At 42.8% G+C, this 288,358-nt stretch overlaps 8 protein-coding genes, 1 long non-coding RNA gene and 2 pseudogenes across 28 annotated transcripts in view; 7 read left to right on the top strand and 4 right to left on the bottom strand.

The window, feature by feature from the left end:
- The window catches only part of LOC139533897 (neurite extension and migration factor-like), a 75,309-nt gene extending 66,304 nt beyond the window's left edge, over window positions 1-9,005 (bottom strand). Inside the window, exon 1 of the mRNA XM_071332379.1 lies at window positions 8,581-9,005. The gene's annotated coding sequence lies outside the window, so the exon portion shown is untranslated. The remainder of the gene's footprint in view (window positions 1-8,580) is intronic.
- Window positions 9,006-50,873: 41,868 nt separating this feature from the next.
- Window positions 50,874-60,561, top strand: LOC139534007 (uracil phosphoribosyltransferase homolog). 10 transcript variants are annotated; one of them, XM_071332683.1, is made up of 7 exons: window positions 50,874-51,497; window positions 57,988-58,192; window positions 58,302-58,412; window positions 58,589-58,658; window positions 58,792-58,854; window positions 59,081-59,131; window positions 59,517-59,792. In XM_071332683.1, the coding sequence occupies exons 3-7, from the start codon at window positions 58,368-58,370 to the stop codon at window positions 59,528-59,530; spliced, it is 243 nt and encodes an 80-aa protein (XP_071188784.1). In that variant the 5' UTR covers window positions 50,874-51,497; window positions 57,988-58,192; window positions 58,302-58,367; the 3' UTR covers window positions 59,531-59,792. The 10 variants fall into 10 exon arrangements, with proteins under 10 accessions (XP_071188784.1, XP_071188765.1, XP_071188754.1 ...); XM_071332664.1 differs by lacking the exon at window positions 59,517-59,792 and adding an exon at window positions 59,799-60,561 and having other exon boundaries at window positions 50,984-51,497; window positions 59,081-59,246; XM_071332653.1 differs by having other exon boundaries at window positions 50,987-51,497; window positions 59,081-59,246.
- A 9,523-nt stretch (window positions 60,562-70,084) lies between these two features.
- On the top strand, window positions 70,085-96,935 carry LOC139533971 (ribonucleoside-diphosphate reductase large subunit-like). Of its 7 annotated transcripts, none has more exons than XM_071332581.1 (20): window positions 71,008-71,844; window positions 73,545-73,627; window positions 73,757-73,837; window positions 79,281-79,369; window positions 79,470-79,647; window positions 82,819-82,979; window positions 83,073-83,112; window positions 83,313-83,475; window positions 84,981-85,122; window positions 85,374-85,457; window positions 85,669-85,830; window positions 85,969-86,048; window positions 86,137-86,338; window positions 91,830-91,979; window positions 92,101-92,322; window positions 92,450-92,526; window positions 92,676-92,811; window positions 92,927-93,022; window positions 93,190-93,378; window positions 93,674-96,935. In XM_071332581.1, the coding sequence occupies exons 3-20, from the start codon at window positions 73,795-73,797 to the stop codon at window positions 93,860-93,862; spliced, it is 2,403 nt and encodes an 800-aa protein (XP_071188682.1). In that variant the 5' UTR covers window positions 71,008-71,844; window positions 73,545-73,627; window positions 73,757-73,794; the 3' UTR covers window positions 93,863-96,935. The 7 variants fall into 7 exon arrangements, with proteins under 7 accessions (XP_071188641.1, XP_071188682.1, XP_071188672.1 ...); XM_071332557.1 differs by lacking the exons at window positions 71,008-71,844; window positions 73,545-73,627 and adding exons at window positions 75,733-75,941; window positions 76,234-76,693 and having other exon boundaries at window positions 73,769-73,910; XM_071332540.1 differs by lacking the exons at window positions 71,008-71,844; window positions 73,545-73,627 and adding an exon at window positions 70,085-70,118.
- Window positions 71,879-73,908, bottom strand: LOC139534040 (uncharacterized). Its single transcript, XR_011666899.1, has 3 exons — window positions 73,727-73,908; window positions 73,275-73,645; window positions 71,879-73,171 (listed from the first exon to the last, which is right to left on the bottom strand). It is a non-coding gene; the product is annotated as an uncharacterized lncRNA (long non-coding RNA).
- LOC139540302 (small nucleolar RNA SNORA17) lies at window positions 85,155-85,276 on the top strand (annotated as a pseudogene).
- Window positions 96,936-99,609: 2,674 nt separating the features above from the next.
- Window positions 99,610-112,591, bottom strand: LOC139533749 (short transient receptor potential channel 2-like). The gene is made up of 12 exons (XM_071332082.1): window positions 105,103-112,591; window positions 104,605-104,805; window positions 104,257-104,421; window positions 103,936-104,110; window positions 103,566-103,766; window positions 103,155-103,317; window positions 102,920-103,012; window positions 102,620-102,812; window positions 102,290-102,417; window positions 101,921-101,993; window positions 101,700-101,832; window positions 99,610-101,499 (listed from the first exon to the last, which is right to left on the bottom strand). The coding sequence occupies exons 1-12, from the start codon at window positions 105,760-105,762 to the stop codon at window positions 100,301-100,303; spliced, it is 3,384 nt and encodes a 1,127-aa protein (XP_071188183.1). The 5' UTR covers window positions 105,763-112,591; the 3' UTR covers window positions 99,610-100,300.
- Window positions 112,592-124,925: 12,334 nt separating this feature from the next.
- LOC139533729 (E3 ubiquitin ligase RNF121-like) lies at window positions 124,926-133,070 on the top strand. The gene is made up of 9 exons (XM_071332050.1): window positions 124,926-125,078; window positions 125,987-126,024; window positions 127,922-128,063; window positions 128,343-128,497; window positions 130,064-130,171; window positions 130,355-130,475; window positions 130,589-130,722; window positions 131,326-131,427; window positions 132,192-133,070. The coding sequence occupies exons 1-9, from the start codon at window positions 125,001-125,003 to the stop codon at window positions 132,310-132,312; spliced, it is 999 nt and encodes a 332-aa protein (XP_071188151.1). The 5' UTR covers window positions 124,926-125,000; the 3' UTR covers window positions 132,313-133,070.
- A 414-nt stretch (window positions 133,071-133,484) lies between these two features.
- LOC139533739 (interleukin-1 receptor type 2-like) lies at window positions 133,485-135,262 on the top strand. Of its 2 annotated transcripts, XM_071332058.1 has the most exons (5): window positions 133,495-133,621; window positions 133,769-133,813; window positions 133,893-133,958; window positions 134,158-134,281; window positions 134,450-135,262. In XM_071332058.1, exons 1-5 carry the CDS (start codon window positions 133,597-133,599, stop codon window positions 134,652-134,654), a joined length of 465 nt encoding a protein of 154 aa, XP_071188159.1. In that variant the 5' UTR covers window positions 133,495-133,596; the 3' UTR covers window positions 134,655-135,262. The 2 variants fall into 2 exon arrangements, with proteins under 2 accessions (XP_071188167.1, XP_071188159.1); XM_071332066.1 differs by lacking the exon at window positions 133,769-133,813 and having other exon boundaries at window positions 133,485-133,621.
- A 157-nt stretch (window positions 135,263-135,419) lies between these two features.
- On the bottom strand, window positions 135,420-138,902 carry LOC139565747 (NLR family CARD domain-containing protein 3-like; annotated as a pseudogene).
- Window positions 138,903-155,901: 16,999 nt separating this feature from the next.
- LOC139533706 (connector enhancer of kinase suppressor of ras 2-like) lies at window positions 155,902-214,780 on the top strand. 4 transcript variants are annotated; one of them, XM_071332022.1, is made up of 22 exons: window positions 155,902-156,470; window positions 166,886-167,049; window positions 172,249-172,451; window positions 187,920-188,007; window positions 188,977-189,018; window positions 189,169-189,288; window positions 192,831-192,890; window positions 193,075-193,143; window positions 193,329-193,475; window positions 195,120-195,253; window positions 195,525-195,730; window positions 196,268-196,357; window positions 200,572-200,753; window positions 200,904-200,952; window positions 201,105-201,283; window positions 201,450-201,523; window positions 201,784-201,855; window positions 202,108-202,175; window positions 202,326-202,429; window positions 202,615-203,104; window positions 211,547-211,746; window positions 211,853-214,780. In XM_071332022.1, exons 1-22 carry the CDS (start codon window positions 156,407-156,409, stop codon window positions 211,898-211,900), a joined length of 2,853 nt encoding a protein of 950 aa, XP_071188123.1. In that variant the 5' UTR covers window positions 155,902-156,406; the 3' UTR covers window positions 211,901-214,780. The 4 variants fall into 4 exon arrangements, with proteins under 4 accessions (XP_071188123.1, XP_071188115.1, XP_071188139.1 ...); XM_071332014.1 differs by having other exon boundaries at window positions 187,902-188,007; XM_071332038.1 differs by lacking the exon at window positions 196,268-196,357.
- Window positions 214,781-240,292: 25,512 nt separating this feature from the next.
- Window positions 240,293-241,123, top strand: LOC139565677 (olfactory receptor 52P1-like). The gene has a single exon (XM_071386206.1). The coding sequence runs from the start codon at window positions 240,293-240,295 to the stop codon at window positions 241,121-241,123; it is 831 nt and encodes a 276-aa protein (XP_071242307.1).
- The last annotated feature ends 47,235 nt before the right edge of the window (window positions 241,124-288,358 follow it).

The following is a 288,358-nucleotide window of genomic DNA, read 5'->3' as shown; positions in this document are numbered from 1 at the left end:
CTAAGAGACATTGGTAATAGGTTATTTAGCAAATAAGGGTGGAGCTGAGAGAAAAATATTTTTTTCTAAAGGTACAGATGTAACAACTGTCTTCACTGCTTCTAACTCTCTAATGCCTGGAAGCCTTAGGGAATCTACAAAATGTTAGTTATTTTTAGAGTGTGTGTGCCATATTTATGCCTTATTAATATACACTGAGTATACAAAACATTAAAAGGGATAATCCACCCCCAGAAATAAAAATCATGAAACTCCAGTCGATTTGGTGAAAGCCTATGTTCTGCCAGTGTGTAAAAAAAATCCCTATGATTTAACTTCTAAGTCAGTGGTCGCCAACTGGTCGATTGACTGGTCGATCTTCCAGGCATTGCTAGTCGATCACCAAACATTTCTGGAGAAAAGCCAACGATAAAGGGGCCAACAGTAGGTGCAAAAACTGGTCAGTCTCACCGGAGGAAAAGAAGGAGAGAACAGGGACCGTGAGAGGCGGACCCTCTGCTGCTCTCTTCCTCCCTCCACGGAGACTAATGCTGTGTTCAAAACAACTGGGAACTCCTATATATCCGACTTCAGACTTCAGTGCGTTCAAAGCAACTGGGAAATCGGAAATAAAAATGAGATCCAACTGGGAATAATAGATTTGAACGGTCATCCAACTCGGAATTCCAAGTCGGACACTCAGGCATCTTTCTAGAGGGCAGACTTTTCAAACTGAATATCACCAACGTCATGATTTGACCTCGTTTTTTCCCCTGAGTTACCGCTATATGTACAAAAGTATGTGGATCCCCCTTCAAATTAGTGGATCTGGCAATTTCAGCCAAACCCAAGGTGTATAAAATCGTGCACACAGCCATGCAATCTCCATAGACAAACACTGGCAGTAGAATGTCCTTATTGAAGAGCTCAGTGACTTTCAAAGTGTCACCGTCATAGAATGCCATCTTTCCAATAAGTCAGTCCGTCAAATTTCTGCCCTGGTCAACTGTAAGTGCTGAAATTGTGAAGTAGAAACGTCTAGGAGCAACAACGGCTCAGCCGCGAAGTAGTAGGCCACACAAGCTCACAGTCAATTTGCTTACCGCCCCAATAGATCCACAGACGATGCAATCGCCATCACACTGCACACTGCCATCTGGACAAGAGGAATACCTATGTAAGAATGCTGTTCATTGACTATAGCTCAGCATTCAACACCATAGTACCCTCCAAGCTCATCATTAAGCCCAGGGCCCTAGGGTCTGAACACGGCCCTGTGCAACTAGGTCCTGGACTTCCTGACGGGCCGCCCCCAGGTGGTGAAGGTAGAAAACAACACCTCCACTTCGATGATCCTCAACACAGTGGCCCCACAAGGGTGCATGCTCAGCCTCCTCCTGTACTCCCTGTTCACCCATGGCTGTGTGGCCACGCATGCCTCCAACTCAATCATCAAGGTTGCAGACGCCACAATAGTAGTAGGCCTGATTACAAACAATGACGAGACAGCCTACAGGGAGGAAGTAAGGGCCCTGGGAGTGTGGTGTCAGGAAAATAACCTCTCACTCAACGTCAACAAAACAAAGGAGCTGATCGTGGACTTCAGGAAACAGCAGAAGGAGCACCCCCCTATCCACATCGACGGGACCACAGTGGAGAAGGTGGAAAGCTTAAAGTTCTTTGGCGTACACATCACTGACAAACTGAAATGGTCCACCCACGCAGACAGTGTATTCAACATCAGGAGGCTGAAAAAATTTGGCTTGGCACCTAAAACCCTCACAAACTTTTACAGATGCACAATTGAGAGCATCCTGTCAGGCTGTATCACCGCCTTGCACAGCAACTGCACTGCCCGCAACCACAGGGCTCTCCAGAGGGTGGTGCGGTCTGCCGAATGCATCACCGGGGGCAAACTGCCTGCCCTCCAGGACACCTACAGCACCTAATGTCACAGGAAGGCCAAAAAGATCATCAAGGACAAAAACCACCCAAGCCACTGCCTGTTCACTCTGCTATCATCCAGAAGGCGAGGTCAGTACAGGTGCAAAGCTGGGACAGAGAGACTGAAAAACAGCTTCTATCTCAAGGCCATCAGACTGTTAAATAGCCATCACTAGCACTTTAGAGGCTGCTGCCCTATATACATAGACTTGAAATCACTTCCTTTAATAATGGAACACTAGTCACTTTAATAATGTTTACATATTCTGCATTACTCATCTCATATGTATATGCCGTATTCTATTTTATTCTACTGTATCTTAGTCTATGCCGCTCCGACATTGCTTATCCAAATATTTATATATTCTTAATTCCATTCCTTTACTTTAGATTTGTGTGTATATACAGTACCAGTCAAGAGTTTGGACACGCCCACTTATTCAAGTTTTTTCTTTATTTGTACTATTTTCTACATTGAAGAATAATAGTGAAGACATCAAAACTATGAAATAACACATATGGAATCATGTAGCAACCAAAAAGTGTTTTGAGATATTTGAGATTCTTCAAAGTAGCCACCCTTTGCCTTGATGACAGCTTTGCACTCTTGGCATTCTGTCAGTCTGTTTTGAGACCCGCATTTCTTTTTTTTGGGGGGGGGGGGGGCTTTCCTGTTTTGCATGTTATTTTGGCATTAATACGTGCTACATATCAGTTTGCAAACAATGTAAAAATATATATACACTACCGTTCAAAAGTTTGGGGGTCACTTAGAAATGTTCTTGTTTTTGAAAGAAAAGCAAATTTTTTGTCCATTAAAATAACATAAGATTGATCAGAAATACAGTGTAGACATTGTCAATGTTGTAAATGACTTTTTATGGAATATCTACATACAGCGTACAGAGGCCCATTATCAGCAACCATCACTCCTGTATTCCAATGGCACGTTGTGTTAGCTAATCCAAGTTTATCATTTTAAAAGGCTAATTGATCCTTAGAAAACTCTTTTGCAATTATGTTAGCACAGCTGAAAACTGTTGTCCTGATTAAAGAAGCAATAAAACTGGCCATCTTTAGACTAGTTGAGTATCTGGAGCATCAGCATTTGTGGGTTCGATTACAGGCTCAAATTGACCAGAAACAAAGCACTTTCTTCTGAAACTCATCAGTCTATTCTTGTTCTGAGAAATGAAGGCTTTTCCATGCGAGAAATTGCCAAGAAACTGAAGATCTCGTACAATGCTGTGTACTACTCCCTTCACAGAACAGAGCAAACTGGCTCTAACCAGAATAGAAAGAGGAATGGGAGGCCCCGGTGCACAACTGAGCAAGAGGACAAGTACATTAGAGTGTCTAGTTTGAGAAACAGACGCCTCACAAGTCCTCAACTGGCAGCTTCATTAAATAGTACCCGCAAAACACCAGTCTCAACGTCAACAGTGAACAGGCAAATCCAGGATGCTGGCCTTCAAGGCAGAGTTACTCTGTCCAGTGTCTGTGTTCTTTTGCCCATCTTAGTCTTTTCTTTTTATTGGCCAGTCTGAGATATGGCTTTTTATTTGCAACTCTGCCTAGAAGGTCAGCATCCCGGAGTCTCCTCTTCACTGTTGATGTTGAGACTGGTGTTTTGCGGGTACTATTTAATGAAGCTGCCAGTTGAGGACTTGTGAGGCGTCTGTTTTTCAGTGTCTTCACTGAGGACTTGTGAGGCGTCTGTTTTTCAGTGTCTTCACTGTCACTTTCCAACCTTGTTGAGGATGGCTCGTTGTCATCCTCAACAAGGTTGGAAAGTGACAGTGAAGATGAGTCCTCAGAGTCTGATGTTCAAGAGGTAGGCATTGAGGAGGTCCAGGGAGAAGACATGGAAGCCTGAGAGGAAGACAACCAAAGCTTTAGTTTCTAGACTATTATTCACAGATGTATGTTGAAAACGTTTTTGGGAGATGCGATGAATCATTGGGGATCATTCAATATTCCCTTTCTTTGTTGTTCAGTGAAATCATCCCATGCAAAGAGTCAACTCATTTCATTAAAGTTCAATTCGTAAATTGTAAAAACGAAATTGTTTTTAAAAATTTGTATTGGAAGGATTTAATAATTTGCAGTTATATCTACTTATGATCATGTAAAAGGTTTATGTTCCTGTCTCCATATGATATGGTAAATATATGCTATGCAAACAACATCTACATTTAAATGGTATTAATATTACTTTGCATATATTTCCATTAATTCACATATATACTCGTTAATTCCCATATATTCCCGTTAATTCTCACAGAAGGTTTCCACCTCTGAATATTCCCCAAAGTGTGCAACCCTAATAAGGCAGCTCCATAATGCAGGTGTTTCAGCCTAGCTCAGTGATTTCTGTGGTGGTGGGGCAAGCCAGCAGAAGATACGGAGCATTGCCCCGTGATTGGCTCAGTGTTCTGTCACTCGTGGGAACACTACGTCACCACCAAGTCTAACGGTAGAGATCGAAAATTCAAGCCCCTTGGGTGCTGCCATAGAGTTACATTAGAAGTGCTCATCCAAGAAGGCTCAAGGTCATTGGCCACAGATAAAATTAAGTCAAATCACGTTATATCTACAGTAGCTTTGATTGGACTATCAACATCATACTTTCAAAATCTTAGCTAGCAGTCATCATCATGAATCAATTCAACAATCTACTGGCAAATCCTTTTAAATCCTTGTCATATGAAGATAAATAATTATAGATAAAACATATCGGTGCTCATCGGCCATTGGACATAAACATTACACAACAAGTTGGAAATTGCAAATTCAACAATGAGTGGTTTGGAAGGAATCAGTGGATAACTGCAAGCATTGCAAAGCAATTATTAGCCTGCTATTCAGTGGAGTGGCTGTGTGGTCCCAAGTCTAAGTTTAATGATCTCTTTTCCTAGTTTAAAATGATATACATTCATCATTGGCCATGCTGTCAATGAAGCATGATTTGTGCCTCGCTCAAAACAACTGTTAACTCAGAACTACAAAATCTGACTTTCGTGAGTTCAAGATAACTGGGAACTCGGGAAAAACGAGCTACAACTGGAAAAATACGTTTTGAACTTTCATCCAACTCCGAATTGTAAATCGGGATCTCAGGCCTCTTTCTAGAGCTACGACCAGAAGATCAATGATGTCATCATGATTCAACTTTTTCCAGTTGAGTTCCCAGTTGTCTTGAAAGCACCATAAATCCAGAGAATGCCAGACTTTGATGACAAAGTTTGATGACAAAATTTGCCCACGAAGGACCGCTGCGCCACCTTCCTGTTCAAGTGAGCACAGCACAAAAAAGTGAGTCCAAAAATGTTTTGTATGCTGCTGCATAAATGATGTAATATGCCAGGGAGATATGTATACTGTAGCTAAGAAAGTAATACTAAGTGTATGTTGTGTAGTAAGCTGTTAGTAGCCCATGTGCCTCACCCTAATAATTTGGTCTTTCACCTCTTAATTTCGCCTACTGTTCTGACTTGGTGGTGCACATGTAGCCTATAACCTGTTTTTGAGAAATGTAATCATCAAATACTGTAAGAGCTTTCATTGTCTGCTTATATGCCCCCTTTATTTATCCTACGGTTCTGACTTGGTGTACAGGGAGAACACTGTAAGAACGGCCCATGTTCTGAATTCTGTCGCTGTACATTTCAAAAGTGCTGAACAAATAGTTATACTGACTACGTACGTCCAAGCTTTCTCATTAATGTCTTAATTGAAATTACGGATTGCATCTTATCCGCCCCTTATTCCATATTTTGTACATCTCAATTATCAATAGAAACCACATTTGTTTAAACAAGGCAGTAGATGAGGCTGAAAGGCAGTAAATGAGGCTGAATTAACTGTTTAGCTGCCAGACAAGGCTCTGCTGATAGCCAGGTGTAGCAGTGGTAAGGTGTTGGGACTGCTGTTGGGACTCTGCTGTTGGGACAGCTTTAGGTAGGCCCTAACAGTTTGTGGGCACCGTTTGTCACCGTTATAGTGCAATTAATGTATTGTTTAGTGTTGTGTTGTGTAGTAGCTTTGCTGGCATGCATCCCACATTATAATTTGTTTGCCCCACCAAGATTGACGTGCTAAAACCGCCATTGGTTAACTCCAATGCTTCCCACAGTGGTGTCAAGTTGGCTGGATGTTCTTTGGGTGGTGGACCATTCTTGATACACACAGGAAACTGTGACAAAAACCTGTTGCAGTTCTTGACACAAACTGCTGCGCCTGGCACCTACTAGCATACATTGTTCAAAGGCACTTAAATCTTGTGTCTTTCCCATTCACCCTCTGAATGGCACACATACACAATACATGTCTCAAGGCTTAAAAATCATTCTTTAACCTGTCTCCTCCCCTTCATCTACACTAACTGAAGTGGATTTAACAAGTGACATAAATAAGGGCTCATAGCTTTTACCTGGATTCACCTGGTCAATCTATGTCATGGAAAGAGCAGGTGCTCTTAATGTTTTGTATACTCAGTGTATAATACCATATGCAAAAGTCTCACAGAGGATATTTTCAATAAAGAAATACAGCTAGTGATTCCTTCATAATCTGACACAGAGAGAAAGACAAGAGTCATCCAGGACCACAGCAGTGGGGTTGGTGTTTGTATCTGCCTGCCAGTGAGGAGGATAGTGGTTAGAAGCATTGTGAATGTTACAGGCCCAGCATGGGCAGCTAAAGATCTCAGCACTCTGCTCTGCTCTAGTGTCTGTCTGTCTGTCCCACTAGAGAGGAAGCTCAGTTCAGACTCTTTCCCTGGTGTCATGAAAGTAATCAAAAAGGGCTGAGCCACCCATCTCACGGGGTCGTTACCTTTCTGTTAATTACAGCATGCTACCTCAACTCCCTCCGATGCCGAGCAGCACCAGTCACCGCAACAATGCAGTACTGAGGGAGGGGGTTATCTCTGAGTGAATTAATGAATGAATGACAGATAACCAGGCACAAAAACATTTGCCCACTATTCAACAGGTTAAATCGTATGAAAACATGTCTGTTCATGTTCTGTATGGTCATTTTAACTGGTGGGAAATACCGGTTGATACCATACATACCGGCTCCTATATAGAAGACTGAAATGTGTTAATCAGTGTGACGTCTGCCCAGGTATTGGTACAACCTTTCACCCAACCTCCCAGGCAGCCTCGCTCCTCCCCCTCTGGCACTACTTTCAGATAAACACAATGCAGTGCTGTGTGCAGCCCAGCCTTCAAGGACCTGCTCTCTCTCTAGTTCTCTCTGAGAACCTTGGGCTGCTGAAGTAAGGAAGACAAAACCCATAGAACGGAGGCACAGAGGACTACATTAAGTGGATTGTTGTTGTCTCACCCTGAACATGCCTAATCCTATTCACTTTCAAACATAATAGGCAAAATGGGATGGGGAAAAACAGCATATTTCTTCAAAACTATTTTAGTACCTTATAACATCAATGGAGTGACCTGGGGCTGGGCAACCAAACAACACCTTGGGACAGTAAAGGAAACGTACTAGGTCTGGCACTGGGATGGGTAGCTCTTAGCAGGAACCCTGCTTGAGTTGATATACAGACCTGATCAAATGAAAGGATTTTCAGTGCCGATTGTTGGGGACACTCTGGGCTAAATTAAGAGGGTGTATTTCGTCCTCTTATCTACTGTATTTTCAAAAACATGAAACCAAAAAAATGACCTTCAATTTCAAATTAACACTTGTGCATAATTAAGCCTGATAAACAATTCCCCAGCCCTTTCACAAAGGAATGTTGTTGAGTTAAACTCTGCCTCTTAGGGACAACCACCTGTGAAAGATAGCTTTATCCAGGCATTATTCTGGAAAGAGGGTGAATCATTTAGTTGAGCTATCCTTGCAATTTGGCAGAGAGCTCCATATATGTTATTGCCATCCATGTGAGAAGTAGGATAGAGATTACATCTTACAATGATAATAATACTGTAATAACAATAATGTTGAGACAATTTTTATTTGCTTGTCCTTTTTGTAAACCCTAAGAGTGTATTTATGCGAGTTCGACAGGTCTGACCTTATGTCACATACAAATATGAACGGAAATTGAACACAGCATCTAACCACAGGGAAAGAAGAAAAGCTGGGAACTCCATGCTGAAAATAAATGAATCTGGGAGCACAGAGCAATGGTCGATTTCATGCCAAGGGGAGCACATTATTCAGTGAAATGTTCAAGTTTAAGCATCTTGTTTATTGAACTAAGCACTGCCAAATACTGCAAAGGTTGTCCAGGATCTGGACTGACAATTCTCATATTGCCTGTGTGTTGTGTGTCTGTGTGTTTTGGGGGATGGGATATGGGGTGCAGTTTGCTGGTACCTCTAATGCTCCAATGTAGGGTATCACTTTTTTCTTAATAAGGAATGTTGTCTTTCAATGCATTTTATGACAATTGCTTTTCTGCACAGTTTAAAAGTGAAGTAACTGTATTCAATTAAATACATTCTTAAAGATACAAACACAACAGATTAATGTTGATTTAACGTGATACATGAAATACCCTCCCCCCTTTTCTCTCGAATGCAGCCGAAGAAATTGTAGGCTATTTGACGTTGCATATTCTTTATGCAAGTGTGTTGCCCTGAGCTGAGAACCATATTCGTCATTGTACAACATTTAACTTACCTCTCTTTTCACACGGGCTGCGCTTTTCCCGTCGCCATCATTCCATTTACAGTTATTTATTTGACAGATGGAAACTGTATCTTCTCCTCAATGCAGCGAGTGCGACCTCACCATATTTTTCCCAAGCCCGGACTCCCTGTATCAGCAGGTGGACGCGCCTCCCTATGATGGAGACAGCGCGCCTTTACCCCCCTACCACTCCATTTTATTGTACACTCTTCTTCGTAGTCCAGCAAACAAAAAAATATATTGGCCATTCCATGTGTCGTGTACATTATGTTATATAAAGGAGCGCCATGTTCGTGTTCGTTTTCTATGACGCACCCTGGATCAATGTACACCGAAACTGGATGATGCTATTGTTATGTCCTATCTTTTTTTCCACAGATGCACCCCGTCCCTGACAACGACGGTAGGCTCGTGCCAGTTTGCTCCCCCTCTTTTGCGACGTGCCATAAAGAGCGCGCCCACAAATTTCACTCGGGACCGCGCTTCTCCATGCCCAGTATAACAGGTGCAGTTTGGTTCTCAAGGAAATTAACTATTACAATATCATCACTCGAGTTGACACTTTAATTGACAAGCAGAGCTCTCTTCTCTTACAATTTATATTTAGCTAAACCCGGAGCCTAGTTTTGGGGCTTTATAAATTGGATGGATTGTATACTGAACAAAAATATAAACGCAACATGCAACAATTTCAAATATTTGACTGAGTTACAGTTCATATAAGGAAATCGGTCAATTTAAATACATTCATTAGGCCCTAGTCTATGTATTTCACATGACTGGGAATACAGATGTGCATCTGTTGGTCACAGATACCTTAAAAAAAAGGTAGGGGCACGGATCAGCAAACCAGTCAGTATCCGGTGTGACCACCACTTGCCTCATGCAACGTGACATGTCCTTCGCATAGAGTTGATCAGGCTGTTGATTGTGGCCTGTGGAATGTTGTCCCACTCCTCTTCAAAGAATTTGCAAAGTTGCTGGATATTGATGGGAACTGGAACACGCTGTCGTACATGTTGATCCAGAGCATCCCAAAATGCTCAATGGGTGACATGTCTGGTGAGTATGCAGGCCATGAAAGAACTATGCCATTCTCAGCTTCCAGGAATTGTGTACAGATCCTTGCGACATGAGAGGACAGTTAGAACAGTTAGTTGCTAACCAGTCAATGTTCAGGTCACCCAAAAAATAGACCTCTTAACATCACACACACAATCAAGCATTTTACACACATTATCTAGATACTGACTGTTAGCACTTGATGGCCTATATAAAACACCCTAAAATCATAGGCTTTAGATGAGGCAGGTAAACTTGCAACTACAACACTTCAACACTTGACATGAGATAATCTCTAAGTATTATAGGGATATGGCTCTGAACATATACCGCAACAGTGATGTGTTGTGTTGGATTTGCCCCAAACATAACGTTTGTATTCAGGACATAAAGTTAATTTCTTTGCTACATTTTTTGCAGTTTTACTTTCGTGACTTATTGCAAACAGGATGCATGTTTTTGTCAGATCTCCCCAAGGAGATGTGGGTGTGGAGTCAGGCGCAGGAGAAACAAGTTCCGAAGGAAAAGGGCGTTTTATTCAACAAGCTCAAAATAACAGGACACCGGACTACAGCAGTAGCCAAAAACCCCACTCAGACACAGTCCAGGGAAAAACCACCTGTTAAAAATGAACTAGAGAAAATGCAACCCAAACTAACTGACAGTCAAACGAAAACAATCCCGCACAAAAACCCAAAGGAAATGTCGAGATAAAACCCCCCCTAATTAACCAAAATGAAACCAGGTGAAACACAAAACAGACATAACCAAAAGAAAAGGAAAAAGGATCGGTGGCAGCTAGTAGACCGGCGACGACGACCACCGAGCGCCGCCCGAACAGGGAGAGGAGCCATCTTCAGTAGAAGTCGTGACAGTTTTGAAATATTTTCATTCTGTACAGGCTTCCTTCTTTTCAATCTGTCATTTACGTTAGTATAGTAGAGTAACTACAATGTTGTTGATCCATCCTCAGTTTTCTCCTATCACGGTCATTAAACTCTGTAACTGTTTTAAAGTCACCATTGGCCTCATTGTGAAATCCCTGAACGGTTTCCTTTCTCTCCGGCAACTGAGTAAGGAAGGACACCTGTATCTTTGTAGTCACTGGGTGTATTGATACACCATCCAAAGTGTAACTAATAACACCATGCTCAAAAGGATATTCAATGTCTGCTTTTTTAATATTTACCCATCTATAAATAGGTGCCCTTCTTTGCGAGTCATTAGAAAACCTCCCTGGTATTTGTGGTTGAATTTGTTTTTGAAATTTACTGCTCGACTGAGATACCTAACAGATAATTGTATGTGGGGGTCCAGAGATGAGGTAACTTGCAACTTATTATGTGACTTTTTAAGCACATTTTTACTCCTGAACTTATACTGAACATAAATATAAATGCAACATGCAAAGTGTTGGTCCCATGTGTTATTAGCTGAAATAAAAGATCCCTGTAATTTTCCATACGCACAAAACGCTTATTTCTCTAAAATGTTGTAAACAAATTTGTTTACATCCGTTAGTGAGCATTTCTCATTTGCAAAGATAATCCATCCACCTGACAGGTGTGGCTGTTTAATCAGCTTCTTGATATGCATGATCATTACACAAGTGCGCCTTGTGCTGGGGACAATAAAAGGCCAGTCTAAAATGTGCAGTTTTGTCACACAACACAATGCCACAGATGTCTCAAGTTTTGAGGGAGCGTGCAATTGGCATGCTGATTGCAGGAATGTTCACCAGAGCTGTTGCCAGAGATCTGAATGTTCATTTCTCAACCATAAGCTGCCTCAATGTCGTTTTAAAGAATATGGTAGTACATCCAAACGGCCTCACAACCACAGACCACGTGTAACCACGCCAGCCCAGGACCTCCATATCCCGCTTCTTCACCTGCGGGATTGTCTGGGACCAGCCATCGAAGAATTTCTGCACAAACTGTCAGAAACAGTCTCAGGGAAGCTCATCTTCCGTGCTCATCTGCGTGCTCGTCGTCCTCACCAGGGTCTTGACCTGACTGCAGTTCGGAGGTGTAACCGACTTCAGTGGGCAAATGCTCACCTTGATGGCCACTGGCACGCTGGAGAAATGTGCTCTTCATGGATGAATCCCAGTTTGAACTGCCTAAAGTGCGCAAAGCTGTCATCAAGGCAAAGGGTGGCTATTTGAAGAATCTCAAATATAAAATATATTTTGATTTGTTTAACACTTTTTTGGTTACAACATGATTCCATATGTGTTATTTCGTAGTTTTGATGTCTTCACTATTATTAGTAAAAATAGTAAAATAGTAAAAATAAAGAAAAACCCTTGAATGAGTAGGTGTTCTAAAACTTTTGACCGGTAGTGTATATGAACTGTAAGTCATTAAAATCTTAGAAATTGTTGCATGTTGCGTTTATATTTGTGTACAGTGCATTTAGGCTTTCCATAAGAAAGGTGTTGAATACTTATTGACTCAAGACATTTCAGCTTTTCATTTTTAATGAATTAGAAAACATTTCTAAAAACATAATTCCACTTTGACATTATGGGGTATTGTGTGTAGGCCAGTGACAAAATCTAAATTTAAACCATTTTAAATTCATGCTGTAACAAATTTTTTGGGGAAAAAGTCAAGGGTTGTGAATACTTTCTGAAGGCACTGTATATGAAGGTTATTTGACGTTAGCAAGTTATTGATTTAATTAACCTTATTTCTAAGCAGTGGAGGCTCCTGAGAGGAGGAAGGGGAGGACCATGCTCTTCAGTGAATTTTAAATAAAACTATACTAAATATATTCACGTCACCAAATAATTTATTAAAACACACTGTTTTGCAATGAAGGTCTACAGTAGCCTCAACAGCACTGTAGGGTAGCACCAGGGTGTAGCCGGAGGACAGCTAGTTTCCATCCTCCTCTGGGTACATTGACTTCAATACAAAACCTAGGAGGCTCATGGTTCTCACCCCCTTCCATAGACTTACACAGTAATTATGACAACTTCCGGATGACGTCCTCCAACCTATCAGGGCTCTTGCAGCATGAAATGACATGTTGTTCACCCAATCAAAGAAAATGTATTTAGTACTGAAAGCATAAGCTACAGCTAGCTAGCAAAGAAAGAAATACAATAGTTGAAGAACAGCTTTAAAACAAAATAACTTCTTTAAAAATGAAGGATAAGCAAGGGAGAGAGAGAGAGCTATATTTAGTTGTATTTTCTTATTTTCACTTTGACTTAGCTAGCAAATGCACCTAGCTACTTTAGCCGACTCAAACATCTGTCTCAGAGAGGGATGCTATGTTGCTAGCTGGCTATGGCTATCCAACACTGGAACTCTTCCAAGTCAAGGTTAGCGTTTGGTTTTATTTATTGCCACTGGGGCCCGCCTGTGTAACTGCTAAACGGCTTGCTGACTGTACACTGTACTGCATGATTGTAGCGGGTTTACTAAGGCGTTAGTTCTAGTAGCTATGTCGACTATGACGTTACTAATGTTAGCTAATATGGTGACAACGATGTAGGCTGTGTTTAGCGGTTAGCGGTTATGATATGAAGGTTTGGCTTGGAAATGTTTTTTCGCCTGGTCACTGACCGCTGATGTGTTGTGCACTGAATTCCACAAGCTAAGGAAAAGGTGGGAAGAGAGCACGTAGATGCGAGAAGGAATTATACAACAAGAAAAACGTTCATGCTGTTTGTAAATGGCTGCTATGAAAGTGAACTGTGTTTACATGTGATCAGTATTCTGTTGAAAAACATTTCTTAAACGGAAGCAAACGGAAAGAAACAGGAATAAACATATCTGAATTTGTCCAATAGAAACTTTAATTTGTAACTGTAATGATTACACCCCTGATCAGCTACAGTTGAAGTCGGAAGTTTACATACACTTAGGTTGGAGTCATTAAATCTAGTTTTTCAACCACTCCACAAATTTCTTGTTAACAAACTATAGTTTTGGCAAGTCGGTTAGGACATCTACTTTGTGCATGACACAAAACATTTTCCCAAAAATTGTTCACAGACAGATTATTTCACTTATAATTCACTGTATCACAATTCCAGTGGGTCAGAAGTTTACATACACTAAGTTGACTGTGTCTTTAAACAACTTGGAAAATTACAGAAAATTATGTCATGGCTTCAGAAGCTTCTGATAGGCTAATTGACATCATTTGAGTCAATTGGAGGTGTACCTGTGGATGTATTTCAAGGCCTACCTTCAAACTCAGTGCCTCTTTGCTTGACATCATGGGAAAATCAAAAGAAATCAGCCAAGACCTCAGAAAAAAATTATATAACTCCACAAGTCTGATTCATACTTGGAAGCAATTTCCAAACGCTTGAAGGTACCACATTCATCTGTACAAACAATAGAACGCAAGTATAAACACCATGGGACCATGCATCCGTCATACCGCTCAGGAAGGAGACGCGTTCTGTCTCCTAGACATGAACGTACTTTGGTATGAAAAGTGCAAATCAATCCCAGAACAACAGCATAGGACCTTGTGAAGATGCTGGAGGAAACAGGTACAAAAGTATCTATATCCACAGTAAAACGAGTCCTATATCGTCATAACCTGAAAGGTCGCTCTGCAAGGAAGAAACCACTGGTCTAAAAATGCCATAAAAAAGCCAGACTACGGTTTGCAACTGCACATGGGGACAAAGATCATATTTTGGGGAGAAATGTCCTCTGGTCTGATGAAACAAAAATAGAACTGTTTGGCCATAATGTCCATCGTTATGTTTGGAGGAAAAAGGGGAGCCTTGCAAGCCGAAGAACACCATCCCAACCGTGAAGCACGGGGGTGGCAGCATCATGTTGTGGGGGTGCTTTGCTGCAGGAGGGACTGGTGCACTTTACAAAATAGATGGCATCATGAGGGAGGAAAATTATGTGGATATATTGAAGCAACATCTCAAGACATCAGTCAGGAAGTTAAAGCTTGGTGGCAAATGGTTCTTCCAAATGGACAATGACCCCAAGCATACTTCCAAAGTTGTGGAAAAATGGCTTAAGGACAACAAAGTCAAGGTCTTGGAGTGGCCATCTAAAATCCCTGACCTCAATCCCATAGAAAATGTATTTGGCTGAACTGAAAAAGCATGTGCAAGCAAGGAGGCCTACAAACCTGACTCAGTTACACCAGCTCTGTCAGGAGGAATGGGCCAAAATTCACCCAACTTATTGTGGGAAGCTTGTGGAAGGCTACCCGAAACGTTTGACCCAAGTTAAACAATTTTAAGGCAAAGCTACCAGATACTAATGGAGTGAATGTAAACCTGCATTGTAAAGATTTTTTAAATTTAATTAAAAAAAAAATTATATACATATTTTTTATGTTTTATTGAATATCCGAAACATACATTATACTTGTAGTGAAGCCGCTCAAAAACTACACAACACCAGTCATCCAACAGACTCCCATTCAGAGCGACACACAGAAGCATCCAGGGTCAATATCCTGCTCAAGGGCACCTTGACAGATGTCCCACCAGGCCAAAAGACATGAACCTGAACCCTCCAAGATCCCCCCCACAGTTCCCCAATAGCTGTCCCTCAACCATTCGAGACCCTTCCCACAGTCCCTCCCAAGAAGAAGAAAAAAATATAAATATATATACAGTATATAATTAATACCATTCCCCACCCCCAAGAACCCCCCGATGCACCAACAACCAAGAAAATGAACTAAAGAGAGAAAATGAAAAAGACAGAAGAAAACAGCAAACAACAATGCAGAAAGAACAACAACAGAAAACGAAAAAACATAGGACATCAAGGACAACTAAAATCGTACATGTAACACCAATGCCAACTGTATATGTTTGTGTGCATGTCTGGCACTATTAAATGTATGTGTGTGTTCTTGTATGCATTTATTTGAATGAGTGTGTGTATACGCATGTGTACAAACACCTGCACGGCATCAGCCTCAGGGAAAACCGGCATTAGCTGTAAAAACACTGACCCTCAGTGTCATTCAAACTTACTTTTTATTATGTTTTATTTTTTACTTTTATCTTTGACAGTCATTCTATCTCCCGCACAGCGTCTCCACTCCCACTTGTCTCCAATTCCCCATCCCAACCCTCACCTTCCCTCAGCCCATCCCACCTATCTCTGCTGGCCAACCTCTTCGGATTTCTAAGCAACATATATCATTCAACTCTGCTGTGATGTTTCGCGAACAATTTCAATCTATCTAATCGAATATAATCCACAGATTGCGAGTTGAAGATAAATCATTTTAATAAGAATATTAGTAGATTAGTAGTCTCTCTTCTGGTCTCTCCAGATCTTCTAACAGTACTATTTCTAGGGTCAATTTTAGATCATTACTATGCATTTTCAGCCATTCCTGAACCTGAGACCAGAAACAGGCTACCTGAGGGCAATATCAAAATAAATGGTCTATTAATTCTGTGTCCTCATAACAAAATCTGCAGAGCTTTGATGATTTTATGCCCCAAATATTCAAAATTTTGTTAGTGGCAAGAATTCGATATAATAATTTTAGCTGAAAAGCACAAAGTCTTGAATCTTGCATTGTTTTATATATCAACTCATACAGGGTTGTACCATCGAATCAGTACATCAAAAATCTCTTCCCAACTATTTTTCAATCTGTATGGCACAGTTGTCAACATCCTGGTCCTCAAATGAAACTGGTATACTTTCCTATTTATGCTATTTTTATTCCTCCACCAGTTTTGATCCTTTATATTGGGCAGACAGACCAGTTCCCTACCTCCTCCTGCCTCCTCCATTTTTGGGGTAATGCTGTAATCAATTGGTGGTACCCTTGGATTGAGCAGACTTTCCCGTACAATTCTGATAACTCCATGAAGGACATAACTCAACGATTCCAATTTACAATATAATTTAAGAACAAAATACCCTAGCAACAACATCTTTCCCATAAATACAGGTATTTTATCAACCAGCACATTTGAGTTCAGCCATAATATTTGTTGTAATATTTGTTCTATCTTTTCAGAGGGATGAAATTTAAATTGTAGCCAGCTCTGCAATGCTTGTTAGAAAAGAGAGATGCTTTGAAAAAAGTATCATTTTCAATTAATCGAAAATGAGACATGGCAATCTGCACAAAGGCAAAAAGGCCATTTTTAAACAATGGATGTGTCACGCCCTGACCTTAGAGATCCTTTTTATGTCTCTATTTTGGTTTGGTCAGGGCGTGAGTTGGGGTGGGCATTCTATGTCTGGTGTTCTATGTTTTAATTTCTGTGTGTTTGGCAGGGTGTGGTTCTCAATCAGAGGCAGCTGTCTATCGTTGTCTCTGATTGAGAACCATACTTAGGTAACCTTTTTCCACCTGTGTGTTATGGGTAGTTGTTTTCTGCTTTGTGTCTGCACCAGACAGGACTGTTTCGTTTCATTCACTCTCTTTGTTGTTGTTTGTTGTTTCAGTGTTCAGTTTATTTACTAAATTACAATGAACACTTACCACGCTGCGTTTTGGTCACCTTCTTTCCAGGACGATCATTACAGGATGAGCTTTTCTTAGTGGTCTACTTGAGAACCATTTAGGGTTATAGTAAAACTTTTGAATAGGTGAAGCTTTTAAAGAGAGGTTTAGTGCTTTTATATTTAATCATCTCAACCCACCCAATTCATATTCATTATATAGATAGGCACACTTTATTTTGTCTGGTTTAGCGTCCCAGATAAAGTGAAATATTTTTTGCTCATATGATTTGAAAAACGAATCATCAGGAGTAGGCAGCGCCATAAGTAAGTGAGTAAACTGAGATATGACTACAGGTATTTACCTCTCCAAGGTTGCAGGATCTTGTCTATTTTTACGTTTTCTATTGAAATTCACTGTGGAGAGCTTATTTATATATTTTGTGATATGAATACCAAGTATGTCTACTTCACCATCAGCCCATTTTATAGGTAAACTGCAGGGTAATGTAAAAGTTGTATTTTTTAATGATCCAATATGTAATATTGTACACTTATCATAATTAGGTTCTTGTCTAGAGAATACAGAAAAGTTATCTAGATCTTCAATGAGACATCGCAGGGATCTAGATTGCGGGGTTAATATAAAACTTGAGTCATTGGCATACATGGACACCTTTGTTTTTAAGCCTTGGATTTCTAATCCTCTAATGTTGTTATTGGATCTGATTTTAATAGCTAGCATTTCGATGGCCATAACGAATAGAAATGGTGACAGCGGACATCCTTGTTTAACTCCTCTTGACAATTCAAGACTACTCTTGACTACTCTCTGAGAAGTAGCCGCTATTTACTATTTTACACCTATACATTATTTTTAACCATTTTATAAGAGAATCACCGAAATTGAAAAAATCCAGGCATTTATAAATAAAATCCAGTCTTACTTTATCAAATGCCTTTTCAAAATCTGCTATAAATACCAGGCCTGGCTTCTTAGATGTTTCATGATGTTCTATTATGTCTAGTAGTTGTCGTATATTATCTCCAAGGTATTGTCCATGTAAAAAAAACTGTCTGATCAGGATGAACAATACCTGGTAAAACCCTTTTAATTCTGAGTGCTATGCATTTCGCTAGTATTTTGGCATCATAACATTGAAGTGTAAGGGGCGCCCGTTTTTTAGATAGACTTGATCTTTATATTTGGCATCTGGGTCTTGTTTAAAATAATAGAGAAATCAGACCTCCTGCTGAGTACCTGACAGACTACAATTTCTATAGGAGTAGATCAAACAATCTAACAATGGATCTTTTAGTATATCAAAAAAGGCTTGATATACCTCTACCGGTATGCCATCAAGCCCTGGGGTTTTTCCAGACTGAAAGGATTTAATAGCCTAAAAAGTATTACTCTGTAATTTGGCCTTCTCACAGATTTTTCTGTACATTTGTTAACTTTCAATTTTTTATATTATTTGGAAAGAATTCCTTACCGTAATCTTCATTCAGTGGGAGAGGATGAGACAGAAAAGAGAACATCTGCCTACAATATTTAGCTTCCTCTTTTAAAATATAATTTGGAGAATCATAGATGACTCCGTCTTCAGTAACAAGTTTCTGCAAATTCTTTTTGTTAACGTTCCTGTATTGGCGATTCAGGAAGAATTTTGTGCATTTTACTCCATATTCCATCCAGTTTGCTTTATTTTTGTAATAGATTACATTAGATTGTTCTTGAATAAGTTCCTCAAGTTCTTTTTGTTTTTCTTCTAACTTATTTTGTATCGTTTTTATTGCTATCTACCTGTACTATTAGTTCATGTATTTCCCTTGTTAGTCTTGTGTCACGATCGTCATCAGGGTGGAAATGACCGGACCAAGGTGCAGCGTGGTGAGCGTACATTTATTTTTATTATGAATGTCGCCAACAAAAACAAGAAACAAAAAAAACGAACGTGAAGCTGACTAGGGCTATACAGGCCACTAACACAGACAACTACCCACAACTAAGGTGTCAAAACAGGCTGCCTAAGTATGATTCCCAATCAGAGACAACGATAGACAGCTGTCCCTGATTGAGAACCATACCCGGCCAAAACATAGAAACTGAAAACATAGAAATAACGAAACTAGAATGCCCACCTTAGTCACACCCTGGCCTAACCAAAATAGAGAATAAAAGCCTCTCTATGGTCAGGGCGTGACAGTACCCCCCCCCCCCCCCCCCCAAAAGTGCTGACTCCGGCCGCAAAACCTGACTCTATAGGGGAGGGTCCGGGTGGGCATCTACTTCGGTGGCGGCTCCGGTGCGGGACGCAGACCCCGCTCCACCTCTGGCTCCCCCCACTTTGGTGGGAACCCTCGCTGCAGGCCCTGGACTGGGGACCCTCGTTGCAGGCCGCGGACTGGGGACCCTCGTTGCAGGCCCCGGACTGGGGACCCTCGTTGCAGGCCCCGGACTGAGGACCCTCGCTGCAGGCCCCAGACTGGGGACCCTCGCTGCAGGCCCCGGACTGGATACCGTCGTTGGAGGCTCCGGACTGGAGACCGTCGCTGGAGGCTCCGGACTGGAGACCGTCGCTGGAGGCTCCGGACTGGGGACCGTCGCTGGGGGCTCCGGACTGGGGACCGTCGCTGGAGGCTCCGGACAGGAGACCGTCGCTGGAGGCTCCGGACCACGGATCGATGCTGGAGGCTTCGTGCCGCGGATCCTCACTGGAGGCTCCGGGCCATGGATCATCACTGGAGGCTTCGTGCCATGGATCATCACTGGAGGCTTCGTGCCATGGATCATCACTGGAGGCTTCGTGCCATGGATCATCACTGGAGGCTTCGTGCCATGGATCATCACTGGAGGCTTCGGGCCATGGATCATCACTGGAGGGAGGAGATGTATAGGAGGGAGGAGATGTATAGGCAGCCTGGTGCGTGGAGTTGCCACAGGGCTTACCAGGCTGGGGAGACATACAGGAGGCCTGGTTCTGGGAGCAGGCACAGGACTCACCAGGCTGGCGAGACATACTGGAGGCTTGGTTCTTGGAGTAGGCCCCGGATACACTGGGCCGTGGAGGCGCACTGGAGGTCTCGAGCGTAGAGTCTGCACAACCCGTCCTGGCTGGATGGTTACCTTCGCCCGGCAAAGGCGGGGCGCTGGCACAGGACGCACTGGGCTGTGCAGACGCACCGGAGACACAGTGCGCAGAGCCGGCGCAGGATATCCTGGGCCGTAGAGACGCACTTGGGGCCAGATGCGCTGAGCCGGCACCATCCGTCCTGGCTGGATGCCCACTCTAGCCCGGCCGATACGGGGAGCTGGAATGTAGCGCACCGGGCTGTGAACGCGCACAGGAGACACCGTGTGCTCCACCGCATAACACGGTGCCTGACCAGTACGACGCTCCCTACGGTAATCACGAGGAGTTGGCTCAGGTCTCCAACCTGACTCAGCCAATCTCCTCGTGTGCCCCCCAAATTTTTGGGGGGGGGAGTGGCCTCCCGGTCATTCGTGCCAGCTGCGACCCTGTGTAATCCTGGGCCCTTTTACTCGCTGCCTCCGCCTTCCTCGCTGCTTCCACCAGCTCCCACGGCAGGCGATCCTTTCCCCCCAGGATCTACTCCCACGTCCAGGATCCTTTCCCATTCAGGATGTCCTCTCATGTCCAGTCCTCCTTACCACGCTGCTTGGTCCATTTGTGGTGGGTAGTTCTGTCACGGCTCTCTTCGTAATGGTGGAAATGACCGGACCAAGGTGCAGCGTGGTAAGCGTACATTTATTTTTATTATGAATGTCGCCAATAAAAACAAGAAACAACAAAAAACGAACGTGAAGCTGACTAGGGCTATACAGGACACTAACACAGACAACTACCCACAACTAAGGTGGCAAAACAGGCTGCCTAAGTATGATTCCCAATCAGAGACAACGATAGACAGCTGTCCCTGATTGAGAACCATACCCGGCCAAAACATAGAAACAGAAAACATAGAAATAATGAAACTAGAATGCCCACCCTAGTCACACCCTGGCCTAACCAAAATAGAGAATGAAAGTGTTATGCTGGTGAATGAGGACCCAAAAGCGACTTAATAGAAACAGAGTCTTTATTCCAGTCTTAAACAAAAACCGATACTCCTGGATATTATCTTAGGTAAATCCAAAACAGGAAAACTGAAATCCTCTCGTCAGTAGAGAGGAACGACTGGAGACGCGGCCACAGACTGCAGGTAATCCTCTCGTCAGTAGAGACCTGCAGTCTGTGGCCGCGTCTCCAGTCGTTCCTCTCTACTGACGAGAGGATTTCAGTTTTCCTGTTTTGGATTTACCTAAGATAATATCCAGGAGTATCGGTTTTTGTTTAAGACTGGAATAAAGACTCTGTTTCTATTAAGTCGCTTTTGGGTCCTCATTCACCAGCATAACAGAAGGATCCGACCAAGAATGGACCCAGCGACTACGGATTCTCGCAACACTGCCGTCGAGTTCCAGGGAGCAATGCTCGGCAGACACGAGCAGGAATTGTCTGCTGCTCGTCATGCCGTTGAGACCCTGGCCGCTCAGGTCTCCGACCTCTCAGGACAGTTTCAGAGTCTTCGTCTCGTGCCACCAGCTACTTCCTGGTCTTCCGAGTCTCCGGAACCTAGGGTTAATAACCCACCATGTTACTCTGGGCAGCCCACTGAGTGTCGCTCCTTTCTCACCCAGTGTGATATTGTGTTCTCTCTCCAACCCAACACATACTCAAGAGAGAGAGCTCGGATCGCTTACGTCATATCACTCCTTACTGGTCGGGCTCGGGAGTGGGGCACAGCTATCTGGGAGGCAAGGGCTGAGTGTTCTAACGATTATCAGAACTTTAAAGAGGAGATGATACGGGTTTTTGATCGTTCAGTTTTTGGGAAGGAGGCTTCCAGGGCCCTGGCTTCCCTATGTCAAGGTGATCGATCCATAACGGATTACTCTATAGAGTTTCGCACTCTTGCTGCCTCCAGTGACTGGAACGAGCCGGCGTTGCTCGCTCGTTTTCTGGAGGGACTCCACGCTGAGGTTAAGGATGAGATTCTCTCCCGAGAGGTTCCTTCCAGCGTGGACTCTTTGATTGCACTCGCCATCCGCATAGAACGACGGGTAGATCTTCGTCACCGAGCTCGTGGAAGAGAGCTCGCGTTAACGGTGTTCCCCCTCTCCGCATCTCAACCATCTCCTCCCACCGGCTCAGAGACTGAGCCCATGCAGCTGGGAGGTATTCGCATCTCGACTAAGGAGAGGGAACGGAGAATCACCAACCGCCTTTGCCTCTATTGCGGTTCTGCTGGACATTTTGTCATGTCATGTCCAGTAAAAGCCAGAGCTCATCAGTAAGCGGAGGGCTACTGGTGAGCGCTACTACTCAGGTCTCTCCATCAAGATCCTGTACTACCTTGTCGGTCCATCTACGCTGGACCGGTTCGGCTGCTTCCTGCAGTGCCTTGATAGACTCTGGGGCTGAGGGTTGTTTTATGGACGAAGCATGGGCTCGGAAACATGACATTCCTCTCAGACAGTTAGGGAAGCCCACGCCCATGTTCGCCTTAGATGGTAGTCTTCTCCCCAGTATCAGATGTGAGACACTACCTTTAACCCTCACAGTATCTGGTAACCACAGTGAGACCATTTCCTTTTTGATTTTTCGTTCACCTTTTACACCTGTTGTTTTGGGTCATCCCTGGCTAGTATGTCATAATCCTTCTATTAATTGGTCTAGTAATTCTATCCTATCCTGGAACGTTTCTTGTCATGTGAAGTGTTTAATGTCTGCTATCCCTCCTGTTTCTTCTGTCCCCTCTTCTCAGGAGGAACCTGGTGATTTGACAGGAGTGCCGGAGGAATATCATGATCTGCGCACGGTCTTCAGTCGGTCCAGAGCCAACTCTCTTCCTCCTCACCGGTCGTATGATTGTTGTATTGATCTCCTTCCGGGGACCACTCCCCCTCGGGGTAGACTATACTCTCTGTCGGCTCCCGAACGTAAGGCTCTCGAGGATTATCTGTCTGTTTCTCTCGACGCCGGTACCGTGGTGCCTTCTTCCTCTCCCGCCGGAGCGGGGTTTTTTTTTGTTAAGAAGAAGGACGGTACTCTGCGCCCCTGCGTGGATTATCGAGGGCTGAATGACATAACGGTTAAGAATCGTTATCCGCTTCCCCTTATGTCGTCAGTCTTCGAGATTCTGCAGGGAGCCAGGTTCTTTACTAAGTTGGACCTTCGTAACGCTTACCATCTCGTGCGCATCAGAGAGGGGGACGAGTGGAAAACGGCGTTTAACACTCCGTTAGGGCATTTTGAATACCGGGTTCTGCCGTTCGGTCTCGCTAATGCTCCAGCTGTCTTTCAGGCATTAGTTAATGATGTACTGAGAGACATGCTGAACATCTTTGTTTTCGTTTACCTTGACGATATCCTGATTTTTTCACCGTCACTCGAGATTCATGTTCAGCACGTTCGACGTGTACTCCAGCGCCTTTTAGAGAATTGTCTCTACGTGAAGGCTGAGAAGTGCGCCTTTCATGTCTCCTCTGTCACATTTCTCGGTTCTGTTATTTCCGCTGAGGGCATTCAGATGGATCCCGCTAAGGTCCAGGCTGTCAGCGATTGGCCCGTTCCTAAGTCACGTGTCGAGTTGCAGCGCTTTCTCGGTTTCGCTAATTTCTATCGGCGTTTCATTCGTAATTTCGGTCAAGTGGCTGCCCCTCTCACAGCTCTGACTTCTGTCAAGACGTGCTTTAAGTGGTCCGGTTCCGCCCAGGGAGCTTTTGATCTCCTCAAGAAGCGTTTTACATCCGCTCCTATCCTTGTTACTCCTGACGTCACTAAACAATTCATTGTCGAGGTTGACGCTTCAGAGGTGGGCGTGGGAGCCATTCTGTCCCAGCGCTTCCATTCTGACGATAAGGTCCATCCTTGCGCTTATTTTTCTCATCGCCTGTCGCCATCGGAACGCAACTATGATGTGGGTAACCGCGAACTGCTCGCCATCCGCTTAGCCATAGGCGAATGGCGACAGTGGTTGGAGGGGGCGACCGTTCCTTTTGTCGTTTGGACTGACCATAAGAACCTTGAGTACATCCGTTCTGCCAAACGACTTAATGCACGTCAAGCTCGTTGGGCGTTGTTTTTCGCTCGTTTCGAGTTCGTGATTTCTTATCGCCCGGGAAATAAGAACACCAAGCCTGATGCCTTATCCCGTCTCTTTAGTTCTTCTGTGGCTTCTACCGACCCCGAGGGGATTCTCCCTGAAGGGCGTGTTGTCGGGTTGACTGTCTGGGGAATTGAGAGACAGGTAAAGCAAGCACTCACTCACACTGCGTCACCGCGCGCTTGTCCTAGTAACCTTCTGTTCGTTCCTGTCTCTACTCGTCTGGCTGTTCTTCAGTGGGCTCACTCTGCCAAGTTAGCTGGCCACCCCGGCGTTCGGGGTACGCTTGCTTCTATTCGCCAGCGGTTTTGGTGGCCTACTCAGGAGCGTGACACGCGCCGTTTCGTGGCTGCTTGTTCGGACTGCGCGCAGACTAAGTCAGGTAACTCTCCTCCTGCCGGTCGTCTCAGACCGCTTCCCATTCCTTCTCGACCATGGTCTCACATCGCCTTAGACTTTATTACCGGTCTGCCTTCGTCTGCGGGGAAGACTGTGATTCTTACGGTTGTCGATAGGTTCTCTAAGGCGGCACATTTCATTCCCCTCGCTAAGCTTCCTTCCGCTAAGGAGACGGCACAAATCATCATTGAGAATGTGTTCAGAATTCATGGCCTCCCGTTAGACGCCGTTTCAGACAGAGGCCCGCAATTCACGTCACAGTTTTGGAGGGAGTTCTGTCGTTTGATTGGTGCTTCCGTCAGTCTCTCTTCCGGGTTTCATCCCCAGTCTAACGGTCAAGCAGAAAGGGCCAATCAGTCGATTGGTCGCATATTACGCAGCCTTTCTTTTCGAAACCCTGCGTCTTGGGCAGAACAGCTCCCCTGGGCAGAATACGCTCACAACTCGCTTCCTTCGTCTGCTACCGGGCTATCTCCGTTTCAGAGTAGTCTTGGGTACCAGCCTCCTCTGTTCTCGTCCCAGCTCGCCGAGTCCAGCGTTCCCTCCGCTCAGGCTTTTGTCCAACGTTGTGAGCGCACCTGGAGGAGGGTCAGGTCTGCACTTTGCCGTTACAGGGCGCAGACTGTGAGAGCCGCCAATAAACGTAGGATTAAGAGTCCTAGGTATTGTCGCGGTCAGAGAGTGTGGCTTTCCACTCGTAACCTTCCCCTTACGACAGCTTCTCGCAAGTTGACTCCGCGGTTCATTGGTCCGTTCCGTGTCTCTCAGGTCGTCAATCCTGTCGCTGTGCGACTGCTTCTTCCGCGACATCTTCGTCGCGTCCACCCTGTCTTCCATGTCTCCTGTGTCAAACCTTTTCTTCGCGCCCCCGTTCGTCTTCCCTCCCCCCCCCCCCGTCCTTGTCGAGGGCGCACCTATTTACAAGGTACGGAAGATCATGGACATGCGTTCTCGGGGACGTGGTCACCAGTACTTAGTGGATTGGGAGGGTTACGGTCCTGAGGAGAGGAGTTGGGTTCCATCTCGGGACGTGCTGGACCGTTCGTTGATTGATGATTTCCTCCGTTGCCGCCAGGGTTCCTCCTCGAGTGCGCCAGGAGGCGCTCGGTGAGTGGGGGGGTACTGTCATGTTTTGTCATTGATTATCATGTCTTGTCTCTGTGCTTCCCTTCTATTCGTTTCCCTCTGCTGGTCTTATTAGGTTCTTTCCCTCTTTCTGTCCCTCTCTCTCCCTCCCTCTCTCCCTCTCTCGCTCTCTCTCTCTATCGTTCCGTTCCTGCTCCCAGCTGTTCCTCATTCTCCTAACTACCTCATTTACTCTTTCACACCTGTCCCCTATTTTGCCCTCTGATTAGAGTCCCTATTTCTCCCTCTGTTTTCCGCTTCTGTCCTTGTCGGATCCTTGTTTGATGTTTGCTGTTCTGTGTCCTTGTTCCGCCCTGTCGTGTTTTTGCCTTCTTCAGATGCTGCGTGTGAGCAGGTGTCTATGTCAGCTACGGCCTGTGCCTTCCCGAAGCGACCTGCAGTCTGTGGCCGCGTCTCCAGTCGTTCCTCTCTACTGACGAGAGGATTTCAGTTTTCCTGTTTTGGATTTACCTAAGATAATATCCAGGAGTATCGGTTTTTGTTTAAGACTGGAATAAAGACTCTGTTTCTATTAAGTCGCTTTTGGGTCCTCATTCACCAGCATAACAGAAAGCCTCTCTGTGGCCAGGGCGTGACATCTTGTCTCTTTAGCCAGAAACTGCTTTTTCATTATTGATGAATATTGAATTGAATGACCTCTGAAGGTACATTTAAACGTATCTCAAACAATAAGGGGATTTGCTGAACCTATATTATACTGGAAAAATTCAGTTATAAATTATTTTGTTTTAGTTAAAAAATAAGTTATATATACTTATTTCACCCTTACCATAACTAGATACTATTCTCAGTCTAAACTGACCATAATTAGTGCTTGTAAAGTTACTGCCATCAGAGGTATTATGACGGTCAAAATTAGAGCTTTCAAATGTCTGATATTTAGAATTCAAGAAATAGGTTCTAGCAATATTTGTTTTATTCCCTTGCCTGTTTGCCTGTGAGCCAATGCCACAGATGTTCGAAAATTGAGACAAGATATTATGTGTGTCGTAAATCTGAGTAGGTTGATGTGTATGACATTGGATGTGATTTAGTGAAAGTATGTACGAAGTCTGTATAAGAGTAAGACTATAATGTTTGCTGTCCAAATAAATAATAACTCTGCCAATTTGCATGGTTGAGTGTCTATGTGTGTAACATGTAGTGCGTATAACCTTAACATTCATGATGATAATTGTAATCCATATTGTATCACCGTCATAGTTGCATCATAATTACCTTTAACATCATTGAAAAACACATCCCAGCATTTCCATAGCAATTGACGTTTCACATGATCATGAAAGAGACCTTGCATTACTATAGAGACGGCTTCACTACAGTACAAATGTATTCCGTACAATATGTTATTATTCCCCAATGCCCCTATTCTGATATCTTCCCCTTGCTTGTTGTAAACATATATACACTTGTAGACAAATATATAAAAAAGATTGACAAACAAGAAACATATTAAATTATAAACCAGTTCTCGACAATAGAGAGAGAGGTGAGAGAGGGAGAGGGAGAGAAGAGAAAAGAGAGAAAGAGAGAGTGAGAGATTAGGTGTGTGTGTGTATGTATAAGTCCGTATGTATAAGCGAGCATGTAATTGAGTACGTGTGTGTTCATATCCACTTCATAGTGTTCAGATATATATATATATATATTTTTTTAGACTGAATTTGGTCCCTTTAAGCTCCCTTCCCCTGCTTTTGATCAGCTCCTTTTGTTGGTAGTGTTCAAATTTTGCGATGATCAGTCGGGGACCCTTGGTCTTGTCGCTCCAAGTCTGTGTACTCGGTGGAAAGCCACCTTGTTTACAGTCTCAATAGTAAGTTTCAAGACGGATTGCATGAATTCTCTGATCGCACCCTCTGAATTATTGGATGCGTCCTCAGGAAATTCAGAAAAAAAAATATTTTCACGCATGCTACGACTTTATATGTCTAGTAGCTACTCCTTCATCACCCTGTTTTCTTGAGTAGACAATCCATGTTGGAATCGTGGATTTTAACCTTGGCTGGGTGTGCCTTGTTCTCTCCTTGGAGCGTGAGAATTTCTCTCTGGCTAAACTCCAAACTCCCCCTCAGCCCTGCTACCTCCTCACACAACTTTTCCAGTGTTGCATGGATTCCAGCCAGAGCACTAGCCTCTACTTCAACGGTAAGTAAATCATCTGTGTCTGTAGATGAATCTGTTTTAATTTTTTTTGTCGCGTTAAAGTTATTTTGTGAGGTAGTCGGATCTTTCCATGATGGAATATGTTGTTCCTCCATAGCGTAAAGCTGTTGGTACTCATCGATTTCCCTCAGGATCTCCTTAGTATCCAGGTTGGCTCTTTACTGCAACCAGTTGTTTTAGAAAAGATAACAATGAGTCTTTCTCACGACGACGACAGGTGTCTGTAGTACAGCCAGCTAGCACTCGCGGAATCCACACAAATCACGTTTGGTATTTGTTTTTCATTAATAGCGGTTTCGTTTGAATCAAAACTAACAAACCGAGTGTTTTTCCAGCATACAGTGTTCAGCCTGTTGTAAACTTTAATTCATAGGTTAGGTTGTAGCAACTTCATGATGGGTATAGGGAAAATGTGAGTATCATGTAGTAGCCTAAACCTATCGATGTTACATTGAGTTGGGGAATGGAATATGAATGACAGTCATCCAATATGGTGTAATAGAAATAAGGCCATGGTTGTAAAAAATTATATATTGTCCTCCCTCATCTTAAACGTCACCGACCGCCACTGTTTCTAATGTGACATATGTTAATATATGTTATTTTTAGCCCTTTCCTGGGTAGCTTATCAGAGATAGACATATGGAGAAGAAGAAACAAAGCAACCAAAAAAAATTCAGCAGTCCATCAACCAGTTGGTGTGTGTAAGTGTTTGTGTGTTGTGATGTTGACATTATGAACCCACAAGCTTGGCTCTCTCATCCCATCCAGGCTTTTGGGAGGGAGGGTGGACAATGAGCCTGTCATAGCGGATGCAAGCAATGTCCCCACGTGCTCTGCAAGCTTTTATGGCTGGGATAAGTTCATCCTCTTCGGAAAGAAGAGAAAATAGACCCCTGGACTTGGCACCCTCAACTCAGACGATGATAATTGACAAACAACTAGACCTGCAATTAGGATTATGTTAGGAGAGGCTGCAGGATCCGCTTGAATTAAGTGAACAATAAATGTACTTAATATGCCACGTAATAGCACTCCATACTAATCTATACTAACCTTTCCTCTAGCTAACAACATTTCTTTCCTTTGAGCAGCATTTTTTCCAGGTATCCTTGAGAGATCACATGAATGTACAAGGCAACTGAGCTCTCCTCATCAATGATGCCTCACTCACTATAACCACATGATACATATTTTATAGAAATAACACCAAGAGAACTGAACTGGCAGTTCTGATAACCTGCAGTGACAGTTTGAGGAGATTGTGCAGATCCGTTGTATCCAATTTTATGATGACAATACATCAATATATTAGTCCTACTGAATGATCATCTTAGGGGTCCCCCCATTTCTATAGCACATTCAAGGCAAATATTTTTTTTAATGATTCATTCAAATTACATTTGAAAGAAATGAAAGGGTCTTGGATCAATGAGCGGAGCAAAGAAAAGCAACTGGTTGATGATATTGGTGCTCAAAAGCTTCGGATTTCATTATCAATCACCAACTGATTCAGTTGCATTGCAATCCTTCTCATTTTGGTTAATACATCAGCTTTGTATATACTCCAACACATCGACTTGCCAGAAATCTTTTCATAAATAGGAATCACCATGAAATCGATGATTCAGCGTTGCATAATATCTCTAAACTGTTGTTATTGTGATAACGCTCGCTAGACCACCAGCTTGATGCTGCCACCCTCTTTGTTTGACCATGTGGTCCGGTGACAAAGGATAGGACACTAAAACTCAACACAGATATAGCAAACAATGATCTTTATTAACTACACAATTTCATAAGACAGCATGCCTGAAATGCTATGCGACCTACTAAATACCTGCAGTCTCTGTAACCCAATCTGAAGAAGGTGTAAAGCACTCAGGCTATTAAGTGCAATAACAGACTTAAACATGACATTACACACACTAGTGAGGTATTCGGTTAAATAGAACTGAACATCCATGGTTCTACTACCACTTCACTCCAAACTGAGCCTAGCCCAATGAAACGCAATTGTACACACATGCAAATTCATTGCACACAGGTGCATAATATCCTAATCACAATTCAGCCCCCCCCCCCCCCCCCCCATGGGGTCTGGGTGTGTGCACCACCTTTGGGTTGGTCAGCTTGGCTAGTGGCAGACTGACAGAGAATATGGTGTACTGAATAGGCTACAAACTTGACAGGAACAACAACTAGGCTATAATCACCATAGGTTGTAGCCTGATTAATTACATATAATAGAGGAGCGCACTACATTCGCAGCACGCTCTGTTTACAAACACTGATAAAGCCTAGCTAATTAATTTGAATGTCCAAGAACACGCTACAATGCGCAGCACAGTCTCTTCCCAAAAGCCGGGGTGATGGCTCACACTCTTAGCAACCCCACTAGCTTATCTGGTTTCCAAAATTCCCCCTCACTACCTGTCTTCATCACCGGCCACCCTACCCAGCAGTGAATGACAACCTCCCCGTTAAGGTGAGTGCAATGTGGATACTTGCAAAGGCCACAAGCTCAACATTCATCAAAGCACAGCTCCCCCGCCAAGACCTACCTAAACTCTCTGCCTTATATCAGTTTCCCAGAGTCCAAGGCAGTCTTACAAGCAGGCACAGGTGCGAGCAATTAGTTCATGATTTAGTGGCGACCTCCCTTACAAGCTGTCCCACAGCTTCACCACACTATGTCTCCATGTACTTTCTATATATTAACACTCCTGTTGCTAGCAGCACACTCCCATTTGGGTTCAAAGTAGGAAGCTGTCATTCAGGAATCCATGCTGGACACAGCGGGGAGCCATCATGTGACCTCCATTAGTTTCAATACCATGGTATACGTTTGCCAAGCTGGCTGGGCAAGTCTCCAAGCTCAGTAAACAAAGCTGGCTGCTCAGTTCTCACCTCCCTGTGGAGAGGCTGGAGAGGGAAATTATTGCCCTGTCCTCATTGGCAAACATGCTGTCTGTCCACTCAATATCATGTTCACTGAGGCCGTGTCTAGACTGATGGTTCATGCAGCTTTAGTATTCAGAACTATATGATCGTGGAATTCCGAACGGGCATCTACACCTACATTTAAATGTGTCTACCGTGTCCACAGTGTGTCCGGATGACATTTCCCGCGCTATATTCAAATGCCAGTATGCATTCTACAAAATATGATAATAACACAAAAACAACTGATGGCAGTTGCTAACTACTGTTGCTTACTAGCCAGCTAACCTCTGTAGCTAGTCAGCAACCTAGCAAGCAATGTTAAAGAGATCGCAAACGGGTTAGCATAACTCTAGCCTCTCGGGCCCAAAACACAGGTTTTCTGGAGACTTCTGGGAGGAGTGCTGATGACATCGGCCACTGTATAAGCTTTTGGTAGCCTGATTGCATCCAGACTGAGGAGAAATCTGTACACAATGCATCCCTGACCATCTCCTGAAGTGGTCAGCCAGATCGGAACACACCCGTCTTTTCAATGCGATCTTCGTATTCTGATAGCAGAAGACTCACGTAAGTGTCAAGTGTAGACACGACCTGACTGACACCAGGCCTTGTGGTGTTCTAACTGAAGAAAATTGACAGAAGGAACAAGGCTATTGCTTATGATGAAGCTGCTATAGAGCAATGCATGCATAACCCATGAACCTAGCATATGCAGAACTATAGGAAGAATAGCTCAGCCTTCTCTTTGGAATCATGCGAGTAGGAGACAGATGCCTGCAGGTTCAATAAGTGACCTTGGATCTATTTATCTCTCATTCTGATCAAGAATGTTTCTTCTCCTACTCACAGCCAATAAATGAATCTTGTCTTTAGAGTCCTTATAGAAATGTTCCATACTGAATATCTGTGCATTGTTATCAGAAAACAACAGTAATTCTGATGATTTATTGAAAGAATGGTTGAAATATACTACTTTCATATCTTTCTAAAGTGGTCACATTTTTATGTTACTTTTTTGTGAAGGTGATCATATGTTTTCTCACATGCCGGAGGAATGCTATGTCTGACTTCACAGAAATCCATTTACCGGGTATGATTTCATAGGCCCTTTAGTTGTGACTCTCACCATGCTGCTCAGGTTATAAACTGTCAATCTAAACCATCAATCCCACCCTCTCCCCATTATTTTCCACTTATCTGATGTGTTTTTATATGTAAGGGGGACAATTAAATGGACTTAATAGAGCTTAATTGTCACGATCGTCTACTGAAGAGAGTGAGGACCAAGGCGCAGCGCGTGAAAAGAACATCTTCTTTTATTCAGAAGAGAGAAAACATGAAACGAACACTATACAAACTATACAAAAACAACAAACGACCGTGAAGCTACAAACGCAAGTGCACACACAAACTACTTACGTACAACATAGACAATTCCCCACAAACAGCTAAAGCCTATGGTTGCCTTAAATATGGCTCCCAATCAGAGACAACAATAACCAGCTGTCTCTAATTGAGACCCAATTCAGGCAACCATAGACTTTCCTAGATACCTACACTCAACCATAGACACAGCTAGACTACTATACTAAACATAAACCCAACTACTCTAATAAACCCCCTAAACCTTACAACCACCCTAGACACTACAAAAAACACATACATTCCCCATGTCACACCCTGACCTAACTAAAATAATTAAGAAAACAAAGAATACTAAGGCCAGGGCGTGACATAACCCCCCCCTTAAGGTGCGAACTCCGGGCGCACCAGCACATAGTCTAGGGGAGGGTCTGGGTGGGCGTCCGTCCACGGCGGCGGCTCCGGCACTGGTCGTGGTCCCCACCCCACCATAGTCACTACCCGCTTTCTTAACCCCACTGGAATAAGGGGCAGCACCGGACTAAGGGGCAGCACCGGACTAAGGGGCAGTACCGGACTAAGGGGCAGCACCAGGATAAGGGACAGCACCAGGATAAGTACCAGGATAAGGGGCAGCACCAGGATAAGGGGCAGCCCCAGGATAAGGGGCAGCTCCGGACTGAGGTACGGCAGCTCCGGACTGAAGGGCAGCACCGGACTAAGGGGCAGCACCGGACTAAGGGGCAGCACCGGACTAAGGGGCAGCACCGGACTAAGGGGCAGCACCAGGATAAGGGGCAGCACCAGGATAAGGGGCAGCACCAGGATAAGGGGCAGCACCAGGATAAGGGGCAGCACCAGGATAAGGGGCAGCACCAGGATAAGGGGCAGCCCCAGGATAAGGGACAGCTCCGGACTGAGGTACGGCAGCTCCGGACTGAAGGGCAGCACCGGACTGAATGGCGGATCCTGGCTGGACGGCTCTGGCGGATCCTGGCTGGACGGCTCATGGCTGGCTGACGGATCTGGCTGCTCATGGCTGGCTGACGGATCTGGCTGCTCATGGCTGGCTGACGGATCTGGCTGCTCATGGCTGGCTGACGGATCTGGACGCTCATGGCTGGCTGACGGCTCTGGACGCTCATGGCTGGCTGACGGCTCTGGACGCTCATGGCTGGCTGACGGCTCTGGACGCTCATGGCTGGCTGACGGCTCTGGACGCTCATGGCTGGCTGACGGCTCTGGACGCTCATGGCTGGCTGGCGGTTCTGGCAGATCCTGTCTGGTTGGCGGCTCTGGCAGATCCTGTCTGGTTGGCGGCTCTGGCAGATCCTCTCTGGTTGGCGGCTCTGGCAGATCCTCTCTGGTTGGCGGCTCTGGCAGATCCTCTCTGGTTGGCGGCTCTGGCAGATCCTCTCTGGTTGGCGGCTCTGGCAGATCCTCTCTGGTTGGCGGCTCTGGCAGATCCTGTCTGACGAATGGCTCTAGCGGCTCCTGACTGACTATCGGCTCTGACGGCTCGGGACAGACGGGCGGCTCTAATGGCTCGGGACAGACGGATGGCTCAGACGGCGCTGGGGAGACGGATGGCTCAGACGGCGCTGGGGAGACGGATGGCTCAGACGGCGCTGGGGAGACGGATGGCTCAGACGGCGCTGGGGAGACGGATGGCTCAGACGGCGCTGGGGAGACGGATGGCTCAGATGGCGCTGGGGAGACGGATGGCTCAGATGGCGCTGGGGAGACGGATGGCTCAGATGGCGCTGGAGAGACGGATGGCTCAGATGGCGCTGGAGAGACGGATGGCTCAGATGGCGCTGGGGAGACGGATGGCTCTGGCCGATCCGGTCTGGCGGAAGGCTCTGGCCGATCCGGTCTGGCGGAAGGCTCTGGCCGATCCGGTCTGGCGGAAGGCTCTGGCCGATCCGGTCTGGCGGAAGGCTCTGGCCGATCCGGTCTGGCGGAAGGCTCTGGCCGATCCGGTCTGGCGGAAGGCTCTGGCCGATCCGGTCTGGCGGAAGGCTCTGGCTGCTCCTGTCTGGCGGAAGGCTCTAGCGGCTCCTGTCTGGCGGAAGGCTCTAGCGGCTCCTGTCTGGCGGGCGGCTCTCTAGGCTCATGGCAGACGGGCGGCTTTGCAGGCTCATGGCAGACGGGCGGCTTTGAAGGCTCAATACAGACGGGCAGTTCTTGCGGCGTTTGGCAGACGGACAGTTCAGACGCCGTTGGGCAGACGGGCAGTTCAGGCGCCGCTTGGCAGACGGGCAGTTCAGGCGCCGCTTGGCAGACGGGCAGTTCAGGCGCTGCTTGGCAGACGGGCAGTTCAGGCGCCGCTTGGCAGACGGCAGACTCTGACCAGCTGAGACGCACTGTAGGCCTGGTGCGTGGTGCCGGAACTGGAGGTACCGGGCTAAGGACACGCACCTTCAGGCTAGTGCGGGGAACAACAACAGGGCACACTGGACTCTCAAGGCGTACTATAGGCCTGATGTGTGGTACCGGCACTGGTGGTACCGGGCTGAGGACACGCACAACAGGGCGAGTACGGGGAGAAGGAACAGTGCGTACAGGGCTCTGGAGACGCACATGAGGCTTGGTGCGTGGTACCGGAACTGGTGGTACCGGACTGGAGACACGCACCTCAAGGCTAGTGCGGGGAGCGGGAACAGGACACACTGAGTTCTCAAAGCGCACTGTAGGACTGGTGCGTGGTACCGGAACTGGTGGTACCGGGCTGAGGGCACGCACCTCAGGACGAGTGCGGTGAGAAGGATCAGTGCGTACAGGGCTCTGGAGACGCACAGGAGGCTTGGTGCGTGGTGCCGGGACTGGAGGCACTGGGCTGGAGACACGCACCACAGGGAGAGTGCATGGAGGAGGAACAGGGCTCTGGAGACGCACTGGAAGCCTGGTGCGTGGTGTCAGCACTGGTGGTACTGGGCTGGGAACACACACCACAGGGCTAGTGCGAGGAGCAGTAACAGGACGCACAGGACTCTGGAGACACACAGGAAGCTTGGTGCGTGGTACCGGACTGTAGACACGCACCATAGGGCTAGTACGTGGAGGAGGAACAGGGCACACTGGACTCTCGAGGCGCACTATAGGCCTGGTGCGTGGTACCGGTACTGGTGGTACCAGGCTGAGGGAACGCACCTCAGGAAGAGTGCGGGAAGAAGGAACAGTGCGTACAGGGCTCAGGAGACGCACAGGAGGCTTCCCAACCTTACCTGGTTGTATGCTCCCCCATATCAACATCTCTCTCTCTTCGCTCTCCTCCAATAACACCAACAACTCCTCAAATGTCTCATAATCTCCCATCCTTTCACTTTCCTCCAATCTGTCCAATAACTCCTCCACATTCTCCGACTCATACCTTCGTTTAGCCAACTGCTCCTGATGGTAAGCACGGGGAACTGGCTCAATTCTCCCACTTGACCCAGCCACACTCCCCGTGTGCCCTCCCCCAAGAAATTTTTGGGGTAGCCTCTCGGGCTTCCAGCCACTCTGCCTTGATTTACGCTGCTTGGTCCCATGATGGGGTGGGGAATTCTGTCACGATCGTCTACTGAAGAGAGTGAGGACCAAGGCGCAGCGCGTGAAAAGAACATCTTATTTTATTCAGAAGAGAGAAAACATGAAATGAACACTATACAAACTATACAAAAACAACAAACGACCGTGAAGCTACAAACGCAAGTGCACACACAAACTACTTACGTACAACATAGACAATTCCCCACAAACAGCTAAAGCCTATGGTTGCCTTAAATATGGCTCCCAATCAGAGACAACAATAACCAGCTGTCTCTAATTGAGACCCAATTCAGGCAACCATAGACTTTCCTAGATACCTACACTCAACCATAGACACAGCTAGACTACTATACTAAACATAAACCCAACTACTCTAATAAACCCCCTAAACCTTACAACCACCCTAGACACTACAAAAAACACATACATTCCCCATGTCACACCCTGACCTAACTAAAATAATTAAGAAAACAAAGAATACTAAGGCCAGGGCGTGACATTAATAAAGGCTAAATTCTGACTGTTGACTGAGAAAGACAACTGAATTTCAGTTTGAAATCAATCCATCGCTGAAATGTTATTAATAACAATGTCATAACTCAATTTAGTTGTATGCTGCATAGCCTAGACACAGACATAATCAGTCTATTTTGTCTGGAGTAAGATTATCCTTATGAGATATCTTATGAGAGAGATGGTCCTGCGGAACAGAAGCAAGCCATGCTGGCAGACTAGGAGTTTGGTGTTACAGTCAACCTGCCCCCTAACCTTCTCCATATTTAATTTACTGAAAAGCACCACTCAAACATCTGCTATATTCTGTACCACAGATGCTGCAGGTGCTCTCTTCATACCATGCCCTGAGTAGTGGCCTGTCTCTTTTGGGAACTTTATTTAATACTGCCATACTGTTGTTGTTGTTCTTATACTGCTCTGCCAAACTAGAAATGTTCATACTGTTACGATACTTTTCTGCCCAACTAAGTGTTGGTTCTCCCTTCCTCATTACCCCACAGAGTTACACAGACTGTGAGTGGGCGGCTGGCCCTTTACAGTGGCAGCTTTAAACTGGGTCTTTAAACCTGCTCAGCACTTGGATGGGGGAAAAACAAAGCCTTCACTGAGGGAACAGTTGCTTCTGAGATCACAGATGCAGAGTGGGAGAAAGGAATGATTGAGCAAGTAAAAATGTATGTATCCCTGTATCTACAGTGTAATTAAATTTTTCTGATTGTCTGTCTATCGATTCATATGATTGACAACAATAATGTCAGATATCATAACAGCACATGGCTTATAAAATCTATCAAGTTACAAATGCCCCCGAATTCTGGTCCAGTGTTTCTTGTGTAAACTCATAAAAACATGTACATATTGTTAAAGGCCCAGTGCAGTCAAAACTAGATTTCCCTGTGTTTTATACACATTTCCATACTGAGGTTGGAACAATACTGTGAAACTGTGAACATGCCTTTTTGGTGTAAGAGATTTTTTTAAAGACCGTCTGAAATTTCTGCCTGTTTTGGTGGGATGGAGTTTTGGCCTGCCGGTAAATTAGTTAGATATAAAAACCAAGAGAGTCACAAACTCTATATATAAACTCTGAAGATCCTGAAGAAGGCACAGTTATGCAGAAATTGTCACGACTTCGACCGAGGCAGGCTCTCCTTCCCGTTCGGGTGGCGTTCGGCGGTCGTCGTCACCGGCCTATTAGCTGCCACTGATCTTTTTCTCCCCCTCCCTATGTGGTTATTGGGTGCACCTGTGGTGTATTAGGGTTAATTAGTTGGGCTTATTAGTCAGCCGGCCCGCACGTTTCTTTGTGCGGGATTGTTTGCTTGTAAGTAGTGGTGTTGATTGTGTGCTACGTGTTTTCTGGACTGTGTTCCTTTTCCCCGTGTCTGGGGTTGGTTAGATAGTACACCCAGTGTGTTAATAGGGTGGACTAGATGATCCGTGTTCATTAAAGAACATTTTGTATTTGGCACCTGCTGTTTCCTGCGTGTTGACTCCACACTCCGACACCCAGGCCTTACAGAAATGTTGGTGGTTTCCCCAATAAATTACTGGGAGTTTATACATAGAGTGTGCGACTCTTTGTTTTTATAGCTTATAGTTTATTCACCATTAGTCAGGACCTCTACACCAAATCATTTTCTCTAGGTGTGCGCCAGCTCATGATTTTTATTGGTAAATTAGTTAGACAAATAAGGCGAGTTCCAAACCTCTTTGCCAATAACAGCTAGTTTTAAGCTTCCCCCTCAGACCACTCCCAGACAGTCCTATCAAAAGTATTTCTTTAGAAATTGATCTTCGATAGGAAGCTATTGTCACGATCGTCGTCAGGGTGGAAATGACCGTACCAAGGTGCAGCGTGGTGAGCGTACATTTTCCTTTATTTTTAAATGTCGCCAACAAAACAACAAAAACGAATGTGAAGCTCCGTAAGGCTATACATGCATTAACGAAGACAACTACCCACAACTAAGGTGGAAAAACAGGCTGCCTAAGTATGATTCCCAATCAGAGACAACGATAGACAGCTGTCCCTGATTGAGAACCATACCCGGCCAAAACAGAAAACATAGAAATAACGAAACTAGAATGCCCACCCTAGTCACACCCTGGCCTAACCAAAATAGAGAATAAAAGCCTCTCTATGGCCAGGGCGTGACAGCTATTGTTTATTTTTGATTGTTTTGATTGAAAACAATCACAGTATGTACTTAGTTATCCAGAAATGATTTAATATTGAGATAAAAATTGCTGCATTGGACCTTTAAATACATTTGTTAAACTATACATGTAAGCTCCCCCTCAAGGCGACACAGCGATTTCACTAATAACTTGGCTCACAACAGGCTACCCTCTGGTTACCATGTTCCTAATTCTTAATGATTTTAACTTTCCATTGACATTAATGCAGAGTTATCCCCAAAGGCTTAGATGTATAACGGCAATTTACTCGTTAAACTGCCATTTTAAATAGCATATACTTATGCTGTTCAACTACCAGTAACCACATGCAGTTAGTTTATGCCCGTGTCCTTTGTAGAAGAGAGTTACTAAAGCCTAACAAAGACCTGGTTGAAACGTTGCACTCAATAAAACAGAAGTAAAGGACTAGAACGGACTGTAAGGTAGGTTCAGGACTGTTTCTGCCACCATGGTGCATCAGTCAGAATGCGAATCAGGAGATGGAGCATGAATCCAGGTTTAGGGGTATTTATTACACAGGAACGAACAGAGGCACATGGGGAGGGTTTGGAACAGAGGTATGGCTTGTAAGGCCGGTAGGAAGGATATGCTTTAGGATGTGGCTTGTAAGGCCTTGGAGATAGGATTGGATGTGGTGGTCTGGAAGGGTGATAGAAAAAAGAAACATTAGGAACACATCAACATAAAGGTGCAGACATGACAAGGTAGTGGCAGGTGACTTACAGGGAATGGGCTTAGCATTACTAGAAACCAAGGAGGATGCCAGAACTAAACATAAAATTGGCATTAGTATAGCATGGATATAAAGAATACACACATAAGTAATCCTAAAATATAAGACACTTACTTAAGCATATCATGCACAATGGAAGGCGGAAGTCTAGGGCCACCCTGTGGCATCACCAAACAAACTATTCTAGTGTATAGGAAGGAGCATGATGCTTAAATAGGGAACTGAAAGGGGTAAAAAGGGCAGAGGAGAGGTGATTTGGGAGTGAAAACAGGTGTGGAGGAAAGGGGCGTGGTCTAGGGTAATTGTAAGCAACTGGAGTCCTGTAGGGGTACGATGACCTTTTACAACAAAAACAAAGAATGCATTCAACAGCGTGTAGAGAAATGGGAGAGATGGCGGAAGCGGAAGTGCTGGTTGATGGTGTGTAGTTGAGTGAAGTCGGTGAGAATGAATGGCAGACAGTGGCAATGGAAAATGGAGCAAAAAGAGCAAAAGTTAGAAACGAACATCAGTTTCTTGTAGGAGTGCGATTCATCAACAATGATGTATTTGGTTAAGGAGGCACTAGGAAAGGTAGAGTCAGTCAGAGTGACCAGGAGTGGTTTTGTTTGATTTCCTGGGTCTCAAAAGTGCAGAAGGCATTGTGTCTCCATAAGTTATCAGGAGTTTTGATCACAGATAAAAGGTGTTATATCTGCAGTCTTGTTGGACATTGTGACTAGTTATTGGACGAAACAGATTCCAGGAGTGATTGGAAAACATCATCTAAACCATGTAGTAGATGAATAGAAAGAGAAAGTCAATCGGTGTTACTGATGTTTGAAGAAGAGTATCTGCCTACTCATATGAAGCTGGGATACATAAGATACACAGTGAGAGCATTTGGGAATAAACCTTTACAGTGTCAAAATTACAAAAGGTATGGTCATGACTCATGTATCATGTGTGTGCCTTTGGAAGCAATATCTTGGTGAAGTAGGTGATGATCTAAGGTGTTGCAATTGTGGTGGAAATCACGTTGCCGAATTCCCGGACTTCCCTGCTAGGGTGAAGGAGTTTGAAGTAGCACGAATCCGGTTGTACAGCAGGTCTCCTACACGGAGATGCGTGAAATTGTTGAAGGAGTGAGTAGAGCTGAGGAAGTTATGACAGTGGATGCTCAGCAGCCAGTTGAGATTCAGAATGTTTTTCATCAGTTGAAGGATACATATACATTGATAGTGAAGAAGGTGGATTTTGTGGTGTTTATTGCGCAAGGGATTAATTGTACTGCCCAAATGAGCAAGAAGTCCAAGAAGCTGGACATGATTGTATTTGCGGCTGCAAGGTTTAGGGGTATTCAAGAATTAACAGCTGAAACATTGCAGGGAATACTGACTGAAGATTATCCTGAGCCTCTGTAGGGGTGTGATTTGGATTGGACTAGTATGTTTATTTTATTTTTTAAATCTATTTTTGTCTTTTGTGTGATGTTGTTTTATTTTTCCTTTGCGCAATGGATTTCTCCAGTTCACTACCTGTACATTTGGTGGCGGCATGCACATTAAATTAGTGTAAACATCATTATATCAGAGAAGAAGAAGAGTGTGCGGGTATCTTATTTATTTTTCAGGGTGGAAGTTAATAAGCCCAGGTATAAAATATGAGCCAGGGAGTTTTTCTGTCTATTATACTCATTTTGTAGTATAATCAGAAATAGGTTGGAGCTGCAGAGTTTCATACCCCATTCCGAGGGGTTATTTCTTAATAATGAGGGTTAATCCATCCACATCAGATTTCTTAGAAACCCAGTGTTCAAACAGACAGACAGTGAGAGCTACAGCAGTCAATCAGGTGACACTGGTGAACCCAAAGCTCGTTATGACTGGAGCAGCAGGAGCTGTTACAGGAGGTGGGACTCAGGTGACCTCTGACCCTGGATGTTGTCTGTACACAGTGTCCATGCAGGGACCTTTTGTAGACAAGGCTCCTGTAGTCAATATCATTGTCTACAAAGGTCAATTTAATGTAGATTTTTTTCACAATCATTCAATTTATTTTGCCATTTTCAACATGTCATTTATAAGGCTTAATTCACAGTCAACTAACATGGGATGTAAGGCAAGGTTACTATAGTAAACAAAAACTGAAACTAAAATAAATAAAAAGTTAATAAAAAAACATTTGAAAAACTAAAACTGTACTGAAACTATTATCTTTGACTGCAAAACTAACTAAAATAAATAAAAACATCATACATTTGATTTATTTTCTAAACTTTGGGCAAAAATCAAATGGGTTTTCCAGCTTCTGAATCTGGCAGGTAAATGCTAGCAGTAAATGCTGATGTTTCAAATAGCTCTAGCTTGTGCAAAACTATCACTAGCTATAACTAGCTAACAGGGAAGAAATCTGAAGGCGAGCATAAGGTGACTGGGCCAAACTAAAACAGCTTGTGAAGTTGCTGGAGCCGTTCACAATCCACACCGACCAACTTGCTGACCAGTGACTGGGTCAAGCTAGAGCAGCTTGTGAAGTTGCTGTAGCCGTTCACAATCCACACCGACCAACTTCAAACTGACAGCCAGTCGCTGTCTGATGTGGTACCGTACCTTCTCAACCTTGGAGGCACACTTGCAGTCAACTACTGCTGTAAAACAGTTGGCACAGGTCCTACTGAAGTCACTGCATGAGGGCTTCGCATGCATACTGAATCCTCTGGCAGCCAATTTCGAGCCAACCGATGCAGCAGCTTGTCTGACGGACCCAAGTGTGTCTCTGGCACTTCACTCAACAAAGCTGGAGCCACTGATGAGAGAAGAGTCTTTTGTATGCACTTTAGCAAATCTGAGAGTACAGCCACGGAGAAGTAGGAACCCAGGAAGATGCCAGCACAATGAATCCAGCAATCATCTCGACCACAGTGCTTCATAAAAATAGCTTCCTCGCATCAAAGATTGTGTCTGAGGTCACTGTGCAGCCGGAGGGTCAACCTGACAGTGCATTAAGTGCCCAGTGTGAACGGCGAAAATACCTGGAATAGGTAAAGGGTGCATGTTTACAGAGTCACCTCTCCAGGTCTGGCAGGCAAGAACGGCTATTTATCCAAAGCTGTACCCTGTGGCACTGGATCTGGATTCTGCACCTGCATCTCATGCGTTTGTAGAAAGAATATTCCATGACACGGTTGGAGTCGTGATAGCCGGGTCATCGGGAGGAATTAGCCAATTAATTTTACTTTTGAAGAAAATTGACTAATTCAAGATGGAGATGGCCTCAAAAACACTACCCATGCTCTCACTACCCAAACACTACCCATGCTCATGACACTACCCAACACTACCCATGCTCTCACTACCCAAACACTACCCATGCTCATGACACAGATACAGAGATGCTATGTCTATCTAAGTCTATGGTCCTGGCCCATCACCTTGTGTATTACAGTCCCCCAGTGGCAAGAAGTGACATCCCCAAACTATAGGCCTACAACACATAAATGGCTCCTAGCCTCCCACGCATAGGCTATTTTCTGTCCCTAACACTAAAACTGAAAACAAATAATATAAAAACAAAACTTTTTTTTAAATCAAACTGAAACTTAAGAAAAACTAGTAAATCAAGTTTGAAAACAAATTGAAACTAAACTGAATTTCAAATACATTTCAAAACGAATTAAAAAAACGAATATTAAATCACTAAACCATAATAACCTTGATGTAAGGGCACTGAAGCTGTCCTATTATGTAGATATGGGATTGGCTGTTGGAATACTGTAAGTGTATTCACTGCTGACTTTGGGACTGCCTTGCCAGACATGGTTACTCAGACCTGGTCCCATTGAAGCCAGCCAGGACTTTTGCATCTCTTTTTGCTTTCAGTGTTGATGGTTTATGGAAATCTGAAAACCCACAAGTTTCTACAGGACCAGTGTGTGATGAGATTTCATACTTTGTATGGCTCACTGTGCCCAGTGTTTTATTGCACAAATGTAACATATTCAGACATGAAACACACAGCATACTGACATAATCTGACAAAATAAACTCTCCTGCTAACTGTCATTAAAGAACAGAAAAGTCCGCAGCACAATTCCACTCAGATGCTGAGGTGATTTGGAAGCATTTCAAATAAGCTGCTTACATGAATTCTATTTGAGGAGCCAGGCTTTCTGTCATATGTAAAAAATAAATGTTTTGCCTTTGTTTCCAGCAAGAGCCATTCCTCCCTTTTCACAGAACCAATTAATCTCCACAGAGTTCCATGAACAAGACTTAAAACGGTTTCATTAAAATATTCAGCAGAGGCAGAGATTGAAAGTGAGGCTGCTGTGCTGCATGTTATTCTACAAAAGACTGACTTATACATCAAGAAATGCTGCTGTTGATAGATGCTGTTTAGAATGAATTTAAGGTATTTGAAATTAACAGAATACTATTAATTTAAACGTTACAGAATTTATTGAATGCATGCACAGATGCTACAGTGGGTGTCTTTATTGACCTCCATGTATATTGCCATCCAAATCAAATATACAGTGCATTTGGAAAGTATTCAGACCCCTTTACTTTTTCCACATTGGGTTACGTTACAGCCTTATTCTAAAATTGATAACATACATTTTTTCCTCATCAATCTAGACAGAATACCCCATAATGACAAAGCGAAAACAGGTTTTCAGACATTTTTGCAAATGTATTACAAAAAAACCCAGAAATACCTTATTTACATAAGTATTCAGACCCTTTGCTTTGAGACTCGAAATTGAACTCAGGTACATCCTGTTTCCATTGATCATCCTTGAGATGTTTGTACAACTTGATTGGAATACACCTGTGGTAAATTCAATTGATTGGACATGATTTGGTAAGGCACACACACACCTGTCTATATAAGGTCCCGCATGTGCATTTCAGAGCAAAAACCAAGCCATGAGGTTGAAGGAATTGTCCATAGAGCTCCAAGACAGGATTGTGTCAAGGTACAGATATGGGGAGGGGTATCAACACATGTATGCATCATTGAAGGTCCCCAAGAACCCAGTGGCCTCCGTCATTCTTAAATGGAATAAGTTTGGAACCACCAAGATTCTTCCTAGAGCTGGCCGCCCGGCAAAACTGAGCAATGGGGGGGAAGGGCCTTGGTCAGAGAGGTGACAAAGACCCGATGGTCACTCTGACAAAGCTCTGGAGTTCCTCTGTGGAGATGGGAGAACCTTCCAGAAGGACAACCATCTCTGCAGCACTCCACCAATCTGGCATTTATGGTAGAGTGACCCAGACGGAAGACACTCCTCAGTAGAAGGCTCATGACAGCCCTTTGGAGTTTGGCAAAAGGCACCTAAAAGACTCAGACCATGAGAAACAAGATTATCTGGTCTGATGAAACCAAGATTGTACTCTTTGGCCTGAATGCCAAGAGTCACGTCTGGAGGAAACCTGGAATCATCCCTACGATGAAGCATGGTAGTGGCAGCGTCATGCTGTGGGGATGTTTTTCAGCAGCAGGCACTGGGAGACTAGTCAGGATCGAGGGAAAGATGAACGGAGCAAATTACAGAGAGATCCTTGATGAAAACCTGCTCCAGAGCGCTCAGGACCTCAGACTGGGGCAAAGGTTCACCTTCCAACAGGACAACAACCCTAAGCAAACATCCAGGACAACGCACGAGTGGCTTCGGGAAAAGTCTCTGAATGTCCTTGAGTGGCCCAGCCAGAGCCCGAACTTGAACATCTCTGGAAACCTGAAAATAGCTGTGCAGTGACTCTCCCCATCCAATCTAACAGAGCTTGAGAGGATCTACAGAGAAGAATGGGAGACACTCCCCAAATACAGGTGTGCCAAGCTTTTAGCGTCAAACGCAATAAGACTTGAGGCTGTAATCGCTGCCTAAGGTGCTTCAACAAAGTACTGAGTAAAGGGTCGGAATACTTATGTAAATGTGAAATTTGCTAACATTTCTAAAAACCTGTTTTTACTTTGTCATTATGGGGTATTGTGTGTAGATTGATGGGGGACAAAAAAAAGTACATCTATTTTAGAATAAGGCTGTAACGTAACAAAATGTGGAAAAAGTCAAGGTGTCTGAATACTTTCCAAATGCACTGTACATCTCTAACCAAAACAACAGCAAAAGAGAATTGGATAGTATATAAAAAGCCAAAGCCACTTATTTCCCCTTGTCTACAGGTACATTTGGCTTTGAAACCAAACAACCCTGCAGTCACAATTAAGCACATTAACAGGTAGGTGAACAATTGGCAAGCCAGACCCATGCTATATTAAGTGACAGGAAAGGGGCAGAAATAAGAGCAACATTAAAATTACTTTTCTGGAAGAAACCAAATGTTGCGTAACATTCAGGAACCTTTTTGACAGGAACCAGCCCCTGCCAAGGGACAACTAAGCTAAGCTGGCTCCCCAGCCATGCAGCCAGCCAGGGGAGAGGTTGTCATGAGCAATGCGGTTTTTGTGACTTGGTGCCAATCCACTGTATTTCAACATGACATCTGGAACTGGCTCTTCACTGCCTGCAGATCAAAACATGGCAGGCACCATGCTGATCACCTCTTGAATAGAAATCAATAAAACAGAGGGGGATAGTTTTCATTCCCTTACACAAAAACATGCTTGTTATCTCTCTCATTCGATCCTTTTCTCATTACATGTATACACCCTGCTTAAGATGAACCATAGATCGAGACTTTAATTAATATCTTTAAAGATACGTTCAACTAAATTAAAATGGGACGGTGAAATGGGTGAAAGAAAATGGTTTAGGAATATGTTGTCTTTGTGATTATCGGCCAGGCCAAATGAAGACCGTTCATTGAAACAGAGCACAGGTCTATTCACAGGCTTTTCACACACATGCAGTATGGTGTTAATCGTTTAGGAGCTACTGCCTGATTGGGGCCATAGGAGCCTTGGGCACATTCTATGGTGTTAATGGTCTGTCGTCAATTTTCATTTGGCCCTCTACTTTGGCAAGGCGCTCTACGGATTTATCACACAATAATCTCACGCCATGAACAATACCTCCCACATTCTTGAAATTCGGTCGCCACCTTTTTCCATACAATAAACATTCATACAATTCAATCATGTTAGTCAATTTGACAAGAAAGGTTGACGCCACATGAAAGTAAAGGACAGGTGAATGGAATATAAGTTTCTCTTATCACCAGAGTGCTTTGAAAAGCACTAACTCCCACTCTGCCAATGTTGCTGTCACATACTGGGCTAATAACCCCAGGGGGATGACATCTAATGCTTTAATATTGGTTTGAAAAGGATATACAAACAACTGTACCGTGAGCAGACATCCTACTCAAAACAGTAAAACAGTTAATTCATCAAAAACATGAATGTTCATCATACATTAAATAGCTAATAAGCATAGTTTGTGATAAGTAAAAGGGAACTGTTTGCACTATCGTGGCATTCCATCAGTATCAAATCAAAAATAAGCTTGATTTATATAGAACATTTCAGACATGAATGCAATGCAATGCGCTTCACAGGAAAAAATAATGAAAATAAAAACAGAAATATCAATGGCCTCACATTATATCAATCAAATCAATCAAATGTATTTATAAAGCTGTACAGAAACCCAGCCTAAAAACCCCAAAGAGCAAGCAATGCATATGTAGAAGCACAGTGGCTAGGAAAAACTCCCTAGAAAAGCAGGAACCTAGGAAGAAACCTAGAGAGGAACCAGGCTCTGAGGGTCCTCTTCTGTCTGTGCCGGGTGGGGATGAGCATTTACCAACTAAATAAACTACAACAGTAACCTTCCTTCCCCTCACTGATTAGAACTCTGAAGGACACAACCTACAGTCTGGTCCAAAAGATCCACCACCATATTTTACAGTAGGCTTGGGGTTATTTTCTGCTTCTCACATCCTTCTTTCGACGCCAAACCCACCAAATCAAATCAAATTTATTTATAAAGCCCATCTTACATCAGCTGATATCTCAAAGTTATGTACAGAAACCCAGCCTAAAACCCCAAGCAGCAAGCAATGCAGGTGTAGAAGCACGGTGGCTAGGAAAAACTCCCTAGAAAGGACAAAACCTAGGAAGAAACCTAGAGAGGAACCAGGCTATGAGGGGTGGCAAGTCCTCTTCTGGCTGTGCCGGGTGGAGATTATAACAGAACATGGCCTAGATGTTCAAATGTTCATAGATGACCAGCAGGGTCAAATAATAATAATCACAGTGGTTATCGAGGGTGCAACAGGTCAGCACCTCAGGATTAAATGTCAGATGGCTTTTCATAGCCGATCATTCAGAGTATCTCTACCGCTCCTGCTGTCTCTAGAGAGTTGAAAACAGCAGGTCTGGGACAGGTAGCACGTCCGGTGAACAGGTCAGGGTTCCATGGCCGCAGGCAGAACAGTTGAAACTGGAGCAGCAGCACGGCCAGGTGGACTGGGGACAGCAAGGAGTCATCAGGCCAGGTAGTCCTGAGGCATGGTCCTAAGGCTCAGGTCCTCCGAGAGAAAGGAAGAATTAGAGAGAGCATACTTAAATTCACACAGGACACCAGATAAGACAGAAGAAATACTCCAGATATAACAAACTGACCCTAGCCCCCGACACATAAACTACTGCAGCATAAATACTAGAGGCTGAGACAGGAGGGGTCGGGAGACACTGTGGCCCCGTCCGACGATACCCCCGGACAGGGCCAAACAGGCAGGACATAACCCCACCCACTTTGCCAAAGCACAACCCCCACACCACTAGAGGGATATCTTCAACCACCAACTTACCATCCTGAGACAAGGCAGAGTATAGCCCATAAAGATCTCCGCCACGGCACAACCCAAGGGGGGGGGGGGGGGCGCCAACCCACCACTGGTGTACATGGCTAAAGAGTTTTATTTTCACGTCATCCAACAAATGTAAATGCCTGGAGTTTGCTAAACGACATTGGCACTTGGATTGAAACCAGTGGTATTTTCAGATGACATGAAAATGGAGGTCTTTGGCCAAGCACACCAGTTGTGGGTTTGGCGACGATGGATTTGATAGGCAGAAAATAACTCCATACTTACTGTAAAATATGGTGGTGGATCCTGGGGCCCTAGGTAAAGTTAACGGCATCATGATCTTTACCCAGTACCAGGACATTTTAGCCAAAAACCTGGTTGTCTCTACCGGGAGGCTAAATCTTGGCCGCAAGTGGATATTCAAGCAAGACAATAACCCCAAGCACACAAATAAATTGTTAACTGAACACAAAATCTACATTTTGCAATGGCCATCTGTCTCCGGACCTGTGGTTTGAATTCAAGAGGGAAGTCCATAAGCACATAAATGGAGGAATGGTCTAAGATCCCTCCCAATGTGTTCTCCATTTATATTGAAAAAGGCTCAGTGCCGTTTTCCTCGCAAGGTGAGGTGTATTGAAAGATATTGAAAACGGGTGCAAATAATTTTGACCCCTATCTTTTTTAGAATAATTTTTAAAAAACTTTTAAAACAAAATCTCTTTCTCTGTGCAATTGTGTTAGTATAAAATAATAACATTTCCCAATTTTTTGGAGCATACAGTATAGCTCAGTATTTTTATTATTTATTTTATACAGTATTTTTTGCTAATCCTTATCAAGGGTGTTCCTGCCTTCTTCTTCTCATGTGGCAGTATTCCAAATCAGATTTTTTGATTTACTATTCTTGTGGGGAACAAACAATTGATTCCCATTCAAAATCCTATTTTCCATAACCTCTAACCCCCAAGTGGCGCAGCAGTCTAAATCAATGCATCACATCCGGGCGTGATTGGGAGTCTCATAGTGCCGTCATTGTAAATAAGAATTTGTTTTTAACTGACTTGCTTAGTTAAATAAAAACATGTAAATTAAAAATCTAACTGTAACTCTATACCTAAATAGCCTTTTTACTTGTGGGGACCAGCGAAATGATGTTTGTTTTACTATACTTGTGAGGACTTCTGGTCCCCACAAGGATAGTAAAACCAAACACACACACACAGTTAGCAACAGGTGAAAATATGGCTAGGTTTCCATCCAAATTATAGCTAGGTTTCCATCTAAATTGCGACAGATTTTCATGCGAATATTCTCATCTACCTAAAACAGTATGAGCATTTTCCCACCAGAGATGTGTTTACATGAAATTACTGATTGCGTTTAAAAGCATGTGCGTGATGACGTGGTGGTGGTGCACATAAAAATAACTTTGACAGTTAAATTCACACATATCGAATAAAAAATAGAAATTAAATGGGTTTCCATCACATTTTCAACTCTCCTGATGGTTTTGCCACTCTGGTCTTGGCACATGCATTCTAGCCAACAGCTCGTAGATAAAGTGCGGGTAGGCTACCTACATTATTAAAGATTATTATGGATAAGAGCGATATTATTTGTATTTGTCAAACGGCAGCCAAGCATCGATCATCATGTCACCAGAATAAGACCCTCGATATCTATTCCAAGCTCATTACCTTGCACATTCCCCACCCTGTGAAGTTCATCATCATTTATTTCACCTGTAGCCTAATAAACTGCATGTTTTTCCAAGTCGTAGTGGTAGGACCACACAACATATCATCGCGTGACTCGAAGTTTGCTTCGATATGATGAGTATTATGTTTTTCAATATTTGCGCATAAAGGCGTTTCCACCGCCATTACTCGCATAATTAATTTTACCGACACATAAAGATCCTACCATGTCGAACGATCAAATTATCCATCGGCATTTATAAATTGTAAATCAATTTCATGTTTCCATCAGCCCGGTCATGACTTTTTTCATGCGTCAGATAATTCATCTGGATAAAATGGTTGATTGGAAACGTGTTTAGTGAGCTTCAGCCGAAAACTCATCAGTTGTGAGAATATCACCAGTACTAATGTCCTTTCTGAAAGTTGAATCAGTAGTGCTACACGACAGAACAGCAACTCAGGTTCCAGATGATCGGGGGTGCTTGTCTGTTAATAGAGACTTAATAGAGACGCAAGCAAGCAGGCAGAGGGATACCAACATGACTATTTACTCTGCCGCCTATTGTCTAACGCAGCTGCCACTGGGACGACTGCGGTCGCAGATGCAAGTGCAAATTCCTCTAATCCAGGCAATATTGCACCCTACAACTGTAACATGGTGTTAATATATCTAATCTAAAAATAAACAAATTTACGAAAGCACTCCTGAAAGAAAACGAAACCTTCTAAACTAAACCTCCAAAGGCCAAACATCACTACTAAATTAAGTGATGATGAGTCTATTTTCCTCAAGAAGGTAGATATTTGTTTAACTATTGTCAGGTGATCAATTTGAAAGATCTTTCATTTTCATTATTGGAACCACGTTACAAAAAATACTGATCATTTTTTCAAGAGTACATTTTTGTCCATTATTTATGCCGCGTTCAAGGGCTAGTCGGAACTAGGAAACTCGGAAATGTCCGACTTGCTAACTGGTTGATCGCCTCAAACCATAGTTTTTCAATAAACGTTATTCAAATCCAACCACCGACTGTTTGCTGATTGCTGTTGCTCTAAGACGGAGAAGAAGCGAAGCGAGAGGTTTCACTTTAGCCTAAATCTGTACTAAATAAGCCCAATGCGTTTCTATGGGCTTATTTTGGACCGAAGCTTGTGGACCTTTGGCAAATCGATGTAGGCCACTTGACTATCATCATCATCATCATCATCTCGCCCATTGTATCGTAGGCATTAAAAATAGTCTCATGCACTCATTGACAGAATGCGCTCTCAAGCGGTCCATACGGACAGAAATTCTGGCCATTCAGAGGTGAGAATTAGGTGTGACCTAATTTCCTGTTTATGTGCCTGTAGCTTCATGCTAATAAGGATATTTTTTGATACCTCCACCCAGAAACGGGGAAGACAAAAAATGTCTACAAAGACATTAATATGAATAGCAAAAGGATATAGCGCTTAAACTGCTTATTTAACTATTGAACGTGTTCTTTATTCAATGAGAACGTATTTTGACAACGGTAACGTTACTGGTACGGAAATCAAAATGCCTTGCAAAATCAGCAGCTGAACAACAATGACAGTCATGAGCACGCGGCAATGAGCAGCACCAAGCATGTTCGGTTTAATAGCTGCGGCAACAGCGTCCTGCCAGAATCGCATAGAGATGCAGAGGTCTCTGAAACTTGAGATCATGTGTTCAACAATGAACTACCGAGGAAGACTGGACCGCAACTAAAACTGCTTCCTTTGAATGACCAAATACGAGAATTATCATTAGAGACAAGTGAGTAATCTTTTGTCAATACATAATAATACCACAGAGTGCGTGTCTGGCACTGGGTATTGATCTGTATTATTATGCACCAGACGATGACTGTTTGATAATGTGGAAATTACACATAGTATACCAAGTGAATGGCCAATCGACACCATGTTACTATTTATAACTGTCATATTACACTGGATTTATAGTACCAGTCAAACGTTTGGACACACCTACTCATTCAAGGGTTTTTCTTTATTTTTACTATTTTCTACATTGTAGAATAATAGTGAAGACATCAAAACTATGAAATAACACATATGGTATCATGTAGTCACCAAAATTTTTTTAAACAAATCAAAATATATTTGAGATTTGAGATTCTTCAAAGTAGCCACACTTTGCCTTAATGATAGCTTTGCACACTCTTGGCATTCTCTCAACCACCTTCATGAGGAATGCTTTTCCAGCAGTCTTGAAGGAGTTCCCATATATGCTGAGCACTTGTTGGCTGCTTTTCCTTCACTCTGCGGTCCAACTGATCCCAAACCATCTAATTTGGGTTGAGGTTGGGTGATTGTGGAGGCCAGGTCATCTGATGCAGCATTCCATCACTCTTCTTCTTGGTAAAATAGCCCTTAAACAGCCTCAAGGTGTGTTTTGGGTCATTGTCCTGTTGAAAAACAAATGATAGTCCCACAAAGTGCAAACCAGATGGGATGGCGTATCGCTGCAGAATGCTGTGGTAGCCATTCTGGTTAAGTGGTGTGCCTTGAATTCTAAATAAATCACTGACAGTGTCACCAGCAATGCACCCCCACACCATCAGACCTCCTGCTTCATGGTGGGAACCACATGTATATAAAAATATATATTGATTTGTTTAACACTTTTTTTGGTGACTACATGATTCCATATGTGTTATTTATAGTTTTGATGTCTTCACTATTATTCTACAATGTAGAAAATAGTACAAATAAAGAAACTATATAGCACAAGGTTTCTAATACAAATAATGTTAGACCTTACAGAACAATCGACACTATACTGATAACTGAACATTAAATCATTGCAATAATCACAATTTGAGTTTCCATTTTGAATAACAAGCTGTTGTAAGGTGATACCACGAATAGGCCTACAGGTTTCTTTTTTGAAAGTTGATCATGGTCGTCACTAGTTTTAGAGAAACAGAGTTTAATAGTCACATGTACAGGGTTGCATATGTAGTTACAGGACACAGTGAAATTTCTGAGCTCCAACAATGCAGTACACAGTTAAATAAAACAATAAAAATAATAAAAATAGATCATACAAATAATAATATATAGCGATGATAAATGGGAATGTCCATAGGAGGAGCAGAAGAGGGGAGGAAGTCCGGAGGGGGGGTGGGGTGTATCTGACTAGTGGTGGCTATTCAGCAGCCTGATTGTCTGGGGGAAGAAGCTATTGGCCAGTCTTTCAGTTTTTGCCATGATGCTCTTATACTGTCCTGAGTGATGGAAAAAGGGAGAATATTTATGGCTAGGGTGAAGGCTGTAAAGCCGAAATGTCTGTGTACGCTATGCTATCCCTGATGCAGTAAAAAACAAAAAAAACATTGAATAATGAAGTAAGCTTCAATTGTGCGTTCAGCTGAGCGTACCACCCTCTGTAGCGCCTTGCACTCAGCGGCCGTACCAGGCTGTGATACAGCCTGACAGTATGCTCTCGATGGTGCTCCTGTGGAACACTGAGGGCCCTTGGAGACAGGCCGATTTCTTCAGCATCCTGAGGTTGCCTTCTTCACCACAGTGTCCATGTGGTTTGACCATTTCAGCTCCTCGAAGATGTGTACGCCGAGGAACTTGAATTTTTCGACCGTCTCCATCATGGGCCCATTGATGAGGATAGGGGCGTGCCCAGCCTGGTTCCTCCTGAAGTTCACAATCAGCTCTTTTGTTTTGCTGACATTGAGGAAGAGGTTGTTTCCCTGGCACAATGCCGTGAGAGTGCCTACCTCCTCCCTGTAGGCCATCTCGTTGTTTTTGGTAATCAGGCCTACTACTGTCGTGTCGTCAGCGAACTTGATGATGGAGTTGGAACTGTGTGAGGCCACGCAGTCGTGTGTATACAGGAGGGGACTGAGGACATACCCTTGTGGGGCCCCTTTGTTGAGAATCAGTGTACAGGACGTAATGTCACCACCTGGGGGGGGCGGCCCGTCAGGATGTCCAGGACCCAGTTGCATAGGGAGTAGTTCAGGGCCGTGAGCTTAGAGGGCACTATGGTATTGAAGGCCGAGCTGTAGTTGATAAACAGCATCCTCACATATGCATTCCTTTTGTCCAGGTGGGTGAGGGTAGTGTGCAGTGCAATGGCGATTGTGTCGTTCGTGGACCTGTCAGGGTGGTAGGCAATTGGAGCGGGTCGAGTGTGTCGGTGAGGGAGGAGGTGATGTGGTCTTTGTCTAGCCTCTCGAAGCACTTCATGACTACGGAAGTGAGTGCTGTGGGTCGGTACAGTTACTTTCCCTTTCTTGGGCACAGGGATGATAATGGACATCCTGAAGCAGGTGGGGATATCAGCCTGTGCTAGAGAGAGATTGAACATGTAAAAAAACAGGGGTTGGGACCAAATAATTTTCCGATAGTTTTGTTCTGAACAGAACCACTATTTTTTTGTTACGTTCCACTGTTTCCCACCAGCAAAAAAAGTTCAGAACCGGTTCGAACCCCAAAAAGTACTGGTTTATATTGTTCCTTTCTGTTCCTTTTTTTAACCTGTGAAATCAGTTTTTGTTGATTTTGCTCATTAAGTTACTTCACCAGTCAGTGTGGATAGAACAGGCAAGCTAGTTGTTTACATGTGTGGTGGACAGATAAGGGTAGCCTATGGTGCAAGATGTGACAAACATTTTACGAGTGGAGAGAAAGCGAGAGAAGGTTGAGGAGCAGGCTTGAAGCACTAGGCATCTTGTTATGACATGCATTATCTGAATTAGGTCCACAGAATTATACCAATGTGATAACTAGGCCTATAGTATCCTTAACTAGCATTGAAAAAGTTCATCCATTCATCTGTAGCTAATGAAAAAAAATCGAGCCCTATTTTCTCATGCTTCTAACGTCAGTAAAGTAGCCTATGCTTCAGAGGGGGGAGGGGCAGGTAGCCTAAACACGCACACACAGTGGCAAAGATTTTCAGCTTGCAGGCAGATGCTGGAGTACCTTTTCGAATGACAGAGTGAGGGCTTTGCATAGTTGCTTTGTTGTGTTTTTTTGTGGGACTAGAAAAAAATGCCTGGAACGTAAAATAATGTTATTAACCGGTTTACTTTCTTTTAAAATAACGGTTCTGTTCCAGAACAGTATAGATCATTTTCGTTCCCGGTTCCGTTTCTTGGATAAAATTATTTTACTGTTCCCTGAACCAGTTCCAACACCTGCCAAAAACACAACAGGCAACTGGTTAAACATGTTCTGAGGGCGCGGCTAGGGATGTTGTCTGGCCTTGCAAGGGCTAACACGTATGTCCTACATGGAGACCGTAACCACGAAGACCTCGTTGTCCTCAGGGGCTCTCTTCGACTGCTAGTCATCGATGTGCTCGAAGCATTAGAAAAAGCTGCTTACATGACACCTTTCTAGATACCCAAATCTCTTTAGTTTAATAGGAAACTCACCACCCTAACCCCACTTATATACAAAAGTAACTTTGTTTTACATTTTGGTTTTTGAATTAGAGGGTGATGCCTCTGAAATATATGCACTGATTGAGTAGGTAAAGTTATTGAGATTGAACACCTTTTAGGGAGATGGTGAGAGAGACAATTCCTCAGTTTAGGGTTCTTTAATATTAATTGGAAATTAACAATGTTTGAAATTCTGTGCAACGTCACTCAGCTGTGATTATCCAATTAACTGTCCATTTATCCATGCAAGATGTGGTAGTTTTGGTATTCACGCACAGTGATGAATAAATTGGTCAGAAAGGAAATAATGTCCAAAACTGACATTTGTGTTCACAGCAGTACAGTGGTTCTTCTTTTAAAGTTTTAAGCTTATGCTGCGACCATTAGTGGTAGATGGTGGCATTCTGTCATTGCACCACACTATCACAAGGGGGAGTTGGAACGCTATCGGTAGTCTAAACTGTGGCACAAATTGACTATCTGTTCGTAATTAATGAAAATGTGTTTTCAGTCTGATAGTCTTTAATAAATACATGTTAGACTGCTCAAGTTAATCTGCTAATGTTGTGTGTGTTCGATTATTTGGGACATTGTGGTTACAATGAAGAATGTAAACAAAATAAATCCTATTCATTTTGAATAATCAGATGTGTGTTGCAAGCTTTATTTTTCCTTGTTTATTTTATCTCCAGCGCCCGCATCACTCTCCGCCTCATGGCCTCAAACTGCACCATATATTACATATTGGATCACAAAAAAATATAACTTTTACATTACCATGTAGTTAACCAATAAAATGGACTGACGGGGATGTGGACATACTCGGTATACATATCCCGAAAGAAAGAAATGATCTCACTCCAATAAACTTTAATAGACAGTTAGCAAAAAATAGTAAAAAAAATAAAAAATAACGTTCCCAAGGTAAACGGACTATTTCTCAGGTCCAGATCGTAGAATATGCATATAATTTACAGATTAGGATAGAAAACACTCCAAATTTTCCAAAACTGAGGCGAAAACCTGAGGAAATCTAACCCGGGAAGTGATATTTTTGTTAAAAAATCTTTGTTTCCTGGCCTGTCTTTCTTCCATTTAAAGGGGGTATCAACCAGATTCCTTTTCCAATGGCTTCCTCAGGCTGTGACCAGGCTTTAGACATAGTTTCAGGCTTTTATAGAATTCTTTTATTTTGAAAAATGAGCTAGATTTTTCAAAAGTAGTCAGGTGTCCTCTGAATAGTTCCTACGCGCGAGAGGGGAGTTCTCTATTTTCTTTTTCTCTCTTATTGAATAGGTTACGGTCCGGTTGAAATATTATCGATTATGTTTGTTAAAAACAACCTGAGGATTGATTATAAAAAATATTTGACATGTTTCTACGACCATTACGGATACTTTTTGGACTGTTCGTAGAACGGAACGAGGCTGTAGTTTTCTGAACATAACGCGCAACCTAAACGGCGTTTTTTTCTTATAAAAGTAATATTTATCGAACAAAAAGAACATTTGTTGTGTAACTGGGAGTCTCGTGAGTGCAAACATCCGAAGATTATCAAAGGTAAGCGATTCATTTTATTGCTTTTCTGACTTTCGTGACCATGCTAATTTGGGGCTAGCTGTTCTAGCATTGATTGATACACTCACAAAAGCTTGGATTTCTTTCTCTGTAAAGCATATTTTCAAAATCTGACACGATAGGTGGATTAACAACAAGCTAAGCTGTGTTTTGGTATATTTTACTTGTGATTGCATGATTATAAATATTTTTAGCAACATTTTGCGCCCTGCAATTCAGCGGTTGTTTAGGAAAATGATCCCGTAAAAGGGATCCGTGCGCAGAGAAGTTAAGATCCTGCCTATTTGTGGAAAAATCACCCTGCTTAACTCTCTGAATTCAATTTACATATTTCTTCCCCGGTAGATGCTGTGTTATTGGTTGATGGACAATATTAAAAACAGTCAAATGCATTCTCTCCGTTTCCCACACGCACTTTAAACATTTGGATAATAAAGCATTTAAAAGGCTGACATTGGCTGATTTTAATACTTCTGACAGCCGAAATTCTAATATATATATATATAAAGTAAAGACCAGTAGTTGATTTATTTAAGCAATATTTTTAGCATTTTCCGGCCTACTTTACAGTGTTGTAGCCTACACAGGCGAATAGAAGTGTGCGTGACCATAATCCTCAAGCACCTTTTCGCGCTGCACTGAGACAAGCATGGGGACTGGTCTTATTTTCATCTCCGTTTGGGTATTGGTTAGACTACAATTAGGATGTGGAAATGTTAGGATTATTTTGCTCTTCACTCGCAGTCACTTAGAAGCCTACTCCCGACCGGTCCCGTTGTACAGCGCCATATTTTCCTAATGGAAACTCTGAGCGTTTCGTTTTTTGTTTTTCTTGGAATAGAAACACCATAATATTAATCAAATTAATTAAGCTAAATTTCTTTAAATCAATCCCATATACTATGTTCTTACAAAAAAAAGGTTTTAAATTCTCTAGTACAGCCAATATTAAAAACAGTCAAATGCTTCTCAAAGATGCCCTCTGATGGTCAAACGAGCACTAGAGCATTAATGGCAACAATGGCTGACACTTAAAATAACGTGCCATAGAATTCTGCGGCAGCCTGCAAGCTGTGCTGCAGTAGGACTCAACGTTTAAAGGAAGAACCACTGTAGGTGGCAAGCTGCACTTGGTAATGAACTAAACACTCTGCCAGCTTGTGATATCTGTGACGTCATCACTGAGTTCTTAAAGGGACAGGCTTTTTTACACAGCCGCCCCAAATGTCTGCTATGACATTCAAACCAGATGGAAAGTCTGTTCTAGGTGACAGGTTCTTCTGCATCGTCATCAAGGATGGCTGGGAGCTGCACCAGCCGAGCCACTGGTCGTAGCTAAGTCCAACCCTTGACCTGGATAGAAGCAGTCCAAATATGTCCATCAGCTCCGGGGGAAGCCTTCCCAACAGGCCAGAAAGCTTGAGGGAGCTGAGGGTCCACGATGAGAACCACTTGATCCACAGTAAGTTCCCTTCCATCCTTCCTACACTTGTCCTTCCTGTAGACTTGACAAGTAATAGCGAACGAACTGGGACCTAAAGTGATCGGCAAGGACTTGGCTATGCCTCCAGCGGTGTTTCCCTAGGATGTTACTGGAGTCATACAAAACCTGAGGAAGAGATACATCATAGCGTCCCATGAGTAGGAGGCTCAGTGTGACGGGATCTGGGTCCGTGAAAATGGTGAGGAGCTGAAGCTCATTGGCTAGAACTCTAATTGCTAAGGGGCTGGCCCACATTGGGGAAAATGGTGCAGCACAGCTTCCAGAAAAACAGTCGCTTTCAAACTAGAGATTTTGTGAGTGACTCATTTGTATAATGCACACTGTATTGTTTTGACCCACTCTGTGTTTCCACAGATGAGAGTAGTGGTTGAAGAGGGACTCAATCAGCTGCCATACAGCGAGTGTACAGTGACCACTCTCACAGGTTAGACATATTGAGTGAAATTCGTTTGAAATTATAGAAATTGGGCAAATACTATGCATTACTGTAAAATGTCTCACCAAGACTAGAACTGACTATTTTAATATCTCTCTCTCTCTCCCAACTCTTCCTTCAGGGCATAAGTATGATGGCGTGAAGTTTGAGAAAGGCAACTGCGGTGTCAGCATTATGAGAAGCGGTAAGACACTGATTATATAGGAGATTAAAGGAAAAATACATCTGAATTGGTCTCTGACTAGAACTCCTGACTGGTAGATTTGCCTATAAGCACCTGACATACATAGCATTATCCAATTACTGTTTGACTTATCAGTTGCTCATCATTACTACGTCTTGTATGAGCTTTCATTTGAATGAACTGCGTGGAATTCAACATCTATCCATTTCTGTGAGTGTGTGTGTAGGCGAGGCCGTGGAGCAGGGACTCAGAGACTGCTGCCGGTCCATCCGTATCGGTAAGATCCTCATCCAGAGTGACGAGGACACTCAGAAGACCAAAGTTTACAACGCCAAGTTCCCCCTAGATATCAACAGGAGGAAAGTCCTCCTAATGTATCCCATTCTCACTAAGTATGTATCATCATGTCAAGTATGGATCACCAACAGACTCAATACAGTACTAACTCCTCCTCAGGACAAAGAGTTCATGTGAAGTGTCGCTCTGCCCTGGGCCCAAGGAACTGACCGCTCCTGTCTCAGCCTCCAGTATTTATGCTGCAGTAGTTTGTCGGGGGGCTAGGGTCAGTTGGTTACCTGGAGTACTTCTCCTGTCTTATCCAGTGTCCTGTGTGAATTTAAGTATGCTCTCTCTAATTCTCTCGTTCTCTCTTTCTCTCTGAGAACCTGAGCCCTAGGACCATACGTCAGGACTACCGGGCATGATGACACCTTGCTGTCCCCAGTCCGCCTGGCCTTGCTGCTATTCCAGTTTCAACTGTTCTGCCTGCGGTTACGGAACCCCTACCTGTCCCAGACCTGCTGTTTTCAACTCTTAATGATCGGCTATGAAAAGCCAACTGAGATTTATTCCTGATTATTATTTGACCATGCTTGTCATTTATGAACATTTTGAAAATCTTGGCTCTCTCTAATTTTCTCCTTCTCTCTTTCTTTCTCTCGGAGGACCTGAGCCCTAGGACCATACGTCGGGACTACCGGCCGTGGTGACTCCTTGCTGTCCCCAGTCCGCCTGGCCTTGCTGCTATTCCAGTTTCAACTGTTCTGCCTGCGGTTATGGAACCCCTACCTGTCCCAGACCTGCTGTTTTCAACTCTTAATGATCGGCTATGAAAAGCCAACTGAGATTTATTCCTGATTATTATTTGACCATGCTTGTCATTTATGGAAATTTTGAAAATCTTGGCTCTCTCTAATTTTCTCCTTCTCTCTTTCTTTCTCTCGGAGGACCTGGGCCCTAGGACCATGCGTCGGGACTGCCGCCCGTGGTGACTCCTTGCTGTCCCCAGTCTGCCTGGCCTTGCTGCTATTCCAGTTTCAGCTGTTCTGCCTGCGGTTATGGAACCGCCACCTGTCCCAGACCTGTTGTTTTTCAACTCTTGATGATCGGCTATGAAAAGCCAACTGAAAATTATTCATGATTATTATTTGACCATGCTTGTCACTTATGAACATTTTTGAACATCTTGGCATAGTTCTGTTATAATCTCCACCCGGCACAGCCAGAAGAGGACTGGCCACCCCTCATAGCCTGGTTCCTCTCTAGGTTTCTTCCTAGGTTTTGGCCTTTCTAGGGAGTTTTTCCTAGCCACCGTGCTTCTACACCTGCATTACTAGCTGTTTGGGGTTTTAGGCTGGGTGTCTGTACAGCACTCGAGATATTAGCTGATGTACGAAGGGCTATATAAAATAAAATTGATTGATTGAACTGTGCTGTAGGAGTCACTTTTTGAAATTACCAGAAATTAGGACTAAATTGCTCCCGTTAGCAAGGCAATAGTGTAGTAGTCATGGGCATCCCCTGTTTTTATGAAGAACACTTGACAGTGAGACTTTTCCACTTGATTTGCTCTCTGCAACACGATTTCTGTTAAATTACACCTTCCAGCTAAGATAATTGTGGGAAGGTGTCTTTTATTCGGCTCTGAAAATGACCTTGGTAGGTAGCGTGCTTCATATTTTTCAGCATCATTTACCCCAGGCAGATAATTACACGTTTCTGAGGGAAACCATAAAGAGCTCACTGGACGGCAATGAAAATTATGAATAGGCCAAATGGAGCCACTGAGAGTGAAGTAATGGTCATCTTTTTGTCCTCTAACTAGCATCCCTCCCTGGGAGCATGAAAACCTGCCTTGAGACAGATCAAAATGACATGTTCTTTTATAGAAAGTATCAGCAGATGAGTCATAGATGATAACTCAAGGCTAGTACTAAGGACAGACTTTTCTTCAAGACTTCATTAATGTTGCCTGTTCCTCAGTCAAGTCACTGTGATGTGTCCTGTTTTTATGCTATCTAATATACATATGTTCTGCCTTCAGGTACAGGTAACACAGTGATTGAGGCTGTGAGAGTTCTGACTGAACATGGTCTCTGGGCCAAACATATCCTCCTGAGCCACTTCTCCACCCCTCACAGTACGCCTCACCTATATAACACTGCCTCACCTATAGTCCCTAGCTTAATATGGAAGTAGACTCCATAAGGTTCAACATTCTAGGGTTTCATACTACACCCTGTTTTCCATTCATTCAGGGCTCTATTTGTAACTGCGCAAGTGTGAAGCGTGTGTTAGTTTGCAATTTCGTCATGCAAAACTGACACAGTGGCATTTTCCAGCCTTAACGCCAGGTTCGGCAATTTACCCGTTTAACATCAGCTTGCTTGCGCTAAGGTGGGAGGGGTGGCCATATTTGAGGCTTGTTTTTAAAGACACCTCAAATATGGCCATCGGGCGAGGCGCACTCTATGAAAATAGGGATGGATAGCCTACTTGAACAAGCCAAATGCAGGCATGTGAATAATTAAAAAGCATTAGAGCAAAAACCCTCCAAAATATTTCAAAGCACTCGCAGTAGACCATTTAAACCCCCTTTTATTTATAGGCTACTTTTGGCTAATGGCCAGGACTTAAAGACACACCTATGCGTTGCTGCTAAACCAGCCTTGATTAAGGGGGAGGGCAGGCTATGCTTGGCTTTTAATCAAATTAAATGGGTGGGAAACCAATAGTATTTTTATGTTTCTAATTACGAGATTCACCAGCACAAAAGGCACACGTCTCCTTCCATGGGCACTGTGCTTTTAAAACTTCCCATTTACGCTGCTTGAAATTGTAACTTTTGCGCTTGTTTTTAAGGACATACCTGCTCAAGCGCAATGCTTTTATCATGTTCCTGTCGGTTGTCATGCACACCTGTCTGTCTTCGTGCGTCTTTGAGACCCTGGGCTATTGTTTCACTGGTATGGTCATCGGGGAAGTATGACGTCTTGAGGCATACATTAAGCAATGTCTATTTTTCATCTATATAGTGGACTGTCAAGCTTAGGTATGGCTCCGACATTCTGCTCGACCATAGATCGGTTGTGGTGGAAAAGTAAGACACATTAGCCAGCTTCTCAGTGACTCTTTGGCGGGTAGCAATGTATAACCGCGGCAATGCTTCTTCTGCAAAATACTTGCGGCTTGGTAGCTGATATTTGGGGTCAATTGTGTTTAGCAGCTTTTTGAAGCCAGGCTTCTCCACTGTATAGATGGGGACCATATCTTTTGCTATATGATAGGTCACCGCATCTGTTATCTCCTTCCACCTCAAACTGTTCTTGTCATATGGGATGATGTTTGAAAATTATGCAGCTATGGTATATTTAAGCAATAAGGCCCGAGGCTAAAGGCTGTTCTTATGAACGACACAAAATAAATGTACATGTTATTCAATAATTTCATCCAAACTGCTTGCGAGCGTCTGCGTAGCCAGGCACTAAAATGCAGCTTGGTTCTATTTTTTATGCTTGACGCGCCGCAAGTCCCGCCTCTCCCATATCCTCATTAGTTTTTAGGAGCATATACCCACAAGGGTGATTTTAAATCTGAACTGAGGTCCAGACTCCAGCCCAGTTGGTGGTGGTAATGCACCTTAAAGTTGGTTGCCAACTGCCATATAAAGTCAGAAAAAGAAGAAAGAGACTGAAGGAGGAGAGATGACTAAAAACGAACTAAGTATCTGTGGATTAATAGTAGAGTAGAGGACCTTGTGCATTTCAGGTAAAATAACAACCCAACATTTATATCCCAGGACAAATTAGCTAGCAAAAGCAAGCTTGCTAAATGGCCATGAATGTTTAATGCGTTTCGACCTATTCCAAAATAAATATAGGTGGTTCAGACTTCGTTTTGATATTTCAACCTGCGCGTCCTGATCACATCTGATGTGGATGGACAAAATCAACATGCGCACGATGGCATGCGTGCTCGGTTTAGTCAGCATGTTAGCTGTGCTGCCATATTGCGTAGCAATTGTCTTTCGACACACTTTGCACAGGACATTGGTTTGCTGAACATGTAACTTCTCAAACTTGAACCACTTCCTTATAATAGAACAAACATTGCTACCCTTTTTGGGAATGATTTCATTCTCACGAGAGGCTGAGCTGGCTTCCTCATTGTAGAATGCCTGCCGCTACACTTCATGGGCATGGTTACAACTTGGGGAAAGGCTGTCCAGGATTGTGATTTGTGGACAACTTTTGTGCATGTGTTGTGACACCGTTGGGGCATGGTTCGGTTCACTATGGGTTGACAGAGCAAGATGATGCATTTGCCAATGTTATAACTCAAACCCTCGTAAAAACAACAAAACCTTGATTCTTGCCATACAGCCATTTGGTATATTGCACAAAAACATACAGTATCAGTCAAATATATTGATTTAATTTGAATGTACAGTACCAGTCAAAAGTTTGGACACCTACTTATTCAAGGGTTTTTCTTTATTTTTTTACTATTTTCTACATTGTAGAATAATAGTGAAGACATCAAAACTATAAAATAACACATATGGAATCATGTAGTAACCAAAAAGTGTTAAACAAATCAAAATGTATTTTATATTTGAGATTCTTCAAAGTAGCCACCCTTTGCCTCTATGGCAGCGTTGCACACTCTTGGCATTCTCTCAACCACCTTCTTGAGGTAGTCACCTGGAATGCATTTCAATTAACAGGTGTGCCTTGTTAAAAGTTAATTTGTGGAATTTCTTTCCTTCTTAATGTGTTTGAGACAATCAGTTATGTTGTGACAAAGTAGGGGTGGTATACAGAAGAGTGCCCAATTTGGTAAAAGACCAAGTCCATATTATGGCAAGAACAGCTCAAATAAGCAAAGAGAAAACAAGAGTCCACCATTACTTTAAGACATGAAGGTCAGTCAATACGGAACATTTCAAGAACTTTGAAAGTTTCTTCAAGTGCAGTCGCAAAAACCATCGAGCGCTATGACGAAACTGGCTCTCATGAGGACTGCCACAAGAAAGGAAGACCCAGTGTTATCTCTGCCGCAGAGGATAAGTTCATTAGTTACCAGCCTCAGAAATGGCAAATAAATGCTTCACTGAGTTCAAGTAACAGACACATCTCACCATCAACTGTTCAGAGGAGACTTCGTGAATCAGGCCTTCATGGTCGAATTGCTGCAAAGAAAACACTACTAAAGGACACCAATAAGAAGAGACTTTCTTGGGCCAAGAAACACGAGCAATGGACATTAGACCGGTGGAAATCTGTCCTTTGGTCTGCTGGTTCCAACCACCGTGTCTTTGTGAGACGCAGAGTAGGTGAACGGATGATCTCCGCATGTGTGGTTCACACCGTAAAACATGGAGGAGGTGGTGTTTTGGTGTGTGGGTGCTTTACTGGTGACACTGTGATTTGTTTAGAATTCAAGGCACACTTAACCAGCATGGCTACCACAGCATTCTGCAGCGATACGCAATGCCATCTGGTTTGGGCTTAGTGGGACTATCATTTGTTTTTCAACAGGACAATGACCCAACACACCTCCGCTGTGTAAGGGCTATTTTACCAAGAAGGAGAGTGATGGAGTGCTGCATCAGATGACCTGGCCTCCACAATCCCTCGACCTCAACCAAATTGAGATGGTTTGGGATGAGCGCTCAGCGTATGTGGGAACTCATTCAAGACTGTTGGAAAAGCATTCCAGGTGAAGCTGGTTGAGATAATGCCAAGAGTGTGCAAAGTTGTCATCAAGGCAAAGGGTGGCTATTTGAAGAACCTCAAATATAAAACAGATTTTGATTTGTTTAACACTTTTTTTTGGTTACTACATGATTCCATATATGTTATTTCATAGTTTTGATGTCTTTGCTATTATTCTACAATGTAGAAAATAGTCAAAATAAAGAAAAACCCTTGAATGAGTAGGTGTTCTAAAACATTTGACCGGTAGTGTATTTAGCCATTGAGCATGTTCTGATTTGCCAGTGAGGGGCCAAGCATTGACACAAGCCTTGACACACCCACAACTTGTTTATCAAAACCCAGCCCTTTCGTGCCATCACTAGCTACTGCACCCTTAATTCCGGTTGTGAAAATAGCAATTATTACTGACACACTCCCAAACCTATGACGTTACCGCCAGCGCTAAGATTTACCATGGCATTATGTTTGTTAAAATAGAGCCCTCAACTCTAATGGTTGTGTCCATCATTCAAGAGTTCCCAGAGATCACCATACTGACCACCGAGGTGTACCCTGTGGCTCCCACACACTTTGGCCAGAGGTACTTTGGGACAGACTAGTCAGCCCTCCAGGGCCATTCATTGGGATACCATATTATGAGAACCAACCATTGAATGGTCCCTCTCTCTGTCCGATGTAAATTTGTCCACTTATTTCAAAAGGACTTGTTACCCTGCTGAAGAATGCAGCTTTGCTCTGTACGCCGCCTTAACCTGTGCTCCTCAGTCTGACACAAACAATGCAAAGATTATCCTGGAAACAAGAAAAGCACATTCCATGCAGGTCTTTTAGGAACTAGTCTAGCGAGCTTGCATGTACTGCTGCCATTTTATTTATTCAGTTATGGTAGTTAATTCTAGGTTGTTTTCCCTCAACAGAAAGTCTAAAAAAGTCAAATAATTAAAAAATATATTTTTCTATGTATTCTATTGTCGTCATTATTATTGCCACAAACTGTTTTAATGTATCATAAAACTCAGAAGAAACAAACCACTCGAGAAACGCTGACCAGATTTAAAGTGGAATTTGATGGTATGCACAATTTGGACATTTCAGAGTGGAAAAGTCGAGAAAAAGAAGCTCAGACATACATTTCCCGTTTGACAAGGAATACACAGATAAAACCCATAGAAATACAACAGTGAATGATTAACTACATTCTGACAAAATTCTTCAGTCTATTGGATGTATTGACAAAGCATGCCCCTTTTCTTTCAGAGCAGGTTTGAGGATGGAATATATCACATTTGTAGAGGATCTTCATATACAGTGCTGTGAAAAAGTATTTGCCCCCTTCCTGATTTCTTATTTTTTTTGCACATTTGTTACACTTAAATGTTTCAGATCATCAAACAAATTTTAATATTACACAAAGATAACCCAGGTAAACACAAAATGCAGTTTTTAAGTGATAATTTTATTTATTAAGGGGAAAAAGCTATCCAAACCTTCATGGCCCTATATGACAAAGTAATTGCCCCCCTTGTTAAATCATGAATTTACTGTGGTTAATCACATTTTTTGGAAAGTTGAGTTCAATTTCACTAGCCACACCGAGGCCTGATTACTGCCAGACCTGTTGAATCAAGAAATCACTTAAATAGAACCTTTCTGACAAAATGAAGTAGGCCAAAAGATCTCAAAAAGCAAGACATCATACCGCAATCCAAAGAAATTCAGGAACAGATTTGAAACAAAGTAATTGACATCTATCAGTCTGGCAAGGGTTACAAAGCCATTTCTAAAGATTTGGGACTCCAGCGAACCATGGTGAGAGCCATTATCCACAAATTGAGAAAATTTGGAAGAGTGGTGAACCTTCCCAGAAGTGGCGGGCCTACCAAAATTACCCCAAGAGCGCAGTGAAGACTCATCCAAGAGGACACAAAAGAACCCACAACAATATCTAAAGAACTGCAGGCCTCACTTGCCTCAGTTAAGGTCAGTGTTCATGACTCAACCATAAGAAAGAGACTGGGCAAAAATGGCATCCATGGCAGAGTTCCAAGGCGAAAACCACTGCTGACCAAAAATAACATAAAGGCTCGTCTCACTTTTGGCAAAAAACATCTTGATGATCCCCAAGACTTTTGGGGAAATATTCTGTGGACTTCCGAAGCAAAAGTTGAACTTTTTGGAAGGTGTGCGTCAAGTTACACCTGGCGTAAAAGTAACACAGCATTTCAGAAAAAGAACATCATACCAACAGTCATATGGTGGTGGTAGTGTGATGGTCTGGGGCTGCTTTGCTGCTTCAGGACCTGGATGACTTGCTGTGATTGATGGAACCATGAACTCTACTCTCTACCAAAAAATCCTGAAGGAGAATGTCTGGCCATCAGTTCGTGACCTCAAGCTGAAGCGCACTTGGGTTCTGCAGCAGGACAATGATCCAAAACACACCAGCAAGTCCTCCTCTGAATGGCTTAAAAAACCCAAAATGAAGGTTTTGGAGTGGCCTAGTCAAAGTCCGGACTTGAATCCGATTGAGATGCTGTGGCGTGACCTTAAAAAGGCGGTTCATGCTCGAAAACCCTCCAATGTGGCTGAATTAAAACAATTCTGCAAAGAAGAGTGGGCCAAAATTCCTCCACAGCAATGTGAAAGACTCATTGCCAGTTATCGCAAACGCTTGATTGCAGTTGTTGCTGCTGAGGGTGGCACAACCAGTTATTAGGTTTAGGGGGCAATTACTTTTTCACATAGGGCCATGAAGGTTCGGATTGCTTTTTCCCCTTAATAAATAAAATCACTTAAACTGCATTGTGTTTACTTGTGTTATCTTTGTGTAATATTTAATTTAGTTTGATGATTTGAAACATTTAAGTGTGACAAATGTGCAAAAAATATATCAGCAAGGGGGCAAATACTTTTTCATAGCACTGTATGCCTGGCTGAAATTCTGTTGAGACAACACAAACAGAAGTTACTACTAGCTAAGAACTAAAAAGAAGTAAAGGTTTTGAACATATTCCTCATCATGCAAATACTTTTTATTTTTAAGTACACTATTTTTAATTACACTGATACAGAGGAGTGAAGTCATCAGATTCTACCTCATGGAATGTCTCTCCCTAGGATGTCGGGGAGGTCTCGAGCTGAAATCACGCAATAAATCAAATGAAATGTCAACACGGCAAACACCGACAGAAACAATACCTCTGCTCTGCAAACACATTCACTGGGGCTCTCATGAAAATGTTCAGAGACATAATAATACTAATAAGTGCTCAACGTGATAAACCCTCTGGCCACTAGGTGGCACTGCATCCTTTCTGGTGCACTGGCATGATTTTCAGGCACATTAATTACATTGTGGTGAATGTAATTCTAAAGTGTGTTAAGTGGCAAGGATAGGGAGCATGTTTGATTTCAAACAGTCACCAGTTTATCATGCATTTTGCCAGTGGAATATAGTGAGGGAAAAGGAACCACTATTAATTTGAACAGTCAATCAAATCTAAGAAGATTAATATCGGGAAATATGATTCAATTCCATATCCATGAAGAGCTTAGAGAGCGAAAGCTGTCTTGTCCACAGACCTTTAGCAAGGCTGCCTGCCTGTCATCATACTAAGCAACCTAACCTATTTCCGCACTGCTATGACATGTAGATGACCAATAGGTACACCAGTGAACGAACATGTGTGGTGTCTTGACAATGATTGAGTGAGTACCTCTAATTAGTGCAAATCAATATGTACAGTGGCTTGCGAAAGTATTCACCCCCCTTGGCATTTTTCCTATTTTGTTGCCTTACAACCTGGAATTAAAATAGATTTTTGGGGGGTTTGTATAATTTGATTTACACAACATGCCTACGACTTTGAAGATGCAAAATATTTTTTCTTGCGAAACTCGGTATCTTGTTAAATACGATGGATAACCCCCGATTTTCACTTGTCCACTGACTCGCCGCAGAAAGAAACCGCGGAAAAAGGTTGCAGACGCACATCCACCAGACGTCACACAAGTGTTAAATCAAAATATATTTTATATTTGAGATTCTTCAAAGTAGACACCCTTTGGTTTGATGACAGTTCAGCTGGAATGCTTTTCTAACAGTCTTGAAGGAGTTCCCACATATTCTGAGCACTTGTTGGCTGCTTTTCCTTCACTCTGCGGTCCAACTCATCCCAAACCATCTGTTTTTGTCAAATACTTTATCTGTTTGGAATTACTGCAGTCAATTTGCAGTGTACAAATTATTTAACTATGTTCTTGCCTTCCGACCATCCGCTCAAGGAAATATCGGCCCACGGCTGAATGTAATTTGTGACTCATGTCCTACATTATTTGCACACTGGCAGCCTTTAAACTATCAAGAGTTGCATGTGTTCTTAGTGTGGCTCCAGTATTCAAGCCATTTCAATACATCTTTATTTGTCCCCTTAGGGCAAGGGTGGGGGACGTCCGGCCTCCGGGTCTTATACGGCCTTCAAGACCGTTTGATCAGGCCCCGAGCCAATTCATAAATACATTTTTTATATAAATATATATAAAAAAGCTCTAGACATCGTTTTTCCACAAAAATTTATTTTTACAAATCCATCCACCTCCCCTAAAGCCTTGGCGCTACCAGACAGCTCATCGAGCACCTGTACATCAGAAAAATGGCTACAGTAAAGAAAAGTAAATGCAGAGTGTAACGTTTTCCAAGACAAATTAATATGGAAAGGCAAACCTGTATGCCTAGTTTGTGGGGATGCACTTGCAGTAATGAAAAAGGCAAATTTGGAGAGTCATTACAGCTCGAAACATACTAAACTGAATGAGTTGCAAGGACAACTTTTTGTGGATAAAGTCATTGCTCTTCAGCTGGGTTTGGGTGGCCAACAAGCCGCCTTTACAAAACCTCATTTGGATGGGGAAAATGTTATGCAAGCAAGTTGTGGTGAGTGAACTTATCGCAAAGAAACTGAAGCCTCATTCGGAAGGAGAATTTGTAAGAGTGTCTCCTTGCCACTGCAGAGTTGCTAGCACCAGACAAAGTTAAATTGTTCCAAAGTGTCAGTTTGTCTCAAAGAATCGTTACGGAGCGGATAACTGACATGGCACAAAACATTGGAGGACTTCGTAAGAAATTGAGTTTCTCTTTGGCATGTGATGAAACAACTGACGTAGCAAATAATGCCCAATTTGCCATTTTTGTGCGTGGAATTACAGCGGAGTTTGACACAAGGGATGAATTGCTGTCTTTGGAAGCCATGCATCGCACCACCAGAGGTGAGGACTTGTCTCGGCTATGAGCAAATTTGAGCTACAGTTTGAAAAATTAAGTGGCCTTAATACAGATGGAGCGACAGCCATGGTTGGCTCGAAAAAGGGGTTAACCGTAACACGGAACGCAAACCGGCTGCGCGCGTGCGCTATCGTGCATACATTTATTTTGCCCCCCTACACCAAACGCGATCACGACACGCAGGTTAAAATATCAAAACAAACTCTGAACCAATGACATTAACTTGGGGACAGGTCGAAAAGCATTAAACATCTATGGCAATTTAGCTAGTTAGCTTGCACATGCTAGCTAATTTGTCCTATTTAGCTAGCTTGCTGTTGCTAGCTAATTTGTCCTTGGATATAAACATTGAGTTGTTATTTTACCTGAACTGCACAAGGTCCTCTACTCCGACAAATTAACCCACACATAAAACGGCCAACCGAATCGTTTCTAGTCATCTCTCCTCCTTTCAGGCTTTTTTATCGTTGAATTTATATGGTGATCGCATCTAAACTTTCGTAGTATTACCACGACTACCGGCAAAACAGTTCGTCTTTCTATCACCCACGTGGGTATAACCAATGAGGAGATGGGAGGGGCAGGACTTTCAGCACGATCTGTGTCAGAAATAGGAAGGAGTTCTATTTTAGCCCTTGGCAACGCAGACACTCGTTGGCGTGCGCGAGCAGTGTGGGTGCAATAATTGAATAACATGGATTTATTGTAAATGGCAATTGTAAATGAGAACGTGTTCTCAATTTGCCTACCTGGTTAAATAAAGGTTAAATAAAAAAAATAAAAAAAAATTCTAAATTTATTTTGCGACGCTCGCGCACGCGCACGCGACGTGTCCGGTCTGGTCAGCATGTTAGTGAAAAAAAATTATAAGTTGTTTCAGTCTTGATCCAAGTGATTTAATTGTATGCAACTACATCATACATCAAGAAAGTCTGTGTGCACAGTCGCTGAAGCGGAACAATGTAATGGCAACTGTAGTGTCGACCATCAATTTTATCAAAAGCAAAGGGCTGAACCGCCAGTTTAAGGAGCTACTGAGTGATCTTGAATCGGAGTATGGTGATCTGGTTTACCACTGTGAGGTGCGATGGTTGAGCCGTGGAAACATGCTTGCGCGGTTTTATGACTGAAGGATGACGTTAAACAATTCATGAAGGGGGAAACCTGTTGCGGAACTGAGTGATGACAAGCGGATGTGGCAAGTCCGTGGCAAGTCCAACTAGAAAGGAGTAACACAGTACATTTTTCTACTCTGCAAGGACAAGAGCCTGAGATTACGTCAGAATATGCTGGTGAGTGTGGAAAGCTCGCAAAAGGAATTTTGTGAGCAGTTTAAGGATGTGAAAAGTAAACTGGAGTTGAACATATTTGCAACCCCGTTTAACGTCAAACCAGCAGATGTGCCGGATGGCCTACAACACGAAGTCATTGAGCTGCAAAGCAATGACAAGCTCAAACCCAGGTACAACAACTGCCCTCTCCTTGAGTTCAATGTACGTTAGCGCTGAGCATTTTCCTGTTCTGAGGAGACATGCGCTTAAATTCGCATCTGTGTTCGGGACGACCTAAACTGACTCTTGCAAAGACTCGATTCCACTCAAAACTGTCTGACACAAACCTGGAAAACCAGCTGCGAGTAGCGTCATCTTCACTGCCAGCTGACATCAAACGCCTCGTCAAAGATAAGCAGTTTCAGCCATCGCAGTAGAGGTGAGTTTGAACAAGTAATCATAACATTATTTACAATACTAATATTTATTTAAATAGGACTAGCACTTTTCAAAATACTCAAGGACACATCATAAAAGTCATATTTAAACTATAAAACCAATGTCAGTTATTAAAGTCACATTAAAACATGAATAAAGCAGAAAATAGCTCATGTTAATAATATGGCCCCCAAATTAATTTATAAATATCCAAATGGCCCTTGATGGCAAAAAGGTTCCCCACCCCTGGCTTAGGGCAGTTACTATAGCCGTGTAACATGGCCTGGGTGATGACAGACAGGAGGAAAATGGGGCGGACGATACTGATGTCTTTCAGTGTCCCAGACTCTTTGCTGATGGCCACGATGGCCCATATGGGGATCTACAGACAACAGGTGGCACCCATGCACACAGCCAGCTCCTTGCCCCAGCGGTATACACATAGGCACCATAGTGCAGCTGGGTGTTGTACATCTCAATGAAGATATAGGTTAGGATGAACAGGGACACAGAAACAGAGAGGTGGGGTGAAACAAAGGCAACAGAAATGAAAACATCAGCAATAAGACTTTGCTCATAAAACACACATATCAGACATACTGAGGGGTGATTGAAAAGAAGCCCATAGAGAACACAGCCGGGGTGAAAGGGGATAGATGTCAGTTTCTTTCAATTATTCACCACTGAGGGCGCAACAAAGGGTGGATTTAAGACAGAGGGATGCTTTCCCAGAGATATAATGTAAAGGTCAAGGGTCAAATAAATCTGCCTGACTCGCCAGTAGGAGAAATGGGGTGCAGAATACTCAGCATGCTTTGAAGTAGAGCAGCACTTTGCGGCACCAGGAAGGACAGAGACAGATCATTGCAATGATGTCCTGGCAAAACTGGTTCACTCATGTGAATATTAAGGAATGCAGACACTTATTAGTCAAAGTATCTGAATAGACTAATGACATACAGTAAGTGTGTGGCATGTCTGAATAGTGGTTAGTATGTGAAATGTAGCATGCAGGGTATGGAGTTAGAGGTGCATGTTGCTGTGTACCATAGAAGAAGGAGATGCCAATGAAGAGGGTAATGAGGCCGAAGCTAGTGGTGAATGAGTCGATGAGGGTGAACCAGTAAATCCCTCCCTATGGAGAGACGGACACCAGCACTAACACAAACACACCCCTTCCTCACTAATACACACGTGATCAACAGCAGTCCCATTAGACAGAAGCCGAAACACAGAAGTCCCAGGAACAGAGACTTCTCCTTCATGTTAGCTCTGAGCTGTGGGAACTCATCCAGCATGGCCATGGTGATACCCTCCATGTCACCAAACTACAGGGATGAGAGCCAGAGAAACAGGGAGCGGGGTGTTAGATGTCTGTGTTTGGTGAGTTTAAAGCACTGTGGTTCAATACAGAACAAAACTGTGGCTTACCAGAGTGTCGACCCCCAGCATGAAAAAGAAGAGGATCGACCAAAACACAGAGCCTGGCAGTCAAGCAAGAGGTTCTGAGTATGCCACAAACGCCAAACCGGGACCTGGCGGAAGAACAATAATGAGCTTATATTTGCCATAAAATTACTTTATTGCCATGATAATAACTGGATGTATTGTGATTACCATGTCATAAACATAAATAAATGTATTGTTAAAACAAGTGATTTGCTCATTGTGAGCTACCAGTGTCTTCCACCTCTCTAACAGGCACTCCCTTCCTTCAAGCCATGTGACCCAGGATTGAGAATATGGCGAAGCCCACAAAGAGGCTGGTGATGCAGTTCCCTATGGTGATGACCAGACAGTCCCTGAAAGCAGAACAATATTAGAATTGACTCCATTTCCCAGCATGCCTGTAGCCTCAGAGTGCATAGAAGAGTACTACTGACCTAATGACATTGTTATCAAACTTATTATAGGTGGCCGTGGAGAGCAGCCCCCCCAACACCAATCCCCAATGAGTAGAAGATCTGGGAGGAGCATCGTTCCACACCTACATGGTAATGGTGACAGATAAGACATGCTGTTTACTTTGTTGGCCAGCAGCAAGGACCTTGACACACATCATTAAAGGTAGGCACACACACACACACAAGCACACATCCTATACTTGAATCTAGATATACCAGCCTGTATCCACTACGGGACATACCTGTGCACTGGTCAGCCGACCCCATTCAGGGGTCAGGTAGAAGGCAACACCCTGAAGTGACCCCTCCGGTGTAGCACCTCTGATGATCAAAACGATCAGCACTAAGTCACGTAAACCAGTCACGTAAACCACCTACAAAGTTAGAGTAACAGCTCTTAAGTACATAGCTGTTTTCAACTCTCAACTCTCCCTACCTGCTATTTCGACCTCTGAATGCCCGGCTATGAAAAGCCAAGTGACATTTACTCCTGATGTACTGACCTGTTGCACCCTCTACAACCACTGTGATTATTATTTGACCCTGTTGGTCATCTATGAACGTTTGAACATCTTGGAGAACAATCTGGCCTTAACGGCCATGTACTGTTATAATCTTCACCCGGCACAGCCAGAAGGGGACTGGCCACCCCTCAGAGCCTGGTTCCTCTAGGTTTCTTCCTAGGTTCTGCCTTTCTAGGGAGTTTTTCCTAGCAACCGTGCTTTTACATCTGCATTGCTTGCTGTTTGGGGTTTTAGGCTGGGGAAACTGGATAATTCAAGCGGAGACATTCCTCATTCGTTTGATTGTTTATACACTGAGCTGATGCACGTATACACGGCATGTAAGGACAGTTCCTACAAACAGCACTATGGCTTTATAATCACTTACTACATCTGGAATGCTGCCAGCCAACACAAGAGGATTCATTGTTCAACTATTGAAGCATCAGCATGTACTAGCTTCACATGGAGAGTTGAAGGAGACACAGTAGACTGACTAAGATGTGTTTGTGGTAGCAGAGGTAGGGAAGCCTCCACACGTTCCCCAGTCCCACACAGTAGCCGATACAGGAGAGCAGAAACTCATACTTCCCACCCCACTGCTCTCTACTGAGAATATTTGGGTCTGGTGCGGGTGTAGGGGGCGGGACTCAAACTGTGGCTGGGATGAGGGATTGGTGACATCATGAGTTAAATTAAAACCATTCAGCTGTGCTGGACTCTAGAACAGATATAACACATTTAAAACTGTCAGACAGATCCTATAACGGTGTCATGCCTTGATTTTCGAAAAGTATAATTCCATGTCACAAGTGAAGTACTCCCTCTCCATTTTAACTTGTATGAGACACTGGGACTGCACATTGTTTAGGGTTAATACAGTCAGTGACAATGGTAGGAATTGCTATGTAGTCCAGATTAACAGATATGGGTGTGGTTCACACATCAGGAAATGTGAGTGAGTGAGTTGTCAGTGGACCAGTAAAAAGACAGCAAAGAGATTAACTAAGGACAAGAAGTGGAAGTAGGTCTGGTTAAAAATGGTAGTTCAGTTTTTGGAACAGCAAATCATTTGATTTAGGCCACTACCATTTGCCTCCCTTCATCAACATCATGACACATTGTAAGTCATACAAGGTGAATAAAGAGTACCCTACAGGTAGTTGATATAAAATGGGCTATAATATGTTATGCAAAACTAACAAACGAGAGCATAAAACGTTAAATATGTCTTTGAAATAAAAATATCTTTGGATTGTCGATATATTCCTCAGAGCAAAGTTCCATAGTAATCTATGTGGTTTGGATATTTTCGTCAATGATGATTGAAATGGGCACTTTTGGTAATGACCGGGAAATTACAGTTGAGCACAGGTAGTCTTGCTAACGTCAGCCAAGCTAGAGCGCAGGTGCAGTCATTGAACATTAAAAAAAAAAATATATATATATATATATATAAATAAACACGCCCTCTTTGTACAGACTCACCTTTACCGTTGGTGCACCCGATATCTGTGACTTCGGGACAAGTCTCTGATTGTCCTTGAGTGGCCCAGCCAGATTCCAGACTTGAACCCGATCGAACATCTCTGGAGAGACCTGAAAATAGCTGTGCAGCGACGCTCCCCATTCAACCTGACAAAGCTTGAGAGGATCTGCAGAGAAGAATGGGAGAAACTCCCCAAATTCAGGTGTGCAAAGCTTGTAGCGTCGTACTCGGCTGTAATCGCTGCCAAAGATCCATCAACAAAGTTCCCGAGTAAAGAGTCTGAATACTTATGTAAATGTGATACTTATGTAAATACTTAATACTTATGTAAAACTGTTTTTGCTTTGTAATTATGGGGTATAGTGTGTAGTTTGAGGGAAAAAACAAATACATTTTAGAATAAGGCTGTTACGAAACAAAATGTGGAAAAAGTCAAGGGGTCTTGCGGTCATATGATTTGTAATTATGTTCTGCCCTCCGACCATCTGCTGAAGAAAAAATTGGCCCGCGGCTGAATCTTGTTGATGATCCCTGTTTTACGAGTCTGTAACCTCTTTTGGGGACATCCAGCAGATGAAGATGAAAAGCCCAAGAATGACCTAGCAGCAAACTGTTGAGTCTGAGCTCATGACCAGATAAGACTCACCTAATCCAAATAGCCCAGGACAGGAAGAGATGGGGAGCCATTGTGGAAGATATGCTTATCAAGGTTATAATATATTTATATTAGTACTTTATATTATCAAGTTGTATTGTACCTTCATCATAAAATTACACTGTTCCCAATTCATAGTGTGGATATAATGTTTCGTTTCAAAGGGTTCAATACAAACAGGGTATTGAAACAAACAGCAGAGGGTGCTATAGCCTATCTTTCTTTTGCACATGGACTGACTGCCATTTTTAATAAACTGTTCATTTTGTCAAAACAAGGAGGAGCAATGCAGTCACTTTGTGAGTTTTTTTTATTAACCATAACCACATTGTCTATCGTAATATACCCATTTTTAGATAGAATAACAAATAATCTAACAATTCATGTATTTGCTGTGAAACATTTTAAAGGAGTCTTGTGCAAAGGTGAATACCGGTATATTGTTCAAGAATTTAACCTATTAAAATTGTTTTATGGTCCTCTTACTGTAACATGTCCTCTAAGAAATGTCTCTGAGCATTCATCATCCTTATTTGATCAGTCAGTATTGTAAAGAGTAGGTTGATGATGTAGTCTTATTCAGTGTTTGCCAAACAAAGCCAACCAACCCACAAAGCAAATGACCTAGTTTACGTTTCAAAATATCCCGCCAGATTTTGTTTATGGTGACAGCTGACTGGAACACGGAAACTAAGGAGAACAAGCCGCTGTAATTGGTTTAACCAAAGATTATGGATAAACTGACAAGATACGAATGGGAGTCGTTGTCCACAAAACGGCACGGTGGGGTGTCTAGCGCCCGCCTATAATTTCTTTGGATTGGTGGATAAATCTCATTATTGTAAACCGTCTGTATTCCATGGAGAGATCCTATCCTACTAGCCTCATGCCATGAATATGCTGCAGAATGTCACGTGTTCTACTTATATCAGTACACGTGTAACAATTTAAGCATTACGAAACTTATTTTTGATCAAATAAACATAACGTAGAAAATAAGCCATTCATTTTTTTGTTGAATAAATTCGACACTCATTGACCTCCATACAACAGCGCCTTGCTTGGACGACGAAAAAAATACCACTTGCTGGAGGGAGACAGATTTTCCGCCGAGTTGGGCCTCCAAAGATGTTTATAACCAACCATTGTTCTGTGGCCTCGTTCTTCCTCTGATTGGCTACACATTTTGTGCCAAAAGAGTTTGTGGCGGGTTGTTTAAGTTATTCGCGCTTTATCCTCCTCATTTGAAGTCAGCGGCGTCTGTGTCATTGTACCGCTACATTCTAAGCTATATACAGTATTAGTGTTATTCTTATATTTCGCACTTTCTCTGGAAAGAAAACAACCCTTGTCAACATGCATGTGATAAAGCGAGGTAGGTCCTTTATAGTAGGAAGGGTAGCAAGTTAACGTTACTGTACTTGTCATTTCCCTGTGTCTTGATCTCATGTTTCTTCGTACAAGCAAGCTTGAGTATTTTGCTGTAGTTAGTATATACTTTCAAATTAATCACGTTGAATGACTTTGCCTAGTTAGGTTGCTAGCTACTGTCAGCTGGTTGGCTAATCTAGCTTTCTGTGTAGCTATAATGCTAACCTAGTTAGCTAAGGTTAGTTAGCTATAATATAACACATGTAAAGTTGTTGTATTAACTACTGTTAGACATGTCAGTTATATTGAAAATACTTTTTGAAGACCACGTAGCTAATTTAGTTGCTAAGGTAACTTCACCCACCAATTCAGAAATTGAACTGTTAGCAAATGTGATTGAACGCCTTAACTAGATCAAGACAGGAATGTTCAGGCTTTGTCAAACTTGGCGCCTAATTGTTTAAACTTTTGTTTAGCTAACCTCTACATAGGTAATTTGATTGGAAGTGATTTATTATCCCATCAATTAAGTAGTCATATATACAGTAGCTAACTAACATTTTCAAGTATTTCAATTTTGTTACTTTTTCCCCAAACAGCTTTCTGGTTTACAAAACAGGACGTTAGCTGGCTGAAAAAACATAAACGCAACATGTAAAGTGTTATAATATAAGGTTCCAGAAAATGTACATATGCACAAACATTTTATTTCTCTCAAATTTTGTGCACAAATTTGTTACCATCCCTGTTAGTTTTGCAGAAGTGTGCAATTGGCATGCTGACTGCAGGAATGTCCACCAGAGTTGTTGCCAGAGAATTGAATGTTCACTTCTCTACCAAAAGCCACCTTCAACGTCGTTTTAAAGGATATGGTAGTACATCCAACTGGCCTCACAACCGCAGACAATGTGTATGGCGTGTGGGTGAGCGGTTTGCCTGTGTCAACGTTGTGAACAAGGTGCCCCATGGTGGGGTTATGGTATGGGCAGGCATAAGCTACTGACAACAAACACAATTGCATTTTATCAATGGCAATTTGAATGCACAGAGGTACCGTGACGAGATCCTGAGGCCCATTTTCGTGCCATTCATCGGCACCATCACCATGTTTCAGCATGATAATGCACAGCCCCAGCCCCAGGAGATATCGCGCTGCATGAGGCAAATGGTGGTCACACCAGAAACCGACTGGTTTTCTGATCCAGGCCCCTACTTTTATTTTTTTTAGGTATTTGACCTACGAATGCATATTTGTATTCCCAGTCATGTGAAATCCATAGATTAGGGCCTAATGAAGTTATTTCAATTGACTGATTTTCCTTATGAACAGTATCCCAGTAAAATCTTTGAAATTGTTGCATTTTTATATTTTTGTTCTGCATAGACACTAGTCACTAGTTTTAAAGCTTTGGGGAAATATGACTGACATTTACTTCAATGTTCTTTTCCCATGGCACACATTCATGTTATTGAAGTGATTTCTGACTAACACTTCAGTCTTTACATAATTTTCAGATGGGCGCCAAGAGCGTGTCATGTTTGACAAGATCACCTCCCGCATCCAGAAGCTGTGCTATGGACTCAACTCTGACTTTGTCGATCCAGTAAGTTGACATGTTATGTTCAATGTATTTCTATTGTTTGTCAATTGTAGTGTTTTCTGTGTGCACCATAACCCTGTATTCTGCCTGTTACACCTTTCAGACCCAGATCACTATGAAGGTCATCCAAGGTCTGTACAATGGGGTCACCACAGTGGAGCTGGACACGCTGGCTGCAGAGATCGCTGCCACACTCACCACCAAACACCCCGACTATGCCATCCTGGCTGCCCGCATTGCAGTCTCCAACCTGCACAAGGAGACCAAGAAGGTTTTCAGCGGTAAGTCTCTCTCGCACTTGCTCTCTCTCAAACTGTAATTCTTCTGACCTTTGTTCTAAAAGTTATGCATACTGCTCAGTTATCAGGCTCGGTCAAAGTAGCCTATTTTAAGCCACCACATTCACTGGCTCAGATGTCCAACATGCCAGTGAGCTGACAATCTCACTTTGGTTATTAAAAAACATGGTGTGTAAAAGTAATGTCTAAGCCATGGGTGTGTCCTGGGTCTATCTCTGCTTATTTCATGGAAGAGTGAAAAAAAGCTCTGACCAGATACACATCTTTTGTTCACAAATTGACTTTTATTTTGTCAGGAGGTAAGCAGAGGGGAGATGGTATATAACAGATCCATGCTTGGAAAGTCGGTTTAATAATACGCTCATTTAGATATTGACTCAAATTCCCTGCACCATATTGCTCAACAATCCTGCCCACAGGCGCAATTGAAATTGAATTGTATTTAATTTCTGGTTTCCCACTGACTGTTTTTGTGAAACCCAATACAATTGAAACCAATGCTAGTGTATGTACAGTGCATTCGGGAAAGTATTCAGACTCCTTGACTTTTTCCAAATTTTGTTATGTGACAGTCTTGAATGAATACCTTTTTCCCCTTGTCGATCTACAAACAATACCCCATAATGACAAAGTGAAAACAGGTTTTTGGACATTTTTGCTAAATAAATTAACTGAAATACCTTATGTAAATAAGTATTCAGACACTTTGCTACAGTATGTGACTCGGAATTGAGCTCAGGTGCATCCTGTTTCCATTGATCACCCTTGATGTTTCTACAACCTGTGGTAAATTCAATTGATTTGACATGATTTGGAAAGGCATACACTTGTCTATATAAGGTTCCACAGTTGACAGTGCATGTCAGAGCAAAAACCAAGCCATGAGGTCAAAGGAATTGTCTGTAGAGCTCCAAGACATGATTGTGTTGAGGCACATATCTGAGGAAGGGTACCAAAATATTTCTGCACCATTGAAGGTCCCAAAGAACACATTGGCCACATTCTTAAATGGAAGAAGTTTGGAACCACCAAGACTCTTCCTAGAGCTGGCCGCCTGGCCAAACTGAGCAATCGGGGGAGAAGGGCATTGGTCAGGGAGGTTACCAAGAACCCGATGGTCACTCTGACAGCTCCAGAGTTCCTCTGTGGAGATGGGAGAACCTTCCAGAAGGACAACCATCTCTGCAACACTCCACCTATTAGGCCTTTATGGTAGTGGCCAGACTGAAGCAACTCTTCAGTCAAAGGCTCATGACAGCCCGCTTGGAGTTTGCCAAAAGGCATGTAAAGGACTCTCAGACCATGAGAAAACAAGATTAAACTCTTTTTCATGAACGCTAAGTGTCACCTCTGGAGGAAACCTGCCCTACGGTGAAGTGTGGTGGTGGCAGCATCATGCTGTGGGGATGTTTTTCAGCGGCAGTGACTGGGAGACTAGTCAGGATCGAGGGAAAGATGAACGGAGCAAAGTACAAAGAGATCCTTGATGAAAACCTGTTCCAGAGCACTGAGGACCTCAGACTGGGGCAAAGGTTCACCTTCCAATAGGACAACCACCCTAAGCACATAGCCAAGATAATGCAGGAGTGGCTTCGGGAGAAGTCTCTGAATGTCCTTGAGTGGCCCAGCAAGTTCCCGGACTTGAACCTGTTTGAACATCTCTGGAGAGATATGAAAATAACTGTGCAGCGACACTCCCCATCCAACCTACTTGAGAGGATCTGCAGAGAAGAATGGGAGAAACTCCCCAAATACAGGTGTGCCAAGCTTGTAGCGTCATACTCAGCTGTAATCACTAAAAAAGGTTCTTCAACAATGTACTGAGTAAACAGTCTGAATACTTATGTAAATGTGATATTGTTTTTAATAAAAAAATTATAATTTAGATAATTTCTTTTGTCAATGTGGGGTATTGTGTGTAGATTGAAGGGGGGGAATGATTTCATTTTAGAATAAGGCTGTAATGTAACAACATTTGGAAAAGTTAAGGGGTCTGAATACTTTCCGAATGCACTGTAAATACACCCGCGTTGCTAGAAGCACCTAAGAGTCCCAATGGCTGAAGTCAGGCCTAGTGCTCAAGTCCTGGTCCAAGTGCTCAAGTCTGAGTCACTGGGTCTGAGTTTAACAAAGTATACCACATTAATATTGGTTTAACAACTTTTTATGTTTAGACATTTGGTATTTTGGTTAGGCCTACTGCTGTTTAATTTTTTTGCTTGCTTGTTTGCTGGCTCGATGATCGTCTGTTGCTAGATTTGCGCCTGTATTGATTTGGCAGAAATCTGTCTGTCAACAACTAGTGACGGGATGATTTTTCATGTGAGCATTTCACAATGGTCATAATTGCCTGAAATATGCAATAGCCTATGAAAATAAAGTCCCTAATACACGTTCTCACACACATTTTAATACCATGTTAAATAGTTATGTCAAATTTGTACAGATGTTTTGACGGGATGAAATGTTCTCGACTGAATTGGCTATTTCTCCTGTCAGATTGATCAGATTATTATTTGCAATAATTGTAACGGGCTACTTTTTTTTGTGATAACTCACAAATATTTCTATTTTTTTAATGTTTATTCCAGAGTGTGAACTAAAGGGAGACATGGGAAAGTGGGAGCGTAGAGACACTACACATTCAAAGACGGCCTACTTTTCAATACTTATGGGAAGAGACTTTTACTTTTAAACTAAAGAAACAAACTGCTTTATGAAATGTAAAACAATAGTATTAACTAGCCAATGCTAAATAGTAGGCTGGTGGTTACAGGGACGCGAGTTGCTTGCGTAATGTCTCGCCTAAGATTGGTGGCGGAGTGGAGCCTGTCTGCCCACACTCATCGCTTGCGTCGCCGAAGCTCACCTTCTGATATGGGCTGCGTGTGCCGGTGTGGCGCATCAGTCCCATTACTAGCTAGAGAACAACCCTCGCTGCTCTGCGTACCCGGTGCTGCTAATATTCTGCTTATCATAGTAGCCTATCCAGTCCAAGTGCAAATGCAAGTCCGATTCACCAATGGTAGTCAAAAGTCATGAAAGTCGAATCTCGAGTCAGTCCTGGGCTTGCGTACTACAGCACTGCAAACTACTTGTATCCGGAAAAATCTATTTTTAACCATCTTATTTTCTTCGTCAATGCTGTTGCAGATGTGGTGGAGGATCTATACAACTATGTCAACCCGCTAAACAAACGGCACTCTCCCATGGTCGCCAAGGAAACACTCAACATTGTCCTAGAAAACAAGGACCGCCTCAACTCGGCCATTATCTTTGACCGGGACTTCTCCTATAACTTCTTTGGATTCAAGGTCATTTTTACAGTACATGGTTTATGAGCAATAGCAATTTAAGTCAATTCTGCAATGGTAGGAGAGTAAACAAATTTGTATTTTTCTACATAGACTCTTGAGCGGTCCTACTTGCTGAAAATTGATGGGAAAGGTGAGTTGGCTCATGGATACATTACCTCCCTGTCAGAAATGACATCTTGTCATGACATGAACATATGCTACATTGGATTAGGGCTCATCACCAGTGGCACCTGGTCAAACAGACACATTATCGGAGCAGCTTTTTTATGTGGAAATATGTAGTTCAGATGAGCTATATCCGTCATGTTGATCTGTCCTGTTCCTGTGTAGTTGCTGAGCGACCACAGCACATGCTCATGAGGGTGGCAGTTGGGATTCATAAGACTGACATTGATGCTGCCATCGAGACTTACAACCTGCTGTCAGAGAAGTGGTTCACCCACGCTTCCCCCACACTCTTCAACGCTGGCACCAACCGCCCACAGCTGTCTAGGTAAGCGCTTACTAACAGCCATCCTACTATAAGCCATTCCTCAGTGTAATGGCTATGATTACTGAATTATAAACTCAGAAAAAAAAGAAACGTCCCTTTTTCAGGACCCTGTCTTTCAAAGATAATTTGTAAAAATGTAAATAACTTCACAGATCTTCATTGTAAAGGGTTTAAACACTGTTTCCCATGCTTGTTCAATGAACCATAAACAATTAATGAACATGCACCAGTAGAATGGTTGTTAAGACACTAACAGCTTACAGATGGTAGGCAATTAAGGTCACAGTTATGAAAAGTTAGGACACTAAGGAGGCCTTTCTACTGTTTCTGAAAAACACCAAAATAAAGATGCCCTGGGTCCCTGCTCATCTGCGTGAACATGCCTTAGGCATGCTGCAAGGAGGCATGAGGACTGCAGATGTGGCCAGCTGATCGTCCTCGCAGTGGCAGACCACGTGTAACAACATCGGTACATCTGAACATCACACCTGCAGGACAGGTACAGGATGGCAACAGCTGCCCAAGTTACACCAGGAACTCACAATCCCTCCATCAGTGCTCAGACTGTCTTTAATAGGCTGAGAGAGGCTGGACTGGGGGCTTGTAGGCCTGTAGTAAGGCAGGTCCTCAACAGACATCACCGGCAACCACGTTGCCTATGGGCACAAACCCACCGTTGCTGGACCAGACAGGACTGGCAAAAAGTGCTCTTCACTGACGAGTTGCGGTTTTGTCTCACCAGGGGTGATAGTCGGATTCGCGTTTATCATCGAAGGAATGAGCGTTACACAGAGGCCTGTACTCTGGAGCGGGATCGATCTGGAGGTGGAGGGTCCGTCATAGTCTGGGGCGGTGTGTCACAATCATCGGACTGAGCTTGTTGTCATTGCAGGGAATCTCAACGCTGTGCGTTACAGAGAAGACCTCCTCCCTCATGTGGTACCCTTCCTGCAGGCTCATTCTGATATGACCCTCCAGCATGACAATGCCACCAGCCATACTGCTCGTTCTGTGCATGATTTCCTGCAAGACCGGAATGTCAGTGTTCTGCCATGGCCAGCGACGAGCCCGGATCTCAATCCCATTGAGCACGTCTGGGACCTGTTGGATCAGAGGGTGAGGGCTAGGGCCATTTCCCCCCCCCCCCCCAGAAATGTCCGGGAACTTGCAGGTGCCTTGGTGGAAGAGTGGTGCCGTCCATGAGGAGGAGATGCACTGCAGTGCTTAATGCAGCTGGTGGCCACACCAGATACTGACTGTTTGATTTTGACACCCCCCCCCCCCCCTTTGTTCAGGGAAACATGTATGTGACTAACAGAAATTGAATAATGTCTGTGGAACCTGTTCAGTTTGTCTCAATTGTTGAATCTTATGTTCATTCAAATATTTACGCATGTTAAGTTAGCTGAAAGTAAAGTTTAGAAACTATAGACATTGACCGTTCCAGGTGCAAACCAGAAAAGTGCTTGATGTGTTTTATATGGGTTGTCCTTGTTGATTTTCAGCTGTTTCCTGCTGGCCATGAAGGACGACAGCATCGAGGGCATCTACGACACCCTGAAGCAGTGTGCCCTAATCTCAAAATCAGCAGGGGGCATCGGAGTGGCAGTCAGCTGCATCAGAGCCACGGGCAGCTACATCGCTGGGGTGAGGATCACACGGTCGCATTTATAAATAAGACTGCCCCTTGAGGCGTTGCAGTCTGACTGTAAGTGTCGAGCCTGTGTCATGAGGGGCAGAGAGTGATGGCTATGTCTACTCCAACGACCCAGAACAGTGGACGATTGATTGCTCCGACATGGTGGGGGAAAGCGTTTTATAAATAATCAAAGATGCCTTTTCATTGTAACGCTTGGCAAGTCTCATTGACTGAGGCTTTTTACATTATTTTTTTTCAGACAAATGGAAATTCCAATGGGCTTGTTCCCATGCTCCGAGTGTACAACAACACAGCACGCTATGTGGACCAGGGAGGCAACAAGGTGAGAAAGAAATGAGATTAGCTAGAGGTTGTGTTATTGACTCTGGCTACAGGATGACCTCACAGATGTGCATTAGTGTTCTGCGCAGAGTTGACCCACCCTCTACACCCAAGGCTGATGGCTCTGAGAACATGCATTTCAGACTCTGTGGCCTGTGTTTACTGTACATTCATCAGACAGTTAACGCCCTCTCTCATTCCCCTCTCCTCAGAGACCTGGTGCGTTTGCCATGTACTTGGAGCCGTGGCACTTTGATGTGTTTGACTTCTTGGACCTGAAGAAGAACACGGGGACGGAAGAGCAGAGGGCCAGAGATCTGTTCTACGGCATGTGGATCCCTGATCTCTTTATGAAGAGAGTGGAGAGCAACCAGGTATGCAGCAACATCCGTGTACAAACTGAATTGTTCAAACGGGATCTGGAGTTTAGTGATAAAGAAAGGAATATGGAATGGTTTTATTTCAATGGGTATCTTCAAGATATCAGTACTCATGGTGTATTGTACCCACAGGACTGGTCCCTGATGTGCCCCAGTGACTGCCCTGGACTGGATGAGTGCTGGGGGGAGGAGTTTGAGAATCTCTATACCAGGTAAGACTGGTGCTCCTGAGCCTGTATAACACAGCTACATACCAGTCTCAGCTTTGTGTGCAGTCTCACTGGTCCTGTCTCACCCCAGGTATGAGCAAGAGGGTCGTGTGAAGCGGGTGGTAAAGGCCCAGCAGGTGTGGCACGCCATCATTGAGTCCCAGACTGAGACGGGCACCCCCTACATGCTCTACAAGGACGCCTGCAACAGGAAAAGTAACCATCAGAACCTGGGAACCATCAAGTCCAGTAACCTCTGTACTGAGATTGTAGAGTACACCAGCCATGATGAGGTGAGGGAAACAGATTACCTAAACAGTTGGAACTACTGAGGCTGTGTCCAAAATGGCACAATATCAACTAGAGTTCAACCGATTAATCGGTATGGCCGATTAATTAGGGCCGATTTTCAAGTTTTCATAATAATCGGTCATCTGCATTTTTGGATGCCGATTATATTATATTTCATTCCACGAGGAAATTGCGTGGCAGGCTTGACCACCTGTTACACGAGTGCAGCAAGGAGCCAAGGTAAGTTGCTAGCTAGCATTAAACTTATCTTAGAAAAAAACTATCAATCTTCACAATCACTAGTTAACTACACATGGTTGATATTACTAGGTTAACTAGCTTGTCCTGCGTTGCATATAATCAATGCGGTTCCTGTTAATTTATCATCGAATCACAGCCTACTTCGCCAAACGGGGGATGATTTAACAAAACACATTCGCGAAAAAATTTACCTAACCATAAACATCAATGCCTTTCTTAAAATCAATACACAGAAGTATATATTTTTAAACCTGCATATTTAGTTTTTTTTAAATCATGTTAGCAGGCAATATTAACTAGGGAAATGGTCACTTGTGTTCATTGCACGCATAGTCAGGGTATATGCAACAGTTTGGGCCTCCTGGCTCATTGCGAACTAATTTGGCAGAATTTTACATAATTATGACAACATTGAAGGCTGTGCAATGTAACGGCAATATTTAGACTTAGGGTTGCCGCCCGTTCGGTATTTCACTGAAAGAATATACGTTTTGTTTTCAAAATGATAGTTTCCGGATTTGACCATTATTAATGACTGTGTTTATATTATAATAAAGTCTATGATTTGATAGAGCAGTCTGACTGAGCGGTGGTAGGCAGCAGCAGGCTCGTAAGCATCCATTCAAATTTTACTGCGTTTGCCAGCAGCTCTTAGCAATGCTTGCTGCACAACGCTGTTTATGACTTCAAGCCTATCAACTCCTGAGATTAGGCTAGCAATACTAAAGTGCCTATTAGAACATCCAATAGTCAAAGGTATATGAAATACAAATGGTATCGAGAAATAGTCGACACGTCATAATTCCTATAATAACTACAACCTAAAACTTCTTAACTGGGAATATTGAACCACCAGCTTTCATATGTTCTGAGCAAGGAACTTAAACGTTAGCTTTTTACATGGCACATGTTGCACTTTTACTTTCTTCTCCAATACTGTTTTTGCATTATTTAAACCAAATTGAGCATGTTTCATTATTTTTTTTGAGACTAAATAGATTTTATTGATGTATTATATTAGGTTAAAATAAGTGTTCATTCAGTATTGTTGTAGTTGTCATTATTATATAATATCAACGGCGGTACCGATTATTAGAGGACCAAAAAAAGCCGATACCGATTAATCGGACAATTCTTTTTTTTAAAGTATTATTATTATTATTTTTTATATGAATATATATATATATACATACACACACACACACACACACACAGTTGAAGTTGGAAGTTTATATACACCTTAGCCAAATACATTTAAACTCAGTTTTTCACAATTCCTGACATTTAATCCTAGTAAAAATGTCCTGTTTTAGGTCAGTTAGGATCACCACTTTATTTTAAGAATGTGAAATGTCAGATTAATAGTAGAGAATGATTTATTTCAGCTTTTATTTTATCACATTCCCAGTGGGTCAGAAGTTTACATACACTCAATTAGTATTTGGTTGCATTGCCTTTAAATTGTTTAACTTGGGTCAAACGTTTTGGGTAGCCTTCCACAAGCTTCCCACAATAAGTTGGGTGAATCTTGACCCATTCCTCTTGACAGAGCTGGTGTAACTGGGTCAGGTTTGTAGGCCTCCTTGCTCGTACACACTTTTTCAGTTCTGGCCACAAATGTTCTATATAGGATTAAGGTCAGGGCTTTGTAATGTCCACTCCAATACCTTGACTTTGTTGTCCTTAAGCCATTTTGCCACAACTTTGGAAGTATGCTTGGGGTCATTGTCCATTTGGAAGACCCGTTTGCGACCAAGCTTTAACTTCCTGACTGATGTCTTGAGATGTTGCTTCAGTATATCCACATAATTTTCCTACCTCATGATGCCATCTATTTTGTGAAGTGCACCAGCCCCTCCTGCAGCAATGCACCCCCACAACATGATGCTGTCACCCCCGTGCTTCACGGTTGGGATGGTGTTCTTCGGCTTGCAAGCCTCCCCCTTTTTTCTCCATTATGGCCAAACAGTTATATTTTTGTTTCATCAGACCAGAGGACATTTCTCCAAAAAGTATGATCTTTGTTCCCATGTGCAGTTGCAAACCGTAGTCTGGCTTTTTTATGGCGGTTTTGGAGCAGCGGCTTCTTCCTTGCTGAGCGGCCTTTCAGGTTATGTCGATATAGGACTTGTTTTACTGTGAATATAGATACTTTTGTACCTGTTTCCTCCAGCATCTTCACAAGGTCCTTTGCTGCTGTTCTGGGATTGATTTGCACATTTCGCACCAAAGTACGTTCATCTCTAGGAGACAGAACACGTCTCCTTCATAAGCGGTGTGACGGCTGCGTTGTCCCATGGTGTTTATACTTGCGTACTATTGTTTGTACAGATGAACGTGGTACCTTCAGGCATTTGGAAATTGCTCCCAAGGATGAACCAGACTTGTGGAGGTCTACAATGTTTTTTTCTGAAGTCTTGGCTGATTTCTTTTGATTTTCCCATGATATCAAGCAAAGAGGCACTGAGTATGAAGGTAGGCCTTGAAATACATCCACAGGTACACCTCCAATTGACTCAGGCTAATTGACATAATTTATCAGAAGCTTCTAAAGCCATTACATCCTTTTCTGTAATTTTCCAAGCTGTTTAAAGGCACAGTCAACTTAGTGTATGTAAACTTCTTACCCACTGGAATTGTGATACAGTGCATGATAAGTGAAATAATCTGTCTGTAAACAATTTTTGGGAAAAATACTTGTGTCATGCACAAAGTAGATGTCCTAACCGACTTGCCAAAACTGTAGTTTGTTAACAAGAAATTTGTGGAGTGGTTGAAAAAACGAGTTTTTTAATGATTCCAACCTATGTGTATGTGAACTTCCGACTTCAACTGTGTGTATGTGTGTTATGTATATACTTATATATAAAAATCGTCCGATTTAATCGGTATCGGCTTTTTTTGGTCCTCCAATCGATTTCGGTGGTGAAAAATCATATTCGGTCAAGCTCTAATATCAACTACCCATTTGCGCTATATTTTTCGTAGCGTCATTACGTCATCTACCTACGTTATATAGGTATGTATGTCATTTTTAGCGAATATCTTCTGATATGCTTACGATATATCGAGCATCCCTAATAAATACTGACTGTATTTTCAGACTCATTAAGCATGCCTGTATGCATACCAGTGTTTCCGTTAGGAAAATGTGGCTTCGTATGTTTTGAAAAGTTGACCTATTCTATTGGTCAGCTTGTCGAATGAAATAGCCTATTCCAAACAGACTCTGGGACAGTTGTGGTATGATGGATCGCAAATTCATACAACCAGTAGGCCTAGGCTACATACAAAAGGTAACTTTAAAAAGAAATGAGTCTGATGCAACCGATCAGAATGTTTAGCCTAATGTTGATAAACTATTTATTCACTTAAGTGCAGCAATGCGCACAAGGCAGTAGGCTATGCGTGAATGTTTGTTCCATAATGCAATTAGAGGAAAACCTTTCAAAAGCGTACACACATGCGAGTGGTTTCATGTGACCAAGATGAAAATAGCCATTCGAAATTTTGAAAAATGGGCGATCTAATATGCAACAACTAGCATGGGCTGCTAATATGACAAGGATTGTGCCTTTGGCTACTGGACAATGAAATACATTTTAGCAAATTTCCACCATGGATATGGTCTGATTTTGGCTACACTACTTTGAAGCAAGGTAAGACATGCCTCATATGTAGTAAAAATGTTCAGTTGTCTGATGAAGCCTGCCTTCGTTGCCTATGCATTTGCTGTTTGAGATGCTGTAGCACCAGCTCTCGCACTGTCTTAAAGATTTTCCGCTCAAAGGCTCTGTATGCGTGTGATAAATAAAATACATAACAAATATACAGAATGTGCGACAATTTTAATTCTGCAAATTAACCTATAGACCGATATTCATAACCAGTCAAATATATTTCCATCAATGAATAGGCTCAAAAGCATTATTTCGCAATGCGATTTATATATATTTTTTCTCCTGGACAATTGGCCGGTGCCAATATTATTCATCAGCTTTTTAAAATTATTATTATCCTCAAAAGCTGGCTATTACCGGCTAATGGAAAACTTTAAGAGCTGGAATCCTTCAGTGAATGTAATGTCATGTAAAGGTACTAGGTGATGTGTGTATGTATATGATAGAGGGTGCGTGTTGTGTATTTTGTTGGGGCAGCATGTTTGCCTACTTGCCAAAAATATGTGGCCTTAATTCATCACCATGCAGTGTTCAAAGTGGAATTGTTAATCTATTTTGAAAATTCAAATGAACTGGCAGAGTAAACTAAATTGAATATCTGTATATCTAAAAGAAGACCGATTTTTAGTTTGTAACCAAAAAACTAGACACATTGAACCCCGTTTCAAATTATCACTCTTTGAGACTAACTGTTCCAGGCACGAGATGCGCATCACTTCGCAAGTGCAGCTTTTTAATTTGGAAAAATATTCTGTTCTATTTTATTACATGTTTAAAAAAATATATATATATAAAATAGGTGTCTTGACTAAGGGCTCGTGAAATAAGAGCGTCTTGTCTGGTAAAAGAACAAAACAAGACTATGCCTTTGTACAACAATAGGCTTTTGCATGTAACCGCCACAGTCATGATATAATCAGTTGCTATTACGGTTTCAATCAAATCTTAAATGGCACTTGCTTTTTCTTGAAACAGTGCTTGAGAGGATCTGCAGAGAAGAATGGGAGAAACTCCCCAAATATAGGTGTGCCAAGCTTGTAGCGACATTCCCAAGAAGACTTGAGGCTGTAATCGCTGCCAAACGTGCTTCAACAAAGTACTGAGTAAAGGGTCTGACTACTTATGCAAATGTCTTATTTTTATAATTTTGCAAACATTTCTAAAACCTGTTTTTGTTTTGTCATTATGGGGTATTGTGTGTAGTTTGATGAGAAATATTTCATCCAATTTAGAATAAGGCAATAACATAACAAAATGTGGAAAATATTAAGGTCAGAATACTTTCCGAATGCACTGTAGATTTTATGTAATTGTTTTTGCTCTAGTACTCTGAAAGGAATTATGCGAGTACTCAGTCAAAAATGTAAAATGCCCATCCCTACTATCTATCACCCAAGGCTGATGGCTTTCTGAGAATATCCATACTTAATCCCAAAACATTTTGAATGACATCCTTCGATTTGTATATTGTAGAAAATCAATGTTGATCACACATAACAGCTGTTTTTAAAGTGTGATGCTAATCTATCTGGCTCCTGTTTCTCAATCTCAGGTGGCAGTGTGTAACCTGGCGTCAATCGCCCTCAACATGTACGTCACCCCAGAGAAAACATTTGACTTCAACAAGCTGGCCTATGTCACCAAGGTCATTGTTAGGAACCTCAACAAGATCATCGAGATCAACTACTACCCTGTGATCGAGGTAAGGTCTATAATTAAATGTAGTGGTACTAATAATGTTCAGCAAGACAGATGATTCTACAAGTTATGTCTTCATGTTGACCTGTAACTGATTTCCCATGCCGGTTATTCTTTCTAACCAGGCTGAGAACTCCAACAAGCGCCACAGGCCCATTGGCATTGGTGTCCAGGGTCTGGCTGATGCCTTCATTCTGATGCGTTTCCCCTTTGAGAGTGCTGAGGCCCAGAAGCTCAACACTCAGATATTTGAGACCATCTACTACGCTTCCCTGGAGTCCAGTTGTGAGCTGGCTGCTGAGCTTGGTGCCTACCAAACCTACACAGGCTCCCCCGTCAGCAAAGGCGTGAGTACCACCACGCTAAAACCTAACTGGGATGTTAGATATTGTGTGTAGGATTTCTGTTTTTGGCTAACTTGTTAATTTCAGGCCTTTCTGGTTGGTGTCTTGGGCTTAAACTGTTTTTCCTCAGATCCTTCAGTATGACATGTGGGACAAAACCCCAACTGACCTGTGGGACTGGAAACTTCTCAAGGAAAAGATTGCCAAGTAAGTTGTCAACCTTGTCCTCCATTTTACCAATGCAACTACAGTTAGTCTCAACACATACATTACCAACCAAGCCCTCCATGTGGATTTATATGTCCTAGCCTTTGTCTCATCACCACTTCACTCCCCCCCCCCCCCCCCTTCTCCAGGCATGGTGTCAGGAACAGTTTGCTGCTGGCCCCTATGCCCACGGCCTCCACAGCCCAGATCCTGGGCAACAACGAGTCCATCGAGCCCTACACCAGTAACATCTACACCCGCAGAGTCCTCTCTGGGGAGTTCCAGGTCAGTATCACTCTCTGGGGGTTCCACAGACACTTAGACCTCTGCTGACATACACAGCATACTCAAACACTTGAAGGGTGTGAGCGCTAATGTTTTGGTTTTGTGTCACTTGCAGATTGTGAACCCCCACCTGTTGAAGGACCTAACAGAGCGAGGGCTGTGGAACGAGGCAATGAAAAACCAGCTGATTGGTCAGAACGGATCCATCCAGGTGAGAACCCAGACCCATCACATTACAGCTCTAATCAATGAAGAGCAATTGGAGTGCAATTATGCCCTATTTGACTGTATGTTATGTCATGTGTGACTTTTTGTTAGATTTTAAGTGTTATCCTTTTCAGTAGTCATTGTTCTAATTCCTTTGTTACTTGTCTTTAGGGCATTGCTGAGATCCCAGATGACCTGAAGGAGCTGTATAAGACTGTGTGGGAGATCTCCCAGAAGACTATTCTGAAGATGGCTGCTGACCGCGGTGCCTTCATAGACCAGAGCCAGTCCCTCAACATCCACATCGCTGAGCCCAACTATGGCAAGCTCACCAGCATGCACTTCTACGGCTGGAAGCAGGTGAGTCTACTTGACTATTGAAATCTATAGAACACTACATGGTCCCAGCCCAGGGCTATCCTCAACCATTGGGCTAAAATGGCTGCTCGAGGCGTTGCAGTCTGACTAAGTGTCGAGACTGTGTCATGGGTGACAGGCCAACATCTACGCCGAGGACCCTGGACAGCTGGCACTTGGAGTGATTGATAACACTTACAAAAGAGACGGGTGGGCTGGCTAGGAAGAATCAAAGCAGTGCTAAATATAAACCGAATGCCGCTGTTCATCAAGATAAAGCATTAACCTCTTTTCTCAGGGTCTGAAGACAGGCATGTACTACCTGAGGACCAAGCCTGCAGCCAACCCCATCCAGTTCACCTTGAACAAGGAGAAGCTGAAAGAGTCTCAGTCGGTTAAGAACGAGGAGGAGATCAAGGAGATCAACAGAGCCGCTATGGTGTGTTCCCTGGAGAACCGTGACGACTGCCTGATGTGTGGCTCTTAGACCGGCCCCTAACTCCTTCTCCTATCCTTGCTCTTAGTTAATTAACCATTGCGGTGGACCACTGAACTCCTCAATATCATTGAACCCCACTCTGATTGTCTTTAGGCCAGTTAATGTCATAGTTATCTGCCCTGATGTCAGATCATAGGCTCACGCTTGGGGTTTATAGATCAGGCTATTATGGTTGTTTTGTGGGCGTAGTGCTGTACATGGTGCGCTTCCGTCTGCCTTATCACAGATTATTAACTGTAGGCAGTTTTCTATTTATCGCACTTGGGTACACTGTTTGATTTGTATAGAATTCAGTGTTTCATTTTTTTTTAAAGTGTGAACTCCATTGTTAATATGTAAATCTAAGGATTTCATAATTTGAATTTCATTCAAGAAGTTAACCTCTGGTGTATTCTTTGTATTTTACCTGTGTGGTGGGTGCTTTGTAATTAAGTTTTGACACTCATGCAATGTCCTGTGGTACTTATGGTAAAGTATACAGTAGTTCAGTGGCCATTTTAGCATGTAAATCTTGGAGGGGCAAAAAAAAACTAGATAACAATACATTTAATTGGACTATAACGGTGCCATACGGTGCCCACAAACTGTTAGTGCCTATATAAAGCTGCCCCCGCAGCAGTCCCAACATCTTACCACTGCTACACCTAGCTATCAGCGGAGCCTTGTTTGGCAGCGAAACCGTTCATTCAGCCACATTTACTGCCTTAAAAAAAATAAATAAACATAGCTGACTTGTGTAAACAAATGTGGGTTCTACTTACAATTGAGATGTACAAATAAGGGGACAACGATCGGATAAGAGGCTATCCATGATAAGACAATGAACAAGCTAGGATGGACGTAGTCAATCTATTTGCTCAGCACTTTTTGAAATTTACAGCGACAGAACTCAAAACATGGGCCATTCTTAGTGTTCTCCCTGTGCACCAAGTCAGAACCGTAGGATAAATAAAGGGGACATATAAGTAGACCATAAACTCTTACAATCTTTGATTACATTACTCTAAAACAGGCTATAGGCTACATGTGCACCACCAAGTCTGAACTGTAGGCTAAGGTACCAAATTATTAGGGTGAGAAACATGGGCTACTAACAGCTTACTACACAACATACTGTAGCTAAGAAAGTAATACTATCTCCCTGACATATTACATTTATGCAGCAGTATACAATACATTTTTGGACTCGCCTTATTGTACTGTGCTCACTTGAACAGAAAGGTGGCGTGGCGGTCCTTTGTGGGCAAATTGTGTCAAACTTTGTCATAAGTCTGGCATTCTCTGGATTTATGGTGCTTTCAAAACAACTGGGAACTCGGAATAAAACAAGGTCGAATCATGACGTTAGTGGTCTTCAGATCTGAGCTCTAGAAAGAGATTTCCCAGTTCTGAGTTTTCAGTTTTGAAAGCGGCAGGAGTCATGATGGAATGACAGCATGGCCAATGTTGAATGTTTATCCTTATTAAGATTGGAAAAGAGACCCATAAACCCAGACTTGGACCACACATCCACTCCACTGAATAGCATGTTAGTGATTGCTTTGCAATGCTTGCAGTTAGCCAATGATTCCTTCCAAACCACTCATTGTTGAATTTGCGATTTCTAACTTGTTTAATGTTTATGGCCGATGAGCACTGATACGTTTTATCTATAATTTCTCTTCATATGACAAGGATTGAAAAGGATTTGCCAGTAGATTGTCGACTTGATTCAAGATGACTGCTAGCTTGCTAGTTAAGATTTTGAAACTATGATGTTGACATGATCAGTCCAATCAAACCTACTGTAGATATGTAATTTTATCTGTGGCCAATGACCTTGAGCCATCTTGGATGGGCACTTCTAATGTAACTCTGGCAGCACCCAAGGGGCTTGCTTGAATATTCGAGCTCTCCCTGTAGATTTTGCAGTGACGTAGTGTCCCCATGAGTGACAGAACACTGAGCCAATCACGGCGCAACTAGAGAACATTACCAACCCATACGCTCTGTATTTTCCTCTGGCTGCCCACCACCACAGAAAGCACGGTATGCTGAAACACCTGCATTTTGTAGCTGCCTTACTCAAGAAAGCAAAGAGACCATGTTTGTATGCAGCTTTATTAACTCAATATTTTTATTTTATTTTTTGCATTATTTGCAAACTGATATGTGACATGTATTAATGCCAAAATAACATGCGAAACAGGTAACAAGAAAATAAAATGAATTTTAATTATTATTTATTACTTTAGCTAAACAGGTAGGGCTCTGCCCTGAATGACGGGTCGCCACTGCAGTAGTTAAGCAATACCAGTACATGGGCACAAGGTGACTATTTTGTACTTGATAGGCATTGCATTAGGAAGATGGGGCTTCTTTCACTCTGGATCTTCTAATCCTAAATCCAGAAGTGTTATGGTGAGTGTTGGGTCCAATCCCAAATGGACCCCTATGCACTTGTGGAGATCTGAGAATTTTTATTGCTATTAGAAATGTAGTGGGGAAATTCTTACACCGGGACACTCAAAGTCAATCGTAAATGAATAATTGTCAGCGTGCTGGAGAGGTTCCAACCAACTCAATGCACCATAGTACACGTCTGTCAGAAGCTCTTCCTGGGTAGACCCAGCAGTTGTCTTCTATACAGCTATAAACGGACAAGTTATATTTGCATGTGATGGGATCGGATTTCTGAACTTTAAATATTATTAATCATTAGTTATGTTAGATACATGAGCGGTGCCATAGGGTTTACACCAGATGGTTATCTGTAGGAGGAATGTTTATGGTGGGTGCAATTAAGCTTGGAATGTGCTAAGTGCAGGGAAAAGGATCACATGTGGCAGCACTGATAAGGGGAGAGAGCCGTGGATTAGTGAGGAAGGGGGTAGAAGTAAGGTCGCCTTAAGGGAGAAGGAACAGTTTATTGCCTGTATAACAATTTCCTGCCTAGTAATAAAGATGTAGTGTTTAAAGAGGAGACCACTCAAATTGGGGTATATCTTACCACTGATGGAGATATGTCTTTGTCTGTTCAGCTGTTCGATCCTTTGGGGTGAATAAACTTGGTTTAAGCTTTCATAGTGTCTGTAGAGTTCTTACTCTGATATTTAGAACCTAACACATGATTTAGCATAATTAATTCATCATTACCGTTTTGTTTCATTCATGCGACCGACAAATACTGTTTCATAACATGTGAGTTTGTTCTCAAAACAAGGTTTGGGCGTACTGCCAAATTGCAGCTACTGATAAGAGGATTTGTTCAGTCAACCACTTGCATGAACACAGAAATTGGTTCATAGAACAGCACTTAAATAGAACACAGAAATTAGTGATAAGAAAAACACAAACATTAAAATTCCCATGACAGAAATATGGCAAAACTTCCACCTAGAATATCAGGGCAAGTTGGAGCTATTACTATATTGCTTACACTAGTCAAATCCTCTGATCTTCACAGGTGGTTAGGGATCCATTTGGGATTGGGCATTAATTTCTATGACAAACCCCTAACAAAGGTATTCAAATAACTATCAAGCACATGTATTTTTTTATTTTTAAATGCAGTTTAAAGTGCTTAGCAAAAGTAAAAAGTGAAACCATTTCTAGACAAATATTAAATTAAGAAAAAATATACAACTGGACCTTAGAGACCAATGCAGCAATAAAGATAAACATGGATTATGTAGATAATGGCTAAGACAACAAAGCACCATAGGTAAAAGCCAAGAATTGTGTGAGACATTCTACAAGTGAGACTCAACAGAATGTACAGATGGCGGCATCTCCTAGAAATGTATAGTAAGATGTCCTATTGGTTGGAAATTATGTATACATCCGCATATGAAGGCCTACAATTATTCGATACATAGTAGTGCAAGTGCTGATCAAATCTAGGGAGGGTCTAGATGTTTAGCTAGAGCTCCTAGATGGGAACAGTGGGATGATATCACCCCGTCCCTGATGCTACATCAGCCTACTGTGCCACTGGGAGCTAAAGCCAAGGTGGGGTTTTTTCCACAGTGGAGGAACTCCGGTGTTGTGTGAAGCCTGGGGACAGGAGGGAATGTGATGCTCCAGGTGATGAATTAATGAGCTGCTGCGGCAACCTCTGGGGAGAGGAAGGTGTTCTGCAAGCTGAGACCTGCGCATAGCAACATAAAGATACAAACAGACTAACACATCCTGATGAGGGGGCAAGGGGGACTGAGGAAAGATTAATCATCTTTACCAACAGGGAAGAGACTGTCAGAGCTGTATACAGTGCATTCGGAAAGTTTTCAGACCCCTTGACCTTTTCCACATTTTGTTTCGTTCCAGCCATATTCTAAAATTGATTAAATTATTTCCCCCTCAAACTACACACAATACGTCATATTTACAAAGCAAAAACTGTTTTTTAGAAATTAAAAAAACTAACTGAAATATCACATTTACATAAGTATTCTGAGCCTTTACTCAGTACTCAGCACCTTTGGCAGCGATTACAGCCTCGAGTCTTCTTGGATATGACATTACAAGCTTGGCACACCTGTATTTGGGGAGTTTCTCCCATTCTTCTCTGCAGATCCTCTCAAGCTCTGTCACATTGTTAGGGGAGCAGTGCTGCACAGCTATTTTCATGTCTCTCCAGAGATGTTTGATCGGGTTCAAGTCCGGGCTTTGGCTGGGACACTCAAGAACATTCAGCGACTTGTCCTGAAGCCACTCCTGATGTTGTCTTGGCTGTGTGCTTAAGGTCATTCGTCCTGTTGGAAGGTGAACCTTTGCCCCAGTCTGAGGTCCTGAGCGCTCTGGAGCAGGTTTTCATCAAGGATCTCTGAACTTTGCGCCGCGCATCTTTCCCTCAATCCTGACTTACTTACTGACTTTATTGTCCTCATGGGGAAATTGTGTTGCAGTGTCATGTGGCGTTTAAATACAAAACAAAAATGACAATACAACTTACTGACTAGTCTTCCTGCCACTGAAAACATCCCCACAGCATGATGCTGCCACCACCATGCTTCACCGTAGGGATGGTGCGAGGTTTCCTCCAGACGTGACGGTTGGCAGTCTGGCCACTCTACCATAAAGGCCTGATTGGTGAAGTGCTGCAGAGGTTCTGCCATCTCCACAGAGGAGCTCTGTCAGAGTGACCATCGGGTTCTTGGTCACCTCCCTGACCAAGGCCATTCTCCCCCGATTGCTCTAGGTAGAGTTGGTGTTACCAACCTTATTCCATTAAAGGATGATGGAGGCCATTGTGTTCTTGGGTACATTCAATGCTGCAGACATTTTTTGGTCCCCTTCCCCAGATCTGTGCCTCGACCCAATCCTGTCTCGGGCGCTCTATGGTTAATTCATTCGACCTCATGGCTTGGTTTTTGATCTGACATGCACTGTCAACTGGGATCTTACATAGACAGATGTGTGCCTTTCCAAATTATGTCCAATCAATTGAATTTAACACAGGGGGACTCCAATCAAGTTGAAGAAACATCTCAAGGATGATCAATAGAAACAGGATGCACCTGAGCTCAATTTCGAGTCTCATAGCAAAGGGTCTGAATACTTATGTAAATAAGGTGTTTCTGTTTTTTTATTTTTTATACATTTGCAAAAATGTCTAAAAACCTATTATGGTGTATTGTGTGTAGATAACGTAACAATGTGGATAAAGTCAAGGGGCCTGAATACTTTCCGAATGCACTGTAGCCAGTCTTCCTGAAATAATTTACTTTATATAATGAACACACAAGGACACAATGTATATTTTGGGTATTTTAATATTGGTTTGAAAAGTTGTATTTAAAGTGAGATAGCTTTTTGTAATAAATACTGAACCAAAATCTAAACGCAACATGCAACTATTTCAAGGATTTTACTGAGTTAGAGTTCATATAAGGAAATCAGTCAAATGAAATAAATTCATTAGGCCCTAATCTATGGATTTCACATGACTGGGCTGGGCGCAGCCATGGGTGGGCCTGGAAGGGCATAAGCCTACCCACTTGGGAGCCAGGCACAGCCAATCAGACTGAGTTTTCCCCCTCAAAAGGGCTTTATTACAGACAGAAATACTCCTCAGTTTCATCAGTTGTCCGGGTGGCTGGTCTCAGACGATCCCGCAGGTGAAGAAGCCAGATGTGGAGGTCCTGAGCTGGCATGGTTAAACGTGGTCTGCGGTTGTGAGGCCGGTTGGACGTACTGCCAAATTATATAAAACGATGTTGGAGGCGGCTTATGGTAGAGAAATGAACATTCAACACTTTACATGTTGCGTTTATATTTTTGTTCATTATACATGCCTTCGAATGGTTTGTACCTCCTTTTACAGCAAAATGTTCCTATGCTACCAACTGCAAGTGTATATTGCTGCGTTGATGTAAAGAATCTCCTGTGGTCAACCAATTACTGTACTATGGATTTGACTGAAACAATGCTAACTGGCTGACACCTCTAATCTGGAGATGATGCACTCAGATATGCGGGTCTCATTGGTCCTCCATTGATGGACCCCTCCCCTTCCTGTGAGCCGAAGCCAGTGTCCTGTGAGCTGCTGCTGCCGGACGGGGAAGGAACAACCTTCTCCCCCAGGATATTCACCCCAGCCCTGGCAGTATTCTCAACCACCACCATGCCAGCCTTGGCAGCCTTCTTCTCAGTCACATTCTCCTCCACTGCCCTCCCCTCCCCCTTATCCCACCTCTCTGCCACGTTGATCTTCCCCACCACTCTTTTCTCCTTTAGTTCCATCGCTTTGACCTTCCTCTCTACCTCTTTCACATCTTCCAGTCCCATGTCTACTTTACCTTCATTCCCACATCCTCCCATTTCATTAACTGTTTTGTCACCTCCTACAACTCCTTTGTCCCTGATTGTATTATCCACACTGCTATCTACCTTTTTCCCTTTGTCTTTCACTTCCATCCTTACTTCTGCCTTACCCGGACTGGCCTCTCCCTCCACCCTTTTCTCCACCATCTCATTGGTGCGTGCCTTATTTATCCCCTTCTCCCCCTTCCCGTCACTGTCTCCTCTCCTTTCCATCTTGTGCTCTGTCTCCTTTACCATTTCTTCCACTCTTACCTCTCCCTTTCCTCCATTTTCCATGTTCTGCTCTGACTCCTTCACTACCTCCTCCGCCCTTCCATCAGCTCTCCCCTCCTCCATCTTTACAACATCCATGTCTCCTACCTGCTTCGTCCCCTCTGTTCCATCTAGCCCCACATCCACCTTTACTTCCTGTTTGACCACCATCCCTCCATCCTTTGCCTCCTTTTCCATCTCCACTTTTTTGTCTAGTCCCATTGCTGTCCTTCCATCCTTTCCTATCTCCACCTTTCTGTCGTGTTCCACCTCCATCCCTTCGTCACCTAGCATCACCACTGCTCCAGCCTTCTCTTCCGCCACTTTTCCCTGTTGTCCCATCTCCACAGTCACCCGTAGAGGTGTGTGTTTGTTGTCCAGCTTGTTGTCGAACCCCCTGAAGTTGTTCTTGGCTCCCATTATGTATTTCCCCAGGATGGAGGAGCCATCAGTGTTGGGGATGTCTCCTGCAGCCTGGCCAGAGTCCACCAGAACCTGCATGATGGCCTTCATCTCAGCATGCAGCCTGCCCACCACCTTGTTTAGCTCTGTGATCCGATTACCCACATCTGAGAAGGTAAGAACAGACCAAACCAATGACACCGAATGCACCACAATGCTATTTACATACATACAGTACTAAACAGAGTATGCGCGTGTGAGGCCAAGTCAGTACTTCCTCTCTGTTTAACTGACCTTTAACACATAGACATGTCTTAACTGAAGACTTGAAGGCCCTAAGGCTGGGTCAGGAAACATGATGTGTTACCTTTTCTCTTGGTCTCCTCAAACTTCCGACGTTCAGACTCGATGTAGCGCTGCACCAGAGCCCGTATCACCTGCTGGCGATAAGGTATCTGGTTCTCCCCCGACCCTCCACCATCCATCTCCTTCCCGTTCGACTGGACAACGAAGGGAACAGACACATTCTCATTAGTCTGCATTCTGTATGTCAAGGCCATGTCAAATGAGCTGAGGTGGAGTTCTTACCATGGAGGTTATGGGGGGATAGTCTGGTGTCGAGTTCAAAGTACAACAGCAGCAGATCTGACGAAAAATACCCCTGGGATAAACATGAAAACAGGAAATATGAGACGAAACTGACCTTTGAGATAGAGGTTGTTCTATTGTAGGTAGAGGAAGTTGGCTGTATAACAGTATAACCTACCGTCGGGCTCTCCAACCCTGTTCCTGGAGAGCAACCGTTCTGTAAGTTTTCACTCCAACCCTAATCTAGCACACCTGATTCTAATAATTATCTGGTTGATAAGCTGAACCAGGTTAGTTATAACTGGGGTTGGAGCGAACACTTACAGAAGGGTAGCTCTCTAGGAACTGGGTTGGAGACCCCTGACCTACCGTATGAGGTAGAAAAAGGCCTTAGGTGAGGGGATGATGTTGAAGGGGACAGGCATAGTGAGACCTTCTCGGAAGTAACTCAGATAGAGCTTGGATCGGGCAAATTTCCACTCAACGTCAGCATCATCCTGAGAGAGGACAGGTACAGAAAGCAGCAGTCGACACATTCTAGAATCCCTTCTAAACTTTACTGAGTAATCATAAAGCTTTGAGCTTTGAAACAGTTTTATCTGCTACAGTGGAATGCAGTTTCTTCCATTCAAAGGCATCTGTCCTGCCCTTGAGGTGGACCAACTGAGAGCCAAGTTTCCTGAGTGCAATCTTTCTCACCTCAATCTTCTGGAAGGAGTTGGTGATCATTGCAATGAGCATGTTGAGCAGCACGATCACAATCACCAGGGTGAAGATGCCGTAAAGGATTCTGCCCACAAACTCTGCAACCACAAACTCGGGCATGTCCACATAGTCCTGGTTGGCCACCCCAAACATGGTCCAGAACAGGAAACGAAAGGTCTCGTTAAACCTAAGGAATGGAGTTAGGGTCGGGAGGTTTATGATTGTCATAATGATTTAATAAGATAATTATGGAGCTATGTAGTTAAGTATAGTTTACTTTAAAATATTCTTTACCTTCCAAGATATGGTTGGGTGACATAAGGAACATAGATGTTATTGATACCACAGAGGAATGCAGTTCCAATAATCATCAATATGAACATGAACCTAGGGAGAGAAAAGAAACTTGTATCTACCAACCAACCAATATTGGTTTATTTTGTGAGGAAAGCAGCACAATCACAAACACCTCACAGCATATATTGCACAACATCTCAGTGGACAGCATAGCCTGAGCATTTCATTCTACCTCATCATGTCATCGATCATCTTCCCTATGGAGATCTGGAGTGTACCCAGGGACTCCTGTGCAGGCAGGATGTAGGCCAAGCGGGTGAAGCTCAGCATACTGGTCACTGCAAACAGTACCTCAGCTATGAGCTGGGGGTCCTCCTGATGCCAGTCCTGGCGCACTACAGGGCAGTGGCAAACAATATTAGCCAGTTTACCCAAGGAAACATGAACATGCATTGCAGGATTGGGGTCAATTCCATTTCAATTCAGTCAATTCTGGAACAGGAAGTAAACTGAAATTCCTCTGTTTACTTACTGAATTTAAATGGAATGGACCCCCATCCTGGTAAAACGTCAACTTCAAATCTAACACCATGATAATGACCCAAATCCATGTCTCTGGTTGAATAAAGCCTCTTTCTCTCACCAGTCTGGGTGAAGTAGGCACACTCCTCAGTCCCGTCAGGGGCCTGGCACAGGAAGTGACCTTTGAGCATGATGAGGACGCGCAGAGTGAAGGAGGCCAAGTACATGCTGAGCACCATCATGTCCATGCAGTTCCACCAGTCCAGGAAGTAGCTCCGCAGACCTTCAATCCACACCTCCTTACATTCATACCAGAAGAACCCTGTAGATGATAGACAGTACAATATGGAGGACTGGTCACTTGACTGATAACTGCTGTATGCCCAATTGGCAATTTCACCATACGACCATAAAGGAAAAACTGTATTTATGTTATTTCAATATTCATAGTAATAACAGAGTCTGTGTTAAGGGAGAAATAGCTAACCCACCGACCACCCACACCATGTGGAATGAGCTGTGCAGAATATTCTGCTGACGCGAAGCAAACTGATCTCTGTACAACTCCATGGTGATGGACTCTCCCAACAATGTGATGAGGAACCACATGTAGGAGGCAGAGTGAAGAAGGAACTTTATCACCGGAATCTTCAGTATCTTTCCCACCTGAGAGAAACAGTAGAGTACATACAAAGCCAAAATCAAATACATGAGAAAATGTACCCATACATCTGCAGGCCCAAGACAGACCCACAGAGTCACACAAGGCCCATACAACATCACTACCTTAACAGAACTTGAGGCCATCTGACCTTGGACTTGGGTGCAATCCAGTAGACGAGGCAGAGGAGGGGCATGGTGAAGAAGATCCCCACAGACACCAGCAGCTTCCAGGCTGTCTTGCTGCCTCTCCAGCCAGACAGGTTCCCACACCAAATAGAGGACAGCACCTGCTGGCAGATAGGGTGGGCTACAAACTAGAAAGAGATAAAGAGCGGCCACAATTCACAAAAGGACATATGGAGAGGAATGCACCTTTCATCTCACTGAACATGTTCAGCAACCCAAATAACATCACTCAGAATCTAGGTCTATGTACAGTATAAAATACCCAGGGATGGTCTTGCCTACTAGCTCCGTATATATTACTGTGGCTCTACCTGTTTTTGGTTGCAGTTGACTGCAAGCCTCAGGCGGGTCAGGTTTGGGATGCCCTCCTCGAAGGCCTGCTGGTCAAGGGCGTCCTGGCTTTCATCTCCACAGCTGTTCAGGATAGTGGTGACCTCACTCTGGTTACGGCACATCCCCAGCAGCTCCACCGCAAACTCCTGGCACAGCTCCTCCAGACCCAAGTACTGAGGCTGGGGGAGCGAGAGAACACAAACAATCACGCAGATAAACAATCTAATAGCACTTCACATTACAGCACAGAATAAAATGGTAATGGTATGGTAACAAGTTATAGTTACTCACAATGAAAAAATGTATTTCCCAGAATAGTTATATTCCTGTTCCAGGGTAATCTCAGTGAACCCAGAACTACATTTGTGCGTCATTTATGTTTACGTAGTCTGTCCACGTGAGATTTGTTCCAGGGTAATACACCACATACTTTGTGCAGAGGGACTATATGGGCATAAGCACAAACAGGATCTAACCTTGAACTCGGGTTCCTTCTTGGAGAGTTTGCGTAGCTCCCTGCTGAGGCCGAAGGCACTGAGCATGGCGTCTTCTGAGGTGATGGACAGGTAGGCCCGGCTGGCAATGCCACGGTAGGTGTTGATGCGAGACAGGGAGAACTTCAGCAGGTCATACTGCCGCCCGTTCCTACACTCTAGACAGGCACAGGAGATCTTGTGTGGCCGTGGGATGATGTGGCCCTTCTGGGTCAGCATGGTGACAATCTCATACAGGTCCTTCTGACAGGCCAGGGTCAGCGGGGTCACGCCTGGGGCGAACTGCGAGTCGTCGATAGAGTGGTCGAAGATGGCCAGGGAGAAGGATCGCACATCCATCTTGTTGCCCTTCTCCTGGTCCAAGCGGTCGAGGAGCCTCTTCACCACGCGGGGCTGGTTGGTGTCCACGGCAACCAGCAGAGCCTCATGGATCTGGCGAAAGTCAAACTTAATGCCCTGGAGGAGGGTGTCCATGGTGTCCTCGTTGCCCAGGCGGATGGACAGGTTCAGGGCCTCTCTCCACAGCCGGTCCTCGGAGTCATCCAGCTGGCGGATGATACCGTCACCAGTATTCAGCAGGCCACACACCATCACTATGTTCCCCTCCTGGATGGCACTGATCAGCTCCAAAGGAAAGCGCATCTTCTTGTTCACTATCTCCCGCCATTGCTCCGGCTAAAACCACAAGGAGACACAGAGACAGCTTATTGCTTTAATGTCTCCAAATCTAAATAACATTAATCCAAACTTGAACCCTTAGTTGCTACATCCATTTTTTTACATATAAATTAATGATATATACCCATTGATTCTGGAAGAAAATTACTTATAACTGCCTCATGAGCTTAGTTCAACTATCGTACCCCATCAGAACCCTAAATATGAGCTTGTTTTACTCCTATGTTTGTAAACAACGTAAATGTAAACAATCACTGTATATCTTCAAAACATAGTAAAAACTATACATTTGATATCATGGGTGGTCAGTCCTTACGTGCATAGCTCTGTCTATACATTTGGGGGTGGTTACATTTCTCCATCCAAATCCCTTAACTTTTTTGCAAAACGGGGAAAATGCTGTGTTATTGATTCCAATTAAGGATTCTAGCTTTAATTAATACAAATGTTTATTATACAATAGGACACAAATCACAAATAACTTTACAAATTAAATGTATTATTATTATCTGAGCATTTAACAGGAATATATACTACGAGAACATAAGTAGAAAACATGTAATATTATTATGAGGCCCATCCCTAGATAAAATGGAAAGATATCGCCAAGACCATCAGTGATAATGGTTTCTATTCTAGTACATCTGGTCATATTAATTCCTAATGCTCTTTTCTTTCATTCTTTGCATAAAACAAATATTCACATCTTTTTAATCGTTTGTAGAGCAAGAAAGGAGCTTTACAATTGAAGTTTAGAGTATTATAAACAAACAAATTCTATTACATAATTGTTTTTATTATGTTAGAATACAGACATATTTCAATCAATTGCTTAACATCTTTCTTTTCTATGAAAAGTTTATTTCAAATACACTCACTGTGAGGTTTTCCATGTTTCTTCAGTAAAATTGACAGACAATGGAGTAATTGTCCCTAGTGTGAAGATGACCTCACATTATCGGTGGAAAAAGCTCCCTGGTTATTCTTGAGGCTGAGAAGGGTAGACGAGAACGGCAGTGGGGTCCGCTGACTGCTGTTTTGGGCTCCGTCAGTGTGCAGAAAATGGATCACTGTGGTCATGTGCTCTCGGCTGACTACAGAGCTTGGTTAGAATGACTCCCCACAAACCAAATAACACATCTCTACTCCCCTGGGACAGGAGCAATTAAAAAGCAACCATTTCAGTGTGTTTCACGCCTGGCTAGGCCCAAACCAGGCAGTGGCCCTTGCCTTCCTTACCAAGCCTCTATTAAAATTAACACTGCAATGCTCCCCAGTGGAAATGCTGCAGGTGAGATGGCTGTTAACTAACAGGTAGCAGCAGTCATTAATGTTCCCTGTGGGAACAAGTTCAGAGTGGTGAAAAAAAACAAGGAGCAGCCAACAAGACAAGATAAATCAACAATGAATTGATCATTCCGATTATGATTGATTACTTCCGAAATAAATGTACTGAACACAGTCTATTGTTGTTTATACTATACAATATGTAATAGGTAATCATTAGCAGACATATGTAAACAGTGCAAGCAAGAACAAACTGAGCCTTCAATGAGCTCAGGAGAGAACCAAACACTCAGAGCAGAGTGGGGAATAAAGGTAGGCAGAGAGAGATTATTTTCAACTAGTATATAGCTACAGAACTAGTCAGTAAAATACAAATGTACATACAGTATATTAAAATGATAGCATATCCACGTTTGCAGCACTGCCCACTAGATAAAAGCAGAAACGTGTAAATATACAATGCAGTCATTCCTAGTCCACCCATATGACATGGGAGTCCACGTGGTCTCCATCTGGATGTGGGACAGAGGGAACCTGAAGGAGCAGAAAGGGCAGTAGTGTTGTCATGATACCAACATTTTTACAAACGATACCGAGTAGTATCGCAAATACCACAGTGAAAAATAAATTATTGGCCTAGCATCCTGTTCGCCCCGTCCCCCGGCCGCTTGTTCGCGTTTTCTAAACGTTCTCAAAAAACCTGATCACTGAAATGTACACTTCTACCCAATACAACACATTGAATTTAACTTCACACTGTTCAGTTTATAATAGGATACTGCATAGAATGGGTGATTTGCTCATTTCTGCAAAGTCCTACCTGTGATTTGGCTGGAGGAATGGGAGGAAGGAATATACAAGCATAATGATCTGCATGTCATTGTGTCAGTAAGGGGAAAACACTGAATGAAAGCTTTACGCTTCAGTTAACACAGACACTCACGCTCCTCCCTTCATCACACACTCCCTCTGTCTACCTTACTTTCATAAACACACACACACACACACACACACCTCTCCCTCTCTCTCTCGTTAGGCACCAATCAGAATTGAAGGAGCGCAATAAATAAATCAAGTTTTTATATAGTTTATGCTTATATTAGGCCTATATGAATCCTACCTTTGAAGCACATCTCTTGAGTAGCAGACGCTTTGTCTTTCTTCCTGTGCCAATCAAATTTGCCTAAACCTACTGTCAAGTTACCAAATTGTTAGATAGCTAGGTAACATGACTAAACAACGTTGTTTGTTATCAAATCAATAATTAGCGACCCAGGATTAGTTTAAAACGGCCTGAAGCATGGTTTAGGCTAGAGAAAAGCCGTTCTTTGCTGTAAAGCTGCAAGCATCCCTGTCGCAAAGCGGTGCTCCATTTTCCCTCTCTGACACTCAGCTGCTTGACAGTGAACTTGCAAAGTCTACTCAGACTGGTCTGTGCTCTTGGTTATACTAGGCGATGAAATTATACAATGTATCAACATTGCTCGCTTTGCTCGTTTCTCCAATGTAACACATGTACAAATCTAAAGACTCATCAGGGTCTTGGTCTGCATCGGCGCTCGCCATCATGGCTAAATTATATTTATACTGAACAAAAACATAAACGCAACTTGCAACAATTTCAAAGATTTTTCTGAGTTACAGTTCATATAAGGAGATCAGCCAATGTAAATAAATTCATTAGTCCCTAATCTATGGACTTCACATGACTGGGCAGGGGTGCAGCCATGGGTGGGCCTTGGAGTGCATAGGCCCACCCACTGCTGGCCCACTCATTAGGCAGGATTTAGGCGGCAGATTGATGAGGGCGCATTTTCTGAGCTAAACTGACCAAGAACCACCTCCAACAACAACACGTAAAACCTCACATAATTCATCAAAATCAATGACAATTTCTCTCAACCGGTGTCCTATGCGCTTTTTAGGTGAGCACTGATGCCGCCCAAGGCAGGGGAGCTAAATATTTTGCTTGTCCATTCCCACCACGCCTCTCCAGGGTGCTCTTGGAGAGATGCACCTCTGCAGCACTCCACCAACGTTCCGTCAAAAATGTATCTAACATAAATAATGTAGCAGATACAAGATATGGTAGAAAGAGTATGTGGCCTTTTCTGTAGCCTACAGGCTGGAGATAAAATGTATGACAATGTAATCAAACTGACACTTTTTCCATCATGTTGCTCCCATTGTCATGATCAGTGGTTTTGAGTCTATCTGTCAATTTTTGACAAGCTGATCATAGCGAAAAAGAAAATACTGTGTAAAAGCATTGTAAATAAAATCTAATTGTATTTGTCACATGCGCCGAATATAACCGGTGTAGACATTACAGTGAAATGCTTACTTACAACAATGCAGTTAAGAAAAATAAGTGTTAAGTAAAATAGATAAATAAAACATTTAAGTTAGAAATAATTAAAGAGCAGCAGTAAAATAACAATAGCGAGGCTATATACAGGGGTACCGGTACAAAGAGCGATAACTCCTAATAAAGTTGGTTAGCTACTAGCTGATATTCAGAGCTTAAATGGCCAAATTGATTAGTGACAGGAATCAGGACTAATAAAGCCAATGCAATGGCCTGTTTTACAAACGGTGGGCCTACCACATGGATGGGCATTCATACAAATCCATTGTGGGCCGACATGGTAGGCTACACCCCAGTAAGCACGAGCCAATGTATTTTTTTGGTGCAGTTCTGGTTAATTTCCACATCCACAGACTTTGTTTTTTGAGGGAGGGAGGGGGGGTAGAACGGCAAGGACCGGCCCTGGGCCTACCCACTGGGGAGACAGGCCCAGCCAATCAGAATGTTTTTACCCACAAAAGGGCTTTATTACAGAAATAAATACTCCTGAGCACCCCCCACCCTCACCTCAGACAATCCCGCAGGTGTAGAAGCCGGATGTGAAGGTCCTGGGCTGGCATGGTTACACAGTTGTGAGGCCGGTTGGACATACTGCCAAATTCTCTAAAACGGCATTGGAGGCTGCTTATAGTAAAGAAATGAACATTGAATTCTCTGGCAACAGCTCTGGTGGACATTCCTACAGTCAGAATGCCAATTGCACCCTCCCCCAAAACTTGAGACATCTGTGGCATTGTGTTGTGTGACAAAACTGCACATTTTAATGTGGCCTTTTATAGTCCCCAGCACTAGGTGCACCTGTTTAGTGATCATGCTGTGCACCTGTTTAATGATCAGCTTCTTGATATGCCACACGTGTCACGTGGATGGATTATCTTGGCAACATCTGCACTGAGCTAAAGGCTAGAGCTGCCGCTTTCAAGGAGCGGGAATCTAACCCGGAAGCTTTTAAGAAATCCCGCTATGCCCTCTGACGAACCATCAAACAGACAAAGCGCCAATACAGGACGAAGATCGAATCGTACTACACCGGCTCTGACACTCGTCGGATGTGGCAGGGCTTGCAAACCATTAGACTACAAAGGGAAGCACAGCCGAGAGCTGCCCAGTGATACGAGCCTACCAGATGAGCTAAACTTCTATGCTTGCTTCGAGGCAAATAACACTGAAAAATGCATGAGAGCATCAGCTGTTCCGGAACACTGTGTGATCACGCTCTCCACAGCCGATGTTAGTAAGACCTTTAAACAGGTCAACATTCACAAGGCCGCAGGGCCAGACGGATTACCAGGACGTGTACTGCGAGCATGCGCTGACCAACTGGCAAGTGTCTTCTCTGACATTTTCAACCTCTCCCTGTCCGAGTCTGTAATACCAACATGTTTTAAGCAGACCACCATAGTGCCTGTGCCCAAGAACACTAAGGTAACCTGCCTAAATGACTATCGACCCGGAGCACTCACGCCTGTAGCCATGAAGTGCTTTGAGAGGCTGGTCATGGCTCACATCAACACCATTATCCCAGAAACCCTAGACCCACTCAAATTCTCATACCACCCCAACAGATCCACAGAGTATGCAATCTCTATTGCATTCCACACTGCCCTTTCCCACCTGGACAAAAGGAACAGCTATGTGAGAATGCATTTCATTGTCTACAGCTCAGCGTTCAACACTATAGTGCCCTCAAAGCTCATCAATAAGCTAAGGACCCTGGGACTGAACACCTCCCTCTACAACTGGATCCTAGACTTCCTGACGGGCCGCCCCCAGGTGGTAAGGGTAGGTAACAACAAATCCTCCACGCTGATCCTTAACACAGGGGCCCCTCAGGGGTGCATGCTCAGTCCCCTCCTGTACTCCCTGTTCACTCATGACTGCACGGCCAGGCACGACTCCAACACCATCATTAAGTCTGCTGACTACACAACGGTGGTAGGCCTGATCACCTGAATACCGATTGCAGTATGGTGCCAGGACAACAACCTCTACCTCATTGTGAGCAAGACAAAGGAGATGATCGTGGACTACAGGAAATGGAGGGCCGAACACGCCCCCATTCACATCGACGTGGCTGTAGTGGAGCGGGTCAAGAGTTTAATTCCTCTGTGTCCAATCACCAACAAACTATCATGGTCTTGCTGTCTCTTGCTGTCTCTGCCTGGCCGGTTCCCCTCTCTCCACTGGGATTCTCTGCCTCAAACCCTATTACAGGGGCTGAGTCACTGGCTTACTGGTGCTCTTCCATGCTGTCCCTAGGAGGGGTGCGTCACATGAGTGGGTTGAGTCACTGACGTGATCTTCCTGTCCGGGTTGGCGCCCCCAATTGGGTTTGTGCCTTGGGGGAGATCTTCGTGGGCTATACTTGGCCTTGTCTCAGGATAGTAAGTTGGTGGTTGAAGATATCCCTCTAGTGGTGTGGGCGCTGTGCATTGGCAAAGTGGGTTGGGTTATATCCTTCCTGTTTGGCCCTGTCCGGGGGTATCGTCCGACGGGGCCACAGTGTCTCTCGACCCCTCCTGTCTCAGCCTCCAGTATTTATGCTGCAATTGTTTGTGTCGGGGGGGCCTACGGTCAGTCTGTTATATCTGGAGTATTTCTCCTGTCTTATCCGGTGCCCTGTGTGAATTTAAGTATGTTTTTCCTAGCCACTGTGCTTCTACACCTGCATCACTGCTGTTTGGGGTTTTAGGCTGGGTTTCTGTATAGCACTTTGTGACATCAGCTGATGTAAGAAGGGCTTTATAAATACATTTGATTGATTGACTGATGGTCCAAACACACCAAGAAAGTTGTGTAGAGGGCACGAAAAGGCCTTTCCCCCTCTGGAGACTGAAAAGATTTAGCATGGGTCCCCAAATCCTCAAAGTTCTACAGCTGCACCACCGAGAGCATCCTAACCGGTTGCATCACCTCCTGGTATGGCAACTGCTCGGCATCCGACCATAAGGCACTACAGAGGGTAGTCCGTACAGCCCAGTAGATCACTGGGGCCAAGCTTCCTGCCATCCCAGACCTATATATTAGGCGGTGTCAATCCACCACCACTCTCACCTTCTCGGGATCTATTTGCACACTCCCTGCGGCAATGATGAAGGCCCAAAATATGTCAAAGACTCCAGTCAACCAGGTCATAGACTGTTCTCTCTGCTACCACACACCAAGCAGTACTGGAGCGCCAAGTCCAGGTCCAAAGGGCTCCTTAACAGCTTCTACCCCCAAGCCATAAGACTGCTGAACAATTAATCAAATGGCCACCCGGACTATTTACATTGACACCCCCCCTTGTTTTTACACTGCTGCTACTCGCTGTTTGTTGTCTATGCATAGTCACTTTACCCCTACCTACATGTACAAATTACCTCTACTATTTTTATTTATTTATTGAACCTTTATTTGAGTAATTTCTTATTTACAATAACGGCCTACCGGAAGGCCAAAGGCCTCCTGCGGGGAGGGGGCTGGGATAAAGAAAATGCAATTAAAATATTGGACAAAATTATTAAGAAATATAAAAACAAATATAATTCTATTAAATAAGTAAAACAAAAATAAAACTGAAAAGTCTTTTTTTTTTTTAAGGGACTAACCTGTACCCACGCACATTAACTCAGTACCCCTACCCCTGTATATCACCTCGTTATTGTTATTTTATTGTGTTACTTTATTTTATTTTTTACTTTAGTGTATTTAGTAAATATTTTCTTAAATGTATTTCTTGATCTGCATTGTTGGTTAAGGGCTTGTAAGTAAGCATTTCACGGTAAGGTCTACACCTGTTGTATTCGCACATGTGACAAGTAAAATTTAATTTGAATTTGATTAACTCATCTATTGAATGTATCTAATTTTGTTTCCTTGGCGCTGTTCAAACTAGCTATGGAAATCTCTAGTGAAAGGACGTCAAGGATGTTTTGTAGCCATTGAGTTATGCTGAGTTTATATGGAGGCTTCCATTTGGTCACTAACATTCTTTTTGCCACAGTCAGTCCCGACAACCACAGTAGTTTGAGGTAGTCAGTGAAGAGTCATTGTTCAACAATAATATATTGGGGAGATAGGGAATGGCAGGACCAACTATGCTTGACACAGACCTGGCAACCTGTGACCAAAAGGTCTTCATGCTGGGGCAGTCATGTGCATATATATAGGTTCCAATATTTATTTGAGAATACAACAGACAATTTTGAATAGGAGCACGTTTAAATTGGTAGCGTTTCTGCGTAGTCAAATCAAATCTATGAATTAATTTGTAGTTCAGGAGGACTTTGGGATATTGTTCCAGACTCTTTTCCAATCTATATTTTGTTTGTAGTCTTTAAAATCTGCATTCCATACAGTAACTATTCCTATTGGTTTACAGAGGGCTTCTAATATAGATTGGATGCAAAACCTCCACTGTTTTGGCTACCTAAAAACTCAGTAAGTGGATGGAATGAGAGTGGTTGACTCAATGGGACTCCTTAAATCAAACCATTTCTTAAGTGGGCAGAGCACTAGAGACAAAGCATTTGATTTGAAGTTAGCTAAACCTAGACCCCAAAACCTTTAGGTTGCTGGAGTGTAGTCATTTTAATTCTGGGACGTTTCCCTTTCCATAAAAAAATTCAAAGACTGAACTTTTAATCTTTTCCCAGTACCCTAATGGCGTGGGCAAAATGGCGTGGGCAAAGGAAACATGCTAACAAACAAAGACATTCATTTTAACTATTGAAATTTGACCTGATAAAAGTTCAATGTTAGATTAAACCATCTGTCAGGATCTGCTGTAATTTCAGTTGTGACTTGTTTGTAGTTCTTCGAAAATGTTTATTTAGAGAGTGAACAATGTCAATGGCCAGGTATTTAAAATTGGTCATAATTGGTATCTTCGGTTCTAAACTCAGCAAAAAAAGAAACGTCCTCTCACTGTCAACTGCGTTTATTTTCAGCAAACTTAACAAGATTCAACAACTGAGACAAACTGAACAAGTTCCACAGACATGTGACTAACAGAAATGGAATAATGTGTCACTGAACAAAGGGGGGGGTCAAAATCAAAAGTAACAGTCGGTATCTGGTGTGGCCACCAGCTGCATTAAGTACTGCAGTGCATCTCCTCATGGACTGCACCAGACTTGCTAGTTCTTGCTGTGAGATGTTGCCCCACTCTTCCACCAAGGCACCTGCAAGTTCCCGGACATTTCTGGGGGGAATGGCACTAGCCCTCACCCTCCGATCCAACAGGTCCCAGACGTGCTCAATGGGATTGAGATCCAGGTTCTTCGCTGGCCATGGCAGAACACTGAGATTCCTGTCTTGCAGGAAATCATGCACAGAACGAGCAATATGGCTGGTGACATTGTCATGCTGGAGGGTCATGTCAGGATGAGCCTGCAGGAAGGGTACCACATGAGGGAGGAGGATGTCTTCCCTGTAAAGCACACCGTTGAGATTGCCTGCAATGACAACAAGCTCAGTCCGATGATGCTGTGACACACCGCCCCAGACCATGACGGACCCTCCACCTCCAAATCAATCCCGCTCCAGAGTACAGGCCTTGGTGCAACGCTCATTTCTTCGACGATAAACGCGAATCCGACCATCATCTCTGGTGAAACAAAACCGCGACTCGTCAGTGAAGAGCACTTTTTGCCAGTCCTGTCTGGTCCAGCGACGGTGGGTTTGTGCCCATAGGCAACGTTGTTGCCGGTGATGTCTGTTGAGGACCTGCCTTACTACAGGCCTACAAGCCCTCAGTCCAGCCTCTCTCAGCCTATTGAGGATAGTCTGAGCACTGATGGAGGGATTGTGCGTTCCTGGTGTAACTCGGGCAGTTGTTGCCATCCTGTACCTGTCCCGCAGGTGTGATGTTCGGATGTACGGATCCTGTGCAGGTGTTGTTACACGTGGTCTGCCACTGTGAGGACGATCAGCTGTCCATCCTGTCTCCCTGTAGCACTGTCTTAAGCATCTCACAGTACGGACATTGCAATTTATTGCCCTGGCCACATCTGCAGTCCTCATGCCTCCTTGCAGCATGCCTAAGGCACGTTCACGCAGATGAGCAGGGACCCTGGGCATCTTTCTTTCTGTGTTTTTCAGAGTCAGTAGAAAGGCCTCTTTAGTGTCCTAAGTTTTCATAACTGTTACCTTAATTGCCTACCGTCTGTAAGCTGTTAGTGTCTTAACGACCATTCCACAGGTGCAGTTTTCAGTAATTGTTTATGGTTTATTGAACAAGCATGGGAAACAGTGTTTAAACCCTTTACAATGAAGATCTGTGAAGTTATTTTGATTTTTACGAATTATCTTTGAAAGACAGGGTCCTGAAAAAGGGACGTTTCTTTTTTTGCTGAGTTTATTTTGAGATTTAACAATGCTTTGTTAAGTGTGAGCAGAGATTATTTAGTGAGGTTGATCTTATAACTTGATATACTGCTGAATTGTCTGAATATACTTAACACATTAGGGAGGGATTGTTGTACATTGTCAAGGTACAACAATTTGTAATCTGCATATAATGAGATTTGGTGGCCCGTGTCCTTACTGTTTGTCCTATATCTTGGTATTGATGTATTTTTGGAGCTAAAGGCTCCAGGGATACGGCAAATAGGAGGCTGGACGTTGGACGGCCTTGACGAGTTCATCAGGAATCAAGGTAAGAACCAGATGAAGACACGTCGACTCAACAATGTTTTAATATTCCAACAGGGGCAGGGAATAGACAGGTCAAGGCAGGCAGGGTCAGTAAACTAGAGGTGGGGCAACGGTACCGGACAGCAGGCAGGCTCAGGGTAGGCAGAGGTCAACAATCCAGAGGTGGGGCAAAGGTACAGGTCGGCAGGCAGGCTCAGGGGCAGGCAGAGTGGTCAGGCAGGTGGCTCAGAGTCAGGACAGGCAAGGGTCAAAACCAGGAGGGCGAGAAAAAAGAGACTTGGAAAAGCAGGAGCTGAGAACAAAAACACTGGTTGACTTGACAAACGAGACGAACTGGCAACAGACAGAGAACACAGGTATAAATATAATGGGGAAGATGGGCGACACCTGGAGGTGGGTGGAGACAATCACATGGACAGGTGAAACAGATCAGGGTGTGACAGAGTTCCCAGTTTCCACTGCTCCAAAGTCCAATGGTGGTGAGCTTTACACCATTTGAGTCGACGCTTGGCATTGTGCATGGCGATCTTAGGCTTGTGGCTGCTCGGCCATGGAAACTAATTTCATGAAGCTCCCGACAAACAGTTATTGTGCTGACGTTGCTTCCAGAGGCAGTTTGGAACTTGGTAGTGAGTGTTGCAACTGAGGACAGACGATTTTTACGTGCTACGCCCTTCAGCACTCGCCGGTCCCGTTCTGTGAGCTTGTGTGGCCTACCACTTCGCAGCTTAGCCGTTGTTGCTCTAGACGTTTCCACTTCACAATAACAGCACTTACAGTTTTCCGGGGCAGCTCTAGCAGGGCAGAAACTTGATGAACTGACTTGATGGAAAGGTGGCATCAAGTCACTGAGCTCTTCACTAAGGCCATTCTACTGCCAATATTTGTCTATGGAGTTTGCATGGTTGTGTTTTTGATTTTATACACCTGTCAGCAACGGGTGTGGCTGTTTTAGCGGAATCCACTCATTTGAAGGGGTGTCCACATACTTTTGAATATATAATGTATGTAGGAGATGTCTCAGATTGTCTGACGCCAATCTACAGTATGTTTGACAACCTGTTTGATCAGGATGAACTATTTTAGATAAAAATGTTTTCAAGACGTTTGGCTAGAATCTGAGGGAGAGAGTCCTATGACTTGAACAGAGAGTTGGGTCTTTACCTTTTTATGTAACAGAGAGATAATTGCAGTATTAATATCTATTGAAAAAAACCATTTTAATAGATGTTTGTACCATTTCTAATAAAATCGGGCAAAGTTCAGACCAAAAGGTTAAATATAATTCCTGTGGGATACCATCCCATCTAGTGGATTTACCTTGGTTCATGTCTTTTAATGCATTGTGCAGTTCATTGAGCATTATAGGTGCATCAGCCGAGGAGAGTTGCAGTATATTCAAACCCTTGAAAAAGGGTGTAATGCTGTCTGACGTATTTTGTACTTCAGAACTGTATTATTTTTCATATAATTTTTTCAAATTGTAAATTGATTGATGGTGAATCTTAAAAGAGAACACCATCATCAGACTGAATGGAAATAATGTCAGCAAGGCTATCATTATTGCGTAATTTACTAGCTAAGAGGAGGCTAGGTCTATTACCGTCCAGATAATCAGTTTGGCTGACTCTATGAATTAGAAATTCATAGAGGAATGTAACATTGATCTGATAATTAATAATTCTGTCTCCTTCTCGGCAGAGAAACTGTTATGCTGTTGACAAATTAGTAAGGATAAAGTGGACTCCAGTTCGGTAATATTTTTTTTAGTTAAGACTGTTGAGGAGGATAAATGAATGTAAATCAGACCTGAATTGCTTACAGAAATCAACATTAAAACTTCTTCAGGATAGGTGGGTCCCCTGCGAGAAGGTTGAGCTAATGTAGGCTAATGCGATTAGCATGAGGTTGCAAGTAACAAGAACATTTCCCAGGACATAGACATATCTGATATTGGCAGAAAGCTTAAATTCTTGTTAATCTACCTGCATTGTCCAATTTACAGTAGCTATTACAGTGAAATAATGCCATGCTATTGTTTGAGGAGGGTGCACTGTTTTGAACATGAAAAGTTATTAATAAACAAATTAGCCACATTTGGGCAGTCTTGATAAAACAGTTTGAACAGAAATACAATGGTTCATTGGATCAGTCTAAAACGTTGCACATACACTGCTGCCATCTAGTGGCCAAATCGAAATTGCACCTGGGCTGGAATAATACATTATGGCCTTTCTTGCATTTCAAAGATGATGGTACAAAAAAAATAAAAAAAAAGTTATTTTTTTCTTTGTATTATCTTTTACCAGATCTAGTGTATTATATTTTCCTACATTCCTTTCACATTTCCACAAACTTCAAATTGTTTTCTTTCAAATTGTACCAAGAATATGCATATCCTTGCTTCAGGGCCTGAGCTACAGGCAGTTAGATTTGGGTCATTTTAGGCAAAATTGAAAAAAATGGGCTTAAAAGAGTGAGATTAAATCTCCACCTTGTTGCATGATTTGGAACATTAGTTATACATTTTGATCATTTCTATAAATTTGCATGATGATCAGACATAGACGACTTCCACCTTCTGAATTAAATGCACTAACTGTGATGAAAGTAATATGTAATTTATCTTTGAAAATAATTGGTGCATAGTGGAGTAAAAAGTATATTCTTTCAGCTGTGGATTATGCACTCTCCATATATCTGCTAGCGCAAAATCAGAGACCATATTTCACAACGCTAAATGCCTACTGCTTGCAAAATAAATAAAAATTACTTTAAAAATAATTTTTCTTTGCAGGATAAGGATTGTTCTGACTTTCAAGAATGCCTGAATTGCTTCGCCTTGCTGTTCTGGTTGGCTGGCAAGTTTCACCATCCAATTTTTTCCGATCTACAGGAGTGCAAGTTTCACCATGGCAATATGTTTTCTGGAGAGATCTGGAAATAGCTGTGCAGCGACACTCCCCATCCAACCTGACAGAGTTTGAGAGGATCTGCAGAGAAGAATGGGAGAAACTCCCCAAATACAGGTGTGCCAAGCTTGTAGCGTCATACCCAAGAAAACTCGAGACTGTAATCGCTGCCAAAGGTGCTTCAACAAAGTACTGAGTAAAGGGTCTGCATACTTATGTAAATGTGATATTGCAGTTTTATATTTTTTATACATTTGCAAAAATGTATAAAAAACTGTATTTGCTTACTCATTATGGGGTATTGTGTGTAGATTGAGGGATTTTTTAATAAGGCTGTAACGTTCCAAAATGTGGAAAAAGTCTAAGGGTCTGAATACTTTCCAAGTGCACTGTAGGTGGGAGGGCACACAGGCTGTCGCAATTTGCCTAAATGGGTAATGGAAACACTTCAACCGCTACATATTTATTCGACACTAACGTCATTACGTCCATCTGTTTTTAATCGACACAAGATACTTAAATGGAAACGTACTCTAGCAGACAATTGTCACATTATCTTCTATGCGAACATTCTAAATGTAAAAAATGTTTCATCACTGGGCAAGTTAATGAAAACAACTACACTGAATGAAAACATAAACGCAACGATTTCTAAGATTTTTCTGAGTTGCAGTCCATATTAGGAAATGAGTCAATTTAAATAAATTCATTAGGCCCTAATATATGGATTTCACATGACTGGGAATACAGATATGCATCTGTTGGTCACAAGATACCTTAAAAAAAGAAAGTAGGTGCTTGGATCAGAAAACCATTCAGTATCTGGTGTGACCACCATTTTCCTCATGCAGCGCAACATCTCCTTCGCATAGTGGCCTGTGGAATGTTGTCCCACTCCTCTTAAATGGCTGTGCGAAGTTCCTGGATATTGGCAGGAACTGGAACACGCTGTTGTATATGTCAATCCAGAGCATCCCAAACATGCTCAATGGGTGACATGTCTGGTGAGTATGCAGGCCATGGCAGAACTGGGACATTTTCAGCTTCCAGGAATTGTGTACAGATCCTTGCGACATGGGGCTGCGCATTATCATGCTGAAACATGAGGTGATGGCGGTGGATGAATGGCACGACAACGGGCCTCAGGATCTCGTCACTGTATCTCTGTGCATTCAAATTACTATTGATAATATGCAATTGTGTCCGTTGTCTGTAGCTTATGCCTGCCCATACCATAACCCCACCGCAACCATTGGGCATTCGGTTCACAACGTTGACATCTGCAAACCGCTCGCCCACAGGATGCCATACACGTGGTCTGCGGTTGTGAGGCCGGTTCGAAGTACTGCCAAATTCTGGTAGAGAAATGCTTATGGTAGAGAAATGCACATTCAATTATCATGCAACAGCTCTGGTGGACATTCATGCAGTTAGCATGCCAACTGCACACTCCCTCAACTTGAGACATCTGTGGCATTGTGTTGTGTGACAACACTGCACATTTTAGAGTGGTGTTTTATTTTCTCCAGCACAAGGTGCACCTGTGTAATGATCATGATGTTTAATCAGCTTCTTGATATGCCACACCTGTCAGGTGGATGGATTATCTTGGCAAAGGAGAAATGCTCACTAACAAGAATGTAAACAAATTTGTGCACAAAATGAGAGAAATGGGGCACACATTATCCTGTCATTTCTTTCACTGTGTTGTTTTCCACATTTTGTACAGATATGGCATCTAGTGTGACCTGATGTTCAATGTTCCCCTCATGTGAAAATGTGCAGTATTATTTATCTTTGCATACTTTAATAAATTGGTGTTTAATTAATTACATTTGTGGCCAGTTTTCGGTCACAAAGAACCCGTCACTCATTTACAGTGGCCCCCTGTTGAACAACATAATGAAAAAAACATTTAAACACAAAGCTGCAAGCAGTCATGGTGGGGTTCAAGCTAGGGTTGTGTAAACAGACTTCAATAAATTGGTGTTTAATTAATTACATTTGTGTCCAGTTTTCAATCACAAGACAACTGTCACTAATTTAGTCACCTGTTGTACATCATAATACAAAACCATTTAAACAATATAGCTGTAAGCAGCCATGGCGGGGTTCAAGCTTAATTTAAACTCAACTAGTAATTTACAGCTTAATCTAAATGTAAGTTGTAATTTACAGTTCCTAGGGCTGTGTCACAGCAACATAACACATGGCTACTTAGTTATGCATTATTTACAGTTGAAGGGGTGTGTTCTTGTTTATTGTCCCCCACTTTCTCCTTTTTTGGCATAATCCTCCATTTTGCCCCCTTCCTCGACAGAGAAGATTGAGCAGGTTAATTTGCACTACCAGTCGTTCAATCTTCTCGATCTAACAGTTGGCATAATGGGACAATTCGGAGTACAACGCATGTCTCATCCCTGGATTGAGGTAAGTTTTCCAAGCCATACCTTGCCCCCGGCTCCGCAGTGTCTTAATCTAAACAGGAAGCCTGTCCGACCCTAGTGCAACTGTAAGCAAGCGGGTTGGATCTGCTGGCTAGTTGACAGTTAAATTCAAGAATTTACCTGTGAAGTGAATGAAACCAAATATTTAATTTTCACTTGGGCCATAGTAAGGTCAAATGAATTAGCTGTCTGTTTATCTAAAATGTCAGACACCTTTAGCTGAACAGTTTCATACTTGTACAGTTTTCCCTCCACCTGAAAACAAATACATACCACAGAGTCTTCGGGTTGGTTGTTTAGCAACAAAACTGAGGCATGTACAACTATGGGGCAAAAACAGGGTTGCCATGTTTGCGGTTTTCCTGAAAATTGGGTTACTTTGAAATTGATGTCGTGGGTGAAAATGTATTGGTCATGGGTTGTGGGTTTTTGGCCTACTTCTATAGTAAGTTGCACTGTGGCCACCATGGCATTTCTCTTTAAAAAATATTATATTTCACTATGACCTGCTGCTGTTGACTATCAGGCAGTGAGGCAGGCTGTTAATGGCCATGTTTAGTTAATTCAATTGGAAGTTATCAAAGCTCTATTGCAATTGCCGATCAGTTGTTAGAACGTATTAGATTGACGGTAACAGTCAGTCAGATTAGGCTTTAGATAAATAAAAATCAATAAACACTGGCTGTTGTTGACAAGCATATTCAGTACATATACATATTAATATTTAATTCAGTGATTAAAATTACGACCCCATCCTCAGTAGCCTATTCCAGCAGGCTACTGGGAAACATAAGCACTTTTTACCTCGAAATCGCCAAACTATTCATGTTGAATAAATTAGTCTGTTAATTTGAACTAAGCAAATCATTCAGTTTACATCTTACGTACATTTTGCCTAGGCTACTGTAGACTATCTGAAGATGTACAGTAGGCCTATAAGAGGCTACAAGCTACCTCCATCTATCTAAGCAAACCATGGCAAAGTTGAATTACAATCATAAACCCAGATTTTAGTCTGTAGCCTGCCTATGCCTATTGAAATGACAAGTCAACCTCGGGAAATAGGCCATTTGATAACTGTTTGTGGTCTTAAAATTTGGCACATAACGGCACAATTGCCAGAAAATAGCCTAACATTGTTTAAAAAAAAGTTTGTTCAAGTGCTTGTTGCTCAGAGATTTTGAGATCCTCTGTCCAACTTTCATGACTCAAACTCCAGCCCTTAACTGTGGTATATTGGCCATATATCACAAACCCACTGCTATTATTATACTTTTTTATTTTTATTGAACCTTTATTTAACTAAGCAAATTCTAAACGGGTTACCAATGTAATTAGAGCAGTAAAACAATGTTTTGTCATACAGTGGTATACGGTCTGATAGACCACGGCAGTCAGCCAATCAGCATTCAGGGCTCGAACCACCGCAATGCGTCATGCCTAAGAATAGCCCTTAGCCATGGTATATTGGCCATATACCACACCCCCGTGCCTTATTGCTTAATTAAAAACCGGGTTCAAGCCCTGAATGCTGATTGACCGAAAGCTGATGTATATCAGATCATTTATCATAGGTATGACAAAAAAATATTTTTATGTTGTTTTTACGTTGTTTATAATAGCAATAAGGCACCCTGGGGGTTTGTGATATTTGACCAATATACCACAGCTAACGGCCTTCGCTTTGCGTCATGCTTAAGAACAGCCGTTAGACGTGGTATATTGGCGATATACAATATCCCCTCGTGCCTTAGTGCTTAATCAGCAGTCAAACGAGTTAAATCGACATCCATTGATGGAAAATTATCTGGTGGGTAAGCTATATTTAGTCTCCAATGTTTATTGAAAACATAAATACATTTAGGTAATGAGTACTTGTTGTCTCTCAAATACATCCTTACAGTTGTTGGCTAGCTAGTTAGCCATATTAGCAATTGACATGAAATCAGTCAAACTTAGAACATGATGAAACAAGTTTAAACCAGCCACTTACGATTCTCCACATGGCACATTCTTGTCATTCTTGCTAGCAATCTGGCTATCCAGAATCACAATAACACGCTGACTTCTGCCCCATGGAAGCGCGCACATCGTTTCGTGATAACGTCAGCTAACGATGTGCGCCCTTCCATGGGGCAGAAGTCAGCGTGTTATTGTGATTCTGGATAGCCAGATTGCTAGCAATACCACAGATAGAACAATGAGACAGAACAGTTTTGCATTTATTTTGGCACTGTCTAGATGTAAAGAAATGATGGAAAGATATTCATAGTTTTATCATTGTTAATATTCTTAATGACTTTTGTTTTTATGGGAGAATGTGCTAATTGGTTTCCTTAACTATAGTAAGGATAAAGAAAAACAATTTTACCTCAAATCTATTTGTGCTAATGGCAAAATGTCATATTCATAAATGTAAATTAACTAATAAAAAACACTCTTCCATGTTTTCTATGAGGAATTCGAGCAGTACATTAAGACTATTCTACATTCTTCTAATAAGAAAGCTGTTAAAACAATCAATATGTGTGTATCTTTTAAGGTCTTTGTATAATCTGTAATTTGTACCCCCTAGCATATGTTATCATTGTCTGTTTGTATACTTCTTGTATGGTTTTCTCCAAAATATAAATAAAAGAACAACGAGACAGATATTTCACCAGATGTATACACGTGAAGCATCCGGTTGGTGTTTCCAGTCACTTCCAAATATGGTAATATGGTGATGAGCTGAAGCCCAGTGGCCGGCAGTTGAAGAAGATGAAGCGAGATGGATTTTTGCACATTTTCTCATCGATGAAAGATTTGATCTCCATGCAGTTTTCTGTTTCCAAAACTAGAATCTGTAACAGAATGGACTGCATTTTGTAGACTTTTACAGTTTCTAAAAATGGCAATTTTTACCAGGTGGTGCAAGGGTGAATAGAGTTATTCCCAGTGGTGGAAAAAGTACCCAATACTCATACTTGAGTAAAAGTAAAAATACTTAAATAGAAAATGACTCAAGTAAAAGTCAACCACTAAAATACTCCTTTAGTGAAAGTCTAAAAGTATTTGGTTTTAAATATACTTAAGTATCAAAAGTAAATGTAGGTACTAAAATATACTTAAGTATCAAAAGTAAAAGTACAAATACTTTTAAAAATCCTTATATTAAGCAAACCAGACGGCACAACTGTCTTGTTTTTAAAATTTATGGATATCCAGGGTCACACGCAGAAATCATTTACAAACAACGCATGATGACCAGGGATGTTAAGTACTTTACACCACTGGTTATTCCACACACGCGCTTCTCAGAGTTCCCTAACGGAAATAGGCAAACAAATGCTAGAACACGCCAATAGGATCTGACTAGTTTGTGCTTGGCTCTGCCCATCTCAATTCACGTTTATTCCCACTATGATTCATTCATCTTGGGTTAGTTATAAAAAATCTTTGTCTAACCTGTTTACAAACGGAAAAGAACTCGCGTGCAGTGTTTTGATTGGCCCTCATGTTTTCCAAACCGGAAATGGCATCCGTTCGGAATTGACAGCACTCCCGAAGATGGCGGGGGTGTTTGAGGTGGAGGTTGATGGTGTAGAACACGATCATGGACTCGGACATCACGATGAACCAAATCAGGTTAGGGTACCATATGTGTTACCGTTGTAGAATCCGAAAACAACGAATAGCGTGACTTGTAAGGTGCTCACATTGCGTTGCAGCCAATATGGACAAGACCTGCCTCTTGCACCGGCTAGTAAACGTCACACGATGTTAGCTTTGCTAGTTAACTTCCCAGTTCTCTTCCCTTTTAGCTAGATAGGTAGGATATCATTGAGTGCATTTCTCTATTGAGTGCATTAGGAAACCAAGTATATTATAGTGCAGCCAGCTAAAACAAAAACGTACAACTTCAAGGGCCATCATCATCACGCCCTTGTCTTGTACGTGGTAGCTGATAGCTAACGTTAGCTAACTATTTAGCTAGGTTGCTATATAAGTAGCCACAGATAGCTAACAAAATTGATCATTCTGGTTTAGCTGCCCCCAATTTGCTGCCTTTGCTTGACAACCCGTTTCCTATTGCAATAGCATCAATGATGTAGCAGTAACTAGTACTCATTACATGTCACGCCATGTAATTGCTGATGTGGCAGACAGAGTCAAAGGTCATCTAGTTGACGCATAATCCATCCTCTGTCCTGGTAGCTTGAGCTCTCTAAAAACTGTTTTGGACCAAAGGCTAGTGTTCTCACCATTTAGCTATAATGGACAGAAACTGTGCCTATTCTCTTTGTTGGCCAGCAGGGTTCTTCCCTTTTAGTATTCACATGTCTGTCCACTACCAACATCCTCCCAACCCACATGATCAGAATACAGACTGATTTAAAATGAACATTTTTGATGCAATAATTGTAGTTTGTAGATATATTGTCACTGTTTAATTGAGGTTCTATGTCAATGTATTTATATGTAGATTTCTTACTAATTGATTTAGAAGCATTTGGAATAATTGTGAATGTCTGTTTGGTTTGTTTTCACTTTAGGTCGACTTGTCCCATCTGTCACCGGAGGAGAAGTGGAGGTCAGTCTCTTAACAATTATTCATTCTGACTGCAAATTAGATTTACAGTTGAAGTCGGAAGTTTACATACACCTTAGCCAAATACATTTAAACTCTGTTTTTCACAATTCCTGACATTTAATCCTAGTAAAAATTCCTTGTCTTAGGTCAGTTAGGATCACCACTTAATTTTAAGAATGTGAAATGTCAGAATAATAGAGTGATTTTATTACAGCTTTTATTTAATTCATCACATTCCCAGTGGGTCACAAGTTTGCATACACTCAATTAGTATTTGGTAGCATTGCCTTTAAATTGTTTAACTTGGGTCAAATGTTTCGGGTAGCCTTCAACTAGCTTCCCACAATAAGTTGGGTGATTTTTGGCCCATTCCTCCTGACAGAGCTGGTGTAACTGAGTCAGGTTTGTAGGCCTCCTTTCTTGCACACGCTTTTTCAGTTCTGCATCACACATTTTCTATAGGATTGAGGTCAGGGGTTTGCGATGGCCACTCCAATACCGTGACTTTGTTGTCCTTAAGCCATTTTGCCACAACTTTGGAAGTATGCTTGGGGTCATTGTCTATTTGGAAGACCCATTTGCGACCAAGCTTTAACTTCCTGACTGATGTCTTGAGATGTTACTTCAATATATCCACATCATTATCCTCCCTCATGATGCCATCTATTTTGTGAAGTGCACCAGTTCCTCCTGCAGCAAAGCACCCCCACAACATGATTCTGCCACCCTCGTGCTTCGTGGTTGGGATGGTGTTCTTCGGCTAGCAAGCCTCCCCCTTTTTCCTCCAAACATAACGATGGTCATTATGGCCAAACAGTTCTATTTTTGTTTCATCAGACCAGAGGACATTTCTCCAAAAAGTACGATCTTTGTCCCCATGTGCAGTTGTAAACCGTAGTCTGGCTTTTTTATGGCGGTTTTGGAGCAGTGGCTTCTTCCTTGCTGAGAGGCCTTTCAGATTATGTCGATATAGGACTTGTTTTACTGTGAATATAGATACTTTTGTACCTGTTTCCTCCAGCATCTTCTCAAGGTCCTTTTGTGTTGTTCTGGGATTGATTTGCACATTTCGCACCAAAGTACGTTCATCTCTAGGAGACAGAATGCGTCTCCTTCCTAAGCGGTATGACGGCTGCGTGGTCCCATGGTGTTTATACTTGTGTACTATTGTTTGTACAGATGAATGTGTGGTACCTTCAGGCATTTGGAAATTGCTCCCAAGGATGAACCAGACTTGTGGTCTACAATTCTTTTTCTGAGGTCTTGGCTGATTTCTTTTGATTTCCCTATGATGTCAAGCAAAAAGGCACTGAGTTTGAAGGTAGGCCTTGAAATACATCCACAGGTACACCTCCAATTGACTCAAATGATGTCAATTAGCCTATCAGAAGCTTCTAAAGCCATGACACAATTTTCTGTAATTTTCCAACCTGTTTGAAGGCAAAGTCAACTTAGTGTATGTAAACTTCTGACCCACTGGAATTGTGATACAGTGAGTTATAAGTGAAATAATCTGTCTGTAAACAATTGTTGGAAAAATTACTTGTCATGCACAAAGTAGATGTCCTAACCAATTTTCCAAAACTATAGTTTAACAAGAAATGTGTGGAGTGGTTGAGAAACAAGTTTTAATCACTCCAACCTAAGTGTATGTACATTTCCGACTTCAACTGTTCGTCACAAAAATTAAGTCAGGTTCAACATTATCTTGTTTTGATGCAGTCTGATTATTGATATACTGTAGAGCCCTTAGTGTATCAATGTTTTCTACCAATGGAAACTAGTATGAATGTAACTATTATAAGAATCTATCCAGATACTTAGTGATTGATCATATTGGATACCCAGGCCTGAGCACTAGGTTGATTGTAGTATATGTGTGTGTGTGTCTTCATAGGTTGGAGCATGCCAGGATGCATGCAAAACACAAGGGCCATGAGGCCATGCACGCTGAGATGGTGCTGATCCTCATTGTCACCCTGGTCATCGCCCAGCTGGTCCTTGTGCAATGGAAACAGAGGCACCCCAAGTCCTACAATGTAAGACACACAGACAATCTCTCCCACACACTGCACAGTCATGCTCACTCAGATACACAAACACACACTGACTTGCGTGCAGAAGAGGAAATACACAGCATGCCCTGCACACACCTGCAGGCAAATCATACAAATCACAGTTCACGTACTGTACAGACAAAACATCCACAGACCAGCTTCTTCAACTGTTTTCAGTCTGGTTCTTGGGGTTATTCAGCCTCAAATTGAACTATGAGTGTCTGTGTGCATCTGTATTTTAAAATGTGTGTTCTCTTCTAGCTGGTGACTCTGTTCCAGATGTGGGTGGTTCCTCTGTACTTCACCACCAAGCTTCACTGGTGGAGGTTCCTTGTCACGTGGTTCATCTTCTCTGTGGTCACTGCATACGTTACCTACCGGGCAACACGTAAGCCACTGGAGTGCACTACGCCTAGGTAAGGCCCCATACACAAGGCCAGGTAGTGTCTACACACACCCATATGACCTGCCAACATGCACGCATTTTGCGTACCAACTACGCAATTCTCTGTTCATGTACGAGATCGGAGTTAAAAGTATGCAGAAATGAATAGGGCCTTATTTTTTAAAAACGTTTTAGAATCCACTGAGTAAATCTAACACAGACATGTACAGAGTTTGTGTCAACGGATATGGAGATTAATACATTATTCGACGTAGCTACCCCGTGTCTGCCCCTCCTGTTTGTTGTGGTGCTGAGTTTGCCGACTGTCAACTGTACGTAAACACATGGACAAATCCATGTTCGACTCTGTGTGTTGCGGAAAGGTAAACACTAATCACATGTGCTAGTGAAAGAAATTAAATACAAATACGAAAAATAACTGGTCGCATTTGTGCGAGTGTGATATACATTTAATTCTGCGTCCCGTTCGTTGTATTTTCCACGTAACATTATGAGGATCACGCAACCTGATAGACTGTAACTGTAATTATGATCCACGTCACAAAAAGCATTACAAAAGTATAATCCAAAATAAATATAAACATCTTGACATTAAATGGAGTCTGGAGTTTAGAAGATGAAGAGTGAATGAGTGTTAGGTATTAGGTACCGAACACTTCTAAAATGCTTCTAAAATGCCTTTCCACTAGATTTGAGATTTGATCAATTTCTAAAATCTGAAAGGATGTATGCGCTGCAAAGAAATCCAATAGGCACCTTTACCTCGTCTGAAACACCGGACTCTTCTAGTGAACAGGTTCAGATTCTCTTTGAGGTAGCCTACTTAAGCTTTGTGTAGCCAGTTTGCGGTCTGTGTCGATGCAATTGTTTGTTTTTGTTTTTATGTTTTCAAATTATTTTGCTTTTAGTGTTGATTAGGAACCATGTCTAAAAAGCCAATACTTGTGAGCTGGCCCTAGTGATTGAGCTGGCCCTAGTGATTGAGCTGGCCCTAGTGATTGAGCTGGCCCTAGTGATTGAGCTGGCCCTAGTGATTGAGGTGGCCCTAGTGATTGGTCCTGTTTGAGAGGTGACAAGCGTTCCTCTACTATAGAGACTAAACTTGGGGGCATGTGCTAAGAAAAACATTATAATAATATTATCTCCATTCTACACTGTACATGTAATCTCCAAGAATAAAGCCCCTTTGTGATTAGATCATGTTAGTGACTTTTACCATATGTGTAAATGGAATGCTGTCAAGAAAGTATTCCAACCTGGAAGACTTGATTTGGTACAAATCGTGCGGGGGAAAGAGAACCCCAATTCGGCGAGGGCTATGCGCGCGAGTTGAATCTCCAATTTCCCAATTGTGTCTAGTACTCTAAAAAGTTGGACAGGGTTGGCAGGTCTGGATACCTCATAATATACAGAATGCCTAGGTGATGCATGATGAAATGGTCATGGTAAGAGGTCAAAAGCCTCAAACCCAACCTGTCTTGCAGTAAGTGCTACTTTAGTCAAAGAACGGATCTATGTTTCTTCACATTCACCTCAGCTGAAATATGTCTGAATGTTCATTTGTTTTTGTGGACAGGCTGGTCTACAAATGGTTCCTCCTCCTCTACAAGATCAGCTATGCCACAGGGATAGTGGGCTACTCTGTCGTCATGTTTACACTGTTTGGCATTAACTTGATATTTAGGTAAGTTCTAGTTATTTCTTGGAACAATTGTGTATTTATGGACAATACCAGAGGTTAACAAGGATCATCCTGGTGTAGTTAGTCATTTTATCTCAGAATCCTTTAAATACATTTTGATTTATAGAAGCTTTCTTTGAGAAGTTGTAACGTTTTAATCATGTTGATATTGATGTTTATTTTCAGAATAAAGCCAGAGGACGCAATGGATTTTGGTGTGTCCTTGCTGTTCTATGGTCTGTACTATGGTGTCCTGGGTAGGGACTTTGCTGAAATGTGTGCAGACGTAATGGCATCGACAGTGGGGGTAAGTATCCAGGGCCTGTCAAGTTGCTAGTTGTATAACATTATTTGTTGTAAAAGCTGTGAATCTGTCCAGCAACATTACATTGTATCTCTGTCTGTCTCTGTCTTCTCTAGTACTACAGTGCGTCTGGAATGCCCACCAAGCACCTCTCTGACAGTATCTGCGCTGTGTGTGGCCAGCCCATTCTGGTCGACGTCAGCGAGGAGGGAATCATCGAGAACACTTACAGACTATCCTGCAACCATGTGTATCCTTTATCATCTAAGAAATATTCTCTAGATAAATATGCATGTTGGAGCGTGATGTTGTGGTAGAACTGGTTTGTCTGTTGCATAAAAGCTGTAACTGTCAGTCTGTCATGGAAAACGTGGTGTACGAACACAAAAGCCAAAGGGAAATTGATTGAGCAAACATGCGCATGAGATCTGACTGTGGAACATCAGTAACACTGTACCATGTACCCATCTCACTTCCTGTTTCTAATAATAATGGTGCCCTATGTCGTCTCCTGTGATGACTCCCTGTACTAGTCTTCCATGAGGTGAATTGTCACATGTTTTATGGCATTTGTGGTTTCTATGTTCACATTGAGGACATCATATTTGAATAGCTTACTGGTCTGAGCTTACTGATATGGTTATTACAGTGTGCCACAGGGAAGTAGGAAAAAAACGTCCAGTATTTTAACAAGCAGTGAGCTCTGCCTACAGCATTTGACCAGATTTTACCTAAAGTTTCACATTTGGCCATATTTTGCAGTTATTCTCATGTTTTTTTTAGGGTTGAATGCACACACATGTAACACCACCCCTCCACCTTCTACCTGGCTCCTTAACTCTCTCTGCCTCAGATTCCATGAGTTCTGCATACGAGGATGGTGCATCGTGGGAAAGAAGCAGATATGCCCGTACTGTAAAGAGAAGGTGGACCTGAAGAGAATGTTCAGTAACCCGTATCCTTTACTCTTCTGCTCTCATGAGGGTTTGATGTCTAATATGTTCCTCTTTTGTATTGTGTATGTCTCTGTCTTTTGCTTTCATGTTGCAATTTGTCTCAGTCATTATGACTCATTATTTCTGTTGGTTAGCATGACAGGGGGTCACACAGTACAGAGGGTCACACAGTACAGAGGTCGTTAGTTTCACTCTGCTTGTCCATGATGGGAATAGGTTGTGTTACCTATAAATGCTGCAGTATAAGTTACAAGCAGGAAGTTTACGCTGATGTTGTTCATGGGAACTTTGACCTACATTTACATGTAAACACAAACTGGAACAGAACATTATGGGAAGGGTGGCTTTGTTTCCATGGAGACACATTGAGTTATAACCTAGTTCCTGTTAGCGGCTGTAGAAACTGTCAACATTAGTAGCTGCCGCCTCTTCTGCTTTAGAGGTGACACATCACGTTACCACGGGAAACCACTCAATACACCTCCCAAAGCCTTTCTTGACACCATAGCATACCTATTTAATTTCACACACTTTTAATTAAAACAACACCCTAGGGTGAAGAGATGTTCCTATGGTTTTAAAAAGTGTAGGATATAGTTATTGGAAGATGTTATTGTCCATTCTCCACTATCAAGCCTGATTCTAGTAAGGTCCTGAAAGATATCACAATATGTTATCACAGACTGGATATGTGAATTGGTTTGTAAGGGTTCGGGGGTGGGGGTCGTCACTTGTTTATATCTCCTTGACCCATAATATGAAGCTGGGAGAAGCCACATGTCATGTATGGACAACTCCTGGACTGGCTCCGCTACCTTGTTGCTTGGCAACCTGTAATCATTGGACTTGTGCAAGGCATCAACTATATCCTGGGCCTGGAGTGATCTGGGAAAGTGGAGGAGAGGGACACACAAGCCGTATGGAGATGGAAGATACTGCACTGGTCTGACTGAGGGAGACTTGGAGGCCTCACCATGGACTCTACAAACATCTATTATAAACTGTGTCTATACCTGTACTATTTGTATAGATTTATAGGCACATAGTTTCTGTATTTAAGATTTATTTGAATTTTACAAGTAATCTGGGTTTAGATGTCGGTTTCATTTTTGTTAAGTCAGTCACAACTAAAACAAATGCAGTGTACATTTCATAGCTTAGTAAAATGGTTCTCTGTTTTTTCATGGAGATGCTTTTTCCCAAAATAATTTGTCTTAACTTTTCTTGTTGATATTTGTTGGATTCTATGGCAATGAGTGGTTAACACTGCTCAGATGAATGAGTGGACCATTGCAGAGTGACAGTCGTTTTGTGTGTTAAATCTGCGCCTTTTGTTAGTGAAGGTCCTGGTTGAATGTGGCTGCTGGGGGGAGAGTTTCTGGTTCCTCAGGAGCACTAGTCTCCGACAGTGTATCCTATCCTACTAGAGTCATATTTTTAAGAAGGGCACTGCTTTCTCCAATATACCCTCCTCACACCTCCCTCAGATGGCCTCTCCTGTCTGTATTCAGCCCAGGTGGCTCTCCAGGAACAGATACTGTAAAAGACACTGTGTGCAAGAAGGTGAATAACATTAGATCATTTCGGTTGTGTTTACTTTCTTGTCATGTTTTTGTTCTGTTAATAAACGTGACACAGTCAAGATCAGGTATAGACATTTACTTAATTTAGACCCGATTTACTAGAATAGCTCATGACCTGGGGGATTTTGTATATACCTTCCTGTATGTCTATTTCTGGGAAAGAAACTTACCAGACCTAAACCACTGGATCAGGATTTGGGGTCGCCCACTGAAATATTGTGTTGTCAGTTCTGTGAGAAAATACAGCATGTTAAAAAAATATTAATCTGTATTCAACCCCAGTATTTCACATTTGTTAAATGATTCATGTTCATGTGTTAAATGAATCACACGTCATATTATGCTTTGTAGATATAGGACGCATGATAAATATGACTTGATTGTGTCAAAAGCCACCCTATTGAGTCTGCCATAAATAAGCATAACTTGCGCACAGGGAATTCCCTCTGTGTGTGTGCCAGGGTGCATGTTTATTTAGGGTGGGTGGTTGAAGAGGAAGTGATTGTGTATATATAGTAAGTACATGAGGAAGTGTTAGAACCAGCATTTGTTGACCATCTCACAGCAGTCAGACAGAAGCCCAGTATGAAGTTAACAATTTCTCTCACAGGTAAGCGATCTAACATTCTCACACACACCTTCACTGATGTATGTTGACTATGGGTATATGATTACTTTCTGCCTCATATGTATCTACATTTCTATGTGTCTGTGTGCCTGTTACGCAATGGCTTAGGGTGTGCTCTCTTCACTACAGCTTTCATGGGATTTTTCTGGGTCCTGCCCTCAGAGGTCTCTACAGGTGTGTGTCTGTCTATCTGCCTGCCTACATGATTTTTCAACATTTCAAAATGTCTCTAATGTCAATTGTTATTGTCTAGATAACACAGAGGTGCCATCTCCCAGAATTATCCAGCCCATAAGGTCCAAAATAGTAGCTGTTCTAGGTAAGGAATTCTGCTATCTCAGTATTTATTAAAATGGTAATATCAATCATGGCCATGGATACTCTGAAGTGTTTATAATCACAGAACCCCTAGTCTTCACTGATTTAGAACTTGGGTTCTGGGTGTATGGTCTGATATTTATATTCTGGTGTAGATAAGGACCAGTTTTTGGCAAACAGGATGTGCTTGTCATACACAGGAAAGCGGTTGGTTATTGAATGTAAGGCAGACCCAGGCCTTCCTGATGACTTTGCCCTTGTCTACTGGCTGGTCAACGGCACATTCCCAGAGGTAGCTGATGGCAGAGTATCAGAAACAGAAGAGTAAGTACTGGGGTTTGCATCACATGCAGACATTATTGGAAGCTTTGAAACCTATGCCAAACCATGACTCTTACGTGCGTAGAGTAGGCATAGTGTTCTGTTCAGCTCTTGTACTATATAATATGTGGAAGGAGTGCTGGCTAAGTGTTATAAATGTGTTTGTTTCAGATCAGTTTCTGAGGACGGCAGGGTGTTGCAGAGGAGTCTGGTGTTTAAGAGTGTGACTGCAGAGGACTTCAGGTCCACCTTTACCTGTGTGATAAACAGCCCGGCTGGGCTTGACCAAAGGACTGTCACACTGATGACCAATCACAAGGCTATATTTCCCCCTCCTTCACCCACTCCCAACACCAAACCGAGGAGAGAACAATGAGAAAAGACATAGGAAAAAGGACCAAAGAAAAACACGCTAGCAAGAAATGAGATGACGGATGGACTTAGTCCACTCATGCATCATCCATAGTTCAGTGAAAAAGACAATGAACACGTACTGACAAAAAGCCCTTCTATTGCTCTATCTAGTGGCAATAGTCAAGTATGGATTCTAATGCAATAATCTTGAGGACTCAAAAGAAACTGACGACTAAGAAAGGATGGATGAAAAAGAATACATTAAAATTGTGACCATACACATTTGTTTAATGAACTGACTCTCACAACTGTAACCTAGGTTAAAGATCATTTAGTTCAAGGGAACTTCTCTTAATCTGCTGTTATTCTTTCACATCTCTGTTAGAAATTGATTAAGTTGTGTTTTATCATGACAAAGCAACACCATACATGTCCTGGAAGTAGGCAGCCATTGCAAATAAGATTGCATCATGTCATTTGTGTAAACCTTGTAAACATATACCAAGCATTGATAAGAGTGCATTTACATTAGCTCACTATTTATGTAAAGCATCATAATGACAATGTTATATTTTGTGTATATTCAATACATGTGTAATGGCCTATAAATATACATTTTCAATGGCTTAATTGGTTTCACACATCCCTTTGACTCTTATTTTGACAACCCCTCACTGTAGCCTGATGACCTCACTGCCTCTAGTATAGTGTACTGCTACCTTGTGGCTGCTTTTCGCATTACAGATTTGTACTTATCCACAGATATTACTTTTTTGTTACAAAGCAACCCTGAAGTATCCATATGTTTCTTCCCCAATTCCCTTAACCTAACAACACTCTCTTTGTCTTTATAAATACTGTCATCAGAATATTACCAGTCAGTGGTTATTCACAAAGTTAGAGCGGCTGTGGCTGGGAGCTTCAGCACCAACCCCTAGCAATTTTAGACAGCACTGCAGGTTGGCGTTCCTTTCAGTGTGGTGGTTTTCTTTGATCTTCTTCTTGATGATGGAGGCTCTCCTCAGAGACAGACGAGCACTTGCTCTTATTGGGTAGGAAGCGTTGCAGCTGCTCCTGATTGGCATTCTGGGCCATGCTCAAGAGGAAGCGCAGGTAGACGTCCAGGTTTCCATCGGGGCTCTGCAGGCTCCTCTCTATGACGCTGCGGTGCATGTCCAGCAGACTGGGGTTCTTGAACATGAGTGAGAACTTGCTTTTCAGCGGCTGCTCCAGGATGTTCTTCCCTGTGCACCTCCAGGTGAGGAACACGTAGAGGGCAGCCAGGTATTCCTGGATGGTGGGGTGAATGAAGGTCTGGACCTTCTCCTGGTACATGACAAACTGCTCGATCAGGAACTCATTGCACAGGCCACTCTTAGTGACAGCCTCAGCGACCTCCACCCCACAGTCTTTCCAGGTGGCCTTGCCAATGACCATCTGGTTCTTCTCAAGCATTGTGAAGGCCAGCTTGCCCAGCTTCATCAGAAAGTCCCTCTCCTCTTCTGGGGTGTGAGAGGCCGAGCCCCTGGCGCCACGCACACGCAGGTGCACCAAGAGCAAGTGGATGTACATCAGGGTCAGCCCCTTGGGGAGCTCTACATCCGGCCCCTTCTCCCAGAACGTGCGCTGGAACAGTCCGCACACCACCCAGCAGAACATGGGCAGATGACACATGATGTGGAGGGTCTTGCAAGAGGTCAGGTGGGCGATCACCTTATCGGCCTGCGCCGGGTCCTCAAATCTCCTCCTGAAGTACTCCTGTTCGTCAGTGAAGCCGCGCACCTCCAAACCCTGGTACACAGCTTCTAGGGGCAGCCGACTGTAGGTGAGTGGGCGGGAGATGATCCAGGTTGGTCAGCACCACATGCATCATGGCCAGCTCGGTGCTATCACACCAAGTCTCAGTGCGGTGAAAGTCCAGGGACGTGCATACTCGTCCAGCCCGTCACAGACGAACATGACCTTGCCGTCGCAGCACTTGAAGTTGGGCAGCACCTTGGTCTCAGGGTAGAGGGCGTGGATGATCTCCAGGAGGCAGGTCTTTAGGTCCAGCATGAGGTTGAGCTCTTTGAAGGGCAGTGGGAACCGGAAGTAGACACGCTTGTGTTTCCGGTCCTCAGCCCAGTCCATAATGAACTTCTGCACAGCCACAGACTTCCCCACCCTGGCGATGCCGTTGGTGACTATAGACCTGACATGCTTCTCATAGATCATATTGGGGTCAAATATTTGCCTGCAGGTGATCAGCTTCTCCTTGCGATTGGTGGACAGCTTTTCAATCTTTCTGACCTCATGCTGGATATTAGGCCCAGCGTTGCCTTTGTCTGTTATGTAGAGATCATATAAGATACTGTCAAAGGCCTTATGCTCTCCCTGCTGGGCAAACCCTCGTGCATACTGCTATACTTCCTCAGCAGAGTGCGTCTCAGCTGATTACGCACCTCATCTGCACAGAGAAAATAGGGGAAAAGGAGACATTAAAGGCACAATCTAGTATATTTCCTCCTGTTCAATGGCCATTTCAAATACAGATATGCATGCATCTGTTGGTCACAGCTACCTTAAATAAAAAGGTAGAGGCGTGGATCAGAAAACCAGTCAGTATCTGGTGTGACCACCATTTTCCTTATGCAGCGCGACACATCTCCTTTGCATAGAGCTGATCAGGCTGTTGATTGTGGCCTGTGGAATGTTGTCCCTCTCCTCTTCAATGGCTGTGCGAAGTTGCTGGATATTAGCGGGAACTGGAACACATGTCAATCCAGAGCATCCCAAACATGCGCAATAGGTGACATGTCTGGTGAGTATGCAGGCCATGAAAGAACTGGGACATTTTCAGCTTCCAGGAATTGTGTACAGATCCTTATGACATGGGGCCGTGCATTATCATGCTCAAACATGAGGTGATGGCGGCGGATGAATGGCACAACAATGGGCTTCAGGGTCTCATCACGGTATCTCTGCTCATTCAAATTGCCATCGATAAAATGTAATTGTGTTCGTTGTCCGTAGCTTATGCCTGACCATACCACAACCCCACCACCACCATGGGGCACTCTGTTCAGAATGTTGACATCCACAAACTGCTCGCCCACAGGATGCCATACAAGGTGTCTGCGGTTGTGAGGCCGGTTGGACCTACAACCAAATTCTCCAAAATGACGTTGGAGGCGGTTTATGGTAAATAAATAAACATGTCAGCATGCTAATTGCCCACTCCCTCAACTTGAGACATCTGTGGCATTATGTTGTACCTTTTATGGTCCACAGCACAAAGTGCACCTGTGTAATGATCATGCTGTTCATTCAGCTTCTTGATATGCCACACCTGTCAGGTGGATGGATTAAGGCAAAATGCTCACTGACAGGGATGTAAACCAATTTGTGTACAATATTTGAGAGAAATAAGCTTTTTTTACGTATGGAACATTTCTGGGATCTTTTATTTCAGCTTATGAAACATAACACCAACACTTTACATGTTGCGTTGATATTTTTGCTCAGTGTATATTACATTCATCAAATGAAATAAAGATGATGTGCATACTTCTTTTGCAAATGTCCCTGAGGAAGTCAGTCAGGCGCTTGAGGCCCATGTCCTTCGACAGGGCCTTGGTGAGCTGCAGGACCACCTCTAGGTCATAACACTCCAGCAGCCTGTCCACCAAGTCACCATGTCCATGCCCTGGGGAGGAGCACTGAACGACTCTGGGTAACGCTTCCACAGCGTGATCTTAAACTTCCTCAGATCATCCTTCCCCAGCTTCTCCACTGTCTTCCTGATGGCCTGGGAACCACAGAATTAAATAAAAAGAAGAGAAAAGAAGAGAAGAGCAATTCTCTAACTCATCAACTCAACTCTCAACTTTGGGAACATGTTGACATTTGTGGCTGAACATACAGTACATCAGCCCACCTTGAAGGTGAAGTCTACAGTCAGGGCAGGGTGCCTCTTCTCATCTGGGTTTTTGATCAGCTCTGGTCTTGGAGGAAGTTCCACTGCAGGAAACTTTGAGACCTGGAGAGGTGGTGGGAGATGAAACTACTACACATACTGGCGCATGAGCCTAAACAAAGATATGACCGTTTTGTAAACAGATACATCCACAAACACCCACATTATATTCCCACTAAACCCAGGAACAAATACTCACACAAACATATACATAATTATACCATAAAAACAGACTTGAACATAGTTTGCATCCTGTCTGTGACTGATCAAACATGGAGGGCTGTTCTTACTTCCTGGTTCTGATCTCACAGTCATCACTGTCCACAGAGTAGCAGCTGGAGTAAGACTCTGTTCTTTGCTGCTGGACTCTGTACATAGAACATCACATGGACAATGATCGAGCCCTTTTCACATCATGCCTACTAAACACACACCAAATATCAATGATTGAGGATGGATGGTGAAAGGATCAAGACTTGGACAAACAGGAAACATTACTGTTGACACGTGACATGCGCCGTGTACATGGGTCTCAGGCCATTGCCCAGGCCCAGGGAGGGTCTCCTTTCAGGCACATAGAAAGCCTCCTCTCCCTCATCAGACACAGAGATACTATTTCTTCCTCAGCCAGACACCCCCTCTCCAAATGGAAAACTGACATCTGATATTGTGTCCCCTCCATCATGTCAGCCCCTCACCCTGCCATCCTGGAGAACCTCAGGGGTACAGGTTCAGGGTCACAGTTCAAAGTCTGAAGTCAATGGCTACCAGACAGCACACACCTGTGGATGTAATAAAAAATGAACACACACCTGTGGATGAAGGTTAAATATTGACGATAGATGAAATGCATGTAAATGACAGACTTGTTGCCACTTGCGAGTAGGCCTCTCTTACCATGAAGAAATTCAGAAATACCGACGTTTTCTGTTTCAGGTGAGCTTGTTTGGAAACCACTCTGCTACTAAATGCACTTTTTGTCTCACTTAAGCCGATTCAATTGACTAAAACATCATATTTATTAATTCAAAATACACAACACTAGGGACAAAAATAATAACTGAAATGTCACAGTTCAAATTCTACATATTTGTCTAGACTAGAGACAAGGCCGTAGAAAGATTTAGGTCCGACAAAGACGAAACTGTAATAGGTTAAGTTCACTTTCAAAGATACCTCCTACTTAGGGTTGCCAGGTCTAGTTGAAATTTCTAGCCCAATGATCTATCAAAACCCGCTCACGAAGCCTGAAAACTAGCCCAACATTTTGTTTTCGCAGCAAGAGAGGAGCTGCCACATTTATTTCATGAACCCTTTTTCCATAAGGTTGTCAAGCATTTTAAGAAGGAAATCAAAGTAATTTATAACGACATAGGCTAAGAAGCAAAATTTTGTTTTCCATCAAAATAGTAATGATTGTGAGCTTAAAAATATGTTGCAAGAGAAAATATAATTTGCCCTTAACTCGCCAGATAATTTTCCGTCAATGGATGTCGAGTTAACTTGTTTTGACTGCTATGATTAAGCAACAAGGCCTGACGAGGTTTGGTATATGGCCAATATACCATGGCTAAGTGTTGTTCTTAGGACACAGCCCTTAGCCGTGGTACAGTGCATTTGGAAAGTATTCAGACCCCTTCCCCACATTTTGCTACGTTACAGAGCAAAAACCAAGCCACGAGGTCGAAGAAATTGAGCCCCGAGACAGGATTGTGTCGAGGCACAGATCTGGGGAAGGGTACCAAAAAATGTCTGCAGCTTTGAAGGTCCCCAAGAACACACTGGTCTCCATCACACTTAAATGGAAGAAAGTTGGAACCACCAAGACTCTTCCTAGAGCTGGCCACCTGGCAAAACTGAGCAATCGGGGGAGAAGGGCCTTGCTCAGGGAGGTGACCAAGAGCCCGATGGTCACTCTGACAGGGCTCCAGAGTTCCTCTGTGGAGATGGGAGAAACTTCCAGAAGGACAACCATCTCTGCAGCACTCCACCAATCAGGCCTTTATGGTAGAATGGCCAGATGGAAGCCACTCCTCAGTAAAAAGCGCGACATCACCTAAAGGAATCAGACCATGAGAAACAAGATTATCTGGTCTGATAAAACCAAGATTGAACTCTTTGGCCTGAATGCCAAGCGTAACATCTGGAGGAAACCTGGCACCATCCCTACGGTGAAGCATGGTGGTGGCAGCATCATGCTGTGGAGATGTTTTTCAGCACCAGGGACTGAGAGACTAGTCAGGATCGAGGGAAGGATGAACAGAGCAAAGTACAGAGAAATCCTTGATGAAAACCTGCTTCAGAGCGTTCAGGACCAGACTGGGGCGAAGGTTCACCTTCCAACAGGACAATGACCAAGACAATGCAGGAGTGGCTTCTGGACTAGTCTCTGAATGTCCTTGAGTGGCCCAACCAGAGCCCGGAATTGAACCCGATCGAACATCTCTGGAGAGACCTGATAATAGTTCCCCATCCAACCTGACAGAGCTTGAGAGGACCTGCAGAGAAGAATGGGAGAAACGCCCCAAATACAGGTGTGCCAAGCTTGTAGCGTCATACCCAAGAAGACTCAAGGCTGTAATCGCTGCCAAAGATGCTTCAACAAAGTACTGAGTAAAGGGTCTGAATACTTATGTAAATATATTTTAGTTTAAAAAAATATATACATTTGCAAACATTTCTAAAAACCTGTTTTTGCTTTGTCATTATGGGGTATTGTGTGTAGATTGATGAGGGATTTTTTTTAAATACATTTTTGAATAAGGCTGTAATGTAACAAAATGTGGAAAAAGACAAGGTCTGAAAATATTCTGAATGCACTATATATTGGCCATATAGGCCTACCACAAACTCCTGAGGTGCCTTATTGACATTATAAATGGGTTACCAATGTAATTGGAACAGTAAAAATACATGTTTTGAAAGTTGGACAGAGAATCTCGAAATCTCTGTGCAAGAAACACTTCAAAAAACAAATACTAAGTTATTTTCTGGCAATTTGTGCCATTATCATGTGCCAGATGTTAATGTTTTACTTCTTCGGGATCAGTGTCCCTTCCACGGGACGGTTGAGCTAACGTAGCCTAATGCGATTTGCATGAAGTTGTAAGTAGCAAGAACATTTCCCAGGACATAGACATATCTGATATTGGCAGAAAGCTTAAATTCTTGTTAATCTAACTGCACTGTCCAATTTACAGTAGCTATTACGGTGAAAGAATACCGTGCTATTGTTTGAGGAAAGTGCACAATTGTGAACAGGAAAAGTTATTAATAAACAAATTAGGCACCTTTGGGCAGTCTTGATTCAAAATGTTTAACAGAATTACAATGGTTCATTGGATCAGTCTTAAACTTTGCACATACACTGCTGCCATCTAGTGGCCAAAATCTAAATTGCACCAGGGCTGGAATAATAGATTATGGCCTTTCTCTTGCATTTCAAAATGATGGTACCAAAAAATACAAAAGAACGGTTGGTTTTTTCTTTGTATTATCTTTTACCATATCTATTGTGTTATATTGTCCTTCATTTCGTATACATTTCCACAAACTGAAAAAACTTTCCTTTCAAATGGTACCAAGAATATGCATATCCTTGCTTCAGGGCCTGAGCTACAGGCAGTCAGATTTTGGTGTCATTTCAGATGTCATTTTAGGCGAAAATTGAACAAAATGGGCGGATCCTTAAGAGTACAACCTGTTCTAAATGGCCTATTTGCAAGATTGACTTGTTATTTCAATAGGCAAATCGACATTAGAATGCAGTGTACTTTATTAAGCTACCTCTGAGCGAATGTATCTTAAAGCGCTCTAGTGTGCGGAATGTCGTTTTCCAGTGCTGTGTCGCCTTTATATCAGTTCTAGCACGTTAATATGTTTTAAAGAAAAAGGGTTGGTAATATGTCTCCATAATGAACAATATAACGTTAAATAGCCTACATACAACTGGTAACAAATTGTCACGACTTGTGCGCTGGCTGCTCTGTCTCCGAGACTCAGCTGCCTGCTGCAGGACGCTCTCAAGACACACGCATAAACTCCCGCCCCCCCCCCCCCCCCCCTTCCCACCACTCCCTCGGTAACAGCCTGCTCACTGCCTGATAGTCAGCAGCAGCAGGTCACAGTGAATAACTTAGATGTATTTAAGAGAAATGCCATGGTGGCCGCGGTGCAACTTAAAGGCGTTACATGGTCAATCTTCCGTCTGCATTGGCCGTGCAGCATTTACGGTGATACGGCCTCTGTAGAAGGCAGGGCATTCATACCTCCTGTTCTTAAAAGGAGTAGTGCAGAGCTATTGTGAAGGAAGTTGTTAATTAAGGAAGTCACATTGTTTTCATACAGGACCTCCCGAACCCCTCCTATATCAACCAATCATGCCAACGCAGAGCTATAGGGAGCCTTCCACACTTTTACAAAATTGGGGCTGAGCATGGTAATGAGCGCAATTGCGGCACACTATCCATTTTTCGGATCAAGCATAAGTTGGCTAAGTAGGCCAAAAACCAACAACCCGCGACAAATGTTTTCACCCGCGGCATCGTTTTCAAAGTAGCCCAATTTCGGGAAAACGGCGACATGGCAACCCTGCTCCTACTTCCATGTTCTCACTGGTCGTAGTTAAAGAGACCACCGAAGGTTAGACCACAGCGTTTCTAAACCCAGAGACGCAACATCGCGAGACTTCCGGGAACGCTTGCGAAACAGACCAGGCCGGGGTTTGGGGTTTGAGAAGTCAATGAGAAAAGTGAAAAATTATGAATTAGTTGTTAATTTTCTCGAAGGCTAAAGGCAGAATCTATATTCGAGTCAATGTCTTAAGTAGTTGAACATGCTATTAAGTCAACCTTGTGAAAGTGACAAACTGAAACGTTTTCATTTTCGTTAAAAAACAACTTTATATCAAAGGAGTGCCTTTGATTTGACGACATGCGCAGTTTGGCGCGAGACGACCCGATGACGTGATTCTACACATGAGCTTTCTAACCAACGTTGCCATGATGTCGTCGACAAGTATGATCTGGGATCTATTGGAGAAGCAATTTTAGCCTATCTTCATACTGTACTGTTTTTGGTTAGACATTCGACATACAAAATGTAGTCTGAATCAATTTCATAGTTTACCAGCGAAGACTGGACCTATCCGAAGACACGTTTGCGACTGCGAGCCGCACAGACTCCTCCACGCGCATCACTGAAGATTGAAGAACAGAGGAAGGTGACACAATCGGTGGCCTATCAACTGTAGCCTAGGGTCGTCACTAGTTACCACAGCCACAAAGTCGTACACCCCAATTTCTTAAAATCGGATTTAAACTTAACCCTAACATAATCCCTTACCTTAACCACACTGCTAACCTAATGCCTAACCCTAACCTTAAATCAAGATCAAAAAGCACATTTTTGTTTTCATGATCTTTTACGATATAGCCCATGTTGACTTTGTGGCTGTGGTAACTAGTGTAAACCGCAGGCAAGGGGTTAACTTTATAATGCAGAATGGGGGTTCAATACCTAGGGAGGTCCAGGGGCATGCCCCTGTGAGGTTTTTTTATACAAAAAAAATAATGGGTGTGGAATGGTTGTTTCTGGTGAATTCTGAAGGGAAATGCATCCAAAGCTTTCCTGATAATTTGGTCAATGTATCCCAACCAACTGAAATACCAATAATATCTGTATAAGGGCACAGGGCGAGACCCAGATGCAGTCCAGGAGGTACAGAATGGCAGGCAGACTGGAGGTCAGGGCAGGCAGAATGGGAAGGCAGAATGGTCAGGCAGGCAGGTTCAGAGTCAAGGCAGGAAAGGATCAAAACCGGGAGGACTAGCAAAAGAGAGATAAGAAAAAGCAGGCACACGGAAAAACACACTGGTTGACTTGACAAGACAAACTGGCAACAGACAAACAGGGAACACCGGAATAAATACTCAGGGACTAATGGGGAAAACGGGTGACACCTGGAGGTGGGTGTAGACAATAACAAAGACAGGTGAAACAGATCAGGGCGTGAAATTCTGTATTACTTTAGACTGTTTGTCAACTCTAACAGTTCACCAAAACCCTGCTTTAACTAAAAATGTAAATGTCATAACCTTGTATGTGCTAATTTTGTATACTCTCATAAAGTCTGTTCTGGTCATTTTTCTACTCCCCAAAAATTTATAAAAATGAATGAATGAAAATAAAAGAATGCTGACACCAGCAAAAATATGATTTCCCCCTCCAGACATGAGCCTGTAACAACGGTTAATGTAATAACACCAGTTTCTGTAATAACTTTTATCTTTGTATTAACCTTTAGATTTGTTATGTAATAAAACCGGTAGGGCAGCACACAATTGGCCCAGCGTCGTCCGGGTTAGGGTTTGGCCGGGGTAGGCCGTCATTGTAAATCAGAATTTGTTCTTAACTGACTTGCCTAGTTAAATAAAGGTTAAATAAATAAATAAAACATGTAATAGCATGCCGGCTTAACGTAATAAAATGTTGAACGTTTAACGTAATAACGTTTTCTGCTAAATGTAATATTACATTAATGGGTGGTTATTACATGAACTGGTGAGTAACAACTTTTTTTGATGAATATTGTTATAACTTCAACCAATCATGTAATAACATACCAAAATATATATTTTGATGTACTACTTTCCTCAATTTGATGCACATACCACCACCCACTGCCAATTACAACACAAGCAAACTCATGCACATCATACAGGAATACTCAAACATGAGACACTCACAAGCACACATTGAAATGTACACACATCAGTGGCGACCCGTCATTCAGGGCAGGTGGGGGCTTACCTGTTTTGCATGTTATTTTGACATTAATACGTGTCACATATCAAGTTGCAAACAATGTAAAAAAATAAATAAATCACTGAGTTAATAAAGCCGCATACAAACGTGGTCTCTTTTTTGCTTTCTTGAGTAAGGCAGCTCCAAAATGTAGGTGTTTCAGCCTAGCTCAGTGCTTTCTGTGGTGGTGGGGCAGCCAGCCGAAAATACAGAGCGTAGGTGTTAGTAATGTTCTCTAGTTGCGCCATGATTAGCTCAGTTTTCAGTCACTCGTGGGGACAGTACGTCACCGCCAAGTCTAAGGGTAGACCTAGAAAATTCAAGCCCCTTGGGTGCTGCCATAGAGTTACATTAGAAGTGCCCATCCAAGAAGGCTCATGGTCATTGGCCACAGATAAAATGACATAAATTCACGTTATATCTACAGTAGCTTTGATTGGACTGATCATGTCAACGTCATACTTTCAAAATCTTAGCTAGCATTCATCATCATGAATCAAGTCGACAATCTACTGGCAAATCCTTTTTAAGCCATGTCATATGAAGATAAATAATGAAGAGAAATGATAGATAAAATGTTTCGGTGCTCATTGGCCCTTGGACATAAACATTACACAATGAGTTGGAAATCGCAAATTCAACAATGAGTGGTTTGGAAGGAATCAGTGACAGTGGCTATCTGCAAGCATTGCAAAGCAATCACTAGCCTGCTATTCAGTGGCATGGCTGTGTAGTCCCAAATCTGGTATTAAGTGTCTGTTTTCCAAGTTTAAAATGATAAACATTCAACATCAGCCATGCAGTCAATGAAGCTTGATTTGTGCCACCCTCAAAACAACTGTTAACTCGGAACTGCGCAAACTTGACTTCAGTGAGTTCAAGACAACTGAGAATTCCGGAAAAAACGAGCTCCGACCGGGAAATACGTTTTGAACGGTCATCCAACTCGGAATTGTAAATCGGAACTCTGGACTCTTTCTAGAGCTACGACCTGAAGATCAATTACATCATCATGATTCAACCTTGAGTTCCTTGTTGTCTTGTTAGCACCATAAATCCAGAGAATGCCAGACTTTGATGACAATATTTGCCCACGAAGGACCACCGTGTCACCTTCCTGTTCAAGTGAGCACAGGTGTCCAAAAAATGTATTGTATGCTGCTGCATAAATGATGTAATATGCCAGGGAGATATGTATACTATAGCTAAGAAAGTAATACTAAGTGTATTTTGTGTAGAAAGCTGTTAGTAGCCCATGTGCCTCACCCTAATAATTTGGTCAATTTACCCCTCTTAATTTCGCCTACTGTTCTGACTTGGTGGTGCACATGTAGCCTATAACCTGTTTTAGAGCAATGTAATCATAACATTTTGTAAGATATTTCATTGTCTGCCCCCTTTATGTATCTACGGTTCTGACTTGGTGTACAGGGAGAACACTGTAAGAACAGCCCATGTTCTGAATTCTGTCGCTGTACATTTCAAAAGTGCTAAACAAATAGTTATATTGACTACGTCCATCCTAGAAATTACGGATGGCCTCTTATCCACTTGTCGTCCCCTTATGCCATAGTTTGTACATCTCAATTGCCATTAGACACCACATTTGTTTAAGCAAGTCAGCCATATCAGCTATGTTTTTGAAAACGGTAGTAAATGTGGCTGAATGTTATAGTGCAATTCATGTATTGTTTAGTGTTGTGTTGTGTAGTGGCTTTGATGGCATGCATCCCATTATTTTGTTTTGCCTCACCAAGATTTAAATGCAAATCCCTGCATCTTATCTAGGCACTCTCCCCTTCTATACACCAAGTCACTTGGCTCTGTCATATCCTCACATGGTCTCTCCTATCATTGCTATGCTATGCAGATGACACTCAATTAGTTTTCTCCTTCCCGCCTTCTGACACCCAGGTGGCATCTCTGCATGCCTGGCAGATATCTCAGCTTGGATGTCAGCCCACTACCTCAAGCTCATCCTCGACAAGACAGAGCTGCTTTGTCCCAGGGAAGCCCTGCCCGCTCCAAGACCTCTCCATTACGTTTGACAACTCCAAGGTGTCCCCTCCCAGAGTGCAACATTTTTGGGGGTGTCAACCTGGGCAACACCCTGTCATTCAAACATTAAAGCAGTGACTCACTCCTGCAGGTTCATGCTCTAAAACATCCTTAGAGTATGAGCCTACCTCACACAGGGAGTGGTTCAGGTTCTAATCCAGGCACTTGTCTTTGTCATCTCCCATCTGGCCTACTGCAACTCGCTACTGGCTGGGCTCACCACTTGTGCCATCAAACCCTTGCAACTTATCCAGAATGCTGCAGCCCATCTGGTGTTCAACCTTCCCAAGCAACTCCAAAGGCGTAATGAATTCATAACACCTTTATGAAATCATTAATAACGCCTTCATGAATGTTGCAGGATCATTCATAATAACCTTCATACCACATTAATACAACATCAATTATATGTCATCTTCAAAACAAAAGTTTTCATAACAGTATTACAAGTTATTTTTTTATAAAAAATATATTTTGGGATTGAGCTGGATGGTTGCTGGTGTTACTGACTGGGTTACTTTTGCGCAGCACAAGACTGATCGCCTATGCTGAGATTAACCCAAGGAGTTAGCTTGTGGAGCTAATGCAAGTCTTCAGGTTTCAGGCAAGGTTATTCAACATGTTAAAATGACACCAACTGCCCTGATGCCATTCAGATCTGGGTTCAAATAGTATTTGAAATCGTTCAAATACTTTGAGCGTTTGCTTGAGCCTGCCTGGAGTGCCAGATTGATGAGTTTTGCACTTTTGGGACTATTCCATGTCCATCAAAACAAGGGAAATAATACGTAAATACATTGATTTTGGTATATTAATACATGATTGGTTGAAGTTATTACGTTATTCATCAAAAAATTGTCTACTCACCTGAAATTGTGTATATATTTCAATATGTGCTTGTGAGTGTGTCTCTTGTGTATGAGTATTCAGTTACTTTGTTGTGTGTGTGTGTCTGACTGTGCATGTTTGTACATTTTAATGTGTGCTTGTGAGTATCCATGTATGAGTATTCCTGTATGATGTAATAACCACAGGATAACCACTGGATGTGTGTGTGTGTGTGTGTGTGTGTATATTTCAATGTGTGCTGATTAGTGTGCCTCTATGTATGAGTAGTCAGTTACTTTGGAGTGTGTGTGTGTTTGTCTATGACTGCATGTGTGTGCATTTCAATGTGTGCCTGTATGTGTCTCCATGTATTCCTGTATGATGTGCATGAGTTTGTTTGTGTTGTAATTGGTAGTGGGTGGTGGTATGTGCATCAAATTGAGGGTAGTAGTACATCAAAACATTGATGTTGGTATGTTATTACATGACTGGTTGAAGTTATTACATTATTCATAAAAAAAAGTTATTACGTAAACCATTCAACATTTTATTACGTTAACCGGCAAGTAACTGGTTTTATTACATACAAAATCTAAAAGTTATTACAAATAGAAAACTTATTACATTAACCAGTGTTATTACATTAACCGTAGTTACAGTGCCTAACAACATATTGGTCCATATTATCAGGCTGTGTGTTATTTAGCGTGTGCCAGGGCTCTAGACTAGCGTTTTCACAACTTTTCATTTGGTTCGCACCAGCCCATGATTTGGTCACACCAACATTTTGGTTGCGGCGTAATGCAATAGAATAAATTACTAATCATCTTATAAGGTCATTCACATGGCTTCATTGAGAAATCAAAGCACTTTCCTGAAGACGTAGGCTACTGTTTGACCAAATCGTGGTTTTTAGCCCACCCAAAAAATAGAATTTACAACTCGCAATGCCGCAACCAATTAAAAATATAACTCGCACAGCCAAGTCAAAGGGTCACAAAACGCGACTAAAGTCTCGACCCCTGCCTGTAGCGCAACTGATGCAGCATAGTGGCAATAACAAAATAGGCTGAAGCATGGAGTTGCCCATATGTATTTGTGCTAATCATTAGCTAGATCAGTGCTTCTTTTTCAGCCATGCCCCCCTTTCATCGTGGGGGACCATCCTATCCACCCCCATGCCCCCTCACCTCCCCCAATTGAATGAACTTACACAATTGTTACACAAAAATATAGTATAAGAATAACACAATTTTTCAAATATAGTTAATAAATTTGCCTTTTACACATCGGGAAACAGCATTGGGGGCGGCAGGTAGCCTAGTGGTTAGAGAGTTGGGCCAGTAACCCGAAAGGTTGCTGGATCGAATCCCCGAGCTGACAAGGTAAAAATCTGTCGTTCTGCCCATGAGCAAGGCAGTTAACCCACTGTTCCCCGGGCGCCAAAGACATGGATGTCGATTAAGGCAGCCCCCCGCACCTCTCTGATTCAGAGGGGTTGGGTTAAATGTGGAAGACACATTTCAGTTGAAGGCATTCAGTTGTACAACTGTCTAGGTATCTCCTTTCCCATTGACTTACATCAGATAGGGCAACAATTCTGCCTGCACATACTCAGATTAGGGATGAGCGTCGCATAGGAGTGACACCACCAGACATATGACAATGAAGGAAACAGTATATACAAACACCAGTACCTGGTTTCCCTTCCATATTGAAATCAAGAAGTAAAAATGTATAACAGAGATATAAACCAGCGTATTGCTGTGCAATGTCACATGCATCCCTATGAATGAAGACTGGGGTGGGCCAATTTCTATTGTAGATTTTCTCAAATTTAAATAAGAAATAAAGATGGTTCTGGAAGTATTCTAAGGGTGATTATTATAGGTTGCGTGAACATGATAAGTTCTTTACCCCCACAATTGTGGCCTTCAAATCTGTTTTCTAAACATAAAGAAGGAGGATAGGTTGCTGCTGGTGATCAGATTCTGGGAAATAGGCATGCATCCTCTGACTAGGGAGAAAACCCGGTTTGCTTGAGCCTACTGCCTGAGGTTCATGGAAACAGCCCTCCTCTAATTCTGTAGCCTATTAAAAAACAGATATGTTAAGGTTTATAATAGTACCAAAGCTGTCTTTGAACTAAAACAATTTAGCCAGTATATACTTGACCAATTATAATTTGTTTTGAGAAATAGTGCTCACACATCTAATAGAAACTTTCTCTATTTGAAAAAATATCATTGTCTATGTCATTCTTATTCATGCTTATGTACAGTATGTACCATGTTAAATTAGCCTGTACTATTTTATTTGTTCCAAGTTAGCTCACAAATTTGGGGGTTTGTTAGGAAGAGAGAGTAGAAAGAGAGAAAGACAGGATATAGTGCATGAGGAATTGAGTAGCACTGTGTGGTGTAAAGCCACAGAAATCCAGTAGCTGCCTGGCGCTTTATGTCACAGTTTTTTCCCCTGGCTGTCACTACTCTTGCTCAACTACTGTATACATTTTATCTGTCTCATCTTCATTTTTTTATCCGTTTTTAATAAAGCAGTAAAATGTAAGGCGAGTCTCCCTAGGCTACGCCTATCGGCTACACAGTCTTCCTAGGCAGACGGGTTACCTCCCACTAGGTCTGAGATTTCCGAGATTAGTATACCTACAGTATGTCGCTCACTCAGCTTCACAAATTTTGCAATGGTTAAATACGTCTGTGAAATGTATTCTTACATAGTCCCAAGGTGTAATAACATTTTCCAGTTGACAAAAGGACTGCAAGGCGCACAGCCACAGTGCTATCCTCATCAGAGATCGAGGAGCACCTGACCCCATGGCTGCCCCTCCTAGCCAGACTGAGTCTATGGGCAGCCATGAGATAATTGGTCTCACCTGTCTGTCACACCCTGATCTGTTTCACCTGTCCTTGTGATTGTCTCCACCCCCCTCCAGGTATAGCCCATTTTCCCCATTTTCCCCTGTGTATTTATACCTGTGTTCTCTGTTTGTCTGTCACCAGTTCATCTTGTTTGTCAAGTCAACCAGCGTTTTTCTCAGTGCCTGCCTTTCCCCAGTTGCTCTTTTTCTCGCCCTCCTGGTTTTAACCCTTGCCTGTCCGGACTCTGAGCCCGCCTGCCTGACCACTCTGCCTGACCTGACCCTGAGCCTGCCTGTCATCCTGTACCTTTGCCCCACCACTCTGGGTTATCGACCCCTTGACCTGTCGTTTCCCTGCCCCGGTTGCTGTAATAAACATTGTTACTTTAACATAGTCTGCACTTGGTTCTTACCTGAAACGTCATTTTTTATTTCACCTTTATTAAACCAGGTAGGCTAGTTGAGAACAAGTTCTCATTTACAACTGCGACCTGGCCAAGATAAAGCACAGCAGTTCGACACATACAACAACACAGAGTTACACATGGAATAAACAAAACATACAGTCAATAATACAGTAGAAAAAGAAAACTAAAAAAGTCTATATACAGTGAGTGCAAATGAGGTAAGATAAGGGAGGTAAGGCAGTAAATAGGCCACAGTGGCGAAGTAATTACAATATAGCAATTAAACACTGGAATGGTAGATGTGCAGAAGATGTACTGTATGTGCAAATAGAGATACTGGGGTGCAAAGGAGCAAGATAAATAAATACAGTATGGGGATGAGGTAGTTGGATGGGCTGTTTACAGATGGGCTATGTACAGGTGCAGTGATCTGTGAGCTGCTCTGACAGCAGGTGCTTAAAGCTAGTGAGGGAGATATGAGTCTCCAGCTTCAGTGATTTTTGCAGTTCGTTCCAGTCATTGGCTGCAGAGAACTGGAAGGAAAGGCGGCCAAAGGAGGGATTGGCTTTGGGGGTGACCAGAGAGATAAACCTGCTGGAGCGCGTGCTACGAGTGGGTGCTGCTATGGTGACCAGTGAGCTGAGATAAGGCGGGGCTTTACCTAGCAGAGACTTGTAGATGACCTGGAGCCAGTGGGTTTGGCAACGAGTATGAAGCGAGTGCCAGCCAACGAGAGCATACAGGTCGCAGTGGTGGGTGATATATGGGGCTTTGGTGACAAAACGGATGGCACTGTGATAGAGTGCATCCAATGTTTTGAGTAGGGTGTTGGAGGCTATTTTATAAATGACATCGCCGAAGTCGAGGATCAGTAGGATGGTCAGTTTTACGAGGGTATGTTTGGCAGCATCAGTGAAGGATGCTTTGTTGCGAAATAGGAAGCCGATTCTAGATTTCATTTTGGATTGGAGATGCTTAATGTGAGTCTGGAAGGAGAGTTTACAGTCTAACCAGACACCTAGGCATTTGTAGTTGTATACACATTCTAAGTCAGAATCGTCCAGAGTAGTGATGCTGGACGGGCAGGGAGGTGCGGGCAGTGATCGGTTGAAGGTCCTGAAGCACCTGACTGTTGATGAACATCTGGATTTGAGTGCTATCATATCTTTGCTTTGCTCCTTCTCATTTTAGAAAATGTGAAATTAACTGCAATGTTTGATTAACTGAAACAAAGATAGGCTATAGTCTACTGTGAAAAATGTGATCACTAGAATTTCTCTATGACTCAAAGCCAATTAATGGTCAATTGGCTTACTTTGTTTTAAAAGTAGCTCTATCATAGGCCTATACGTTCTCAAAATAGACCTACTGTCACGACTTCCGCCGAAGTCGGCTCCTCTCCTTGTTCGGGCGGCGTTCGGCGGTCGATGTCACTGGCTTTCTAGCCATCGCCGCTCCATTTTTCATGTATCCATTTGTTATGTCTTGTTCCCAATCAATCTACATGTATTTATTCCTCTGTTCCCCATCATGTCTTTGTGTAAGATTGTTTGTGTATTCTGTGTATTGTGTGTATTGTTGATGCGCCAGACTGGCTTGTTTTTCCCGTGTTATTTTTCAAGGAGATGTTTATTGTTAAACATAATTCTTGTGACTGTTTTGCGCATTTTGCACTTTTGCCAAATAAAGTGTGCGCCTGTTCACAAATCTCTGCTCTCCTGCACCTGACTTCGCTACCACTACGCACACATCTGACACCTACTCTATAATATTGTATACAACAGTTTATGGGCATAATTCTTAAAATACTAGCAATATTATGAATTGCAACTTAATTCACACATTTTTCTGAGAAACCAAACAGACTCTTTGGATGTAGACTGACCCATTAGCTGCTCACACACACTCAGAGCACAGGGACAGATACGAGTCTACAAGGGTAGAGTAATAATAGCAGGAGAGAGGAGAGAGCTTCCCCAAAGATATAAATTATTCACAGATAATGGGGAAATTAATAGCGACATAAAAGTTCCATTCATAACTTGCAAGGAGAAAATGAACTAAACAGTTGTAACTTAAGGCTCTTGTATTTCACATGCTCGTCTTGCAAAGCAGATTACACATTCTTCTGTTTAAATTAGTCAGAGATGCTGACAACGATACCTCCACACAGAGCAAATGTATTCACATACCCATAGGGGTGGGGCAGAGGGGCAAGAGCCATTGCTAATCTTACATAAATAAAACAAAGGACAAGCCAAGATGCTTTGATTTAACAAAGCAAGACTTGGTGGTTAACAGCTATTGTCCTATGAGATAAGCCTATATAATATATTCTTATCTTGTGTATTGCTTCCTGTATATCCTTAGACTTCAAACACTCATTTTTTGAAATACATCTTGATTGATATCACTGAGAATTAGTCTTCGAGGCATTTTAGAAAATTAGAGGCTGACTCTTTGTTGTACCATGATTCTAGGAAGAACAACCATCCCTCTTACGTCAATAACATGATGATGACTAATTTTACACTAAAAATTAACTGTGCAAAGCCTGAACAATATTGTTGCACAGGTCAGGGGTCATGGAAAAAGAGTGGTTCTTTGTTCTGATGACACATCTTTCTACACTCCATAGTCTCTTTTTCTATGCTCTATAGGCTCTCTCATAGAGTTATTGTGCATTCTGGGCTAGTGTGCAACAGTCTAACTACCAATACTGAGGGGTTTGAAGTGGCTGTGTCCGTGCTTTAGGTTAGATTATTATTTACAGAATACGATTCAGAATAGTTCAGTGTGCAGATACATTACATCACATCTGGTTAAGGCCATGAAAGCCACATATGCACATTATGTCAAACCAGTAAAGCAAAATCACATCAATTAATCTGAGCTTGTTGTTTCCATGAGCCTACTTTATGAGGCAGCATGTCAACCTATGGTGGGCCTATTCATGTTGCGGTAGTGGGATGCATTCATGCTAGTCTTCTATTGCTTTCACCTGAGTGAGTGGGATGTTTGTTATGTCAAAGAGATTCATTGTAGTCGTGACTGAGTCTTGAGTCTGTTGGTGGATTTATTTAATAGGGGGTGTAATTGATGTGACGGTCAGCCCCTGGCGCTCTCCAGCCCCAGTGAACTGGGTGTGCCTTGATTGACCCAGGCTAGGCTGACAGGCAGCAACATCACCAAGGCCTTCAATTGATATGTGTGATTTAAAGTTAGAATCCTTAATTGCTACATTCATTTTTGGATTTATAAATGAATGATATATTCTTCTACATCTGCATTGCTTGCTGTCTGGGGTTTTAGGCTGGGTTTCTGTATAGCACTTTGTGACATTGACTGATGTAAAAAGGGCTTTATAAATACATTTGATTGATTGATTGATTGATATATACCCATTGATTCTTGAAGAATATAACTTATAAATAAATGCCGCATGAACTTAGTTCATCTTTCATACCCCATCAGAACCCAAAATATAAGCTTATTTTCCTGTAAATGTACACAAACACTGTAATGCCTGAAAACATGGTTAAAACTATAATTTTGATATCGTGGAAGGTGTCACGCCCTGACCATAGAGAGCTTTTTATTCTCTATGTTGGTTAGGTCGGGGTGTGACTAGGGTGGGTTATCTAGGTGATTATATATCTATGTTGGCCTGGTATGGTTCCCAATCAGAGGCAGCTGTTTATCTTTGTCTCTGATTGGGGATCATATTTAGGCAGCCATTGACCCATTGTGCTTTGTGGGATCTTGTCTATGTATAGTTGCCTGCGAGCACTACATTAGCTTCACGTTTCGTTTTCCAGGCCTATCACTAAGCTTTTTACCAAAACAGGCGAGGTGTCAGCTTTGTAATTGTTTCAATTAAGGGTTTTATCTTTAAGAAAGGCAAATTATTTTCTGTTAATGGAAAAAAGCGCCCACTCTTTCATAACCAGCTTAGTCCTGTAATGCATGGTGTTTGCTGATACAGTCATCTTTAATATAAATAGGCCTACAGTATCATATGCCTTCAATAGAAACTCATAATGCATAGTGAAACTATTGGGCATAAAACATTAGAAATTCTGAGTTACAAACGTGTAATGGATGATTGATCGGTTATTTCAAAGAACAAAATATATATTGCAATGCCCTATGCCCATTCATTCTTCTCTTTCATACTCTCAATTAGACAGACCAATTCATGGTATATTGAATGGGGCTACATCTCAACTTGCTTCGTAAAGAATGATAATAAGAGAGCGGGACATTACAGCATCCTCAGCCTCTGTTATGACCGTATTTTCCGCTATACAGCGCTTGTATGATGGAGGCGTGAACAGCGACAAAGAGGCGAGGGAGATACAGTGAACGTGCATCTGATGAGGATTAAAAAAGCCTGCAAACGCTAGTGTGACTCAGTGGGTTGGACTGCACAGTGCGACTGGGAAATACACCCACAGATGCCAGTGAATTGCGTTCTCTATTGGATGGCTGGAGGCTTGCTGTACTGAACAGTTGATACTAGAGATTAATTGGCGAGAGGGTCGCAGACGGTTCCACCAGAATCATGCAGTGTTGGCAGCAGCCGACATGAATGACAAATAAAGGAGATATTCGCGATATTCGAGCGAACAACACAAGCGCCAAGCGCAGAGGATTGTGTAGAAATATATCGGACTTGAATCAAGCCACGCATAACGTCGCCTCGGATCCGATGGACCTCCCTCGCCGTTGTTAGAAAACACGCAAACGGATTATAGAATCAAACATTGGTGAATTTGGTGAATGTAATAGATTGAAGTGTTAAAGCGTTTATTTTGTCAGGCGAGAACTGAAAAACTTCCACAATGGCTCTGGTCATGGAGCCTGTGAGCAAGTGGAGTTCGAGTCAAGTGGTGGACTGGATGAAAGGTACGCCATGGTTTTAAGATAGATGTACATGAGCTGTTGGCAACCAACCTGCACACAAAATGCTGTGAAATATATATTCTCTGGACTCAAGTATAACGGCACTAAATGCGCCCACTCCGATCAATAAACAGTGCGAGGCTAGAGCCATCACTGGTGATTGGGGGAAACAAAAACACCTGCTGAACCTCAGTATATGTAGTCAATTATATAATGGAAAAAATAATGATATTTTATTATATTCTATTATTCTATTCTATGTGGTATCTCTATACCACAAATGGAATTACATTTTCAGTAGAAATGTGGGGTGTGGAATTGGCAGTGATATAGATTTGGACCTGAGAGAATCTCAAAGCACTGGAGGATGAGTTGGTTCAGTGGTTCAGTTGGTTCAGTTCAGTTGGTTCAGTACAGTCTTTGCCTTTTAAATGGCCGATCAGAAGGGTCTGAATATTTCCATTATGGGAATAATGATCCACTGAAATTAAGGCATTGGGATGAATTTGACTCTGAAGTTTAAAAAAATATTTTTAGTAATGTAGACCTGTAGGTATTTGAAGTGTAGCATGTTAGACACTAATAAATGTAAAATGACTTTGATTTCTGTGGAGGTTAGTTATAGGGAATGTAAAAGATGGACTTTGTAGAGAATATATTACTAATAGCTATTACATTCCTCTGGAGTGGATCAAGTGCATATGCTAAATATATCGATTATTTATTAACTACATCCCAAAATATTATTTCACATCTGCAATAAAGCGTGTGATAATGCAGTAATAATTATATCTTGAATAAGGAAGAAAAGACAGATGATTCTTACAGTATGTGGTGCTAGTTCAGGTGATTCATATGAGAGATGTAGTGTGTGTGAGGTCATGGATCAAGGCTGGAGGTATGCCCATGTTGTTTTGGAGAGATGCTTAACCAGATGGTGGTAAATCCCCATGTGCTGCTGAGCCACTGTGGATTGATGGAACAGCAGTTGATAAGACTATCTTTAACACGCACGCACGCACGCACACACACACACACACACACACACACACACACACACACACACACACACACACACACACACACACACACACACACACACACACACACACACACACACTTTCCATTTGAGAGAGAGAATATGTTTTCTGTTCATTCTATGGTTATTGTTTACATAGATTGTGTGTTACTGTCATGTGTATCTCATGCCTGTGTACCTCTGTGTTGATATGTATCATTATTACTGTGTAATGTGTTGGTTGTCTGTGCTGAGCAAGGTACTCATGTGGATGAGTATACCCTCGCAGTGATGCTCAAACTAATGTGTTAATTTACTTAATCATGCCTCCACACTGCCTCAACACACGCTCATTCACAGATGCAGTCACACTCCAAACATACACAGGAGCTTGGCTGGCTGGCTGACTCAGACATACTACTGACTGGCTACTGGGATTAGACACAAAGCAGTTTACAAGTTCTGTAAAAGAGTACATATTAGTCTAGGTGTCTGTGTGTGTGTGTGTGTGTGCATATGTGTGTGTGTGTGTGAGAGAGTCTTTGCTTGGAAAGACTAGTGGAATAGGAGGATTATAGGGATGTAATGGAAGAGTAAGTGGGAATGGCAGAGGAGAGAGTAAAATGATAATAATGAGGAGATTCAGAGCTGATGGAGAGAAGAGAAAGAGATTGCATATTGGAAGAGATGGAGAGGAGATGAGAAAGGGAAGACATTTCAGAGGGAGGGCCCTATGGTAGCCGAGCCACATCTGATGACTAGAGCTGAGACAGGTTCTAGGCGCAAAGCCTATAGTAATGTTGATGTAAAGTGAGGGATGGAGGAATGGAGGGAACCACAGTCACAGAGAGAATGAAAGGAAATGGAGTTTGTGTAATCTTGTCTCAAATCCATTCTTATACTCCCAGTCCCAAGGGCCCACAGCATCTCCGTCTCATCATTACCATTCAGAGGTTCCATTATTAGCATATAGCTCAGTGATGTCCTGAGGCCAAATAGGAGCACCCAGTGACCTTCCCATAATGCCACTCTCTCCGTCCTCCTGGTGTTACCTGTGTCCAAGCCTCTCTACTCCCTCAGCACCAACAAAGGCCTCTCCACAGAGAAACCCCTCCACTTATGGAAAATATATGGAGCCTTTAAATTAAGGGCGAACTGTGCTTATTTACACATATATTGCAGTTTAAACAGCTGCAAATACTCGGTTCTGTCACGATCGTCATAAGGAATGGACCAGGGTGCAGCGTGTGTAGAGTTCCGCATATTTTAATAAATCGAAACTCACCAAACAAAAACAAACAACCACAAACGAAACGTGACGTTCTGGACTGCTCACAGGCAGCTACACAAACACAAGATCCCACAAAGCACAAAGGGGAAATGGCTGCCTAAATAGGATCCCCAATCAGAGACAACGATAAACAGCTGCCTCTGATTGGGAACCATAACAGGCCAACATCGACATATAAACGCCTAGATGACCCACCCTAAATCACACCCCGACCTAACCAACACAGAGAATAAAATCTCTCTATGGTCAGGGCGTGACAGTATCCCCCCCAAAGGTGCGGACTCCGGCCGCAAAACCTGACTCAATAGGGGAGGGTCCGGGTGAGCATCTACCGTCGGGGGCGACTCCGGTGCGGGCGAAGTACCCATTCCGCTCGTGGACACGTCATCGGAGGCTCCGATGAACAGAATTTACTAAACAGAATTTACTCACCGCAGCCTCAATTACTATTAATAGTCTCCTAATCAGATCTCTCATTTCATCTCTCTCTGTGTCTCTTTGTGTGCTCTTCCCAGTCTGGGTGGCTGTCTGTCTCCTCCATTGATCTCATCACAAAAATAGCTTTGTTTGTTAATTAACAGGAGGCCAGGCCCGTTGATTAAGGGGGGGTTTCTGGGGTAAAGCTATAGGCTAGTTTGTTATGGAGGGGTTGCTCTGCCCATTTAGATGGACAAAGCCCATCTCTGAATTGAGGTGTAATATAGATGTTTAAAGGACAAATACGTGTTTGTCCTTTAGAATGGATTATCTGTGTGTTTATATATGGGGATAGCTCTGTTATCTGGAGAGAGCATTCATACTTTAGACAATGTCCCTGCTTGTTTTGGTGGGCAGAAGTGAGAGTTTTTTTTTCTATATCCATAACGTTTCAATTACATGTTTACTTACAGTATTGTCGTCTTGCAGCAGACTACTCCAAACCCCACTGCATGGTTTCTATAGCAACATGGGGATTTTTTCATTGACAAGTGGGTCTCCATTAACTTGGTAAAGAGGCTGATTTGTTAAGCCCTTAAATTGCGTACAAAGCCATGGAACTCTTCTTGCAGCTTCTCCATCATTTAGCTGACAGCTGAACTTGAGCTGAATCCTTCATTAGGTCTAGGCCCAAGAAGACATTGAGATTACATCAAAAGGAGGAGATGAGGGCTCCACAGCCTTCTTTGTGGGAGGCTGACCAAGGGAGGAGAAAGGATAGAAAGAGTGTGGGAGAGTGGATGAGAGAGAGATGAAGAAACACTGAGAGAGAGAGAGATGAGGGAAATGGAGCTGCTGTGCTCTGGACCAAAACACAGACAACCTGACTGGTTCTGCTTTCTCTCCACTTCCTTCTTGTATGTTCTATGCAAAGGTGTGTATGAGTGTGTTTACATGGATGTTTGTGTGTTTATATGTTTATCTGTATTTTAGCCAATGTAAGGAATAATGGCTTCCATAACTAGGGCTGTGGGGGTCATGACATTTTGTCAGCCGGTGATTGTCAAGCAAATAACAGTCGGTCTCATGGTAATTGACCGTTAATTAACATAAACACATTTACCATCCCCTGGCTTCCACACATAGCCTACAAGCCATTTTATAAAGTCTAATAAATCCATGTGATATAGCCTACACCTTCACAATAAATCCATTATTTATTTTAGATAGTTCTAAAGAAGCATGATATGAAATAAATGTAGTCTATTTCAGAAGAAAAGAATAGCATACTCTGAGTTATCCATGTTAGGTCCTGATGTGGCTATGACAAATAGCTGTGGGCAACACTAGTTCATTTAGCAGACAACATTTGCTTATAATTCCATGGCATTATTTTATATTATTTTATAGTATGAAGAAAACAATTGAACAAAGTGCGCATAAGCGGCTATTCTGTGTAGAGCGGTTAACAAAGAAATAGGTACTCCTATATTCTTAATTTAGAGTTATTATTGTAACTTTAGTTGTTCTACAAACGTTGGGCTATATGTTTTGATTTTTAATACATTGTAAGGCTGCATGATGAGTGTAGTGTCTTAGCTCGTATTACTTATTTATATAATAAGAAAGACTCTGAATACAAGAAATGGAACTGGAGCTTCACATTTACTCAAATGAGTTAGTACCAGAATAACATAGAACAACACTGCGCATGACCAAGGGTGCTACATTCTTAAAGGGGACATCAGTAATTAACAGAACATAACAATGAGATTCTAATGATGATTTGAAAAAAGTCGCTTGAAAGGCATGAGCTCTGCTTTGTTTTTTTGCGCAGGCTGTACGCACTCCAATAGTCACTCATTCACAATTTGACAAGCACTTGATAATGCCTAGAATTTCACGGCGGCATCCCCTTTGTGGCTGTAATGGACCCTAAACAAATCCATGCCTTTTGCGGCCCGGAGTGCTGTGTTGTGCCGTGTTGTGCCGTTCTCCCTGAGTGTGCTGCACAATCCGAAGCGTCTCTCACTCGCATGGCTCTCCGTCACCTGATCGGGTCTTTCTCACAGGCTACAACTCAGACACATCCGGGACGCAACTGCGCGCGTCCTTATCCAATTCCGAGGTGCATATTGAAGATATTGGAATAACTGTTCACATTTACTTTTCGTCAGCCAACAAGATGAGTAGGCCTAACGAACAGCGAAACCAATAGCCTATGTCAATCTACTATCCCCCCTAGTACAAAAGTCGACCTATTATATTCTGTGTGAGAAATAAATATTCTTAACATAGTCTGGGACAGTTGTGGGATGCAATAGATCACACATTAATATAACCACTAGCATCAAAAACGTTTTGTGTGCAATGTGGCTGACGAAACAGATCAGAACGTTTAGCTTAAAATGTTGATAAACTATTCGTCTATTTTTTCGCATTATAAACGCAGCAAATCTCACATGGTAGTATGCTATAACCTGAATGTGCCATTAGGGAAAACACCATTATCAAAAGTGACCACAAATGCAATTATGCATGTAATGCTTTTATTATAAAGGTGCATTTTTTATGGAGAAAAGTATTTTCCCCAAACTTGAAACTCACGCGCTCTTATGTATGCCAGTTAGGCTCTACACCCCCTGTAAAGCAAATGACTGTTCTTCATTTTAGAAGTTATTTGGCCACTAGTGGCCTAGCCCATAGGCCTGAAACATGTAAGCCTATGGGCTAGGCTACAAGAGGTGTGTGACTATAATTTTAAAAAGTTGCAAAAAAAAAAGGCATTGGTTCTTATGCTGGGCATCATTCACAAGTGATAATATATAATTCAAGTGAAAGGCTAGAATTATCACCAATCAGACTATTCTTGATTTAATCTTGTTTTTACACATGCTAAATAATATATGTGTGACATTTGTTTTGATTTAGAATGGACTATTATCATGCACCTGTATCGAAACGGGCAGTGGAAAAAATAAATGTAATTTATACATGTAAATAGCGAATGGAGGAAGCTTTTCCCCGTGGATTATTTTATTATTTATTTCATTATTTTCATGCCAGCCAGGTAGGCTATAGTCATGTGGTAAATATAAGCAATAATATTAGGAAAATTGAGAAATAAATACAGTAGGCCTAGCCTATAGAAAGCTGATGGGCCCCCCATCTTTTTATTAGCGGCCATCACTATGTTTCTCCCGTAATTGCATAGCCTATACAAATGTTGCACAACATGGGCTCAAATGAAGTGTTTGATTAGATTTTCAATAACATTTTCATTGATGTCAGAGTGATTAGAGGGACAATAGAGTGCCAGGCCTTTAGCAAGTTTGGTTGGCTACCAATGACCGGCAACAGTATCAGAACTTGGAGAAGCCTAATTACTGTGACAAAAACTTAATGTGGAATTTGACTGCCTTCATGACTCGTGACCACTGGTGTGGTGGTAATATGTTCACCGCAACAGCCCTATCCATGACAACATCAGGCTGTGCCAAGTAGGTCTGCCCCTAGTTAGTTCTTGAGATGAGATCGATGATGTGTGTGTGTGTGTGTGTGTGTATCAACAGTGTGTCTGTGTGTGTGAAAGTAGTGTGTGTAAGCTAAGTAGGTCTGTCCCTATTTGACACAACTGTCCTTGAGATTAAGTACCAGTGACTCTCTCAATACGGAAGTGGTCAGATGACACAGATGCTAAGCTACAGGACTGTTTTGCTAGCACAGACTGGAATATGTTCCGGGATTCTTCTGATGGCATTGAGGAGTACACCACATCAGTCACTGGCTTCATCAATAAGTGCATTGATGACGTCGTCCCCACAGTGACTGTACGTACATACCCCAACCAGAAGCCGTGGATTACAGGCAACATCCGCACTGAGCTAAAGGGTAGAGCTGCCGCTTTCAAGGAGCGGGACTCTATCCCGGACGCTTATAAGAAATCCCTCTATGCCCTCCGACCAACCATCAAACAGGCAAAGCATCAATACAGGACTAAGATTGAATCGTACTACACCGGCTCCGATGCTCGTCGGATGTGGCAGGGCTTGCAAACTATTACGGACTATAAAAGGGAAGCACAGCCATGAGCTGCCCAGTGACACGAGCCTACCAGACGAGCTAAATTATTCTATGCGCGCTTCGAGGCAAGCAACACCGAAGCATGCATGAGAGCACCAGCTCTTCTGGACGACTGTGTGATCACGCTCTCCGTAGCCGATGTGAGTAAGACCTTTAAACAGGTCAACATTCACAAGGCCGCAGGGCCAGACAGATTACCAGGACGTGTACTCCGAGCATGCGCTGACCAACTGGCAAGTGTCTTCACTGACATTTTCAATGTGTCCCTGACTGAGTCTGTAATACTAACATGTTTCCAGCATGTTGGTATTACAGTCCCTGTGCCCAATAACACCAAGATAACCTGCCTAAATGACTACTGACCCGTAGTACTCACGTCTGTATTCATGACGTGCTTTGAAAGGCTGGTCATGGCTCACATCAACACCATTATCCCAGAAACCCTAGACCCACTCCAATTTACATACCGCCCCAACAGATCCACAGACTATGTATTCTCTATTGCATTACACACTGCTCTTTCCCACCTAGACAAAAGGAACACCTACGTGAGAATGCTATTCTTTGACTAAAGCTCAGCATTCAACACCATAGTGGCCTCAAAGCTCATCACTAAGCCAAGGACCCTGGGACTAAACACCTCCCTCTACAACTGGATCCTGGACTTCCTGACGGGCCGCCCCAGGTGCTACGGGTAGGTAACAACACATCTGCCCTGCTGATTCTCAACACAGGGGCCCCTCAGGGGTGCGTGCTCAGTCCCCTCCTGTACTCCCTGTTCACCCATGACTGCATGGCCAGGCACGACTCCAACACCATCATTAAGTTTGCCGACGACACAACAATGGTAGGCCTGATTACCAACAATGATGAGACAGCCTATAGGGAGGAGGTCAGAGACCTGACAGTGTGGTGCCAGGATAACAACCTCTCCCTCAACGTGATCAAGACAAAGGAGATGATCGTTGACTACAGGAAAAGGAGGGCCGAGCACACCCCCATTCTCATCGATGGGGCTGTAGTGGAGCAGGTTGAGAGCTTCAAGTTCCTTGGGGTCCACATCACCAACAAACTACCATGGTCCAAACACACCAAGACAGTCGTGAAGAGGGCATGACAACGCCTATTCCCCCTCAGGAGACGGAAAAGATTTGGCATGGGTCCTCAGATCCTCAAAAAGTTCTACAGCTGCACCATCGAGAGCATCCTGACTGGTTGCATCACCGTCTGGTGTCAGAGGAAGGCCCAAAAAATTGCCAAAGACTCCGTCCACCCTAGTCATAGACTGTACTCTCTGCTACCTCACGGCAAGTGGTACCAAAGCCCCAAGTCTAGATCCAAAAGGCTTCTTAACAGCTTCTACCCCCAAGCCATAAGACTCCTGAACAGCTAACCAAATGGCTACCCGGACAATTTGCATTGACCCCCGCCTTTTTTAATTTGTGAAATTTCTTTCCTTCTTAATGCGTTCGAGCCAATCAGTTGTGTTGTGACAAGGTAGGGGGGCTATACAGAAGATAGCCCTATTTGGTAAAATACCAAGTCCGTATTATGGCAAGAACAGCTCAAATAAGCTAAGAGAAACGACAGTCCATCATTACTTTAAGACTTGACGTTCAGTCAATACGGCTCCTTTTAAGATCTTTGAAAGTTTCAGTGCAGTCGCAAAAACCATCAAGCTCTATGATGAAACGGGCTCTCATGAGGAACACCTCAGGAATGGAAGACACAGAGTTACTTCTGCTGCAGAGGATAAGTTCATTAGAGTTACCAGCCTCAGAAATTGCTGCGCAAATAAATGTTACACAGAGTTCAAGTAACATACACATCTCAACATCAACTGTTCAGAGGAGACTTTGTGAATTAGGCCTTCATGGTCAAATTGCTGCAAAGAAACCACTACTAAAGGACACCAATTAGAAGAAGAGACTTGCTTGGGCCAAGAAACACGAGCAATGGACATTAGACTAGTGGACATTTGTCATTTGGTCTGGAGTCCAAATTGTAGATTTTTGGTTCCAACGGCCGTGTCTTTGTGAGATGCGGTGTTGGTGAACGGATGATCTCCGCATGTGTATTTCCCATCGTAAAGCATGGAAGAGGAGGTGTTATGGTGTGGGGGTGCTTTGCTGGTGACACTGTCTGTGATTTATTTCGAATTCAAGGCACACTTAACCAGCATGATGTGTGTGTGTGTGTATGTGTGTGTGTGTAACAGCACTGTGTGTCTGTAAGCAGTGTGTGTCAGTGCTGGAGAAATTGTGTGTGAGTGTTGAGTCCACACTTAGATAGACAGTGACTGATGGTGTTTGTACAGCTGTGAATTAAAGCTTTCAGAGAGGATCACTGAGATGGTGCCATCTCTGTTTTTGTATGCCAGGGGGATGGGAGGATCAATTTGAAAAGCTCCTCTATTCCTCCCCCAGGGAGGGAAGGATGGAAGAATGGAAGGATGATGCTGTGTGTCAATTGGGTTTAATGTGGGACTAAATGTTTACTCATGACAGGCCTCTGTCAACTGTTGGTTATGAGTGGGCTGTCAACTGTTGGTTATGAGTGGGCTGTCAACTGTTGGTTATGAGTGGGTTGTATGTGTGTAGTAAATGCTGTGAGTGTTTGAATATGTCATGGTCTTAATAAATATATGACGTGTGTCAGTTCTGTTAATAATTGGAGGAAGGTTGTATGTAATGGTATGCGTAGGGGGAAAGGGTTGATTGTGTGTGGGTTGTATGTACCATTGTAATTTGTTGGACATCCGTGGAGGTCTGTGTAACGTGGGTGATTAAAGCTTGTCTATGGCTGGCTAAGGCTGTGTATGTATGTCTGTTCAGCTGTGCCCAGAACAGCACTATGTTCAGCTCTGCCACGGGTGTTCATCTTTGCGATCTCTGTGTGTCAGTTTGTATTAAACCAAGCACTGGCACACACTCAAAGGCTACAGTTTCAAAGCCCAGAAATGAGAGACGCGGAGACACTCACACACACACAGACGCACGTACACACACACTCACATGCAGATGCACGCACACACACACTCACACACAGACGCACGCCCACACACACACACACACGCACACGCACACACACACACACACACACTTAGAGAGAGAGAGAGTGAAAGAGGGGAGAGTGAGAAAGAGAGAGAGAGAGAGACAAGATGAAGCGATTGAGTCAATGTAAACCCCTCAGGACTGCAGAGCTGAACTGATAAGAGGGAGTTTCTTCACACAGCCCTGACCAGATTACATAACATCTTCACACACCATATTTAGACTGATTTGTCTGGAAGGGACTGAGGTTGTTGGGGCTTACATCTGCAACACACTGCCTGCGTTGGCCTTAGTTGGTCATAATAACCTGGATGGATGGATGGATGGAGTTGATACAAAGACTATTGTAACTTGAATAATATTATATTGTTTCTCAAAGTTATATGCTATTACAGTTCCTTACCAGAAATATTTTTCAATGAAATATCAAGACATGTATATGAGGTAGTAGCAGACAGGAGCAAAGAGGAGTGAGCCAGAACAAACCCATTTATCGAATGAATATTTCCCTTTGTAATTAGTTTTCACAGCGTCATCTCGTCTCCTCTCTCTCCAGGGCTGGATGACTGTCTGCAGCAGTACATTAAGACGTTTGAGAGGGAGAAGGTGGGGGGAGATCAGCTGCTTCGTATCACCCACCAGGAGCTGGAGGACCTGGGAGTGTCCCGTATCGGACACCAGGAGCTCATCCTGGAGGCTGTGGATCTACTCTGTGCTCTGGTGAGTAGCCATGATGGAGTCAGGGGATGCTGGTCAGGGGTTAGGGCTAGCTAGAGTTAGAGCTTATCCTGGAGGCTGTGGATCTACTCTGTGCTCTGGTGAGTAGCCATGATGGAGTCAGGGGATGCTGGTCAGGGGTTAGGGCTAGCTAGAGTTTATCCTGGAGGCTGTGCCCTGGTGAGTCCTCCATCCAATTCATTCAGTCATGTATTCCTCTCTAGAGTCACCACCAGTCATGAATCATACAGAGAATCTATGATTTAACTTTTTAGGGCTGCAATCCCGTTAACGGGATCGATATGACAACAGCCAGTGAAAGTGCAAGACGCCAAATTCAAACAACAGAAATCTCATAATTAAAATTCCTCAAACATACAAATATTTTATACCATTTTAAAGGTAATCTTGTTGTTAATCCCACCACAGTGTCCGGTTTCAAAAAGGCTTTACAGCGAAAGCACCACAAAGGATTATGTTAGGTCACCGCCAAATCACAGAAAAACACAGCCATTTTTCCAGCCAAAGACAGGAGTCACAAAAGCAGAAATAGAGATAAAATGAATCACTAACCTTTGATGATCTTCATCAGATGACACTCATAGGACTTCATGTTACACAATACATGTATGTTTTGTTCGGTAAAGTTCATATATATATCAAAAAATCTCAGTATACATTGGCGCGTTATGTTCAGTAGTTCCAAAAACATCCGGTGATTTTGCAGAGAGCCACATCAATTTCCAGAAATACTTATAATAAACGTTGATCAAAGATCAAGTGTTATACATGGAATTTTAGATCCACTTCTCCTTAATGCAACCGCTGTGTCAGATTTCAAAAAAGCTTTACGGAAAAAGCAAACCATGCAATAATCTGAGGTCGGCACTCAGAGCCCAATCAAGACAAAAATATATCCGCCATATTGTGCAGTCAACAGAAGTCAGAAATAACATTATAAATATTCACTTACCTTTGATGATCTTCATCAGAATGCACTCCCAGGAATCCCAATTCCACAATAAATGTTTGATTTGTTCGGTAATGTCCATCATTTATGTCCAAATAGCTACTTTTGTTAGCGCGTTTGGTAAACAAATCCAAAGTCACGAAGCGCGTTCACTAAAAGCAGACGAAATGTCAAAAAGTTCTGTAACAGTCAGTAGAAACATGTCAAACGATGTATTGAATCAATCTTTAGGATGTTTTTAACATAAATCTTCAATAATGTTCCACCCGGAGAATTCCTTTGTCTTCAGAAGTGCGATGGAACAGAGCTCGCTCTCACATGAACACGCATGGTCAGCGCATGTTCAGGTCATGGTAGACCTTACTCAATCCCCTCTCATTCGGTCCCTTTCACAGTAGAAGCATCATACAAGGTTCTAAAGACTTTTGACATCTAGTGGAAGCCTTAGGAAGTGCAAAATGACCCATATCCCACTGTGTATTCGATAGGCGATGAGTTGAAAACCTACAAACCTCAGATTTCCCACTTCCTGGTTGGATTTTTTCTCAGGTTTTTTGCCTGCCATATGAGTTCTGTTATACTCACAGACATCATTCAAACAGTTTTAGAAACTTCAGAGTGTTTTCTATCCAATAATAGTAATAATATGCATATATTAGCAACTGGGACTGAGGAGCAGGCAGTTTACTCTGGGCACCTCTGGGCACCTTTTCATCCAAGCTACTCAATACTGCCAATGCAGCCATAAGAAGTTTTAAACAGAGATTCAATGACTCATCCAGAGGATCCATGAACCCCCCAAAGAGTGTGAATCAAGTCAGAAAATCAGAGAACCATCCAGAGACTCACCAACTGAAGTAGCTTTTTAGTCCAAGCCTAGGCTTAATCTGTGTCTGGGAAGTCAGGCTTTGGTGTTTAATCTGTTTTGCTTTGAATTTTTGGGACATAGTGAAGACCCCTTTTATAGAGGTCAGACAGGCAGCTGGCGGGGATAGTGCTTAACTGTAAGAGTCTTTACAGCTTAGGAGTGCAGTGCTAGGATATGTTGAAGCATTTTTGCTCTGACAGCATTTCAGACTCTTGTTCAATCTTATACGTTTTATTTTGCCTGACGTCTGTGTCAATCTTAGGACATATCATTTTATAATCCCCTTAGGTAGCATTTTCTTTCTGATTATTGATAATTAGTAGTTGCCACCTTCACAGCTGGGTAAACTTCTGATTTAGGCTGATAGTGTTGTGTTAGACCAGGTAATTGCCCTGTTTGTCAGTTAACTTCCACTGGTCCTTCTGTATGATGGAGGGATAGTCACTCACTGTAATTGATTCCAGAGAAAATAAACACACACACACACACTGTACAATCACACCACCCCACACACAGACGCAAAACAATACACATCAGCTTCTAGGGTGGTTTGGGTGGGTGTGACACGTGGATGATAGAGAGTGATGACCAAGAGAATAGAACAGATAGAGAGAAAGAGGGGCTGAGAGAGGAAGAAAGAGAGGATAGAAAGTGCGAGCAGAGATTGAGTGGGTGAGATTAATGGGACTAAAGGGAAACGAGTGACGCGTAAAGAGGAGGTGGGATGGAGAGTGGGAAGGAGTGATGTAGAGAGAGAGGAGATAGAGAGGAGGGGACGGAGAGTTAGGAGACAGAGGTCACAGATGTTATCTGAAGCCCACTCATCCTCCATAGCCATATGGGTAAGCCTTGCCTTCACTCCCAAAGCCCCTTATGTAACTGCGATTTGGTTAAATCAGTCCGTCAGGCATGCTGTATTAAATATGATTACTCATCGGCCAGCCCCCATCCAAGAAACCCTGGTGTTGCGACTTTACTTTCATTAATCTGATGACTGTTATTTATCTAATCAACTAACTATGTAACAATGAACTAATTAGGATTTGGGGCACCACGAGAGCGGTTCTTTAAAGAGTAACCATCTCCCAAATTCAACTCTTAAGGCCATTACCTGTCACATACATAAATAATCAACTTATTAATCATAACCTCGTATCATATCATCATTCTGAACAGTCATAACCTCCTTGCATCTGCAAAAACCCGGGCCTTACTTATGATTCAGTACTACACAAATTGGTTTAATTATTTATTTCCTAGCTAACTAAATGGTAACACAGGATAAACATACACAATACATTAGAAACAGGTCCCTAGCGACTGACAACAATATGGCTGCTTGCTACAAAAGACATGGAGAGGGTGAGAAAGAGAGACAGACACTTAACGTTGGTAAATGTAGAAACTACTATCACTTATACTTTGCAGACGAACCGCCGCCCGCTTGGAGTAAGAAATCATGAATGTATTTACGTGAAAATACCTTGGTTCGCCGTGTATCTTTCCTAACCGGGCCGCTTTGGAAAGGGGGTTGGACCTTTTCGCGGCACGCTTGTAAGGCTCTGATTGTCCAAAAGGGTTTTCTCTGTTGTTCTCCTCTGCTTGTCGTCCAGTATCCGGTGACTTGTCGCTTAGTCCTGAAAGTCCTTCCATTCGCTCTGGAAGAAGCTTCTTTGAAGATAGGCTAGCCAGCTGTGTTGATGGTTCCCAGTGGAGTAATGGGAGTAGCGTACTACGATGGCTTGAAAAGAGTAGTAGAGTGGTCCCACTTAAATTCTCTTTTCTAGATACTTTACTTAGGACAGCTAGCAGTGATTGTCCGGGAGGTAACTTCATCGTCTCCTCCTCGTGTTGAGATTCAGAGTTCAAACCACTTTAAACGTGAGTTCATTCAAAAGGGGCGGTTCCGTCAGGCTGACATGCTCTCTGACCTCACTCAAGGAGGAGGTGACTACTTACTGTGCACAGTTATAGAAACAATTTTCTCTTACAGTTTCTAAAATCACATCCCGCTCTTAGCAAAAATACTTTCATTATTTTTCATACAGCATACACAAGGCAGAGGATGGAAACTTCATTCATGTAGTGTCTATACTTTTCAAGTTACAGTATTTCCTTTCTAACATTTTTAATGACATCACAAATGACATTAGTGTTCTTTTAGGTCGCTTCTGACCATTCCCCACGTTCAATGTTAGAAATATTGTTCCAGTAGTTACTTTTGAACGTGTTAGAGTTTCGGCTAGAAAAGTCTTTCCTTGGGTGAATTTGGAGAGGGATGTCTGAGTGTTCTGTCCTTGATTTACAACAGGACGTGAGGTGTTAACCCCCACTTACGGGTGAGAGGGGGTCTGCTTTAAGTTATTTATTGCAAAGCTGATCTGACCTATTTGGATCCTCACAGGACAGTCATGACACTGGCATGACAGATGCCCACAGACCTCCACGTACATAGGGGGCATTGTGGGTAGTGCATAATGAGTGTTCTGGTTTCCCCACACATGCGAGGTGACAGCTGGAGGGAGAGTGGGGGTGTGTCTGATGGATCACTGGTTCTGTTAGATCCTCACATGTTTGTCACACAGCGAGGCAGGCGTAAGCAGGCGGACAGGAATCCCTATGAGCCCGTGCCAGTACGACTGACTTTTTATTTACCACATTTTTAATCCCTGTACTTTCATTGCCTGCATGGAAAGAAACGTTACAGTGAATTATTTGTTTATGCCACATTCACTTACTTTGAACGGCAGTGTGAATGGTGCTTACGCACAAGGGAGTTTAGGGAGTGTTTTTATAATTACCGTAGACTTGTTTATCTCAACAACATTATCATACAGTATATTTACAGCTCTTGGGGAAGGTAAGACCTAATACCTTTTTTGCACTATTGGTTAGAGCCTGTAAGTAAGCATTTCACTGTAAGGTCTACCTGTTGTATTCGGAGCACGTGACAAATAAACTTTGATTTGATTTGAGTAGCCTTTAATTTTCTCTTTTAGTTGCCTTCATATGTACAGGATGTGACTCACTGGTTAGTGTGCACTCGTTCTTCACACACTATAGTGAAGATCTCCTTTGGTGAAATGAAGCTGTGGCAGTCGACTTCCTGTAATTGTGTATAATATTGGCTGTGACATTGCTGTTGTTTGTTTGGAATTTAGATCTACAGGGTAAAACCCCTTGAGACCCATTGAGACACAACATCACCTCTCTCTGAGGGTTCTGTAGAAACATAAAACAACAGAAAGCATCAACAATCCCATGTACAATAACAATAGCATCCCGTAGTAAATTATAACGACAACAAGAATAGACCAAAACAAAACAAATCATGTTCCCTCTCCTCTCTCTCTTTCTTACTCAGAACTACGGTTTGGAGACAGAGAATCTGAAGACTCTATCCCATAAGCTTAATGCCTCAGCCAAGAACCTGCAGAACTTCATCACAGGGCGGCGTCGCAGTGGTCACTATGACGGCCGTGCCGCCCGCAAGCTGCCCAATGACTTCCTCACCTCTGTGGTGGACCTCATCGCTGCAGCCAAGAGCCTGCTGGCATGGCTGGATAGGTGAGATTTGCAATGAGCTACAGTACACACACAATCACACGCATACATGCTCAGGCACACTCTATTCTACCCAGACTATTTTCATAGGTTGCTTTTCAAATCACACACTTCTCTATGTAGTGCACTACTTTTGCCTCAACCCATAGGGTGTGTCGTGTCTCTGAATTCTTTAATATGACATGCTATTTTATCAAATCGATTACCTAACATTTAATTGATTACGTGATTGAATTAAATCATGCAACAATTAACTCATTAATAACCTGGGGCACCACGGAAGTATTAGTTTATATAGAGTGGCTATCTCCCGAATCCACTCTTAAAGATCTTTTATATCAATAGCAGTCAATCAGTCATTAATTATTCTTGACCTAATATCAGTCTCATCTGAACGTCGTAAAATTCTTGGTTATCTGCACGAACCCAGCCTTTACTTATAAATCATCCATACACAAATTGGCTCAATTATTTACTTACTAACTAATTCAACAATTACAGAATATACAATACATAATAACATTAAACAGTAAATTCCGTGCCAAGTGGACTAAACAAAAACAGTTTGGTTATAACATGATAGATTCAGAGAGAAGAGAAGGGAGTTTTGGAAGGAAGACTAAGGAACATGAGTCTCTATCGGACCTGGAAAGCTATTCTCACATAAATACATATGCCACTAACGATTGCTCATTCGGGAAAGAAATGCATTGTATTTATGTGAAGCTGGCTTCGATAGTTGAGCTGGTGAGGCTCTGGTTTGCCCAGTCGATGTCGCCATTATCCGTTGTAGATTCTTCCGGGTTGTCGTGTGAGAGGTTCACATGATCTGAAAGGTTCATCTCACTGTTGAGATTCTTCCGCGTCGGTCAGTGTTCTCGTATTAGATTTGCTACCTTTCCAGCTACAGTCTGTAAGGCTGTAATCTAGGACTCACTTCTTCTTGAGTGATCAATAGTTCAGAGTTCATACCATTTCACGTGTGGAGCAAGCTCTCTCGTTTCCTGGTCTGTATACTGTAGTTGAAATTAGTCCTTTTCAACGTGGAGGACAAGACCTCCCGTTATTTGGAACTAAGGTGACTTTTCGTCACGGGGGCTTTTATAGAAATGTACAAAAGGGGTTGGTTCAACATTTCCAACCAATGTATATTCACTTGGGCGTGGCCGCTGAGTGAGCATCAGTTTACTTATGAAAACAATTCTCTCATTTAGAAGACAAAATATCACATTACATCATTTCACAAATAGTTTCATCTTTACTCATTCATTTTATACAATAATTAGATGCAAGCCTCATAACTGAGGAACCTGTATAAACAGAGTTAGGGTAATGTGGCTGTATTGTCTTTCATGAGGTCACCAACATGAAACAAAATGGACCGGGTCATAGCTGGCTTCTCCACCGACCGTTTCCACATTCTCCAGAATAGGAATATTGTTCAATTCTCAAATTCTGGGATGTAATAGAATTTGGCGGGAGAGTTCCTTTGTTCTCCTGTTACCCTCTCTCTCCCATATTGCATGGTCAGGGAGACAAGAGTCTTTGCAAGGAATTTATGACGTGGTTGTAAAGTCGTTAAACTGCCCCCCCTCCTCTCCTAACAGGAGAGGGGGGTTGTTCACGTCTCTGCTAGCCAATTCACTGAAAGGGCTAGCGTAATGACAGGTGTCATATGAGAGTTTACCCATAGATAATTCAGAGGTTAAGGATCAGAAACGGTTCACTGGGTAGCAGACAGACATTTTTTAATTTTTTATTTCACCTTTATTTAACCTCTTGGCACACGAGCGCCAAATTAAAAAAAAATACTAAAAATATTTATTTTCATGAAATCATAAGTGAAATATACCAAAACACAGCTTAGCTTGTTGTTAATCCACCTATCATGTCAGATTTTGAAAATATGCTTTACAGCGAAAGCAATCCAAGCGTTTGTGAGTTTATCAATCACTAGACAAAACAGTAAGAACAGCTAGCCGCAAATTAGCTTGGTCACGAAAGTCAGAAAAGCAATAAAATGAATCACTTACCTTTGATGATCTTCGGATGTTTGCACTCACGAGACTCCCAGTTACACAATAAATGTTATTTTTGTTCGATAAAGATTATTTTTATAACCAAAAACCTCCATTTGGTTTGCGCGTTATGTTCAGAAAACCACAGGCTCGTGCCGGTCCTGAAGGGCAGAAAATTCCCAAAAGTATCCGTAATGTTCGTAGAAACATGTCAAACGTTTTTTATAATCAATCCTCAGGTTGTTTTTAACATACATGTCACACCCTGGCCTCTGTTATATTGATTTTCTTTATTAGTTTAGTTAGGTCACGGTGTGACATGGGATGTTTGTGTGTTTTTTCTAGTTTAGGGTGTGTGTATTGTTTAGGGGGTTTTGTATAGTGTATGGGGTTGTGTTCAGTAGAGAGGTTTAGGAAAGTCTATGGTTGCCTGGTTTGGTTCTCAATCAGAGACAGCTGTTTATTGTTGTCTCTGATTGGGAGCCATATTTAAGGCAGCCATAGGCTTTAGGTGATTGTGGGTAATTGTCTATGTTCTATGTTGCATGTGTGCACTTAGTTCGTTTTAGCTTCACGATCGTTTGTTTTTTGTTAGTTTAGTAAGTGTTTGTTTTTCTTCATTAAAAGAAGATGGCTTTCTTTCACGCTGCGCCTTGGTCCACTCATTCGTCATATAACGGTCGTGACAATACATAATTGATAATATTTCAACCGGACGGTAAACTATTCAATACTACAGAGAAGGAAAATGTCGAGCTACAACTCTCGTGCGCATGAAATAATCAAAGGACACCTGACGCGTTTTGATAAATCTCGCTCATTTTTCAAAATAAAAGCTTGAAACTATGTCTAAAGCCTGGTCACATCCTGAGGAAGCCATTGGAAAAGGAATCTGGTTGATACCCCTTTAAATGGAAGATGGGCAAGCAATGGAACAGGGATTTTTCCAAAAAAAAGGCACCTCCGGGTTGGATTTCCTCAGGTTTTCGCCTTCAAAATCAGTTCTGTTATACTCACAGACAATATTTTGACAGTTTTGGAAACTTTAGAGTTTTCTATCATAATCTGTCAATTATATGCATATTCTAGCATCTGGGCCTGAGAAATAGTCCGTTTACCTTGGGAACGTTATTTTTCCAAACATAAAAATAGTGCCCCCTAGCTTAAAGAAGTTAACGAGGTTGGCTAGTAGAGAACAAGTTCTCATTTACAACTGCGACCGGGCCAAGATAAAGCAAAGCAGTGCGACACAAACAACAACACAGAGTTACACATGGAATAAACAAACATACAGTCAATAATACAATAGAAAAAGTCTATATACAGTGTGTGCAAATGAGGTAGGATAAGGGAGGTAAGACAATAAGTAGAGATACTGGGGTGCAAAGGAGCAAAATAAATAAATAAATAACAGTATGGGGATGAGGTAGTTGGATGGGCTATTTACAGATGGGCTATGTACACGTGCAGTGATCTGTGAGCTGCTCTGACAGCTGGTGCTTAAAGCTAGTGAGGGAGATATGAGTCTCCAGCTTCAGTGATGTTTGCAGTTTGTTCCAGTCATTGGCAGCAGAGAACTGGAAGGAAAGGCGGCCAAAGAGGAATTGGCTTTGGGGGTGACCAGTGAAATATACCTGCTGGATCGTGTGCTACGTGTGGCTGCTGCTATGTTGACCAGTGAGCTGAGATAAGGCGGGGCTTTACCTAGCAAAGACTTATAGATGACCTGGAGCCAGTGGGTTAGTCGACGAATATGAAGCGAGGGCCAGCCAACGAGAGCATACAGGTCGCAGTGGTGGGTAGTATATGGGGCTTTGGTGACAAAACGGATGGCACTGTGATAGATTGCATCCAATTTGCTGAGTAGATTGTTGGAGGCTATTTTGTAAATGACATCGCCGAAGTCAAGGATTGGTAGGATATTCAGTTTTACGAGGATATGCTTGGCAGCATGTGTGAAGGATGCTTTGTTGCGAAATAGGAAGCCGATTCTAGATTTAATTTTGGATCGGAGATGTTTAATGTGAGTCTGGAAGGAGAGTTTACAGTCTAACCAGACACCTAGGTATTTGTAGTTGTCCACATATTCTAAGTCAGAACCATCCAGAGTAGTGATGCTGGACGGGCAGGCAGGTGCGGGCAGCGATCGGTTGAAGAGCATGCATTTAGTTTTACTTGTATTTAAGAGCAGTTGGAGGCCACAGATGGAGAGTTGTATGGCATTGAAACTCGTCTGTAGGTTAGTTAACAGTGTCCAAAGAAGGGCCAGAAATATACAGAATGGTGACGTCTGCGTAGAGGTGGATCAGATAATCACCAGCAGCAAAAGCGACATCATTGATGGATACAGAGAAGAGAGTCGGCCCGAGAATTGAATCCTGTGGCACCCCCATAGAGGTCCGGACAACAGGCCCTCCGATTTGACACACTGAACTCTGTCTGAGAAGTAGTTGGTGAACCAGGCGAGGCAGTCATTTGAGAAACCAAGGCTGTTGAGTCTGCCGATAAGAATGTGGTGATTGACAGAGTCGAAAGCCTTGACCAGTTAGATGAATACAGCTGCACGGTATTGTCTCTTATCGATGGCGGTTATGATATCGTTTAGGACCTTGAGCGTGGCTGAGGTGCACCCATGACCAGCTCTGAAACCAGATTGCATAGCGGAGAAGGTATGGTGGGATTCGAAATGGTCAGTGATCTGTTTGTTAACTTGGCTTTCGAAGACCTTAGAAAGGCAGGGTAGGATAGATATAGGTCTGTAGCAGTTTGGGTCTAGAGTGTCTCCCCCTTTGAAGGGGGGGATGAACGCGGCAGCTTTCCAATCTTTGGGGATCTCAGATGATACGAAAGAGAGGTTGAACAGGCTTGTAATAGGGGTTGCAACAATTTCGGCAGATAATTTTAGAATGAGAGGGTCCAGATTGTCTAGCCCGGCTGATTTGTAGGGGTCCAGATTTTGCAGCTCTTTCAGAACATCAGCTATCTGGATTTGGGTGAAGGAGAAATGGGGGTGGCTTGGGCAAGTTGCTGTGGGGGTGCAGGGCTGTTGACCGGGGTAGGGGTAGCCAGGTGGAAAGCATGGCCAGCCGTAGAGAAATGCTTATTGAAATTCTCAATTATTGTGGATTCATCAGTGGTGACAGTGTTTCCTAGCCTCAGTGCAGTGGGCAGCTGGGAGGAGGTGCTCTTATTCTCCATGGACTTTACAGTGTCCCAGAACTTTTTGGAGTTTGTGCTACAGGATGCAAATTTCTGTTTTAAAAAGCTAGCCTTTGCTTTCCTAACTGCCTGTGTATATTGGTTCCTAACTTCCCTGAAAAGTTGCATATCACAGGGGCTATTCGATGCTAATGCAGTACACCACATTATATTTTTGTGCTGGTCAAGGGCAGTCAGGTCTGGAGTGAACCAAGGGCTATATCTGTTCCTGGTTCTACATTTTTTGAATGGGGCATGCTTATTTAAGATGGTGAGGAAGGCACTTTTAAAGAATAACCAGGCATCCTCTACCGACGGGATGAGGTCAATATCCTTCCAGGATACCCGGGCCAGGTTGATTAGAAAGGCCTGCTCGCTGAAGTGTTTTAGGGAGCGTTTGACAGTGACGGGGGTGGTCGTTTGACCGCAGACCCATTACGGATGCAGGCAATGAGGCAGTGATCGCTGAGATCTTGGTTGAAGACAGCAGAGGTGTATTTGGGGGGCAAGTTGGTTAGGATGATATCTATGAGGGTGCCCGTGTTTACGGATTTGGGGTTGTACCTGGTAGGTTAATTGATAATTTGTGTGACGTTTGAGGGCATCAAGCTTAGATTGTAGGATGGCCGGGTGTTAAGCATGTCCTAGTTTAGGTCACCTAGCTGCACAAGCTCTGAAGATAGATGGGGGGCAATCAATTCACATATGGTGTCCAGGGCACAGCTGGGGGCAGAGGGTGGTCTATAGCAAGCGGCAACGGTGAGAGACTTGTTTCTGGGAAGGTGGATTTTTAAAAGTAGAAGCTCGAATTGTTTGGTTACTGACCTGGATGGTAAGACAGAACTCTGCAGGCTATCTCTGCAGTAGATTACAACTCCACCCCATTTGGCAGTTCTATCTTGTCGGAAAATGTTATAGTTAGGGATGGAAATTTCAGAGTTTTTGGTGGTCTTCCTAAGCCAGGATTCAGACACGGCTAGGACATCCGGGTTGGCAGAGTGTGCTAAAGCAGTGAAATAAACAAACTTCGGGAGGAGGCTTCTAATGTTAACATGCATGAAACCAAGGCTTTTACGGATACAGAAGTCAACAAATGAGAGCACCTGGGGAATAGGAGTGGAGCTAGGCACTGCAGGGCTTGGATTAACCTCTACATCACCAGAGGAACAGAGGAGGAGTAGGATAAGGGTACGGCTAAAGGCTATAAGAACTGGTCGTCTAGTACGTCCGGAACAGAAAGTAAAAGGAGCAGGTTTCTGGGCACGGTAGAATAGATTTAAGTCATAATGTACAAGCAAATGTATGGTAGGATGTGAATACAGTGGAGGTAAACCTAGGCATTGAGTGACGATGAGAGAGATATTGTCCCTAGAAACATAATTTAAACCAGGTGAGGTCACCGCATGTGTGGGAGGTGGAACTAAAGGGTTAGCTAAGGCATATTGAGCAGGGCTAGAGGCCCTACAGTGAAATAAGACAATAATCACTAACCAAAAAAGCAATGGACAAGGCATATTGACATTAGGGAGAGGCATGCGTAGCCTTGTGATCATAGGGGTCCAGTGAGTTGCTAGGCGGGCTGGAGACACGGCGATTCAGACAGCTAGTGGTAGCAAGTGGGATAGGGCTAGCAAGCTAGCAGAGGGGCCTTAGAGGGACGTCGCGACGGAAGAAGTTTGTTGTAGCCCCCTCGTGCAGTTACTTCGGCAGACCAGTCGTGATGGATCAGCAGGGCTCCGTGTAGTAAAAGCATGCAAAATAGGTATAGTGGCCCAAGAAATTAGCCAATGGGCCTCTTCAGCTAACAGTCCGATATGCTCTAGACAGCTAGCAGGCCGCGGCTAGCAGGCTAGCAGATGGGCATTCAGGGGACGTCGCGATGGAGGAGCCTGTTGGCCTGCTTCAGGTCAGAGACGTTAGCCAGGAGTGGCCACTCGGATAGCAGCTAGCTAGCTATGATGATCCAGGTGAAAAGGTTCAGAGCTTACGGTAGGAATCCGGAGATATGGAGAAAAAGAAGTCCGATATGCTCTGGTTTGAATCGCGCTATGCAGACTGGCAAGAGTTGTCCAGGCTAAAGTTTAGCTGATGGCCGCTAGCAGTGGCTAGCTGACTACTAGCTAGTAGCTAGTTAGCTGGCTAGCTTCTGTTGGGGGATCCGGTTCTAAAGTAAAGAAAATAGCAGATCCATACCATATTGGGTGAGGCGGATTGCAGGAGCGTATGTTGAAGTTGAGGTTAAGAAAAATATAAAAAATATATGCGAAGAACAAAGATATAAAAATATATATACACGGGACATGACAAGATGAAGACAAAGACGTCTGACTGCTACGCCATCTTGGAATATAACTAAGATATTACAGATATTATGGTCTGTTGTGTGTGTTTTTTTGCATTATTTGTAACTTTTTTTGTACATAATGTTTCTGCCACCATCTCTTATGCCCGAAAAGAGCTTCTGGATATCAGGACAGCAATTACTCACCTCATACTGGAAGAAGATTTTTTCTTAAACGAGTCGGACGCAAAGGATTTACTTCAGACACCCGACAAGGCTGAAATCCCTGTCATTCGGATGAGAAAGACACAGAGATATCGGGGACGTAGGTCCGGGTGCCTTGTAAGGATCTGATGGCGAGTGGGCAGTCTGCCTCTACAATCAGTCATATTAACCTCTAATTCCTCCCAAACCCGGATCCGGGAGCACCCCCCACAGTAAAAAAGCTGACTAGCATAGCCTAGCATAGCGTCACAAGTAAATACTAGCATCTAAATATCATTAAATCACAAGTCCAAGACACCAGATGAAAGATACACATCTTGTGAATCCAGCCATCATTTCTGATTTTTAAAATGTTTTACAGGGAAGACACAATATGTAAATCTATTAGCTAACCACGTTAGCAAAAGACACCACTTTTTTTACTCCACCAGTTTTTTACTCCATCAGTAGCCATCACTAATTCGACCAAATAAAGATATAAATAGCCACTAACCAAGAAACAACTTCATAAGATGACAGTCTGATAACATATTTATTGTATAGCATATGTTTTTTTTGAAAAATGTGCATATTTCAGGTATAAATCACAGTTCTACATTGCAGCTGCAATCTGAAATAGTGCCGAAGCTGCCAGAATAATTACAGAGACCAACGTCAAATACCTAATTACTCATCTTAAAACATTTCTGAAAAATACACAGCGTACAGCAAATGAAAGCCCAACATCTTGTGAATCCAGCCAATGTGTCAGATTTTTTAAGTGTTTTACAGCGAAAACCCAATATAGCATTATATTAGCTTAGCACAATAGCCAGAAACACAAGCAATTTACCAGCAGCACAGGTTAGCGATCGTAACAATACAGCAAAAGATATATAATTTTTGACTAACCTTGATATACTTCGTCAGATGACAGTCCTGTAACATCATATTACACAATGCATATAGGTTTTGTTCGAAAATATGCATATTTAGCAGCACAAATCGTGGCTATACAATGTGATCAGTGGCAACAGGTCATGCATTCTGTCCGGCGCCATCTTGGAAAGGCACCTAAGTTTACGATTATTTATCGATTAGATTGACTAAAAAATACAGGTTGGACAGCAAATGAAAGATGCATTAGTTATTAATGCAACCGCTGAGTTAGATTTTTAAAATTAACGTTACTAGACATACAGTGTGTGTTACAGCCAGACTAGTGCCGCAATAATGGCGGACAAATGCGTTTACATTTTTCCACATAAATACGGAATAACATCATAAATAGCTCTTACTTTTGGACGAGCTTCCATCAGAATCTTGGGCAAGGTGTCCTTTGTCCAAAAGAATCGTTGCTTGGTTGTAAAACGTCGTCTTCAACTTCGGAATTAGCAGCTAACAATAGCTATGTGGCCACAACATGCCCAAATCCCCAAAACGCAATACTAAGGAAATTCTGAAAATACCAATATAATCGCATAAACTGATATAACTCGGTTTAAAATAACTTCGTTATGATGTTTCTAACACCTATATCGAATTAAATTACAGACGGATATAGCTAAGGCCGATAACTGAGCGTTTCAAAATGCCATCTTGAGGTCTTGCTTTGCGCAATGACGAACGACGAAAAGAGAGCTCACTTCGTTCCTTGGCCTTTTATAAGCTCTGAGAACTACGTAGACACTCCATTCCACTTCTCATTGGTTACTGACATCCAGGGGAAGGTGGGTGCAGTTCATGTCGACCCATAGGATACATACAGAGCTTTAAACTGATCTGAGAACAGAGCCTCGTTTTCAGACCTTCGCAGTTCCTGTCATGGATTTCGCTGCAGAAAGAGTTCTGGTTCACCCACAGACATAATTCAAACGGTTTTAGAAACTAGAGATTGTTTTCTATCCAATAGTAATAATAATATGCATATTGTACGAGCAAGAATTGAGTATGAGGCAGTTTAATTTGGAGACGATATTTTCCAAAGTGGAAACAGCACCCCCTAGATTGAGAAAAGGTTAACCGACGTCCAACTATTTGATAACAAAATAGACAAGCTACGATCATGAATATCCTACCAACCGGACATTAAAAACTGTAATATCTTATGTTTCACCGAGTCGTGGCTGAATGACGACATGGATAACATACAGCTGGCGGAGTTTACGCTGCATCGGCAAGATCGAACAGCTGCCTCCGGTAAGACAAGGGGTGGCGGTCAGAGTATATTTGTAAACAACAGCTGGTGCACAGAATCTAATATTAAGGAAGTCTCAAGGTTTTGCTCGCTTGAGGTAGAGTATCTTATGATAAGCTATAGATCACACTATTTACCAAGAGAGTTTTCATAATGTTAGGAGGTCTATGTGTAGCTGCTGTATAGGAGTCAGGCGCAGGACTGCAGATATGAGTAAATAAACGTATTTAGTCAACATATAATAAATGTAATACAAAAACAGAGCCCACAATAACGGACCTTCCTACATAGAAACAATCATTCACAAACAAACATGGGGGAACAGAGGGTTAAATAATGAACAGGTAATTGGGGGATTGAAACCAGATGTGTAAGACAAAGACAAAACAAATGGAAAATGAAAAGTGGATCGGCGATGGCTAGAAGGCCGGTATATATTTTTCGTAGCTGTCTATTTACCACCACAAACCGATGCTGGCACTAAGACAAGCACTAAATGAGCTGTATAAGGCCATAAGCTAACAGGAAAACGCTCATCCAGAGGCGGCACTCCTAATGGCCGGGAACTTTAATGCAGGGAAACTTAAATCCGTTTTACCTCATTTCTACCAGCATGTTAAAAATGTGCAACCAGAGGAAACAATTTTTTGGACCACCTTTACTCCACACACAGAGACGCGTACAAAGCTCTCCCTCGCCCTCATTTGGCAAATCTGACCATAATTCTATCCTCCTGATTCCTGCTTACAAACAAAAACTAAAGCAGGAAGCACCAGTGACTCTCACAATAAAGAAGTGGTCAGATGACGCAGATGCTAAGCTTCAGGACTGTTTTGCTAGCACAGACTGGATATTTTCCGGGATTCTTCCGATGGCATTGAGGAGTACACCACATCAGTCACTAGCTTCCTCAATAAGTGGATCGATGACTTCATCCCCACACTGACCGTACGTACATACCCCAACCAGAAGCCACAGATTACAGACAACATCCACACTGAGCTAAAGGGTAGAGCTGCCGCTTTCAAGGAGCGGGACTCTAACCCGGACACTTATAAGAAATCCCGCTATGCCCGCAGACGAACCATCAAACAGGCAAAGCATCAATACAGGACTAAGATTGAATTGTACTACACCGGCTCTGACGCTCGTCGGATGAGGCAGGGCTTGCAAACCATAACAGACTACAAAGGGAAGCACAGTCGCAAGCTGCCCAGTGACACGAGCCTACCAGATGAGCTAAATTACTACGCTCGCTTCGAGGCAAGCAACACTGAAGCATGCATGAGAGCATCAGCTCTTCCGGACGACTGAGTGATCACGCTCTCCGTAGCTGATGTGAGTAAGACCTTTAAACAGGTCAACATTCAGAAGGCCGCAGGGACGTGTACTCTGAGCATGTGCTGACCAAATGGCAAGTGTCTTCACTGACATTTTCAACGTGTCCCTGACCGAGTCTGTAATACCAACATGTTTTAAGCAGACCACCATAGTCCCTGTGCCCAATAACATTAAGGTAACCTGCCTAAATGACTATCAACCCGTAGCACTCACGTCTGTAGCCATGAAGTGCTTTGAAAGGCTCTTCATGGCTCACATCAACACCTTTGTCCCAGAAACCCTAGACCCACTCCAATTTGTATACCGCCCCAACAGATCCACAGATTATGCAATCTTTATTGCACTCCACACTGCCCTTTCCCAGCTGGACAAAAGGAACACTTACGTGAGAGTGCTATTCATTGACTACAGCTCAGCATTCAACACCATAGTGCCCTCAACGCTCATCACTAAGCTAAGGACCCTAGAACTTAACACCTCCCTCTGCAACTGGATCCTGGACTTCCTGACGGGCCACCCCCAGGTGCTACGGGTAGGTAACAACACATCTGCCTTCCTGAGCTTCAACAGGGGGGCCTCTCAGGGGTGTGTGCTCAGTCCCCTCCTGTACTCCCTGTTCACCCATGACTGCATGGCCAGGCATGATTCCAACACCATCATTAAGTTTACCGACGACACAAAAGTTGAAGACCTGATCAGCGACAACGATGAGACAGCCTATAGGAAGGAGGTCAGAGACCTGGCCGTGTGGTGCCAGGATAACAACCTCTCCCTCAATGTGATCAAGACAAAGGAGATATTTGTGGACTACAGGAAAATGAGGACTGAGCACGCCCCCATTCTCAATGACAGGGCTGTAGGGGAGTAGGTTGAGAGCTTAAAGTTCCTTGGTGTCCACATCACTAACAAACTATCATGATCCACACACCAAGACAGTTGTGAAGAGGGCACGACAAAGCCTATTCCCCCTCAGGAGACTGAAAAGATTTGGCATGGGTCTTCAGATCCTCAAAAAGTTCTACAGCTGCACCATCGAGAGCATCCTGACTGGTTGCATCACTGCCTGGTATGGCAACTGCACGGCCTCCGACCGCAAGGCACTACAGAGGGTAGTGCGTACGCCCCAGTACATCACCAGGGCCAAGCTTCCTGCCACCCAGGACCTCTATACCAGGCGGTGTCAGAGGAAGGCCCTAATAATTGTTAGACTCCAGCCACCCTAGTCATAGACTGTTCTCTCTGCTACCACACAGCAAGCGGTACCGGAGTGCCTATTCTAGGTCCAAAAGGCTTCTTAACAGCTTCTACCCCCAAGCCATAAGACTCCTTAACAGCTAATCAAAAGGCTACCCAGACTATTTGCATTACCCCCCCCCCCCCCCCTTTATACGCTGCTGCTACTCTGTTTATTATCTCCGCATAGTCACTTTAACTCTACCTACATGTACATATTACCTCAATTACCTCGACTAACCTGTGCCCCGCACATTGACTCTGTACCGATACCCACTGTTATTTTACAACTGCTCTTTAATTATTTGTTATCTTTTACTTATCTATTTTTTACTTAACACTTATTTTTCTTAACACTGCATTGTTGGTTAACAGCTTGTAAGTAAGCAATTCATTGTAAAGTCTACACCTGTTGTATTTTGAGCATGTGACAAATAACATTTGATTTGTTTTTGACCACTCAAACATGACTAAGTTGATGTCCTTACATAATTTCCATTAGCTATCAGCTGACAAACAAAAGATGAGTAAGCTTTTATGTAAGTGTTGTTTTTGAGAGGTTGGCCATGAGAGAGTGTGTCTGTTAGGTGCTGCTGTTTATCCTCCTCAGGTCCTCTGTGAGATGCTGCCAGACAGTGTGTGTGTATGTGTGTGTGTGTACGGGTGTGTGGGTGGATGTATTAAGATATGCAGTTAACAAACATGTTTTTTTTCTGCATAACTAGTTTGATTCCCTCGACTTGCACTGCAATTTAAGAACTGAACAATTCCAGCGTCATATACTACACTGAACAAAAACATAAACGCAACATGTAAAGTGTTTGTCCTATGTTTTATGAGCTGAAATAAAAGATCCCAGAAATGTTCCGTACGCACAAAAAGCTTATTTCTCTCAAATTTTGTGCACAAATTTGTTTACATCCCTGTTAGTGTGCATTTCTCCATTTCCAAGATAATCCATCCACCTGACAGGTGTAGCATATCAAGAAGCTGATTAAACAGCATGATCATTACACAGGTGCACCTTGTGACGTGGACAATAAAAGGCCACTAAAATTTTCGGTTTTGTCACACAATAATGCCACAGATATCTCAAGTTTTCAGGGAGCGTGCAATTGGCATGCTAACTGCAGGAATGTCCACGAGAGTTGTTGCCAGAGAATTTAATGTGCATTTCTCTACCATAAGCCACCTCCAACGTCGTTTTAGAGAGTGGCAGTACGTTCAACTGGCCTCACAACCGCAGAACACGTGTATGCGAGTGGTTTGCTGATGTCAACGTTGTGAATAGAGTACCCCATGGCGGTGGCGGGGTTATGGTATGGGCAGGCATAAGCTACGGACAACGAACGCAATTGCTTTTTATCAATGGTAATTTGAATGCACAGAGATACCGTGACGAGATCCTAAGGCCCATTGTCGTGCCATTCATCCGCCGCCATCACCTCATGTTTCAGCATGATAATGCACAGCACCATGTTGCAAAGATCTGTACACAATTTTTGAAAGCTGAAAATGTCCCAGTTCTGCATACTCACCAGACATGTCACCCATTGAGCATGTTTGGGATGCTCTGGATCGACGTGTACGACAGTGTATTCCAGTTCCCGCCAATAACCAGCAACTTCGCACAGCCATTGAAGAGGAGTGGGACAACATTCCACAGTCCATAATAAACAGCCTGATCAACTCTATACAAAGGGAGATGTGTTGCGTTGCATGATGCAAATGATGGTCACACCAAATACTGACAGTTTTTCTGATCCATGCCCCTTCCTATTTTTTTAAGTATCTGTGACCAACAGATGCATATCTGTATTACCAGTCATGTGAAACCCATAGATTAGGGCCTAATGAAATTCTCTCAATTGACTGATTTCCTTATATGAACTGTAACTCAGTAAAATCTTTGAAATTGTTACATGTTGTGTTTATATTTTTGTTCAGTATATATTGGGACAGTGCATTTTTTTCTTATTTTGCCTGTATACTCCAAAGGTTTGGATTTACACTAAAACAATGACTATACGGTTAAAGTGCCAAATGTCAGCTTAAATTTGAGTGTATTTTCATCCATATCGGGTGAACCGTTTCGAAATTACAGCACTTTTTGTACATAGTCCCCACATTTTAGGACACCAAAGGTTTTGGAACAAATTTAATTACAGTATATGTGTATTAAATTAATAAAAAGTTACGTTTTTGGTCCCATATTCATACCACACAATGACTACATCAAGCTTCTGACTACACATTTCTTGGATGCATTTGCTGTTTGTTTTGTTTGTGTTTCAGATTATTTTGTGCCCAATAGAAGTAAATGGTAAATAATGTATTGTGTTATTTTGGAGTCACTTTTATTGTAAATAAGAATAGAATGTTTCTAAACACGTCTACATAATGTGGATGCTACCGTGATTACGGATAATCCTGAATTAATCCTGAATAATGATGAGTGAGAAAGTTACAGACGCACAAATATCATACCCTCAAGACATGCTAACCTCTCACCATTTTTGGGGGGTATGATATTTGTGCATCTGTAACTTTCTCACCCATCATTCAGGATTATCCATAATTATGGTAGCATCCACATTAAAGTAGAAATGTTTAGAAACATATTTGTTCTTAACTGACTTGACGCATTAAATAAATGTTTTTAAAGTGTGAATTTGTCCCAAAACTTTTGGTCCCCTAAAATGGAACTATGCACTGAAAGTGCTGTAATTTATAAACGGTTCACACGATATGGATGAAAATACCCTCATATTAAAGCTGACAGTATGCACTTTTACATTGTTTTATTTAAATTCCAAACCTTTGGAGTATAGAGCCAAAAGAAGAAAATAATTAGGGAGGGCACTGTAGATAACTGTCATTGTCATATATAATATGGCACACGATACACACTTCATACTCACCCACATGTATTGTCCAGTCAAAGGGATTAGAATGAAGAATGATCTAATGGTTAATTCCAGGTGCTACTTCTTTTTCAGGTCTCCGTTCGCAGCAGTGGCAGACTACTCCATGACAAGAAACAATGTGATTCAGCTGTGTCTAGAGCTCACCACGATTGTACAGCAGGTAACCCATCAAACACAGTCCCATATACAGCTGTACCACGAGCTAGCATTACCACTGTTACTGTTTCCCAAAACTGGGTTATAACAAACATTTCTCAAAGGCCTTTTTTCAATTAAGTTAGTCAACACAGGAGCTGTGTGCTCTGCTCTGCTATGGGAAATGACTATATGTGTCATCATGCCCATGGAGAGAGGACAGCCTCTGGCTACTCAAATGTAGCCTTGCCTTTTGTAAAGAGCATGACGGTCTGCGTGCCTACCATACAGTATGTGTGCACGCTGGGAGGATGTGTCTCTCTGTGTTGCTCTAATTCATACTGCGGGAGCAGTGCTGAGCTGTTCCAATAGATATAAATAGGGGAAGGCTGTGACTGTGTAGAGGCATCCGTCTTCACTAGAGCAGGACATGATACTGTTGGGGAAGTGCTGCAGGGAGGGAGGGAGTGTTAGTTCAGCGCTGGGTCCTGCAGGGATTGGCACAAGGACAGGCAGGCACATACGAGAGGCAGTGGTGTAGGACGCACCCCCGCAGTCCACCCAAAAGCTCAGGGCCCCCCAGATAGCATATGAACACATCATAAGCCATAACAAAATGTTTAGAATTACAGGAAGATAGCTTTAAAACTGCAACATTTTCTCTCAGCCTCATGGATTTCTTTTAGGATAGCATAAGGTTAGCTATGAAACTGCACATTTTTCTCTCAGCCTTATGGCAAAATGTATAGAATTGCATGAGATTAGATAGGGGGGGGCTTGCTTAGACCTTGCGGGGGACCTCGCGAAACTGTGCTATGCCACTTAGGAGAGGGTCTGGTCCAAGACTGGGGAGGTGCTCCAAAATTGGTGACATTGGTGCTGAACCTCTCTGTTCTTTGCAAATAGCCACTTTGTTATAACTGGAATAATAGTCACTTCTCTGACACATTGTCCTGTGGTAACCTCTGCCTCTCCATCTGACTCTGTTTTTCAGGACTGTTCTGTGTATGAGACAGAAAATAAGATTCTGCATGTGGTGAGTGGGCACACTTATTTCAATTCCCTTCAACACATCCAAACAGAATTAGAATCGCCATAATTTAGTTACTGGCTGGCGACTCATGCCTAATCGATCTAAAATCACTGTTCACTCTTTTCCCCTTCGCACCATCCTTCCCTTTTCCAGTGTAAGACTCTATCTGGAGTGTGTGATCACATCATCTCTCTGTCCTCTGACCCGATGGTGTCTCAGTCAGCCCATTTGGAGGTAGTTCAGCTGGCCAACATCAAGTCTACTGAGGGACTGGTAAGACTCCCCAGTTACTCAGGCATACATAATAGAAGGTATTGTGCCTTGCACTTACTTTCTCTATCTCACACAAATACAAAACAGGCACTCTTTCTAGGTAATAGATCAATATTATGGGTAACTCCTATAACCAGTGCATTCGGATAGTATTCAGACCCCTTGACTTTTTCCACATTTTGTTACGTTACAGCCTTATTGTAAAATGTATTAAATTACTTTTTTTCTTCATCAATCTACACACAATACACCATAACAAAGCTAAAACAGGTTTTTAGAAATGTTTGCAAAAAAAACAAACAGAAATACCTTATTTACATAAGTATTCAGACCCTTTGCTATGAGACTCGAAATTGAGCTCAGGTGCATCCTGTTTGCATTGATCATCCTTGAGATGTTTCTACAACTTAATTGGAGTCGACCTGTGGTAAATTCAATTGATTGGACATGATTTGGAAAGTCACATACCGGTCTATATAAGGTCCCACAGTTGACACTGCATGTCAGAGCAAAAACCAAGCCATGAGGTTGAAGGAAAATCCGAGACAGGATTGTGTCAAGACACATATCTGGGGAAGGGTACCAACACATTTCTGCTGCATTGAAGGTCCCCAAGAACACAGTGGCCTTCATCATTCTTAAATGGAAGAAGTTTGGAACCACCAAGACTCTTCCTAGAGCTGGCCGCCTGGCCAAACTGAGCCATCGGGGGAGAAGGGCCTTGGCCATGGAGGTGATCAAGAACCCAATGGTCACTCTGACAGAGCTCCAGAGTTCCTCTGTGGAGATGGGAGAACCTTCGAGAGGGACAACCGTCTCTGCAGCACTCCACCAATCAGGCCTTTATTCCAGACGGAAGCCACTCCTCAGTAAAAGGCACATGACAGCCCGCTTGGAGTTTGCCAAAAGGCACCTAAAGGACTCTCAGACCATGAGAAACAAGATTCTCAGGTCTGATGAAACCAAGATTGAACTCTTTGATCTGAATGCCAAGTGTCACATCTGGAGGAAACCTGCCATTATCCCCAAGGTGTAGCATGGTGGTGGCAGCATCATGCTGTGGGGATGTTTTTCAGCAGCACGGACTGGGAGACTAGTCAGGATCGAGGGAAAGATGAATAGAGCGAAGTACAGAGATCCTTGATGAAAACCTGCTCCACAGCACTGAGGACCTCAGACTGGGGCATAGGTTCAACTTCCAACAGGACAACGACCCTAAGCACACAGCCAGACGACACAGGAGTGGCTTCGGGACAAGTCTCTGAATGTCCTTGAGTGGTCCAGCCAGAGCCCGGAATTTAACTTCTTATGGCTGCAATCCCGTTAACGGGATGATATGACAACAGCCAGTGAAAGTGCAGGGCGCCAAATTCAAACAACAGAAATCTCATAATTAAAATTCCTCAAACATACATGTATCTTATACCATTTTAAAGGTAATCTTGTTGTTAATCGCACCAAAGTGTCCGATTTCAAATAGGCTTTTCATCGAAAGCACCACAAACGATTATGTTAGGTTACCACCAACTCACAGAAAAATTCAGCCATTTTTCCAGCCAAAGAGAGGAGTCACAAAAAGCACAAATAGAGATAAAATTCATCACTAACCTTTGATGATCTTCATCAGATGACACTCATAGAACTTCATGTTACACAATACATATATGTCTTGTTTGATTAAGTTCATATTTATATCCAAAAACCTCAGTTTACATTGGCGCCATGTTCAGAAATGCCTCCAAAATATCCGTAGAAATTGCAGAGAGCCACGTCAAATAACAGAAATACTCATCATAAACTTTGATGAAAGATAATGTTTTACATAGAATTAAAGATACACTTGTTCTTAATGCAACCGCTGTGTCAGATTTCAAAAAGCTTTACGGCAAAACACAATATTCAACAATCTGAAAACAGCGTTCAGCCACAAAAGCAAGCCATACAGTTACCCGCCAAATTGTGCAGTCAACAAACTCATAAAAAGCATTATAAATCTTCACTTTGCTGATCTTCGTCGGAATGCACTCCCAGGACTCCCACTTCCACAAGAAATGTTTGTTTTGTTCGGTAATGTCCATTTTTTATGTCCAAATAGCTATTTCTGTAGCATGTTTGGTAAACAAATGTTTTTAACATAAATCTTGAATAACGTTCCAACTGGAGAATTACATTGACTTCAGATGAGCGATGGAACAGAGCTCCCTCTCATGTGAACGCACATGGTCAAAGAATGGCAGACCTGACTAATTCCCCTCTCATTCGGCCCCCCTTCACAGTAGAGGCATCAGACAAGGTTCTACAGACTGTTGGCATCTAGTGGAAGCCGTAGGAAGTGCAAACTCATCCATATCTCGCTGTGATTTCAATAGGATCTTGGTTGAAAATCGACCAGCCTCAGAATTTCCACTTCCGGTTTGGATTTTTGAATTCTGTTATACTCACAGACACAATTCAAACAGTTTTAGAAACTTCAGAGTGTTTCCTATCCAATACTAATAATAATATGCATATATTAGCAACTATGACTGAGGAGCAGGCCGTTTACTCTGGGCACCTCTGTGCACCTTTCATCCAAGCTACTCAATACTGCCCCTGCAGCCATAAGAAGTTAACCTGATCGAACATCTCTGGAGAAACCTGAAAATAGCTGTGTAAATAGCTGTGAAAATAGCTGTGCCAACCTGACAGAGCTTGAGAGGATCTGCAGAGAAGAATGTGAGAAACTCCCCAAAAACAGGTGTGCCAAGCTTGTAGTATCATACCCAAGAAGAATCGAGGCTGTAATCGCTGCCAAAGGTGCTTCAACAAAGTACTGAGTAAAGGGTTTGAATATTTATGTAAATGTGATATTTCTGTTGTTTTTTTCAATTCTAAAAAGCTGTTTTTGCTTTGTTATTATGGGGTATTGTGTGTAGATTGATGGGGAGGAACAATTTAATCAATTTTAGAATAAGTCTGTAAGGTAACAAAATGTAGAAAAAGTGAAGGCGTCTGAATACTTTCCGAATACACTGTATTTACTTAGTAGATTTCTCCTGTACAATATGTGGACACAAACTGTTATCTAAAGCCTCCATGTTTGCTCTGACTTGCACTTAGATATGACTGTCCTGCTTGGGGCTGTAAGCTCCCACCCCCACACACAAACATATGCACAGACCACACAGAGGGCCACAGAGCTTTTCACATACAGTACAGTCAATATAACCTGAACAGAGGAGTGGGCCGAATGGGACAAAAATAAACCTCTTACTCTCATCTCACTCAGACTGAAATGCACTGAGTGTGTGTGTTTGTGTGTGTGTGTGTCTATTTGTTATGCACTTACAGCCCATCGAAGGGCAGGCTTGAGCATTTTAGTACGTTTGTCTGTTTGCCTCTACGATTGACAGGGACCGATTTAATATTTACAATATGGATTCATGGAGATGTTATATGTATCTTTTAAACTGAATTAATTTCTGTGTTTGTTATGTACTGTATATGGATGTGTGAACTTGTCAGGATATGGCTGTAAGCTACCTCTCTCTGTCGCTCTATAGGGCATGTACATCAAATCGACATATGACGGCCTGCATGTCATCACTGGAACTACAGAGGGAGTGAGTATATCTTCAACATGCTCAGTCAGGGCTATGAAGCCATTTGGCATGTAGATCATTCTCCTATGATACAGACGGAGAAGTGTCACTCATGGCTGTGTCACAGTGAATCCCATTAATGACAGTGAACAGCATCAGGCCAATCAGTGTTTATAGCTGTGTGATGTGTCATCCTCTCCATAAGTCTTTGGCTGACCGCTGTAAGAAAATCCACGCAGGCGATGAAGTCATCCAGGTCAATCATCAGACAGTGGTGCGTCTCTCTCTCTCTTCTTACCTTATATTATCTCTCTGCCCATCCCCTTTATCTTATTCTCATCTTACGTTTACATACTGGTATATGACTACCCTATGATTACTACTATGCTTGTGTGAAAGGTCACCCTATGTGTTTTTCATTGTGTGTTTGTGTGTGTGTTTGTTGGCATGTGGCGCTAGGTGGGCTGGCAGTTAAAGAACTTGGTGAATTCTTTGCGCGGGGATCCCGGGGGTGTTATGCTGACTCTGAAGAAGCGCCCACAGAGCACACTCACATCCACCCCAGCACTACTGAAGAACATGAGATGGAAACCCTTAGCCCTGCAAGTATGGCAACACTTTCAACCTCCACACAACTGATGAATGTTTTTTTTGTGTTTTTTTTCTCACATTTATTTAACCAGGTAGGCTAGTTGAGAACAAGTTCTCATTTACAACTGCGACCGGGCCAAGATAAAGCAAAGCAGTTTGACACATACAACAACACAGAGTTACACATGGAACAAACAAACATACAGTCAATAATACAGTAGAAAAAAAGTATATATACAGTGTGTGCAAATGAGGTAGGATAAGGGAGGTAAGGCAATAAAATAGGCCATAGTGGCGAGGTAATTACGATATAGCAATTAAACACTGGAGTGATAGATGTGCAGAAGATGAATGTGCAAGTAGATATACTGGGGTGCAAAGGAGCAAAATAAATAAATAAATACAGTATGGGGATGAGGTAGTTGGATGGGCTATTTACAGATGAGCTATGTACAGGTGCAATGATCTGTGAGCTGCTCTGACATCTGATGCTTGACGTTAGTGAGGGAGATAAGAGTCTCCAGCTTCAGAGATTTTTGCAGTGCGTTCCAGTCATTGGCAGCAGAGAACTGGAAGGAAAGGCGGCCAAGGGAGGAATTGGCTTTGGGGGTGACCATTGAAATATACCTGCTGGAGTGCGTGCTGTGGGTGGGTGCTGCTATGGTGACTAGTGAGCTGAGATAAGGCGGGGCTTTACCTAGCAAAGACTTGTAGATGACCTGGAGCCAGTGGGTTTGGCGAGTATGAAGCGAGGTCCAGCCAATGAGAGCATACAGGTCGCAGTGGTGGGTAGTGTATGTGTGGCCGAATCTGAAATAACACACTATTCCCTTTATAGTGCTTACTTTATAGCATATATGGAATAGGGTGGTATTTCAGACACAGCCTGTGTTTTAGTGAGATGTGATTTATATACGGTATACCTCTATCTTATCAGTAGGTTAATAACTGAGATGGTGTGTGAACTTTTGTATGTGCATAGTATGTGACTGTCTGTGCATGGTGTCGGTGAGTATGCAATCAGGAGAGTGCATTTGTATGTTAGTGGCTCTCGGTAAAGCAGTGAGTTTTTGTGACTGTGTCTGTCTGTGTGTCATATTCTGCCCCAAAACGTTGTGTAATATAGGTGTTGTATCTGAACTGGTGCGTGGAGGAAGCGTGTGTGTGAGGGGCATTTGTGACTTCATCCCTGCCCCCCCTCTGAGTCCCATGCTGGGCTAAGTGCTGTTTTCCTCCCTCCCCCCTGGGTCCCTGACCAACTGGAGCGCATCAGAGCTCTGCCGCCTCCTGATCCCACCCATCTTACCCATCTCCCCTTTTCCTTTACCTCTTCTCTGCTACCTCTCTTCTCCTCTCCCTACCTTCCTCTCCCTCTTGTTTCATCATGCATCCAGATTCAGTTATTGTCTTATGCTTTGAATTTATAGTTCATTATAGTTCATGCAAAGGATCAAATATATTTTCCATTTCCTAACCCTGCCTCTAGCCATTCTCCAACTGAGAAACAAGCAATTCCCACATATTGAATCTCTAATGGTTTGATTAAGCGTAGTCTTAAACTGTTTACGAGACTACACATCACTGCAGTATGTCAGAAAACTAACCCCCTCTCTCTCTCTCTTCCTCTTCTTCCCCCCCTCTTTATCTCTCTCCTCACAGCCCATCATCCCTCAGAGCCCCAGCAGCAGTGTGGCCACGCCCACCAGTACCCTGAGCACCCCGTCCAGGAGAGACAGCTGTGCCCTACAGGACCTCTTCATCCCCCCGCCCCCTGATGAACCATACACCCCCAGGTACACACACAAGCTGCCTCGCTATGACATACTGTATGCCTTACCTTAGGGATTACAGTGTAGTCACTGTTCATATGTTGTGAGTAAGCTAACTGCAGTGAAATATTGAACAATGGTTTACCTGTGTAATTACGATAGTCTGTGTACTTAGTCAGTTTGTTCCCTTTTGAGGGGTGATGTATGTGCCTTGTAGTATATGAGTTTGTTTAGGGTTACCTACGCAGTCGATGCTCCATAGGCAAACAGACTCTCTCCATGATCTGTGCTGCAGAGATGACAAGGGGAATCTACCAGGTGACGACGACCTCCAAGCTGAAGTCCCGGTAGCCAAGGGCTCTGAGTCCCCCAACTCCTTCCTGGACCAGGAGTGTCGCCGACGTTTTCCTCTGGTGGAGGAGGATGCCGTTCTCTACTGCTACGAGTACGACCAGAACCATGGACCTCCACTTGCACGCAGGGACAGCACCCCCACTTATGGTATGACCCAGTCCAAGCCTGCATATTTGTATGAGGGATGTCAGCCCCCTACATACTGTATGGTAAGATCAAGTCCAAGCCTGTGTGTTTGTATGAGGGATGTCAATCCCCCACATATGGTATGACCCAGTCCAAGGCTGTGTGTTTGGATGTGGGATGTCAATTCCCCACATATGGTATGACCCAGTCCAAGGCTGTGTGTTTGGATGTGGGATGTCAATCTCCCACATATGGTATGACCCAGTCCAAGGCTATGTTTTTGGTTGTGGGATGTCAATCCCCCAAATATGGCATTAACCCAGTCCAAGAATGTGTGTTTGGATGTGGGATGTCAATCTCCCACATATGGCATGACCCAGTCCAAGGCTGTGTGTTTGGATGAAGGATGCCTGTGGTGCACTTGTTCCTATGCAATCCCTTCTGTGTTTGTAATGTTAGTGTTTGTGTCACTGTGGTGTTAATATAGGCTGTTTGTAGCTCTTTGATGTTCCTGGGTAGGTCTGTAATGTTGTATGTTATCTGTGCTGTGTGCTCCAGGCAGGCTTAGACCCATCTCCATGCCAGTGGAATATAACTGGGTGGGAGACTATGAAGACTCGTCCAAGCTGAAAAGAGAGAGCAGGAGAGGTGAGTGGGAGGCTGGGATGGAGAGAGGGGAAAGATAAAGATAGAGGGGAGACAGAAAGAGAGAGATAAAGCAGCAGAGGTGTGGGTGGATATCTCTCATAATTGGGCCAGGGACCGGTTTTCTACCTCCCCATCTCAGATGTCTTAGCCAAGGGACCAGGAGGCTGAGCACCCATGTGAGGCAGGGCTCTGTGCATGATAGATATGATACTGAATTAGCTATCCTCCTCTTTATCTGTCCCTCTTTTCCGGTATCTTCTTTCTGTGTATCTTAATTAGTCCTTCCTGCTCTCTCTCTTCCTCTCTCACCTCTTTCTCTCGGTCTCTTTCTCTGCTTTTGGGTCTTGAAAGTACTGTATGTCGTTGCCTTGGCAACTGTAGCCAGGATCTTCCCAAGATTCGTGCCTTTCATTGGTTGCTGCCAAGCCCAGTGGCAAACAGAGTAGGAAGAGAGCGAATGGCCTTGTTTCAGTCTGAGAGGCAGACATTGTGATGTTGTGTTTATGATTCCTGAAGGGGGTGGTGGCAGTCAGTCTATTGTTCCTGTGGCTCTCCAGCATCAGTGAGGGTGCTATATTTATCTGCCTTTTTGGCAAGAGGCAGTATCTTTGACATATTGAATTTCTTCCTGAATGCAACATTTATTTCTATTTTTGAGGGAAATGCCCTGCAAATATCAAAATAATGACAGTCCTTTAGGAATAGCTATGTTGTTTCAGTGCAGTAATGGAGTTTGAGTGAAGTCTAGATGTTTGTCTGAATGACAAGGCAGAGTAAAGCCTTAGAGCCCTAAAGTCGAATGCCTGGACACACCACAGGATTACACAAAACATCAATTACACTTCCCAATGATATGACCCACAAAACTAGCCCATAAGTCAGATGGAGGACATTTGTCAATGGGCCTTGCTCCAGTCTTAAGGCCCTAATGCTCACAAGTCACACAACTGTCCACTTTCATCCAAGCAATCATTACACAATCTCTAGAATTGGATTTTGGCTTTGCTTGTTTTTCCGCTGTTGTTTAAGTTGGCATTAAAATCTCTTAAGGATCGGACCCTTCAGCTCAATTTCCGCCCAAAATGACCATACTCAGGACCTTTAGCAGGGATATGCATATTATTGATACTATTTGACAGGAAACACTTTGAAGTTTGTGGAGATGTGAAATTAATGTAGGAGAATATAACACATTAGATCTGGTAAAAGACAAAACAAACAAAAAAACATGCATTCTCTATTTTTATTTTTGTTGCATCATCTTTGAAATGCAAAAGAAAGGCCATACATTGACATAGGAAGCTGGGTGTAATTTAGATGTTTCCCACAAGAGGGAAGCAGTGTGTGTGCAAAGTTTCAGACTGATACATTCAAGAATGAGAGATCTACATAATATTTTGTATCAAGTCTCCCAGGTGTCCCGAGTATACCCAAATGTACCCAAGTGGCCAAATTCGGAACATACAAAAATGCTATGGTAATAAAATATGTAAGTTTACACACTCCGAGGAATGTCATACATGATGGATCATTAGCTTCCATACATAAAAGGTACTAACCTTCACACCTCTAGATTGCCGGGCGGGGGTAGGGTGTGTAGCAAGACACAGCAGGGGGTCAGACTGGAGGATTCAGGTCCTACGTTTGAATGAGTGGGGGATGGAGGAGTCTCTATACACCACACATACACTACCGGTCAAAAGCTTTGTCTTGATAACAGCTTTGCACACTCTTGGCATTCTTTCAACCAGCTTCATGAGGTAGTCACCTGGAATACATTTCAATTAACAGGTGTGCCTTCTTAAAAGTTCATTTGTGGAATTTCCTTCCTTCTTAATGCGTTTGAGCCAATCAGTTGTGTTGTGACAAGGTGTGGGGGTGTGGGGGGGGGGGGGGGGGGGTATACAGAAGACAGCCCTATTTGGTAAAATACCATATTATGGCAAGAACAGCTCAAAAAAGCTAAGAGAAATGACAGTCTATCATTACTTTAAGACATGAAGGTCAGTCAATACGGAACATTTCAAGAACTTTGAAAGTTTCTTCAACTGCAGTCGCAAAAACCATCAAGCGCTATGATGAAACTGGCTCTCATGAGGACCGACACAGGAATGGAAGACCCAGAGTTACCTCTGCTGCAGAGGATAAGTTCATTAGAGTTACCAGCCTCAGAAATTGCAGCCAAAATAAATGAAAAATAAACAGACACATCTCAACATCAACTGTTCAGAGGAGACTGCGTGAATCAGGCCTTCATGGTCAAATTGCTGCAAAGAAACCACTACTAAAGGACACCAATAAGAAGAGACTTGCTTGGGCTAAGAAACACGAGCAATGGACATTAGACCGGTGGAAATTTGTAATTTGGTCTGGAGTCCAAATTGTAGATTTTTGGTTCCAACTGCCGTGTCTTTGTGAGACGCGTTGTGGGTGAACGGATGATCTCCGCATGTGCATTTCCCATCGTAAAGCATTGATGAGGAGGTTTTATGGTGTGGGGGTGCTTTGCTGGTGACACTGTCTGTGATTTATTTCGAATTCAAGGCACACTTAACCAGCATGGCTACCACAGCATTCAGCATCGATACGCCATCCCATCTGGGTTCAACAGGACAATGACCCAACACACCTCCAAGCTGTGTAAGGGATATTTGACCAAGAAGGAGAGTGATGGAGTGCTGCATTAGATGACCTGGCCTCCACAATCCCCCTGACCTCAACCAAATTGAGATGGTTTGGGATGTGTTATGTGTTATTTCATAGTTGTGATGTCTTCACTGTTATTCTACAATGTAGAAAATAGTAAAAATAAAGAAAAACCCTTGAATGAGTAAGTGTTCTAAAAATGTTGACCGGTAGTGTATCTATATAGATATTACATAGAGTATGGGGAACACAATCACTATAATGAAATACGAGGACCAATAGCCTATAAGACGCTCAAAAACCACAGCATATCATAGCCAACATAACATACACAGACTATACTAATATATTGTATGCCTTAGGTCTATATCTTTTATATACTGTACATATATAGAAATCTAAGACAAATATCTTAAATGAATATGCATCCATTTAAACAACTGGATTAGCACGAGAAGAAAAAAACGTATTTTACTTACAGATATAAAAGTAACGTTACCTTCTCCTTCCAATCTTTCTTTCTCGCAGGACTCCTCGTGTCACTCTCACGGTCAATTTCTGCAATAATATCATCCAAATGTGTATACTTGAAGTTTGATTTAGCATTTATACTCTTAGCAGCCATGTTGTACTTTTTCAGTTTTGAGAAAACTTTGTGGATTTTCAATGGGGAATGAATCGTGTTGCGCGCAGCCATAGGACAATGGCCATTAGTCCTACAAAGGGACATCACATACTCATGTAAAGCCCAGCTCATTGGCTATCTAGCTAGCTATGTTTCAAAATGATAGGTGGTCATTGGAGCAAGAGACGGTCAATCAAGTGAACACCACCCGTCTCATTGGTGCATAATGATGGCTGTCCTTCATGGGCTAATTGACATTTTGTGTAGCCAATACGTAACGTAAAATGATTAACAATTTTTGGGTTGCCTTCTAGAGTGTCTGAGGATTGCACAGAAACCAAACTTGACCGGGTAAAACAAGGTTTAGCAGGTTAGATTTCATAGATTGTTTTGTTGCAAGTTGAAAGAGCTGGAATTCATGCAAAACGCTGTATAAAACATGGATCGTGTTAGGATATAGAAATTGATTTTATCAAACAAAACTATGCTACATTTTGTCTCTGATACCCTCAGGATGACAAATCAGAGCAAGATTACTGAATGTAAGTACATTATATAACGTCAGAGGTGAATGTATCAAACCAGTTGCCTTGATAAAAGTGTTATGTTGTTCTGCACTATCCTCAAACAATAGCATGGTATTTTTTAGCTGTAATAGCTACTGTAAATTGTACACTGTGGTTAGATTAACAACATTTAAGCTTTCTGACCATATAAGACATGTCTATGCCACGGAAAGTTGGCTTTTGTTTACAATGCCATTCAAGTCAAATATTGAGCAGCAACTGTCCCGATTTCTGGGACACTGATCCAGTAGAGGTTTTAACTAAGTTACAGCGCAATTAATATTCAGTAGCTAGAAATGATGTACACATTGTAGGTCTATAGAATCAAATGGCATTAGACAAAGTGATAGAATTGCTGGCTTTTCCTGCTCCCATAGAAAACTCCCTGCTGCGATATGTGAGTCAGAGTGAGGACAAGGCCATGCCAGAGGAGTACCTGACAGGACGCAGCAGGAAGAAGAGTGACAAAAGCAGCCCTGCCCACTACGCCCTCCACCCAGCCCTCCAGATGGAGGTCTCCATGTCCATGTCCAGCTCTGACTCTGCCTCCCTCTACCATGTAAGTCCCATTGGTCCCAGACCCCTGAGACAACACTGACTTATACAGTTTGTTTGTTGTGATTATGGTAAGTTATTTTGAGAACTGATAACAGTGGAGACAGATCAATGTGTATTGCTATCTCTCAATTTCATGTGTGTTATTTTGTAGATGTTTGAACGATCCTCGCTGCTCTCAAGGTCTAGGAAGAAAAGTAAAGGTGAGTTAGTCAAAACCTACAGTTCATACCCCATGTACAGTCTCAAGTATGCAGTACATACAGCTACTGGAGATACATAAATGTATGCTGACGCAGATCACCCAATACAGTCCCTTCACTGCTACCCCTCTCCTACTCTCTCCTCACTTCAGTAGGTGGCTCTCTGTCCTCCATCAGTAAGAGGCGTATCTCCTGTAAGGACCTGGGGCGTGGGGACTGTGAGGGCTGGCTGTGGAAGAAGAAGGATGCTAAAAGTTATTTCTCCCAGAAGTGGAAAAAGTACTGGTTCATCCTGAAAGATACCTGCCTGTACTGGTACATGAATGAGGAGGTGAGTGTGTGAGTGACACTGACAGACTTGCTGATTTGTAGTACCGTGGCTTCCTGTCCTGATTATCTGATCTAAAATGTGAACCATCCCTTTATATTTTTTGTATGTGTCAGAAAATGAATGGGTGTTAGAACAATATATGATATTGTGTTTTTTCCTCCCTCAGGATGAAAAGGCAGAGGGCTTTGTAAGTCTCCCTGAATTCAAGATTGATCGTGCATCTGAGTGCCGTAGGAAGTAGTGAGTACATGTATTTGTGTTTATTTACCGATTCATTCATATTTGAGTCTTGGGGTCTGTTTGTCTCTGTGAACCTCGACATGTGTTTGTTTGAATATGTCGAGAACGTGTGTGTGTGTGTGTGTGTCTTTAAATGCAATATATGTTTATGGGTGTCTTGTGTCTCTATGTACAGTACAGAATATGCAGTCTGTGTATGTGCCCCAGGATATTTACAGTATGGTGGAATCTGTCCTTAACATCATGTTTCTGTGTTCCAGTGCTTTCAAGGCCTGCCATCCAAAGATCAAGAGTTTCTACTTTGCAGCAGACAATGTGGATGACATGAATAGGTGAGAGTCACTGTCAGTGATGATTACTGTAGCTGACACAGAGCTGAGATATGAGAGGGGGAGACCGGAAGAGACAAGGAGGTGAGACAGACTGACAGAAACCTGGAAAGTGTAGGAAAATAGGGCTAGGCAGATGACCAGGTGAGCTGATGTGAGATGCAAAAACAACAGGGGATAACAGAATGGTATGTGGTGTGTGAGATCTGGAATGGTGTGTAGCTGTCACGTCTCATTAGTGTTGTTCCCTCACAGGTGGCTGAGTCGTTTGACCATGGCAGTGGCAGGTTACTCGGAGCAGGAGAGGATCCGACAGGACCAGGGTGAGAATACATGAATACACATTAATAAAGCTGGCAATAATAAAGGACAATAGCTGCTTTGTTTGCCCTACTTTAGAAAATCCCCCCACATTGTCTCTTTCTGATGGTGACGTGTCCTCTTTTCTGCTTCTTCCTTGTCATCATCACCAGACTACTGGAGTGAAAGTGACCATGAGGACATGGAGATGCCATCAACCATACCGAAACAGGACAGCCCTCCACCCCCCTACGACAGCTACCCCAGGCCCCCCTCGGCAAGTTAATCTCTCTTTAAAAAGTTAGACAACAACTCTGTGCGTAGTTTTACTATGTTATTTACATTATTGTTACAATGCCATTATATACCTCTCTAGCTGCGTCTCTTCCTTCTTTATCATTCTGGTATTTATATTAATAACCGTTACAATGCCATTACACCTCTCTGTCTGGTTCTCTTTAGGTGTCCCAGATGAGTCCATACCTGGAGCCCAAACACGGCCGCCTCTCCTCTGAAACCTTCCAGTCACACTCCTCTCATGAGGAGTTCCACCCCGAGCCACAGGAGGGCAGCGGGAGCGGCTCCCCTGGTCAGAAGTCTTCCAGCCAACGGCGTTCGTGGCAGGACTTGATTGAGACTCCCCTGGGCAGCACGGGGCTCCACTACCTGCAGACCCTGCCCCTGGAGGAGGCCCTGCTGCGTTCCCCTGGAGGAGGTGGCCTTTCTGTGGAGTACCGCCGCCAGTCAACCCTCCCTGCTCAGCGCAGCCTGCTGCAGGAGCACTATGGCCCACTGCCCCTGCAACTCAGCCCCAGTGTCCCCGTAGAGGCTGGGGGGAAACCCCGTAGCTTCACCCTTCCCCGAGACAGTGGGCTCCATGCCATTCTCTCAGCCTCGGCCAGCGACTCTGACCACAGGGACCACCACCGCTACCAGCTGGCCAGAGACACAGGTGAGACATTACTGAGACATGACTGAGACACAGGACAAAGATGTGGCAGCCACGATGACACCATGAAATGGAGAGACATGACACTGTGAGGCAGAGAAGAAAGAGATTTGACAACAACCTCACTCTCACTCTCTCTGCCACATTCTAGGATATAACTTGATGGGTATAAATAGTTGAATATACTTAAATGGAAATGTTTACTTGTAGGGTTATAACCTGGTAACCAGTAGTGAGTGACGTTGCTAATTAAAGGCATTGTGCAGACACAGTCTGTGTCACAGACTTTGCTGATTGTCTGAGATTTAGACCAGCCCCATCCCCCATCCCTACAGACCTCCAGGACACTACTCTAAAGTGAAGTGAAATCTTAGTGTCCTAATTGACACTAATTCATCCTGGCAGCCCAACCCCCTCCTCGATGTCTTACAGGCACAGGCACACACACACGCACAATGAAAAACACATATGGCGACCTTTCACACAAGCATAGTAGTAATCATAGGGTAGTCATATACCAGTATGTAAACGTAAGATGAGAATAAGATAAAGGGGATGGGCAGAGAGATAATATAAGGTAAGAAGAGAGAGAGAGACGCACCACTGTCTGATGATTGACCTGGATGACTTCATCGCCTGCGTGGATTTTCTTACAGCGGTCAGCCAGAGACTTATGGAGAGGAAGACACATCACACAGCTATAAAAACTGATTGGCCTGATGCTGTTCACTGTCATTAATGGGATTCACTGTGACACAGCCATGAGTGACACTTCTCCGTCTGTATCATAGGAAAATGATCTACATGCCAAATGGCTTCATAGCCCTGACTGAGCATGTTGAAGATATACTCACTCCCTCTGTAGTTCCAGTGATGACATGCAGGCCGTCATATGTCGATTTGATGTACATGCCCTATAGAGCGACAGAGAGAGGTAGCTTACAGCCATATCCTGACAAGTTCACACATCCATATACAGTACATAACAAACACAAACACAGAAATTAATTCAGTTTAAAAGATACATATAACACCTCCATAAATCCATATCGTAAATATTCAATCGGACGCTGTCATGTGTAGAGGCAAGCAGACAAATGTACTTAAATGTTCAAGCCTGCCCTAAGATAACAAATAGACACACATACACACACACAAATGCATGCGTGTTTGTGTTTTTTGGGGGGGAGGGGGGTGAGGAAGAATCCTTTCAGCCCATGTTAATGTTGAATTTTGAAGAGGACAAAGAAACATGCCTAAGGGGACTTTTTATCTGTCCTAATTTCTCTACTGCTCTCTCTGTAGACTATATCTAACACAAAACATGCAGCAAACACTGCATGATACACTTCAAGAGGCACAGATTTACAACTGACCCCCGAATCACACAGCACGTCTCACAAATGCACAACATAGTATGACAACCACCAGACACAAAACCTTTGTGTCTGTTTGAGTCCACAAAGCTTGCCAGATAACTTAACATAAGATAAGAGCTATGTGACAATAGCACCATAAGAGGGCAGTATACAGTGCATCCGGGAAAATATTCAGACCTCTTCACTTTTTCCACATTGTTACGTTACAGCCTTATTCTAAAATGTATTTAATCGTTTTTTTCTCATCAATCTACACACAATACCCCATAATGACGAAGCAAAAACTGAAATACTACATTTACATAAGTATTCAGATCCTTTACTCAGTACTTTGTTGAAGCACCTTTGGCAGCGATTACAGCCTCGAGTCTTCTTGGGTATGACGCTACAAGCTTGGTACACCTGTCTTTTGGGAGTTTCTCCCATTCTTCTCTGCAGATCCTCTCAAGCTCTGTCAGATTGGATGGGGAGTGTTGCTGCACAGCTATTTTCAGGTCTCTCCAGAGATGGTGGCTCCAGAGTTCCTCTGTGGAGATGGGAGAACCTTCCAGAAGGACAACCATCTCTGCAGCACTCCACCAATCGGGCCATTAAGGTAGAGTGGCCAGACGGAAGCCACTCTTTTTATTTTTTTATTTATCCTTTATTTAACTAGGCAAGTCAGTTATGAACAAATTCTTATTTACAATGACGGCCTACCAAAAGCAAAAATGCCTCCTGCGGGGACCGGTGCTGGGATTAAAAATATTTAAAAAAAAATATATATATATAGGACAAAACACACATCACGACAAGAGACAACACAACACTACATAAAGAGAGACCTAAGAGGAAAAACATAGCATGGCAGCAACACATGACAACACAGCATGGTAGCAACACAACATGACAACAACATGGCAGCAGCACAAAACATGGTACAAACATTATTGGGCACAAACAACAGCACAAAGGGCAAGAAGGTAGAGACAACAATACATCACGCAAAGCAGCACACCTGTCAGTAAGAGTGTCCATGATTGAGTCTTTGAATGAAGAGATTGAGATAAAACTGTCCAGTTTGAGTGTTTGTTGCAGCTCGTTCCAGTCGCTAGCTGCAGCGAACTGAAAGGACGAGCGACCCAGGGATGTGTGTGCTTTGTGGACCTTTAACAGAATGTGACTGGCAGAACGGGCGTTGTATGTGGAGGATGAGGGCTGCAGTAGACATCTGAGATAGCAGGGAGTGAGGCCTAAGAGGGTTTTATAAATAAGCATCAACCAGTGGGTCTTGCGACGGGTATACAGAGATGACCAGTTTACAGAAGAGTGATGTGTCCTATAAGGAGCATTGGTGGCAAATCTGATGGCTGAATGGTAAAGAACGTCCAGCCGCTCGAGAGCACCCTTACCTGCCGATCTATAAATTACTTCTCCGTAATCTAGCATGGGTAGGATGGTCATCTCAGTCAGGGTTAGTTTGGTAGCTGGGGTGAAAGAGGAGCGATTACAATAGAGGAAACCAAGTCTAGATGTAACTTTAGCCTGCAGCTTTGATATGTGCTGAGAGAAGGATAGTGTACCATCTAGCCATACTCCCAAGTACTTGTATGAGGTGACTACCTCAAGCTCTAAACCCTCAGAGGTAGTAATCACACCTGTGGGGAGAGGGGCATTCTTCTTCTTCTTCCTTTGTTTCGGAGGTGTTCAGAACAAGGTTAGGGGCAGAGAAAACTTGTTGAACACTAAGAAAGCTTTGTTGTAAAGCGTTTAACACAACATCCGTTGAAGGGCAGAGCTGAGTATAAGACTGTATCATCTGCATATAAATGAATGAGAGAGCTTCCTACTGCCTGAGCTATGTTGTTGATGTAAATTGAGAAGAGCGTGGGGCCTAGGATCAAGCCTTGGGGTACACCCTTGGTGACAGGCAGTGTCTGAGACAGCAGATGTTCTGACTTTATACACTGCACTCTTTGAGAGAGGTAGTTAGCAAACCAGGCCAAAGACCCCTCAGAGACACCAATACTCCTTAGCCGGCACACAAGAATGGAATGGTCTACTGCAGTGGTTCCCAACCTTTTTATAGTCCTGTACCTCTTCAAACATTCAATCTCCAGCTGCGTACCCCCTCTAGCACCAGGGTCAGCGCTCTCTCAAATGTAGTTTTTTGCCATCATTGTAAGCCTGCCACACACACACACACACACACACACACACACACACACACACACACACACACACACACACACACACACACACACACACACACACACACACACACACACACACACACACACACACACACACTATACGATGCATTTATTAAACATAAGAATGAGTGTGAGTTTTTGTCACAACCTGGCTTGTGGGAAGTGACAAAGAGCTCTTATAGGACCAGGGCACAAATACTAATATAATAATAATCAATACTTTTGCTCTCTATTTAGCCATCTTGTATATAAAACCTTATTTGTTCATCAAAAATTATGTATAACTCACCACCGGTTAATGAGAAGGATGTGCTTGAAAGGATGCACATAACTCTGCAATGTTGGGTTGTATTGGAGAGAGTCTCAGTCTTAAATCATTTTCCACACACAGTCTGTGCCTGTATCTAGTGAGGGCCGAGAATCCACTCTCACATAGGTACGTGGTTGAAAAGGGCTTGATCAGTGTCTTAACAGCGCGATTTGCCAAGGCAAGAAACTCTGAGCGCAGCCCTATCCAGAAATCTGGCAGTGGCTTCTGATTTAAATTAAAATTTCACAGAACCGCTTGTTGCAATTTCGATGAGGCTGTCTTGTTCAGATATCGGTAAATGGACTGGAGACAGGGCATGAAAGGGATAACGGATCCAGTTGTTTGTGTCGTCTGTTTCGGGAAAGTACCTGCGTTATTGCGCAACCAGCTCACTCAGGTGCTTCGCTATATCACATTTGACATTGTCCGTAAGCTTAAGTTAATTTGCACACAAAAAAATCATACAATGAGGGAAATACCTGTGTGTTGTCCTTGTTAATGCAGACAGAAAAGAGCTCCGACTTCTTAATCATAGCCTCAATTTTGTCCCGCACATTGAATATAGTTTCGGAGAGTCCCTGTAATCCTAGATTCAGATCATTCAGGCGAGAAAAAACATCACCCAGATAGGCCAGTCGTGTGAGAAACTCGTCATCATGCAAGCGGTCAGACAAGTGAATATTAGGGTCAGTAAAGAAAACTTTAAGCTCGTCTCTCAATTTAAAAAAACGTGTCAATACTTTGCCCCTTGATAACCAGCACACTTCTGTATGTTGTAAAAGCGTTATGGTCGCTGCCCATATCATTGCATAATGCAGAAAATACACGAGAGTTTTTAGGGGCTTTGCATTAACAAAGTTAACCATTTTCACTATCGTGTCCAAAACATCTTTCAAGCTGTCAGGCATTCCCTTGGCAGCAAGAGCCTCTCGGTGGATGCTGCAGTGTACCTAAGCGGTGTCGAGAGCAACTGCTTGCACGCGTGTTACCACTCCACTATGTCTCCCTGTCATGGCTTTTGCGCCATCTGTACAGATACCAACACATCTTGACCACCAAAGTCCAATTGATGTCACAAAGCTGTCCAGTCCTTTCCAGTCCTCTCATGTTGTGCTGGTTTCTAGTGGTTTGCAGAAGAGGATGTCTTCCTTAATTGACCCCCCATAAACGTAACGGACATATACCAGAAGCTGTGCCAGGCCTGCCACGTCTGTTGACTCATCCAGCTGTAATGCATATAATTCACTGGCTTGTATGCGAAGCAGTAATTGTTCCAAAACATCTCCTGCCATGTCACTGATGCGTCGTGAAACAGTGTTGTTTGATGAAGGCATTGTCTGTATAGTTTTTGACCTTTTCCTCCAGAATTGTCCCAGCCATATCTGCGGCAGCAGGAAGAATTAAATCCTCCACAATAGTATGGGTCTTGCCTGTCCTAGCCACTCGGTAGCTCACCATATAAGACACTTCTAGCCTTCTTATAAATGGTATCTGTTGCTTTTATACATGTCTTACTACTCAAAAGTCATCTTTATTCTCGCTCAAAAAACTCCCATGGCTTATTTTTCAAATTGTCATGTTTCTATTCTAAATGTCTGCGCAAGAGTGAAGGTTTCCCGCGAGAGAGTAACGGTTAATGTTAATTATTAGACTAGGCTACCTGTATTTGACATTATGTTATTTCGCTGAACACTAGATGGTTTCATTTTATTTTTGGCAGTGAAACGAGGCAACTCAGGTGAGAAAAAAACCTCACCCAAAAGAATAGCCTCATTGGAAAATATAAATATATTGTTTGAAAATGTGAAGATTTTTATTTATTTTTATAAATAATAATAATAACTTTTTATGTGAATCAAATTTTTATTTGGCGTACCCCCGATGGCATTGCTCGTACCCCTGGAAGTTTGGGAATACCTGGTCTACCGTATCAAAAGCTTTGGCCAAGTCGATAAAAATAACAGCACAACATTGCTTAGAATCAAGTGCAATGGTGACATCATTGAGGACTTTAACATTGCGGTGACACATCCATAACCTGAGTGGAAACCAGATTGCATACCAGAGAGAATAAAATAGACATCAAGAAAGCCAGTCAGTTGATTATTGACAAGTGTTTCCAACACTTTTGATAAACAGGGCAAAATAGAAATAGGCCTGTAACAATTAGGATCAGCTTGATCTCCCCTTTAAATAAAGGACGAACCGTGGCTGCCTTCCAAGCAATGGGAACCTCCCCAGAGAGAAGAGACAGGTTAAAAAGGTCAGAGATAGGCTTGGCGATTATAGGGCCAGCAACCTTAAAGAAGAAAGGGTCTAAACCATCTGACCCAGATGTTTTTCGGGGGTCAAGTTTAACTTCTTATGGGCAGGTGGGATGGTAGCGTCCCACCTGGCCAACATCCGGTGAAATTGCTGAGTGCGAAATTCAAACTACAGTATTATAAATATTTAGCTTTCATAAGATCACAAGTGTAATACATCAAAATAAAGCTTAACTTCTTGTTAATCCAGCCGCAGTGTCAGATTTCAAAAAGGCTTTACGGCGAAAGCAAACCATGCGATTATCTGAGGACAGCGCCTCGCATACAAACACATGAAAAACATATTTCAACAAGGCAGGTGCGACACGAAAGTCCGAAATAAAATGCCGATATAAAATGCTGAATAATAGCGATATAAAAAATGCCATGCCTTTGATGATCTTCTTCTGTTGGCACTCCAAAAGGTCCCAGTTACATCACAAATGGTCCTTTTGTTCGATAATGTCCTTCTTTATATCCATAAAAACTCAGTTTTGCTGGTGCGCTTCAGTCAACAATCCACCCTGTTTCCCTCCATCAAAATGCATACAAAATTAAACCCAAACGTTACTTATAAACTTTTCCAAACAAGTCAAACAACGTTTATAATCAAACCTTAGGTACCCTAATACGCAAATAAATGCTAAAATTTAAGACGGAGAATCGTTATTGTCTTTTCCCGGAGAAAAATACCAAAGAACGCGCTCTCTTCCACTCGCTTGGAAACACTACAGCCAAAATGGGAGCCACCTAGAAAAACTACAATTTCTGGCCAATTTTTCCAAAAACCAGCCTGAAACTCTTTCTAAAGACTGTTGACATCTAGTGGAAGCCCTAGGAACTGCAATATGGGAGGTTTTCACCTCATTAAAAATGACAGCCATTGTAAACAGTTGTAGGCTGATTTTCTTTGGGGGGGGTGGTTTGTCCTCGGGTTTTCGCCTGCCATATCAGTTCTGTTATACTCACAGACATTATTGTAACAGTTTTAGAAACTTTAGAGTGTTTTCTATCCACATCTACCAATGATATGCATATCCTAGCTTCTGGGCCTGAGTAACAGGCAGTTTACTTTGGGCAAGCTTTTCATCCGGACATCAAAATACTGCCCCCCTACCCAAGAGAGGTTAAGGAGCTCCTTTAGCACCTCGGACTCAGTGACTGCCTGCAGGGAGAAACTTTGTCGTGGAGTAGGGAAAAAAGATGGAGGAGCATCGGGGCTAGTTGTATTAGAAGGGGTGGGAGATGAGGAAATGTAAAAGGCACATGACAGCACGCTTGAAGATAGCCATAATGAAACCAAGATTGAACTCTTTAGCCTGAATGCCAAGCGTCATGTCTGGAGGAAAAAAGGCACCGCTCATCACCTGGCCAATACAATCCCTACGGTGAAGCATGGTGGTGGCAGCATCATGCTGTCGGGAAGTCTTTCAGCGGCAGGGAATAGGATACTAGTCAAGATCGAGGGAAAGATGAACGGAGCAAAGTACAGAGAGATCCTTGATGAAAACCTGCTCCAGAGCACTTAGGACTTCAGACTGGGGCGAAGTTTCGCCTTCCAACAGGACAGTGAGCCTTAGTACACAGCCAAGACAACGCAGTGGCTTCGGAACAAGTCTCAGAATGTCCATGAGTGGGCCAGCCAGAGCCCGGACTTGAACCCGATTTAACATCTCTGGAGAGACCTGAAAATAATGAAAATTGTGCAGCGACGATCCCCATCCAACCTTACAGAGCCTGAGAGTCTCTGCAGAGAATGGGAGAAACTCCCCAAATACAGGTGTGTCAAGCTTGTAGCATCAAACCCAAGAAGATTTGAAGCTGTAATCGCTGCCAAAGGTTCTTCAACAAAGTACTGAGTAAAGGTTCTGAATACTTGTGTAAATGTGATATTTCAGTTTTTTATTTGTAATAAATTTGCAAACATTTCAAAAAAACATTTTTTGCTTTGTAATTACAGGGTATTGTGTATATTTTGATGAGGGGAAAAAACAATTTAATCAATTTTAGAATAAACCTGTAACGTATCAAAATGTGGAAAAAGTGAAGGGGTCTGAATACTTTCCGAATGCACTGTATGTAAAGGATAGCATGGGAAATTCCACAGTAGCAGCCTACTGTGTGTGTGTTGCCTGCCCTTGAGGAAGTGCAATGCTGTGCTGAGATCTAGATTCACATGTATGTTGTTGTTGTTGTTGTTTATGTGGTGCAAAATAAAACAGCAGATGAATGACACGTATGGTGAATTTGCTTGTCCTCAGGCTGTGAGCGAGAGGGACGTCCTCAGGCTGACTCTTTGGGGGACCTGTACCGGGCCCTGGAGAGGGCCAACCTGTCCTCCATAGGCGATCACCGGCCCTCCTCCCGTCTGGAGTACAAACGCTCCTTCGTCCGCCGCGTCAATGACCCACTGCTCAGTGAAAAGCTCCACCGTCTCCGCATCCTACAGAGTGCTCTGAAGGTATGACAGGACCTATAGAATATAGTGTATGTACAGTGTGTGTACTGTGTTTGTAGTGTATACAGTGTATTACCTCTTAAATCGTACTCTTCTCTCCTCCCGACAGAATGTCCCTCTTCAGGACTCTGAACCATCGTTGGGTTTTTTAGGATAGCCTATGTGGAACAGACCATGGACACAGCAGCGCCATTACAGTCACCCCATACATACTGCCAAGGGACGTGCCCTTACTGCCCTACCCCAGACATCCCCTCATCCCTGGAAGACAACCATAACAACCAGTGTTACACCCCTCCTCTCTTTCTCTCTCTCTTTCTCTCTCTCTCACACACTCACTCAATCTCACTCTCTCTGCATGCCCACATCTGCTTCTAATGACCTTACCTCATGCAAAATAGTTTGTTCAGTGAGCAAAATAACCATAACATATTAAATAGATGGGATGACTAATTATCCAAGTTTGCATCATAAAATGCGTGCAATGCATGTTCACACTATTTACTTAAACTCTGGTTCCATAATAGTCTTCTTCTCATTGACATTGTTAATCCTTTGACGCGTACAATCACATATTTTTGTGATCATTGTTGAGTGGTCCCTGCAGCGTGCAATCTCAAATACGTGATTGGAACACTAGTAACGTATGATGCAACAAACGCGTCTAAACACAATTGTTGTCTGAACAGCATCTAAATATTTTTGTTGTACTAATAGAAAATAAAGGTCTTAAACTTTATTCCTCAATTTTATATTTGATTGTAAAAGATAAATGCAAACTTCATCACACGGAACACATCCACGGAACACAGAACACATCCACAGCCAAACTCATTCCATAAACCAGTCTAAATAACAGCTTGCGCTGACAAAAAATACAACTGAAGTTAGCGACCTAACAGCTAGACTAGTTTACAATGTACCACATCTCTGGTGAACACGAGACTAACGTAATGTTGTTTAGAAAAGAAATGCATGTCAGCTATGCTAACAGCAGCTCAACTCTTTATGATGGCAGCCATATTGGTTTACGTTTGACAAGCGAAAACTCTCTAATCCCAGAATGCTATTCACTATAAAACGCAAATAAACAAAATCAAAGATTGCTGCGCTTATTGCCTGAAAAATATTAACTTCTTACGGCTGAGATCCCGTTAACGGGATCGATATGACAACAGCCAGTGAAAGTGCAGGGCGCCAAATTCAAAACAACAGAAATCTCATTATTCAAATTCCTCAGACATACAAGTATGTTACACCATTTTAAAGATACACTTCTTGTTAACTTCTTATGGCTGCATCCGGCTAACGGGATCGATATCACAACAGCCAGTGAAAGTGCAGGGCGCCAAATTCAAACAACAAATCTCATAATTAAAATTCCTCAAACATACATGTGTCTTATATCTTTTTAAAGGTAATCTTGTTGTTAATCCCACCAAAGTGTCCGATTTCAAATATGCTTTTCGGCGAAAGCACTACAAACGATTATGTTAGGTCACCACCAAACCACAATGAGCACAGCCATTTTTCCAGCGAAATATAGCAGTCACAAAAAGCAGAAATAGAGATAAAATTAATCACTAACCTTTGATGATCTTCATCAGATGACACTCATAGGACTTCATGTTACACAATACATGCATGTTTTGTTTGATAAAGTTCATATTTATATAAACAAATCTGAGTTTACATTGGCGCGTTACATTCACTAGTTCCAAAAACATCAAGTGATTTTGCATAGCCACATCATTTCAACAGAAATACTCATCATAAATGTAGATGATAATACAAGTTATACACATGGAATTATAGATATACCTCTCCTTAATGCAACCGCTGTGTCAGATTTCAAAAAGACTTTACGGAAAAAGCAAATCATGCAATAATCTGAGACGGCGCTCAGAACAATAGCCAAATTAGTCGCCATGTTGGAGTCAACAGAAACCAGAAAATACATGATAAATGTTTCCTTAGCTTTGATGAACTTCATCAGAATGCAGTCCTAGGAATCCCAGGTCCACAATAAATGCTTGATTTGTTCGATAATGTCCGTTATTTATGTCCAATTAGCTACTTTGGATAGCGCGTTTGGTAAACAATTCCAAAGTCACAAAGCGCGTCCACTATAACGTTACGAAATGTCCAAAAGTTCCATAACAGTCAGTAGAAACATGTCAAACGATGTACTGAATCAATCTTTAGAATGTTAACATACATCTTGAATAACGTTCCAACCGGAGAATTAGATTGACTTCAGTTGAGCGATGGAACGGAGCTGCCTATCACGTGAACGCGCGTGGTCAAAGCATGGTCAGCTCGTGGCAGTGGTGACTAATTCCTGTCTCCTTCGGCCCCCCTTCACATTAGAGTCATCAGTTATATTGACTGTTGACATCTAGTGGAAGCCGTAGGAAGTGAAAACTCATCAATATCTCGCTGTGATTTCAATGAGAGCTTGGTTGAAAATCTGCCACCTCAGAAAAAATCCAAACAGGAAGTGGAACTTCTCAGGTTTTTGCCTGCCATATGAGTTCTGTTATACTCACAGACATAATTCAAACAGTTTTTAGAAACTTCAGAGTGTTTTCTATACAATAATAATAATAATATGCAAATATTAGCAACTATGACTGAGGAGCAGGCCGTTTACTCTGGGCACCTCTGTGCACCTTTCATCCAAGCTACTCAATACTGCCCCTGCAGCCAAAATAAATTAATCCCACCACAGTGTCCGATTTCAAATAGGCTTTTCGGCCAAAGCACCACAAACGACTATGTTAGGTCAGAGCCAAGTCACAGAAAAACACAGCCATTTTTCCAGCCAAAGAGTGGAGTCACAAAAAGCAGAAATATAGATAAAATTAATCACTAACCTTTGATGATCTTCATCAGATGACACTCATAGGACTTCATGTTACACAATACATGTATGTTTTGTTCGGTAAAGTTCATATTTATATCCAAAAACCTCAGTTTACATTGGCGCCATGTTCAGAAATGCCTCCAAAATATGCTGAGAAATTGCAGAGAGCCACATCAAATAACAGAAATACTCATCATAAACTTTGATGAAAGATACATGTTTTACATAGAATTAAAGATACACTTGTTCTTAATGCAACCGCTGTGTCAGATTTCAAAAAACTTTACGGAAAAAGCACACCATGCTATAATCTGAGTACAGCGCTTAGAGCCCAAATAAGCCATAAAGATATCCACCATTTTTTGGAGTCAACAGAAGTCAGAAATAGCATTATAAATATTCACTTACCTTTGACGATCTTCATCAGAATGCACTCCCAGGAATCCCAGTTCCACAATAAATGTTTGTTTTGTTCAATATAGTCCATCATTTATGTCCAAATACCTTCATTTTGTTTCGCGCGTTCAGTCCAGTAATCCACTTTCATGACACACTGGACAGACGAAAAGTCAAACAATTCCATTACAGTAGGTAGAAACATGTCAAACGATGTATAGAATCAATCTTTAGGATGTTTTTAACATAGATCTTCAATAATGTTTCAACCGGAGAATTCCTTTGTCTTCAGAAATGCGATGGAAAGCAGGTCGCTCTCACGTGACCGCGCATGTTCAGCTCGTGCCAGACACCTGACTCAAAGAGCTCTCCTTCCCTCATTCCTCACAGTAGAAGCATCAAACAAGGTTCTAAAGACTGTTGACATCTATTGGAAGCCGTATGAAGTGCAAAATGACCAATATCCCACTGTATATTGGATAGGCAAACCTACAAACCTCAGATTTCCCACTTCCTGGTTGGATTGTTTCTCAGGTTTTTGCCTGCCATATGAGTTCCGTTATACTCACAGACATCATTCAAACAGTTTTAGAAACTTCAGAGTGTTTTCTATCCAAATCTACTAACAATATGCATATCTTAGCCTCTGAGCCTGAGTAGCAGGCAGTTTACTCTGGGCACCTTTTCATCCAAGCTACTCAATACTGCCACCCAGCCATAAGAAGTTTTAACTTAGTTTAGCCACTTTTCAGCATATTACAAATTGTTGATGTACTTGTTACAGTGTATACAAGAACTGGAGCACATGACTTGACAAGTCGTTAACCGTTTTTGACAAATCACAAAGCAAATAAAGGTTTTTACCTCACAGATCATCACATTAATACAAGCCTACTGCCTAGCCTAACCATAGTCCAAAACCTAAACAGGGATGAAACCATTTTAGGGGGGTTTGTGGGGGGGTTTCTTTCATTTGTGGGGGGTTTTCAAATCCATTGAGGGTAGAAATGGGGGAAGGTATCTTGTGGGGATATGATGCAGGAAATACTACTATGATGGGGGATTTATCAATAAATGGGGGGCAAACACAAGAAGGTTATACGCTAAATAAAAGTAAACCCCCTGGAAAGAGGGATCGGAGCTGGTAACCCTGAGGTACCAAAGTTACAATCTGATGCCGCATTCAAGACAACTGGGAACTCAGGAAAAAGTTTTGAACGGTCATCCAATTCGGAATTCCAACTCGGGAACTCGGGCCTCTAGAAAGAGCTCCAACTTTCTGACCCAAAGATCATTGATGTCATGATTTTACCTCGTATTTTTCAGAGTTCACAGTTGTCTTGAAAGCATCATAAGTCAGTCGAGTTGTGATAACATCTTTGGTCTGACAGACGCTAACGTGAAAAACAAAATGTTCACAAACATGGCGCCACACATAGCCGGCAAATAGCTTAGCATTAGCACATCATAATCAGTATTTTACACGCATCAAATGTGTCCATTACAATCTATGCAAGAATCGGAATGCATTATTTGTCACCAGACCTTGAAAACATGTTAATAAAAGAGTAAATACATTATGATCCATACAAATATCTGGATCGTGATGTGTGTTTTGTCCTATATTTTTATTACTTTTTAATTTATTTTTAATCCCAGCCCCCGTCCCCGCAGTAGTCCTTTTGCCTTTTGGTAGGCTGTCATTGTAAATAAGAATTTGTTCTTAACCTTTCTAGCCCCGGGGTTCCGCTAGCGGAACCCCCCCCACATTCCACTGAAAAGGCAGCGTGCGAAATTCAAAAAATATTTTTTTTTAATATTTAACTTTCACACATTAACAAGTCCAATACAGCAAATGAAAGATAAACATCTTGTGAATCCAGCCAACATGTCCGATTTTTTAAAATGTTTTACAGCGAAAACACCACCTATATTTATGTTAGCTCACCACCAAATACAAAAAAGCACAGACATTTCTTTCACAGCACAGGTAGCTTGCACAAAACCCCCAAATAGAGATAGAATTAGTCACTAACCAAGAAACAACTTCATCAGATGACAGTCTTATAACATGTTATACAATAAATCTATGTTTTGTTCGAAAAATGTGCATATTTCAGGTATAAATCATAGTTTTACATTGCAGCTACAATCACAAATAGCACCGAAGCAGCAAGAATAACTACAGAGAGCAACGTGAAATACCTAAATACTCATCATAAAACATTTATGAAAAATACATGGTGTACAGCAAATGAAAGATAAACATCTTGTGAATCCAGCCAATATTTCAGATTCTTTAAGTGTTTTACAGCGAAAACACAATATAGCATTATATTAGCATACCACAATAGCCAACCACACAACCCCATTCATTCACCGCAAAGGTAGCGATCGCAAAAAAACAGCAAAAGATATAAAATGATTCACTAACCTTGACAAACTTCATCAGATGACAGTCATGTTACACAGTACATATATGTTTTGTTCGAAAATGTGCATATTTAGCGGTACAAATCGTGGTTTTACAATGTGAATACGTAGCCAAACTGCACAAAATTATCCGGATATATTTCTGACACTCACCTAATCTAATCAAATAACTCATCATAAACTTTACTAAAAAATACATGTTGTACAGCAAATGAAAGATACACTAGTTCTTAATGCAATCGCCGTGTTAGAATTCTAAAAATAACTTTAGTACGACATACAGCTTACGTTATAGCGAGACAGCGCCTGCAATGAGGAGCCGAAAATAGTACTAAACATTTTCCACAGAAATACGAAATAACATCATAAATGGTTCCTACTTTTGCTGAGCTTCCATCAGAATCTTGTACAAGGAGTCCTTTGTCCAGAATAAATCGTTGTTTGGTTTTAGAATGTCCTCTTCTCCTGTCGAATTAGCAACCAAAGCTAGCCAAGTGGCGCGAAGTTGTCCATCTTCACCAAACGCAGAGAACGGAAAACGCCAAAACTCCCGATAAACGTTCAATAATCTGATAAAACTATATTGGAAAAACATACTTTACGATGATATTATCACATGTATCAAATAAAATCAAAGCCGGAGATATTAGCCATCTATACCGAAAGCTTTTCAGAAGGCAATCCAGGGTTCCTTCCCGCGCCTTGCTGGACAAAGGAAATTTGGGGTCACGTCATTCCAAGAGCTCTTGTTCGACCTCAGATCAAGCTAGACACCCCATTCCACCTCCCACTGCCTGTTGACATCTAGTGGAAGGCGTATGAAGTGCATGTATATCCATAGATTTCAAGCAAATGAATAGGAAGGCCCTGGAACAGAGCCTCGATTTCAGATTTTTCACTGCCTGACAGGAAGTTTGCTGCAAAATGAGTTCTGTTTTACTCACAGATATAATTCAAACGGTTTTAGAAACTTGAGAGTGTTTTCTATCCAATAGTAATAATAATATGCAAATTGTACGATCTAGAATAGAGTACGAGGCCGTTTAAATTGGGCACGATTTCTTCCCAAAGTGAAAATAGCACCCCCTACACACTAACAGGTTTAACTGACTTGCCTTGTTAAATAAAGGTTAAATAAAAAATAAATAACACGATATACAGAAAATAAACCACTTACTTTGATAGGAATATACACATGTCCAAAGTCCAATTTGTAAGACAAAGAACCATGAAGGCAATGTGGGCCCCAGCCAGAAAATGTGCTGGGGGAAAACGTTTGTGCAAGGCCTGTTCTGACGAGAGATGCACAATGCCTTGGGCTCAAGTTGAAGAGAGAAGTTTGTCTGCTCAGTAAAGTCTCAAACATAAATTGTCAGCAAGAGTGAAATGGGCTACTTTTTATGCAAATTAACGAGGAGGCGGAACACACCTCAATCCAAACTTTTGTTAGAAAATAAAACTTGTTAGAAAATAATTTGAAATTGACAAGTTGAAACATAGCCTATTGATAATTAGCAGGCAGCGTGTCTTGGTTTGAGGGCAGCGCGGGTAACTGTCCTGTTGTGTAACAATCACATTTTGGAATAGTGAGAACATTCTGACATCACGCTCATGAAAAAACTCACGCAGGGGCGACAGTTGGAGATATTTGGAACTCAAGTGTGAAAAGGTTAAAGGAAAGTTACAGCATAAATTGCACTGGAGAATATAGTGAGGCCAGGATTCAATCAGATCAGCGTTAACCCGCGGTAACCGACAAATGCATAGCTTAACCTTTCTGGCGCAGGCGTTCCGCTAGCGACCCACCTCGACAACATCCGGTGAAATTGCAGAGCGCAAAATTCAAATTACAGAAATAGTAATATTTAACTTTCATGAAAATACAAGTGTCATACATCAAAATAAAGGTTAACTTCTTGTTAATCCAGCTGCTGTGTCAGATTTCAAAAAGGCTTTACGGCAAAAGCACACCATGCGATTATCTGAGGACAGCGCCCAGAACACAATGTATTAAAAACATTTTTCAACCAGGCAGGTGCGAAAGTCAGAAATAGCGATAAGATAAATACCTTACCTTTGAAGATCTTCTTCTGTTGGCACTCCAAAAGGTCCCAGTTACATCACAAATGGTCCTTTTGTTCAATAAAGTCCTTCTTTATATCCCCAAAAACTTGCTTCATTCAATAATCCACCGGTTTCCCTCCTTCAAAATGCATACAAAATGAATCCCAAACGTTACCAATAAACTTCTCCAAACAAGTCAAACAACGTTTATAATCAAACCTCAGGTACCCTAATACGTAAATAAACGATCAAATTTAAGACGGAGAATCGTTATTGTCTTTACCGGAGATGAACAACAAAGAATTAATCCACACGCATAAAAACACTACAGGCAAAATGGGAGCTCATTTTTTCAAAAACAAGCCTGAAACTCTTTCTAAAGACGGTTGACATCTAGTGGAAGCCCTAGGAACTGCAATCTGGGAGGTTTTCGTCTCATATTAAAAATGACAGCCATTGTAAACAGTGGTAGGCTGAATATTTTGGGGGGGTCGTTTGTCCTCGTGTTTTTGCCTGCCATATCAGTTCTGTTATACTCACAGACATTATTATAACAGTTTTAGAAACTTTAGTTTTAGAAACTTTCTATCCAAATCTACCAATTATATGTATACCCTAGCTTCTGGGCCTGAGTAACAGGCAGCTTACTTTGGGCACGCTTTTCATCCAGACGTCAAAATACTGCCCCCTAGCCCAAAGAGGTTTTAATATTGCTTTCGTTTAGGTGGTGGAAGGTGTAACTGCGTTGGAGCTGTCAAAAGCAATATTTAGCTATGCGTTTGTCACTACCGGGGTTAGCGCTGATCTGATTGAATCCTGGCTTGAGTTTGATGGTATTTTTTTGCACAGTTCATTGTTTTGTGTGAGGAAAATGTCACGTTATGTGTCTTTACGCCCATCTCCCCCCACCAATTTCAGTAGCTCTTCAACACACATACATCTCACTCTGGGTTTCTGTCCACCCCATCTCATTGACTCACTCACTCACTCTCCCACTCGCTCTCAGAACATTGTCTGTGGAGGAATGTATTGTTTGATTTATTTTTTCTAGAAGGCAACCATGACATTCACAGCCTTTTCTGGTTTGATGATATTGGATATTTCCACCCATCTGAAAGACTGCATTAGTGGGGCGCCCTTTAACTCACTGCTCACCTGCATGACCATGTTAGAACCTTCTGCTTCTGTACAGTACTGTCTGTTCTGAAGACTATGCCAGGGTTGTGCACAGTATCACTACAATTAATCTTGATCCTAAATTAACTATAATAAGCAATTGTATTTTTGATGTCTACAATGTTTATGTTATGCATGTGTGAATGGTAAATGAGTATGTACTGTATGTCTGTGTGTTATGAGAGTGTACAGTATGTTAAGCGTATATATTTATTTCATAAACTGGATATCGCGCAACTGGTATGTCAGCACAAAATGTAAGGAGATTATCTTTCAACTTCAGTGTTGTGCCTCAGAGATTCTGAAAGTATTAACACTCCAGGACTGGGTGAACATAGATTATGGCTGCAGGGTGGAATTTCTCTCTTATAATAAACAGAAACTGGTGCACAGAGAAGAGGACTGGCAATAATAAACCAGTACTGTAAATTGTGAAGCATTGATCAGAAACACGTGTCTATTTTTGTATGCATGCTATCTATCCAAATGTTTGTAAATGGTTTTGTATTCCGAGGTGTGTGTGTGTGTGATCTGGAAACTGCTGGTGTGAACCCATCGTCCACATTGTGTTTCAAAGAAATATTTTACATTTTAAGTAAAAGCGACAGGAGAAAGTGTTTGTTTTTGAAGTGATCTCTGCTAAAAGGTAAATAACTGTATTTATAAACTGTTCAATGTTTGAGCATGCTTTGTATAACTTAAACAGAATACCATGCCATTTGAAATATATGGAAGTTGCACATGTTTGCCGTATTGTGGCTAATTTACTTTTTTATTCAATAATAATAAACAAAGGCTTGTCCATCTCCAGAACTCCCTTAATGATGATTCCTCGATTTCAAATATTTTCTTTGGTGCTCTATCCCTGATGAGGGGACAAGGACGGATTGTCCATCAGGCAATTCTTGCAAATGCCAGATGGGCCGGACCATTTTTTTGTTTGGTGTAAAAGAACATTTTAAAAGGTGACGTGGCCAGCGGCCCATGGGCCTGTTAATTTGTAATTTTTTTACTTTCTTTTTTTTTTGCAATTTCTCTGTTATACTGATCTATAATGAGCCTTTGGCTGATCAGTGGAAAATGGCTGGCCCGGTTTTCTGAGCTGAGGTCATGCAAACTCACATTCTAAGTAAAACGTGGCATCAGCAAAGAGACCTGCTCTTCTGACTCTATCATCAGTTAGACAGCCATGATCATGGATCGTAAAAAACGGAAAGGGTGCCTATAAAAGTAGAAAGATCACATTCTAAATTGTCACCTCACCTCATGAGTGGATAAAACCAGGATTTGGTCCAACAGTGCATTAACCTCATGATTCTTGTAATGAAAGTGTGTGCCCTGTCCCAGTGCCTGTTTTGCTGGGGCCTGCTGCTGCAATGAGCGAGCCATGCGCTTGTGAGAAAAATGTGTTCTTATCGTATAACATCTCAAAATGAAGCTTCATCCCCTTGTCCCTGTCGAATAGAGGAGGGCCTCAGCTTTCTGTAGATATAATTTATATTTCTCAACTCTCAATATTCAGATAAATAGCAACTATTTTACAACCAAGATATTTGTTAAGGCTTTGAGATATGAAGCGGCGTGCACGAAAGGCATATCCGCCCTTGCGAAGGCCTATAGGTCTCATGGGTAGAAGCCAACAAATGCAAAGTTTAGGACATTAAATTGACTGTTGGATGAATACATGGCTACTAGCAGTGGGTAGTATATTTATAGTTAGCGATCTAGTTAATGTGTTTTGGGTTTCCACTTCCTCAGGTGTTGAACCTAAATTAATTAGCCTATGATATTAGTTAGTGCACATAAAGAGGTAAGTAATGAATTGCTATTCAACAAAAACAATCTGGAAACTCTGGAGTCCTATTTTGAAAGTAAAATAAAGCAACTATAGTCTAACTGTCAACCCAAATGTCATGACAATCAAGTGATTAAATTGCACAAAATATCTTCAGTTGTGCATTCCTGCTTTGACGTGTTAGATGAAACAACGTATTTCTTGAATACCTCAGTAGTCCATTTATTACACTTAATAAAGCACTATGAATGATTTAAGATTAATGTTCATGATGATTATTCATGATTTGGGTCTGACCAAATCATGGGCTGATGCCACTAACTGTAAAAGCTAGTCGCATCAGTGACACCAGGAGAAAATGTTAGTCTGGAGCCCTGTAATAGTAATTAACACTTAGGGCTCTATTCAATCTGTATTGCGAAAGTTCAGATTTACAACGTCATTGAAATTTAAAGGCAATGTTCCTACTTTAGCGGAGACTACATTCACGGTAAACTCTGCATATATCGGCTGAATCGTAAATTACCTTCGAATTTCTATTGCGGAATCTGTAATGCTTCAGCTTTATGGATTGAATAGAGCCCTTAGGGTAGGTGTTGATTCAGGGGAACAAATATGACAGGTACTAATGTGCATAGTGAGTTTGTGGCACGTGCAGGAATGTGGGCTGGTGTTGATAAAATGCCAGGGTGAATTCTTGTCCCAGACTGTAGAAGATAAATAAAACGTTTATTTAGGTTTCTCCCTCAATGTTGGATGTTTCTTTATATCAGCAGTGAGCCATAATAAATACCTCTTACCTGTAAACTCTTATGTGGATACGCTTTTGAAAAGCACCGAACATTCTCTATAATATCCATTTAAAGACAAGAGAAGGGAGAAGCTTCAACATGGCTGTCAGCCTATAAGGAGGTTGATGAATGAGGTAGTAGCAGCAGCAGCCTGATGGGACACCACAGATCAAATCTAACGAACATCAACAGGAGATCATCTCATGATCTGGGATGAAGATCAACCCCAACTCATTATACACTCACTCTTATCGACACAATACAAAAGTATGTGGACACCCCTTCAAATTAGTGGATTCGGCTATTTCACCCACACCCGTTGCTGACAGGTGTATAAAATTGAGAACACATACATGCAATCTCCATAGACAAACATTGGCAGTAGAATGGCCTTACTGAAGAGCTCAGTGACGTTCAAAGTGGCAGCGTCATAGGATGCCACCTTTCCAACAAGTCAGTTCGTCAAATTTCTGCCCTGTTAGAGCTCCTTTAAGTGCTGTTATTGTGAAGTGGAAACATCTAGGAGGAACAACAATTCGAAGTGGTAGGCCACACAAGCTCACAGAACATTCTAGACGATTCTGTGCTTCCAACTTTGTGGCAACAGTTTGTGGAAGGTCTTTTCCTGTTTCATGGCAGTGCACAAAGCGAGATCCATACAGAAACGGTTTGTTGAGATCGGTGAAGAAGAACTTGACTGGCCTGCACAGAGCCCTGACCTCAACCCCATCGAACACCTTTGGGATGAATTGGAATGCTGACTGCGTGCCAGGGTTAATTGTCCAACATCAGTAACCAACCTCACTAATGCTATTGTGGCTAAATGGAAGCAAATCCCTGCAGCAAAGCAACATCTTGTGGAACGCCTTCCCAAAAGAGTGGAGGCTGTTATAACAGTAAAGGGGGACCAACTCCATATTAATGCCCATGATTTTGGAATGAGATGTTCGACAAGCAGGTATCCACATACGTTTGGTAATGTAGTTGTTGTGGGAATTAAATAATTCCTCTAATGTACTCATTAATTAAAATCAATCTGTCTATTTATAAGAATTTGTAAGACACTTATTAACATAAAATAGACAGGATACAGTCTTATTAAAATTAGATAATAGTATTTATTCTCGGATTTACGCTCCCATTTGACCATAAACAACAGTTTATATACAAGATATGACGTCATAGGTTACAGAATAAATCTCCTCCTCCTGACCTTTATAAAACAGGTTCAAAAGTTCATTCCAACTTCCCAGCACACACACATGACACACAATATAATCTATTCTCCTGAAGGATCACTATAATTTATTACCACTTTAGCAGACAACTCAAGATAACGGAAGACCTAAAAAGTTACTCACTGCCTTATCTAAACATCTCAGGGCTAAGTTGGGTCAGTTCAACCATAGTTTAACGACCCTTTCTGCTTACTTTATAACCCACAGCACACATCTCTTTTCACTAGGCGTGCAGAGTTCAATTAGTTATAGTTTTATCTAAATCTAGAAATAGTTTTAGTTATTATTAACAAAATTCCTAACAATAGTGTACCTAGCTCAATGCAAAACCATATTCTTAACCTGCTGGTCTTGAATCCAGTTTGCATTCCAATAAACTTTAACATATGCATTTATAAGTCTGCTCCACAATGCATAGTTATTACACTTGTCATTACATACATCAACTTACACAGATTGCATGAATAACACACTGAACACACAAATCAACTTACTTAACGGTATGTTAAACAAAAGAGGATGTCTAACCATGTCACATCCAATCAGTAGCGGTGCGTGGGTAAAATCACTGGGGAAGCCAATCCAGAAAAAAAGCCATATTACAATCTATGTGTTGCGTTGTTTGATGTACAACCTGTTCGCTCATATGCCTTGACACCGTGATACAGTATATAGGCCTAAACCCGAGACAATAAGAAGACACAGTGGCAGAATAAATTCAACCACACATTTGTTTCATTACAAAACCGGAGAGAGACATCTGTCCGGTGAAGTCTACAAAACATATTGCATGTAACAAACAGTTACATGACCTACAGCATGGTCAAGCAGGGTAATGTTTCCGATATTTTCGGACTGCTAAACAATTACTGATTTAGAACCACAGAGAGTTACCGCTATTGTGAATTTTTCAGTGCATATGTGGCAATTATTTATTTCAGAAGGAGCCAGCAAAACGGGTGCACTCTATGTGCTCTAGGTCATTGGACACCATTAGACATGCATGTGGTTATTCTTGTAACTGTTATGGCCAACTATGGTTACACCTTTTGGGTCTCCCTTTCAGGAGTCAGCAGGATAACATCTATTGGTTATTCCTGTAGAGTGCCAAGGTCTGCTGCTATGGTCCTACATGCTTGAAACTATTTCTGTGTCTCTACAGGTCGCATGTCCTAATATGAAGGCAATATGATAACTGTGGCTATATGACAGAGGTGATAAGCCATTAAGAGAAGTTACTATGAGTATGAAGTAAGGAGGACAAATGTATAAGTAGTTTGTGCCAATACTGAAAGGGAGTTGTTTTCATGATTCCAGCTCGAGTTTTTATTATGAAGTAATATAACGTCTATTTGAACTCACATGCTCCGGTATTTGTGAAATATGATTGACCAAATATTTCCACGACACCGCAAGTCGCAAAGAAAACAGGAGCTGCCTCCACTTTTCCAGCACCATTTGAATTTCAACATTTCAACATTATCTAATCACCTATACTTAGTCTAATACAGTTACAATTAAAAGATACCCCAACATTTCTTTTTTGTCCAATCCACGTAAGCTAAATATGATGTGACTGTCCATGGTACTGATTTGTCTGCGTGCAACTATAAAAAGCATGTTAACACTCCTACTTGTAGAAAAACACTAATGCCATCTCTCTTTCATGTTGCTGAAACGGTCTATGACTCTGTCATACATGACACGCTTTTAGTTTTTGTTGCCCTAGGCTACCTGGCTAAAATGCTTGCTCGCTAGCCTAACTACCTTTCATGGGCAACGATGCGCCAGGCCAGCTATTTAACATTAGCATACCACATGTTGAACTTCCATCCTCTCAGGCCTTGTGCACAATGTATGAATTTATGGTTGGATCCGAATCGCCGTTATAATCATTGGCCAGTACGGAGAATTAAGTAAAACCAGTGGTGGAAAAAGTACCCAATTGTCATACTTGAGTAAAAGTAAAGATACCTGAATAGAAAATGACTTAAGTAAAAGTGAAAGTCACCTAGTAAAATACTGCTTGAGTAAAAGTCTAAAAGTATTTGGTTTTAAACATACTTAAGTATCAAAAGTCAATGTCATTGCTAAAATATACCTAAGTATCAAAAGTAAAAGTATAAATCCTTTCAAATTCCTTATATAAAGCAAACCAGGAGGCACCATTTTCTTGTTTTTTAAATTTACTGATAGCTAGGGGCATGTCCAAAACTCATTTTCAAACAAAGCATGTGTTTAGTGAGTTCACCAGACCAGAGGCAGTAGGGATGACCATTTACATTTACATTTACATTACATTTAAGTCATTTAGCAGACGCTCTTATCCAGAGCGACTTACAAATTGGTGCATTCACCTTATGACATCCAGTGGAACAGCCACTTTACAATAGTGCATCTAAATCTTTTAAGGGGGGGGGGGGGGGGTGAGAAGGATTACTTTATCCTATCCTAGGTATTCCTTAAAGAGGTGGGGTTTCAGGTGTCTCCGGAAGGTGGTGATTGACTCCGCTGTCCTGGCGTCGTGAGGGAGTTTGTTCCACCATTGGGGGGCCAGAGCAGCGAACAGTTTTGACTGGGCTGAGCGGGAACTGTACTTCCTCAGTGGTAGGGAGGCGAGCAGGCCAGAGGTGGATGAACGCAGTGCCCTTGTTTGGGTGTAGGGCCTGATCAGAGCCTGGAGGTACTGAGGTGCCGTTCCCCTCACAGCTCCGTAGGCAAGCACCATGGTCTTGTAGCGGATGCGAGCTTCAACTGGAAGCCAGTGGAGAGAGCGGAGGAGCGGGGTGACGGGATGACCAGGGATGTTCTCTTGATAAGTGTATGAATTAGACAGTTTTTCTGTCCTGCTAACCATTCAAAATGTAAGTACTTTTGTGTGTCAGGGAAAATGTATGGAATAAAAAGTACATATTTATATTTCGGAATTTAGTGAAGTAAAAATAGTTAAAAATATAAATATTCAAGGAAAGTACACAAAAAATCTACTTAAGTGGCACTTTCAAGTATTTGTACATAAGTTCTTTACACCACTGAGTAAAAGCAAGTCCAAATCCCTATCTCCATTTATGGCACATTTAGGAAAGGGGTGATAATGTTAGTTAACTAGCTAGCTAGCCACCGAAAGACAACAACATAACGAGATGCAACATTTCAATGTATTTTCTGTCAATAATGACATTTGGCATGTGGTGTGATTGGCTTTGTCACGCTCGTCGTTACGTGAAAGAGAGGACCAAGGCGCAGCGTGATATAAATACATTCTTCTCTTTATTAGAAGAAGACAAAACGAACACTATACAAACTAGACACAACAATAACCCGACGAACGTGAAGCTATACAAAACAAATAAGTGCAGACACTGGCAACTTACACATAGACAATCACCCACAACCTACCTAATGACTATGGCTGCCTAAATATGGCTCCCAATCAGAGACAACGATAGACAGCTGTCTCTAATTGAGAACCAATTTAGGCAACCATAGACTTACATAAACACCTACAATGAACACAACCCCATGAACTCTACAAACACCCCCTAGACAATACAAACACCCTAGAAGAGACAAAAACACACAAACATCCCCCATGTCACACCCTGACCTAACTAAAATAATAAAGAAAACAAAGATAACTAAGGCCAGGGCGTGACAGTACCCCCCCCCCCCCAAAGGTGCGGACTCCGGCCGCAAAACCTGACACAGAAGGGGAGGGTCCGGGTGGGCCTTCCTACGGCGGTGGCTCGGGTGCGGGACGTGGACCCCACTCCACCCTAGTCAATACCCGCTTAGGTGGCCTCCCAGGAACGAGGACCCTTGCAGCGAGTCCCGGACTGAAGACCATCATAGAGGGCGCCACTGGACGGAGGGGCGGCTCCGGACTGAGGGGCGGCTCCGGACTGAGGGGCGGCTCCGGACTGAGGGGCGACTCCGGACTGAGGGGGCGGCTCCGGACTGAGGGGCGACTCCGGACTGAGGGGCGACTCCGTACTGAGGGGCGACTCCGGACTGAGGGGCGACTCCGGACTGAGGGGCGGCTCCGGACTGAGGGGCGGCTCCGGACTGAGGGGCGGCTCCGGACTGAGGGGCGGCTCCGGACTGAGGGGCGGCTCCGGACTGAGGGGCGGCTCATGACTGGAGGGCGGCTCATGACTGGAGGGCGGCTCATGACTGGAGGGCGGCTCATGACTGGAGGGCGGCTCTGGCAGCTCCTGACTAGCGGGCGGCTCTGGCAGCTCCTGACTGGCGGGCGGCTCTGGCAGCTCCAGTCTGGCGGGCGGCTCTGACGGCTCGGGACAGACGGGCGGCTCAGATGGCGCTGGGCAGGCAGGCAGCTCAGATGGCGCTGGGCAGGCAGGCAGCTCAGATGGCGCTGGGCAGGCAGGCAGCTCAGATGGAGCTGGGCAGACGGACAGCTCAGATGGCGCTGGGCAGACGGACAGCTCAGATGGCGCTGGGCAGACGGACAGCTCAGATGGCGCTGGGCAGACGGACAGCTCAGATGGCGCTGGGCAGACAGACAGCTCAGATGGCGCTGGGCAGGCAGGCAGCTCAAACGGCGCTGGGCAGACGGCAGACTCTGGCCGGCTGAGGCGCACAGTAGGCCTGGTGCATGGTGCCGGAACTGGTGGTACCGGGCTAAGGACACGCACCTCAAGGCTAGTGCGGGGAGCAGCAACAGGGCGCACAGGGCTCTGGAGACGCACAGGAGGCTTGGTGCGTGGTGCCGGAACTGGTGGTACCGGGCTGGAGACACACTCACCACAGGGCGAGTGCGTGGAGGAGGAACATGGCTCTGGAGACACACTGGAAGCCTGGTGCGTGGTGTTGGCACTGGTGGTACTGGGCTGGGGTGGGGAGGTGGCGCCGGATATACCGGACCGTGAAGGCGTACAGGAGCTCTTAAGCACCGAGCCTGCCCAACCTTACCTGGTTTAATGCTCCCCGTAGCCAGGCCAATGCGGCGAGGTGGAAAAGCCCTCACTGGGTTGTGCTGGCGAACCGGGGTCACCATGCGTAAGGCTGGTGCCATGTACACCGGCCCGAGGAGACGTACTGGAGGTCAGATACGTTGAGCTGGCTTCATGGCACCTGGCTCGATGCCCACTCTAGCCCGGCCGATACGTGGAGCTGGAATGTACCGCTCCGGGCTAAGCCCACGTACAGGATACACCGTGCGCTCTTCCGCATAACACAGTGTCTGCCCGTACTCTCGCTCTCCACGGTAAGCACGGGGAGTTGGCGCAGGTCTCCTACCTGACTTCGCCACACTCCCTTTTAGCCCCCCCCCAATACATTTTTGGGGCTGACTCTCAGGCTTCCAGCCTCGCTTCCGTGCTGCCTCCTCATACCACCGCCTCTCGGCTTTAGCTGCCTCCAGCTCTTCACGATGGCGGCGATATTCTCCCGGTTGTGCCCAGGGTCCTCCGCTGTCCAGAATTTCTTCCCAATTCCATAAGTCCTGCGATCGCTGCTCCTGCTGCTGCTGCCCCTTACCATGCTGCTTGGTCCGAGTGTGGTGGGTGATTCTGTCACGCTCGTCGTTACGTGAAAGAGAGGACCAAGGCGCAGCGTGATATAAATACATTCTTCTCTTTATTAGAAGAAGACAAAACGAACACTATACAAACTAGACACAACAATAAACCGACGACCGTGAAGCTATACAAAACAAATAAGTGCAGACACTGGCAACTTACACATAGACAATCACCCACAACCTACCTAATGACTATGGCTGCCTAAATATGGCTCCCAATCAGAGACAACGATAGACAGCTGTCTCTAATTGAGGCAACCATAGACTTACATAAACACCTACAATGAACACAACCCCATGAACTCTACAAACACCCCCTAGACAATACAAACACCCTAGACGAGACAAAAACACACAAACATCCCCCATGTCACACCCTGACCTAACTAAAATAATAAAGAAAACAAAGTTAACTAAGGCCAGGGCGTGACAGGCTTTCGTTGACACTTTCTTTGGGTGCGCCAGGGCCATTCATAGCTGAGCTTACTCAGTTTAGCTCAATGCTGATTGGCTATAAAAAATTTAAAAAAATCAAGGGAGGCTAAATGCTCGCTGGCTTCTCTTGCATTTAGTGTTACAGACGGCGACAATGTCATACTCTTTCTGACCAGACAGCATCAGATAGATACGCTACACATACTGAGACAGAGGGGCGCTGTTTTGTTTGCTCAGATGCTTTCTCCGGTGTTGTGTCTTTGACTATGCCAGATTAATTGCTATGACATGCTATTCTATAAAATAATTTCTCCGTAATTAATATTACCTGATTGAACTAATCATGTAAACATAATTAACTAGAGAGGGACACCACGAAATAATATTTATAGAGCTGTTATCTTTCGAATAAATTCTTAAAGATTTAGGAATATTTTACATCCATAGCAGTCACATTAATCGTCAGTTTATTCAGTCTCATCTGAAAGTTGTAAATCCTTGATTATCTGCAAGAATCCTGGCTAACAAGTTGAATCAGCAATACAAAATTGGGTTTAATTATTTATTTACTAAATACCTAACTAATCACACAGAATCACACATACACAATGAAATCATAACTTGATCACAAATTACGTCATACAGAAAAACGTCCCTAGCGGGCGGAATAGATATGACAGCTTGTTACACAAAGGGAAGGGGCTGAGTCTTAGTGAAAGAGCGGGAGACTGGAACATAGGCGAGCTGTGCTATCGTAAATACAGTATCTTATGCATTCTAAATTACCGCCCATTTGAAAAGGAAAATGCAATAAATATTTACTCTGAGCTGCGCTTCAGTAGGTTGGTGGTAGATGGAAGACCGTATCGCCAACCCGAGTCCTCTGTCCTTTGGAGAATGTCTCTGGTAGTCACTGGATACGTTGGAGTAACGTTGTGTGTAGTAGACGGGATACTCGGACTGTCCTTCCTAACCTGCGATTGTAGCAGCTGTTGCTAACTCGACGGCTAGGAGATATCACTTCTGTAGTGAATACGGGTTCAAAGTTCATACCATTCACAATCAAAGTCCATGCTGCTGTTGGCTTAGTTCTGTAGTTATTATCTGAACCATTCTGACACCGGACCGTCATCCTAGTGTACCTGGAACAGCAAGTTATATTCTTGTCAATGGCTTTTATAGTGGAGAGAGAGGGGTGTGTCTGAAAAGTTTATAACCCATGCCTCTTCACAGGGGCATGCCACTGTGAGCAGAGGAAAACTTATGAAAGCACAAATCTCTCATTTGGAAGCTAAAATTAAATTTCATTTCTTCACAAATAATTTCATATTCAAACATTTGAATTAAACAACAATTCCATGTGAATCCGATACCTCTGACGTTTAGACTTTCCACCTTCCAAAGAGGTATTTATGACTGTCATAAACCTACCCCCAACCCAACGTCATGACACCGGTGAGATACATTCAGCCTCTTGTGAATTGAAGGACATTTATGGAACACAGAGATGAAAGAGAAATGATTCTGTATGGTTATTTTATTTTATTTTAGTACATTTTGGGGGGAAGCCTGGCTTCCCTTGGCGTCCATGAATACACACCACTGCATCAAATGCTTTAGTCCACATTACAGAGAAGAGACAAAAATGATCTATACATGGTAATGGTTATAAGCCTTCCCATGGCGGAGAAAGGACTTATAACTTTCGAAGACTACATTCATAAGGATAAAGATGTCTGCTAATTTCTATTGACAAGTTATCACCTGTTTTAGTCAATTATGAAGTATTGGTTAACTACTTTAATCTTTTCCCCACAATAATATTCTCCCACAGTTAATCATACAGTTAACTACATGAATGTCAAGGGGAATAATGACATCTCCAGTCATTTTCCAGATATACTCAAATATTTTTCTTTTACACATGATAATAAAATCTTTTTTTTTTACGAGGGTTAGGGCAAATACGTTCATCAGTTAATATCTAAGATGACTTGTTTTGAAGTTAGCCGGGTCAAGTTTTTTAATTGGATATTTGTACCTTTAGTGGCCAATTTAATTTGGCCTCACTTGGTTTGAGTGTAACATGCTAATCAGCTTAGGACAGAACAAGAAGCTGGTGTTCCCTATTTATTTAGATCTATGGGGACAGCAATGCCTGATCATGGTGAACTTACAAACAGTTCGGAGAACACACAGACAGTCCCGTTGGAGACGGCCAACACTGTTTAATGACCTTGTTATTGTTATCAAATTAAGATAATGTGTTTTCTGTTCATTAAAGCTAGAATCCTTAGTCGAAAAATTACCAAAGAGTAACCCCACCTCTATTTTAGTCAGAAGCTGAGGGATGGGCCTAGAGAAATCACACCTAACCACTCCTAAATTCATAGAAAGAACTATGGATGCAAGAAATGACTATCCATGATATCAAAATGATAGTTTTAAGCATGTTTTGAGGCTATACAGTGTTTGTTTACATTTACATTGTTTACAAACATTTGAGTAGAAAAAGCTTATATTTTGGGTTCTGATGGGGTACGACAGTTGAAATAAGCTCATAAGTTATCCTCTTCAAGAATTAATGGGTATATATCATTAATTTATAAGTCCAAAAATGTATGTAAGGATTCTAGCCACCCGACCACTATGATATGAATATACTTCCCTGTATGCACTAGCTAGGTCTACTATAGCTGCAGCTACTGAATCATACATACAGTACATGAACACAAGAATTTTCCCACTCATGTTACAATGAAAGTGTTCAATCCACCCTTTTTTGATGAGCCAAGGTAAATTATGTTGAACAGTACTGTGTATTGGATCACTTGACCTCTTTTCTTGATTTACCACTTTTTGTTTTGTGCAACCAAAACTGTCATATTAATATGACAATATAAACATATTTAACTGAAGGGCGATGTTGGATCCTTCCTGTAATGTGAAAATTCTCACTACTCTACTTTCAGTCTGTTTGTTTTAATGGAAGTTATTGCACTAGGCTGGCGCTAACCTAAGGTATTTCCAAAATAATTAACATTTGCACAAGCACCAGCAAACATCCTCCAGTGATCCCCACAGCTTAACAAGGTTTATAGAGTACTTTTTGGAGTTTACAAGCTAACGTCATGTTCGAGTGATGCATGCGCATGCTTGCAGCTGAAAAGCCTTGAAGCATGACAAACTTCACAGTGAGTAAATGATGACAATGAAAACACACAAGACTGCAGACTATGGCTGTGCTCAACAAGTATATTATTCTTCTGGGTCTATCTAGCTCTGTTTGTGATTATTTTACTGTGCCTTAATTGGCTCGCTAGCTTGCTAGGTAATCAATACTCCAATTACAGTACATCTGCAATGTTGAAGATGATAACCATATGATTAAGTGTTTTCTAACTTGCATGAGCTGCTTCTGAAGTCGGACATGATCGTATCTACTTCCATGTAAACAAACTGCTTACTGATTCGAAAATGCGCGGGCAACTTTTCATGAAGCGGTCGGACAATGGGTCTATACCCCAAAATCAAGTTGATTGGAAAAATAGTGTGACGAGCTAGAAAACAAAGATTCTATCAATTGGGGGTGAACATCTTAATATATTTTAAATTGTTTGAGCTTGTTCTTTTTAAAATTACTAAAGTATGTGTCCTGGAAGCCATATCATAACCTTTGGCAGCGTCATGTTAGAATCACATTTGGCAGCGATTACAGCTGTGAGTGTTTAAGGGGTAAATCTCTAAGAGCTTTGCATACCTGTATTGTACAATACTTTCCCATTACTCTTTTTTAAATTCTTCAAGCTCTGTGAAGTTGGTTGTTGGTCATTGCTAGACAGGCATTTTCAAGTCTTGCCATAGATTTTCAAGCCGATTTAAGTCAAAACTGTAACTAGGCCATTTAGAAACATTCAATGTCATCTTGGTAAGCTACTCCAGTGTATATTTGTCATTTTAGGTTATTGTTCTGCTGAAAAGTGAATTTGACTCCCAGTGTCTGTTGGAAACCAAACTGAACCAGTTTGTCCTTTAGGATTTTGCCTGTGCTTAGCTCTATTACGTTTCTTTTCATCCTAAATAACTCCGTAGTACTTGACAATGACAAGCATACCCATAACATGATGCAGCCACCACCATACTTGAAAACATGAAGAGTGGTACTCGGTGATGTGTTGTGTTGTGTTGGATTTGCCATGAGCATAACACTTTGTATTCAGGACAAAAAGTTAATTTCTTTGCCACATTTCTTGCAGCATTACTTTAGTGCCTTATTGCGAACAGGATGCATGTTTCAGAATATTTTTAATTCTGTACAGGCTTCCTTCTTTTCACTCTGTCAATTGCATCAGTATTGTGGAGTAACTACAATGTTATTGATCCATCCTCAGTTTTCTCCTATCACAGCCATTAAACTCTGTAACTGTTTTAAAGTCACTGAGCGGTTTCCTTCCTCTCCGGCAACTGCTTTAGGAAGGACACCTGTATCTTTGCAGTGAGTGGGTGTATTGATACACCATCCAATGTGTTTTTAACCCTCTAAGGTTGATGTCCCCCACTGAAATATAATTAGCATAATACAAAAATCCCCATAAAAATCTGTCAGTTATTTAGGTTAGTATTGTGGAGCATTGATACACCATCCAAAGTGTAATGAATAACTTCACCATGCTCAAAGGGATATTCAGTGTCTGCTTTTTTTATTTTCACCCCGTCTACAAATAGGTGCCTTTCTGTGCAAGGCATTGGACAACCTCCCTGGTCTTTGTGGTTAAATCTGTGTTTGAAATTCACTTCTCGACTGAGGGACCTTACAGATAATGTTACGTGTGTGGTAAAGAGATGGGGTAGTCATTAAAAAATCATGTTAATTACTATTATTGCACACTGAGTAAGTCCATGAAACTTATTATGTGACTTGTTAAGCAAGTCTTGTTAGTCCTGTACTTATTTAGGCTTGCCATAACAAAACGTTTGAATACTTTCTGAAGGCACTGTGTACGTGTGTAATTCCACGATAACATAATGATACTGAGATTCAGATTTTCACTTTAAAATGTTTACCAAACATAACACATTGATTGCAAAGTTTAACAAACGATACAGCTCTGTGCAAAACTCTTTGACTATATGTAACCTTTTCCTCTGAAAATCTGACAAAAACCCATTTACTTGAAGAAGCAGAAATAATGTTTTCCCAAACCCTGTTTCATATCTACTCAGAAATAAGATAAAAAATATCTTTGCAAAAGGTGTGCCAGCTATTATATGACACCTTGAGTTTGAAAAAATCTATTTTGGTTATTCAACTACAGTAAGCAGGGCTCTAAAGTGTGACCAATTCGCATGCGCGACATAATATTTTGGTCTGCAACCAGGAGCTTTATTTTTGGGAGCACTGTGCGACTATGAAAAGAATCTCCCAGATAATAATCGTTGTAATGATAAGACTTTGCTGTCGTGTTGTTTCTGTATGCCCTAGAGAAACAAGCGATTGCAGATTCGTTAGTGTCATGGTTGCACTATTACTCCAACCAAAACGGCTTGCTGCTAGCCCAACCAGGTCAAAAGATCTGACCCATATTACCGGCGCAACATTTTTATCTTCCTATAGCAGATCACCAATAAATATTTTTACATTCATAAACCATGTTGTGGGCCATTCTAAAACTATGTCACATCTACTCCCGCTCCTCCCCTCCGGCGTTCGACCTCGCCAGTTTTCTAACCACCGATCCTGGAAACCATCGATACGTGCACCTGGCATCAATTATTACGCGCACCTGCACTTTATCATGAGGCCCTCCTGGACTCCATTACCTCACTCATTACCTCCCCTTTATTTGGTACTCGAGACGCTACTCCTACGTTGTATCGTTCCATGTTCTTTGTTGTATTAAACTTACCACCTGCACCTGCTTCTCGACTCCCAGCATCTACGTATGCAAAGAGTGTGCAAAGCTGTCATCAAGGCAAAAGGTGGATACTTTGAAGAATCTCAAATATAAAATATATTTTGATTTGTTTAACACTTTTTGGGGTTACTACATGATTCCATATGTGTTCATAGTTTTGATGTATTCACTAATATTCTACAATGTAGAAAATAGTAAAAATAAGGAAAAACCTTTGAATGAGTAGGTGTGTCCAAACTTTTGACTGGTACTGTACATAGAGTCATTGAACACTGGTCACTTTAGCATGCTTACAGTAAATGACTTACTCACATTGGCCACTGAGAACGAGAGCACACTGTCCTCATGAACGGAGGGGGCTCACGTCGGCGGCTCAACTTTATTTTCCTCGAATCAGCCAAAGAAGTTGTTTAGCTTATCTGGGAGCGAGACGTCGGTGTCCGCGATGTGGCTGGCTTTCCCTTTGTAATCCGTGATTGTCTGGAATCTGTGCCACATACGTCTCGTGTCTGAGCAGTTGAATTGAGATTCCATTTTGTCCATGTACTGTCGTTTTTCTTCTTTGATTGGTTTGCACTTCTCAGTTTTGCGGGAATGCTGCCATCTATCCACGGTTTTTGGTTTGGATAAGTTCTAATTGTCACAGTGGGAACAACATCCTCTATGCACTTCCTGATGAACCCAGTCACTGAGTCAGTGTATACTTCAAAACTATTCTCAGAGGTGACCTGGAACATTTCCCAGTCAGCATGTTCAAAACATAGCATAGATTCCAATTGGTCAGACCAACGTTGAACCGTCCTTGTACGGATGCGTCCTGTTTAAGTTTCTGCCTATAGGTGAAGAGGAGCAGGATGGAGGCGTGATATGATTTGCCGAAGAGTGGGCGGGGGTGAGCCTTGTAGCTGTCCCGGAAGGGAGAGTAGCAATGATCCTGATTACGTGATGTTTATGTAGCACAGCAGATGTGTCCCCAGATTTCCATAGCTACAATAAATGCGGCCTTAGGATATGGAGTTTCCAGTTTGCACATAGTCCAGTGTACTGTAGTTCTTTGAGAGCCATCACGGTGTCGGCTTGAGGGATATTTTGATTCACCTGCAAGTTTTCTGTCACCTCTGTCTGCACAGGGCCACACTAAATACAGTAAAGTGTGTTTAGGGTGGTGGGTATTGAGTTTCTGGTATACAGGCTCCATGGCCATGGGATTACTCTCATCATGTCTTACTTTAGCAATATTTTGACCTTACCTGAGAAGCAGTTAATGGCATCCACATGGCAAATGATGGAGTGTTCAGGAACACGCCACAGATCTCCATATCACCTTTGACCCTACCAAGGGTTGAGGAACAACATACAGTGGGGAGAACAAGTATTTGATACACTGCCGATTTTGCAGGTTTTCCTACTTACAAAGCATGTAGAGGTCTGTAATTTGTATCATAGGTACACTTCAACTGTGAGAGACGGAATCTAAAACAAAAATCCAGAAAATCACATTGTATGATATTTAAGTAATTAATTTGCATTTTATTGCATGACATAAGTATTTGATACATCAGAAAAGCAGAACTTAATATTTGGTACAGAAACCTTTGTTTGCAATTACAGAGATCATACGTTTCCTGTAGTTCTTGACCAGGTTTGCACACACTGCAGCAGGGATTTTGGCCCACTCCTCCATACAGACCTTCTCCAGATCCTTCAGGTTTCGGGGCTGTCGCTGGGCAATACGGACTTTCAGCTCCCTCCAAAGATTTTCTATTGGGTTCAGGTCTGGAGACTGGCTAGGCCACTCCAGGACCTTGAGATGCTTCTTACGGAGCCACTCCTTAGTTGCCCTTGCTGTGTGTTTTGGGTCGTTGTCATGCTGGAAGACCCAGCCACGACCCATCTTCAATGCTCTTACTGAGGGAATGAGGTTGTTGGCCAAGATCTCACGATACATGGCCCCATCCATCCTCCCCTCAATACGGTGCAGTCGTCCTGTCCCCTTTGCAGAAAAGCATCCCCAAAGAATGATGTTTCCACCTCCATGCTTCACGGTTGGGATGGTGTTCTTGGGGTTGTACTCATCCTTCTTCTTCCTCCAAACACGGTGAGTGGAGTTTAGACCAAAAAGCTCTATTTTTGTCTCATCAGACCACATGCCCTTCTCCCATTCCTCCTCTGGATCATCCAGATGGTCATCTGCAAACTTCAGACGGGCCTGGACATGCGCTGGCTTGAGCAGGGGGACCTTGCGTGCGCTGCAGGATTTTAATCCATGACGGCGTAGTGTGTTACTAATGGTTTTCTTTGAGACTGTGGTCCCAGCTCTCTTCAGGTCATTGACCAGGTCCTGCCGTGTAGTTCCGGGCTGATCCCTCACCTTCCTCATGATCATTGATGCCCCACGAGGTGAGATCTTGCATGGAGCCCCAGACCGAGGGTGATTGACCGTCATCTTGAACTTCTTCCATTTTCTAATAATTGCGCCAACAGTTGTTGCCTTCTCACCTAGCTGCTTGCCTATTGTCCTGTAGCTCATCCCAGCCTTATGCAGGTCTACAATTTTATCCCTGATGTCCTTACACAGCTCTCTGGTCTTGGCCATTGTGGAGAGGTTGGAGTCTGTTTGATTGAGTGTGTGGACAGGTGTCTTTTATCCAGGTAACGAGTTCAAACAGGTGCAGTTAATACAGGTAATGAGTGGAGAACAGGAGGGCTTCTTAAAGAAAAACTAACAGGCTTGTGAGAGCCGGAATTGTTACTGGTTGGTAGGTGATCAAATACTTATGTCATGCAATAAAATGCAAATTAATTACTTAAAAATCATACAATGTGATTTTCTGGATTTTTGTTTTAGTTTCCGCCTCTCACAGTTGAAGTGTACCTATGATAAAAATGACAGACCTCTACATGCTTTGTAAGTAGGAAAACCTGCAAAATCGGCAGTGTATCAAATACTTGTTCTCCCCACTGTACATACACCAGAATTCATGATAAATGTTTTTCTTCTGACCTGGTTAAGATAGATTATCGGCATTCTAACAGCACGTTGCAGACAAGCAGTGAGTAGTGTGAAGCGGGTCATGTTTTCACATTTTATTTTGAACCACTTTGGTCCCTGTTGCAAGTTCTTTAGTAACTTGTTATGATATAGGTGGAAAGTCTTGTTAATTGTGTGGTGATGATGAAATGGTTGTGAATAACAGTGGCCTTGGTGCAGCAACCCGTTACTACAGTCATAGTTACTCTAGCACCAATTAGAACCCAAAGTGGTCTTGGCGACAGTGCTAAGGGAATTGGGAATTTGGGAGGAGAATTTAAGATGTGGCCATTGTTTGACCAGGAGGAGAATATAGCCAATGATGGTGAGGGGTAAGACACTGTGGATAGTGTACTGTTGGTGCTCCTTCCTTTGTTCTCTTTAGTCTATGAGAAGTAATGAGCCATATACATGACAGGGTCAATAATGGGACGCCTTGATACATCAACAACAAGGTACAGTGAAGCCATCCGTTGATCACATTTTCTTGCTGACTTCACTTCAAATGATAAATCTTTTAATGAAGTGTATATGCTTAAATTCCCCCATATACACAGCTTTGAGCGAAGACAGAAAACCACTGTCTAAAGAATACTGCTGGAGAACTATTGGGGGTCAGTTGAAAAAAGTAATTTCTTCTTTCAGATTAAGTCATTGCTCACTGTTTTCATGATAGGTCGAAATATGCACTAAAGCTGCACTAATATCTGTTTTATTATTTTGGTTGCAGGTATTGATTTAACCTCCCAAGTGCTGGAATGGGAATGGAATTTGGAACCTTCAGAAATTTCTCCCATTCAGAATTTTATTTCATTGGATTTACGAAGGCTCCTCTTCATTCCTTTCGTTTTCGGCTTCTGTTTCTTAATGACTACCAATATTGCTCTGGTATTTACTATTGCGAAACAGAAGACTCTCCATTCACCCATGTATGTGCTGATAGGTTCCATTGCTTGTATTGACACCTTAACTCCCTTTTGGATTGTTCCCAGAATGATATTCAGTTTTGCCACTGGGATTAATGTTTTTCCTCAAGGATTATGTTTGTTGCAGATGTGGTCTGTTCACTACACTTGCAGCTTTCAGTCCTCTGTTCTGTTTGGGATGGCTGTTGACCGGTATTTTGCCATTTGTATGCCATTGCGCTACAATGTCGTCATGAGCTACAATAACTGTCGAATAGCTAGCCTTGTGATTATAATCCGTAACTTCATTATAATAACAGCCATGGTTGCCCTTGTTGGGACTCTAACATTTTGCTCATCCAATGTTTTATATCATACTCACTGTGAACATCAGTTAGTGGTTACATTGGCATGTGGGGACACAAGTAAAAACTATTTGGCAGGTTTGATCAGTTTCTGTGTGCCCACAGTTGACTGTGTTGGCATTGCATTGTCATATATAGCCATTTTTGTGGTCATATTCAGATCAGCAGCAGGAGAGTCTCGTTCTAAAGCCATCCATACGTGCAGTACACATTTAATGGGCATCTGCATCACCTACTCTGCTTCTATGACAGCATTCATGGCTTACAGGGTAAAACATACCATTAGCCCTGATTTACGTATTTTTATCAGCTTGTTGTATCTCCTTCTTCCTGGTCTTTGTAACCCATGGATTTATGGCCTCAGAACTAAGGAGATAAAGGTGCACATGGTCAAATTTCTCAAGTGTGGAAGAGTTGATCCTTTGTGATGTGTGATCTGGTGCATCAAATCAAATCAAATGTTATTGGTCACATACACGTGTTTAGCAGATGTTATTGCGGGTGTAGTGAAATGCTTGTGTTTCATCATACAGTATATAAAAAGTTGAATATAAATTGGTAAGCAATTAAACATGTCTTCATTAACTATATGTAATAATGTCGTTCATTTTGCAGAATCTAAACTATGGATAGGCTACTGGCAGCCCCCCGGGGGGATACTCAGTCGGGGTCTCAATTTACTGTTTAGAGTTGGAATATTAGAATACACAAGATGCAATTTTGAAATTTGGTTGTGCATCGTCAGTTTTTCTCTTGTTATGTCAGTTGCTGACAGTAATTCATTTTTTTTATTGAACCTTTATTTAACTAGGCAAGTCAGTTAAAACCAAAGGTTTTCAATGGGGTTCAAATCCGGAGACTGAGATGGCTGAGATCAACATTTTGCGATGGCCATCTCCGTCTCCGGACTTAAGCCATATTGAAAACCTGTGGTTTAAATAGAAGAGGGCAGGTCATAAGTGCAGACGAAGAATATCAAAGAAAGTGGGTGTCTACAGTACTGTATGGATGTAAAACCGAAACTGAACATTGTTAGATTCTTTACAGGTACAGTACAAATGTTTTAATCAAGATTGGTTGATTTCACTGGGAGTGTCACTGTAAATTCTTCTGATGGTTAATTTCAACCCTGTGGCTTTTGGCACTGCTTGAAAATACATTTATAACATCATACTCGTTTTATTATTGGCTTTTGTTATACTTTTTCTTGTTTTGCCATAAGAGATTTCTCTAATAAACACAGTTGGATACCAGATTACCACTTTATTGTCTCCATCTGTAGTAAATGAACCTGTACTATGAGTTGCATTACTCTAAGAGGGACACAAATGTTGAGAGATATATTATACTGAAAGTACAGTCAAAACAGCAGCATGAGGAGGATATCTGAGGACATTTCCCCAGAGAAGTTGCTGCATCATGTGCTTATGCAGGCCTGCACTTATGTCATCAGAGGCACCTCAAACAGCTCAGCACACTGTCACCTTAAGAGTCACCTTAGCATTGCAACATACTGTAGTAGGCATAGGCATTTCCATGTAACATAACCCATGAGCACCAACATGTGAAATCAAATTACATCAAATTATATTTGTCACATGTGGCATAAACAACAGATGTACAGATGTACATTGTTATACTAATTTCCGCGACGCTTATAAGGCCCTCCCCCGCCCCCCTTTCGGAAAAGCTGACCACGACTCCATTTTGTTGATTCCAGCCTACAAACAAAAACTCAAACAACAAGCTCCCGCGCTCAGGTCTGTTCAACGCTGGTCCGACCAATCTGAATCCACGCTTCAAGACTGCTTCGATCACGCGGATTGGAATATGTTCCGCATCGCGTCCAACAACAATATTGACGAATATGCTGATTCGGTGAGCGAGTTCATTAGGAAGTGCATTGACGATGTCGTACCCACAGCAACGATAAAAACATTCCCAAACCAGAAACCGTGGATTGACGGCAGCATTCGCGTGAAACTGAAAGCGCGAACCACTGCTTTTAACCAGGGCAAGGTGACCGGAAGCATGACCGAATACAAACAGTGTAGCTATTCTCTCCGCAAGGCAATCAAACAGGCTAAGTCTCAGTACAGAGACAAAATCGAGTCGAAATTCAACAGCTCAGACACAAGAGGTATGTGGCAGGGTCTACAGTCAATCACGGATTACAAAAAGAAAACCAGCCCCGTCGAGGACCAGGATGTCTTGCTCCCAGACAGGCTAAACAACTTTTTTGCCCGCTTTGAGGACAATACAGTGCCACTGACACGGCCCCCTACCAAAACCTGCGGGCTCTCCTTCACTGCAGCCGAGGTGAGTAAAACATTTAAACGTGTTAACCCTCGCAAGGCTGCAGGCCCAGACGGCATTCCCAGCCGCGTCCTCAGAGCATGCGCAGACCAGCTGGCTGGTGTGTTTACGGACATATTCAATCAATCCTTATCCCAGTCTGCTGTTCCCACATGCTTCAAGAGGGCCACCATTGTTCCTGTTCCCAAGAAAGCTAAGGTAACTGAGCTAAACGACTACCGCCCCGTAGCACTCACTTCCGTCATCATGAAGTGCTTTGAGAGACTAGTCAAGGACCATATCACCTCCACCCTACCGGACACCCTAGACCCACTCCAATTTGCTTACCGACCCAATAGGTCCACAGACGACGCAATCGCAACCACACTGCACACTGCCCTAACCCATCTGGACAAGAGGAATACCCATGTGAGAATGCTGTTCATCGATTACAGCTCAGCATTTAACACCATAGTACCCTCCAAACTCGTCATCAAGCTCGAGACCCTGGGTCTCGACCCCGCCCTGTGCAACTGGGTCCTGGACTTCCTGACGGGCCGCCCCCAGGTGGTGAGGGTAGGTAACAACATCTCCACCCCGCTGATCCTCAACACTGGGGCCCCACAAGGGTGCGTTCTGAGCCCTCTCCTGTACTCCCTGTTCACCCACGACTGCGTGGCCATGCACGCCTCCAACTCAATCATCAAGTTTGCGGATGACACTACAGTGGTAGGCTTGATCACCAACAACGACGAGACGGCCTACAGGGAGGAGGTGAGGGCCCTCGGAGTGTGGTGTCAGGAAAATAACCTCATACTCAACGTCAACAAAACAAAGGAGATGATTGTGGACTTCAGGAAACAGCAGAGGGAGCACCCCCCTATCCACATCGACGGGTCAGTAGTGGAGAAGGTGGAAAGTTTTAAGTTCCTCGGTGTACACATCACAGACAAACTGAATTGGTCCACCCACACAGACAGCGTTGTGAAGAAGGCGCAGCAGCGCCTCTTCAACCTCAGGAGGCTGAAGAAATTCGGCTTGTCACCAAAAGCACTCACAAACTTCTACAGATGCACAATCGAGAGCATCCTGTCGGGCTGTATCACCGCCTGGTACGGCAACTGCTCCGCCCACAACCGTAAGGCTCTCCAGAGGGTAGTGAGGTCTGCAGAACGCATCACCAGGGGCAAACTACCTGCCCTCCAGGACACCTACACCACCCGATGTCACAGGAAGGCCATAAAGATCATCAAGGACAACAACCACCCAAGCCACTGCCTGTTCACCCCGCTATCATCCAGAAGGCGAGGTCAGTACAGGTGCATCAAAGCAGGGACCGAGAGACTGAAAAACAGCTTCTATCTCAAGGCCATCAGACTGTTAAACAGCCACCACTAACATTTAGCGGCCGCTGCCAACATACTGACTCAACTCCAGCCACTTTAAAAATGGGAATTGATGGAAATTATGTAAAAATGTACCACTAGCCACTTTAAGCAATGCCACTTAATACAATGTTTACATACCCTACATTACCCATCTCATATGTATATATACTGTACTCTATATCATCTACTGCATCTTGCCATCTTTATGCAATACATGTACCACTAGCCACTTTAAACTATGCCACTTTATGTTTACATACCCTACAGTACTCATCTCATACGTATATACCGTACTCTATACCATCTACTGCATCTGCCATGCCGTTCTGTACCACCACTCATTCATATATCTTTATGTACATATTCTTTATCCCTTTACACTTGTGTGTGTGTGTAAGGTAGTAGTGTGGAATTGTTAGGTTAGATTACTGTTGGTTATTACTGCATTGTCGGAACTAGAAGCACAAGCATTTCGCTACACTCGCATTAACATCTGCTAACCATGTGTATGTGACTAATAAAATAAAATTTGATTTGATTTGATTTGATTTCTGAGTGCAATATCCACCATACAATTTCACGAGTTCTATTTCAGTCTCACTGAAAAACGTTCTGGATAAGGATATGTCAAGGTAAATCTCACTGAAAAACGTTCTGGATAAGGATATGTCAAGGCAAATTATCTCAGTTTCATTATACAGTGCCTTGCAAAAGTGTTCACCCCCCTTGGCGTTTTTCCTATTTTGTTGCATTACAACCTGTAATTTAAATTGATTTTTATTTGGATTTCATGTAATGGACATACACAAAATAGTCCAAACTGGTGAAGTGAAATGAAAAAAATTACTTGTTACAAAAAATTCTAAAAAAAAATTAACGGAAAAGTGGTGTGTGCATATGTATTCACCCCCTTTGCTATGAAGGCCCTGAATAAGATTTGGTCAACCAATTACCTTCAGAAGTCATATAATTAGTTAAATAATGTCCACCTGTGTGCAATCTAAGTGTCACATGATCTGTCACATGATATATAGTATATATACATAATATACAGTATATATACACCTGTTCTGAAAGGCCCCAGAGTCTGCAACACCACTAAGCAAGGGGCACCCCCAAGCAAGTGGCACCATGAAGATGAAGGAGCTCTCCAAACAGGTCAGGGACAAAGTTGTGGAGAAGTACACATCAGGGTTGGGTTATAAAAAAATATCAGCAACTTTGAACATCCCACGGAGCACCATTAAATCCAATATTAAAAAATGGAAAGAATATGGCACCACAACAAACCTGCCAAGAGAGGGCCGCCCACCAAAACTGACGGACCAGGCATGGAGGGCAGTAATCAGAGAGGCAACAAAGAGACCAAAGATAACCCTGAAGGAGCTGCAAAGCTCCACAGCGGAGATTGGAGTATCTGTCCATAGGACTACTTTAAGCCGTGCACGCCACAGAGCTAGGCTTTGCGGAAGAGTGTCCAGAAAAAGCCATTTGTTTAAAGAAAAAAATAAGCAACCACGTTTGGTGTTCGCCAAAAGGCATGTGGGATACTCCCCAAACATATGGAGGAAGGTACCCTGGTCAGATGAGACTAATATTGAACTTTTTGGCCATCAAGGAAAACGCTATGTCTGGTGCAAACCCAACACCTCTCATCACCCTGAGAAAACCATCCCCACAGTGAAGCATGGTGGTGGCAGCATCATGCTTTGGGGGTGTTTTTCATCGGCAGCGACTGGGAAACTGGTCAGAAATGAAGGAATGATGGATGCCGCTAAATACAGGGAAATTCTTGAGGGAAATCTGTTTGTCTTCCAGAGAATTTTTTTATTTTTTTATTTTTTTTATTTCACCTTTATTTAACCAGGTAGGCTAGTTGAGAACAAGTTCTCATTTGCAACTGCGACCTGGCCAAGATAAAGCATAGCAGTGTGAACAGACAACACAGAGTTACACATGGAGTAAACAATAAACAAGTCAATAACATGGTAGAAAAAAAAGAGAATCTATATACAATGTGTGCAAAAGGCATGAGGTAGGCAATAAATCGAATAATTACAATTTAGCAGATTAACACTGGAGTGATAAATCATCAGATGATCATGTGCAAGAAGAGATACTGGTGTGCAAAAGAGCAGAAAAGTAAATAAATAAAAGCAGTATGGGGGGTGAGGTAGGTAAATTGGGTGGGTAGTTTACAGATGGACTATGTACAGCTGCAGCGATCGGTTAGCTGCTCGGATAGCAGATTTTTAAAGTTGTTGAGGGAGATAAAAGTCTCCAACTTCAGAGATTTTTGCAATTCGTTCCAGTCGCAGGCAGCAGAGAACTGGAAGGAAAGGCGTCCAAATGAGGTTTTGGCTTTAGGGATGATCAGTGAGATACACCTGCTGGAGCGCGTGCTGCGGGTGGGTGTAGCCATCGTGACCAGTGAACTGAGATAAGGCGGCACTTTACCTAGCATAGCCTTGTAGATGACCTGGAGCCAGTGGGTCTGATGACGAACATGTAGCGAGGGCCAGCCGACTAGGGCATACAGGTCGCAGTGGTGGGTCGTATAAGGTGCTTTAGTAACAAAACGAATGGCACTGTGATAAACTGCATCCAGTTTGCTGAGTAGAGTATTGGAAGCTGTTTTGTAGATGACATCGCCGAAGTCGAGGATCGGTAGGATAGTCAGTTTTACTAGGGTAAGTTTGGCGGCGTGAGTGAAGGAGGCTTTGTTGCGGAATAGAAAGCCGATTCTTGATTTGATTTTGGATTGGAGATGTTTGATATGAGTCTGGAAGGAGAGTTTGCAGTCTAGCCAGACACCTAGGTACTTATAGATGTCCACATATTCTAGGTCGGAACCGTCCAGGGTGGTGATGCTAGTCGGGCGTGCGGGTGCAGGCAGCGAACGGTTGAAAAGCATGCATTTGGTTTTACTAGCGTTTAAGAGCAGTTGGAGGCCACGGAAGGAGTGTTGTATGGCATTGAAGCTCGTTTGGAGGTTAGATAGCACAGTGTCCAAGGAAGGGCCGGAAGTATATAGAATGGTGTCGTCTGCGTAGAGGTGGATCAGGGAATCGCCCGCAGCAAGAGCAACATCATTGATGTATACAGAGAAAAGAGTCGGCCCGAGAATTGAACCCTGTGGTACCCCCATAGAGACTGCCAGAGGACCGGACAACATGCCCTCCGATTTGACACACTGAACTCTGTCTGCAAAGTAGTTGGTGAACCAGGCAAGGCAGTCATTAGAAAAACCGAGGCTACTGAGTCTGCCGATAAGAATATGGTGATTGACAGAGTCGAAAGCCTTGGCCAGGTCGATGAAGACGGCTGCACAGTAATGTCTTTTATCGATGGCGGTTATGATATCGTTTAGTACCTTGAGCGTGGCTGAGGTGCACCCGTGACCGGCTCGGAAACCGGATTGCACAGCGGAGAAGGTACGGTGGGATTCGAGATGGTCAGTGATCTGTTTGTTGACTTGGCTTTCGAAGACCTTAGATAGGCAGGGCAGGATGGATATAGGTCTGTAACAGTTTGGGTCCAGGGTGTCTCCCCCTTTGAAGAGGGGGATGACCGCGGCAGCTTTCCAATCCTTGGGGATCTCAGATGATACGAAGGAGAGGTTGAACAGGCTGGTAATAGGGGGTGCGACAATGGCGGCGGACAGTTTCAGAAATAGGGGGTCCAGATTGTCAAGCCCAGCTGATTTGTATGGGTCCAGGTTTTCCAGCTCTTTCAGAACATCTGCTATCTGGATATGGGTAAAGGAGAAGCTGGGGAGGCTTGGGCGAGTAGCAGCGGGGGGGGGCGGGGCTGTTGGCCATGGTTGGAGTCGCCAGGAGGAAGGCATGGCCAGCCATTGAGAAATGTTTGTTGAAGTTTTCGATTATCACGGACTTATCAGTGGTGACCGTGTTACCTAGCCTCAGTGCAGTGGGCAGCTGGGAGGAGGTGCTCTTGTTTTCCATGGACTTTACAGTATCCCAGAACTTTTTGGAGTTAGAGCTACAGGATGCAAATTTCTGCTTGAAAAAGCTGGCCTTTGCTTTCCTGACTGACTGCGTGTATTGGTTCCTGACTTCCCTGAACAGTTGCATATCGCGGGGGCTCTTCGATGCTATTGCAGTTCGCCACAGGATGTTTTTGTGCTGGTCGAGGGCAGTCAGGTCTGGAGTGAACCAAGGGCTATATCTGTTCTTGGTTCTGCATTTTTTGAACGGAGCATGCTTGTCTAATATGGTGAGGAAGTAACTTTTAAAGAATGACCAGGCATCCTCAACTGACGGGATGAGGTCAATATCCTTCCAGGGTACCCGGGCCAGGTCGATTAGAAAGGCCTGCTCGCAGAAGTGTTTTAGGGAGCGTTTGACAGTGATGAGGGGTGGTCGTTTGACCGCGGACCCGTGGCGGATACAGGCAATGAGGCAGTGATCGCTGAGATCTTGATTGAAGACAGCAGAGGTGTATTTGGAGGGCAGGTTGGTCAGGATAATGTCTATTAGGGTGCCCATGTTTACGGATTTAGGGTTGTACCTGGTGGGTTCCTTGATGATTTGTGTGAGATTGAGGGCATCAAGCTTGGATTGTAGGACTGCCGGGGTGTTAAGCATATCCCAGTTTAGGTCACCTAACAGAACAAACTCTGAAGCTAGATGGGGAGCGATCAATTCACAGATGGTGTCCAGGGCACAGCTGGGAGCTGAGGGGGGTCGGTAGCAGGCGGCAACAGTGAGAGACTTATTTCTGGAGAGATTAATTTTTAAAATTAGAAGTTCGAACTGTTTGGGCATAGACCTGGAAAGTATGACAGAACTTTGCAGGCTATCTCTGCAGTAGATTGCAACTCCTCCCCCTTTGGCAGTTCTATCTTGACGGAAAGTGTTATAGTTGGGTATGGAAATCCCAGAATTTTTGGTGGCCTTCCTAAGCCAGGATTCGGACACGGCAAGGACATCAGGGTTGCCAGAGTGTGCTAAAGCGGTGAGTAAGGCAAACTTAGGGAGGAGGCTTCTGATGTTGACATGCATGAGGCCAAGGCTTTTTCGATCACAGAAGTCAACAAATGAGGGTGACTGGGGACATGCAGGGCCTGGGTTTACCTCCACATCACCCGAGGAACAGAGGAGTAGTAGGATGAGGGTGCGGCTAAAGGCTATCAAAACTGGTCGCCTAGAGCGTTGGGGACAAAGAATAAAAGGAGCAGATTTATGGGCGTGGTAGAATAGATTCTGGGCATAATGTGCAGACAGGGGTATGGTGGGGCGCGGGTACAGCGGAGGCAAGCCCAGGCACTGGGTGATGATAAGAGAGGTTGTATCTCTGGACATGCTGGTCTCAATGGGTGAGGTCACCGCATGTGTGGGGGGTGGGACAAAGGAGGTATCAGAGGTACGGAGAGTGGAACTACAGGGTCCATTGCAAACCAAAACAATGATAATGATAACTAGCCTGAACAACAGTATGCAAGGCATATTGATATTTGAGAGAGACATACAATAAGGCATAAAGTGATTGCAGGTCTTGATTGGGAGAGCTAGCTAAAACAACAGGTAAGATAACAGCAGCAATAACAGGGTGCTAGTCTAACACAGCAACAACAGGTAAAAAATGGCGACGACTAGGCAGAGAGGGTCGGATTAACTACACACAGATTTGAGACTGGGACGAAGGTTCACCTTCCCGCAGGACAATGACCCTAAGCATACTGCTAAAGCAACACTCTGAGTGGTTTAAGGGGAAACATTTAAATATCTTGGAATGGTCTAGTCAAAGCCCAGACCTCAATCCAATTGAGAATCTGTGGTATACTTAAGATTGCTCTAGACCAGCGGAACCCATCCAACTTGAAGGAGCTGGAGCAGTTTTGCCTTGAAGAATGGGCAAAAATCCCAATGGGTAGATGTGCCAAGCTTATAGAGACATACCCCAAGAGACTTGCAGCTGTAATTGCAGCAAAAGGTGGCTCTACAAAGTATTGACTTTGGGGGGTGAATAGTTATGCACCCTCAAGTTCAGTTTTTTTGTCTTATTTCTTGTTTGTTTCACAAGAAAAAATATGTTGCATCTTCAAAGTGGAAGACATGTTGTGTAAATCAAAAACAATACAACCCCCCCCCCCCAAAAAAAATGTAATTCCAGGTTGTATATGCAAGAAAATAGACAAAATGCCAAGGGGGATGAATACTTTCGCAAGCCACTGTACACTAAGAGTGAAATGCTTACTTACAGGACCTTCCGAACAATGCAGAGCGAAAAAAAGAGAAATACTCGAAAAAAGAGAAATTATACACAATAAATAAATAGAAAAATAATAGCACAAGGAATAAATACACAATGAATAACGACAACTTGGCTATATACATGGGGTACCAGCACCAAGTCGATATGCAGGGGTACGAGGTAGTTGAGGTTGATTTATTTATTATTAGATTTTTAAAAATGTAACCTTTATTTAACTAGGCAAGTCAGTTAAGAACAAATTCTTATTTACAATGATGGTCTACCCCGTCATACAGATACAGATACTATACATACAGTATAAGGGGAAGGGGATACCTTATCAGTTGCACAACTGAATGCATTCACACCAAAATGTGTCTTCCACATTTAACCCAACCATTAAGATAGGTTGACTAGGCAACGGGATAGATAATAAACAGTAACAACAGCGTATGTTATGAGTCAAAAGAGATTAGTGCAAAAAGAGTCAATGCATATATTCCGGGTAGCTATTGGTAAACTATTTAGCAGTCTTATAGCTTGGGGGTAGAAGCTGTTTAGAGTCCTGTTAGTTCCAGAATTTGGTGCATCGGTACCGCTTCCCGTGCGGTAGTAGAGAGAACAGTGTATGAGTCTATTAGTCTATCATATCAAATCAAATTCAGGAGTCTTATGGCTTGGGGGTAGAAGCTATTTAGGAGCCTCTTGGACCTAGACTTGGTGCTCCGGGACTGCTTGCAGTGCGGTAGCAGAGAGAACAGGCTATGACTAGGGTGGCTGGAGACTTTGACAATTTTTAGGACCTTCCTCTGACACCGCCGGTATTGAGGTCCTGGATGGCAGGAAGCTTGGCCCCGGTGATGTACTGGGCCGTACGCATTACCCTCTGTAGTGCCTTGCGGTAGCAGGCCGAGCAGTTGCCATACCAGGCAGTGACGCAACCCCCCAGGATCTCCCGATGGCGCACCCTTTTGTCGTGCCCTTTTCACGACTGTATTGGTGCGCTTGGACCATGTTCGTTTGTTGGTGATGTGGACGCCAAGGAACTTGAAGCTCTCAACTTGCTCCACTGCAGCCCTGTCGATGAGAATGGGGGCGTGCTCGGTCCTCCTTTTCCTGTAGTCCACAATCATCTCCTTTGTCTTGACCATGTTGAGGGAGAGGTTGTTGTCCTTGCACTACACTGTCAGGTCTCTGACCTCCTCCCTATAGACTGTCTCGTCGTTGTCGGTGATCAGGACAACCACTGTTGTGTCATCAGCACACTTGATGATGGTGTTGGAGTCGTGCCTGGCCGTGCAGTCATGAGTGAACAGGGAGTACAGGAGGGGGCTGAGCACGCACCCCTGAGGGGCCCCTATGTTGAGGATCAGCGTGGCGGATGTGCTGTTACCTACCCTTACCACCTGGGGGTGGCCCGTCAGGAAGTTCAGGATCCAGTTGCAGAGGGAGGTGTTTAGTCGCAGGGTCCTTAGCTTAGTGATGAGCTTTGAGGGTACTATGGTGTTGAACGCTGAGCTGTAGTCAATGAATAGCATTCTCACATAGGTGTTCCATTTGTCCAGGTGGGAAAGGGCAGTGTGGATTGCATCATCTGTGGATCTGTTGGTGCGGTGTGCAAATTGGAGTGGGTCTAGGGTTTCTGGGATAATGGTGTTGATGTAAGCCATGACCAGCCTTTCAAAGCATTTCATGGCTACAGACGTGAGTGCTATGGGTCGGTAGTCATTTTGGCAGGTTACCTTAGTGTTCTTGGGCACAGAGACTATGGTGGTCTGCTTGAAACATGTTGGTATTACAGACTCAGACAGGGAGAGGTTGAAAACGTCAGTGAAGACACTTGCCAGTTGGTCAGCACATGCTCGGAGTATACGTCCTGGTAATCCGTCTGGCCCTGCGGCCTTGTGAATCTTGACCTGTTTGAAAGTCTTACTCACATTGGCTGCGGAGAGCGTGATCACACAGTCGTCCGGAACAGCTGATGCTCTCAGTGTTACTTGTTTTTTACATATTTTTGTGATGACAGTCCTGTTTATAGGCAACAATCCATTGTATGAAGTGCCTACATAATTACACATATTCTTAGTTAATTGTGGAAATAAATTAAGATATGCAAGATTTTTTATATACGTATATATTTTTTAATAATAGTATACAATACTATCGAGTTGAGTGCGTTGGAAATGCTTTTGGTTTTAACGAGTGGGATAGTGGATAACATTTGGAGGTTCACTCAGTAGCAGTGGACATATCATGGTACAGCTATACAGTATGGACACTCAATCATCAAGATACTTTTTAATAATGAGTTTACAAACATACAGTACCAGTCAAAAGTTTGGACACACCTACTCATTCAAGGGTTTTTCTTTAATTTGACTATTTTCAAATCACATCAAACTTTATTCATCACATGCGACGAATACAACATGTGTAGACTTTACCGTGAAATGCTTACTTACAAGCCCTTAACAGTGCAGTTCAAGAAAGAGTTAAGAAAATATTTATCAAATAAACTAATGTAAAATATAATACAAAATATTCTACATTGTAGAATAATAGTGAAGACATCAAAACTATCAAATAACACATATGGAATTATGTAGTAACCCAAAAAGTTTTTAACAAGAGATTCTTCAAAGTAGCCACCTTTTGTATTGATGACAGCTTTGCACACTCTTGCACAAGGGCGAAGACATTTTTCAAGCTTTTATGGAGTTTGCTAACATATTCCAACTGCTCTTTTGTAAGCTTGTCTCCTTTACTACCGATGGGGCACCCGCTATGGTAGGCTGCATTAGTGGGTTTGTTGCATTGTGCAAACGGGCTGATTCTTTCCTGGACTTTCTTAGTTATCACTGCGTAATTCATCAGCAAGCTTTGTGCGGGAAGATGTTAAACATAAAAGAGGTGATGGATATTGTGATAAAGATTGTGTGTTCTATTCGAGCAAGAAACCTAAAGCGGAGGCTATTTCGCACTCACTTAGACAATACTGAAGCGGAGCACACAGACCTGCTGCTGCCGAGGTACATTTTTAGGGGGATTCAGTGAGCTGTTGCCTGAAATCAAGGAGTTTCTCAAGGTCTCCAAACATGCAGAATATGCACAGCTAGAGGACACACAGTGGCTCCTGGATTTAGCTTTTCTCACTGACCTAACTTACATGCTTAATGAATTGAATGTAGAGCTGCAAGGAAAAGGCAAACACGTAATCGACATGATCAGCTCTGTGAACACTTTTAAATGCAAACTACAACTGCTCACAAGAAAGCTGCAACGTAAGGACCTGCACTTTTTTCAACACATGCATTCAGAACTTGAACGTCAGGGTAAGGATACAACACAGCTTGACAGTGCATGTTACGTGGAGTAAGTCCAGAGCATCTTATCTGAGTTTGACAGTCGTTTCACTGACTTTGCATCACTTGAGCCTATTGCCACTTATATGTGCTTTCCGTTTGGCACAGACATAAATGTGGAAGTCATTGCCTCCAAAATGGGATCACGTTTTCAGTTGGACACAACTATAGCAGGAACTGAAATTCTTACCCTTCAAAACGACATTCAGCTGAAATGCAGGGCAACCACTGAGATGAAGGAAGAGTTCTGGGAGCTGCTGCTGGAGGAGAAGTATCCCAACATAAGAAGATGTGCTCTCAACTTATCAGCCCTTTTTGGATCAACCTACCTCTGTGTGTCTGCATTTTCTCACATGAAGATAATAAAGTCCAGGTACAGATCTACTATGACTGATGACCACCTTGTGGCCTGCATAAGACTTGCAACAAGCTCCTACAGCCCTAACTATGAAACACTACTTGCCTCCACCCAATGCCAAAAGTCACACTAAAGTAGGAAATTAAATGAGTTGCACTTATTTGTGGAAAACATGTTATTGGTCCACATTATATTTGGGTATAAAATAGGTATCATAGCAGCAGGTCCATACTCAGTGGTGTGTTGCGTTTCATACATTTTGTTGGTTGGTTTAGATTTAGAGACTGGTAGATCTCATCAGGCTAGCAAATGAAAAAGTAGATCTCATGTCAAAGAAGGTTGGGCACACCTGTCCTACAGGCTCTAGTCTTGTCTTATCTTGATTATTGTCGAGTGCTACAAGGAAAGCCAGCTGCAGCTGGCCCAGAACAGAGTGCATGTCCTGCTCTTCAATGTAATCAGAGCGCTGATATATATATGTATTATGCATGCCAATCTCTCTTGGTTAAGAGTTAAGGAGAGACTGACTACATCACTTATTTTTTATAAGAAACAATGTGTTGAAAATCCCACGTTGTTTGCATAGTCAACTTACACACAGGTCTGACACACGCTTACCCCACCAGGGGTCTTTTCACAGTCCCTAAATCCAGAACAAATTCAAGAAAGCATACAGTATTATATAGAGCCATTATTGCATGGAACTCCGTTCCATCTCATATTTCTCAAGTGAACAGCAAACCGGGTTTAAAAAACAGATAAAGCAACACCTCACGGCACAACGCCTCTCCCTATTTGAACTAGATAGTTTGTGTGTATGTATTGATATGTAGTCTACGTGTGCCTTTTGTAAAAAAATATATAATTTATGTAGTTCTGTCCTTGGGCTGTTGTCTGTTAATGTTCTGTGTTATGTCATGTTTCATGTTTTGTGGGGACCCCAGGAAGAGTAGCTGCTGCTTTTGCATTAGCTAATGGGGATCCTAATAAAATACCAAATAAATGGTTTAGGAACTGATACACAAAACAACGCTGGATTTAAAACTTTGAGTTTTCTATTTAAATTGTTATACAAAAATCTTGCAACCAATAGAATGTTATATATACAGTGCATTCGGAAAGTTTTCAGACACCTTGACATTTTCCACATTTTGTTACGTTACAGCCTTTTGTTACGTGATGAACCTTTTGCCAGCATGATGGAGCACCTTGCCATAAGGCAAAAGTGATAACTAAGTGGCTCGCGGAACAAAACATAGATATTTTGGATCCATGGCCAGGAAACTCCCCAGACCTTAATCCCATTGAAACTCGTGGTCAATCCTCAAGAGGCGGGTGGATAAACAAAACCCCACAAATTCCGACAAACTCCAAACATTGATTATGCAAGAATGGGCTGCCATCAGTCAGGATGTGGCCCAGAAGTTAATTGACAGCATGCCAGGGCGGATTGCAGATGTCTTGAAAAAGAAGGGTCAACACTGCAAATTTAGACTCTTGCATCAACTTCATGTAATTGTCAATAAAAGCCTTTGACACTTATGAAATGCTTGTAATTATACTTCAGCATTCCATAGTAACATCTGACAAAAATATCTAAAGACACTGAGGCATCAAAATTTGTGGAAATGAATATTTGTCTCATTCTCAAAACTTTTGGCCACGACTGTACAAGTGGGCTGGCAAGTGCCTTTTACTGAGGAGTGGCTTCCGTCTGGCCATTCTACCATAAAGGCCTGATTGGTGGAGTGCTGCAGAGATGGTTGTCCTTCTGGAAGGTTCTCCCATCTCCACAGAGGAACTCTAGAGCTCTGTCAGAGTGACCATCGGGTTCTTGGTCACCTGGCTGGCCAAGGCCCTTCTCCCCCGATTGCTCAGTTTGGCCGGGCGGCCAGCTCTATGAAAAGGCTTTGTTGGTTCCAAACTTCTTCCATTTAAGAATGATGGAGGCCACTGTGTTCTTGGGGACCTTCAAAGATGCAGAAATGTTTTGGTACGCTTCCCAGATCTATGCCTCAGCACAATCCTGTCTCGGCACTCTACAGACAATTCCTTTGACCTCATGGCTTTGTTTTTGCTCTGATATGCACTGTGAACTGTGGGACCTTATATTGACAGGTGTGTGCCTTTCCAAATCATGTCCAATCAATTGAATTTACCACAGGTGGACTCCAATTAAGTTGTAGAAACATCTCAAGGATGATCAATGGAAACAGGCTGCACCTGAGCTCAATTTCGAGTCTCACAGCAAAGGGTCTGAATTATTTTGTAAATAAGGTATTTCTGTTTTTGAAGTTTTAATACATTTGCAAAAAATTCTAAAAACCTATTTTCGCTTTGTCATTATGAAGTATTGTGTCTAGATTGCTGAGAATTTTTCTTTATTTAATCTGTAGCGTAACAAATTGTGGAAAAAGTAAATGGGTGCGAAGGCACTGTACATTTATTCTTCGGATTTAAAGTCAAAACATGGAGGAAAGGAATTTACAGTGCTCCAAAATTAAGGTCAAACAAAATATAGCAAAATAGGTGGTGGGTGTATCACAATCACAGCTAGCAAAAACAGGCAATTTGCCATGGCTATCGGATATCAGATCATGATCAGACTGTTATCTATTTAAGAATACCTACCTATCTGTTGCCATTATTTGAAAAATATCCCATATATTATCAAACACACTGTCATGACGTTGCCCTCTTTGGGTACAGCGAGCACTACCCCCCTCTCTCTCTGCACAAGCCCTTTTCTATGCACAATCCCCCTACCTCCCTGTCTCCTGCACCCAGGCTGCTGTGGTCAGAGAGGTCGTAAATTCCTGGAGGAGATTATCTCCTCATGGCCACAGTATATAGAGAGAGTGAGTTTTCATCGAGAGAACAAAGTCATTTCTTCCACCTCACAGAACTTGAGGTCCGAACAATATTTATGTTCTGGAGAATGTATAAAAGATCGGTGAAGAATCCAGCAACGAACTGGTCCGTTTGGTACAATTTTGTGAAACTCATGAGAGACAATACGGCCACATTACCATAACGCTGTTTATACAATAGCCTCAGCTATGAGGCTTACATCTAATTGTTGTATAAGATGAATGAGGATGATACTGTTTGTGAAATTGTGTAATGTGATTTTGGACTGTTTAATGAAGGAAACTCCAATTCCCTTTGGAGTTTAACTAAATCAGAGGACCGCCCATGAGCACAGTTATGGTCTGGCGCCATGGGACAGGCCATTTTCTGCTCTTCCGAATAAAACCCCCACCCGGGTTTTCTATCACCAGACCAGCTTACCTTGATAACTGTACAGCACTTTGAGATATCAGCTGATGTAAGAAGGGCTATATAAATACATTTGATTTGATTTGATAACGAGAGGGCCAAGGTTTAAGAGGAGACCGAGCTTACCTCAATTACGAGATGGCTAAAGGTTGCAGACCAGCTTACCACAAGAGGGCCAAGGTTTGAGTAGAGACCATAAACCTAAGGTTTGAGTAGACGGCTGAATCTTTTAACCATACCACATGGTTAAACTCTTAGACTATCGATACCGACAGAATAAGAACAAGTCTTTGATATTAATTACTAGTCTGCAGCTAGGAATTCGGTATCATTGAACGCGAAGACCGACAACCGCCGAAACATCTATCTATAACGACATGAATGAATGTCACTCTGAACTATCCATTCTAACCACGACAGAGAGAGAGAGAGAGAGAGAGAGAGGGCGGACAGACTCTGCAACAGAAACAAACTTTTCAACAGAGATCCCGACGACACACTGAGCGTAAATATATATATTGATTGCAATTGTTCCCGAATGAGTGAGCGTTCATGTGCAAAGGATTAGCATTTCAATTGTTATAATTATCACTCTGTCTAATAAGCCTCCATGCCGGTTTAGCCCACTAGGGCACATTCTCCTATCATTTCCTTGTAAACATATCTACTGTTTGTTATGCATTTCTGTGAATTACTTAGTTAGTAAATAAATTATTTTAAGACAATTGATGAATGGATGACTCATAGTGAAGACTGGGTTCGTGCAGATAACCAACAATTTACGACGTTTGGAATGAGACTAACGTGAGGTAAATAATAATTAATTAATTCGTAGACTAATTGATCAGATATTAAAATATCTGAAAGTTATATTAGGAAAATTATAACTTTGTAATCTGAATATTTTCCTTGGTGCTCCGACTTCTTAGTTAATTGCAGTTACATGATTAATCAGTTTAATCGCGTAATAATAATTACAGAGAGTTATTTGATAAATAAGTCTTCAGTTTTAATGATGCCAAAGACACGACAACACAGTATTAATTACTTAACTAGAAAAATTCCTTTCCTGAAGTAAATGTGTCTGCTTGCATAACTTGAATATTTATGGGTGTGAAATAGTAGTAGTAGTGGTAGTGACGGCAGTAGTAATGGTATGAGTAGTAATGGCAGTAATTGGGTTTGCATATGATATGGGTTAGTTACATTCAGGGATGTAGTCTACACTCACATGAACACCGTTTACAAGCCTTTTTATTTGTTCAATTGTGTTTACTCACCTTTTTATTTTCTTAATTATTGTTTACCCACTTATTGTGTTCCCAGCATTGACCAACGCTCAGAACGCTATAATATATATATTCTTGATCTGAGTTCTAATTGCGCCTGCCTCTCTGCAAACGAGACAGCTGGAAGGAGTGGAGTCATGATTCAGGTAGTTGTTATTTAGCAGTACATTCATTCCCCACTCTGTCCAATGACAATCTCCGTCCACTCGCTGCGCAGGCCCGAGACATGAAACGAACTACCTCAGTCCAGACCAACGCTGACAAGGAGCAAGTAGAGACGTTGCTGACAGTGGGCTTCCGAGATGTTGAACATAAAGCCATTCTTTTTACTTCCCTTGACTCCTGCCGTGTCAATAGACATCTATGAAGATAAAATAGTGCCTTTTGTGTACAAGCATGTAAAGTATGATTTGCACATGTAAAATATATGATTTGCGAATTACCAGGACGTGTACCCCGAGCATGCACTGACCAACTAGCAAGTTTCTTCACTGACATTTTCAACCAGTCCCTGACTGAGTCTGTAATACCAACATGTTTCATGCAGACCACCATAGTCCCTGTGCCCAAGAACAGTAAGGTAACCTGCCTAAATTACTAACAACCCGTAGCACTCACATCTGTAGTCTTGAAGTGCTTTGAAAGGCTGGTCATGGCTCACATCAACACCATTATCCCAGAAACCCTAGACCCACTCCAATTTGCATACCGCCCCAACAGATCCACAGATGATGCAATCTCTATTACACTGAAGACTGCCCTTTCCCACATGGACAAAAGGAACAACTATGCGAGAATGCTATTCATTGACTACAGCTCAGCGTTCAACCCCATAGTGCCCTCAAAGCTCATCACTAAGCTAAGGACCCTGGGACTAAACACCTCCCTCTGCAACTGGATCCTGGATTACCTGATGGCCCGCCCCCAGGTGGTAAGGGTAAGGAGCAACACATCGGCCATGCTGATCCTCAGCATGGGGGCCCCACAGGGCTGCGTGCTCAGTCCCCTTCTGTACTCCCTGTTCACTCATGACTGCATGGCCAGGCACGACTGCAACACCATCATCAAGTTTGCAGATGACACAACAGTGGTAGGCCTGATCACCAGCAATGATGAGACAGCCTATAGGGAGGAGGTCAGAGACCTGGCCATGTGGTGCCAGGACAACAACCTCTCCCTCAATGTGATCAAGACGAAGGAGATGATTGTGGACTACAGGAAAAAGAGGACCGTGCATGCTCCCATTCTCATTGACGGGGCTGTAGTGGAACAGGATGAGAGCTTCAAGTTTCTCGGTGTCCACATCACCAACAAACTATCATGGTCCAAACACACTAAGACAGTCGTGAAGAGGGAACAACAAAGCCTATTCCCCCTCAGGAGACTGACAAGATTTGGCATGGGTCCTCAGCTCCTCAAAAGGTTCTACATCTGCACACTTAAGAGCATCCTGACTGGTTGCATCACTGCTTGGTATGGCAACTGCTCAGCCTCCGACCACAAGGCACTACAGAGGGTAGTGCGTACGATCCAGTACATCACTGGGGCCAAGCTTCCTGCCATCCAGGACCTCTATACCAGGTGGTGTTAGAGGAAGGCCCTAAAAATTGTCCAAGACTCCAGCCTACCTAGTCATAGACTGTTCTCTCTGCTACCACACGGCAAGCGGTACCGGAGCACCAAGTCTAGGTCCAAAAGGCTTCATAACAGCTTCTACCCACAAGCAACTCCTGAACAGCTAATCAAAGGGCTACCCAGATCCCTCTTTTACGCTGCTGCTACTCTCTGTTAATAATATATGCATAGTCACTTTACCTCTGCCTACATGTACATATTACCTCGACTAACCGATGCCCCTGCACATTGACTCCGTACCGGTACCCCCTGTATATATATTTTACGGCTGCTGTTTAATTATTAGTTACTTTTATTTTCTATTTTTTACTTAACACTTTTTCTATTTTTTCTGGTTAAGGGCTTGTAAGTAAGCATTGCACTGTAAGGTCCTGTTGTATTCGGCGCATGTGACAAATAAAATGTTGCTTTGTTCCATGTTCCGTTATTTATTAAATTCACTCCCTGTACTTGCTTCCTGACTCCTAGCGTCTGTGTTACAATCTACCAATGGGTGCCTTTTTTGTGAGGCATTGGAAAACCTCCCTGGTCTTTGTGGTTGAATCTATTTTTGAAATTCATTTCTCGGCAGAGGGACTTTAGAGATAATTGTATGTGTGTAGTACAGAGATGATGTACTCATTTAAAAATCATGTTTAACACTATTGTTGCACACAGAGTGAGTCAATGCAACTTATTATGTGACTTGTTAGGCACATTTTTCCTCCTGAACTTATTTAAGGTTGCTATAACAAAGGGGTTGAATACTTATTGACTCAAGACATTTCAGCTTTTCATTTTTTATTAATTTGTAATTTCTAAAAACATAATTCCACTTTCACATTATGGGGTATTGTGTGTAGTCCCATCACACAAAATCTAAATTTTATCTATTTTAAATTCAGGCTGTAAAATAACAAAATGTGGGAAAAGTCAAGGGGTGTGAGTACTTTCTGAATGCACTGTATATATTGTATATTATAGCGTTCTGAGCGTTGATCAACACTTGGAACGCAATAAGTGGGTAAACAATAATTAAATAACTACAGAGACTGGCAAGTAGACACATTTACTTCAGGACATTTACTTTCTCTAGTTAAATAATTCATAATGTGTGCTTGATTATACATGGAATATTTTTTTAGATAATGACAACAGACAGGTATTCCTGAAGAGTTAACAGTCTGATCATGGTTCGATATCTGATAGCCATGGAACATTGCCTGTTTTTGCTACCTGTGATTGTGTGATGTCCACCACCTATTGCGCTATATTTACATTTACCTTTTATTTTGGAGCCCGATAAATTCATTTCCTCCATGTTTTGACATTAAATCACAACAAATATATATTTATAGGTGTGTCCAAACTTTTGACTGGCACTGATATATATATATGTATATATATATATATATATATATATATATATATATATATATATATATATATATATATATATATATATATATATATATATAACCATGCTACATGGTTCCCTCCATGTAGCATGGAGGAGGAGGTGTGGGGGTGCTTTGCTGGTAACACTGTCTGTGATTTATTTATCATTCAAGGCACACTTATCCAGCATGGCTACCACAGCATACTGCAGAAATACGCCATACTATCTGGTTGCTCTTACTGAGACTATTATTTGTTTTTCAACAGGACAATAACCGAACACACCTCCAGGCTGTGTAAGGGCTATTTGACCAAGAAGCAGAGTGATGGAGTGCTGCATCAGATGACCTGGCCTCCACAATCACCCGACCTCAACCCAATTGAGATGGTTTGGGATGAGTTGGGTCTAGTAAGATCTAGTAAGCTAAATGATCAACTAAAGGCTTTTTCATGAACATTTTTAAGGGCAGCTCTGGCGCAGCTTTTCCTTGAGGGCAAAACCGCTCAGGCCTCGAATAAATTATCCAAATTGGTTAAGGTTAGAGTTTGAGATTGGCTTAAGTTTACGCAAAAGGAAATCGATTGGCAACCGTGTGTTTACACACTCCAACATCACCCTTGAGCCATCTCCTTCAATAGAAAAATGTAATTCCATGATGATGGATTTTATTATAAAACAGCATTAAGAAGATGTTCTGCAGTTTATTACATTTCATAGATTGTTAGATATATAATATCTATGTTATATGTACAACCAGTGTAATCTATACTACTACTTCAACACAATACAAACATTATAGATAAATTGAGATACATGTACAATGGGAATCAAATCAACAGCCTTGGCTACTGTATTGACAATATCCTATTCTTATTATAACAAAGTTTCAACAGCTTCACTCTTATGGCTTGAATACTTAACCCATAGATTACTGGATTAAGAATGGGAGGGAATATCAAAAAGTAAAGTGACATAAACACTTGAGTTCTGTAAGGTAAATGACTTGTGTCAAATCGGCTTTGCAATATTTCAAAATAGCAACCCACAAAGTAGTTGATAATAACAAACAGGTGTGGAGTGCAAGTTCGCAGTGCTTTGAGCTTGGATTCTTTGGAAGATAATGCACAGACTCTCAGGACATGTGCATATGAGTAAATTATCATAACTAACTGTGGGAAACTATACAAAACCAAAGAGATTAATCCTATTATGTTCACAACAGACGTATTTGTACAGGAGAGCTTTATAAGTGAGTAACTGATGCAGTACAATTTATCTATAGTTTTATCACAAAATCTCAGTTGACAAGTTATTAGGAAAAATATGAGAAATGCCACCAAAGGGTAAATCCAGGTGAATGCTACAAGTTTATACACTTTTGTCAGAGACATGATGGTGTGATACCGCAGTGGATGGCATATAGCAACATACCTATCATAAGACATCACTCCTAAAATTGTAAATTCAACAATAGCATATGTATGTATACAATAGATCTGTGTTCGACAGCCGGCTAGAGATACCTCACTAGGGTGGAAAGCAAAATTTTTCAACAGTGCTGGCAGCAACGCAGTGCTACCATAGAGACCATTTGCTGCCAAGTTACACACCAGGAAATACATTGGTTGATGCAATGTTTTCTCAGTGTAGATTACTCCAATTATAATGACATTTTCAGCAACAATGGCAATGTACAAAATAAGGAAAATGCTGAAGTACAAATACTTAAGATCCTCCATTCTAAAGTATGCAGACAGTATGATGGATGATACTGTTGATGAATTTTCCATCACCTGAAATGTATTTCTTCAAATACTGTAAGAAAAGAAAAATGCTTAGATGTTAGAGGTAATGTCCTAAATTTAGCTATAAATAAATGTCTTGTTTTTAAATTGTATTATATGCTTTATGTGAAATGTCTATAATAAGTAGTGGAGACTGGGGACAATTGTTTCACAGGTCAGTTGTAACAGGCTACACAGTACATAACTCAAATTAGAAACTACTTAGAAAGCTCTTATTCAATAGTATGATCCATGGTTATATCTCTCATGTCTAAACATATTTGTATTTTTTTTGTTAATCCATACATTTTTGGGGGTTTTATTGAGAACATTTGAGGCTAAAAACAAATATATATTTTTGTCACCTTTCTTTTTGTATTATTAACCTGTGAAAGATCATGTGTTTAAACATATATGTCACGTTCTGACCTTAGTTCCTTTTTTATGTCTTTGTTTTGGTTTGGTCAGGGCGTGAGTTGGGGTGGGCATTCTATGTTGTTTTTCTATGTTTGTATTTCTGTGTTTGGCCTGGTATGGTTCTCAATCAGAGGCAGCTGTCGATCGTTGTCTCTGATTGAGAATCATACTTAGGTAGCCTGTTTTCCCACTATGGGTTGTGGGTAGTTGTTTTCTGTGTCTGTGTTTTACCATACAGAACTGTTTCAGTCTCGGTCATCCTCATTTTGTTTTGTCATTCAGTGTTCAGTTGGTTTTCATTAAAATGGACACTTACCACGCTGCACATTGGTCCGGTCTTTCATACTCGTCATCAGACGAGGACGAGTACCGGTACAATATACGTTTTATGATATAGTAAGATAAGATATTTTGATAGGTATAGTTGAGGACAATAATTATTGTTGTATCTTCTCACAAGACTAAAAAGTAAAGGCTCCTATGCTTGTGGTTAATTGTAAGGTAGTGTTAGAACTTACCCCTTACATAAAATGTTATAGTGTATATAGACACATCCACATATTTATATCAAATTGCACTTGTTTACGTCAACAAACTAACAAACAAAAAAAAAATTTTAACATTAAAACAAAATATAACATTTTGCCAACAGATTTTATTGCCAATTCATGCCTAAAAGATCATATGAAAATATTTTATGTAAATTTAATATATTTTCATCAATATCAGTTTCAAATCATAACATTGGTGAATTACTCTTCATGTACACCATTAAAGACAGTTACAACTGTCTCATACTGTTACAACAAACCTTATTGGGGTTATGAGGTTTTTCAGACTTTGGGTCTTTAAGCCAGAATTGTGACAAGTTCACATTCAGCATAGGTCTCTAAATGGTACTATTAGTTAGCAGACAAATCTAAGTTGTTTGTGTGACTATTAATTAAACAGTGTGTGAGTAAATATATACACAATTCAGCTCTTGCAATTTCTACCCTGTAGCATCATTTTGTAGACAGAAATTAAACATTGGAAACATAAAATCATTCACCTTTGTACTTGTATCGCCCCACCAGTTGTATGACCTGAATTGAAGAGCTTATGAACTCTTTAAATCTGATCTCCTGTCAAATCAGGTCAGGTGGTCTCACGGCACACCAATGATGAGACGTGATGTTATGAAAATCCCTTTAAATTTCCTTAGTGTGAAAACTGGAAGTTCTGTTTCAGTTTCGAAACTGGAAAGAAAATCATTAATACAATTGAATGGCCCCAGTGAACCACCACTGTTGATTAAAATGAAATGATCGTAACTAAATCAAACAGATAAACAGGGAATATATCAACACAAATTCATCCAATGAAGGCCTTTAAAATTAACTATTTCAGGAGAAAACAAACAGAGATATTCAGAAAATAAATAAACAAAACATAATTGTTCATCTGATTTACCTGTTTCTGAGAGTCCCTATCTATCCAAGCCAAACACTCTTCTTCAGGTTGCCAGAAGTGTAACATTATGATATTTTTGCGCATGGCTTTTGTAGACTACATGATGGGAGTCACAAGGTAAAAAACAACAACATGGTGATGTGCATGATGGGAGTATAAGGTCAAAATATGGTGATGTCACCTATTTGTCTTGCACATTTTACTGACATCAAGTACACCCCACAGTACACCAGCTGTAATTTGTATGTCCCTAGACAGCCCATGTCAATTACAATGGTTTTCCAAAACAAATGAACAAATGATGTGGGGCAGATTTTGTTCAACATTTAACTGTGTAATACGTACAACAACACAGGTTTACCTTTTAGTTAGAGTTTAAGTAATTTGTTTTCTATATTTTTTTTATCCTAGCTTGTTGCACAATTGTAAAAGAATTTGCACAGCTTTTATAGACATTTTTTACAATCACGTAAAAAGGGTCAATCTGCAATTGCTACATCCATTTTTGGACGTTTATATTACTGATATATATATATACCTTTTGTCTTTTGAAGAATATCACTCATGAGCTTAGTTCAACTGTCTTACCCAATCAGAACCCATAACATGTTTTTTTTTACTGCATTGTTTGTAAACAATGTAATTGTAAACAAACACTGTATTGCCTCAAAACAAGGTTAAAACTAAAATATTGATCTTATGGCTGGTCAGTCCTTGCATCCATAGCTCTGTCTATGAATTTGATAATTCTCCAGACGGAATTCCTCTGCTGTTTACCAAATCAGCAATGCGGTGGCGGCTTTGTTATTGTTTGAACAGCAGACTGACCCTTTTACGCAGAACCAGCGACGGAAATGATGCAGGTGACTTGCATTCATTTCTACCACGTGCAGTTTATGACCTTCAGTCTGGTTTTCTAAAGTCCAACTCTATCGAATATGTTTCTGAAAATGTACATTTCTGAACACTTACAGTGCATGTACATTTTAGCATATCTAGAGCGACTTACAGGAGCAATTAGGGTTAAGTGCCTTGCAGATGTTCACCTAGTCGGCCTGGGGATTCGAACCAGTGACCTTTTGCTTCTTGCTGCTCCAATTTTTGGGGGGAGGTATGATATTTATTTCTCTAACTTTCTCACTCATCATTATTCACAATTAATTCATGATTATCCATAATCATGGCAGCATCCACATTAATGCAGAAATGTTTAGAAACATATTATATTCTTATTGACAATAAACGTGCCCCAAAATGACACAATATATTATATACCATACATTTTTATTGGGCACAACATAATTTGAAACATAACCAAAACAAACCGCAAATGCATCCAACATGTTTGTTGTCACAAGCATGATGTAGTCATTGCGCAATATGGGATCAAAATGCAATACACTATAAATGAATTTGTCCAAATACTTATGACACCTTCAAATGGGGGACATTCATTTCAAAACGGTAAAACAGATATAGTACCATCAGAAAGTATTCACACACCTTGACTTTTTCCACATTTTGTGGTGCTACGAAGTGAGATTAACATGTATTTAATTGTCTTTTTTGTCAATGATCTACAGAAAATACTCTAATGTCAAAGTGGAAGAAAAATTGTAACATTTGGGAAAAAATCATTAAAAAGTAACATATCTTGATTCAATAAGTATTCAACCCCCTGAGTCAATACATGTTAGAATGACGTTTGGCAGCGATTACACATGGGAGTCTTTCTAGGTAAGTCTCTAAGAGCTTTCCACACCTTGGATTGTGCAACATTTGCCCATTATTCTTTTCAAAATTCTTCAAGCTCTGTCTAATTGGTTGTTGATCATTGCTAGACAACCATTTTCAGGTATTGACATAGAGTTTCTCAGTTTTCTCCTATCACAGCCATTCAACTCGGTATCTGTTTAATAGTCATCATTGGCCTCATGGTGAAATCCCTGAGTGGTTTCCTTAATCTCCGGCAAAATTTCAACTGGACAAATTGCTCAGTTTACCGAGCCTGGCTCCTAGTAATTTTTGCCATTTATGGCAAATTCAAATCCCAGGTGAGATATTGTTTTTGTTTTTTAAATGTAGAATTACATTTATTGTGATAGTGTTGAGACGGGAAGTGCAGCCAAAACCTTGTACAGTGGCTTGCAAATATATGCAACCCCCCTTGGCATTTTTCCTATTTTGTTGCCTTACAACCTGGAATTTTTGGGGGGTTAGTGTCATTTGATTTACACAACATGCCTACTACTTTGAAAATGCAAAAAAATAATAATTGTGAAACAAACAAGAAATAAGACAAAAAAACAGAAATTGAGTGTGCATAACTATTCACCCCCCCACCTTTTGAAGCAATTACAGCTGAAAGTCTCTTGGGGTATATCTCTATAAGCTTGGCACATCTAGCCACTGGGATTTTTGCCCATTCTTCAAGGCAAAACGGCTCCAGCTCCTTCAAGTTGGATGGGTTCCGCTGGTGTACAGCAATCTTTAAGTCATACCACAGATTCTCATGGTGTTTTGGTGATGAGATTCTCATGGTGTTTTCGGGGTGATGAGAGGTGTTGGATTTGCGCCAGACATAGCGTTTTGATGGCCAAAAAGCTCAATATTAGTCTCATCTGACCAGAGTACCTTCTTCCATATTTTTGGGGAGTCTCCCACATGCCTTTTGGCTAACACCAAACATGTTTGCTTATTTTTTTCTTTAAGCGATGGCATTTTTCTGGCCACACTTCCGTAAAGCCCAGCTCTGTGGAGTGAATGGATTAAAGTGGTCCTTTGGACAGATATTCCAATCTCCGCTGTGGATCTTTGGAGCTCCTTTAGGGTTATCTTTGGTTTCTTTGTTGCCTCTCTAATTAATGCCCTCCTTGCCTAGTCTGTGAGTTTTGGTGGGCGGCCCTCTCTTGACAAGTTTGTTGTGGTGCCATATTCTTTCCATTTTTTAATTATGGATTTAATGGTGCTCCGTGGGATGTTCAAAGTTTCTGATATTTTTTTATAACCCAACCCTGATCTGTACGTCTCCACAACTTTATCCCTGACCTGTTTGGAGAGCTCCTTGGTCTTCATAGTGCCGCTTGCTTGGTGGTGCCTCTTGCTTAGTGGTGTTGCAGACTCTGGGGCATTTAAGAGCAGGTGTGTGTAGATATACTGACATCATGGGACGGATCATGTGACACTTTATTTAACTAATTATGTGACTTCTGAAGGTAGTTGGTTGCACCAGATCTTATTTAGGGGCTTCATAGCAAAGGGGGTGAATACATATGAGGGAATACATATGCATGCACCACATCCAATTAAAAAATATATATATATAATTTTTGAAACAAGTTATTTTTTCACTTCACCAATTTGGACTACTTTGTGTATGTCCATTACATGAAATCCAAATAAAAATCAATTTAAATGACAGGTTGTAATGCAACAAAATAGGAAAAACGCCAAGGGGGATGAATAGTTTTGCAAGGCACTGTAAATGAAGATTACAAATATATATATATGATGAGGAGCTTCTTGGAGAACCTCTTGCAGGACGACACATAGTGTACCTGTTCTTCTTTTGTTGTCGCCATGGTGCTGTAACGGCAGGATGAGGCTGATCTCTCCTTTTAATTTTGTAAATATTTTTAGTCATTATTTTTTTTAATGAATTAACATTTTGATCATAATTTGGTCATTTTGATGATCCAAATCAGTTAGCTATTTAAGATAGTGAGATAGTTAAACTGGCTAGCTGTAGGACAGATTTTTTGGATGGCCGTGACAAAGGTTTGAAGGGGAGAGAAGACTGAGGACCGCAATAGCTCGTGGAAGCGGCAACTTAATTGTGATAAGCTATTCTAACCATGAACATTGTATAGTGAGCTTCCAGCACCTTTGTGGCTACTCTTAAGTAGCATCACCGAAGTGGGTGCTACAGTGTGTTAGTGGAGAGGAGTGGCTATCCAGCTAACCATCTACAAAGCAGGAGTACAGAGAAAGTGAGGGGACAGCGAGGTGCATTGCTAATGCTGTGGACCTGACTGTCTCTATTTTTATGATATTCTGTATGCTCATGGATTTCAGTTTGTATTGACTGCTACAGTTAATAAGTGTAATAAAAACTTGAACTTGAAAACATAGGCTACTGCTACACAGGGGTGTAGTGCTGCCAGAGTGCACCTGAGCAATGCTGCGTCACTTCTCAAAATGTTGCTTGTACCAACAAACGGGTGTGATCATTCTACAGTGGTCCCTGCAGCTTATGCTCAAACCGGTGTGATTAGAACGCTTATTTAGAACGTCCAGCTTTGATTCATGCAACAGTCAACATTTTTTCACAAACATTTTGCACAAACACAGTCCTTACAAAGTTATGTCCTGAATGTGACCAGTTTATTTTTGGATTGGCTATGAAAAGCCAACTGACATTTACTCCTACACTCTAAAAAGAAAAGGTTCCTGGAGTATTCTTTAGGGGTTCTTCAAATTGAAACTGTGGGGGAACCCCTATAAGTTCTTTGAAGAATCCTTGAAAAAGGTTATTCGAAGCACCCCTTATAATGGTTCCTCTAAGAACCTTTTGGGGTTCATTTTATTTACTCCCTGTCCACCCTCCCTCCATTATAAAAAAATATTTTAATAATGAAAATATCAACTATTGATTTAAATAATTCATTGTGATTTAATATTTACATAACACATTACAAAATTGCTATTTACATTTTTTTTAAACTTGGAAAGTCAGTTAAGGACAGATTCTTATTTACAATGACGGCCTACCCCGGCAAAACCCAAATGACACTGGGCCAACTGTGCAGCGCCATATGGGACTCCAAATCACAGCCAGATGTGATACAGCCTGGATTCAAACCAGGGACTGTAGTGATTCCTCTTGCACTGAGATGCAGCGCCTTAGACCGGTGCACCACTCGGGAGCCATGACCAATATGATATATACAGTGGGGCAAAAAAGTATTTAGTCAGCCACCAATTGTGCAAGTTCTCCCACTTAAAAATATGATAGAGGCCTGTAATTTTCATCATAGGTACACTTCAACTAAGACAGACAAAATTAGCAAAAGAAATCCAGAAAATCACATTATAGGATTTTTTATGAATTTATTTGCAAATTATGGTGGAAAATAAGTATTTGGTCACCTACAAACAAGCAAGATTTCTGGCTCTCACAGACCTGTAACTTCTTCTTTAAGATGCTCCTCTGTCCTCCACTTAGGAGGCTGAAGAAATGTGTCTTGGCACCTAAAACCCCCACAAATTTTTAAAGATGCACAATTGAGAGAATTCTGTCTGTCTGTATCACCGCCTGGTACGGCAACTGCACTGCCTGCAAACGCAGGGCTCTCCAGAGGGTGGTGCGGTCTGCCCAATGCATCACCGGGGGCAAACTGCCTGCCCTCCAGGACACCTACAGCACCTGATGTCACAGGAAGGCCAAAAAGATCATCAAGGACAACAACCACCCGAGCCACTGCCTGTTCACCCCGCTATTATCCAGAAGTCGAAGTCAGTACAGGTGCATCAAAGCTGGGACCGAGAAGCTGTTTTTCAGTCTCTCTCTCAAGGCCATCAGACTGTTAAATAACCATCTCTAGCTCATTAGAGGCTGCTGCTCTATATACATAGACTTGAAATCACTGGCCACTTTAATAATGGAACACTAGTCACTTTAATAATGTTTAAATATTTTGCATTACTCATCTCAAATGTGTATATACTGTATTCTATCATATTCTACTGTATCTTTGTCTATGCCACTCTGACATTGCTTGTCCATATATTTATATATTCTTAATTCCATTCCTTTACTTTAGATTGTGTGTATTGTTAGATATTACTGCACAAGCATTTCGCTACACCCGCAATAACATCTGCTAAACACGTGTACATGTACGTGACAATGAAAATTGTATTTTATTTGATAAGTATTTGGCGTAACCTTGAACAATAAGACACTAACAAAAGTGGGGGTCCTCTGAAAAGGAGACTAAGCTGCCGACTAGAACTAACCATAAAGGACGGCTAGAATCGGCTGACTGAAGCTGGTCGTTTTAACAGACCTTTTCTTTTCGTAAAATCACATGGATGTGTGTGAAACGTAGGATTTTGGCATATATGCGAAACGAGCCTTTGGAATTTTGTCTAACGTTACTAGCTAGTCGACTAGTCAAGGATGCATCATGCAATATTGGCACACTACATTTGTGGCAGACCAAGCGGAACAAAAGTAAGGGCGCATTCCTCTGCCAGGTGTTGCTGGCGGATGTCAGATCTTACAACACTTAGACAGGTATTTTACACATCATCTAACCACAACATATGTTATTGCAATCTGGTGCCCGACGGCACAGTCGATGACGTGGCATTTAACCATTGATTGATGCATGCAACGTCTGAGCAAGGGAACGTGACCTATACCTTGATTTTGGAGGTTTAAAATATCCTTCTGGTGGCCAAGTTGACCTATTTTAAGAAATGACATTCCGTCATATTGCCAACAGATAAAGAGCTGTGAATCGATCAGTGGTTCACCTTGATGGGCTTTGCAACAGTAACAATGGGTGATGTGTAATGAAACTAGGGTGCGCGTGCCCTCGGTAGAATGTTGTAGTTTTTTGGGGAGAACGTTTCTCTGCAATCATCAGGTAACGTCCCTGGAATAAGCCGGGAATTAGACAAAAGCCTCCAAGGTACCATGACAGAACGTTATGAGAGCGTCCTATAAACGTCCTTGGGGATGTCCCCAGAACAAACCGGATACAAGACAACAGCATCCAGGGGACCATGACAGAATGATCTAAGAACATCCTATAAACACCCTTGGGGACATCCCTGAAGAAAAATGGGAACTAGACAAAAACCTACATGCGACCATGACACAATGTCCTGATGACTTTAAGCAACCATTCAGTGACATTTCGAGGTTATCCTAAGGGCACATTTTTGTTTGCAGGGTTAATACTTGGGCATTGTATATTTAAACGGCAGAAAATGTATGTCAGGTGACGGCGGTACGCTAACCCAATGTTAACTTTTATGTCTTTACCCAACCTTAACCTCACTGAAACTTTACCTAACCCTCATTCCTAAACTTAGCCTTAACCCTAACCTAACATAAAATAAATGCCTGAAACTACATGCCCCACATTCTGGTCATGACAAGAAAAAAAAACAGTTGGGGGAGGTTCTCTTCTGCAATATTTAACCAATCCAGTAAATGTCGCCTTGTTGATATTCCTTATAACTTCAGGCAGTAAGCTAGCAAACGTGCTCTAACTATAGCTGCCATAGGTTTCACCGAGGGCTGTAAACGGCGAGGTGCACATCCAAAAGCGGAAGTCGCGACATCCTCTCTTCCTTTTCCCTTGAAAATCGTGGCCTTAACCTTCATTTATTTCAACCCCTATCTAAACATTCAAGTATTCATTTGTTATATCTGTATGCATTTTGTCCATTGTTCTAGTGGATAGACCTTATAGTTAAAGAGAAAATAAACTAACTAAATAAAAAATAATCTAATCAACAATGGAATTATTTTCAATTAACTCTGCAACTTTTCCTGCGATTGACTTTTTCACAACTACCACCAGTTTGGTGCCATAACATTTACAAGAAAGACATACTGACATAGTAAAAAAAATACTGGAGTCTGGTGTAGTGGTAAGCCCACCACACTGTGGACCACATATACCCCTTGCGTTGGTATATATCCCGTCTTAGCCCTTTCTCTTTGTCTCCTTCTGTATCTGCCTCCCCTCTACATTCCAATGATCACTGTCCATAACAACAATAATATATCAAGTGGTGTTTGAAATGTTTGATACCCTTGATAAAGATGAGAAATAATGACTGTATAAAATAATTAATTCAAATATTGAGCTATTTTGTAAATGAAAAAAGTCAATGAAATGATATTATTTTATACTAATACAATTGCTTAGAGAAATAGATTTTGTTTAACAAGTAATATACAGTACCAGTCAAAAGTTTGGACACACCTACTCATTCAAGGTATTTTCTTTATTTTTACTATTCTCTACATTGTAAAATAATAGTAAATACATCAAAACTATGAAATAACACATATGAAATCATGTAGTAACCAAAAAATTGTTAATCAAAATATTTGATATTTTAGATTCATCAAAGTAGCCACCCTTTGCCTTGATGACAGCTTTGCATACTCTTGGCATTCTCTCAACCAGCTTCACCTGGAATGCTTTTCCAACAGTCTTGAAGGAGTTCCCACATATGCTGAGCACTTGTTGGCTGCTTTTCTTTCCCTCTGCGGTCCAACTCATCTCAATAGTGTTGAGGTCGAGTGATTGTGGCGGCCAGGTCATCTGATGCAGCACTCCATCACTCTGCTTCTTGGTCAAATAGCCCTTACACAGCCTGGAGGTGTGTTGGGTCAGTGTCCTGTTGAAAAACAAATGATAGTCCCACAAACCAGATAGTATTGCTGAAGAATGCTGTGGTAGCCATGCTGGTTAAGTGTGCCTTGAATTGTAAATAAATCATTGGAAGTGTCACCAGCAAAGCACCACCACACCATCAAACCTCCTTCTTCATGCTTCACGGTGGGAACAACACATGCGGAGATCATTCGTTCACCTACTCTGCCTCTCACAAAGACACGACGGTTGGAACCAAAAATCTCAAATTTGGACTCATCAGACCACCGGTCTAATGTCCATTGCTTGTTTTTCTTGGCCCAATCAAGTCTATTCTTATTATTTGGTGTCCTTTTAGTAGGTGGTTTCTTTGCAGCTATTTGACCATGAAGGCCTGATTCACGTAGTCTCCTCTGAACAGTTGATGTTGAGATGTGCCAATTTGTAAGTCGCTCTGGATAAGAGCGTCTGCTAAATGACTTAAATGTAAATGTAAATGTGTCTGTTACTTGAACTCTGTGAAGCATTTATTTGGGCTGTAATCTCTGAGGTTGGTAACCCTAATGAACTTATCCTCTGCAGCAGAGGTAACTCTGGGTCTTCCTTTCCTGTGGCGGTCAATCAAATCAATCAAATCAAACTTTATTTGCCACAATCGCCAAATACAACAAGTGTAGACTTTACTGTGAAATGCTTACTTACAAGCCCATAACCAACAGTGCAGTTCAAGAAGAAGAAAATATTTACCAAGTAGTCTAAAATTAAAAGTAATATTAAAAAGTATAATAAAAACACAATAAGAATAACAATAACAATAACGAGGCTATATACAGGGGGTACCAGTACCGAGTCAGTGAGCAGGGGTACAAGCTATTTGAGGTCATCTGTACATGTAGGTGGGGGCGAAGTGACTATGCATAGGTAACAAACAAACATTGAGTAGCAGCAGTGTACAAAGGGGGGGTCAATGTAAACTGTCCGGTGGTGTGAATTGTTCAGCAGTCTAATGGCTTGGGGGTAGAAGCTGTTAAAGAGCCTTTTGGTCCTAGACTTGGCGCTCCGGTACCGCTTGCCATGCGGTAGCAGAGAAAACAGTCTATATCTTGGGTGACTGGAGTCTCTGACAATTTTCTGTGCTTTCCTCTGACACGCCTATTATATAGGTCCTGGATGGCAGGAAGCTTGGCCCCAGTGATGTACTGGGCCGTTTGCACTACCCTCTGTAGCGCCTTACGGTCAGATGCCGAGCAGTTGCCATACCAGGCGGTAATGCAACCGGTCAGGATGCTCTTGATTGGGCAGCTGTAGAACCTTTTGAGGATCTGGGGACCCATGCCAAATCCTCTCAGTCTCCTGGGGGGGAATAGGCTTTGTCGTGCCCTCTTCACGACTGTCTTGGTATGTTTGGACCATAATAGTTTGTTGGTGATGTGGACTCCAAGGAACTTTAAGCTCTCGACCCGCTCCACTACAGCCCCATCGATGTTAATGGGGGCCTGTTTGGCCTGCCTTTTCCTGTAGTCCACGATCAGCTCCTTTGTCTTGCTCACATTGAGGGAAATGTTGTTGTCCTGGCACCACACTTCCAGTTCTCTGACCTCCTCCCTATAAGCCATCTCAACGTTGTCGGTGATCAGGCCTACCACTGTTGTGTCGTCAGCAAACGTAATGATGGTGTTGGAGTCGTGTTTGGCCATGCAGTCGTGGGTGAACAGGGAATACAGGAGGGGACTAAGTACACACCCCTGAGGAGCCCCAGTGTTAAGGATCAGCGTGGCAGACGTGTTGTTGCCTACTCTTACCACCTGGGGTTGGCCCGTCAGGAAGTCCAGGATCCAGTTGCAGAGGGAGGTGATTAGTCCCAGAGACCTTAGCTTAGTAATGGGCTTTGTGGGCACTATGGTGTTTAATGCTGAGCTGTAGTCAATGAATAGCATTCTCACGTAAGTGTTTATTTTGTCCAGGTGGGAAAGGGCAGTGCGGAGTGCGATTGAGACTGCGTCACCTGTGGATCTGTTGGGGCAGTCCGGGAGGATGCTGTTGATGTGAGACATGACCAGCCTTTCAAAGCACTTCATGGCTAACAACATGAGTGCCACGGGGCGGAAATCATTTAGGCAGGTTACCTTCACTTCCTTGGGTACAGGGACTAATGTGGTCTGCTTGAAACATGTTGGTATTACAGACTCGGTCAGGGAGAGGTTGAAAATGTCAGTGTAGACACTTGACAGTTGGTCCGCGCATGCTTTGAGTTCACGTCCTGGTAATCCGTCTGGCCCAGCAGCCTTGTGAATGTTGACCTGTTTAAAGGTTTGTTCACATTGGCTACCGAGAGCGTTATCACACAGTCATCCAGAACAACTGTTGCTCTCGTGCATGCTTCAGTGTTGCTTACCTCAAAGCGAGCATAAAAGGCATTTATCTCGTCTGGTAGGCTTGCGCCACTGGGCTGCTTGCGTCTGGGTTTCCCTTTGTAGACCGTAATAGTTTTCAAACCCTGCCAAAACCGATGAGCGTCAGAGCCGGTGTAGTAGGATTCAATCTTAATCCTGTATTGACGCTTTGCTTGTTTGATGGTTCGTCTGAGGGGATAGCGGGATTTCTTATAAGCGTCCAGATTAGTCTCCCGCTCCTTGAAAGCGGCAGCTCTAGCGTTTAGCTCGATGCGGATGTTGCCTGTAATCCATGGCTTCTGGTTGGGGTATGTACGTACAGTCACTGTAGGGACGACGTCATCGAAGCAATTATTGATGAAGCCGATGACTGAGGTGGTGTATTCCTCAATGCCACTGGATGAATCCCGGAACATATTCCAGTCTGTGCTAGCAAAACAGTCCTGTAGTGTAGCATCCGCGTCATCTGACCACTTCTGTATTGAGCGAGTAACTGGTACTTTCTGCTTTAGTTTTTGCTTGTAATCAGGAATCAGGATAATAGAATTATGGTCAGATTTGCCAAATGTAGAGCGGGCGGAGAGCTTTGTATGCATCTCTGTGTGTGGAGTAAAGGTGGTCTAGGTTTTTTTTCTCTCCCTGTTGCACATGTGACATGCTGGTTAAAATGTGGTAAAACTGATTTAAGTTTGCCTGCAATAAAGTCCCCGGCCACTTGGAGCGCCGCTTCTGGGTGAGCATTTTCTTCTTTGCTTATGGCCTTATAGAGTTGGTTGAGAGCAGTCTTAGTGCCAGCTTCGCTTTGTGGTGGTAAATAGATGGCTCCGAATAATACAGATGAGAACTCTCTTGGTAGATAGTGTAGTCGACAGCTTATCATAAGGTACTCTACCCCAGGAGAGCAATACCTTGAGACTTCTTTAATATTAGACATCGTGCACCAGCTCTTATTGACAAAGACCCCTTGTCTTACCAGAGGTAGCGTCTCTGTTCTGCCGGTGCATGGAAAATCCCGTCAGCTCTATATTGTCCGTTTCTTCGTTCAGCCACATCTCGGTGAAACATAAGATGTTGCAGTTTTTAATGTCCCGTTGGTATGATTATCTTAATATTAGGTCATCAATTTTATTTTCTAACGATTGCACGTTAGCAAGAAGAATGGAAGGCATTGTGATTTTACTCGCTCGCATCCAGATTCTCAAGGATCCCTGATCTGCTTCCCCATCCGGCGTCTTTTCTTCAAGTAAAAGGTGTGGATTTGGGCCTGTTCCAGTGAAAGCAGGATATCCTTCTCGTCGTTATAGGAAAACGTTTCTTCCAGTCTGCGGTGAGAAATCGCTTTTCTGATGTCCAGAAGTTATTTTCGGTCATAAGAGATGGTGGCAGCAACATTATTTACACAATAAGTAAAAAATAAGTTACACAAAAACTACAACAACAACAAAAAATAAATCACAATTGGTTGGGAGACTGTAAAGCGCCAGCCATGGTCTTCGGCGCCATCTTTATCATGGACTGTCATTTCTCTTTGCTTATTTGAGCTGTTTTGCCATAATATGGACGTGGTCTTTTACCAAATAGGGATATCTTCTGTATACCACCCCTACTTTGTCACAACACAACTGATTGGCTCAAACACTTTAAGAAGGAAAGACATTCCACAAATTAACTTTTAACAATTGAAATACATTCCAGGTGACTACCTCATGAAGCTGGTTGAGAGAATGCCAAGAGTTTGCAAAGGTGTCATCAAGGCAAAGGGTGGCTACTTTGAAAAAACTCAATATTTTGATTTGTTTAACACTTTTTTTGGTTACTAAATGATTCCATATGTGTTATTTCATAGTTGTGATGTCTTCACTATTATTCTACAATGTAGAAAATAGTATAAATAAAGAAAAACCATTGAAAGAATAGGTTTGTCCAAACTTTTGACTTGTACTGTATATTTTTTCTCAAAAAGGTAGGAGTCAAAAATATTGTCAACCCTAAGGATTCTCATAAATAAAGTAGTTAAGTTTGGTATTTGGTCCCATATTGTCACGTTCCTGACCTGTTTTCTGTTTAGTTTTGTGTGTTAGTTGGTCAGGACGTGAGTTTGGGTGGGCATTCTATGTTATCTGTTTCTATGTTGGTTTAGGGTTGCCTGGTATGGCTCTCAATTGGAGGCAGGTGTTTGGCGTTCCTCTAATTGAGAGTCATATTTAGGTAGGCTGTTCACAGTGTTTGTTTGTGGGTGGTTGTCTCCTGTGTCAGTGTTTGTCGCACCATACGGGACTGTTACGGTTTGTTCATTTCATGTAGGCTATTTTTCCCTGTTCGTGCGTTCTCGTGTTTATGTATGTTCGTCGTTCAGGTCTGTCTACTTTCGTTTTGTTATTTTGTATCATTATCAAGTATAGTTCGTTTTTGTCTTGTCTTTAATAAATATTATGTGTTCACAACCCGCTGCGCCTTGGTTCCCTCACTACTCCTCCTTTTCGGTAGAAGAGGAGGAGGACCGTCGTTACAGAACCACCCACCAATCCAGAGCCAAGCAGCGGTGTAAACGGAGTAAGGGACAGCGAAAGAAGGAGGAATGGACTTGGGACGATGTATTGGATGGTAAAGGTTGCTACACATGGGAGGAGATCCTGGCTGGAAGGGATCGCCTCCCATGGGAACAGGTGGAGGCACTGAGGAGAACAGAGGCAACCGGAGAAGGGAACCGGCGTTATGAGGGGACGCGTCTTGCACGGAAGCCCGAAAAGCCCGTGAGTAACTCCCAAAAATTTCTTGGGGGGGGGCTAAGGGGTTGTGGGCCAAGGGCAGGTAGGAGACCTGCGCCCACTTCCCAGGCTAACCGTGGAGAGCGGGAGTACGGGCAGACACCGTGTTACGCAGTAGAGCGCACGGTGTCTCCTGTACGTGTGCATAGCCCGGTGCGGGTTATTCCACCTCCCCGCACTGGTAGGGCTAGATTGGGCATTGAGCCAGGTGTCATGAGGCCGGCTCAACGCGTCTGGTCTCCAGTGCGTCTCCTCGGGCCGGCATACATGGCACCTGCCTTACGCATGGTTTCCCCGGTTCGCCTACACAGCCCGGTGCGGGTTATTCCACCTCCCCGCACTGGGCAGGCGACCGGGAGCATTCAACCAGGTAAGGTTGGGCAGGCTCAATGCTCAAGAGAGCCAGTACGCCTGCACGGTCCGGTATTTCCGGCGCCACCTCCCCGCCCCAGCCTAGTACCTACAGTGCCTACACTACGCACTAGGCTACCAGTGCGTCTCCTGAGCCCTGTTCCTCCTCTACGCACTCTCCCTGTAGTGCGTGTATCCAGTTCGGTGCCTCCAGTTCCGGCACCACGCACTAAGCCTCCTGTGCGTCTCCAGAGCCCTGTACACACTGTTTCTTCTCCCCCTACTAATCCTGATGTGCTTGCCCTCAGCCCGGTGTCACCAGTGCCGGTACCACGCACCAGGTATAGAGTGGGCTTTGAGAGTCCAGTGTGCCCTGTCCCTGCTCCCCGCACTAGTAGGAAGGTGCTTATCCTTAGCCCGGTGCCTCCAGTTCCGGCACCACGCACCAGGTCTACAGTGCGCCTTATCCGGCCAGAGCCATCCGTCTCCCCAGCGCTATCTGAGCCATCCGTCTCCCCAGCGCCATCTGAGCCATCCGTCTCCCCAGCGCCATCTGAGCCATCCGTCTCCCCAGCGCCATCTGAGCCATCCGTCTCCCCAGCGCCGTCTGAGCCGCCCGTCTGCCATGAGCCTGCAAAGCCGCCCGTCTGCCATGAGCCTGCAAAGCCGCCCGTCTGCCATGAGCCTACAGAGCCGTCCGCCAGACAGGAGCCGCTAGAGCCGCCCGCCAGACAGGAGCCGCTAGAGCCGTCCGTCAGACAGGGTCTGCCAGAGCCGCCAACCAGACAGGATCTGCCAGAGCCGCCAACCAGACAGGATCTGCCAGAGCCGCCAGCCAGACAGGATCTGCCAGAGCCGCCAGCCAGACAGGATCTGCCAGAGCCGCCAGCCAGACAGGATCTGCCAGAGCCGTCAGCGAGCCATGAGCAGCCAGAGCCGTCAGCGAGCCATGAGCAGTCCAGAGCCGTCAGCGAGCCATGAGCAGCCAGAGCCGTCAGAGAGCCATGAGCAGCCAGAGCCGTCAGAGAGCCATGAGCAGCCAGAGCCATCAGAGAGCCATGAGCGTCCAGAGCCGTCAGCCAGCCATGAGCGTCCAGAGCCGTCAGCCAGCCATGAGCGTCCAGAGCCGTCAGCCAGCCATGAGCGTCCAGAGCCGTCAGCCTGCCATGAGCGTCCAGAGCCGTCAGCCTGCCATGAGCGTCCAGAGCCGTCAGCCTGCCATGAGCGTCCAGAGCCGTCAGCCTGCCATGAGCGCCCAGAGCCGTCAGTCAGCCATGAGCTGTCCCTCAGCCAGAAGCGGCTAGTAATTCAGAACTGCCCCTCAGTCCAGAGCTGTCTCTCTGTCCGGAGCTGCCCTTCAGTCCGGAGTTGCCCCTCTATCCTGAGCTACCTCTTTATCCTGAGCTACCTCTCTCTCCTAAGCTATCCCTCTGTCCTGAGCTATCCCTATGTCCTGAGCTACCTTGTCCCAGAGCTGTCCTTGATTCTGGTGTTGCCCCTAAATTTAGGTGGGGTTATTTGGAGGGTGGTCATTGTGGGGAGGCTACGGAAGCGGGGATTGAATATGGTGGGGTGGGAACCACGCCCGGAGCCTAAGCCACCACCGTGGTCAGATGCCCACCCAGACCCTCCCCTGGACTTTTTGGTGATGCGTTCGGAGTACGCATCTTGAGGGGGGGGTTATGTCACGTTCCTGACCTGTTTTCTGTTTAGTTTTGTGTGTTAGTTGGTCAGGACGTGAGTTTGGGTGGGCATTCTATGTTATCTGTTTCTATGTTGGTTTAGGGTTGCCTGGTATGGCTCTCAATTGGAGGCAGGTGTTTGGCGTTCCTCTAATTGAGAGTCATATTTAGGTAGGCTGTTCACAGTGTTTGTTTGTGGGTGGTTGTCTCCTGTGTCAGTGTTTGTCGCACCATACGGGACTGTTACGGTTTGTTCATTTCATGTAGGCTATTTTTCCCTGTTCGTGCGTTCTCGTGTTTATGTATGTTCGTCGTTCAGGTCTGTCTACTTTCGTTTTGTTATTTTGTATCATTATCAAGTATAGTTCGTTTTTGTCTTGTCTTTAATAAATATTATGTGTTCACAACCCGCTGCGCCTTGGTTCCCTCACTACTCCTCCTTTTCGGTAGAAGAGGAGGAGGACCGTCGTTACAGAACCACCCACCAATCCAGAGCCAAGCAGCGGTGTAAACGGAGTAAGGGACAGCGAAAGAAGGAGGAATGGACTTGGGACGATGTATTGGATGGTAAAGGTTGCTACACATGGGAGGAGATCCTGGCTGGAAGGGATCGCCTCCCATGGGAACAGGTGGAGGCACTGAGGAGAACAGAGGCAACCGGAGAAGGGAACCGGCGTTATGAGGGGACGCGTCTTGCACGGAAGCCCGAAAAGCCCGTGAGTAACTCCCAAAAATTTCTTGGGGGGGGGCTAAGGGGTTGTGGGCCAAGGGCAGGTAGGAGACCTGCGCCCACTTCCCAGGCTAACCGTGGAGAGCGGGAGTACGGGCAGACACCGTGTTACGCAGTAGAGCGCACGGTGTCTCCTGTACGTGTGCATAGCCCGGTGCGGGTTATTCCACCTCCCCGCACTGGTAGGGCTAGATTGGGCATTGAGCCAGGTGTCATGAGGCCGGCTCAACGCGTCTGGTCTCCAGTGCGTCTCCTCGGGCCGGCATACATGGCACCTGCCTTACGCATGGTTTCCCCGGTTCGCCTACACAGCCCGGTGCGGGTTATTCCACCTCCCCGCACTGGGCAGGCGACCGGGAGCATTCAACCAGGTAAGGTTGGGCAGGCTCAATGCTCAAGAGAGCCAGTACGCCTGCACGGTCCGGTATTTCCGGCGCCACCTCCCCGCCCCAGCCTAGTACCTACAGTGCCTACACTACGCACTAGGCTACCAGTGCGTCTCCTGAGCCCTGTTCCTCCTCTACGCACTCTCCCTGTAGTGCGTGTATCCAGTTCGGTGCCTCCAGTTCCGGCACCACGCACTAAGCCTCCTGTGCGTCTCCAGAGCCCTGTACACACTGTTTCTTCTCCCCCTACTAATCCTGATGTGCTTGCCCTCAGCCCGGTGTCACCAGTGCCGGTACCACGCACCAGGTATAGAGTGGGCTTTGAGAGTCCAGTGTGCCCTGTCCCTGCTCCCCGCACTAGTAGGAAGGTGCTTATCCTTAGCCCGGTGCCTCCAGTTCCGGCACCACGCACCAGGTCTACAGTGCGCCTTATCCGGCCAGAGCCATCCGTCTCCCCAGCGCTATCTGAGCCATCCGTCTCCCCAGCGCCATCTGAGCCATCCGTCTCCCCAGCGCCATCTGAGCCATCCGTCTCCCCAGCGCCATCTGAGCCATCCGTCTCCCCAGCGCCATCTGAGCCATCCGTCTCCCCAGCGCCGTCTGAGCCGCCCGTCTGCCATGAGCCTGCAAAGCCGCCCGTCTGCCATGAGCCTGCAAAGCCGCCCGTCTGCCATGAGCCTACAGAGCCGTCCGCCAGACAGGAGCCGCTAGAGCCGCCCGCCAGACAGGAGCCGCTAGAGCCGTCCGTCAGACAGGGTCTGCCAGAGCCGCCAACCAGACAGGATCTGCCAGAGCCGCCAACCAGACAGGATCTGCCAGAGCCGCCAGCCAGACAGGATCTGCCAGAGCCGCCAGCCAGACAGGATCTGCCAGAGCCGCCAGCCAGACAGGATCTGCCAGAGCCGTCAGCGAGCCATGAGCAGCCAGAGCCGTCAACCTGCCATGAGCGTCCAGAGCCGTCAGCGAGCCATGAGCAGCCAGAGCCGTCAGCGAGCCATGAGCAGCCAGAGCCGTCAGCGAGCCATGAGCAGCCAGAGCCGTCAGCGAGCCATGAGCAGCCAGAGCCGTCAGAGAGCCATGAGCAGCCAGAGCCGTCAGAGAGCCATGAGCAGCCAGAGCCATCAGAGAGCCATGAGCGTCCAGAGCCGTCAGAGAGCCATGAGCGTCCAGAGCCGTCAGCCAGCCATGAGCGTCCAGAGCCGTCAGCCTGCCATGAGCGTCCAGAGCCGTCAGCCTGCCATGAGCGTCCAGAGCCGTCAGCCTGCCATGAGCGTCCAGAGCCGTCAGCCTGCCATGAGCGCCCAGAGCCGTCAGTCAGCCATGAGCTGTCCCTCAGCCAGAAGCGGCTAGTAATTCAGAACTGCCCCTCAGTCCAGAGCTGTCTCTCTGTCCGGAGCTGCCCTTCAGTCCGGAGTTGCCCCTCTATCCTGAGCTACCTCTTTATCCTGAGCTACCTCTCTCTCCTAAGCTATCCCTCTGTCCTGAGCTATCCCTATGTCCTGAGCTACCTTGTCCCAGAGCTGTCCTTGATTCTGGTGTTGCCCCTAAATTTAGGTGGGGTTATTTGGAGGGTGGTCATTGTGGGGAGGCTACGGAAGCGGGGATTGAATATGGTGGGGTGGGAACCACGCCCGGAGCCTAAGCCACCACCGTGGTCAGATGCCCACCCAGACCCTCCCCTGGACTTTTTGGTGATGCGTTCGGAGTACGCATCTTGAGGGGGGGGTTATGTCACGTTCCTGACCTGTTTTCTGTTTAGTTTTGTGTGTTAGTTGGTCAGGACGTGAGTTTGGGTGGGCATTCTATGTTATCTGTTTCTATGTTGGTTTAGGGTTGCCTGGTATGGCTCTCAATTGGAGGCAGGTGTTTGGCGTTCCTCTAATTGAGAGTCATATTTAGGTAGGCTGTTCACAGTGTTTGTTTGTGGGTGGTTGTCTCCTGTGTCAGTGTTTGTCGCACCATACGGGACTGTTACGGTTTGTTCATTTCATGTAGGCTATTTTTCCCTGTTCGTGCGTTCTCGTGTTTATGTATGTTCGTCGTTCAGGTCTGTCTACTTTCGTTTTGTTATTTTGTATCATTATCAAGTTCGTGTTCGGTTTTCGTCTTGTTTAATAAATATGTGTTCAAGCTTCGCTGCGCCTTGGTTCGATCCCTGCTCCTCCTCTTCAGATGAAGAGGAGGAGGACTGCCGTTACACATATTCCTAGCACGCAATGACTACATCAAGCTCGGTACTCTACAAACTTGTTGTATGCATTTGTAGTTCGTTTTGGTTGTGTTTTAGATTGTTTTGTCCCAATAAAAACGAATCATAAATAATGTATTATAAGGGAATGACACCTCTGGCACAAAGCATTGAAAATGGGGTTGGGAATAATTTTGATCTTTTTGAGAGAAATATATATTACTTGTTAAACACAATATCTTTCTCTTTTATTAGTATAAAAAGTAATAAATATAGCTCCGTTTTTGTAACATTTCTCATCTTTATCAAGGGTGTCAATAATTTGAGGTGACTGTATAAAACATTGGGCACAACATTGGGCACAGAGGGAATATGGCTCCATGCTCTCTCCCCCAGTTCCATCAGACAACAGTGTTGTCTGACGGGAGGTCATTACAACTCGTCCTCATCTGCTCACCCTATCCTCCAGACACCGGCCACAAAGAGTTCCATTTGGTCGGAGTGTCCTTTTAGGTCTCATCAGTGTGGTTTTAATTGCTTTCCAGGGATGAGTGGATTAATGACCTGTTAGCCCAGATAAACATATTCTTCATCAGACTAGTTGTCACGACTTCCGCCGAAGTTGGTCCCTCTCCTTGTTCTGGCGGCGTTCGGCGGTCGATGTCACTGGCTTTCTAGTCGCCACCGATCCATGTTTCATTTTCGTTTGGTTTTGTCTTCATTATACACACCTGATGTGTCTTCTATTCCATTAATTATGTTCCTTATTTAACCCTCTGGCTTCCCTCTCTGTTTTGTGCGTTATTGTTTGTCATGTGGGTTCTCGTTGTTCGTGCTTTTGTTGATTTTATACGTTCCTTGTTGGAATCTTACCTTTTATTGAGTAAATCTTGGATTATTACTCAAAACTGTGTCCTGCGCCTGACTCTGCATTTATTCAATTTTACCAACGGCCTCACACTAGTTGTCAGCTAACTCCTAAAATGTACTGAGAACAACCAAGAATATCCCAAAAGAAACTGAGAATGAAAATAAAACTAAAAAGTGAAAAGTTTATAACTAGACTGCAATTGTAGACCTGCCAGTCAGCATTTTGTCAATATCAAAATGTGCCAAATGTCTACCAAAGACATCAGTAAAGTAGCTAATTATGGAGAATTATTAGTGCCACGTTGAAAATGAAATGCTTAAATACTAAATTGGAATGTGAAAATTATAAATGCATTTAAATTTTTTGGTAACACTTTATTTGGATAACCTATCTGTCGATGCTCTAGAGACTATATACAGACTACCAGTAATATGTCAACAGCATGACTTTAACCTTTCAGTAGCATTTCAACAGTGTAGCTCTTCATTTTCAACACGGTAGTCTATAGTCCATCTGTAGATGCTCAACAAATCATCTGTATACTATCAGTACCATTTCAACAGCATAGCTGTAGCCTGTCAGTACTATTTCAACAGTATACTGTATCCCTTCACTTGCACAAATGCCAATCACATCAACAAACAATCAGGAGACTATCAACAGCATCTCAACTGCATATCAGTAACAACTTAACAGCATATTTATTTTCATTCTAGTAACTTCTGTAGATATGCTTTGGGACTATCCAAATAAAGTGAAACACAAGTTGAACTACAGATTATCTACTTCACATTCAAATATGTATAAATGGATGAGCATGTTCAGTGCATTCACTAACACTTTTGTAACCCTCTGTAGATATGAATTGGGACTATGTAAATATAGTGTAAGACTGTTTAAGTTAATATGCAATAATCACTCAACACATCCAACACATGCGACTTGTTGGGATGACTGATATTACTTTTTGATACTGGAGCACCTGGGGAAATAAATCGAGAGGGAAACATACATTCACTATGCTTAACTTTGTCTTTCCTGTTGGTGATGAAGAAATGCATCAGAAACATAGTGTCAAAATCTAACTTTGAATTAACAAAAATCACAAAATATCAATAAAAGTTTTTGGCCAAATGGCTAAAGGCTGCCAGTGCAAGTCGGGCTGTTACCTGAGGAGGGAATGAGTGAGAGAGACATTGTAGGACCAATGTAGTTTTATTCAACCAACACAAAGTTTTAGTATACCATGCAACACTACTGTATATGTGCCCCTGAAAAGTGTGTGTGTTTCCACCACAAACTTTTCGGGGGCACGTGTTCAGTAGTGTTGCATGGTATCCGAAACTTCAGTAGTATTACAATACCATCATTGCCCGTTTTAGACCGAACTCAGGGTGCAGTCAGTGAAATCTGCTCCTACCTTGCTGAACCTGATAAAGAAGGGCTACAAAAATATCATGTTGAACATTTTGTGAAATGATGGTATCACAAAACTACCAAAGTTTCAGTGTACCGTATAACATCACTGTAAATGTGCCACTGAAAGTGTATGTACCTCCACCAGGGGGATGTGTACAGTAGTGTTGCATGGTATACCTAAACTTCAGTAGTATCACAATACCATCATTTGACATAATGTTCAATAAAATATATTTTTTAGTACCGGTAGTCTTGAATGTATCAAGGTACTTGTCCTGCAACAAGAAAAACATGTTTGTCCGCTTATCTTAGTTGGAAGGGAAGTATCTCCCCCTTTCTCTTTTACCAGAAAGGAAGAGGAAAAGAGGCCCAACTCAGCGGAAAATCTGTCTCACTCCAGCAAATCAAATCAAATTGTGTTTGTCACATGCGCCGAATACAGTGAAATGCTTACTTACAAGCCATTAACCAACAATGGTTTAAGAAGTTAAGAAGAAAAATGTGTTAAGCAAAACATAGATAAGTAAAAGAAATAGAAAATAAGAGTAGCAAATAATTAAACAGCAGCAGTAAAATAACAATAGCGAGGCTATATACAGGGGGTACCAGTACAGAGTCAATGTGCGGGGGCACCGGTTAGTCGAGGTAATTGAGGTAATATGTACATGTAGGTAGAGTTAAAGTGACCATGCATAGATAATAAACACAGAGTAGCAGCAGTGTAAAAGAGGGGTCTGGGTAGCCCTTTGATTAACTGTTCAGGAGTCTTCTGGCTTGGGGGTAGAAGCTGTTAAAATCCTTTTGGACTTAGACTTGGTGTTCCGGTACCGCTTGTCATGCGGTAGCAGAGAGAACAGTCTATGATTAGGGTGGCTGGGGTGTTTGACAATTTTTAGGGCCTTCATCTGACACTGCAATTTTTCATTTTCACCCACCAAGCAAGACATTTTTGTCTGGAGGTCAATGAAAGAGTCTAGAATTTGGTCAACAAAAAAATGTATGGCTCATTATTTGCCATGAGTTATATTTGATGTAAAATAAGTTTCGTAATGCTTAAGTTGTTACGAGAGTACTGATATGAGTAGGATGTGAACTCCCGGCAACTTTGAGAAAAAACACTTTATATCGGAGTTGTCGAGATGGCTATGCATATTCATGGAATGAGGCTAAACGCATAGCATCTCTCTCCATTGAGTACAGGCGGTTGATGTCAACAACCTTCATCGAATATTCAAAAAAGGATTAGAATAGTGAGATGTATAAACCAATCCAAAGAAAGGATAGGCGAGAGCTAGACTGCCCGCCGTGCCGCTTTGTGGACAGCAACTCCCATTGTTAGGGCGGAGAGACATGTATCTTGTCAGCAATGTTCCCTCTAAACTGCACGTGTGCGCCTCGGACTGCTGCGCAGATGAAATATCAGCCTGCGCAGAGAAGCATGAGATTGAATTTTCTAGAGTTTCCCCCTTTAGTTAACACTATCAACATTTCACTCTGCTGTGGGAATTGTGCTCGAATCAACACAATATTAATCACTTTCCATGTAACATACTGAAACAAAATTAACTATGCAAATCTTAATTTTGTATTTTACCCCCTTTTCCCCCCCAATTTCGATCT

This window comes from Salvelinus alpinus, chromosome 1 (assembly GCF_045679555.1).
Source record: "Salvelinus alpinus chromosome 1, SLU_Salpinus.1, whole genome shotgun sequence".
NCBI classification, from domain to species: Eukaryota; Metazoa; Chordata; class Actinopteri; order Salmoniformes; family Salmonidae; genus Salvelinus; species Salvelinus alpinus.
Note: the sequence above shows the minus strand (reverse complement) of the source record. Positions and strands in the feature narration are given on the sequence as shown.

Bases quoted from the DNA above. Each gene is read 5' to 3' on its own strand.
- LOC139533706 (XM_071332014.1), top strand. From the start codon at position 156,407: ATGGCTCTGGTCATGGAGCCTGTGAGCAAGTGGAGTTCGAGTCAAGTG. The intron at 189,019-189,168 runs GTGAGTGGGCAC...TCCCTTTTCCAG, and splicing joins AAAATAAGATTCTGCATGTG to TGTAAGACTCTATCTGGAGT. The intron at 193,144-193,328 runs GTGCGTCTCTCT...ATGTGGCGCTAG, and splicing joins AGGTCAATCATCAGACAGTG to GTGGGCTGGCAGTTAAAGAA.
- LOC139533971 (XM_071332557.1), top strand. From the start codon at position 76,543: ATGTTTCGTTTCAAAGGGTTCAATACAAACAGGGTATTGAAACAAACA. The intron at 83,476-84,980 runs GTAAGCGCTTAC...GTTGATTTTCAG, and splicing joins AACCGCCCACAGCTGTCTAG to CTGTTTCCTGCTGGCCATGA. The intron at 92,812-92,926 runs GTCAGTATCACT...TGTCACTTGCAG, and splicing joins TCCTCTCTGGGGAGTTCCAG to ATTGTGAACCCCCACCTGTT.
- LOC139534007 (XM_071332606.1), top strand. From the start codon at position 58,368: ATGAGTAGGAGGCTCAGTGTGACGGGATCTGGGTCCGTGAAAATG. The intron at 58,413-58,588 runs GTGAGGAGCTGA...GTGTTTCCACAG, and splicing joins GATCTGGGTCCGTGAAAATG to ATGAGAGTAGTGGTTGAAGA. The intron at 58,659-58,791 runs GTTAGACATATT...CTCTTCCTTCAG, and splicing joins TACAGTGACCACTCTCACAG to GGCATAAGTATGATGGCGTG.
- LOC139533739 (XM_071332058.1), top strand. From the start codon at position 133,597: ATGAAGTTAACAATTTCTCTCACAG. The intron at 133,622-133,768 runs GTAAGCGATCTA...TCTTCACTACAG, and splicing joins GTTAACAATTTCTCTCACAG to CTTTCATGGGATTTTTCTGG. The intron at 133,814-133,892 runs GTGTGTGTCTGT...GTTATTGTCTAG, and splicing joins GCCCTCAGAGGTCTCTACAG to ATAACACAGAGGTGCCATCT.
- LOC139533729 (XM_071332050.1), top strand. From the start codon at position 125,001: ATGGCGGGGGTGTTTGAGGTGGAGGTTGATGGTGTAGAACACGATCAT. The intron at 126,025-127,921 runs GTCAGTCTCTTA...GTGTCTTCATAG, and splicing joins TCACCGGAGGAGAAGTGGAG to GTTGGAGCATGCCAGGATGC. The intron at 128,064-128,342 runs GTAAGACACACA...GTTCTCTTCTAG, and splicing joins GGCACCCCAAGTCCTACAAT to CTGGTGACTCTGTTCCAGAT.
- LOC139533749 (XM_071332082.1), bottom strand. From the start codon at position 105,762: ATGCGCTTTCCTTTGGAGCTGATCAGTGCCATCCAGGAGGGGAACATA. The intron at 104,111-104,256 runs GTCAGATGGCCT...TGTTTCTCTCAG, and splicing joins GGATTGCACCCAAGTCCAAG to GTGGGAAAGATACTGAAGAT. The intron at 101,833-101,920 runs GTAAGAACTCCA...TTCGTTGTCCAG, and splicing joins ATCCCCCCATAACCTCCATG to TCGAACGGGAAGGAGATGGA.
- LOC139565677 (XM_071386206.1), top strand. From the start codon at position 240,293: ATGACTACCAATATTGCTCTGGTATTTACTATTGCGAAACAGAAGACT.